The following is a 224,380-nucleotide window of genomic DNA, read 5'->3' as shown; positions in this document are numbered from 1 at the left end:
TTTCTGTTCCTCTCACAACAACCCTCTAAGGTAGGCCAGCTGGGTGACAGCAGCTGAAGCCTTCCCATGGACAAAACAACAAGAAAGAGTTTGCCTGGAAGTTCCTCAAAGGCAGCCCCCCAATTCACAACCTGCACAATTTGTGTGTTGGGAACTTCAGAGGGCAGATCCCCCATCCTGTGCCAGAGAGTTTCCCATCAGTCGTGGCTGGCTCCATCTCCTTCCCTCTCTTCCGCCACCCCATGAAAAAACCCTGGAGTCAGGCTGGGAAGTCCCAGGGGCGCTGCACAGCTCTCACCTTTTCTCTAGTTACATGCTAGGATCACCTGCCTGAGAAAGAGAGAGTGCGAGCGAGCAAGCAAACCTCTCGCATGAATATCATGCAATGACTGAAAGACTATTTCAACACTGCAAAACTCTCAATGTGTTTGCAAGACTGCAGTTCCTGGCTTGATCTGCCAAAAGTGCCCAAACACAACCTCTATTGTGGGAAATTGTAAGTTTAGTTTCCTCAAACCAGGGGAATTGTTGGGCTCTTTTGGACCCACCTAAAGGGCTGCCTTCTTTTTCCTCCCCACCTCCCAGTCAAAGCTTTTGTCATCTCAGTTGGCTTTCTGCAGGGTGAGCTTCCAGACCTGTTGGCACTATGACTCCCAAGATTCTCAGGAGGCCTGGCCTTTGCCTATGCTGACCAGGATTTCCTGGGAATAGCAGTCCCAACCCTCCTGACCAAGTCTGATTTGGATTTAGGCAGGAAAGACACCAAACACCATTTTCGGTATTCACTGCTTGGAGTTTTATTGCACCACAATGATATGCAGGTTTGAGGAAGACTCCAGTGCAGAGAGGGGGGAGTTTGGGACTCTGATAGCAGCAGCTCCTGGCCAACCTCATGGGGTTGGACTTGATTGGGACTTGGATGGGAGGCCACCAGGAGAAGCCAGGCTGGAGGCTGGACCAGGAAGTGGAAGCAACACTCGAAAAAGACTGGGTCAAACCATTTCTCTCCTGTCCCCAAATTACACAGATGTGTCCATGAAGTTACAGAGGTTGACCTCAACCCCAGAGATATTGTACCCTAAGATCCAGAATTAACCAGCCACTACAGTGTACATGTTTAATCAATCATTATTATTATTCCTAAATTCTATGGTAAATATGTGTCTAAAAATCTCCAATTCCCAAAATTTTAATGGCAACTAAACAGGATGAGTTCCACAAAGAAAGGGAAAGCCTTTGTTTTCTGCTTGACCGGAGGCAGCTCCTGTCACCAGAGCAAGGAAAGAGAAGGAAGGACTTTAAAACCTGGGAGAACTTCCTGGAGTTGAAAAGCAGCTTCTCCGGAAGGATCAGGCAGAGAAGGCTGGCCAGAAGGGTTGGCCAAGCGATGGATTGGCCCAGTCAAAGGCTGGGATCCTTTCACCTGGCGCGAAGAGCCAAAAGTCAAACACAAGTGGGGAAATTGCAACCTGTCTATTCTGTTCAGCAATCAAGAGGTACTCTGGGGACCCAAGTCAGAAATTGAGAGCCCCTATACTGAGGGCCCCATGGCAGAATATTGTTAGAGTGCATATTTACTAGAGCACACTGTATAACGCTTGTGGTTGAGCTTCAAGAGGATGTGGGTTGCGCAGCAGACGTCTGGCAAGCAAGGAGAAAAGTTGTACCTTGAAAAGGGGAAGAGGACAGGTTTTAAGGCATTCGGAAATCATTGAGTGACCCAGTTATGAGACCACCTACAACCAAAGTGTAGGTGGTCTCATAACCAAAAGCTAATTAACATAGTAAAACCAAAAGCTAATTAACATAGTAAAACGCACACCCCTAAGTTATAATTTTAGAAAACACTGAACATGCTACTTATTATGGGATGTTATTAGGTAACATGGAATCGAGTGGTCTGTGCAACAATGTAACCAATCATGTTTTTTTACATGCCTACTTCCCTGTTTCTGAAAAGTGTAAAGACTGAGATAACACTTCGCTCAGGGTTCCTCTCCTTGGAGAGACGGGAACCATTTTGCTGAAGTGCTTCAATAAAAAGAATAAAGGATTGAACCTGCCGCTCCTTTGTGGCCAACAATACGTAGATTAGTATAACCTTTATACCCGTAGATTAGTATAACCTTTATACCCGTGTGAAAAAAAAGCACGTGATCATTAGCAAACAACAGGCAATCAGCAGTCAATCATTGAGACCCCTAGTTGGGCAGAGTCCCCACCCCCAAAGAGGTGGGTTCCTTGCTCAATCTTGAAGCCTCTTCCCTTCTATCTTTCCCTAGCTGAATAAGGGTGGTATGTAAAACTTCTAGCTACTTTGTCCAGAAGAAGAAAAGGGAGTTGGCGGTGGCTCTGCTGTTGCTCTGGGTTAAGATGGTTGGAGCTCTCCCACAACAGGAACCACATGATCATTTCAGGAATTTGCAGTTCATGGTAAACGGGCCCAAAGGGGAGCACCCAAGAACAAAAATGGACAAAATGAGCTTTCTCTGGCTCAAGCCAGCTGTACCAGCTTATCAAAGGCTTTTCTGTCCCCAAACTGGATGCAGCGGGGCGGGTCTTCTCCTTCTGGGCCTGGAGGGCTTTCCTCGCTGCTCCTCCCAGCTGGGGGCTTCCAGGGCGAGGAGAGTTGGGGTTCTCCCCCCCCCCGGACACGATCGCTCCCCCCGACAGATCCCCGGTCTCGCTCTGCTTTGCTTGGGCCATCACCTCCCGTCCACTCGGGGCCAAAAGCACCGGATCGGCCCGGGCCTTCCATAAGGACGAACGGGGAGGCCTCGGGGGTCCCAGCTGGGAAAGGCCAGGGCAAGCCGGGAAACTTTGACCCGGGCGCTTTGCGGGCCCATCTTCAGAGGGAAGTCCCAGGGCGGGGGACAGCGTGTTTCTCAGTGAGGCCCCCAAGCCTCAAAAGGCGTTGCAACTTCCTCTTTTGTCCGGACAAAGGCGGGATGGTTTTGCAAGAGTTTCGGGCAAGGAACCCGGGTGCTGCCCGTGCCTCCGCCCTATATGGGCGTGGGCTGTGCTGCAGCGCCCCCTGCTGCCCCGAAGTTCTAGCCTGACTTCCCCGAAAGGGGGCGCCTCGCTGCCCGGACGCGGGCCAATCGGCTCCAGAGAGCAGCCTCCAGACGGGGGGGATTGGCTGGGGGTCCTGGCGGCAGGGGAGGGTGGGAGTTGAAGTCTAGCGCCTCTGGAGGGCTCCAGATTGCCGATGGCTGAGAAAAACGACCTGAGTTAAAACTGTCTCCCTGGCAGGCAACTCTTCAAGGGACAGGAACCGTGGAAGGTCCTTGTGTGAGAGCAGAAAAGTACTTGCTGTGTTATTTTCAGGCTGTTTGCTCCTCTGAGTCGGGTGGCATATAAACTTTGTTGTTGTTCAGTCGTTAAGTCGTGTCCGACTCTTCGTGATCCCATGAACCATATTGCGCCAGGCCTTCCTGTCCTTCACTGCCTCCCTGAGTTTGCTCAGTGTCATGCTCATTGCTTCAGTGATGCTATCTAACCATCTCATCCTCTGCCGTCCTCTTCTCCTTTTGCCTTCAATCTTTCCCAGCATCAGGGTCTTTTCCAAAGAGTCCTCTCTTCGCATTAGGTGACCAAAGTATCTGAGCTTGAGCTTCATTATCAGGGCATATAAACTTAATAAACTGCTATTATTATTGGCAAATCAGAGGGCCCAGCCCCCCCCCCTTTGCTCTTTAGCTGCTCTGCCCTGGAAACCGCAAAAGGACCTCCCTGAGCAGAGGCGATTGAAGGCCGCTTGAATCAATTTATTAACAAACTATTAGAAGCTTTTGTAAGTCATGCATTAACTTCAGCTAGGGTTATTCCATTGTCATCACTTTGTTTGTGTTTTTGCTTGTTCAGAATCAGCATTTCCTTAACTTGCTAGCAGGGCTAGAAACACTGACCACAAAGGCTTCCCAGGCTGACCACCAACACACCATGCATGGACTAGCTGGTGGGTTCACACATGCCTGGACTGACTGGCTCTGAGCCCTTGCTAGGGAAGTTTTGTAAGGGAGCCCGGGACTGGAATAAAGAGAGGAGACGTGGCCGGACAAGGGTCTGGAGGTGAACCAAAGTTTGTCATTAGCACGCTAAAAAGCACACCCAGAGGTGGAAATCTCATATCCTAATATCCCCCCACTGGACTATTATGGGATAGAATGTTTTTGCGCGCATGTCTAAGACGTGTACCAATCAGCTTATTACTTCCTTGCTTAAATTAGAAAAGACAGTTTTGGCTTTATGAAAGGCGCTCGATTTGGATTTGGGTCCCAAGTGCACCTCTTTGTTTCTGCGCAGAAATAAAGTGTTGGAATCCACTTTCCTCAACTCGGCGTGATTTATTGGCTCATCACGCCAGGTGAAAACGAAGCCAAGGTTGGGCTGGGCCAAAAAGATGAAGCAGAGCCCCCTTTTCATGGGAATGTCTCTCCTTCTTTCGACCCCCTCCAACAATTTCTCACAGACAGCCGGACAGAGCTCACTCAGCTGAAGAGTCCCCCCCGCCATTCGTTAACATTTCTCTAAGATGGAACAGAAATGTGGTAAAACATGATTTGCTTTAACTATAATTTGATGAATAAGTCATGGTGGCCTGGTTCACACGTCATGGTAAGTGAAACCCCCCAAATAAGTGTGAACCCCGGCAGTGACCGGCCCACTGTGCAGGCCTTGAAGGAGCTGGTGAGGATAGGTCTCCCTCTTCATCAAGCTGCCTGTTTCTGGATAAAACAGCCCCATGGATCACCCCCTTCCATGGTCCTACAGAACTGGTCTTCCTGGTCTTTCCAGACTCGTTTGGGCCTGGGTCTAAAATTAAAAAGGGGAGAATCCGAAACTCTAGGCTGGTTTCTTAGCAAGATCCAGCCAAGCAGCTGGTGGCATCAAGTCGAACCAAATCTACTTCATACAAATATAAAGGTAGGTTTGTTTCTATACTCAGAACAGAAGCGGCATTGCCACAACATGGAATATCACATTCTTCACCTTAATTAAAAGCAATCTGAAATAAAACAAGGATAGGTACTGAGAGGATCCACCTTTTGATCTGACTGGGTGGGGAAGGATGTGAGAAAGGGTTCCAAGGAAATTCAGTTGGATGCAGATGGCCCTTCAAAGAACCTGGTCTTCAAACAATCACCAGCTACAGTCTGAACTGGAGTCAGATGCACGTAACAAATTGGGGACAAAGAAAACGGGTACAGAATAACGTTCTTCACTGCATTTTCTCTGGATGCTCAAGGTAGCACACCAGTCCTACTTCTTCAGTCCAAGAGCCAGGGAGATATAATGGTGAAAGTGTTGGACTTGGAACAGGAAGACCCAGATTCCTGAGCCCACTCCCACCCCCACCATGGAAGGTCCCTGGGGGATGCTAGGTTAGTCCATCCCTCTTGGCCCAAGAGCCAGGGTGGGGAATGGTGAAGGCGGACTGGAAGTGAAGAGATCCATGCCTCCTCAAGCGCCAGAACAAAGGGTGGGATAGAAATCAAACAAGCCAACATGCTAGTCTAGGCTTAAGTGGATTGGGGTAGTTTTTCAGAATCCAGCCTTTGTCTTGTCATGTGAGAGCCAGGCCGCTGTAATGAACCAACATATGGTTTCTTTGTTTAAGCATAGCATGTTTTGATGAGGTTTAAGATTTAATGTGTGTGAACTGAACTGACCAGACTTCATTTCTAAACTGGGGCGGAAACCGAGATGAAGTAGGTCCAGATGCATCAGTGTCCTCCAGGTCTAACCAGGAGCTCATCTTCAGCCTCTCAGGGCCAGGCCAGAGGTGCTTGAGGTCCTCCATCCTAAGAGATGCTTGAGATGGTGGTTTCTCCTTGAAAGGTTGTCAATTGTCTTACTGTCCTCCAGTCCTGAATAAGCCAAGGGGTCCACTGGCTCAACCATAGAGACACAACCTCCTTGGCAGCCATCCTACCGACATCGACCAAACAGCTGCAGCTCCAGTCACAAAAATCTCCCAGGTCCTTCAGCCACCAGCAGAAGTTGGTGAAAAATTTTAAAACTGGGCCTCTTCTGAACTAGAAATCAAAGGCAACATCTTTGGGAAACTGATCAGAACAAAGTGCCCACCATTTTGCCATCCCCAGGAGAAAATTCAGTTCTGTGGGAGGACTCTGAGTCCCTGGGCTTCTTAACTAGGCAGCTACTAGCCCAAAGAGTTCTCTTATTTCTGGAATGAGATGAGTCCCATGAGGATTCAGTGACATCACAGTCAGGGATTTGCCATTGCAGGAGATCTCAGTAGGTCCCTGTTGTGGCCGACCTTCCACCTCAAGGCTGTTGCTCTTTCCAATCTGGGCTGCAAAAGGAAAAAGAGAGGAAAAGCAGCCCAGCTCTTGGCTTGCCAACTCATCTCCTGCTGCCAGTGGAATTCCAGCTGGACTGTGACTCATCACCTTGGTCAGAACTGCTGGCATCACCTGAAGGATCCAATAAAGAGGAAGAGGTGGAAGGAAAGAAGGCGGGAAGTGATCCTGAGTGCATTTAATGCTGGAATCCAAAAGTTCAGAAGACAGAGAGGCTGGTCGCCTGTAAAGGCCCCCAATTTCAGCTATCTTACAATATATGTGCGATGGTTAGGGAGGAAGCAGCCTGGCTGCACAGCTGATCTCATGTTCCATTTTTCTAAATTATTAGATCCATTAACTGCAATCTAGAAAAGGTGTACATTTTTCTGTGTCTGAAGGCTATCCTCAGTTGGTATATTATTTGTTAAACTTTTGGATAATAAAATATATAATCTGATTAATTGGGCAACAGATTAATTTTTTAAAAAATTAACTATTTTTTATGAAAGAAATCTCAAAGCATACTTTTGAAATAGCAGCTGAAACAGGCATTTTCCCTTCACGTCAATGTCCCTTCCAAGATTTTTTTTTTTTTGCAAGACATTTATTCTACCTATAAAAACAAAGCCCTCTTTCATTCTCCAGATGAATCAAATACATTTCCTTCTCAGGGAGGTTCTAGAATTACATGTTCAGATGAAAAAACCCTGATCTTCCCAGACAAAAACCTGCACAAGGGCACTCATGAAAGACCTGAAATACATCCTAGTGACAGCCGGCTGGAAGGTCCTGAAGAGGTCCTCCTAAGAGAATAGCATAATTCAGCAGAAGGTTGATTGCTCTTCTTTCCTCTCTCCCCATGTGGGGAGTCTGCAGCCCCAAAGTTGTGCTACAAAGAGGGTGGAAAAAACAGGAGGGCTAGTTGGAGAGGAAGGCAAGATGAGAAAGCCCAGAGTCCAGGCTGGAGGACCAGTGCTGATCATCATGCAAAGGAACAGAATCAGCAGCCTCAAGAGAGGGAGATGGAGAGGAATCAGCTGGGTGGGATTTCTGAGTTGCAAGAGGGGATGGGCAGGGCTGCTGGAGTGTGGTGGGGAACCTCCTTCACAAATTATAAAAAGTATAGATGCCCTCCCCCCTCAAATATACAAACCCAGTTCCCACCCAATTTTGCCCCTGCAACCAATTGCAACAGGGCTTCTGAGAGCCCAGGTCTTCCCCTTCAGCATCTGGAGGGTTGGATTCCCAGATGGCTGCAAGGAAGCCATTATCTGGTGGGGGTGATCCCTCAGGAGTATAACAGTGGAGGGAGTTCCCAACACTAGAGAGTGAGCACGGATAAAATTGATATAGAAAAAACTATAACTGAAACCTATTAGGCAGTCACCACGTAATCGTCCACCTCAGAAAAGTTCCATGAAGTGGCCTGTTTTTGGATGCGAATAGTTCGTCAAGAGCCATCAGTCAATGTCTGAAAAGTGAGGTTCAGCGGGGTGGACCATAATAGGTGGAAACGAGGCTGGTCCCATGAATAGAGAAATAGAGTTTATAACTGATGTGCATCCAATCACCCGTTCCATTAAGACTCATGCAGTCACCCGTGGATCCAGGAAGCCATCGGTACTGTGACAGTACTTGTTGTTTACATAGCTTTAGCTTCGTAAAGAAGTATTCACAGGGTTAAGAATGCGCTGAGAGTTTGGAGAAGTCCAGGTAGTAGTAAAAGAAACGGGGGGTATGGAAATAGCCAGAAAATTTTGATTGAAGCCTCCAAGTATGGAAATCCACAGTACTACAAGCCAAGACATTCCTTCAAGCTCCACGTGTCTGAATCTGGATCCTGAACGAGTCGGATGGGCAGCACTGGTGGTGGAGGTGAAGGGCTGTGATCTCGAACCGCTGGCTTGACATGAGTCCAATGGAGCCAGGTGTTTCGTTCCGCTACCCGGACAGCTGTTTGCGTTGTCAGAAGGACCTGGTATGGACCATCCCACTTTGGTTGCAGTGGCGTCTTCCTGGAAAAGGAACGAATCCACACCCAATCACCTGGTTCAAAGGGATGAAGGGTTTCCTCCAATGGCAGAGTCTGGAGAAGGGCACTCTGTGTCCACAAAGACCGGAGAAACCTACACATAGAAATTAGATAAGAAAACAACGTAGAGTCCCCCCTCTCTAGATGAAGAGAGCGGGGATCCAAACCCTTTGAGACATCTGGTGGTCTGCCAAAAAGCAATTCAAAGGGAGACAATCCCACATCTTTGCGAGGTCGCATTTGCAAATGAAACAAAGCAATAGGCAGTACCTGGGGCCACTTTAAATGCGTTTCCTGACACAATTTACCTAACAATGATTTGAGTTCCCTGTTAGCCCGTTCCACTCCCCCCGAAGACTGGGGATGGTAAGGGACATGTAGGTTCTGTGTGATGCCTAAAGCTTGCAAGATATGGATGATCACGTGTGCTGCGAAGTGCTGGCCACGATCCATATCCAAGATGGAGGGAATCCCATATCGAGGTACTACATCTTTCAAGAGATGTCTTGCGGTTTCGAGTGCAGTCGCATACCGACAGGGAAAGGTTTCAACCCAGTGTGTAAGCTGATCTCTGCAAACAAGAACATATTCAAAACCATTCGCTTTTGGTAACTGGATGTAGTCCAGCTGTAAATTCTCAAAGGGTTTCTGAGCCCAGGGCCTGCCTCCTTTGTGTATCCTTTGTCTGGAAGAGGCATTGTTAGCTTGACACGTGAGACATGCCCGTGCCACCCTTTCAGCCTCCATGTAGACCCCTGGGGCGTACCATATCCTTCTGACAGTGTCCACAATGGCCTGAGTCCCGCAATGGCCCTTTGAGTGGACCTGTTGGCAAAGGAGGCGTAGTAGTCGTCTGGGGGCTATGGGTCTGCTATCTGGCACCCTCCAAAATCCATCAGAAAAAGTTGCTTCATACTTTGCCTGCCACTGTTCCACCTCCCCCCTTTCAACGAAATCATTGTATGGAATAGATGACTGAAGGTGAAACTGCCGCTGCAATGGAGAGAGGAAGAGGCTGCAGGGCGGCCCATTTAGCTGCAGCATCTGCAAAAGCATTTCCCTTAGTGACCAGGGAGTCGTCTCGTTGATGTGCTGGGCAGTGCACCACAGCGAGGGCTTTAGGGAGCATAACGGCTTCCAAGAGCGAAGCCACCAATGCGGCATGAGCAATGGGGGAGCCTGAAGAAGTAAGGAAGCCCCGCTGTTTCCATAGGGCCCCTGTGGCATGACATACTCCAAACGCGTATCTTGAATCCGTGTAAACGGTGACATGAAGGGTGCAGGCAGCCCGGCAAGCCTCAGTAAGGGCAATATGTTCTACAGCCTGGGCACTATGGGAGGGAGAAAGCGGAGAGGCCCAGATAATGTCATACAACGAAACCACTGCTGCTCCAGAGACACGGATACCCTCGTGGAGGAAGGAGGAACTGTCAGTGAAATATTCACAGTCAGGGTTCGTGAGGGGCTGGTCAGTGAGGTCAGACCGGGGGTTTTCAGCGTCCTGGATGACCTGAAGGCAGTCATGGAGGGGCGAAGAAGCATCAGATTCAGGTAGCAGTGTAGCGGGGTTTAGCGTAGAACACCTTTCAAAAGAAATATGGTTAGAGGTAAAAAGTTCAGCCTCATATTGAGCAAGGCGCTGATGAGTGAAAGCCTGCATTTGAGACTTCAAGAGAATCGCAGCGACCTCTTGCGGTACCTTTAAAACGAGAGGGTGACCCAAAACCAAGTCGCGTGAGCACTTTACCAACTCAACAGCCGCAGCCACAGCGTACAGACAGGGAACCGCCCCGCGGGCAACAGGATCCAGCTGGACTGAGTAGTAGGCGACCGGACAGTGTGCTGGGCCCAAGAGTTGAGAGAGTACACCAGAGGCAATTCCACAATTTTCGTGGACAAAAAGAAAGAAAGTCTTAGAATAGTCCGGGAGACCCAGGGCTGGCGCAGAGGAAAGGGTCCGCTTAATTTTGATCAGTAAAGCGTCCAGGTCGGGAGTCCAAACAACGGATGTGGGGGCGTCTTTCACAGTGAGGAGGATCAATGGATGGGTTAGTTCCCCAAAGGAAGGGATCCAGGGGCGGCAAAATCCCAACACCCCAAGGAGAGCACGTACCTGACATTTAGTCGCGGGCTGTTTCATGTTTAAAATAGCCTGGATACGCTCAGTGGCCAACCTGCGAGAACCAGGGGCAATAAGATAGCCCAAGTATTTCACTTCCGATTGTAAATATTGAAGTTTGGTTGGCGACGCTTTATGGCCACGGTCTGCCAGTGATACAAGGAGAGCATAAGTGTCCGTATGGCAAGAGTCCACCGTGTCCGATGCCACCAATAAGTCATCAACATATTGGATAAGAACAGATCGGCAGGGTAAAACAATGGATGCTAAATCAGCCTTCAAAATTTGCGAGAACAGGGTAGGGGATTCCGTATATCCCTGGGGTAGCCGAGTCCAGGTATACTGAGTAGAGTTCCAGGTGAAAGCAAAAAGGTATTGTGAATCTGGGTGTACTGGAATGGAAAAGAAAGCGTCACACAAATCAATGACAGTAAAACACATGGCCGTGGCAGGAATCATAGTTATGATGGTAGCGGGGTTCGGGACAACTGGTGCCTGTGGAATAACGTATGAATTGACAGCACGAAGGTCATGCACAAAGCAGTAAATGGGGTTCCCCGCAGAGTCTAGCTTAGGTTTTCGAACGGGAAAAATGGGGGTATTACATGGGGAAGTGCAAGGACGCAAAACCCCTTGTCTAAGGTAGCTGGTAATAAGCAGTTGTATGGGTCCAATAGCTTCAAGTGGAATACTATATTGGGGCAGACATGGTGGTGGTCCAGATCTAGTCTGAATGACAACAGGAGCTGCACTCTTCAGGAAGCCAACGTCTGAAGACTCCCAGCCCCATAAGGAATCCGGGAGGGTGCACAAGTCCATGGGCACCGTATGGCGGTCCGAGGCAGCTGAGAAAAGGGAAAAAAGGCAATGCATGTATGTCAAGGGAACGTCCAAAATCAGCCCATTAGGAGTGCATTTGATAGTGGCCCCAAGTTTACAGAGTAAATCGCGACCAAAAAGGGAAACAGGAAATTCAGAATAAATGGTAAAAGCATGTTCAATAGTAAGGGGACCCACTTCAACCTTTAAGGGATCGGTAACGTTTACAGGGATAACCCTACCCCCAACCCCAACAATATGGTCAGAAACACCAGAAAGAACAGAGGAAGAAGGAGGGTGGGTTAGTAGGGATGGTGTATCAACCAAGCAGTGATACTGTTGGCCATCCACAGTCAGAGACAGAAAGGGTTCCCCCCCAGGTCCAGACCGCAGTGGTAAGGCGAGTGCACTCAAGGGCTTCAGTTCTTGGGCGTCCCCAAGATCCTGTCATTGCGTAGAAAATCTGGGCTGTGCCGGAGAATCTGTGGAAGGAAGAACGGGATATGAGCGAGGCCGGGAAGGAAGGGGAGGAGGTGGAGCTGGAGTGTGGGAACGAGGAAGCGGTATGGGTTGTTGCTGGGGAAGAAAAGGGTTCTCGCCTCTCCCCTGCCATTCCTCCATTTGCCTGGCATCTGCCTGGCGGGTCCTGCATTTGCGGGAGAAATGCCCCTCTCTCTGGCAATAGTAGCAGAGGGGGCGGTTCTGTGGAAACCCAGACCTGGGTCTCACGTGTTGTGGTCGGCTGCGACGATCCATTTGGAAAGCAGCAAACATTTTTAGGTCTTCACGGCACTCAGCACAGTGCCGTTTATCTTTCTCCTCCTCTTCTTTTCGCTTACGGTGATCAAAAACAAAATTGGCAATGCGACGGAGCTCAGCAACTTCTAAACCTTGCCAGTTAGAGACGATGGTTTGGAAATGGTTCTTAATATCAGCAGCCGCTTGCTCCACAAAGGCAGAGCGGAGAAGCCTATTGTCTTTGTCATTTTCAATATCCAAATGGGCGTGAGTGACCCCTGCCTCAGATAAACGGACCCAGAAAGCGTCTGGGGTTTCATCAGGTCTCTGAATTGTGTTATTAAATTCAGACCATTTCAAAGGCTTTTTTCCCGTTTCCCAAAGGGCTTCAATGAGATTTTCCTTAGCCCTGTTATACTCAGCCCAATGGTTGACATTGTTATAGTCCCATGCAGGCTCATGAATTGGCCAAGGAACCCGGGGGGGGGGGGGTTGCTGCTTCCCCAGGGGCCGGTAGAACAGGACAACAGCCAATTTCTTCACATTTTTCAAACAATTTCAAGACCTCATCCCTGGTCAATAACATATTAAGGAGCTCCATCATATCTGCCCATGAAGGGTTGTGACTTCGAATGACTGCCTCTAAGCGCCTTATGACAGCTAATGGGTCTTTTCGGAAGGAAGGAGTATCAGAGCGCCAAACTGCCAAGTCCATTGGTGAAAAGGGAGTGTGATGTCTCAGAAATACTATATTCCCAGCTGTAGCCGGTTGCCCATCTGTGGCAGGTGTGGGAGGTAGAGGTACCGGGTTTAATAACAGAAGTGCCATTATTTTTCCGGAAGGCAAAGTGCCTTCATGCCCTTGTTCCAAACAAGTGGAGTTGGGAGCGCTGGCAAGAGGGGGTAAATGGGCAAGTTCATTCCAACAGTGCCAATAAGACAAGTGCTCTGGACAATTCCGTTTCAATTGGAGCTCAAGAAGCTTCAGTTTCTCACAGTGGAATGTACCCATGGGAGGCCAAATTACATTACCGCTTGTGTCTAGATACTGAGTCCATTCAATACATAGTTCACGTGCATGTCTTTTCCTCATTCTTGGCTGGGTGGGCAAAATCCCCTTATCCCAAGCCTGTAGCAACCTCCCCAAAGGGGAAGATGGGGGTACTGTCGACTGAGTATTCCCCATACCCTCTTGTGTCCCTAAGCGGGGCACCAGTGCCCGTCGGATTTGGGGTGTGTCTAAACACCCAGAGACTCCCTATTAGAGTACCGACCCTCTGTGCGCTCCAAACTTCCTGATCACTTATCAATTTTGCAATTTCTAGCACACAAGCGGTAATCGCCCAGTTATAGTATCAGCCACTCATTCAAGCACAACCGTAGCCTCAGCTACTTATGCAAGCACAACCTGCCCGGGCATGCGGATCGCCCTGGTCCCACTTGCTATCCGGGTTGCTCTGGTCATCACCCAACAAGAGCTAGCAGAGGCCCGGGGGCGTCTTGAACCAGTTTGACACACAGCCTTGGTCTGCAGTCGGGTTTTATAAAAGGAATCAAACACACATCCCCAGGTTCAGCTCATGGTCATTCGCTCACACACTCTCTGCCTGTTGAGGCACGCGGATCTTGTCAGCCCCCTTGCTTTCTACCTGGGTTTCCAGATAGGTGTGGCTGGAGCAGACAGACACACAGCCCTGGTCAACAGCAGGGAAATAATTGGGGAAACACACAAATCTCTCACAACCAAACACTGGGGCACAACAAATTACACACAAATGCTGGGCTAATAGAAAGAGAAAAAATTTTTTGGTACTCACCCACTGTGACGTTGTCCTAAATTCATGGAATTGGTTGGCACAAAACCAAAGTTCCCTTTACTACTTTCAGGGCAATCCCGCAGGAAAATCACAAACCCTCTGGGCAAATGGCCCAGTGCTGGCAGGGCGTGTTATCCTCCCGGGACCCAGCCCATTAGGTTAGCCCAGTCCCATCTGGGTCACCAAATGTTGGAAGAAAAAGTTATCTTACCAAGTCTGTTTCTGAGCCGGGAGTAAAGACACTGACGAATTGCATGAAGTTAGGAGATTTATTCTTCACCCAAGTGCAGAAGCAATGACAGCAAGCAGTTAGGTGGGCGGCCGCATTGGGCCCCCTCCCCACAGTACATTATATACCTTCTGTTACATTCAAACCCACGTTAAGATGTCATGACTTTCTGATCCAATCAAAGCCAGTTACCTCGATCCATACTCCTCCCCTTACCCAGGACCCCTTTCTCTGATGCTGAATAAGGTTCTCCCTTCTTGTATGTAAACTAATTTCTATCACCTTGATTGTTTACAGCCATATGTAAAGTATCCTTTATCGCTCTGCTTGTTCACTGAGTGCTGTCCTGACCTACATCCCTAAGAAACAAGGTCAGGACCGCTTATCTCTCTTTGTGAAGGGTCATCTGAACAGGAAAGAACTATCAAGTCAAGATAGTTTATCTGCTCACATGAAGTGTCTTCTTTCCAGTCAGGAAGAAACAAACCATGAGAGCAATTATCATATCCTTGAGATATTGAGAAGTGTTGAAGGTTACACCCTTAAGAATGCAACCTTTTGATAATTTAAATAAGGTCAATTACTGTGAGGTCAACCATACATACAGGAAAGGGAATATTGGCATATTGCTGGGCCTGCTTTTACTTCATGTTACACAAGCAGGTAAAGGCAAGTGTTTAAAACATCTAAATGTCCAAATATCCAAAATGTCTACAAAATCTCTAAAATGTCTCTCTCTCTCTATATATATATATAAAATGCCTATATGTCCCAACCTTCTAACACAACACAATGAGGTATTCCAAAATCCATTCTTGATTTGGAAAAACCCGTGGGCCTTGATTTCCAGTCACAATGTAGATGGCCCAGCACTGTAGATTTCAACAGGTTCATATATTGGTCTGACCTTTAACCCAAGAGTGCACAGGAAGACCTACTTCTTAATATTTTACTCATAGATATGAGCGCGAAAGGTGGTTATTGTGATTTCTCTTAGATAAGGCTCAGATCACAACACAATCATATATTCCAAAACAAAACAGTTGTACAATAACGCATCCCAGAAATAGCCAATGACAAGTAGAAAAGGTCTTGTATGAATATACTAGGCAGGACTGAGTTTAAGCAAAAGAGAGGAGAAGGGGTGGGCTGGGGTGGGCTGGGGTGTCTAAATGCAGTTAAGCAGCATTTGAAAAAAAGCTGCGGATCAATTAGCAGTACTCTTCTGCTTCTTCCTTTTATAGGGGCTAACAGCAGGAAAAGCCACAGTGAGCGAAGCAGCATCAAATGAGTTTACGCACCAAGACAAGAAGAAAGTGAGAAAGAGCAATTGAAGTATAACTTGGTCACAAGAAGCCAATACTTCAACCCAGAGCTACACATATTTTCCACTATTGCAAAGGGCTATTCATTTGAGAATATATTAATTCAAGATGCTGGATCTGTAAATAGATTCAGATCTTGGAATCTTCACAAGCTGGTCACATTCTTCATGGATTTGTGTGCCTTTGCAGTGCAAAATGCCTGCACTGCCATTCCCTCCTTTATTAAGGGAAAGATGGCCGCTCTTCTTCAGCATCCGGTTCCTTTTCTGTATCTACCTTTCAATGAGCATTCAGTGGAACAATTCCCAGCCCTTTCTGGGTCTGGAGCCAATTTTCAAGATGCATGGTCATCTCTCTAGGCATTGCCAATCTTGGAAATCATTTTTGTCTCTCATATTCTTATTTCTTCTTGGATTTGTTCTAACCTGCTTTTATTGCTTTTCAAAGGAACTCTAATAATTTCATACCTCTTGTATGTTCATGACTATATTATAAGGTAGCTTAGGCTGAGAGATGACGACTTCGCACCGGCCTCCCCAAATAAAAGTCTAACAACCTGCTCCTCCACAAAATCCTTTCCGCTGTCCACAGAGCTCCTTCAAGAAGTTACCAGGGAACTGTAATTTTTATTGGAATACAAGCAGAACATGAGGAAATGCAACCGGAATCATTGTATTTTATGGTACATTTGATGACATGTAGTGGTCTGGAATTAAACATCACTGACTTTCTCAGAGCACCTCACACGAGATCTGTTCCATTGATTTTTCAGAGTGGCCGTGGTTTCCAAGTGAGGAGTTGTGTGTCACGACAATAGGAGGATCCCGTTCATGTGATCAACGCAGTCTTTGACCATTCTAACATTGCTGTTCTCGCTATGGAAGTAATGAGATTGGCCATAAAGATTGCCCTTCTAGAGTAAGCCACACAGACATACATACGCATCCATACATACACATACATGCACACAGATACACACACATACATGCACACACATACACACACATACATACACATACATGCTCATACATACATACATACGCATACACATACATACACATACATATATAAACATACATGCACACACATACACACACATACATGCACACACATACATGCACACACATGCATACACATACACACACATACACACACACATACACACACATACACACACACATATATACACATGCATGCACACACATACATATACATACATGCACACACATACATAAACATATATACATACACATGCATGCACACACATACATATACATACATGCACACACATACATAAACATATATACATACACATGCATACACATACATACATACACATACATACACATAGAAGCACACACATACATGCACACACATACATGCACACACGCACATACATGCACACACATACATGCACACACATACATGCACACACACACACACATGCACACACATACATGCACACACACATACATGCACACACACACATACATGCACACACATACATGCACACACACATACATGCACACACATACATGCACACACATACACATACATGCACACACATACATGCACATACGAGCACCCACATACAGAAATATACAAGCACACAGATACATACACATACAAACACACAGATACATACACATACATGCACACACATACATGCACATACGAGCACCCACATACATACACATACATGCACACACATACATACACATACATACACATACATGCACACACATACATACACATACATGCAGAAACATACATACACATACGTACATACACATACATGCACACACATAAATAGACATACATACACATACATGCACACACATACATGCACATACGAGCACCCACATACATAGACATACATGCACACACATACATGCACACACATACATGCAGAAACATACATACACACACATACATACACATACATGCAGAAACAGACATACACATACGTACATACACATACATGCACACACATAAATAGACATACATACACATACATGCACACACATACATGCACATACGAGCACCCACATACATAGACATACATGCACACACATACATGCACACACATACATGCACAAACATACATGCACACACATACATACACATACATGCAGAAACAGACATACACATACGTACATACACATACATGCAGAAACAGACATACACATACGTACATACACATACATGCACACACATACATACACATACGTACATACACATACATGCACACACATAAATAGACATACATACACATACATGCACACACATACATACACATACGTACATACACATACATACATACACATACATGCACATACATACATACATATAACTGCAGACTGTGTGTGTATACACACACACACACACACACACACACACATATATAACTGCTGGATTAATCTTATTCCGTTTAGATCCGTTAAAATGTATAGAAATTTGTTGCCCCAATTATTTAATGGCCCCATTTTAAGAATAACGAAAATGGATTCCAACTCAGATTATCTTAGTTTGCTCTTGAGAAAAGTCCCATTGCTTTGAATGGCTTTCCTTGGATAATCCTACTTCACTCCCATTTTGGTAAGGAACCTCCGATGTTCAAATGATATTAGATGATAAGATATACATTGTGATTGTAATTCTGGGGAAGGTAATTAATGATGGAAAAGAAAAGACCTCTCTGTCCTCATCATTGTCTCCAAGGACCTTGATCCACTGAGAGCTTCTCTAGATCCAAATCAAACTCTGCCTTTACAGATACAATACAAATAATGCAAATAATCGTTACAATAAAGATATATTTGATGAACTAAAAAATCACTATTACCTTTAAAAGTTTGGTTTCTAAAATACAGAAACTGAATAAAGTATAAAAATTCACAAAAGAGACGTGGAAACTATTGGGATAATCTGAGGTCCTACCAGCATTCCCGATTGCCCTCTCTTAGGTCTGCTTTCTCTAGACCTAAAGCCGTATAAAACAGCTGCTTTCAGCCTACCTTGACTCACTCAGTGAGGTTCCTGCATTGCTAGCTCAGCTAGACTTGTGAGGAAGCAGTCTCTATGGAGACAAGAGATTCCCCTTTGTGACGTCATGCTGATGCTAGAGGCCTTGGAGACATCTGTTGACACTTTCTTCTCATGTCACTTGCCTGGAGATAAAACATAGCCATGTAACCTCAGGTTGATTTTACGTAACTGAAGAAGAAAGGCTTTGCAGAATAAGGTCACCCTCACCTGTAAGCTCTAAACATTCTTAATTTTTTTTCTTTATTCTTCTGCTAAACTTGTCAGATTTTCATTTTGTCCCTTTATGCTTTGATGGTTATGGAAGGTCTGATCTGTGACTGAAAATTATTGCTTTGTTGGTCACACAGCCAACCAGATGTTTATACTGCCTTTGGCATTTTCATCCACTTATTCAGTTGTTGCTGTTGTTACGTTTCCAGCTATTATTGGTAAACCTAACAGTCATGTCAGTGCAGTCGCTTTCAAAGCCCTGAATATAGAGAATGATTTGTATTCACTTCTTGTTCTCAATGAGGAACAGTGATAACAACCCATATGTCTTTTTTCCCCCCAAATGGCACTTATTTCCTGTAGTCCCAGGGGAAGGTGACTTTGAAAAACAACCACAACATATATATATATATGTAGATATAGTAGAAATTCAGTAGGAGTGGAAATGAATGGTATGAATGAATGGGAAATGAAAACAAGCTGACATCCTGAAGGAGTATTTATTAGGTACAGGACAGTCCTGACATCTCTACTTAGACGTAGATCACACCGAATTCAGTGGGATTTACTGCCAGGTAAATACTTAATTCTTCCTGAAGATCTGTTTTGCAAAGTATTACAGCATCCAACCTGATCAGCCTGGAATTGTCATGGTGGAAGAGATCAAAATATAGGATATTTAATTTTCAGTTTTGATTCCTTCATTTTCATTTCATTTCATTTCAATTCAATTTTTTTTTTTTTTTTTGGTAACGTAACCTCATTTGAGAAGAGCTCAAAGCAAGAAAGAAACTACTTATTTCAGGAGCTTATTAAGGATGAGCAAGCCTTTCTTTCACTGATGACTAATTGGAAGACCAGAAAGAAATAATGTTCTTTCAGAGAACGGATTTCAGATAGAGTTTACTGCTTTCAGTACATATAATCGACCAACTTTCATTCTTTCTTTCAGAGAAAGCAAACATAGGCCTGCAGCGTACAACCCAGACAATGAGGTATTCCAAAATCCATTCTTGATTTGGAAAAACCCGTGGGCCTTGATTTCCAGTCACAATGTAGATGGCCCAGCACTGTAGATTTCAACAGGTTCATATATTGGTCTGACCTTTAACCCAAGAGTGCACAGGAAGACCTACTTCTTAATATTTTACTCATAGATATGAGCGTGAAAGGTGGCTATTGTGATTTCTCTTAGATAAGGCTCAGATCACAACACAATCATACATTCCAAAACAAAACAGTTGTACAAGAACGCATCCCAGAAATAGCCAATGACAAGTAGAAAAGGTCTTGTATGAATATACTAGGCAAGACTGAGTTTAAGCAAAAGAGAGGAGAAGGGATGGGCTGGGGTGGTGGGCTGGGGTGTCTAAATGCAGTTAAGCAGCATTTGAAAAAAAGCTGCGGATCAATTAGCAGTACTCTTCTGCTTCTTCCTTTTATAGGGGCTAACAGCAGGAAAAGCCACAGTGAGCGAAGCAGCATCAAATGAGTTTACGCACCAAGACAAGAAGAAAGTGAGAAAGAGCAATTGAAGTATCACTTGGTCACAAGAAGCCAATAATGACACCCAGAGCTACACATATTTTCCACTATTGCAAAGGGCTATTCATGTGAGAATATATTAATTCAAGATGCTGGATCTGCAAATTGATTCAGATCGTGGAATCTTCACAAGCTGGTCACATTCTTCATGGATTTGTGTGCCTTTGCAGTGCAAAATGCCTGCACTGCCATTCCCTCCTTTATTAAGGGAAAGATGGCCGTTCTTCTTCAGCATCTGGTTCCTTTTCTGTACCGACCTTTCAATGAGCATTCAGTGGAACAATTCCCAGCCCTTTCTGGGTCTGGAGCCAATTTTCAAGATGCATGGTCATCTCTCTAGGCATTGCCAATCTTGGAAATCATTTTTGTCTCTCATATTCTTATTTCTTCTTGGATTTGTTCTAACCTGCTTTTATTGCTTTTCAAAGGAACTCTAATAATTTCATACCTCTTGTATGTTCATGACTATATTATAAGGTAGCTTAGGCTGAGAGATGATGACTTCACACCGGCCTCCCGAATCCGTCTGATGCCCTTCTGGGTTGCTTCCTGCCACGGAGCAGCTCCTGCCCACGTAAAATGTGGAATTCTGGGAGGCTTCGGCCATTTGCGCTGAGCTCCCTCTCACCGGGTTGTGTCCTGTGTTGCAGGATGAAAAGAGACACAGACGGGCCCTGGATCTTCCAAGCTCCCCCATTCAACCCTTTTGGTGTCCAATTCAAGCATCTTTTCCTTATCTCCATTTTTTCCCCATCCTGAGGGGCTGCCCCCTTCTTTCCATAGCTGGCTCTCGTGGGGTGGGAAAACCGGAGCAAACTTCAAGGCCTCTTTGCATTTCACAGAAAGGCTGTTCAGAGAAAATATGCAGCGGGGGTGGAGGGTGAGGGGGCTGAGCTGCCTTTCCTGACAGAGGTCCTATATCACCCCCTCTCTGTTTTTGGCCCCCCTGCAGGTGAAACACTACCACAATGAGGTAGTTTGGCACATTGAGGTTGCCTTCATGGAGATACTGGGGCATTTTTTTCTTGCCAACTCTAAGGAAGCCGTTGACCGTTGCCTTCTTTGGGGATGTTTCTTGACTTCCCAGGGTTACCTCTGCTGTGGGATTTCCTTGTGGCCTCCCATCCAGACGCTAGCCAGCTTCGATGCTACTTAGCTCTTTGAGATCTATCAGGCTCAGCCAGATCCTTGCTGCAAATGTGGTTTTGATTTTGGCTTTGCCCATTTCTTGGTCCCAGAGCTGCCTGCTTGGAGGAAGTTGCCTCTTCCCTCCCGGCCTGCGCGTCAAAGGCCAGATGGGGCCTAAAAGAAGCTGCGCCCCCCTGACGTTGAGGTTTCAGGAAAGCTTTCAGATCAGTTCATTTTCTGGAGTCCTCCTGAAGTAAACCTTGGCCTCGGTTTCTTCTGAAGTCACAGAGGATGGAGCCTCTCCTCCCCTTTTCTGGGGTGAGGAATTGAACTGCTGCGTTATGGCTCCCAGATGCACACGTCTCAAAGTGCCTTCGGTTCTGGTCCTTCACGGGAATGGGATGATGAGAGTTATTACTGTTATTCTGTTGTTGCTCCTTTGCACCGTGCTCTTTAAGGAGTGCAGAGGTTTGCACCAAAGAACAAGAAAATAATCTGCATAAAAGAATTTACAGTAAAGACCCAAATAAATAATGAATTTATGCTAGGTTATACTAATATTTTGGAATGTAATTTGGGCCCAGAGCTGTTTCTTCCCCGTAGATGTCCAAGTGAATGAGGTTGTCTCAAATGATGAAAGGAAAAGAATTCCAGAATTGGGAGCCACTGCTAAGGGGGTCCTGCGCCTTGTCATCACACTGGAGGCCAGAGCCATCGGCCTCCCCATTGGTCTTAACATATGGGCTGGGTGATATTCCAGGAAGCAGGCATTTAAGGATTGGGTTCCTTAGGGCTTTATACGTAGGCCAACTGGAGCAGAGTGGCGAGGCAGCTTCCCTCATCTGCTCCTGCCCGGGATCTTTACTCCTGCTTGGCCACAGGGAATACTGGGCATGTGGACCCGCACATCTCCTCCTGGCTAGCCCTGGATCCAAAGGGAACCAAGGCACCTTCCTGGCCCCATTGAATAATATCAGTTGTGTGCAACTGGAGTCTCCACCCCGGCACTCTTTCAAAGAGAAGGCGCCTGTGGGCAGTTGGCTGGCCAGCTTAGATTGTTTTGGTGGGGCGGGAGATGTGGGGGAAAGTGAACTAGCCTTGGCAAAAAGATGGAGCCCTCACAGAGGGGGGGTGGCTGCTTTGCTGCCAGGAAAAGTTTGACAGAAAGGAGGGGACCGCAAAGGGGCCAGGACTTGGCAAATGGCTGAGGAGCTGCCCCTCTCTCTGCCCAGTGCCACCCGGTTTTGGCAGATGGCGGTTGATCAGTCCCCCAACGGGGCACTGTGCTGAGAGGAAGCCGGTGAGTAGAAGAGAGTAAGTAGGCACACAGTGGGGAAGACGCTGGTTGTTTGCTGAGCATGCTGGCAGCTGCTGGCAACAGAGCATTGCTTTCGACGTGTATTTCCCATGGTGTCCCTGCTTACTCTCCTCTAGCCCCTTTCTCCCCAGTGAACGTAAATACAAACATTAATTCCCTTCTTGTTAATTATCCAGCACCAGGGTGAGCATCCCAAAGGGCGGGGGAGCGGTCAGGAGGCAAACAAAGGCAGATGGCGTGAAACTGATTTCAGTATTGTACTCTGGTCAGTTTCAAGCCAGAAAGCACAGTCCCGGTCACATGATTTCCCACTTAGTGACCACTTTGCTTAGCGACCGAGTTGCCGGTCATAATTGTGGTCACTAAATGAGGACTACCAGTATCTTGAATTGGGCTTAAGACTTCTTGAGCAAGCAACGCAGGGTTGGTGTTGCAGGATCCCATTTAGCTGCCCTGTTTCGCCATCTGGCAGCAACGTAACCAGTTAACACTTGTGCTCTGTACCTCTCTTTCACTTGGATATGAGTCTCAAAGAAAAAGCTTTCTTAAGGAGCATCCATTGTCGATGGATTAATCCATTAAATAATGACACCTTTGGGGGCAGGCAGTTGCCCACAGGAAGTGTGCTTCGTCTGCATCAGAGCTGGGACTTGTGTCAGGGATCCTGCTGCTGCGCTCAGTTCAGAATGAAAGTGTTCCTGCGCCTTTTCAAAATGGGGAATAGCATCAGCCGGAGATAATGTAATCTCACGTGGCTGGGATAGATCTGTCCTGGGTGAATATTTTACACCCCTGTCAAATCCAGTACATGCTCATATATGGAGCTGTGACTGAGTGTTCATTTGAGGAGCAGGACCCAACTCCTCTGCTGTTTCCCTTCTAGCTCTGCGTTTGCCAGCTGCTGTGGGGGGCTCTTCATGTTCACCATCCCCTGGATGGTCATCCGGACTCGCAACTTGCTCTTCTCTTTTCTGGTGCGTCAGGACCTGGTCTTCTTCCAGAAGGTGAAAACAGGTGAGGCCCGAAACAGGCAGATGCTCTTTCTGTAGTTGTGCAAAGGAAACGATTCTCTCAAATCAAGCCTGACTCCAATGACTACACAGACCATTCATCTAACATTCTTGGGAAAGGATGGAAGTATTTTGGCACTGCCGCCTTCTGTTGTTTCTTCTTTGCCCCCAGCTTGGGATTTCCTGGTGGCCTCTCTTCCAGGTTTAATCTTGCTTAGCATTTTGAGCAGAACTAATGCCATGGCTGGGCTTTTCTTTGTGATGCACCCTGCTCCTGCGTGCATCATAACCATGTTGTTTTCTTGCTGACCATAAAGAAATGGTTTTCATTGGTTTTCTTTTGGCATGTTCTTTTTCCCCCACTTTCTCAGTCCAGTCTGCCACCCTGGGCTCTTCTGGTGGTCTCTCATCCAAGTACTAACGCTCAGTGCCAACATCTTCCTGCACAGCCTGATCCAGCCCATCGGGCTCTACGGCTTCATGCTTGGCCTGTCTGGCGCCTGATGCTGCTGACACTGGTTGAGATTCCCCTCATGATAGCTGTCCAGAAGGTCTATGATGTCCGTCACCAGGTAGGGGCTGTGGAGACAGACAGCAGCCTGGAGGGAAGCCACCTCTGGGCTCCTGGGACCAGTTGCAGGAAAGGAGTCCCAGCTCGGCTGAGGGAGGATGATGGGCCAACCCAGGGAAAGGAAAGATGGGCCAGAGAAGGGAAGAGAAAAGAAATTGCAATAGAGATGAGTAGGCAAGATGGCAGCCATACAATCTCCCCCACCTTTGTTTGTGTGGCTTGCACAGAAGAGTGGGTCCTTAGTTGCACAGCCTGTACCTTGCCTCTTTTGCCCCCAGCTACCCCCAGTGGATGTCTGAGGTTAAACAGAAAGAAAAAGGGCAAGGGTCTGGCAGATGCTGGAGCCACTCTGGGGAGGAAAGGGAGAGGTAGGAAAATGAGGGCTATCCTTTTCCTGGGCCTGATGAGAAGGAAATCACGGGCGGGCGTATGTCTCTCTCCCCTCGGCTAAAAAGAAGAGAAGGCCCCTGCTGGCACCTGCAAGGAGAAGGACCTGGAGAGAAAAGAAGACGAGGGAAGCCACTTTGAAGGCAGAGGCTGCCAGAGCAAGAAGCTGAAAGAGGAAATAGACATCCTAACAGGACTACAGAAATGGTTCTGAGAAAATAGGCATGAAAACAGGAAGGATTAACAGGGTGATCAGCAGGCCAACGGTGGAACCAGAAGCATAAGACTCAGCCACAGGACAAGAAGTGCATAGACTTGAATAGGTGAATTACAGGGATCCAAAAATAAGATGTAGAGCAATGTTTGTTAGAAATAAAGGTGGGGGTGTAAAATAAGCAAGACTATTTTTTTTATTTCTAAAGGCAAAGCTTTATTTTGTGTAATAAAATTCTCCCTTACTCTGGAAGGGGAGAAACTGAAAAACAGCTGATGCCCGAGACGTGTTGGGTCTCCTTGACTCTTGGATCAGCCCAACTCTTAATTAGAGTTTATGAACCTCCCCTCCCCCACAACAGAAATAATGGTGGGGGGGTACATCTCCCTCTCCGGCTTGTACTCCAAAATCTGGTTGGTTGCAGTGAGAAATAAATGAAATAAAATGGAGCGGAGTTGAGCATTCCAAGAGGAGCGTTTTTGGGGTCTCCCCCAGAGCTGAAGCACTGGGCTTTGCTTTGGGTATCCCACCCCCAGTCAGATGGCTGGTCCAAGGCGGCCTCCAGAAGGCTCACTTTGCCACTTCCTTTGTGGTCCATCCAGGCTTTGCTGAAGGCGATCCAGGACTCGGTGACACGCTCAGAGGAAGTGGTACGGGAGGCGGTCTCTTCTGTGGAGACAGTGCGCAGCTTTGCCATGGAGGAGGAGGAGTCACGGTGCTATGAGGCATCCTTGGAGGAGACCCGCCAGCTGAAGAACCAGGAGGACTTGGAAACAGCCATTTATTTGATTGTCGTACGCGTAGATTCCTCTGGGTCCTCTAAATGAGTGGTTCCCAACCTGTTGCGGTTTCCTGTTGCAGAGGTCAAAATAAAAATAAGTTCACAAGATGGCTCAAATTTCAGGAGATTGCCAAATCTTGCAAGATTTTCACACCCTTGCTGCAAAGGTTATGAGAATTTGGTGTGTCCCCAGTCTTGCAAGATTTCATGTCACAGTAACAAAAATTCTTAGCACTCACTTGCTGATCAAGAATGTTTTCCAATTGAAATGTCTAACTGCCGAAGGATAAATGGCAAGTGGATCTCCAACCCAATGGAATCCCATTTTTAGATAGTCTCTCATGGGTTCTTTCTTTGGACCACCAATAACCAGACTGACCCAGACTTACTAGACACAAAGTACTGGAAACCTGACAACTGGTTGGTTTTTCAGTGTCTGGGAAGAGACTTTTATTTTACAGAAGGAAAGCTTACAAATAAAAAAGGAACTGTAAATTATAAATGCCTTCAACAAGTGCAGAATGAATCGTAGTAATAAACTATTTTCTATCTGAACTATTTTCTATAAGCTCTTTATCCACTCTATATTCTTTAAAGTCCAACTTTACTATATTTTCATATCTTTGTATTCTGCATCCCCAATATATTCATTCATTGCTGACCTTCCTATTGCTGTTGCCTTAATCCCTGTCTATTTCTGTGGTCCCTCTCTATAGAGCTACATTCCTTTTTTCAGAGTTCAGTCTTTCATCTTTTTTAGCTTGTTTTCTGTTCTGTCAAAGTCTTGATTTTTTTCTTTGCCTTTTCTGCTCGGTTGCTCTTGGCAGGGCTTCTTGATTCTTCCCTCTTTTCTGAATCTTGGCTCCATCTGAGGGAAGCGGCTTGAAGAACATTTACCTCACACCAGTCTGTGGGAAGAGAAAAATGTGCCTCTTTCCCCACATTTCTCAGCTGCTGCCTTCTTTCCTGTTGCCTCTTCTCACCGGGGCTACCTGTCCTCTAGTTGCCTCTTCTCTGTCTCCTGGGCTTTGGCTCTGTTAATTCTGCCTATTTCTCACGAGGCCTGTGGCGGCAGAGCTCCCAGGCAGCCATCTTGCCTTCCCTCCTCCTCCTCCTTGCCCAACGCTGATGTTTGGCCGGCAGCTGCTCTTTGACTGGCAGCTGGGTCGTCGTGATGATGGGGGAGGGCCAAGAAGGGAGGAGAGGGAAGGAGCACAGGGGCTCATAAAGCTGCTCGGGCAGCCTGTCCTTCGGCACAGTCATTGTTGCATTTCCTGTCCACACTTTTCTTTTTGGATTGCTTGCGCAAGATCGCTGTTCCTCTTCCCACATCACATGTGGACTGACAGCCAGTAACTGCCCCCCAGAGCAGTTTGCTATTGTCGGCTTTTAGTACCCCTCTTGCTCCATGTATTGTCATCTGTACACTTCAAAGAATCAGCCTTCAGCCCTGATCCATTTTCACAAACCAGCTGACTGATGGAGGATGCAGGGAGGCAGCAGTGGATCACCTGGGTGGACCTTTCCATATCCCTGGCGGTCCATGGGCCACATGAAAATCCCTGACATAACAAAAGGAGACTGTTGCTCTAAAGGAGAGAGACCCTGTTGTTTCTAGCAGGTTGGGAGGCACACCTGTTCACAGGTGACACAACAAGACACCTGAAGGCTGCAGGTATCTCCACCATCCAAGGCCCTTTCACAGTCTTTTAAATGGAAGCTTCTCAGGGGACTTTGGGCCAGTCCCTCCCTCTCAGGCCCAGAGCCAGGATGGGGTTGTGGGGAAGGTGCAGATTGGGAGTGGGGAGAGCCAGGTTTCTGCCCCCCCCCACCATATGGGTGATCTTGGGAGTAAATGGGAAGAGAGGAAATTGTGTAACTCTGCCTTGAGCTCCTGAATAAAAGATGAGAAATTCATAATAGGCTGCTGTTCCTTGCTCTGCGGATCCTATTCTGCTTTTTATTTTTTCTCCAAAATCAAAAGGGAATCCGCTTAACCCCACAATTTCTCTCCAGGATCTGTTGGCTTTGCTTGCAGACCCTTTTCTGATGTCTCCTCAGCCACGGCAGCTCCCTGGGGGACCCTGGGCCAGTCCCTTCTCTCAGCCCAGCCAAGCTACAGAACTGTGGTGGGGCAAAAAAGAGAACAGACTGTAATATACACCATCCCGAACTGCCAGAAATCAAATGGAACAGCCAACAGAAAAATCAATTGTTGAGTTTCCCTCCATAGAAGGGGGCAGTAAAGGAAGGGTGTCCTGCCCCATTTCAGGCTGCAGAGGGGAAGGGTGGGGTGGAAAGGAATTGCATCTCCACCAAAAGCAAGGAACGAAAATGCATAAAAGGCTCCATATTGAACTGAAATGGGCTCCACATCAACTCAGGTAGCCCCCTCAACCCACCCAGGAGAGGGAGAGGCCACCATGGCGCGAGAGGAAGGAGGCTTCTCACCTGCTGTCCTCCGCTCCTCTCCCACTCCAGCTCCTCCGGTTGAGCCTGAAGCTGCTCTTGCTCTCCTGCGGGTACCACCAGATCCGCTCCGGCCTCATGACCAGAGGAAACTTGGTCTCCTTCATCCTCTACCAGGCAGATGTGGGGGCCCATGTGCAAGTCAGTGAACACTTCGTTTTCTTCTGTAGCACTTCAGGTTCCTCGGTGACTGTGACCTTCTGTGTCCCTCTGTTCATTTGACCCACCCTGCCCTCGTCACAGCCTAGAGTTGAAATGCATTTCCTTCCACAAATTCTATTCCCTGCTTGGTACCTGAATGTATTTGCTTTGACTGTATTTCCTTTCAATGTACAGATCTAGGCTGGAATCCTGGGCCTGTTTATGGGAGGAAGACGCATCTGGCTTTGTGGGAGTTATTGGTGTTTGTATAGGATTGTACGGTATATGTTGGACCATGTGGGGCGGTCGTTCTGAAATGGATGTTCGAATGCATTGGAGCTACGGATCTGCTGCTGTTACTGCATGTTCCAAGTGATGAAAAGGGATCGAGACGGAAATGCTCATAAACACCCATTGGTCGCCTCCATTATAGATTTTAAAATTTACTTTGATTTCTTTGGATGAAGGAACACTGCATGTTTTGCAGAAATATTTGCATTATACACAAATCAACAAGTGGTAAATAAGCGGAAGCAAAAAAAATCAAACAAGTCATTTAGATCCATACTTTAAAAAATACCGTTTTTCCTTTGAGGAAATGGCTGCTGTACATTATCGATTTGGTTGGTGCTTGTCCAAATTATTCCCTCCCCTGTAAGTTATTTGCCCTCAAAAATCCTGTTTTCCAAAAATATCACTTAGGTGGGCATTTACAAGAATTTTTGTTGTTGTTGTTCTGAATCCCTATAAGGACTGTAAAGACATTCCAGATTGCAAATCAGATTGGGGCTTGCAGTCTCCAGGGTTGTCCAACTCTGCTCTAGTGCAACAGGTAGTAAAAGATGCATGGAATGAAAGCCCTTTGTTTCCTTATGTTCCTTGATAGGTAAAGTGCTGCTGCATTTGGGAAATTCTGCACATGCGATTCATATCCTGAGATAAAAGTTTAGAGTCTCCTGTGACTCTTGTTCCAGAGATCTATGAATGTGACTGCACTGTTTCTCTGGCAACAGTGTAAAAGTTACCTTTTTAATCATTTTTTTGGGGGGGGGTTAACTTCCTATCTAGTCACAGACCTGGAATTCCCTGGTGGTCTCCCTTCCAGGTGCCCACAAAGTCTGACCCGGCTTAGCTTTTCAAAATCAGACAAGGCTTCATTCAGATGGAATAAGTTGGAAAGGGTGAGTGTTACTTTTAAACAGCAGAGTTTCAGACTTAAATCTGTGCAGAAAGCAAGCGATTTTTTGGAAAGACTTAAAGAAGAATTGGAATAAATACAAATGGAAGTGACAATGATAGATGACACCAAACAAATGCCACAACAGATATAAGACATTGAAGAGGATTCCACGTTGAGCACTACAGTATTAACTTTTCTAAAATCTTGGCCTAACCATGGATTACAAATGCTTAACGTGGAATATAAATGGAGCAAATATAAAAATAATCATCTTTAATCCCTTCAAATAGTGTCCCACAAGTTGATTTCTTATCGTTTTCTCTGTCTCTTTCGGAAACTCCTCTGTAAGTGTAATACATCTCTTTTGTAAATCCAAGATAAGAAAATGATCCAAGTCACTCTTCTGATTTATTATTTGCATCTCCCCTTTAATTATTAAGACATCAGTGGGTTTTATTTGTAAATCCAGTGGAACATCGTTTTCCATATCATTTTTGTAGCCTGACATTTTTAAATCCATTTTCAGATCCACATTTGAATCAGCCTCAGTCTCTGTTTTATCCAGTAAAATCTATTCCTCTTCCATAACTTTTGAATCCATTTTTATAATAGCAGACAATCTTAGGAGTCATTTCTGAGTGTGCTGTTCCCAAATATTCTTGAATTCTTTGATAGTCAAATAATGTTGCTCCATTCTGTATTAATGGGTCTTTTCTCCTTTAATTAGCTTTAGTTCCTTTAAACTAAAACTCCTTTAGTTTTTCTGGTTCCCTCTAGTCAATCCTCAAAGTCCCCACTTATCAATGTTTTTTTCCTAATCAACAACACTTTGCCACAGGATGGTTTCTTAGTTTCAAAATCTTCGTATATTTTTTATAAAGTTTTAAACAATCCATAGGAAATCTTCTTGTAATTAATTTCAAAATCTTATTGCAAGTCCATCTGGCCCCTTAATCCATTTATAACTTTGCAAAATTGACATTCTAGTCACCCTTTAAGGTCCTTAAACTTCCATGAAACCTCTTTCATCAAGGATAGAATGAAACTCAGCTGGTATAATAAAACTTGCCCTTCTGAAGGTTCTTAATATCCAAAACGCCATTAACAAGCAATTTCCCAAAGTGATTAAGAAAGGAAGTACACGAACCCAGTGTCTTTTTCAAGGTGCTGAACTGTGGCTTAGGCGAGATGACTTTCCCTCAGCTACCAGAGCTCTGAAACCCGCCAGAGATTACTGTCTTACTGTCTTACAGTCTCCCCACAGGGAACCAAGGTATTGAGTTTTTGTGGGCAATCCAGGTCTTCTTGTTTGGAGAGGAATTCTGAGGAGCTGATCTATTTGCCGGCTCCTTGCTCCACTGCGGTTGTCAGCTCCACTTTCGTGGAGCTGTCTTCAGTCTGCCATTGCTTCTCCGGAAGTCCTCAAAGCACACTTCTGAAATAGCAGCTGAAAGAGGCATTTTCCCTTCCTGTCAATGGACAGAATGGCCCTTCCAAGATGGTTTTTCTTGCAAGACGTTTATTCCACATATAAAAACAAAGCCTTCTTTCATTCTCCAGATGAATCAACTACATTTCCTTCTCAGGGGAGGCCCTAGAATTAGTCCTGCAGATGAAAAAAGCCCTGATCTTCCCAGACAAAAATCTGCACAAGGGCACTCATGAAAGACCCAAAATATATCCTAGTGACAGCCGGCTGGAAGGGCCTGAAGAGGTCTTCCTAAGAGAACAGCATAATTCAGCAGAAGCTTGATCACTCTTCTTTCCTCTCTCCCCATGTGGGGAGTCTGCAGCCCCAAAGTTGTGCTACAAAGAGAGCGGAAAAAACAGGAGGGTTAGTTAGAGAGGAAGCCAAGACAAGAAAGCGCAGGGTCCAGGCTGGAGGACCAGTGCTGATCATCAAGCAAAGGAGCAGAATCAGCAGCCTCAAGAGAGGGAGATGGAGAGGAATCAGCTGGGTGGGATTTCTGAGTTGCAAGAGGGGAAGGGCAGGGCTGTGAATGGCTGCTAAAGTGGGGTGGGTTGGGGTTCAGAACCTCCTTCACAAATTATAAAAAGTATAGATGCCCTCCCCCCTCAAATATACAAACCCAATTCCTGCCCAATTTTGCCCCTGCAACCAAGTGCAACAGGTTTCATGATCTCCTGAGAGCCCAGGTCTTCCTTCAGCATCTGGAGGGTTGGATTCCCAGATGGACTCAAGGAGCGGAGAGAAACCTCCTCTCCATCCATGACTGTAGGACATTCAGGAAGTCCCCCTGCTGCCCCCTCCCTCCCCTCCTCCTTCCACTGGAGACACTCTGATCTCTGCAGGTCTCTGAGCTTTGTCCATGCAAGACAATCAGATCCTGGGGTGGGGGTGGGGGAAAGATCTGGGCCCTGCAGAATGGCCAATCCTACCTCCTGCTTTGGGAAGGGCCCTTCCTGTGGATGAGGAGGGGACAGGGCACCTTCCTCCCTCAACAACAGGGAGCGGTCAGGGCCCTTCTGTTCCTAGCTGTGGTCACCTGCCATTTCCTCCAAAGGCAGGGAGGGAAAGTGGAAGCAGCCCAGCCTTCTCCAACACAAGGAACCCAGGGAGGAGGGGGAGAGGCAGACACCTCACGAGAACCCCTTTACTTTCCCTTCAGTGTTTGAGATGAGCTGGGACAGAAGCGGGTTTTCCCAAAGGATCTTCACCATCAATAGCTCTTTTGACCTGAAAGCCCTCACCTCCCTTCTTTCCCCCCCAATACAGCCCCCGCTGGGGGCACTCACCTGCCAGGGGGCTGCTAAATGGCCTCCTTGCTCCCTACATTGGGAAGAAAGACAAAAAGTGAATCTCTCCTTTGTTCAGATCATCTGAGAAGGAGGCATCTCTCTCTGCAGGATTAAACCTCTTCAGCTCTATGAACCTCTCAGAGGGGACCAGGCTGAGCAACTAGAACAGTCGCTAACCACTGGGGCTCATGACATTTCAGGTGGTTTCCCTATTTCCCACCCCAGAGCTGAGGGGCTCTTTGCTCCAAAGAGGGACAGGCTCCGCCATGCAGGCTCTGGAGCTGCCTTCCCTGCCTGAATGAATGAGGCTGGAAATCCAACAGGGAGAGAATTTCCCTTTCTCCTCTGCAGGAACAAAGCAATGGGAGAAAAATTAATTTTGTAACTGTTAGAAATCTAGGAAAAGAGAGTAGGTGGGAGAAAACAGAAGCACTTGATTGTATGGAGTAAAAGCAGGACCGAGAGAAAAAATGATTAAAATTGAAGAAAAAAAGAGACTTTGGTAACTCCTTGGGACAAGTGAAAAAAATAAGTAGTTTCACTTAAACCCCACTTTAATGAGAAACCACTTTTCCAATCCAATACTTTCTGTTCATATACTGATGTAAAATAATTTTAATTGTTCAAGAACAACTTGCCTTCTAAGTAAACAGGAGAAAAAATATAATTATCTCACCCACATTTAAGATACTATGCTATGCAAAAAATTAGCCATAGAAAAGGCAACAATGTGGATTTAAATCCCAATAATTTTATCTATCCTTTGTTCCTGTTCTATCCACATAAATCCTAGTTTCACCAGACCCAGAGAGAATACATGGAGTGTGCAATCAGATGGATCTTCCACCTAGCCGTGTCTTCTCATCTTCTGGAGACTTCCTTGTACCAGATGTTTCTCCTTGTGGTCTCTACTCCCAAGAACAGCCTGGCTGTAATGAAAAGGGGACCCACCTTCCCCAGCTTGGTTCTTGAGAGGAAGAGGAAAATAGCACCACTCTGCAGCTTCATGAGCTGCTTTTGTGTTTGAACACACACAAACACACACACACACCCTTTAACTGATGCTACCTCTGATCCCCGCTCTGAATTGGAGCTAACATATAACAAGAAGAAATCACTCACTTAATGCTGCCTTGTAGCCTTCTTGATGTTTCTCTGCAAGGACAAAAATCAGTCAGAAATAAAAAGAACCCATCAGAGATCATCCAATCTCTCCCTCCTACACAGCACCAGGAGTTGTTGTCACAGTTATTTACTCACAACCTCACCTGGCAACTACTATTTAAGAGACACAGGAAGATCTTCAGACTGCAAAGACACCACCTGATTTGCTCCAAGAGAGACCTTCTGCCTCTGAGATGGATGGAGAGAAACGGGGAAAGCAGCAGCAGCTGCGAGAGCAGGACAATTTTCATTGAAATCCTCCTCTGCTGGTCTTTGACCAAAGCCTTTGGAAGGGACAGAACCACGATGCCTCCTCCCAGCTAAGAAGAAGACATGACTGTCTGGACCTCTGACTCCACTGAGTCAAGACTGGTGTCCCACCAAGAGGCCAAGATTTCAGATGTTCCCAAAGAGGGCTGGGAAAACCGGGAAGAAGCTAGCCCAGAAGGAGCTCCCAAAGGGAGAGACTTGGGAGGAATCTCCCCACCTTCCTTCACAACCACCCAGCAAAGGTAGTTACAGGATACTTACTGAGAAATACCAAGATCCCAACAATCCCAACAATCACCAGGACAACAGCCACAACAGCCACAACGCAGCCAACAATGAGCCCCAAGTTAGATTCTGGAAGTGAATTGGGAGAAAGAGCAGATAATTGATGGAGAACCCCAAACAATCATCCCCAGTAGGGGAGAGAACTAACACAGCCAAAAGACTGGAAATACCCCAAATTAAAAAGACTAAGGGCTCATCCTTACATCCCTCTAATTGTAGCATGAAGACCCCTTGCTAACCATGGTTAGAGGACGTTCCTCATGACACTGGCTTCGTCTCACACCAGCCCAGCCGAAGGCAGCTATTCATCTTTAGCTGTTCAGCTCAAAAGCAGCAGTTTGCAACCTTGTGACTCTCGGCAGTTTACACAAATAAAAGCATCAACAACACAATAATATAAACTAAAGTAGGGAAACCATAAAAACATTTTTGTTCTTTTTATAGGCTGCCCCAATGTGTCATGACTCTGGGTGGAATTGGGCAGCTCTTTTTTATTAAGCTGGAATATTTGCATTTTATTATTTAAAATAAAAGGGCTCATATACCCCCCCTTTTTTTAAAATATACAGTTTCATTCTGTTCCTCTCTTGTAAGATTGGTCTGTCCCCAGAGCAGAAGAAAGGAGTGAATCCTCACTTCTACACTCTGTCACCTGGACAGGGAGTGGCATTATAGAAACTGTTTCAGCCTTTGCGTTTGGGGCTTTCGACTGCCAGGAAGGCAGCGCAGGAGGTGGGAATCCTCTTGCCTCACGCACACCCTGGGGTTAGGGGGAGGACCCAGGGAAGGCCTTTCTGTAATTTAAATCCATACCTTGTATTCAGGAATGAGGGACAACAGATTGTGTCCTCCATCTCTGTGACAGCCTTTTGCTTGTTCAAAAAACACTGTCACGTACCCCAGCACCACCCTGTTCTCAAGATTAAACACGCTGAGCTCCTTCTCTTCATCTACCTAGGATTCAGTTTCTAGTTGTTGCTCTACTGGGAACCTTTTCCAATTGCCCTGAATCTGTACTGATGGTTGTTTCCCAGAACGGGCCCTGATCATAGCAGAACACAGTGAGAAAATTACCCTCAGAATTTGGAAGTTATTGTTGATTTGATGTAGCCTAAACCTGCACATGCCTTTTTGAAGGTACTTCATGCTTCTTGCTCATATTCAGTCTTCAATCAATCCCTATTACAAAATCCTTTTAGCAAGCCAAGTATCCCCCACCCAATACTTGCACCTTTGAGTTTTGTTTCCCAAGTGAAGAACACTGCACTTACAGTTAGAAGGAACCTAAGAGGTCAGCTAGTCTAACCACCTGCTTAGTGCAGGATCCATTCAAGTATTCAGACGGGTGGGATTGTGCCTTTAGTATCTCATTTGAGATTTCCCATCCTTCCTGGACACTGTTTTCATTTAAATCTCTCTTCAATTTCGTTCTGTAACTCTCAGCTCATTCTGAATTTCACTTCTTTCTTTGAGGATATTAGCTCACTGAGTTTCAGATCCTCTGCAAATCTGATAACTATTTGTTCTACCTATTGACCCAAGTCATTAAAGGGAATATTGAAGAATAGAGGACGCAGGGCTGATTCTTCTGGCACCTCCCCCCCCGATACCTTCCACCTGATGAGGAACCATCAATGGGCACTCCTTGAGGAAGACTTTCAAGCCAGCTGTGGATCCCCTTAATTGTCAGGCCATCCGACCTCCTTTAATTCGCAGAAGAGGACTCTGACTCCCTCCAGATGGAGCTTTTACCAGACAAAATGCCTGATTTACCATAAAACTTTAATCCCATGAAACATCCAGATGACCCTGTCATCTTTCAGAGATAACTGAGTTTATCTGTTTCCTATTTCATTCTGATCAACCTCAAATAAAAAATACAAAATTCCGGTGATCTAGATATTTCACTGTAGCATTTTGGGGGGAGTATATGGGGCGTGTCTGTGTCACCCCCTCCCCCCTAGTTCTAGGAAGGGGGTGTGGAGTTGTTGCAAGCCCAGAAATGGTAAAAAATGGTATTTTCTGCTTCCAGAATTTCAGGATGAAAAAATGGAATATGGTAATATCCAACTTCCAGAGTGTCCCTGAAAGGACTAAAACAGATTTGGAGGATGTTTCAGGGGACAGATTTGAGGAGAACTTTAAATTCCTCTTGCCTAGAACTCATGACTCTCACTGAATAGCAGCCATGGCACTTGTGATTTGATACTTGGTAAAGAAACCAAAGGAGTATTTTATTGTGCCTGGGATATCAGCATAATATTTGATCATTGCTATACTGCAGTTTTGGAAGGCCAGTGTAAAAAAATGTCAGAGGAAGTTATCAGCATACACAGAGTTGCTTGACACAAGGCTTTTGCCTTTGGTTTTAGGCTGAGCCTCAGGAATCCCAGCAGATCACTGATCATAAAACAATGTCTGCACCTCTTTCTTAGGGCAGCAATGCACAGAGGTGTTTTGTTCTTTACAGGAGGAAAGCCATGTTCATCTATAATGGCAAAAAATCAGACTGGAAGCCCCTTTTCTGACTATTGATGCATCAGTCCAGCCACTCTGTGCATTTCCTGAAGGGAGCCACAGTTCACAAATTTTAATACAATTTGGTATTCAGAAAAGGGGCTACCCAACTCCTCCTGATTTTTGCACCTGTTTCTGGGGCTCAGCATAACTCTTCCTGCTCTGCTGGGTGCAGCAAACAGGGGTGGGAGAGAGGCTAAGGGAGGATCTGGGTGCATTTCCTCAGGATGGGCCAACCACTGGGGTGGGACTCCACTGCTTCCTTTCAAGAACCGAAAGCCGATTCTACGGACTGTTCCCTGCAGGTCCACAAACTTTAAACATGGGAAAAATCAATGGATTAAAGCTCAAGGGTGTTCACATCTGGACATACCTGGGGTCAAATTTCTCTCCCACAATCCTCCACCCTGAAAAAGAGCCCAGCCTCTCCCTCCCTGCAGATTCTCACCCTTCAAGGCTTTGTCCACAGGCTCCTGCAGGCCGTCGTGCTCCACGTGGCACCGATAGCGGTCCCTCTCTTGGGGATCAATCCGGATGCTGAGCCAGTAGTGGTAGGTCCCATCCGCATTGGGGGCCACAGACCCACGGAAGGTGTCCTGCAGCCAGACCTCCCCGTCCCTCCTCCAGGAGGCATCAATCTCCTTGGGGTAGAAGCCATCCACGCGGCAGACGTGAGTTTCCATCCCATCGTCGTCCTCCGTCCTGCTGCTCACCGTCACCACTGGGGCCTCTGCAGAAACGACACCCCCGGAATTAACTCTGAGCCCCTCCAGAGCCTGGAAGGGGGACAAGAAACTTGACGGGCTGGAAAGGCTCCCACTACTTAATTTTAACACAGGAGTTTAACACTCCACACCTGCAGCGTCTCCAAGAGTTTTAGGAAATGCTCCAAATCTGGAAAATGCTCAGCCACAAGGACTCCTGATTTTGAGTCCTTCCCAGTGATTCAGTCTGAAAAATCTCTGCCAGCAAATTGAGGGTCCAAGGAAATTCCACATGACCTGGTTTGAACTGACTGAACTTGGGCTGCTCCCTTCAGGGGAGGGGTACCGGAGCTGCTCTTTTAAGTTCCCTTTCAAAAAACAACACAGCAGTTTCTCCCTAGTTTTTCAGTCTTCTTCCGCTCCCCCCAATCTTAGGCTGCTCCAGGCCTCTTTCAAGGGACACAACCAAAATGTCAAGAGGAGGCGAGCCGGAATCAAAGCAAGGGGCTCAGGGCTTTTGGAGTTCCACCCTGGTTAATTTGGAAAAGCGATTCTGTGTCTCAAAGGGAGGCAAAGAGAGATGCTGCCAATGGGAGACTCAGCCCTCTCAGGGCAGCGAGGGGCTGCTGGCAATGGGGGGGGGGGGTTCCCACATGGAGCCTGATCTCATCCAGTGGATCCTGGAGGGATCAAGGAGCCCAGAGAGGGAAGGGGTGAAGCTAGAGGGGGAGGGGTGGTCTTGATGGGAAAACAACAACAAGCTCACAGGGAAAAAAAAGGGGGAGGAATATTATGAGACGAAGCCCTGTGAGGGTCAAAGTGTCCCTGAAGGTGGAGAAGGGGTTGTTTTGAGGGGGGGAGTCACTAAGTCAGAGTTAAAGAACCTTTTTGGGTTTTAAGGGAAAGATCCACAGAATCCTTAGATTTTTTTTTCCCCCAGGAAAAAAAGACCCCTGAACCTTGGCCTTTTTTGCCCAAGTGGGGGCACTGATAATGTCCTTTTAATGGTAAAAGAGGTGCCCCCTAGTGGTGGGGGTGGGAGGTGCACCGTTAGGTTAGAGGGAGGGAGGGAGCCCCCTGTAGGATGTGGAGGGAAGGACAGTTGCTGGGAGGAAATCAAGGCCACGCATACATTTGGCCAGGTTTTGGCTAATGGTGGCTTCACTGAAGAACCCCAAGTGGCCCTGTTGCCTCCTCCTGGGCTGTGCACAGGACACCCCTAAGTGCATTTGCTGCCTGACCCACACAGACACCCGCCAGGCACTGGATTCTGGCCAGCCACACCTACAGCTTGGGAGGGCAGAGGCTGCAGTTCCTGGACAACTTAATGGCTGCCTGGCACTGGGAACTAAGCAGGGCTTCCTGCGTCCTGGAGAGGGGTGGAAGGGGAGGAGGGGGGTTCCGTCCCGGGCATCCAGGCTGCAGACCAGGGACCCAAAGGGGGCTGAATGTGTGCAAGAAATCTGACCATAAAGGAGGAAAGCCCAGCCTGGACCCAGATGCTCACCTCTCCTCAGCAGCGTCTCCTTCCCATAGGACAGGTACTTCTTCAGCCACTCAATGCATTCCTCCTCCATGTAGGCCTTACTTCTCTGATTAAATCCTGAATCAGCATCCCACTTCCTCTGGGTGATATGGGCTTGTGGGTCGGGAGCCACCCAGGTCAGGGTCTCCTTGTCAAAGGTGAGGAAGGTCCTCCCATTGTAGCCATGCTGCCCAAACCCTCCTTTGCTCCCATCTCCCCGGAGCTCACAGCCACACGTCCTCTGCACTGTGTGAAGGCCTGAAAGAGGGACAGGAAGAGGGTTTGGGGAGTCCCCAGAAACAGAGACCCCTCTGCCCTACAGGGACTATGACGCAGGATGGAGGCAGTGAGAAAAGGGATAAATAAGGTTGGAAAATGGAAGAGACATGTTTTCCCTTATGAAGCTCCTCAGCTCCCTCTAGATGAGGTCCAGAGACCCCCCATCCTGCCCCCAAACCATACCCTGAGGATCTCCAGACCTAGCTGCTCCCCACCTGAAACCCTCCCAGGTTTCCCTTCATCTTCTCCCTTCCCCAAACTCTCCTTATGGCTAAATGGCAGAAGAAGCAGCACCATCTTTGCCTGGGATCTGCAGAGCCCAAAGTTCTCTGTCTGGGACTTCCTGTTTGGGATGACACTGTTACATCTCTTGCCTCTCTCCTGATTAAAGTGTTATCAAACTTTTGAATTATGGGACTCTGTGGACAAAGACTTTGATCACTGGGTAAATCAAACTTTTTATTAAATATTACTTTGTTTTTAATGAGCTATTGGGATGACAACTAGACCCAAACGTTCAACAGCTGACTTAATTTCAGCTGTGTCACTATCTGCCAAGCCAGGAAAGATGGTAGAGGAAGATTCTCCTACTAATTATGTTAAAAGAGATCCTGGCTCAGGTACAAGTCTTGAAGCTGATCCAACAAGATCTGGCAGAGCTTAAATGTGATTTAAAACAGATGCAAGAAAAAATGGCTTGTTATGAGGATCAGCTAAATGCCCATGAGACAATTACTCAAGCCAGTCATAATATTTTAGATAAATGCATTACTTACTTAGAGTCACAATTGTACAGGAAAAATCTACATGTGATTGGTATTGAAAACCCTCCGTCAATCAATCCTGGCTGAATTAATGGAGGACTTTTTCACAAAGTTTCATCCTTTGGGAACAGATTTTCCGGTCAAGATTGATCATGTGATTAAAATTCCTTTAACAAGTAGGAAGACTGGAACTAGTTCCAAGATTATTATTGTGCAATTCCTTCGTGTTACCACAAGAGATGAGATTTTATGTATGTTTCACCAGGAATCAGTAAGGTCTCCACTGAAGTGGGGTTCTAGCCAAAATGAGAGATCAATCTACCCGGATTTCTCCCAAACAAGAAGGTTGTTTGCAAAAGCACAAAGTCTTGCCAGATCAATACAACTTAAATATTTCAGGCGTTTTCCAGCTACATTCTGCATTAATCATCAAGACCAGAAATTTGTGCGGCAAAAAGCTTTATTTTAAAAGGCTCTACGCTTTTTTTTCCTGTACTCCTCTCTTCGTTTTTATGATGGTTAACTTCATGATAAAAAAATCTGGGCATGTTGCCAACAGCCGGATTGTGTCTCATTCCTTAGAAACCATTGAGAGGGAAGTTTGAATCTGCCCAAAGGTGGGCTGGAAAAAAAAATCTCATTTTAAAAGACTCTATGCTTACTTTCTTTCTTTTTCTGTACTCCAGCTAACTTCATAATAAAAAGTCTGGCCATATTGCCAACTGTAATCTTTATCTTTACACATAACATTTGTATGTGTATTGAATTGTACTAATTCAATATTTGCTTGAATTAGTAGTTTGAAACTGTTCTGTATATTTACTTGCAAGAAGAGAGATGAAACTATAGTGCTGTCTCACTGGGAAGTCGTGTATTTCTTTGCTTTTACTTTTTTAGGGTTCTTTTTATTTTTTTTAGTAATGTTACTTGTTTGCTGTTTTATTTTCTTGTACATAATGTTTTTCTTTTTCTTCTTTTAAGTAGAGATTCCACATATATGTAACAGAATGCTATTTGAATATTAATTTGAGTTCTTAGGGAGGTTCTGTGTCTGTGAGCAATATTGGAACACATGATAAATATTCAAACAGAAAAGTTCATTACTAGATATTTGTTAAATGGCGCAGGTCATAAAATGAATTGGTATTGGAAGAACATTGTTAAGTGGGCCAAAAGAAAATTAATGGATATAGTTAGTCTTAAGCTAAAAGGGTTGAAAGAATCTAAGAAACAAAATGTAATCTTAGCATACTTAAAATCGTTAAATGGCAGATATTGCTTATCTACAGGAGACTCATCTAATGGAACAGGATAAACCTCTATTATTGAAAGACTGAGTGGGATGGGTTTACCTCGCAGATGCCTTGATGAAAGCTGAAGGTGTGGCTATTTTGATTTGAAACGGATTTCCAATGGATATATAACAGGTTATTACTAACGTAAATGGGCGTTATTCAATTTTATGTTTATTTATATAAATAGCAGGGACTGTAATAGCTATGGTTAATGTTTACGGACCTAATTTAGATTCTCCTATTGTGTATGTTTTCGACACTTGAATGAGTATATTTATGATAAAGTGGTAATAGGAGGAGATTTTAAGAAAATATTGGGTCCTGTGCTTGATAGAAATACACCAGCACACAAAAAAAACAGTCATTACTGAGGGAAACAATTAAGACTTATATGATAGACCCTTAGTGTTTGATGTATCCAGCTAAAACAGAACATATATTTTATTCAAATGTGTACCCTAATCAATAAATCAATTTGATATGCAGATGCTAAGAAATGAGTGGAATAAAGAATTAGAGGTTCCTATATTGCCTAGACGATAGAAGAATGTTTTAACTTCTATAGCAAGAGTGTTAATGGACCTTAAACTACAATTTATACAACAAATTTAGAACTTATTGGATTCCACTATGGTGGTATAGAAAAGGACTAAAATAGCATTTTGTTGGAGATGTAGTAAGGATAACGCTTCTTTAAAATATGTTTTACAAAGTCCTATACAGGTAGTCCTCACCTGACGACTACAATTGGAACTGGCATCTTGGTCATTGAGCAATTTTTTTTTACTTTAAAATGTTTTAGTAACTGTAATCTGCACAGACAACTTCACTTATGGGGCAAGGATAACATTATATTAATTAACAACTTTCAAAGAGTTGCCTGCTGGGAGGATTTCAGCTCCATGCTGAGCTGAAATCCTTCAGCATTGCTCCATCCGCTTAACAACCTGGGAGATAGCTTAACAACTGCAACTGGGAGTGCCTGGATTGTGGTAGTTGAGCGAAGTAGTCATGTGGGCATCTTGCTTAATGACCGCTTCGCTCAATTAAGCAACAAAATATTTTTAAATATTTTTAAAAGTGTGAAAGCAGCCTTTCCTTTGGGAGGGACTCCCTTTCTCTCCCCTCCTGCTCCTGGGGGGGAATATGGGGCAGGAGGACCCACCCAACCCATCACTCACCTTCGCTCTGATTGTAGCGGGTCCTCAGAGTCTCCAGGTCTGCTCTCAACACCTCCTCAATGCCACGTACTATCTGAGTCACAGTGTCCCAGTACTGGGGGTCCTCCTTCCCCACCTCCTCCATCCAGGAGACTCGAGGCTGCCTCATCCTGGTGTTGCTGTCGTAGTAAACGAAGACTTGATCGTCCACGTACCCCGGAGCGATGAAGTGGGGCAGCCCCTGACTGGACTCTGACACGGCAGTGTAGAAATACCTGAGGGAATGCGAGGAGGATCCTGAAAGGGACCCAGAGGGGCAGAGTTAGGGGGCTTCAGCTGAGAGACCCTGATGCTATGGGGCACAGCAGGACATAATTTGAGGTCTGGGGAGGAAGAAGAGACATGGAGGCTGGGGGGCAGAGGAAGAAGGGAGAAAGGAAGAGGGAGATGATGGAAGAGGAACGGGAGGCCAAGGGTGGAAAGAGGGAACAACTGAGAGGTAAAGGAACAGCTTCTGGAGGACCTGAAGGGTTGGAGGGGAGAGAAGTTGGGGAGGGGGGTTGAGAGAGGAAGGGAAGGGAAAGCAGGGCCAAAGGGAAAGCAGGACCCCCAAACTTTTATTTTGTAAAATGGGGGAGGGAAAGGGGGGGAAGAAGGAATCCAGATGAGACCAGAGGCCATGGGAGATGTCGAGAGTCAAAGGGAGTGAATGACAGTGAAGGGAGCAGGAATGACACCACACAGCCCCCATGGATCTTCCTGCTCAGCCCCCAGCTGGGAGATTCTCCCTCCAGTCCCAGAGTTAAGGCATCTGAGCAGGAATTGGTTTTGAACCCAGGACAAAATGGGGCTCACCATCATTCCACAGAAAATCTCACTGCTGATCCCCCCTCATCTCCATTCCCTAAAATCATAAGATGGCTGCTGAATTTTTTGTGCAATCAAGCCAACACAGAACACCCTTCCACTAACTGAGGCATAAAATACTTTCCCCTCCAGGTATTTAAAGCATGAAAATTGTACAATGCAAACTTTATTTATGTGCCACGAATAAGTTTTAGGCCTGGCAAACACCATCATTTTGTGGTTTGAGTAACTCATCTCCAGCTGAGGGTCTTGACAGTATTGAGCCTGGGTTCATGATGTCCTCCTAGGCCCAATGGGGATCCCAGAGAGGATCACAGCGTTGTCAGCACAAAGAAAGGTAGAAATGCCCCTCAGCCAGCTTGGGAGGATGGGGATCTGGGCTATGCAACTCTCCAAATGATCAACAATTATCAATGTAAATGCCTAGATTAATGTTTCTCAAATTCAGCCACTTGGACTTCAGTGTAGACTTCAACTCCCAGAATTCCCCCTCACCCCCAGAAACCCATGGGGTCTACCCACCCTGACCCCATCCCCTGCCCAGCTGAGGCTGCTTGGGAGTTAGGGTTAGGGTTAGGGTTGGTGCTGGTCTACTGCAATTGAAAAAACAATCCATTGTGAAAGCTCTTCAGATCCGAAATTCTTCCAGTGCACCAAAGATATTCAAGATGATTTACAGTATTTTTTTGTGCATAATCTGGGTCTGCATGGAAGAAGGCAGAACCTACATAGCACAGAGAAATAAATATGAAAGTCCTAATGCACATTCCCTCCTGGATTGTTTTCCATTCCTTCACAGTCCCAAGGCAAAGTCCTCGGGGTCCTTCCTGCTCATCCCCACAATTGCAGTGGCTTATGACAGCTGTTGGGGAGATGGAGGCCCAGATCCACTTCCTGCTCTGTGGAGTTTTCAGAATCTAAAATGATCAGAGTTTCTCTCTAACAGGAGGAGAGAAATTGGGGGGGGGGCAGAATCTGACTCTGTACATGACCCAGAATGGTTACTTTCCCTTGCGAGGTTGAATATTGAGAAGGTCTGGAATCTGCAGGTTGAGCGTCCCAACAAAGGTGAATCTGCCTCAAGTCAGAAACGGCTCATCAGCTGGGGACCATCTGTGTCCAAGCAAGCGGTTCGTTTCATGGTCACCACCCAAAGGTCCTTTTCTTCTACCACCAACCTGGCCTATTTAATCATTAAGATACTCCCAACATTTTTGGATGCCTTTTGAAAACTTGCTGCATCAATATTTTCTCTGAGCAAACAACTAGCAAACCCCAAGACCTCTTTCCTGACTACTCACTGCCAACTCAGACCCAGAAGCCAGCACTGGCCCCAAATCTCCAACCCTGGATGCAAACATGCTGAGCCCAAGCCAGAAGTTCCCATTTTTCCCCTCCAAAGATTGGGGGGGGAGGGCTTCCCCTTTGCATAGCTTGACTCCTACATGTTACAATTACATAGTTATAAATTATTTTCATATTTGTTTTCAAAATGGTTTGAGCCACACAGCTTTAATGCTAGAACTATTTCACAACAGAAGTAAAACACACTAACCCAATTTCTCCCAAAGTTGTATCAGGCTGTTGTTTTCCAACACTAATTCTCCAAGAAATTTCCAACTTTCTATTCTTCCATCTCAACAAGAACCTCAGTGTGTCCTTCCTTCTTGAAGGAAGGGACAGCTAATTCACCTCCTCCTCCTCCAAGAAATCTTATCTAGCTTCACTCAAGAGCAAGTCATAAAAGCTACTATAAAACCAAGGCAAGTTACAATTTGGAAACACCATCAGAGGAGGCTCGAAGAAACAAAATACAGTATGTGTGATCTTGGGGAAGGCTGTCATGTTGTTTTAGCTGTATTTTTAAAACGTAATATATTGGATATGTTCTAAGTCACCCAGAGTCTTTTTGGAGTTGAGCAGCCTTCACAAATCAAATAAACAAGCGAATAAACCAAACACGGGTGGTGGAAATTCGCAGCCCTCACTGGGGACACACGTACTACTTTGTGACGCTCATGAAAACGTCGCGCAGCTTCAGCGGTTTGTCAGCTCGAGGAAGGAGATCGCCGTCCGCCATTTTATATACGATATACTCACACACACATTTGGCTAACTAACGCGAAATGCCTAACTACATACCTATAAATTTGACTTAAAGACAGACTTAGGGATGGATCTCGTTCGCAATGTAGTTCCCTCCCTCAGATGCCCTCGGATTTTTTGCGACCACACATGGACTAACACAACTCTCCCCTTACTTTGCAAGAAAGAATTGAAGCAAAGCACAACTTTGCCGTTTTGCCCATAAACTTCAGGTAGATTAAGAATAAACAGTCCACACGCTCTGAGTTTCTCAGGATTTAAATGACTTCTTAATATTTTCTAAAATATTTTTAATTCTGCAAGCTGAATTAAGGTAATAATACGGAATAATAGGAAGTGTTTAATATTTTTAATGCTGCAAGCCAGCCCACATTGGGGGGTTCTGGGATGGAAGGAGCATCGGGAGGCAAATTCCTGCCTGTCCAAAAAAAAAAAAGCTCCTGTGGTTTACGACGGGGGACGGGGGGAGATCGAGGCCTGGGTGAAAATCAAGCTGGACGGTTCTTAGATTATTCAAGGAGCGTTTCTCTGCAGACTCTCACCCCGCTGCATTCACACGGCCACCGTAACCCCATCGCTCCCTCGCACAGCCTCCGCGTTTCCCACTCCGCGGAACCGATCCAAGAAACGGGCTGGTCCTCCCAGCACTCGAAGCCTGAAGGAGCAGCCCAGCCGCCGCCAGAGGCAGGCGAGGCGGCCGAGCGGAGGGGCCGTGCGGGGGCAGCCGGGCGCTCTGCGGGACGGACCTGCCCACGGGCGGGCGAGCGCGGCCTCCCGACCCCCTCCACTTGCAGGGACGGGAAGGAGGCGCTCGGGGGCGCCAGGGAGACTCGGCTGGCAGCTGGAGGGGGAACCCCTTGCTTCTGACGTTGGTGGCGGTCGCCCCACCGCTGTAGAGAGCTCCTGGGGGGAGGGGGGAAGACGGCAGGAGAATTTATAGGGATAAACTTTTGGGGGGAGGAGAAAGAGAGATTCCCAGGATGAATTCCCACCAGCAGAAAAAGGGGCTGCAACCCCGACGCCCCCGAAGGGACTCACCGAAGCAGCTCTCCGGAAGGGCGACCGCCACCAGCACCAGAAGCAACAGGGGCGCAGAGCGCAGAGCCATCCTGTCCGCAAACCTCCACCTGCGCTCCGCTCCCCTTCAGTCGCGGACAAGGAATGAGGCGCGGTGGGTGAGCAACAACGCAGTAATCCAGAACGAGCCGGCGATTGGCCAGGCGTAGCCAGTAGGAAAAAAGGATTCCCGTGTCGTCTGCGGTTGCTAGGCAGACGTCCAGGTATAACCAGCGAGAGAAGCTGGAAAGGAAAGCGAAAGTTCCATCGGGGAAAATTCCCTTCCAGGGATTCGTGTCTTGGGGGAGGGGCGGAACTGTGGAGGTCGAAAGAGCCGGAGGCTGATCTGGCCCGGGGGGGGGAGGGGGTCGTGTCCCTTTTGGACCCCGCAGAGCTCTCGCAGGCGGAGAAGAGGCGAAGGTCGGAAACCCCGAGTGAACTTGGCCCTGCCGGCTCTCGTGGCATCTTAAAGGCGAAGACGCGTCTCTCGTCTGGGAAAAGGCCGGGGGTGCAAAGAACCCCAATAATCCCCCATTTCTTGTCATTCTCCGGCGCAGACATGAATCTTCACGAACCTTCAGGGCTCCTCGGGTTTCCCGCAATCAACTAAGATGGCCGCTCCCTCCTTTGGCGGTTCTTCTGGGGAACCGTTTGAATAAAATAATACTGTAAATCCCTCTTCCGGTTATGATCGTGGTTATGATCGCCAAATTTAGTTGATAATTGTTGTTGTTGCTGCTGCTTTTACACTTCCTATGATGAGCAAAGTGTGAGTAAGATGCAAGGGTCTTTTCAGGTCTAGAACCATCTCCTGCTCCCTTGTGCTGTCAGCCTTCCACTGAGCATGTACAGAGTGGAAATTAGGCTGTACCTGTGGGTAAGTCTCTGGAAACTTCCTTTCTGCCATCTTAGCCGCACCTTCAGATACTCTCTTTCCTCTCTGGGTTCACAGCAGGCTTAACTCTGTTTGTTTTCAGAAACAGGTTAGTTTTTGGTGCAGCATCTTGTGCAAACAGGGGGATTCACACACAAAACACTTGAGTCCCAGAGGGGAAAATTCACCAAGGTTGCCACTAACCTGATGTGAGAAGGTTGTGCAAAGGCACCTCCCAGGTTTATCACTGGCCGGGTTAAATCTGCTGTGTGAACCAGGCCTCTGTGGGCCTGGAGAATCCCTGGCGAACGAAATGCCGGCTGCTTCCCAAACCAGGATGTTGGAAGGGAGCCAAACACGACAGGCCAAAGCCCCTCAGGGCCACCTTTGCCTGTGGAAATCGGAGGGGAGAGAAACTGCTGCCCTGCCCAAGCCTTGGGGGACTCTTTCTCCAGCCACAGCCCCCCACATGAAGCTGCCTTAGCTGGGCAGCCTCTTGGCCATTCAGACCCCCCGGCCCCTCCAGGCTCCTTCCCAAGGATGTCCAGAGTTTCCAGTTTGAGCCTGAAATAAATTTCACCAGCCTTTCTCTCCAGCAATTGATGACTTCAACTCCCATCATTCGAGCCAAGTGCCAAGTTGGCTGGGGATGATGGGATATTTAGTCCAACCCATCTGGAGAGCACCCATGTGGGGAGGGCTGGTCTATCTGGAGAGGCTGGGCTTTGAGCCGGGCCCTCCCATGCCAAGCTGGGGATCCTCTGTGTTGGGGGGACAGTTAGCCTCCCTTTTGTGCGGGACCAGTTTCCAAGGGGGAAGGAGCCCCAACTGCAAAATGGGCCCCTGAACATTTACTCCCCTCCAGCAGACATCTGCTAAGTTTGTGTGAGAGCATAAACGTACTTTCAGCCTATTTGTCTCTTTAAGATCATTTTGAATGTCTGATCTCCTAACACAGTGTTTCTCAACCTGAGTAACTTGAAGATGTGTGGACTTCAACTCCCAGAATTCTGGATAAAACACCTCCATGGATCACCCCCCTTCCGTGGTCCTGCAGAGATGGTCTTCCTCATCTTTCCAGACTCTCTTGGGCCTGGGTCTACAGTTAAAAAGGGGAGGATCCAGAATTCAGGTTGGGGTCTGTAGGGTGGTATCTTAGCAAGGTCCAACCAAGACACTTGTGAGATCAGGTCAAACCAAACCCACATCATACAAATATAAAACCAGGTTTCTTTCCACAGTCAGAAAACAAGTGGCATTGCCACATGGAATATCAGATTCTTCACCTTAATTAAAAGCAATCTGAAATAATACAAGGATCCACCTTTTGATCTGACTGGGTGGGGAGGGTTGTGAGAAAAGGTTCCAAGGAAATTCAGTTGCATGCAGATGGCCCTTCAAAAAAGCTGGTCTTCAACAGTCACCAGCTAGTCTGAACTGGAGTCAGATGCATGTAACAAATTGGGCACAAAGAAAACAGGTACAGAATAACGTTCTTCACTGCATTTTCTCCGGATGCCCAAGGTAGCACACCAGTCCTACTTCTCCAGTCCAAGAGCCAGGGAGGTGCAATGGTGAAAATGTTGGACTTGGAACAGGAAGACCCACATTCCTGTGCCCACCCACCCCACCATCACCATGGAAGGTCCCTGGGGGATGCTTGGCCAGTCCGTCCCTCTCGGCCCTAGAACCAGGGTGGGTAATGGTGAAGGTGGACTGGGAGTGAAGAGATCCAGAGCCAAAGGACTTCTATTTCTGGAATGAGATGAGTCCCGTGAGGATCCAATGATGTCACGGTCAGGGATTTGCCATTGCAGGAGATCTCAGTAGGTCCCTGTTGTGACCGACCTTCCACCTCAAGGCTGCTGCTCTTTCCAATCTGGGCCGCAAAAGGAAAAAGAGAAGAAAAGCCCCCAGCTCTTGGCTTCCCAACTCATCTCTTGCTGCCAGTGGAGTTCCAGCTGGTCTGTGACTCATCGCCTTGGTCAGAACTGCTGGTGTCACCTGAAAGATCCCATAAAGAGGAAGAGGTGGAAGGAAAGAAGGCGGGAAGTGATCTGGTCCTGGGTGCATTTAATGCTGGAATCCAAAGGTTCAGGAGACAGAGAGACTGGTCACCTGCAAGGGCCCCACTTTCTCCACAGTAACGTTTTCAAACTCTCCCAATCCTCCCTCAAGTCCCCCTTTTTAAAATTCAAGCTCCTCGTCTTGTGGTTGCTCCTTTTTGACCCCTTTTCCAGCTGAATGATCCCCTTTCTTGCCCAACGGGGAACCCAGAATGACCTGCAGATCTTCCTTCTTGCCTTTCAATTGCAGCTGCTTAGATCTTCTCTTCTTGTGGGTCCAACATTTCTACTGAAGGGTGGTGTGGAAATCAACTGGAAGCCTTAAGTGGACTTTTTGCTGGAAGAAGAAAGGACAGAATGGATGATTGATGGATTTGGGGATTGGGAAGGGTTATAGAAGGAGGGGAAAGAGCAAGGTGGCAAATACTCCATAGAAAGGAGGTTGGAAGTCAAAATTCTGTGTTTTTTTTCACCTCTTCCCTTTTTCTTTTTCTTCTTTTTCTTTTCATTGATTATACTCTTACTATATTGTGAAATTCTAATATTTTTAGAAAAGGGTGGTGTAGAAATCCAGGATCTAAGGCAGCCTCCTCCAGACTCAGGCTCCCTCCTATGCTCTCTGCAGTGCCTCCCTTGGGCCAAATGCCCCTCAGGTGGTCCATCCTCTGCAGCAGCAGCCTCTTCATCCCCACAGACAAGAGAACTCTCCTACTGGCAACACTTGACTGACCTTGCTCAAAAGGACACTTGAGCCAGATTTGATTACTCCTTGGATGGGGCACCAACAAGAAATCCCAGTCCTGCAAGCTAGATGGGAAAGTTGAAATCTCCTGGAAGACTGTGCCAAGTGGCCTCTGCTGTGCTGCTGAGAAAACAGCATATGGGTGGTATCTCTGGGAGCTGAAATCCAGCTGAAGGAGACTTGATCTTTCCTTCTGGAATGGAGGGTGAGTAACAGGAACGGTGTTCCCCCTCCCCTGATTTCTGGCATCCTGGCCTTGCTGAGAGCCAGCCTGCAGGAAAATGGAAAACACAAAAGGCAGCCACTGTTGCAAGGACAATTCAGCAAAGCATGAAGTTTATCATCCTGGGGAATTAAGTGCAGGCATTTTTTAAGAGGACCACCTGTTCTAGCCCAACTCAAAGGAGACTTTTACTGTACTATATTTAGTGTTCTTCAACTTCTTGTTGAGTCGTGGCAACTGCCTGGACAAGTCCCTCTAGTTTTCTTGGCAAGATTTTCAGAAGTGGTTTGCCATTGCCTCCTTCCTAGGGCTGAGAGAAAGTGACAGGCTCAAAGTCATCCAGCAGGCTTTGTCCCCAAGGCAGGACTCGAACTCGCCGTCTCCTGGTTTCTTGACGTTCAAAAGCACCAAAACTTTTTCCCCTTTTTTCCTGCTGCTGCTGCTTTTGCATCCACAGAGGGTCCCAGGGCAACCCCGCTCTGCATGATTCTAAACACAGAGAGCCTGTTTAGACAGGCCCAATGGAGACAAGTCTCAGAAAAGGGTTCCTCCAAGCCACAACCCCAGGGCTGGTCAGGCTGCCTTTTCCTCAGCCCCTGCAGTGCCCCAGAGCAAGAATCCACCATATCCAGCAGGAGCTGATTCATCCGATTTCTTTTTTACCGACCCAGAAAGCAGCACTCACTCCAACGTCCTGCTGCTTAAGGCAAAATGCACAGTGAGGGACAGCCCTCCGTTTCCCCCTCAAATGACTCTGCAGCCTTTGCTTGTAACAACCTCCCTGCGCGGTAGACCCTCTGCTGTGGAACCTCTCCTGCCAGAAGACGTGTCCCTTCCTGCCAGCTCTACCACTTCCGCTCTCTTCTTGCGCATGAACAAGCCTTTGGGTGCTTGAGATCAGGAATTCACGTCCTTCCTTCGATACCCTCCAGGCTCAACATGTTTCTCTCTTTCTACTCTTCCTCACAGGAGCCAAAAACCCTGCTGAATGTTATTTAAAGAAAAATAAGGATGCTTTAATTTTTAATTCCAGCCTTTCTGCCACCCCCATCTCCTCTGAGCCATCTGCTTCTCTGGGGCAGGAGCAAGATAGGTTGCACTGGCTACAGGATGCTTTGGTCACCTCCCAATTGGACTACTGCAAGGCGCACTACATGGGGTTGCCCTTGAAGAACCAGAAGCTGCGATTGGTCCAGAATGCAGCAGCACCGCCAATTCTGGGCCTGTCTGGTACGCCCATGTTTCTTTGGGTTCCTGAGCTGCACTGGCTCCCAGCAGGCTTCTGGGTGCAACTCAAGGTGCTGGTTGTCAGCTACAAAGGCCTTCAGGGCATGGGGCCAGCCTATTTGGGGGACCACCTCTCCCCTATGGTCTCCACCCATCAGAAGGGCCATGCTCTGCGTCCTGTTGATTCGAGTGTCCTCTGGGGGACCTAGGAAGGGTGCCTTTTCTGTAACACCGCCTGCCCTCCGAAACACCGTTCCCCCAGACATTAGACTGAGCCCTGCTGGCCTTTCGTAAAGACATCACTTTCCTTTCAGGCACGGGAGTCGGGAGATAGTTCAGCCTGCGAGTTGTATGAATTTGTGGCTGACTACTTTATCCACGGTGCCTATTTTTATTTTTGTGTGTTGTGTTTAGTCTCCTGTTCTTGTTTTGATGTTTTTATTGTGTTGGCTGCCTAGAGCCATTTCTATGAGCTGGGCAGTCACATGTTCTAATAAATAAATATATTTCTAAAAGTTTGCATTAGTAGAAGAGGCTCAAATACCTACTGAATTCCCACAAAATGCTTTGAAGTCTCCTTTTTAGGCTGTCAAAGATGGCCAGCTCTTGGGGGCATCTGGGAAGCCCAAGGGAATGAAAGACCCCACCCTCGTCACTCCTCCTTGCCCAAACAGCTTCCACTGTAGTAGGAGGGACGTCTTTCCCAGAAATCAAGGGTCTCCCTGCTTTTGGGCCACAGCGTCAAATTGGACATTTAAAGAGCACAGAGTGGGATCTCTCAGAAACAGGAGAGCAGGAGAATCTGCCCTTTCACAAGGAGACCGGGATGGCTGGGCCGGTCATTGCACTCCTCTTCCCCAGCGTGGAAGTTGATGAGGCTCAAGGACCAGTCACTTGGTCAACAGCCGGAGGCAAAGGTGGATCTGAGGGAAACGCAGCCTCTGTTGCCGCAACCACCAAGCCAAAACCAAATAGCCATTTTGCAGAAGATCAGTTGGTGATGCTAGAGAAACACCTGAACAAAGGAGCAAAATGTCTTCCTCCTCCCCAATGGAGCAGACAGGAGCCACCCCAGTTCTCTCTCCTTCCAAATTCACTTTGGCTCCCCCTTCCTACCGCTCAAAGTGAAATTGGGGTCTCTGATCAACAAGGTGGGCCAAATCCCTCCTATTTCCAACCTCCCAAAACAGGCAACAACTGAGGTGAGAGGAAAACAAAATCATTTATTTTCAGCCAACAATTTTGGCAATCTTACAATATGTGTGTAAAGAAATATTATATAAAGCAAACTCCAAATGGCTCAGCTACTAGAGTTATTAAAAGAGGATAAGAAATACTTGAATGCATATTAATGTTTTTCTACAGAAAGCTGCAGTTTCAAAGAGACATATTGGCTTTCTTGACTGGGCAAAGCTGAACAATTAATTTGATGAATCAAAATATCCCCCAATATCTCTAGGAAACCACAGTGGTTAGGAAGGAAGGCTGCACAACTGATCTCATGATCCATTTTTCTAAATTATAAAAATCTATTAACTGAAGGCTAGAAAAGGTGTACCTTTCTCTGTATCTGAAGCCTGCCCTCAGTTGGTAGATTATTTGTTAAACTTTTGGAAAATCAAATATATAATCCAATTAATTAGGCAACAGATTAATTTTTTAAAAAATTAACTATTTTTTATGGACGAAATCTCAAAGCACACTTCAGAAATAGCATCTGAAAGAGGCATTTTCCCTTCCCATCAATGAACAGAATGCCCCTTCCAAGATGGTTTTTCTTGCAAGATGTTTATTCTACATATAAAAGCAAAGCCTTCCTTCATTCTCCAGATGATTCAACTGCATTTCCTTCTCAGGGGAGGTCCTAGAATTACTCCTGCAGATGAAAAAACCCTGATTTTCCCAGGCAAAAATCTGAACAAGGGCACTCATGAAAGACCCGAAATACATCCTAGTGACAGCCAGCTGGAAGGGCCTAAAGAGGTCCTCCTAAGAGAACAGCGTAATTCAGCAGAAGGTTGATCGCTCTTCTTTCCTCCCTCCCTACATGGGGAGTCTGCAGCCCCAAAGTTGTGCTACAAAGAGGGTGGAAAAAACAGGAGGGTTAGTTGGAGAGGAAGTCCAGATGAGAAACCCCAGAGTCCAGGCTGGAGGACCAGTGCTGATCATCAAGCAAAAGAACAGAATCAGCAGCCTCAAGAGAGGGAGATGGAGAGGAATCAGCTGGGTGGGATTTTGAAGTTACAAGAGGGGAAGGGCAGGGCTGTGAATGGCTGCTGGAGTGGGGGACCTCCTTCACAAATTATAAAAAGTATAGATGCCCTCCCCCCTCAAATATACAAAACCCAGTTGCCACCCAGTTTTGCCCCTGGAAGCAAGTGCAATAGGTTTCATGACCTCCAGAGAGCCCAGGTCTTCCTTCAGCATCTGGAGGGATGGATTCCCAGATGGACACAAGGAGGGGAGAGAAGCCTCCTCTCCATCCATGACTAGGACATTCAGGAAGTCCCCCTGCTGCCCCCTCCCTCCCCCCTGCACTGGGGACTCTCTGATCGCTGCAGGTCTCTGAGCTTTGTGAACGTGAGACAATCAGATCCTGGGAGGGGTCACAGTTTTGGCCTTGCAGAATGGCCAACACCATCTCCTGCTTTGGGAAGGGCCCTTCCTGGAGACAAGGAGGAGGAGAATAGGGTGCCTTCTTCCCTCAGCAACAGGGAGCAGTCAGGGCCCCTTCTGTTCCTAGCTGCAGTCACCTGTCATTTCCTTGGAAGGCAGAGAGGGAAACTGGAAACAGCCCACTCTCCTCCAACAAAAGGAACCCAGGGAGGAGGGGGAGAGGCTGACCCCTCCTGAGAGCCTCACCGCCTCTCCCCCAAACTCCTTGCCTTTCAGTGCTTTGAGATGAGCTGGAGAGAGAAGCAGGTTTCCCAAAGGATCTTCACCATCAATCAGTCCTTTGACCTGAAAGCCCTCACCTCCCTTCCTCCTCCCCCCCTCAATACAGCCCCCACTGGGGACACTCACCTGCCAGGGGGCTGCTAAATGGTCTTGTTGCTAGCAATGGAGGCGAATATGTGTAGCTCAGGGTTGAACTGTGGAGTCCTTGGGGTTCTCTGAGCTTGGTTCTTTTCTTGCAAATGTTTCATTACCCGGCTAGGTAACATCTTCAGTGCTAAAATGGGATGGGGTTTGCTCTCTATTTATGTGCTGTGGCCTGCCTTGTCAGTGCTGGTGGGGGTTTTGTTTTACTCCTCTGGCAGTTCCTTGATTAGGGTATTGTTTACTGCTTGCTTGTGTGCCTGATGGTGACCTTTGCTTATCTGGGTGATGATTGCTGGAGATGATTGCTGGTGACTGAATGCTGGTGAGGCGATCTTCTGATCTTTTCTCTCTTTTGAATAGTATGTAGATGTTGTTTATCTCTATGTGTCTGTTAACTGCTGCCTTGTCTGAATACCTGGCTTCCAAGAATTCTCTTGCATATTTGGATTTGGCTTGGTCTAAAATGCTGACAGTTTCCCAGTTAAAACTGTGGTTGAGTCTGTCCATGTGTTGTGCAATTAAGGAATTTTCATCATGTCTTCTGACTGCTAGTTGGTGCTCATGGATGCGCTCTGCTAGTCTTCTGCCTGTCTGTCCTACTAGTGTTTGTTACAGTCCTTACACTGTATGTTGTAGATGACTCCTGTTTTTTCTTCTTGGGCAACTGGGTCTTTTGGGTTACCTAGGGTATTTTGGAGTGATTTTGTTGGTTTGTGTGCTACAGAGATGCCATATGGTTGTAATAGTCTGTTGGTTTCTGAGTCATTTCTGATGTATGGCAGTGTGATCCTTTTCATGGCTTGTGTGGGTTGTGTTGTAGTAGGTTGAGTGGTCAGGCACTTTTTGATAAAGTTGCGTGGGTATCCATTTTGTTGGAAGATGTTGTACAGGTGGTCTGTTTTCTTTTTCTGCTGTTCTGGGTTGCTGCAGTGTTTGTGCTCGCTTGAATAATGTTCTTACACAGCTCCTCTTGTGGGAGGTCGGGTTGTTGCTTTGGTAGTGGAGTACTTGATTGGTGTGGGTTGTCTTCCAATGGACTTGGGTTTCTGATTTCCTGTACTTTCCTCTGCTGATGAGGATATCCAGGAAGGGTAGTGTATTGTTGTTTTCTTCCTCCCTGGTGAATTTTATTCCTTTGAAGATGTTGTTAATGGTTTCATGTGTCTTCTCTAGTTGTTTCTTTTTTATTACAACAAATGTGTCATCTACATACCGGATCCATATTTTAGGCTGTATGTGTGGCAGTGCTATAGCTTCTAGGCATTTTAGACCAAGCCAAATCCAAATATGCAAGAGAATTCTGCATATGCTGCAGAAATTCTGCAAATATGCTGACCCCTCCTAAGAGCTTCACCACCTCTCCCCCAAACTCCTTGCCTTTCAGCACTTGAGATGAGCTGAGACAGAAGAGGGTTTTCCCAAAGGATCTTCACCATCAATGGGTCCTTTGCCCTGAAAGCCCTCACCTCCCTTCCTCCTCCCCCCAATACAGCCCCCACCGGGGACACTCACCTGCCAGGCGGCTGCTAAATGGCCTCCTTGCTCCCTACATTGGGAAGAAAGACAAAGAGTGAGTCTCTCCCTTCTCCAGATCCTCTGAGGAGGAGGCATCTCTCTCTGCACCATTGAACCTCTTCAGCTCCACGAACCTCTCAGAGGAGACCAGGCTGTGCAACCAGAACAGTCGCTAATAACTGGGGCTCATGACATTTCGGGTGGTTTCCCTATTTCCCACCCCAGAGCTGAGGGGCTCTTTGCTCCAAAGGGGGCCAGGCTCCGCCATGCAGGCTCTGGAGCTGCCTTCCTTGCCTGAGTGAATGAGGCTGGAAATCCAACAGGGAGAGAATTTCCCTTTCTCCTCTACAGGAACAAAGCAGTGGGAGAAAAGTGAATTTTGTAACTTTGTTAAAAATCAAGGAAAAGAGAGGAGGTGGGAGAAAAGTGAACCACTTGATTTTGTACAGGGTAAAAGGAGGAAGAAGGAAAGAAAGAGAACAAAATTATTAAAATTGAAGGAAAAAAAGAGACTTTGGGAGCTCCTTGGGACAAGTGAAAAATAAGTAATTTCACTTAAACCCCCCTTTAATGAGAAACCGCTTTTCCAATCTGATACTGTTCATATACTGATGTAAAATAATTTTAGTTGTTTGTGAACAACTTGCCATCTAAGTAAACAGGAGAAAAACCATAATTCTCCCACCCACATTTAAGATATTACAGTATGCAAAAGGCAACAATATCAATTTAAATCTCAATAGATTTATCTATCCTTTCTTCTAGTTCTCTCCAAATAGATCCTGGTTTCACAGGAACCACACAAAGAGGGAACACATGGAGTGTGCATTAGGAGGCCCTTTAAAAAGAGGGGGGTGGGGGCTCTCCCTCTTTCCACCCCAACCCCCAGCACTCTTGCTAAGAGGCAGAATTGCTCTTCCTCATTCAGGAGCAGCTCCCTCGGCTTACCTGGGCCTGAACTGTAGGATCCTTTGTCACTCACTGGAAAAGAAAGAAAGAAGGCGGGGAGGTCAGTCCCTTCGCTGGATGGGAGGAGGTGGAGAAACTCACTCTTTCTGATTCCACTCCCTCCTTCTCTCCCCCCACCCCAAGTTTCAACCAAACTGCTTTAGCTACAAGAAATAGCAACAAATTCTTAACATACATCTATCCATCCGCCCACCTCGCCCACCCACCCACACTGAGCAATATTCCAGCAATTCTCCAGCCACAGGGTGCGGCTGAGATGAGGATACAGATAGCTCCAAAGTTTCTTTCTCCAGTCAGTTCATATTTTGAGAGCCTTGTGGTGGCAGAACAAGAGGAGATCCAGCTGGCATCTACCAAAGCTCCTTTTCTCCTAAATCCCTTCTTTGTTCACTACTTTTACGGAGTTTCCCGACCAGATTATGGTCAGTGGTAAAGGCTCCAGGCTAGAAAGCAGGCAACAGCGAGTTCTAGTCCCACCTCAGGCATGAAAGTCGGCTGGGTGACTTTGGCCCAGTCACTCTCTCTCAGCCCAACTCACCTCACAGGGTGGTTGTTGTGGGGAAAATAGGAGGAGGAAGGAGGATTAGATATGTTCACCTCCTTATTATTTGTAGAAATAATAAAGGAGGAATAAAAAAAAATCTAAGGAAAGGTAAAAAAGGGGACCCACCTTCTCCAGCTTACTTCTTGGGAGGAAGAACACACACACACCCTTCAACTGATGCTACCTCTGATCCCTGCTCTGAATTGGAGCTAACATGTAAAGAGGACAAATCACTCACTTAATGCTGCCTTGTAGCCTTCTTGATGTTTCTCTGCAAGGACAAAAATCAGTCAGAAATAAAAAGAACCCATCAGAGATCATCCAGTCTCTCCCTCCTACACAGCACCAGGAGATGTTGTCACAGTTGTTTACTCACAGCCTCACCTGGCAACTACTATTTAAGAGACACAGGAATATCCTCAGGCTGCAAACACACCACCTGATTTGCTCCAGGAGAGACCTTCTGCCTCTGAGATGGATGGAGGGAAATGGGGAAAGCAGCAGCAGCTGCGAGAGGAGGAAGATTTTCATTGAAATCCTCCTCTGCTGGTCTTTGACCAAAGCCTTTGAAAGGGGCAGAACCGCGATGCCGCCTCCCAACTAAGAAGAAGACTGGACTGTCCAGACCTCAGACTCTGCTGAGTCAAGACTGGAGTCCCAGCAAGAGGCCGACATTTCAGATGTTCCCAAAGAGGGCTGGGAAAACTGGGAAGAAGCTAGCCCAGAAGGAGCTCCCAAAGGGAGAGACTTGGGAGGAATCTCCCCATCTTCCTTCACAACCACCCAGCAAAGGTAGTTACAGGATACTTACTGAGAAATACCAAGATCCCAACAATCCCAACAATCACCAGGACAACAGCCACAACAGCCACAACGCAGCCAAGGATGAGCCCCAAGTTAGATTCTGGAAGTGAATTGGGAGAAAGAGCAGATAATTGATGGAGAACCCCAAACAATCATCCCCAGTAAGGGAGAGACCTAACACAGCCAAAAGACTGGAAATACCCCAAATTAAAAAGACTAAGGGCTCATCCTTACATCCCTCTAATTGTAGCATGAAGACCCCTTGCTAACCATGGTTAGAGGATGTTCCTCATGACACTGCCTTCGTCTCACACCAGCCCAGCCGAAGGCAGCTATTCATCTTTAGCTGCTCAGCTCAAAAGCAGCAGTTTGTAACCTTGTGGCTTGCAGCAGTTTACAGAAATAAACACTTCAACAACACAATAATATAAACTAAAGTAGGGAAACCATAAAAACATTTTTGTTCTTTTTATAGGCTGCCCCGATGTGTCATGACTCTGGGTGGAATTGGACAGCTCTTTTTTATTAAGCTGGAATATTTGCATTTTATTATTTAAAGTAAAAGGGCTCATATCCCCCCCCTTTTTTTTAAATATACATTTTCATTCTGTTCCTCTCTTGTAAGATTGGTCTGTCCCCAGAGCAGAAGAAAGGAGTGAATCCTCACTTCTACACTCTGTCACCTGGACAGGGAGTGGCATTATAGAAACTGTTTCAGCCTTTGCGTTTGGGGCTTTCGACTGCCAGGAAGGCAGCCCAGGAGGTGGGAATCCTCTTGCCTCACGCACACCCTGGGGTTAGGGGGAGGACCCAGGGAAGGCTTTTCTGTAATTTAAATCCATACCCTGTATTCAGGAATGAAGGACAACAGATTTTGTCCTCCATCTCCCTTCCTCTTATTTTGAAAAATGCTGTCACATAACCCAGCACCACCACCCTTTTCTCAAGGCAAAACATGCTGAGCTCCTTCTCTTCATCTACAGAGGATTTGGTTTCTAGTCCCTGATCAGCCTTGTTGCTCTACTGGGAACCTTTTCCAATTGCTCTGAATCTGTATTAATGGGTATTTCCCAGAATGGGCTCTGATTATAGCAGAACACAGTGAGAAAATTACCCTCAGAATTTGGAAGTTATCGTTGATTTGATGTAGCCTAAAACTGCACATAGCTTCTTTGGAGGTAGTTCATGCTTCTGGCTCATATTCAGTCTCCAATCAATCCCTATTACAATATCTTTTTAGCAAGCCAAGTATCCCCCACGCAATACCTGCACCTTTGATTTTTGCTTCCTAACCAAAGAACACTGCACTTAGAATCATACCATTGGAAGGAACCTAAGAGGTCAACTAGTCTAACCACCTGCTTAGTGCAGGATCTATTAAAATATTGAGATAGATGAGATTGTGCCTTTATTATTTCATTTGAGATTTCCCATCCTTCCTGGACACTGTTTCTTTCAAGTCTCTCTTCAATTTCATTCTGTTTCTCTCAGCTCATTCTGAATTTCACTTCTTTCTTTGAGTATATTAGCTCACTGAGTTTCAGATCCTCTGCAAATCTGATAACTATTTGTTCTACCTATTGACCCAAGTCATTAAAGGAAATATTGAAGAATAGAGGATGCAGGACTGATTCTTCTGGCCCCTCCATCTGATACCTTCATCCTGATGAGGAACCATCAATGGACACTCCTTGAGGAAGATGTTCCAGCCAGCTGTGGATCCCCTTAACTGTCAGGCCATCCGACCTCCTTTAATTTGCGGAAGAGGCCTCTGACTGCCTCCAAATGGCAGACAAAATGCCTGATTTACCATAAAAATTTAATCCCTTGAAACACCCAGATGACCCTGTCATCTTTTAGAGATCACTTGATCTATCTGTTTTCTATTTCATTCTGATCAACAACAAAAAGACAATAAAAGGACTTTAAAGTTCTCTTGCACAAAACTCATGACTCTCACTGAATAGTAGCCATGGCACTTGTGATTTGATACTTGGTAAAGAAACCAAAGGAGTATTATATTGTGCCTGGGATATCAGCATAAAAATAAAATGTGAACATTTTTTTATAATTGTGATGCTATCATCAATAAAAGACTGGTATTCTGCAGTTTTAGCAGTCCAGTGTAAAAAAATGTCAGTGGAAGTTATCAGCATACACAGAGTTGTTTCTGACACAAGGCTTTTGCTTTTGGTTTTAGGCTGAGAGTCAGGAATCCCAGTCGATCACTGATCATAAAATAATGTCTGCACCTCTTTCCTAGAGCAGCAATGCACAGTGATGTTTTGTTCTTTACAGGAGGAAAGCCGTGTTCGTCTATGATGGCAAAAAATCAGGCTGGAAGCCCCTTTTTTGACTACTGATGCATCAGTCCAGCCACTCTGTGCATTTCATGAAGGGAGCCACAGTTCACAAATTTTAATACAATTTGGTACTCAGAAAAGGGGCTACCTGACTCCTCCTGATTTTTGCACTGGAGAAATACTAAATAAAAGGAAACCTGTTTCTGGGGCTCACCGTAACTCCTCCTGCTCTGCTGGAGGCAGCAAACAGGGGTGGGAGAGAGGCTAAGGGAGGATCTGGGTGCATTTCCTCAGGATGGGCCAACCATTGGGGTGGGACTCAGCTGCTTCCTTTTAAGAACCGGAAGCCGATTCTACGGACTGTTCCCTTCATGTCCACAAACCTCAATCATGGGAAAAACCACTGAATTAAAGCTCAGGGGTGCTCACATCTGGACACAGGGGGATCAAATTTCTCTCCCACAATCCTCCACCCTGAAAAGAGCCCAGCCTTTCCCTCCCTGCAGGCTCTCACCCTTCACGGCCATGTCCACAGGCTCCCGGAGGCCGTCATGCTCCACGTGGCATTGATAGCGGTCCCTCTCCTTGGGATCGATCCGGATGCTGAGCCAGTAGTGGTAGGTCCCATCTGCATTGGGGGCCACAGACCCACGGAAGGTGTCCTGCAGCCAGACCTCCCCGTCCCTCCTCCAGGAGGCGTCGATCTCCTTGGGGTAGAAGCCATCCACGCGGCAGACGTGAGTTTCCATCCCATCGTCGGCCTCCATCCTGCTGCTCACAGTCACCACTGGGGCCTCTGCAGAAACGGCACCCCTGGAATTAACTCTGAGCCCCTCCAGAACCCAGAAGGGGGACGAGACACTTGACGGGCAGGAAAGTCTCCCACTACTTAGTTTTAACATAGGGATTTAACACTCCACACCTGCAGCGTCTCCAAGAGTTTTTGGAGATGCTCCAAATCGGGAAAGTGCTCAACCACAAGGACTCCTAATTTCCAGTCATTCCCAGTGACTAAGTCTGAAAAATCTCCAGCAGCGAATTGAGGCCCCAGGTAAGTTCCATGCAGGCTGCTATGAACTCTGACTGATCTTGGGCTGCTCCCTTCAGGGGAGGGGTACTGGAGATGCTCTTTTAAGTTCCCTTTCAAAAAAACAACACAGAAATTTCTCCCTACTTTTTGGGTCCTCTTCCACTCCCCCAAATCTTAGGCTGCTCCAGGCCTCTTTCAAGGGATAGAATCAAAATTTCAAGAGGAGGAGAGCCAGAATCAAAGCAAGGGGCTCAGGGCTTTTGGAGTTCCAGCCAGGTTAATTTGGAAAAGTGATTCTGCCTCTCAAAGGGAGGCAGAGAGAGGTGATGCCGATGGAAGAGAGACTCAGGCCTCCCAGGGCAGCAAGGGGCTGCTGGCAATGGGGGGGGGGGATTCCCCCATGGAGCCTAATCTCATCCAGCAGATCCTGGAAGGACCAAGGATCCCAGAGAGGGAAGCTAGAGGGGGAGGGGTGGTCTTGATGGGAAAATAATAACAAACTCACAGGAAAAAAAAAGGTAGAAGAATATTATGAGAGGAAGCCCTGTGGGGGTCAGAGTGTCCCTGAACGTTGAGATGGGGTTGTTTTGAGGGGGGGAGTCACTAAGTCAGAGTTAAAGAACCTTTTTGGGTTTTAAGGGAAAGATCCTTGGATTTTTTTCCCCCAGGAAAAAAAGACCCCTCAGCCTTGGCCTTTTTTGCCCAAGTGGGGGCACTGATAATGTCCTTTTAATGGTAGAAGTTCCCCCTAATGGTGGGAGTGGGAGGTGCACCATTAGGTGCAAATGGGAGGGAGTGAATGTGCGAATTTTGGATGTGGCGGGAAGGACAGTTGCTGGGAGGAAATCAAGGCCGCCCATCACACTTGGCCACGTTTTGGCTAGTGGTGGCTTCACTGAAGAACCCCAAGTGGCTCTGTTGCCTCCTCCTGGGCTGTGCACAGGACACTCCTAAGTGCATTTGCTGCCTGACCCAGACAGACACCTGCCAGGCCCTCAATTCTGGCCAGCCACACCTACAGCTTGGGAGGGCAGAGGCTGCAGTTCCTGGACAACGTAATGGTTGCCTGGCAATGGGAACTAAGCAGGGCTTCCCGCGTCCTGGAGAGGCAGGAAGGGGAGGAGGGGGATTCCCTCCCGGGCATCCAGGCTGCAGACCAGGGATCCAAAGGGGGCCAAACGTGTGCAAGAAATCCGGCCATAAAGGAGGAAAGTCCAGCCTGGGCCCAGATGCTCACCTGTCCTCAGCAGCGTCTCCTTCCCGTAGGACAAGTACTTCTTCAGCCACTCAATGCACTCCTCCTCTAGGTAGGCCTTCCTTCCATGATTATATCCTGGAACAGCATCCCATTTCCTCTGGGTGACCTGGGCATATGGCTCAGGAGCCACCCAGGTGAGGGTCTCCTTGTCGAAAGTGATGAAAGTCCTCCCGTCATAGCCAAAGCGCAAAAATCCTCCTTCGCTCCCATCTCCCTGGAGCTCACAGCCGTACATCAACTGCCAGGTGTGAAGGCCTGAAAGATGGACAGGAAGATGGTTTGGGGAGTCCTCTGGAGAGACAGAGACTCCCTCCCTGCAGGGACTTTGACACAGGACGGAGGCACTGAGAAAAGGGATAAACGGTTGGAAAATGAAAAAAATACATTTTTCTTCATGAAGCTCCTCATCCTGCCCCTAAATTGTATCTCAAGGGTCTCCAGACTCAGCTGCCCCTGACCTGAAGCCCTCCCAGGTTTCCCTCTGTCTTCTCCCTCCCACAAAGTCTCCTGGGCAAAAGGTAGAACAAGCAGTGCCATCTTGGCCTTGGATCCACAGAGCCCAAACTCCTCCATCTGGAGGGTTATCACAGAGACAAATGGCTAGAAGAGGAGCGAGGGGCAGAGGGCCCCCCAACCCCCATGTCAGGCCCCCCCAAGCTCCTCAGAAGCTTTTTCCTCAGGAAAAACCCCACTCCTCCTCCCCCACATCTGCCTTGGGGATCAGACTCCCACTGAGATTTTTGCATTCACAAACGCCCAGGATGGGGGCTCTGATTCCCCCCCCAAATTATATAGGGTCCAGTTCCCACAACCTTGTTTTCCCCAGAGAAGTCAACTGAGGGGTTCTTCCCCAGTTCCTCTGTTCCCCAAAGGAATGGGGGCTGGCAAGGGGTACCCCAGCCTCTGCCCCTTCATCCACCTCCTGGCCCAGAAGGAAAAGCGTCCAGGGCCCATGAGGGCTTGGCCCCCTGAAAATGGCCCATGTTGCTCTCTCAGGAGTCCTGCATGTCTGAGTAGATGCCCCCAAATCCTCCAAGAGGGAGAACCATTTCCTCACTAGCGTTCAAGGGAAAGAAAGTCCCCCAATTTGCCCCCTTTCTCCCCTCCCTTGATGTGAGACTGGGTCCCTGGGTCTCCCCCTGGATGGAGTCCCTGCTGGTAAGTCCTATTTTCGGTTCCCGGGATCGGAAAAGGCAGCGGAGGATCCCAAGGGGGACTGAGAAGAGATGGAGGCGCAGAAGAAACGGAGGGACGGAGCCTCTGCCATCTTTCTTTCTGCCGCTTCTTTGTGGGGGGAGTCTTGGGGGGAAGGGAAGGGATCCCAGAACAGGAACAGTTGCCAGAATCTGTGGCTGCAAAAGGGGACCAAGAATCTCATGGCATCAAAGAGGATCCAGTTGATCTGGGCTCCGACCAGAGAAGGAGCTTCGGACCGAAAAGGGCTGGATGGAGCCCAGACTCCACAAGAGATAAATCCTGGAAACATTCAGTGCAGGGGAAAATTACTTAAATCAATAAAAGTTGTGGTTTTACAGTTGAAATGTTTGATATCTGCTTATTTTATAGTTTTATGACCTTCTTACAGAATTATTCCTTATTTCTAGGTCTCTAGAAGTAGGCTGTCTATTTCTATGTCTTACTGCTATAAGTCTCATCCTATTTCTGAATCTGTCTTTATTCCTTTCCTTCTTTTTAAAGGCCGCCCTTCCTTCAGGTGCTCAGGGCAGCACATACAGTGTGCCCTCCTCCTGTCTCTCCACCACAACAACCCTGTGAGGTAGGTTGGGCTGAGAGGGTGGGAGTGGCCCAAACCCCCTCAGGGGGCTCGCACTACTTTTCCCTCCAGGCTTCTACTGCGGGCCCCCCTTTGAATTTCTGCACCTCCACCCTCTGCATCTCTCCCTTGGCTGGGTCTTCTTTGCCTGCGTCTTCACGGGAGGCAAACTGGGGGAGTCCCTGAGCCTTTGCTCTGTTCTCAGGAGTGGAAGCAGCTGAGCTGAGCCCCAGAGCGGTGACAAGAGAAGCAGCGCTGGGCCTTATGGACAAACTGAGCCTCGGCAAATGACCAGGCCCCCATGAGATCCACCCGAGGTTAGGAAGGATCTCAAAGCTGAGTTTGTGGACTTTCTCATCAAAATAGGCAACCTGCAGAGCCTCCAGAGTTGAGGACTGGAAGGTGGCCAAGGTAACTCTAGTTTTTAAGAAGGGCTCATGGGGAGATGCAGGACTTTACAGAGCTGCATGCTTAACATCTGTTCTGGGGAAGAATGTAGAAAGTGCTATTAAAGATAGAATTACCAAACGTCTGGAGACCCAGGCCTAACTCAAGGATACCCAATACGGCTTCACTAAGGGAAGGTCCGGTTTAACTAATCTGCTAGAGTTTTTGACGGGGTAATAAACACGTGGATGAGGGTGAGCCACTAGACATCACCTACTTTGATTTTGAAAATGTCTTTGATAAAGTCCCTTAGCAAAGACTTCTCAGCCATGGAATAAAAGGGTGGGTCCTCTTGTGGGTTTCCCAGGGTTTTGGCATAGAGCACTTCTTTTTAATAGATTTCTAAATGGTCTGGAATCGGGTGTGACTAGTGGAATATGCTGATGACACTAAAGGATTCAGAGTGGTAAAAACCCTAAGGAACGCAAAGAGCTCCAAAGGTTCTCTGCCCATTAGGGGAGTGGGCATCAAAACAGTAGAGGTCAGCCATTGTGACGCATGCCAAAAATCCAAACTCCTGATAGAAGCTAACGGGATCAGAGCTAGCTGGGACAAACAAGGAAAGAGAACCTGGAGTAAAGGGAAACAGTTCAATGAAGGTGTCGACACAGTGTGCATCCTCTGTAAAAAAGGCCAACAGTGTGCCAAGGATAATAAAAGTGGTATTGAAAACAGAGAGGCTAATATTGTAATGCCCTTATAGAAATCAAGGGTGCGACCACATCTGGAATATCGTCTACAGTTCTAGTTGCCACACCTCAGAGAGGATCCAAGGGAGCTGGAGAAGGGTCGGAGGAGGGGGACTCAGATGATGAAAGGGCTGAAGCAGCTTCCCTGTGAGGAAAGGTTGAGGCATTTGGGGCTCTTTAGCCTCGAAAGGAGGCAGACAAGAGGGGACCTGAGTGAGGTGTACAAAACCATGCATGGTGTGGACCAAGTGGACAAGGAGAAGCTATTTTCCCCATTCCCAAAGACTAGAACCAGAGGTCACCCAATTAAATTGAATCCTGGAAGAATCAGAACAGACAAAAGGAAATAATGTCGTACACCATGCAGAATTCAACTTTGGCATTCAGTATCATGAGGACTGGCGCTGGATACCAGCTGGGCTGCTCCAAAAGAAGGTTGGACAATTCATGCAAGTCCAGGAGATCTATGGCTCTTACCCTTCATGGCAGAGGGTCTGGCTCTGAAGGCCATCTGCTGGGAGACCAGTGGGCTTCCTGGTGCAGATGGTGGGGAGAACAGACTGCTGGACTAGATGAGCCAGGGGTCCAATCCAGCAGGGCACCATTTAGGTTCTTCTGTCCTCCACTTTGACAGAAGGACTGCGCCACGAGTCTTCTGGGCTTCCCACCGCCCTGGTTGGTCTCCCACCACCAGGGGGAGCTCTGGCTGCTCTCTGGGTCTCTCAGAGGCTGGAGGGGACCTGGAAGGGATCTGGGGAGACCCGGGAGCAGGGGCAGAACTAGCAAAGCTCTCGTGTCTGCCGGGGGTGGGGGTGGGGGCAAGAAAAGGGCAGAAGAAGTGGGGCAGCACGTTCTTGTGATGAAAGAAGGTCTCTGGGGGAATCTTGTCTCCCCAACTGGATCTGCACTTGATCCCTCATTTCTCTGGGGTGGAAACAGACAGAAGGACAAGGACCAGCTTCCACCGGGATCTTCTTAGGATCCACCTGCCTTCTGGGGGGGAGGCCTGTTATTCCCTTCCTTCCCCAGAGCAGGATGTCCATCAAGGCCAGGCTCTCCATCTTTCCTGAGGGAGAACTGGGGGGAAGGAGATTTTGGTTTGTTCTTTACCTTTATATCACGCCTGTGTTATATAATATATATTTTTTTTACTTTGAAATTGTTTTTAGTAACTGTATTCTGTGCAGAGAACCTCAGTTACAGGGCAAGGATAAAATTATATTAACTTTTTTAAAGCAATAAAAATATTTTTAAAATAACCTTTTAAAAAAGTGTGGAAGTGGCCTTTCCCCTGGGACTCCTTTTCTCCCCCCTCCTGCTCCTGGGGGGGAATATGGGGCAGGAGGACTCACCCGACCCATCACTCACCTTCGCTCTGATTGTAGCGAGTCTGCACAGTCTCCAGGTCTGCTCTGAACAGCTCCTCATTGGCACGTGCATTCTGGGTTTCAGTCTTCCAATACTGGGGGTCCTTCTTCCCCACCTCCTCCATCCAGGAGACTCGAGGCTGCCTCATCCTGGTGTTGCTGTCATAGTAAACGAAGATTTGATCGTCCACATACCCCGGAGAGACAAACTGGGGCAGCCCCTGATTGGGCTCTGACACGGCAGTGTAGAAATACTTCATGGAGTGCGAGGAGGAGCCTGGAAGGGACCCAGAGGGGCAGAGTTAGGGGGCTTCAGCTGAGGGACCCTGATGCTATGGGGCACAGCAGGCCGTAATTTGAGGGTCTGGGGAGGAAGAAGAGACATGGAGGCTGGGGGGCAGAGGAAGAAGGGAGAAAGGAAGGGGGAGAAGATGAAAGCGGGACAGGAGGCCGAGGGTGGAAAGAGGGAGCGACTGAGAGGCAAAGAAGCAGCTTCTGGAGGGCCTGAAGGGTTGGAGGGCAGAGAAGTTGGGGGGTGAGAGAGGAAGGGAAGGAAAACCAGGGCCAAAGGGAGAGCAGGACCCCCAAACCCTATTTGCCCCCTCAAATTGGTCCCTCCCCCCTTCCAGCAAGGCCTTGTGAAGGAATGGTTTGATGAAGGCCGCGCTCGAGGAGATAAGCATTCCCTTAGCCCCCAACTGGAGCGTGGGACGAGGGACGGTTAAGAAGATGCGACTGGCACCACCCTAAGGAATTCACGGTGTTGTGGCTGGCTGGCTTGGGAACTTAGGTTCAGTCTGAGGTGATTTCTGTCTTGTAGGTGGAAGCTAATAAATGCAACAGAACTGTATCTGCACTGTCTCATGGAGTTCTTTGGGCTGAACCTGACAGGCCTCCCTGAAACGCTCTTCTGGATTGTGGAGACTCTGCCCAAAGGAGGCTGCATTTGCCCCACTGGGAGAAGGTATGGCTCTACCCCCAGAAGCTCAAAAGCAGCAGGAAACCCCACCTGTTCACCCCAACTTTCCATTCACAGAAAAAACCCATTCTCACCTCACAAGGGCCAAAATGGATTGCTAATAGGTGCAGATTTTAGGGGAGATTTTATAAAATGAGGGAGGAAAGGGGGGAAGGAGGGATCCGGATGAGGCCAGAGGCCATGGGAGCCTTGGAGGCAAACCCAAACTGCTTGCTGGGGAGATGTGGGCAGCCAAAGGGGGAGCGAAGGGGGCAGGAATGAAACCACGCAGCCCCCATGGATCTTCCTGCTTGGCCCCAGCTGGGAGATTCCCCCTCCGGTCCCAGAGTTAAGGCATCTGAGCAGGAATTGGCTTTGGACCCAGGACCAAATGGGGCTCACTGTCATTTCACAGAAAATCTCACTGCTAATTATCCCAAGATTTCTTAAGTTCAGCAACACAATTAGGGCACGGAAACCGTTCTTCCCAACCGCTTGCAACACACCAGGTTTATGCTAGATCTAAAAGATTTTGTTCAGTTTCCACGGAACACCTTCAGGAAGTTCTCCTCCTTCTGGGCTGACCCTGCACTTTTCTCCAGCAGCACTTTGGAAATCACCCTCCACAAGCAGAATCGCAGCATCCGCGAGTGGAAAAGAGCCACGGAGGTCATCTGCCCAGTACAAGGGCCCCAATTAAAGCCTCTTTCTTCCCCCCAAGATGGCTCCAGCCTCCACTTGAGCCTCTCCAGGGAAGGGGAGCCCCCAATTCTCTGGACGATGAGTTCCCCAGTCAAACCGTTCTTACTGAAACATTCAACCAGAACCTGTATCCCTTTCACTTAAATCCATCACGTCATGAATTATTGGACTGGATTTTCCTAATTCAATTGAAAGGAAACTTTGTTATGGCCAAAGATCAGCACAGAATAATAATACTGCTAAAAAAAATGAATTATTATGATGAAGACGGGCAACATACAAAACCATCATCATAGAATCAGGTCTACCACAATAAGTAGAAAAACCAGTATAACAGGAGAATCAAGTCTATAAAGATATATAAAAACCAAACCTTATCAAACCAAATCTTAGCAGAAATAAATAAGATATGGGCAAACCTGAAACTACTATAAAATCATCCTTTCTGAAATACACGAAACCAGCTGAGGAGAAAAATTGTGCAATGTTCTGCGTGACAGCAGAGCTCCCATCAGACAAGAGAGATGCGTAGAAACTCTTGGGAAGTCTACTAGCCACGGTGAGGTAAAGGTGCTTTGCGCGCAGCTGTAATGTTGACAAGAGAATTGTTTCCCCTTCCCCTTCCCACAGGGGCGCAGTCCTTCTGGGGAAGGGTCTTTTCTGTCCCTCCCTTTGAGCCCCACCGAAGGAAGAGCCCCCCACTTGGCCAGGGGGAGAGCTCTTCTGTGCCCCAAATAAACCAACGGGGTAAGGCGAGAGGCAGATCTCTGGAGGCACTTATGCGCTGATCCACTGGCCTTTTAGAGGTTTGACCTAGATGGGTTTCGTGCTCCATATCCATAAGGCACTGCTTGGTAAGCACCGTTGCCTGATCATAGCCCTTCTCAAGTACCTCTTCTGTGGAAAAACAATGGATCTGGGGTTTGCTTTCAAGACAGCTTGTCCCAAAATGCTTAGAATGATTTGACAGGGGGAAAGGCCTCTCCCCACAAGAAAAGAGGTTTCAGCTAAGAGGTAAAAATCAGGAACCAGAATCTGGCCTTGACCTTCATCAGCCCCGACTCCAGGCACAGGGACCTTGAGGAATCCAACAAGGCTCCTGAAACATCACCTGGAGGAATCAGGGCTGGACGTGCTCCAAAGAGGCAAAGCTGGAAAATGGTCCAAGCTGCGCCCCATAAGTGAGCCGGGCCAAAGAATTAGCTGGGAATAATTTCAGAGCCGCTGGAAGGCAACATCCCCCCCCCCCATTCCCTGGAATCACAAGATGTGCAGTCAAGGCAACGTAGCTGGGTGTGTCCTTCATCTACCCGAGCGCACCCCCCCCCCAAGTATTTAAAGCATGAAAACTGTACAATGCAAACTTTATTCATGGGTGAAAGATAGGTTTTAGGCCTTCTGGCAAACACCATCATTTTGTGGTTTGAGTAATTCATATCCAGCTGAGGGTCTTGACAATATTGAGCCTGGGTTCGCGATGCCTCCTAAGGCCAGTGGGGATCCCAGAGAGGATCGCAGCGTTATCAGCACAAAAAAAGGTAGAAATCCCCTCAGCCAGCTTGGGAGGACGGGGATCTGGGCTATCCAACTCTCCAAATGGTCAACGACTGTCAACGTAAATGCTTAGGTCAATCTTTCTCAAACTCAGCCACTTGGACTTCAGTGTGGACTTCAACTCCCAGAATTCCCCCTCACTCCCAGAAAACCATGGGGTCTACCTACTGAAATCAGCAAAAGTGGAGTTAATAAAATGGGAGTCAAGCTCAGTGATTAAGCATGCTGACTGATTAAAGCGGGAAAAGACAGATATAAAACCAGACAAGACCTAAAATAACAAAGGCTCCAAGGCCACCAGGTATCCCAGATGCAAAAAACCACAAGTCGTCATGGACACCGTCACACCTATGGGTTCAAAATGTGTAAAGTTATTATGGGATGTTAGTTATTAAGTGCGCATGCTCAACTATGTAACCAATCATGTAATCTCTGATAATGATGCTGTTTTTCAAAAGATATAAAAGATTCATATTTTCTGTTTTCAGGGCTCTCTTCTTGGGAAGGAGTCCTCAATTACTAAGGTGCCTTAATAAATGAGTAACTGAGTTTCTTGAGTCCAGTCTTTCATTGGGTTAAAGGACTGGGCTAAAACCACGATTTGTGGACAACACTACCCTGGCTCCACCCCCTGCCCAGCTGAGGCTGCTTGGGAGTTCCTGCTGCCACCACCCATCTTTGGTGGGGGGGATATGGTGGCTCACATGGTGTCCTCTATATCCCTTCTGGCGAATCAAACATGGGAAATTATGCCAATTTCTATCTTGCAAACTCCTGACCCTGGAGCATAAAACAGCTTTCAGCCCTTCCTTGGGAGACAGACCAAATTCACAAGACAGAAACAACACCAACTTTTACTAACAACTACAAAAAAAAGAACACATAAAGTCACTTTTTAGTTTTAAATGCCAAAAGACAAGCATGGAAGAGACAGACTCCAGGGCTGCCCAATTAACAGGAAAACAGCAGCTTGTAATGTATTGTCGAAGGCTTTCATGGCCGGAATATGATGGCTGGTGTGGGTCTTCCGGGCTGCGTGGCCGTGTTCCGGAAGTTTTGTTTCCTAACATTTCGCCAGCATCTGTGACCGGCATCTTCAGAGGGCAGGAGCACAGACAGGAGCAGTTCTCTCTGCTATTTGAAAAATCCTATTTGAAAACACAAACACAGAGATACTGGACAACACCAACAGCCACTATACCAGGCTATACCGGGAAGCCATTGAGATTCACAAACACCAGCACAGTTTCAATAAAAAAGAGGAGAGTCTAAAACTCAACAAAACCTGGCTACCAATCCTGAAAAATACAGCCTGCAAAAGGTCAACGAACTCAGCTCAACCACCAGGACATGTGAACAGTTCACACAATGAACTTGCTAATCACCCCCAGCAGCCCCTCTTAACAACTCAATAGAAGAAAAAACCTGCCTAATCCCCAGGAAGATACACAGAGATTCTGACACCAAAACAAGCAGCCACTCAGTAATCCAACCCCCCCATACACCCCCAATCCCCCCCCCCCGCAAGATCTCTATAAATACCCACAAAAGGGTCACATCACCCTGGGCACAGAGAGAACTGCTCCTGTCTGTGCTCCTGCCCTCTGAAGATGCCGGTCACAGGTGCTGGCGAAACGTTAGGAAACAAAACTTCCAGAACACGGCCACACAGCCCGGAAGACCCACACCAGCCAGCAGCTTGTAAGTTGGTCAAAAGAATCAAAAGAAAATACGGAGCTCCCGGGAAATCGGTTGAACTCCAAAATCCTCACGACCACCAGGTGGCGCTGCTCTACCGCAATCGGAAACTCGATCCCTTCGTAAAGCTCCTCGGATCGGAAATTCTCCCAGCGCACCAGATTCTCAAGATCATTTTCAGTATTTATTCGTGCACAACCTGGGTCTGCACGGAAAAAGGCAGGACCTACACAGCACAGAGAAATAAATATGAAAGTCGTAATATACAGGTGAAACTCGAAAAATTAGAATATCGTGCAAATGTTCCTTTATTTCAGTAAGGCAACTCAAAAGGTGAAACTAATATATGAGATAGACGCATTACATGCAAAGCGAGATATGTCAAGCCTTACTTTGGTATAATTGTGATGAGTATGGCGTACAGCTTATGAAAACCCCAAATTCACAATCTCAGAAAATTAGAATATTACATGACATCAATAACACAAGGATTGGAAATAGAACAATATCGGACCTCTGAAAAGTATAAGCATGCATATGTACTCAGTACTTGGTTTGGGCCCCTTTTGCAGCAATGACTGCCACAATGCGGCATGGCATGGATGCTATCAGCCTGTGGCACTGCTGAGGTGTTATGGAAGACCAGGATGCTTCAATAGCGGCCTTCAGCTCCGCTGCATTGTTCGGTCTCATATCCCTCATCTTTCTCTTGGCAATGCCCCATAGATTCTCTATGGGGTTCAGGTCAGGTGAGTTTGCTGGCCAATCAAGCACAGTAATCCCATGGTCACTGAGCCAGGTTTTGGTACTTTTGGCAGTGTGGGCAGGTGCCAAGTCCTGCTGGAAGATGAAGTCAGCATCCCCATAAAGCTCGTCTGCGGAAGGAAGCATGAAGTGCTCCAAAATCTGGTAGACGGCTGTGTTGATCCTGGACTTAATGAAGCACAGTGGACCAACACCAGCAGATGACATGGCTCCCCAAATCAACACAGACTGTGGAAACTTCACACTGGACTTCAAGCATCATGCATTGTGTGCCTCTCCATTCTTCCTCCAGACTCTGGGTCCTTGGTTCCCAAATGAGATGCAAAAGTTGCTCTCATCAGAAAAGAGGACTTTGGATCACTGGGCAACAGACCAGTTCTTTTTTTCTGTAGCCCAGGTAAGACGCTTCTGACGTTGTTTGTTGTTCAGGAGCGGCTTGACAAGAGGAATACGACATTTGAAGCCCATGTCCAGGATCTGTCTGTGTGTGGTGGCTCTTGATGCACTGACTCCAGCCTCAGTCCACTCCTTGTGAAAGTCCCCAACACTTTTGAATGGCCTTTTCCGGACAATCCTCTCCAGGCTGCGGTCATCCCTGCTGCTTGTGCACCTTTTTCTACCACACTTTTCCCTTCCACATAACCTTCTATTGATGTGCTTTGATACAGCACTTTGGGAACATCCAACCTCTTTTGCAATTACCTTTTGGGGCTTTCCCTCCTTATGGAGGGTGTCAGTGATGGTTTTCTGCACAACTGTCAGGTCAGCAGTCTTTCCCATGCTTGTGATTCCTACTGAACCAGCCTGAGAGACCATTTAAAGGCTCAGGAACCCTTTGCAGGTGTTATGGATTCATTAGCTGATTAGAGTGGGACACTTTGAGCCTAGAATATTGAACCTTTTCACACTATTCTAATTTTCTGAGATTGTGAATTTGGGGTTTTCATAAGCTGTACGCCATACTCATCGCAATTATACCAAAGTAAGGCTTGACATATCTCGCTTTGCATGTAATGCGTCTATCTCATATATTAGTTTCACCTTTTGAGTTGCCTTACTGAAATAAAGGAACATTTGCACGATATTCTAATTTTTTGAGTTTCACCAGTACATTCCGTCCTGGATTGTTTTCCACTCCTTCACAGTTCCAAGGCAAAGTCCACGGCGTCCTTCTTCTGGCTCCTCCCCACAATTACAGTGGGGAGATGGAGCCCCAGACCCACTTCCTGCTCTGTAGAGTTTTCAGAATCCAAAATGATCAGAGTTTCTCTCTAACAGAATGAGAGAAATTGGGTGGGGGGAATCTGACTCTGTACATGACCCAGAATGGCTTCTCTCCCTTGCAGGGTTGAGTACTGAGGAGGTCTGGAATCTGCCTGAGAGCAGAGAACTGTGTCACTGCCATGCAGGTTGGACGTCCTCACAAAGGTGAATCTGCCTCAAGTCAGAACCGGCTCATCAGCTGGGGACTGTCTGTGTCCAAGCAAGCGGTTCGTTTCATGGTCACCACCCAGAGGTCCTTCTCTTCTTCTACTACCAACCCCAATGAAAAGTTTGCAAGAAAAGAACCAAGCTCAGAGAACCCTGAGGACTCCGCACTGATATTTTCTCTGAGCAAACAACTAGCAAACCCCAAGACCTCTTTCCTGACTACTCACTGACAACTCAGACCCAGAAGCCAGCACTGGCCCCGAATCTCCAACCCTGGACGCAAACATGCTGAGCCCAAGCCAGAAGTTCCCATTTTTCCCCTCCAATGATGGGGGGGGGGGGCTTCCCCTTTGCACAGCTTGACTCCTACATGTTACAATTTCATTGTTATAAATTCTTGCCATATTTATTTTCAAAATGGTTTGAGCCGCACACATGTAATGCTAGAACTATTTCACAACAGAAGTAAAACACACTAAGCCAATTTTCCTCAAAGTTTACCAGGCTGTTGTTTTCCAACACAAATTCTCCAAGAAGTTTCCAACTTTCTATTCTTTCATCTCAACAAAAATCTTGGTTTTTCCTGTCCTTCTTGAAGGAGGGTTCAACTAATTCACAACATTATTATTATCATTATCATCAAAGAAATATTATCTTGCTCTACTGAAGAGCAAGGCTTAAAAAGTACTATAAAAACCAATGCAAGTTACAATTTAGAAACACCAACGAGGAGACACAAAAATAATTAGGCCAACATCAGAAATAAAAAATATTTCTGATATTGGGGAAGGCTGTTTGAGTCTGGGCAGTCATGTTGTTTTAGCTGTATTTTTCAAACTTAATATATTGGATAGTTTGTAAGTCACCCAGAGACTTTTTGGAGTTGGGCAGCCAACAAATGAAACAAAAAATAAAAAAATAAACCAAACAGGAGTGGTGGAGATTCACAGCCATCACCGGGGTCCTGCAAACATTTTCCACCTACTCCAGAGATTTCATTATCTGAGCTATTGAATTTTACAGAGGCCACTCAAACTGAAAAATTGGTAAAGAAAGAAAAAAAGGGGGTGGGACAGAGAATAAAGGAAAGAGAATTCCAGGTTTCTAAAGGGGGGTTGGGATAGACAGTTGTAGTTGGGCAACTGGGACAACCACGATGGAGTCCAAAATACCACAATGTGGAACAGCAAGACCACATCTGGAGGTTTCAGCAACTTGTTCTGGGAGGTTCTGAACAGACAGAAAACCGTTAACAAGTCAGTTAAACTCACTCGGCAGAGGGGCCCAGGGCTGCCTGGAACCAGGAGAGGGGCCAAGGGGTCCTGGACGCCGGTGAAAACGGGGCCCAGTGAAACTCTGCGGCTGTAGGGAGGTCCACAGGCAGGGAATCCCCCCAAGGAAAGTCCGGCCCTCCCCAGGTGGGGCATCCGCAGTCCAGCTGAAGAGACCTGGGCTTGAATCAATCGGTCGGGACAAGCGGGACTGGCCTGGCGCTGAGGCACAGCTGGAGTGACACGGCAGCTTGGCCAGCAGACCCGGGTTTGCTCTCCCTCGGCCAGCTTGTGAAAAGGGGTGAAAGAAGAGATTTTATCTCTGCAAACGGAGCGTTTGCGTTTTTAGAAAATCATATTTTCCCCCTAGGTACCCAAATATCCTTCCTTTTAAATGATCTAGGCTGTTTTCATGACATCATCCCCAGAACACTTTGTCAAATACCAGTCACACCTTTAAAGTCCAACAAGATGCCTTGTCAACATTTTTGAAATTAATAAGGAAAAAAAACCCCTATATCTGTTGGCAAGATAGTAAAACAATGATTTATTTGTTTGTATTCGTTTCTTCATGACTTTGCTTATATGCCGCTCCATTCTGAAGGGTCTGAAGTACAATGGAATAATCTAACCTAACAGGAGGAAGGGCCTGACGTGGCACCATTTGGGCAGCGAGATCTTTGGGTGTCCCAGACACCTCCCTTGGGGGTGGCCCCAATATCTGGGGGTCGGCTGTTCTGGGGGGTCTGAGAAGGCTTCAGCAGCTCCCACACTAATGGTGTTACACAAGCAAACCCTGATGCACCCAAAACTATCCAGGCTGCTGCCTGCTGAACCGGCTGATGCTTCCAACCAGTCTTCAAGGACAGCCCCAAGCAGAGCAAATTGCAGTAGTCAGCTGCGAGGTGACAACAGTGGGCAGGACTGCAAGCAAAACTTCATTTTCCAGAAACAAGATGCAATTGTGCCAAGGCTCTGGATATAGCGCTACGGAGCCGCAGTCTTGAATGGGCTCAGTGAGGGACTAAGGGTGGAAAAACCCTCAAAAGCTCTCAGCTATCTGTTCCTCCTTTGCCGTTTCACTGGCTGTTTGTGTGTACCTCTCACGAGGTTTTTGTTTTTTTAATTAGGCCTAAGACATGTAATGTGAACATTTTTCCAGATATGGACCATTGGCTACAAATGGGTATAACTGCAGATAGTACAGAATAGATAAAAACCAAAGAAGTGAAACAGTTCTACTGGTGTTGCTGCTCCTTCCTATAGCACATGTTTTGAGCTAAATTCAAGCTAAATTTGACTGATTTCAAATTGCAAACTGTTGGCCATTTGCAAGATCTACACCTTTAACAGTATTAACTATAGAATTAATAAGAGATTGTTTTTGGCTGTGAACTACTAGAATCAGGTGGCAAACTCTGTATAAGAGAAGTATCCTTCCTCTTATTTGTTCTGCTGCTTTCCTGATTGTACCTTTTTAGGCTCTCTGCTTATTCCCTGCTCTCTGGTATATTTGTATCATATTATTTATATTCTTTGTTGTCACTTTTGTATTGTTGAAGATATATTTTATGCTTGAGTTTTTCTGTTTTGTATATTTTAAATAGATATAAAGGTTGACGTTTATATTCCTTGTCTCCTCTTAATCTCATTTCCCAACAAATTGGTAGCAGACGATGGTTGGGCTTGAGAAGCCAATAAACCTCTTTAAGAGGAGACAAGGAAGTTATTAAGTTTGGCATTTTTCCTTTGATCCGGACAGCAAAGCAAAGAGCCCTTTTCCTTTTTTTCCCTTTTTAACGGCAAGAAATCTTTAAAGAGATAAGGTGATTTATGTAAGCAAAATATTGATAGTAAATATTTTAAACTAAAAGAGAATTTAGCAGAGGAGTTTGTATAGAGTAATTTTAAAATGTCTGTAACCTTAGGCACTTTAACAGATGGAGGTATTACATCTACTCAAGGTTTCCAATGGGGTGTAAGTAATAATAACAGCGTATTTGTAATTCCAAAGTTAAATAGGAATATGTAACTTTCACATGTGAGAGCAAAAGGAGTATAAAATGAAAGAAGCAAAAGTCTTAATGATATTATATGCCTGTATAGAAGATCATGAAAGTCCATTAGTAACTAAATATAGAACAGCTAAAGGTTTATATAATGCCCTTAAGGGAAAATATTTCATTAGATCAGATAAGAATGTGATATTTTTGAAAGAAAGATTGTATAGTATGAGGATGAAAGAAGGAACTAGTATTGATAAACACTTAGATGAAATGTTAAAGCTTGTTTCAGAGCTTCAGTCTGCAGGAGCAGAGATGTCTGACTCTGAGTTTCACCCCTGTATATTACTTAGTCTACCCCAATCCTTTGCAAATCAAAAAGTTATGCTTGAGTCTATTGCAAAAGTGGATTTAGATTATACAATTGCTTATTTGAGAAGCTCTGCAGAGCCTTAAAAGGGTAACAGATACCACACCTGGAGAAAGGTCAGTATTAGGAACAAGACCTGATCTTAAGGAAAGGAGATGTTATGTGTGCTCGAAGATTGGGCTTATTGCTAAGTATTGTAGAGTTAAAGGGGTAGAAGGTCAAAAGTCCAGGGGAGTAAATGTTCCTACACAAAGAATGTCTTTTAGTAAACAAGGACATTTTAATAGCCACAGAGACTTTAAACCATTAAATGGTAGACCAAATAAGAGAGATAAACAAAGGTTTAATAACAGTATGACTGCTTGCAATGATAATCAAGTGTTTCAAATACCTGATTGTCAAGGTGTAAATGATAGAAGGCATTTTCTCCTTGATAGTGGTAGTTTTATCCATATTTGCCGGTTTAGAGAAAGTTTCAGTGAACTTGATACAGAAAATAGACCAGAGAGATTGCAAGCAAATCAACAAAGGCTAAAGGTTCTTGGAATTGGAACTGTGCCTTTAAGAGTTGTTACTTCTACAGGTGAGGTAGTGAACCTTACATTAACAAATGGTGCTTTTGTTCCTGAAGCCTCAAATAATTTGCTCGGTACTAAAAGGATCAGGAAGAATGGTTACACTGTAATGCTTAAATCTAATGCAGGAAAAATTATTAATGATAGAACTGGTCTGGTGCTTAAAGTTGATGAAAAAGATGGATTTCATTATATCATTGATGTTAATGGTAATATTATAACAAATGGGGGGAGGCCCACATGTCAAACTAGGCAAGATATCTGTGATCATAAAACTTGTCTTTATTCATGGCATGTGAAGTTAGCTCATAGGAATATGCAATGTATTGAAGGGCATTATTTTGATACACAATTTTATATTTTTATATATATATATATATATATATATATATATATATGCTTCACATAATGTATAACCATACCTGTAACAGTGCACTCTATTTTATTTCTAAAGGGTTAACTTGCTTTTGTTTTGTAAAGAGCACTGGTTTCTTCCCCCCCCATCTCTTTGCTGAATGCCCGATTGTCTTCGAATAAGCAATTAGCCGAGTACAAGCTCAATGTTGTACCAAGCTTTTTGCAACAGTTGTCAGGCCCTGCATTCTAGAGAAAGATAAGAAGAATCTGGTATGCCATTCCCTTGGTAACCAGAAGAAAAAGTTACATTTAAGTTTACCTTCCTAAGAACCACCTTTCACTTGCTCAGACCGTCCCAAAAATCCCTTGTATGGGTATGAGGGGATGTACTATCTGATTACAGATTTAAATGTCTATAAAGCCTCTGATGTTTGTTTTGTGAGGTGTGGTTCCATCAACATCTCTTGTTAATGTGTTGATTGGGGTCACCCAGCTGTGTCTTGATCAAAATACATCTGCTATCTTAAAGAAGTCTCATCTCAAGTCTTCTTATTGGCATTTTATTGAAACTTGGGAAATAAAAGTGCCATACAGTATCGAAAATTTGACAGAAAATGGAATTAATGCCTTTAAATGTGATAAAGCCAAAGAAAGGTGCGAAATCTGTATAAAAGCAAAGGGGACGGCTCCTAGTTATTCAGGACAATCCAATGTACAGGATAAGGATTTTCTGGAAGAGGTTTATTCGGACCTAGTGGGTCCTATGCCATTATCTGCAGGCAAAGAACAGATATTTTCTTACCTTCACTGAATTTAAGAGCAGATATAGTTATGTATATATACTTAAAAACAAGGATGAGACCCTTGAAAGGTTTAAGTGCCATGTAGCCACAACCGATTTGGTAAGGCACCCTTAACACTACGTACTGATGGAGGTGGAGAATATTGTCATGCAGATCTTAAGAGCTTTATGGAACAGGAGGGCATAGAACGTAAAGTAACCATATCTTACTCTCCACAACAGAATGGATGTTCTGAGAAGTTGCATCGAATGTTACAGGAGACGTCTAGATCTATGTTGATGCAAGCTGGACTCCCTGACTCTTTATGGGCTGAAGCGGTAGTTACAGCAGCTTCTTTGCATAACAGAATTCCTGGTAAAGTGACAGGTAAGACACCTTTTGAACGATGGTTTGGAAAGAAACCAAGTTTAAAGCATATTCTTATGTTCCAAAAGAAAAAAGAGGGAAGCTTGATTCACGAGCTGAAATTGGAATCATTGTTGGATATCCTCCTGGGAGGAAAGGGTATAGAGTCTTTGATCCTAAAACTCTTGAAGTGAAATGTTGCAATGTTGTATATGTGGATGAGAGAAATATAATGCAAAAGACAGTTGAGGCTATATTAACAACTGATTTACAGAGCGTAGATATTGTTCCACAAGAATTGGTCACTGGGGTACCTGTAGAGACCATTGATCAATTAGTAGGTCCATCTTTGGGAGATGCTGTCATAACAGAAGGGGAAGTAAGAATTAAACCATGTGAAACAAACAGAACAAATAACTAACGTAAGACGATCAGATAGAAGTAATAAAGGTAAACCTCCAGAAAGATATGGATTTTGTGAGAATTTGCAAGAACCCGCAAATTGGGAAGAAATTAGTAAGTTACCTATTTGAGAAAGAGAAAAATGGATAGAAGCTATGGAGGAGGAATATCAGTCTTTACAACAAAATCATGTTTGGACTCTTACTGAATTACCTCCTAACCGACAGGCCATTGGAAATAAATGGGTATATAAAATCAAATATAATTCAGATGGAAGTATAGATAAATATAAGGTATGTTTGGTTGCGAAAGGTTTTTCCCAGAGACATGGAGTTGACTATTTTGATACATGTGCACCAGTGGTTAATTATACAACATTTAGGACATTTCTTAATGTTGCTTGCTCAAGAAATATGTTTGTAGAACATCTAGATGTTAAAACAGCTTTTCTTAATGGAGATCTTTCAGAAGAAATCTATATGGTGCAGCCGGAAGGATTTCAAAGAATTGGACAAGAAAATCTTGTTTGTTTAAGCCCATGAATACTCTTATTAAGTTTACAATCAGCCAAAAGCTGGCATGATAAGTTAACAGACCTTTTATATCAAGGATTTAAGCAAGGAAAGGCTGATCCCTGCTTATATATGAGACTCAAGAATGGACAATATCAATATATCCTGACCTATGTAGATGATTTATTAATATGTTGTCAACACAAGGAGGATGTTAATGAAATAGCTAATGAATTAAAGACTGAAATAGAAATTAAACAGCTTGGGGAAGTAAAATATTATCTAGGAATGGAAATTGAAAAACTTAATGATGGAAGTTTTTTCTTGAATCAAAAGCAAAAGATCATGGACTTTATAGAATCTGTTGGCATGAAAAATTGTAAACCTGTAAGTACTCCATTAGAATTAACCTACTTAAGGGAGGGCGGAGCTGGCGTCGCGGAGATACGGCGGGGGATCCTGGGCTCCCAGGATCGCAGCCGATATCTCCCCCCCCGGACGGTCCTGATGGACCTAAGCCGTCCCGTAGAGATGGCGATCACAAAGGGCGCGTCCTGTGGATCTCAGGGACACTGCAAGTCCCAGATTGATCCCAGGAGAAGCTCTTGAAGCCGGCGGAGGAGAGGCAGCCATTTAATGACTGCGAAAGCCGGGACAGCTCCAAAGGAAGAAGAGAGGGGTGTCAACCGGATGAGATGGACCTTTACTATTCAACTATTCTTAGAGAACACCTTAAGTAACTTAAAGAGATTTTTAAAAGTGAAGAAAAGTGGATTAAGCGGCGAGATTGAGCCTTATAAAAAAAAAAGGGGGAAAAATCTTTTCTTTCTAACTTTCCCTTTTTAGTGGAATTGGCAAGATGTTTTTCTTTTTAAAAAAATATATTTTTAATTGGACTGGCTTTTTCTTTTCAATACTTAATAATTTTTTATCTTAAGCTTCTTTTTTGACTAAGATTTTTCTATTGTTATAAGAAACTTATATTTTTTGATTTGCAAATGGGGAAAATGGAGTTAAGAGAAAGTAAATGAAAGTAAGTTGCACTGCCATCCAGAGGCTCGATATAGTGCCTTTTTTTTTTATTGTGACGTATGCTCAAGGACACTGGGCTTTCTAAAAAGATAGTGGGATGTGCATGTTTATACAGGTGCCATCTGAACAACTATAAACAAGAAAGCGGAGTTGAAAGCGACTTTGAAAATAATTCAAGATGGAAAGTTTGAGTTAGTCACAAGAGCCTTGATTAGTGGCAGTAGCTCTTCTTTCTGCTAGAAGCTCTGCTTTGCTCTCTATTCCCCCCCCAAGTTGGATTTTCAAAGAGACCTAGCCTTTCCCCTCCTCTTTTTTTTTCTTTTTCTTTTTCTTTTTCTTCTTTCTCTTGGCAAGAACAAAGATAAAGAATCCTTTGACTTAATGAAGGTTTATACAAGATAATAGACTATACGAGAAACACAATGCAGAAAAAGATTTTTAAACTATCGAGGATGACTATAAAAAACTGGAAGAAGAGCTGCAGAAATTCCCGCAAAAAAAAGAAAAAAAAGATATTAAAGCTAAAATGGACTTAATTAAACATAAAACGGGACTAATGGAAAAGGAAGAAATAGCACAAGAAATCAGAAACATTAAACATAATTATTTTGAGGCTTATACACTGAGAATTAAAAGGGTTAATCAACTGATAAATGAAGAGGGACAGACTTGTTCTTGGTACTGAGGGTGAGAAAAAGATTATACAAGATTATAATGGAAAATCGTACTAAGAGAATGCATAAAAAGAAGTAAAACAATATTGAAAGAAACTACTCCAGATGCCTAAAGAAAAAATGAGGGGAATACAACAATGATGGAACTGACAGAAGCTTCAAAAAGCAGAATGCTTGAAAGGACATTTATTATTGCTTTCTCTTATCCAATAATATAGAAAAAGGAATAAACAGATGTTTTGGGATATTGAATGAAAAGGGTGAACTTAAAACTATGCAAGCGTTGGAATAAGGTATAAAACTGAGATATATAGTAAAGAATTGTATTTGATTGTAAATGTTTTAAGAGATTAGACTAAAATTCATACATGGTTGGATATAGTAACATATAGAGTTTAAACTAGAGATATTTTTGTTGAAACACGTAGTGAAGAATTAAGTATGTATTTGATAGTGGTTAGAACTGTAACTTTTAAGAACTGGAAGAATGAAAAAGTACCTTTGCAGGAGGAAGTTATTGAAAATTATGGAATGTGCAGAGATGAGTTAAATTGATATTTGAAATTAGAGTAAGAAGATAAGTAATTTTATATGACATGGGATTCGTTTTATTAATGATTGGATGAGAAAATATAGTAATGTAATGGATTAGGAAATTTTATAATAGAAATTTGATATTAATTAGTATATATATACACATATAATCGATGGATAAAAATGTACTACTAATCCTATTGAAAGTTAAAATTTCTTGTAATAAATGATTCTATAGACTAGCTATGAATGATTAATAATTGTTAATTGATAAATATACAAGTATATTTTGAATAGATGATATGAGAATTTAAGATTATGAAAGAGGCACCAACGAGTTGGTAACTGGTTGACACACGGTATAAAATGGAAGATTTTTTTTTTATGCTTTTGTATGTTTTTGTTTGTTTATGTATGTTTTGTGTTTGTTGTAAAGAATAAAAAATTCTATTAAAAAAAAATTAACCTACTTAAAATTGAAGGATGGACAGTTATTTACAAATCATGGTAAATACCAAGAAGCTATAGGTAAACTCCTTTATTTGAGTAAAACCACGAGACCTGATATTGCAGCAGCTGTTAATATTTTAAGTAGAAAAGTGAGTTCACCAAACCATCATGATTGGAATACTGTAAAGAGAGTGGCAAGATACTTGAAAGGAACAGAGGACTTAACATTAAAGGTATCATCTTGTGAAAATCCTAGATTAGTCGTATACGTGGATGCTAGCTGGGGAGAAGAGTCAACTAGTGGATATCTGTTTTATTTTGGAAACAATCTTGTTGATTGGACTAGTAGGAAACAGGCTGTCGTGGCTCAATCCTCAGCGAAAGTAGAACATATATCAACAGCGAATGCATGCAACAATGTGGAATTGATTCTTCACTTATTAAAGGACTTCGGTATTAATGAACCTACACCAGTTGTGATGTTTGAAGACAACCAAGCCTGTATTACTATATGTAAAGGAGAAAGTATTAAGGCGAGAAGTAGAGCAATTGGATTAAGGTGTCAATTTGTAAAGGATTTATACCAGAAAGGACTCATAGATATTATATATTGTCCTGCAGATGAAATGGTCGCTGATATTTTAACCAAGCCATTAACAAGAGAAAAGTTTGTAAAGTTGCCAGCCAGAAATGGTCGACACTTCAGCGGTTCGAGTCCAGCCTTCGCATTAAACAGGGTGAGCTCCTGTTTCCTCCCCAGTTCCTGTCAACCCAACAGTTCGAAAACTTACGTGAGTAGATAAATGGGGACTCTCACTCCGGTGGGAGGAAAAATGCTGGCAGCGCCTTGCAAAAAGGAGTTGGGAGCAGTTGCTGGTAAGCGTGAAAAACCGTGTGTGCCCGAAAAGGGCGCGAAGCAACGGAAACCCCGCCTCCTGTGCTTGCCAGCTGGGCTCTGCCCTAGGAAGGAGGCTCTGGCAAACCACTTCCGAAAAACAGTTGCCTTGCAAACTGCAAGGACTCGTCCAAGCAGTCACTGCAGGGTCAGCAATGGCTGAGCACAGACAAAAAAAAAAAGAATGATTATGCTGAGAAGATCTTGAGAAGGGGTGTTGGACATTTGCAAGATCTACACCTTTAACAGTATTAACTATAGAATTAATAGATTGTTTTTGGCTGTGAACTATTAGAATCAGGTGGCAAACTCTGTATAAGAGAAGTATCCTTCCTCTTACTTGTTCTGCTGCTTTCCTGATTTTACCTTTTTTAGGCTCACTGCTTATTCCCTGCTGTCTGGTATATTTGTATCATATTATTTATACCCTTTGTTGTCACTTTTGTATTGTTGAAGATATATTTTATGCTTGAGTTTTTCCGTTTTGTATATTTTAAATAGATATAAAGGCTGACATTTATATTCCTTGTCTCCTCTTAATCTCATTTCCCAACATAAACATTTCCTCATGTAAAACTCATGGATGGAACTTTTAAAAGAATATCCTGGAATTGATAGTTGAGCACAGAAATACCTTTGAGAGAACCTTCTCTTGACATGCAGCAAATAAAAACAAATATAAAATTAGGCAAAATATAGAAGATGATTCCACTTACAACTTTTATCCAAGCAAAATCAATCACATTCCAGTCCTTCAACACTGACTTCTTTGTTAAAACATTGACCTGACCAACACTAAAACATTAAATAATTGTCAAATTCAAGGGTTTTAATTTTTTAACTAAAAGCTTGTTAAGTCATGGGAGTTGAGTTCAATCTGGGGGAGATGCTGCCTTTTTTCCTGGAATGGGGGGCGACCTACAGTATTGACTCTGTCATCCCCCCCCAATTCTGGCATCCTGGCCTTGATGCAAAGCCCACCATAAAGGAGAGAGACCAAATAGAAGAGAAAATCTGTAGCTCAGGGTTGAGCTCTGGAGTTCTTGGGGTTCTCTGAGCTTGGTTGTTTTCTTGTAAATGTTTCCTTACCCATCTGGCTAGGTAAGATCTTCAGTGCCAAAAGGGAGTGGGGTTTGCTCTCGGTTCATATACACAGGGGAGACACCTTTTGTCCTTCTGCAGGAAAGGTGGAGCCTAAAGAGGCTTTGCAAGAAATTGGGAGGAGTGTGGCAGTGCCTTTTCCCAGGATCAAACTTTATTAAATCTGGAGCTCCAATCCAAGGCAAACCATTCAACATCACAGTAATCCAAGTCTATGCCCCAACCACCGTTGCCGAAGAAGCTGAAGTTGACCAGTTCTATGAAGACCTACAAAACCTTCTAGAACTAGCACCAAAAAAAGATGTCCTTTTCATCATAGGGGATTGGAATGCTAAAGTAGGAAGTCAAGGAGTAATTGGAATAACAGGCAAGTTTGGCCTTGGAGTACAAAATGAAGCAGGGCAAAGGCTAATAGAGTTCTGTCAAGAGAACAAGATAGCCACAGCAAACACTCTTTTCCAACAACACAAGAGACGACTCTACACATGGACATCACCAGATGATCGATACCAAAACCAGACTGATTATACACTTTGCAACCAAAGATGGAGAAGCTCTATACAGACAGCAAAAACAAGACCAGGAGCTGACTGTGGCTCAGATCATGAGCTTCTTACTGCAAAATTTAGGCTTAAATTGAAGAATGGAGGGAAAAGCACTAGACCACTCAGGTATGACTTAGATCATATTCCTTGTGAGTACACAGTGAAGGTGATGAATAGATTTGGGGATTAGATTTGGTAGACAGAGTGCCTCAAGAACTATGGACGGAGGTCCGTAACATTGTACAGGAGGCAGCAACTAAAACCATCCCAAAGAAAAAGAAATGCAAGAAAGCAAAGTGGCTGTCTGATGAGGCTTTACAAATAGCTGTGGAAAGAAGGAATGTGAAAAGATATAAGCAACTGAATGCAGATTTCCAGAGAATAGCAAGGAGAGGTAAGGCTTTCCTAAACGAACAATGCAAAGAAATTGAGGAAAACAATAGAATGGGGAAGACTAGAGATCTCTTCAAGAAAATTGGAATATGAAAGGAACGTTTAGTGCAAAGATGGGCATGATAAAGGACAAAAAAGGCAGGGACCTAACAGAAGCAGAAGAGATTAAGAAGAGGTGGCAAGAATACACAGAAGAACTATACAAGAAAGATCTTAATGTCCCTGATGTCCATGCTGGTGTGATCACTGACCTTGAGCCAGACATCCTAGAGAGTGAAGTCAAGTGGGCCTTAGGAAGCATTGCTAACAACAAAGCTAGTGGAGATGACAGTATTCCAGCTGAGGTATTTAATACTAAAAGATGATGCTGTTAAAGTGCTGCACTCAATATGCCAGCAAGTTTGGAAAACACAACAGTGGCCACGGGATTGGAAAAGGTCAGTTTACGTTCCAATTCCAAAGAAGGGCAATGCCAAAGAATGCTCAAGCTATCGCACAATTGCACTCATTTCACATGCTAGCAAGGTTATGCTCAAAATCCTACAAGCTAGGCTTCAGCAGTATGTGAACCACTGGATGTACAAGCTGGGTTTCGAAGAGGCAGAGGAACTAGAGATCAAATTGCCAACATTCGCTGGATCATGGAGAAAGCACAAGAATTCCAGAAAAACATGTACTTCTGCTTCATCGACTATGCAAAAGCCTTTGATTGTGTGGATCACAACAAACGGTGGCAAATTCTTAAAGAGATGGGGGTACCAGACCACCTTACCTGTCTACTGAGAAATCTGTATGCCAGCCAAGAAGCAACAGTTAGAACCAGTCACGGAACAACTGATTGGTTCAAAATAGGGAAAGGAATACGACAAGGCTGTATACTGTCATCCTGCTTATTTAACCTATATGCAGAGTACATCATGAGAAATGCCAGGCTGGAAGAATCACAAGCCGGAATTAAGATTGCAGGGAGAAACATGAGAAACAACCTCAGATATGCAGACGATACCACCCTAATGGCAGAAAGTGAAGAAGAACTAAAGAGCCTCTTGATGAGGGTGAAAGAGGAGAGTGCGAAAGCTGGCTTGAAACTCAACATTAAAAAAAGTAAGATCATAGCATCTGGACCCATCAATTCCTGGCAAATAGAAGGGGTAGAAATGGAAGCAGTAACAGACTTCATTTATTTGGGCTCCAAGATCACAGCAGACGGAGACTGCAGCCATGAAATTAAAAGATGCTTGCTCCTTGGGAGGAAAGCTATGGCAAACCTAGACAGCATATTAAAAAGCAGAGACATCACCTTGCCGACAAAGATCCGCATAGTCAAAGCTATGGTTTTTCCTGTAGCAATGTATGGCTGTGAGAGCTGGACCATAAAGAAGGCTGAGCGCCAAAGAATGGGATGCCTTTGAACTGTGGTGCTGGAGAAGACTCTTAAGAGTCCCCTGAACTGCTAGGAGGTCAAACCAGTCAATCTTAAAGGAAATCAACCCTGATTGCTCATTGGAAGGACTGATAATGAAGCTCAAGCTCAGATACTTTGGTCACCTAATGCGAAGAGAGGGGTCTTTGGAAAAGACCCTGATGCTGGGAAAGACTGAAGGCAAAAGGAGAAGAGGATGGCAGAGGAAGAGATGGTTAGATAGCATCACTGAAGCAATGAGCATGAAACTGAGCAAACTCAGGGAGGCAGTAAAGTACAGGAAGGCCTGGTGCAATATGGTTCATGGGGTCACGAAGAGTCGGACACGGCTTAACGACTGAACAACAACAACAATCCCAGAAACAAGCTTGGGGGACATTAGGGTTTTGGGCGGGGGGGGGAGATCGAGGCCTGGGTGAAAATCCAGCTGGACGGTTCTTTAGGGAGATTATTCCAGGAGCGTTTCTCTGCAGACTCTCACCCCACTGCATTCACACAGCCGCCGTAACCCCATCGCTCCCTCGCACAGCCTCCGCGTTTCCCAATCTGCGGAACCGATCCGAGAAATGAGCTGGTCCTCGCAGCGCCCGAAGCCCGAAGGAGCAGCCCAGCCGCCACCAGAGGCAGGCGAGGTGGCCGAGCGGAGGGGCCGTGCAGGGGCAGCCGGGAGCTCTGTGAGCCAGCGATTGGCCAGGCTTAACCAGTAGAAAAAAAGCATTCCCCTGTCATCTATGGTTGTTAGGCAGACAACCAGGCGCAACCAGGGAGAGAGGCTGAAAAGGAAAGTTCCATGGGGAAAATCCCCTTGCAGGGATTCCGCGTCTTGGGGGAGGGGCGGAACTGCGGGGCTCAAAAGAGCAGGGGGGGTGATCTGGGCCAGGGGGAGAGGGAGGGGCGCAGGCAGGGGGTCGCTTCCCTTTGGACCCCGCAGAGCCCTCACAGGCGGGGAAGAGGCGAAGGTCGGAAACCCCGAGTGAACTTGGTTCTACTCAAAACGCCCAACGGCTCTCGTGGTCTCTGAAAGGCGCAGACATGTCTCTCCTCTGGGAAAAGGCCGGGGGTGCAAAGAACCCCAATAATCCCCCATTTCTTCTCATTCTCCAGCGGAGACATGAAGCTTCACAAACCTTCAGCGTTCCTCGGGTTTCCCACAACAAACTAAGCTGGCTGCTCCCTCCTTTGGCGGTTCTTCTGGGGAATGTTGGACTCAAATAATAAATCCCTCTTCTGGTTATGATAGTTGTTATGATGATAGCCAAATTTAGTTGATAATGAATTGCTGCTGCTGCTGCTTTTACACTTCCTATGATGAGCAAAGTGTGAGTAGATGCAAGGGTCTTTTCAGGTCTAGAACCATGTCCTGCTCTCTTCTGTGGTTAGCCTTCCACCGAGCATGTAGAGTAGAAATTAGGCCATGCCTGTGGGGAAGAGGAATGAGATTCTGCCTCCCTCTTACAGTTCTGTATTTAGACAGCTGAAGCAAGGTCCTTAGAGGAACCTTCCAATTTCTGGGTGAGTCTCTGGAAACTGCCTTTCTGCTGACTTAGCTGGTCCTTCAGATACTCTCTTTCCTCTCTGGGTTCACAACAGGTTTACCTTGTTTGTTTTCAGACACTGGTTAGTTTATGGTGCAGCATCCTGTGCAAACAGGGATTCACACACAAAACACTTGAGTTGCAGAGGGGAAAATTCACCAAGGTTGCCATTAACCTGGTGTGAGAAGTTGTGCAAAGGCACCTCCCAGCTGTATCACTGGCCCGGTTAAATCTGCTGTGTGAATCCGGCCTCCGTGGGCCTGGAGAATCCCTGGGAAACGAAATGCCGGCTGTTTCCCAAACCAGGATGTTGGAAGGGAGCCAAACATGAGACAGGCCAAAGCCTCTCAGGGCCCCCTTTGGATGTGGAAATCGGAGGGGAGAGAAGCTGCTGCCGTGCCCTGCCCAAGCCTTGGGGGACTCTTTCTCCAGGCATAGCCCCCCACATGAAGCTGCCTCATCTGGGCAGCCCCTTGGCCCATCCAGGCCCCCCTGGCCCCTCCAGGCTCCTTCCCAAGGATGCCCAGAGTTTCCAGCTAGAGCCTGAAATAAATTTCACCAGCCTCTCTCTCCAGCGGCTGATGACTTCAACTCCCATTATCCAAGGCAAGGGCCATGCTGGTTAGGGATGATGGGATATCCAGTCCCACCCATTCGGAGGGCACCCGTGTGGGGAGGGCTGGTCTATCTGGAGAGGCTGGGCTTTGAGGCGGTCCTCCCATCCTGAGGTTGGGGATCCTCTGTGTTGGGGAGACAGTTAGCCTCCCTTCCGTGCGGGACCAGTTTCCAATGAGGAAGGGAGCCCCAGCTGCAAAATGGGCCCTGAGCAGAAAGACATTGTTGGCTGTTCCTTGCACGCACGCGTGGACACAGAAACACACACACATGCACACAGCCCAAGTTTGGCATCTGCTGAACATGTTCATGTCCTTAAAAGTTACAATATGTTTATTAAGGCATCTCCTCTGACACTGTGGTTTCTGGTAAGAACCAGGTCTATCTTTCTGCAAACCAAGAGGCCTTGGTTGAATTTCATCTCTTCAGGTTGTTGTTTAGTCGTTAAGTCGTGTCCGACTCTCCGTGACCCCATGAACCATACTGTGCCAGGCCTTCCGGTCCTTCACTGCCTCCCTGAGTTTGCTCAGTTTCATGTTCATTGCTTCAGTGATGCTATCTAACCATCTCATCCTCTGCCGTCCTCTTCTCCTTTTGCCTTCAATCTTTCCCAGCATCAGGGTCTTCTCCAAAGAGATCTCTCTTCGCATTAGGTGACCAAAGTATCTGAGCTTGAGCTTCATTATCGATCCTTCCAATGAGCAATCAGGGTTGATTTCCTTTAAGATTGACTGGTTTGACCTCCTAGCAGTCCAGGGGACTCTCAAGAGTCTTCTCCAGCACCATGGTTCAAAGGCATCAATTCTTCGGCGCTCGGCCTTTTTTATGGTCCAGCTCTCACAGCCGTACATTACTACTGGAATCTCTTCAGGGCAGGGGTCCAAATATTCTCCTTCCGTTCCTCTCACAACAACCCTCTAAGGTAGGCCAGCTGGGTGACAGCGGCTAAAGCCTTCCCATGGACAAAAGAGCCAAGAAAGAGTTTGCCTGGAAGTTCCTCAAAGGCACCCCCCCAATTCACAATCTGCACAACTGTTGTGTGTCAGGGAGCTCCAGAGGGCAGATCCCCCATCCTACGCCAGAGAGTTTCCCATCGGCCGTGGCTCTGACTGCATCTCCTTCCCCCTCTCTGCCGCCCCATGAAAGAACCTCAGAGTCAGGCTGGGAAGCCCCAGAGGCGTCACACAGCTCTCCCCTTTTATCTGTCATCTTTCAGAGATAACTGAGTCTATTTGTTTCCTATTTCATTCTGATCAACAACAAATAAAAGAGAACAAAAGAACTTTAAATTTCTCTTGCACAAAACTCATGGCTCTCACTGAATAGCAGCCATGGTGCTTGTGATTTGATACTTGGTAAAGAAACCAAAGGGGTATTTTATTGTGCCTGTGTCAGAACCTCCAGCAATCAGTCTATCAGCTCATTAGTTGCTTGCTTGTTTCTGCCATTAGTTTAGCAGGGGGAAGGGGGAGCAAGGAAGGTGAGACCTTAACCCAGATGGACTGTTATCTGAAGCCAGGAAGGTACAAGGTCGCACCAACATGAGAACCCAGGACTGGCTGAGGGGAAGGAGGGTAAACAGGAGGGTAAAAGTAGAGTGGGAAAGCGCGGGCTTTTAGTTTCAGCAATGCTCTGAAGCTGCATGTACATCTCAATAGATGAATTTCTTTTTGAGCCTAACTCAGGTTTCAAGAGATCTTTCTTCGTGGAGGTTTGAACATCGTAGACCTGACAGTCTGGGATATCAGCATAAAAATAAAATTTGAGCATTTCTTGTATAATTGTGATGCTATCGTCAATAAAAGACTGATATTCTGCAGTTTTGGAAGTCCAGGGTAAAAAAATGTCAGTGGAAGTTATCAGCATACACAGAGTTGTCTGACACAAGGCTTTTGCCTTTGGTTTTCGGCTGAGCCTCAGGAATCCCAGCAGATCACTGATCGTAAAACAATGTCTGCGCCTCTTTCTTAGAGCAGCAACACACAGTGACGTTTTGTTCTTTACAGGAGGAAAGCCGTGTTCGTCTAAGATGGCAAAAAATCAGACCGGCAGCCCCTTTGCTGACTACTGATGTACCAGTCCAGCCACTCTATGCATTTCCTGAAGGGAGCCGCAGTTCACAACTTTGAATACAATTTGGCACTCAGAAAAGGGGCTACCTGACTCCTCCTGATTTTTGCACTGGAGGAATTCCAAACAAAAGAAAACCTGTTTCTGGGCTCAGCATAACTCCTCCTGCTCTGCTGGAGGCAGCAAACAGGCCGGGAGGGAGGCTAAGGGAGGATCTGGGTGCATCTCCTCAGGAAGGGCCAACCACTGGGGTGGGACTCCGCTGCTTCCTTTCAAGAACCAGAAGCCGATTCTACGGACTGTTCCCTGCACGTCCACAAACCTCAAACATGGGAAAAACCACTGGATTAAAGCTCAAGGATGCTTACATCTGGACACAGCTGGGGTCAAATTTCTTTCCCACAATCCTCCACCCTGAAAAAGAGCCCAGCCTCTCCCTCCCTGCAGCCTCTCACCCTTCAAGGCTTTGTCCACAGGCTTCCACAGGCTGTCATGCTCCACGTGGCACCGATAGCGGTCCCTCTCTTGGGGATCAATCCGGATGCTGAGCCAGTAGTGGTAGGTCCCATCTGCATTGGGGGCCACAAACCCACGGAAGGTGTCCTGCAGCCATTCCTCCCCATCCCTCCTCCAGGAGGCCTCGATCTCCTTGGGGTAGAAGCCATCCACGCGGCAGACATGAGTTTCCATCCCATCGTCGGCCTCCGTCTTGCTGCTCACCGTCACCACTGGGGCCTCTGCAGAAACGACACCCCCGGAATTAACTCTGAGCCCCTCCAGAGCCCGTAGGGGGACGAGAAACTTGACAGGCAGGAAAGTCTCCCAATACTTAGTTTTAACGCAGGGATTTAACACTCCACACCTGCAGCGTCTCCAAGAGTTTTTGGAGATGCTCCAAATCGGGAAAGTGCTCAGCCACAAGGACTCCTGATTTTGAGTCCTTCCCAGTGACACAGTCCGAAAAATCTCTGCCAGCAAATTGAGGGTCTGAGGAAATTCCACACGGCCAGCTTTGAAGTGACTGATCTTGGGCTGCTCCCTTCAGGGGAGGGTTACTGGAGCTGCTCTTTTAAGTTCCCTTTCAAAAGAACAACACAGAAGTTTCTCCCTACTTTTTGGGTCCTCTTCCACTCCCCCAAATCTTGGGCTGCTCCAGGCCCCTTTCAAGGGACACCAAAACGTCAAGAGGAGGAGAGCCGGGGGTGGGGGGTGCAAGGCAGGGAGGGAGGGAGCCCCCTGTGGGATGGGGAGGGAAGGACAGCTGCTGGGAGGAAGTCAAGGCCACACATCACACTTGGCCACGTTTTGGCTAATGGTGGCTTCACTGAAGAACCCCAAGTGGCCTGTTGCCTCCTCGTGGGCTGTGCTCAGGACACCCCTCAGTGCTTTTGCTGCCTGACCCACACAGACACCCGCCAGGCCCTCGATTCTGGCCAGCCACACCTACGGTCTGGGAGGGCAGAGGCTGCGGTTCCTGCACAACGTAATGGCTGCCTGGCAATGGGAACTAAGCAGGGCTTCCTGCGTCCTGGAGAGGCAGGAAGGGGAGGAGGGGGATTCCTTCCCGGGCATCCAGGCTGCAGAGCAGGGACCCAAAGGGGGCCGAATGTGTGCAAGATGTCCAGCCATAAAAGAAGAAAGCCCAGCCTGGGCCCAGATGCTCACCTGTCCTCAGCAGCGTCTCCTTCCCGTAGGACAGGTACTTCTTCAGCCACTCAATGCATTCCTCCTCCAAGTAGGCCTTCGTTCCCTGATTGAAGCCTGAATCAGCATCCCACTTCCTCTTGGTGATCTGGGCCTGGGGCTCAGGAGCCACCCAGGTGAGGGTCTCCTTGTCGAAGGTGATGAAAGTCCTCCCGTCGTAGCCAAAGCGCATAAACCCTCCTTTGCTCCCGTCTCCCCGGAGCTCACAGCCGTACATGCCCTGGCAGGTGTGAAGGCCTGAAAGAGGGACAGGAAGATGGTTTGGGGAGTCCTCTGGAGAGACAGAGACCCCCTCCCTGCCGGGACTTTGACACAGGTCAGAGGCAGCGAGAAAAGGGATAATGGTTGGAAAATGAAAGAAATACATTTTCCCCCATGAAGCTCCTCATGTCCCCCTGGATGAGGCCTTGGGGCCTGCCATCCTGCCCCCAAATCGGACCTTGAGGGTCTCCAGATCCAGTTGCCCCCCACTTGAAAGCCTCCCGTTTCCCTCCATCTTCTCCCTCCCCCAAAGTCTCCTTCTGGGTGAAAGGCAGAACAAGCAGCGCCATCTTGGCCTTGGATCCGCAGAGCCCAAAGTCCTCTGTCTGGAGGCTCAGCGCAGAGAAAAATGGCCGGAAGGGGGGCAAGGGGCAGAGGGGGCCCCCTAAAACCCATGTCAAGACCACCAAGAGAGGCTCCTCAGAGGCTTCTTTTCTCAGGAACAGCCCCACTCCTCCTCCCCCATGTCTGCCTTGGGGTCCCCTGATCAGACCCCTCATTGAGATTTTTCATTCACACGTGCCCAGGATGGGGGCTCTGATTCCCCCCGCAAAATTATAGAGGATCCAGTTCCCACAACCTCCTTTTTCTCAGAGAGAAACCAACTCAGGGGCCCTTCCCCAGTTCCTCTGCTCCCCAAAGGAATAGGGGATGGCAAGAGGTTCCCTAGTCTCTGCCCCTCTACACACTGCCCCCCAAAAGGGAGAACCTCCTGGCCCAGAAGGAAAAGCATCCAGGGCCCATGACGGCTTGGCCCCCTGAAAATGGCCCCTATTGCTCTCTCAGAAGTCCTGCACGTCTAAATAGTTGCCCCCAAATCCTCAGACCCCCATTGATATTTTTGCATTCACACATCATGAGGATGGGGGCTCTGGTTCCCCCTTGAAGAAGTATAGAGTCCAGTTCCCACAACCTCCTTTTCCTTAGAGAGAAGCCAACTGAGGGGCCCTTCCCCTGTTCCCCAAAGGAATGGGGGAAGGCAAGGAGTTCCCCAGCCTCTGATCCTTCACCTGTTGCCCTCCAAAAAGGGGAACCTCCCAGCCCAGAAGGAAAAGGGTCCAGGGGCCAAGAGGGCTTGGCCCCCTGAAAATGGCCCCTGTTGCTCTCTTAGGAGTCCTGCATGTGTGAGTAGTTGCCCCCAAATCCTCCAAGAGGGAGAACAAACATCCCCATTTCCTCACTAGTGTTCAACAGAAAGAAAGCCCCCCAATTGCCCCCAGTCTCCCCTCCCTCGATGTCAGACTGGGTCCCTGCGTCTCCCCCCAGGATGGAGCCCCTGCCCTCTAGCAGGAGCCTCGCCATGGAAAGGGCAGCTGTCAAGTTCCATTTTCAGTTCCCGGGATCAGAAAAGGCAGCAGAGGATCCCAGGGGGACTGAGAAGAGATGGAGGCGCAGAAGAAATGGAAGGGTGGAGCTTCCTCCAACTTTCTTTCTGCCACTCCTCTGTTTGGGGGAGTCTTGGGGGGAAGCGAAGGGATCCCAGGGCAGGAGCAGTTGCCTGAATCTGCAGCTGCATAGAGGGACCAAGAATCTTGTGGCCTCAAAGAGGATCCGGTCGATCTGGGCAGAAGCTGGCAGCGATCCTGGTGACCGTAAATTGTGGTATGCATTCACAAGGCCTGGCCCCCACTTTGGGCTAACTAGAAGCAAACCATGGCTTAGTGCAATGTGGGAATGAAGCCTTGAAGGGCCACAAAGAAATATTTTCCTTAGGAACAGTAGCAAGTGGCCCAATATTTATTTTTATTTATTTTTATTTCAAATTTAGTCACCGCCCATCTCATTCAAAGAGTGACTTGCACGCCCAAAGTGTTATTGACCTTTTAAATGGATTTTGAAGCTTAATTGTTTTTTAATGTAGCCTCTTCATGGCCCCTTTGACACATTCACATGGGGGTTTTATGATTCCGTGATTCAGATCTAAGTGGGAAGCTGAGAATCGGGTTCAAGAAAGAGCGACTGGAGTGACTCCGCTTCCTCGGCCAGGAGACCAGCTGCAGGAGCAGCTTCGGACCAAAAATGGCCGGAGGGAGACCAGACTCAGTGAGAGACAACAAGTCAAGGAAATGTTCAATGCAGGGGAAAATTTCTCAAATCAATAAAGGTTTTGGTTTTACAGTTGAAATATTTGATATCTGCTTATTTTATATAACATTCTTATAGAATTATTCCTTATTTCTAGGTCTCTATAATGAGACTATTTCTATGCCTTACTACTATAGGTCTCATCCTATGTATCCGATGTAGAACAGCCAGATTGGGTAATAGCTTTGTCCCCCAGGCTATTAGATTCTTGAATGTTTAATAAGTCTTTTTTTTTTAATGGAATGTCAAATGTGTACAGAATGTACATTTTATAGTAACTATGGTATTTTTATTTGTATTTTAGCGTCTGATTGTAATTGTGAGCCAACTGCAACAGAATTTCATTTTATTATGCACTTGGTGTATAGTGTATAGTCGAATGACAATAAAGTTTTTCTTCTTCTGTTTATGAATCTGTCCATTATTTATACATTTATTTCTTTTTAAAGGCTGCCTTCAGGTGCTCAGGGCAGCACATATAGTGTACCCTCCTCCCCGCCACAACAACCCTGTGAGGTAGGTTGGGATCAAAAGGTGGGACTGCCCCAAAGCCCCCCGGGAGGCTCACACTACTTTTTTCTCCAGGCTCCTACTGCAGGTCCCCCCTTGAATTTCTGCATCTCCACCCTCTGCATCTCTCCTTCGGCTGGGTCTTCTTTGCCTGCGTCTTCACAGAGGCAAATTGGGGGAGTCCCTGAGCCTTTGCTCTGTTCTCAGGAGGGGAACCAGCTGAGCTGAGCTCCAGAGCGGTGACACGAGAAGCAGCGCTGGGCCTTATGAACAAACTGAGCCTCAGCAAATCACCGGACCCCGATGAGATCCACCCAGGGGTTAGGAAGGAGCTCAGAGCTGAGATTGTGGACTTTCTCATTCAAGTATGCAACCTGTCTCTATGCTCAGCCTCTAGAGTTGAGGACTGGAAGGTGGCCCGTGTAACTCCAGTTTTTAAGAAGGGCTCATGGGGAGATCCAGGACGTTACAGACCTGTGTGCTTAACATCTGTTCTGGGGAAGAGAGTGGAAACTGCTATCAAAGATAGAATTACCAAACATCTGGAGACCCAGGCCTTTCTCAAGGATACCCAACACGGCTCCACTAAAGGAAGGGCCTGTCTAACTAATCTATTAGAGTTTTGAGGGTGGTAAAAAACACATGGATGAGGCTGAACCACTAGACATCACCTACTCCGATTTTCAAAACGTCTTTGATAAAGTCCATTATCAAAGACTTCTCAGCCATGGAATAAAAGGGCAGGTCCTCTTGTGGGTTTCCCAGGATTTTCTCCTTGGACTTTCTTTTCAATAGATTTCTAAATAATATGGAGCAGGGAATGACTCGTGGAATTTGCTGATGGCACTAAGGGGTTCAGAGTGGGAAAAACCCTAAGGGACTGCGAAGAGCTGCAAAGGTTCTCTGCCCATTAGGGGAGTGGGCATCAAAACAGTAGAGGTCAGCCCATGTGACACACGCTGGGCCAAAACTCCTGATAGAAGCTAATGGGATCAGAGCTAGTTGGGACAAACGAGGAAAGAGAACTTGGAGTAAAGGGAAACAGTTCAATGAAGGTGTTGACAGAGTGGGCATCCGCTGTAAAAAAGGCCAACAGCGTCCCAGGGATAATAAAAAAGGCTTTGAAAACAGAGAGGCTAATATCATAATGCCCTTATTGAAGTCAAGAACACGACCACACCTGGAATATTGTCTGCAGTTCTGGTCGCCACACCTCAGAGAGGATCCAAGGGAGCCAGAGAAGGGTCGGAGGAGGGTGACTCAGAGGATGAAAGGGCGGAAGCAGCTTCCCTGTGAGGAAAGGTTGCGGCATTTGGGGCTTGTTAGCCTCGAAAGGAGGCAAACAAGAGGGGACCTGACTGAGGAGTACAAAACCACGCATGGTATGGAACAGGTGGACAAGGAGAAGCTCTTTCCCCCTTCCCCAAAGACTAGAACCGGAAGTCACCCAATTAAACTGAATCCTGGAAGAACCAGGACAGAGAAAAGGAAACATCTGTTTATACCATGCAGAATTCAACTTTGGCATTCGCTATCATGAGGACTGGCGCTGGATACCAGCTGGGCTGCTCCTAAAGAAGGTTGGGCCAATTCAGGGAAGTCCAGATTTGGGATCTGGGGAGACCCTCCCGGGAGCAGGGGCAGAACTAGCGAAGCTCTTGTGTCTGCCTGGAGGGGGGGAAGAGAAGGGCAGAAGAAGTGGGGAGGCGCGTCCTTGTGATGAAAGAAGAGAAAATGGCTTATGTTTGTGGAGAAGATTTACCTCAGCAAAAAGCAGTCTACAGTTACACACACATTTGCTCACAGCCCTACCGTAAATAAGACTCCTTTAAACTGAATCTTGTGCCCCCAAAGATGTTGGGGGGGCTGCCAAGGAAGGGCTTCCCCCCTTAAGGGCAGCCCCACCGAGAGGACAGTGCAGGAGATCAGCCATGGTGCACCACTGCTGAGAAGACACGGCAGTCCGACCGGCTCAGGAAGGGCCCCAAATGGGGGGTCTCTTCCTTTTCTCTCCTTCCCCCCCAAGATGGGAAGGAGGCTGGAAGTGGTCTTTGGCCCCCCCAAAAGCCCCAGCCCCACTTGGCATCCCTGGCCTCTTCTTCCAACTGGAGGAAGAGAAGAGGCTCCTGGCCTTTGGGCCCCACTCGCCCCTCCAAAAAGTGGGAGGGGGTGCAGAAATGCTTGTCCTTGGAGGGAATGAGCCTGGGGGGGATCTGGTCTCCCCAGCTGGATCTGCACTTGATCCCTCATTTCTCTGAGGTGAAAACAGAAGGACAAGGATCAGCTTCCACCAGGATCTTCTTAGGATCCACTTGCCTTCTGGGGAGGGGGAGACCTGTTATCCCCTTCCTCCCCCACAGCATCCTCCATCAAGGCCAGGCTCTCTGTTTTTCCTGGGGGAGAATCGGGGGGGAGGAGAGTTTGGTCTGTTCTTTACCTTTATATCACTCCTGTGCTATATAATTTTTTTTTTTTTAACTTTAAAAACGTTTTTAGTAATTGTATTCTAAGCAGAGAACCTCAGTTATGGGACGAGGATAAAATTATATTATTTTAAAGCAATAAAAATACTTTATAATAAACTTTTTAAAAAGTGTGGAAGCAGCCTTTTCCCTGGGAGGGACCCCCTTTCTCCCCCTCCTGCTCCCGGGGGGGAATATGGGGCCGGAGGAGCCACCCGACCCATCACTCACCTTCGCTCTGATTGTAGCGAATCCTTGCAATCTCCAGGTTTGCTCTGAACAGCTCCTCACTGCCACGCGCTCTCTGGGTCTGAGTTTCCCAATACTGGGGGTCTTCCTTCCCCACCTCCTCCATCCAGGAGACTCGAGGCCGGATCTTCCTGGTGTTGCTGTTGTAGTAAACGAAGACTTGATCGTCCACGTACCCCGGAATGACAAAGTGGGGCAGCCCCTGACTGGGGTCCGACATGGAGGTGAAGAAATACTTGAGGGAGTGCGAGGAGGAGCCTGGAAGGGACCCAGAGGGGCAGAGTTAGGGGGCTTCAGCTGAGGGACCCTGATCCTATGGGGCACAGCAGGCCCATTTTGAGGGTCTGGGGAGGAAGAAGAGACATGGGGGGCTGGGGGGCAGAGGAAGAAGGCAGAAAGGAAGGGGGAGATGATGGAAGAGGGAGAGGGGGCTGACGGCAGAAAGAGGGAGCGACTGAGAGGCAAAGAAGCAACTTCTGGAGGGCCTGAAGGGTTGGAGGGGAGAGAAGTTGGGGGATGAAAGAGGAAGGGAAAGCAGGGCCAAAGGGAAAGCAGGGCCAAAGGGCAAGCAGGACCCCCAAACTGTATCTGCCCCCCCAAATTGTTCCCTCCCCCCTTCCAGCAAGGCCTCCCTCAAACCCTCTTCTGGATTGTGGAGACTCTGCCCCACGGAGGCTCGAGTCACCCCACAGAGAGAAGAGGGGATTCTACCCCCGGAAGCTCAAAAGCAGCAGGAAACCCCACCTAATCACCCCAATTTTCCATTCACAGGAAAAAAAATATTCTCACCTCACAAGGGCCAAAATGGGTTGCTAATAGTGCAGATTTTAGGGGAGATTTTATAAAATGGGGAGGGAAAGGGGGGAAGGAGGAATTTGGGTGAGACCAGAGGCCATGGGACCCTTGGGGGCAAAGCCAAACTGCTTGCCAGGGAGATGTGGGCAGTCAAAGGGGGGAGCGAAGGGGCAGGAATGAAGCCACACAGCCCCCATGGATCTTCCTGCTGGGCCCTGGCTGGGAGATTCCCCCTCTGGTCCCAGAGTTAAGGCATCTGAGCAGGAATTGGCTTTGAACCCAGGACCAAATGGCGCTCACCGTCATTCCACAGAAAATACTCCGGATTATCCCAATTTTCTTAAGTTCAGCAACACAATTAGGGCACTGAAACAGTTCTTCCCAGGTGTTTGCAACACACCAGATTTACTCTAGATCTAACACGCTTTGTTCACTTTCCACGGAACATCTTCAGGAAGTTCTCCTCCTTCTGGGCTGATCCTGCACTTTTCTCCAGCAGCACTTTGGAAATCACTCTCCGCAAGCAGAATCGCAGCATCCACGAATGGAAAAGAGCCACTGAGGTCATCTAGTCCACCCCTGCCCAGTGCAGGGACCCCAATGAAAGCCTCTTTCCTCCCCCCAAGATGGCTCCAGCCTCCGCTTCAGCCTCTCCAGGGAAGGGGAGCCCCCAACTCTCTGGACGATGGGTTCCCCAGTCAAACTGCTCTTACTGAAACAGTCAACCAGAACCTACATCCCTCTCTCTTAAATGCATCACGTTATGAATTATTGGATTGGATTTTTCTAATCCAATTGAAAGGGAACTTTGTTATGGCCAAAGATCAGCACAGAATAATAATACCACCAAAAAAATGAACTATTATGATGAACTCTGGCAACATACAAAACCATCATCATAGAATCAGGTCTACCACAATAAGTAGAAAAAACAGTATATCAGGAGAGTTAAGTCTATAGAGATATATAATCCAAACCTTAGCAGAAATAAATAAGGTACGGACAAACCTAACTATTATAAAATTTTCCTACCTGAAATATACTAAACCAGCTGTGGAGAAAAATTGTGCAAATTGTGTGTTCTAGTGACAGCAGAGCTCCCATCAGACAACAGGAGAGATGCGTAAAAACCCTTGAGAAGTCTGCTAGCCATGGTGAGATAAAAGTGCTTTGCACGTGGCTGTAATATTTACAAGCGAGTTGTTTCCCCTTCCCCTCCCACAGGGACGCAGTCCTTCTGGGGAGGGGCCTTTTCTGTCCCTCCCCTTGAGCCCCCCCAAGGAAGAGCCCCCCACTTGGCCAGGGTGAGAGCTCATCTGTGCCCTGAATAAACCAACAGGGTAAGGCAAGAGACAGATCTCTGGAGGCGCTTATGCGCTGATCCATTGGCATTTTAGAGGCTTGGCCTAGATGGGTTTGGTGCTCCACGTCCATAAGCCACTGCTCGATAAGCAATGTTGCCTGATCATAGCCCTTATCAAGTACCTCTTCTGCAGAAGAACAATGGATCTGGGGTTTGTTTTCAAGACAGCTCGTCCCAAAACAATCTGACTGAATCCAGTGGGCAAGGCCTCTCCCCACAGGAAAAGAAGTTTCAGCTAACAGGTAAAAATTAGGAACCAGAATCTGCCCTCGACCTTCATCAGCCCCGACTCCAGGCACAGGGATCTTGAGAAACGCAGCAAGGCGCCTGAAACATCACCTGGAGGAATCAGGGCTGGACACGCTCCAAAGAGGCAAAGCTGGAAAATGGTCCAAGCTGCGCCCCATAAGTGAGCCAGGCCAAAGATATAGCTGGGAATCATTTCAGAGCCGCTGGAAGGCAACATCCCCCCCTGACCCCCATTCCCTGGAATCACAAGATGGCTGCTGAATTTTTTGTGCAGTCACAGCGATGCAGCTGCGTGTGCCCTTCCTCTACCTGAGGCATGAAATACTCCACCCTCCAGGTATTTAAAGCATGAAAATTGTACAGTGGAAACTTTATTCACCTGCCAGGAATAGGTTTTTAGGCCTTCTGGCAAACACCATCATTTTGGAGTTTGAGTAATTCATCTCTAGTTGAGGGTCTTAACAATATTGGGCCTGGGTTCATGAGTGGGGATCCCAGAGAGGATCACAGCATTGTCAGCCCAAAGAAAGGTAGAAAAGCCCCTCAGCCAGCTTGGGAGGACGGGGATCTGGGCTATGCAACTCTCCAAATGATCAACGACTGTCAATGTCAACGCCTAGATCAATGTTTCTCAAACTCACCCACTTGGACTTCAGTGTGGACTACAACTCCCAGAATTCCCCCTCACTCCCAGAAGCCCATGGGGTCTCCCCACCCTGGGCCCACCCCGTGCCCAGCTGAGGCTGCTTGGGAGCTCCTGCTGCCACCACCCATCTTTGGGGTGGGGGGGAATATGGTGGCTCACCTGGTGTCCTCTATAGCCCTTCTGGTGAATCAAAGATAAACGTGCAAAATTATGTCAATTTCTATCATGCAAACTCCTGACTTGGGGCATAAAAGAGTTTCCAGCCCTTCCTTGGGAGACAGACCAAATTCACAAGACATAAACAATGCCAAATTTTACTAACTACAAAGAAAGAACACATAAAGTCAGTTTTTAGTTTTAAAGGTGAAAAGACAAGCATGGAAGAGACAGACTCCAGGGCTGCCCAATTAACAGGAAAACAGCAGCTTCTAATGTGGCTGGTGTGGGCCAGCATCTGTGACCAGCATCTTCAGAGGGCAGGAGCACAGACAGGAGCAGTTCTCTCTGTGCCCAGGGTGATGTGACCCTTTTGTGGGTATTTATAGAGATCTAGGGGGGGGAAGGGGGGGATTGGGGGTGTGTGTGGGGGGGTTGGGTTACTGCGTGGCTGCTTGTTTTGGTGTCAGAATTTGTGTTTATCTTCCTGGGGATTAGGCAGGGTTTTTTCTTCTATTGAATTCTTAAGGAGAGGCTGCTGGGGGTGATTAGCAAGTTCATTGTGTGAACTGTTCACATATCCTGGTGGTTGAGCTGAGTTTGTTGACCTTTTGCAGGCTGTATTTTTCAGGATTGGTAGCCAGGTTTTGTTGATTTTCTAAGTTGGTCGCAAGAATCAAAGGAAAATACGGATCTCCCGGGAACTCGGTTAAACTGCAAAATCCCCACGGCCACCAGATGGCGCTGCTCTGCCGCAATCGGAAATGCGATCCCTTCTGAAAGCTCTTCCCATCGGATTCTCAGGTCCTTTTCAGGATTGACCTGTGCACAACCTGGGTCTGCACAGAGAAAGGAGGAGCTGTGCAGCGCAGAGAAGAAACAGCGGAGTCCTGCTGCTCATTCCCTCCCAGGCTGCTTCCCTCCCTTCGTGGTCGCAGAGGCTCTGTCCTCCGGAGAACAGTGAAGAGCGGGGGCCGAGGATTATGGGGGGGTCCTGCCTGCGAGCACCTGGGCAGGAGGGGCTGGGGACGGTGGGAACTTTGATCCTCACACACCATGCCAGCGCCCAGGGCGGGGGGGGGGGCAGACGCATGGGCCTGGGGGCTCTGGCCTAAGGACCTGGCAAGGGGCGACGAGTCCAGGGCAGGATTGTGGATGAGTAGAGGTGGAGTTCATAGTGTTGGCAGCTGATTTCAGTTTCGTGGTGGCAAATCCGGGGGTTTGGGCGCGCGGCTCCTCCCCTTCCCTCCTCCTGGCTACGCCCCCGGCTACGCTCCCTGGTCGGGAGACTACCAGGAGATCCTGGGGGGAAAAGGTCCCGGTTCACAGGGGGCAGCTGGTCCTCAAAGATCGATACGTATTTCTCCCATGGACCAGGCAATACCCAATGAGCCACCAGGTAGCAGTGTGTCCTAGGGCTGCCCTAATTTTGCCCCATATTCCCCCATTGAGCCTGCAGCACACCCGTGTGCCACCAGGGACAGTATGTGCCATAAGTGAAATGCATCCCCCTATTCCATGATGAATATATGAGCCTATTTTCGCTCTGGAGCCTGCAATGTCTGTGAACCGAACCACCAGGAGGCAGTACGTCCGGTACCTTCAATACATCGCCCTACTTTTCCAGTGAGCCTGGAATACCCCAATGAGCCAACAGGGGCAGCATAGGTAGTGCAGGGTCCAAAGCTCAATTAGAGTAATGTATTGATTGTATCCCCTTCATGGATCACTGCCTTGTCGTAACTCAGTGAAGCCATGAGCTATACCATGCAGGGCCACCCAAGGCGGACAGGTCATGACAGAGAGTTCTGACAAAATGTGGTCCGCTGGAGAAGAAAATGGCAACCCACTCCAGTATCCTTGCCAAGAAAACCCCATGGACAATGTCTAAAGGCTAAAAGATATGACGCCGGAAGATGAGCCCCTCAGGTCGGAAGGTGTCCAATATGCTACTGGGGAAGAGCGGAGGGCAATTCCAAGTAGCTCCAGAAAGAGTGAAGCGGCTGGGCCAAAGCCGAAAGGACGTTCAGCTGTGGATGTATCTGGAAGCGAAAAGAAGGTCCGATGCTGTAAAGAACAATATTGTATAGGTACCTGGAATGTAAGATCTATGAACCAAGGCAAGCTGGATGTGGTCAAACATGAGATGACAAGATTGAACATCGACATCTTGGGAATCAGCGAATTAAAATGGACGGGAATGGGTGAATTTAATTCAGGTGACCAATATATCTACTACTGTGGGCAAGAAACCCTTAGAAAAAATGGAGTTGCACTCATAGTCAATAAGAGAGTGGAAAAGGCAGTAATGGGGTACAACCTCAAAAACGACAGAACGATCTCAGTGCGTATCCAAGGCAAACCATTCAACATCACAGTAATCCAAGTCTATGCACCAACCACTGATGCCAAAGAAGCTGACGCTGACCGGTTCTATGAAGACCTACAACACCTTCTAGAACTAGCACCAAAAAAAGATGTCCTTTTCATCTTAGGGGATTGGAATGCTAAAGTAGGAAGTCAAGGAGTAATTGGAATAACAGGCAAGTTTGGCCTTGGAGCACAAAATGAAGCAGGGCAAAGGCTAATAGAGTTCTATCAAGAGAACAAGCTAGTCATAGCAAACACTCTTTTCCAACAACACAAGAGACGACTCTACACATGGACATCACCAGATGGTCAATACCGAAACCAGATTGATTACATACTTTGCAGCCAAAAATGGAGAAGCTCTATACAGACAGCAAAAACAAGACCAGGAGCTGACTGTGGCTCAGATCATGAGCTTCTTACTGCAAAATTTAGGCTTAAATTGAAGAATGTAAGGAAAACCACTAGACCACTCAGGTATGACTTAGATCATATTCCTTGTGAGTACACAGTGAAGGTGATGAATAGATTTAGAGGATTAGATTTGGTAGACAGAGTGCCTCAAGAACTATGGACGGAGGTCCGTAACACTGTACAGGAGGCAGCAACTAAAACCATCCCAAAGAAAAAGAAATGCAAGAAAGCAAAATGGCTGTCTGATGAGGCTTTACAAATAGCTGTGGAAAGAAGGAATGCGAAAAGCAAGGGTGAAAGGGAAAGATATAAGCAACTGAATGCAGATTTCCAAAGAATAGCAAGGAGAGATAAGAAGGCCTTCTTAAACGAAGAATGCAAAGAAATTGAGGAAAACAATAGAATGGGGAAGACTAGAGATCTCTTCAAGAAAATTGGAGATATCAAAGGAATGTTTAGTGCAAAGATGGGCATGATAAAGGACAAAAAAGGCAGGGACCTAACAGAAGCAGAAGAGATTAAGAAGAGGTGGCAAGAATACACAGAAGAACTATACAAGAAAGATCTTAATGTCCCTGATGTCCATGCTGGTGTGATCACTGACCTTGAGCCAGACATCCTAGAGAGAGTAGTCAAGTGGGCCTTAGGAAGCATTGCTAACAACAAAGCTAGTGGAGATGACAGTATTCCAGCTGAGTTATTTAAAATACTAAAACACGATGGTGTTAAAGTGCTGCACTCAATATGCCAGCAAGTTTGGAAAACGCAACAGTGGCCACGGGATTGGAAAAGGTCAGTTTACGTTCCAATTCCAAAGAAGGGCAACGCCAAAGAATGCTCAAACTATCGCACAATTGGGCTCATTTCACATGCTAGCAAGGTTATGCTCAAAATCCTACAAGCTAGGCTTCAGCAGTACGTGAACCAAGAACTACTGGATACACAAGCTGGGTTTCGAAGAGGCAGAGGAACTAGAGATCAAATTGCCAACATTCGCTGGATCTTGGAGAAAGCACGAAAGTTCCAGAAAAACATCTACTTTTGCTTCATTGACTATGCAAAAGCCTTTGATTGTGTGGATCACAACAAACTGTGGCAAATTCTTAGAGAGATGGGGGTACCAGACCACCTTACCTGTCTACTGAGAAATCTGTATGAGGGCCAAGAAGCAACAGTTAGAACTGGTCACGGAACAACCGTTTGGTTCTGAAGCGGGGGGGGGGGAGTTGTCTTTGCAGCCTCGCTGGAAAGACACCATTAGCTCGAAGCGGGAGGGACACGTACGCAGGATACCTTGAGAGTATTCAGGAAAGGGTCTCCAGTTAAACTGGTTCAACCTGCCTTGTGTACCTTGAGGGTCTCCAGGAAAAGGTCTACAGTTAAACCAGTTCAAACTGCTATTCAAACTGCTGTTCAAACTCCTTTGTCCCTGTAAACTATAAAAACTCAGCTTGCATTTCCGGTGGGGTGGCAAAACCCTGGCATAGTTGCTGCCTATGCGTTGGGCTATTGACCACCCAGCTTCCTTTACTTGGCTGAATAAAAAGCTGAATAAAAAGGCTTTCTAAGAGCCTCCTCCTGAATTCTTGGCACTGGATTTCTCTGGGATTCAGGGTTGCAAACCTTACATTTTCTGGCGCCTGATGTGGGGCGTGAAGGCACCGTTTCCTTTGCTGTGGCTCAGCCTGGGCTCCCCACGAGCGAGCTCTGTTGCGGCTCGGTGACCTTCAGCGCAGCTTCCAGGAGAAACCGGCGCGGAGCAGTGATAACGTTGTTGGAAGAAAAAGTTATCTTACCAAGTCCGTTTCTGAGCCGGGAGTAAAGACACTGACGAATTGCATGAAGTTAGGAGATTTATTCTTCACCCAAGTGCAGAAGCAATGACAGCAAGCAGTTAGGTGGGCGGCCGCATTGGGCCCCCTCCCCACAGTACATTATATACCTTCTGTTACATTCAAACCCACGTTAAGATGTCATGACTTTCTGATCCAATCAAAGCCAGTTACCTTGATCCATACTCCTCCCCTTACCCAGGATCCCTTTCTCTGATGCTGAATAAGGTTCTTCCTTTCTGTATGTAAATTAATTTCTATCACCTTGATTGTTTACAGCCATATATAAAGTATCCTTTATCGCTCTGCTTGTTCACTGAGTGCTGTCCTGACCTACATCCCTAAGAAACAAGGTCAGGACCCCTTATCTCTCTTTGTGAAGGGTCATCTGAACAGGAAAGAACTATCAAGTCAAGATAGTTTATCTGCTCACATGAAGTGTCTTCTTTCCAGTCAGGAAGAAACAAACCATGAGAGCAATTATCACATCCTTGAGATATTGAGAAGTGTTGAAGGTCACACCCTTAAGAATGCAACCTTTTGATAATTTAAATAAGGTCAATTACTGTGAGGTCAACCATACATACAGGAAAGGGAATATTGGCATATTGCTGGGCCTGCTTTTACTTCATGTTACACAAGCAGGTAAAGGCAAGCGTTTAAAACATCTAAATGTCCAAATATCCAAAATGTCTACAAAATATCTAAAATCTCTCTCCCTCTCTCTCTCTCTCTCTCTCTCTCTCTATATATATATATATATATAAAATGCCTATATGTCCCGACCTTCTAACAACGTCAAAGAGCGCTCCTGGAGATTTTTTTTTCCAGTGACCTCACGCTGATCTGCGGCCGGCAGACCCTGCTGTAAGCCGGGCCCGAACGTCCATTTCGGAGGCTCTCTTCTAATACCGGGGACTAATCAAGTTGGGGAAAAACCGTAAGTAGAAAAAAAAAAATCGGGGTTCCAGAACAGGCGGTTTGGGAAGTGCCGTGTGTGTGTGAGACGCAGAAAATTCTCATTAGGAATTTGTCCGCAAAGCGAGTGAGACGACCAAAGCAAAAGAGAACGAGTGATAAGAGGCACGGAAAACCGATAGGTTCTTCCAAGAAAAGGAGAGGGTGCTGGCCAGACCCCGAACCAAAGAAAGGTCCGAGAAATCTCCTAGGAAGACGGACCTGTGGATTCCGGTGTCCTGCCCACCCTCCCTCGAACGACCCCTTAAACGGCCAGCGTCTGCTGGTGGGAGGCGAAGGTTGATCCCGCCACCTTTAAATTCTCTGAGGCCAGCGACTGCTGGGAGGTGGCACAGGGAGGGAGGGAGGGGCTGTTGAGACCGGGAATCCAGGGTCAAAAAGGAAAAAGTACCACAAGGTTAGGTTTTAAAAGGAAAAGGTACCACAAGGAAAGGTATAAAAAGGAAAAGGTACCACAGGGAAAGGTTAAAAAAAAGGAGGGGGAACCGAAAAAGTAGTTTCCCCCTGGCGAATGAAAAACAAGATGGGAAGGCAGCTGACCTAAAAGAAAAAAAAAAAACAACTATACCAGAAAAGCTACCAAGAATTGGCCCTCCAAGAAGTGAAAGAGTCCATGTTCTTCTGTTTTTTTTTTCCTGGTGCAGGAAAAACATTTGGCCAGAAGTGAAGGTAGGAGTAAAAGTCTGAAGGCTCAAATGCTACTGTAATGGCAGACATCTTTGCAACATGCTCCAGTATTTTGTAGTCAGAGAAGGGGGAGGGAGGTACATTTTTTGCCCTATTTCTGAATTGCTGGGCTGCCCCCAGGAGTGCTTTGCATTTCCACTTTGATCAGCAATCTCACTCTCTGCTTTGCAACAAGAATCCAGCCTTGTTGGTATTCCTGTGTTTTCCCTTTAAACTAAAGGGGTGATGAGGAAATGTTACTAGGTTTCATCTTTGTCCCTCAATATGGATATTATGGACAAAAGGGAAATGATGTTTAGGACAATATTTGGTAGAGCCTCCATGGACTGGTATGATCTATGAAAAAAACCCAACTGGCTCTGAAGGCAATCGAGGCCCTCTATAAATTCCTAAGTCAATGTAGATTCCTTCTTTCCAGCTTTCCAAGTTCTAATTCTAGGAAATTATTAAGAATGAGAAGGTATTAAAGTCCTTAGCAGTCGAAGTATATAATGATGTCTTCATTTAAGTAGAAATGTGATAAACAGTCCAAGTTTTGTCTCAGAATTGCTTGCATTCACCCATACCCTTTCATAGTATGAAGGCCTGCTATCTGGGTATGCATTTCTACAATTAGGCTAACCTCTCATGATTTGTCTTCCCTATGGTAGTAAGAATCAGCCTAGCAGCTTCATCCTACACTGCATGATCAGGTAATTAATCCTAACAAGGCTCAAGGATCCCTATAGAGGTGATCAACTGGATCTGGGACTCAGCCACTCTCTGCACTGTGAGGCAAAGCCAATCTTTTGGAGATCTCTTGGGATATTGGCACTGGGGTTTCACAGGTAAGGTCTCCCAAAGCAGCAATTCCACGTCCTGTCTGGCCACAAATCATTGAAGGGGTGGAGACCACTATTGGATAAAGCCATCCTGAAGCTCAATCAATGATTTGTTGACCTCCACCTAGTCTATGCCCAATATCAAAACCTCACCCCAGGAGAGAAGGTTTGCACGCTCCATGTGTAGAAGTTAGAATCTGATGCTTTCCTGCTGGTGGCTGCAACTGAGGAAGCTGCAGGAGCAGACTCAAGAGTGCCCAGTGACATCAATGTAAATAAAAAAAATAACTGACTTGACACTACTGGGCATAGATGCACGGGGGAGGATGTAATAGACCCTGGGCACCAAGGAATGCTTTTCCAGCTAGACCCAGAGAGACCTGAAAGGAGCCTCACAGCAGGAGAGAGAGAGTGGCGCAACTGATCCTGCACAAAATCACCTTCCCTCTGTGACAAAAGGGAAACCCCTGTACAGGGTATATCGCCAGAGACAGGCTGATAGTCAGTGTCCACGGGATGCTCCAACTCTAAGCTCCTACTAGTGTTGGTCACACGCAATGATGGATGATCAGCAGCAAGTAGGGTGTCTTCTTGCTGGATAAGTCAATATTAGAGTCCATATTATGGTGCTCTTGCAGGAGTATCTTTCTAGAGCTTGCCTAGGGTGCCTCTCTGGCAGCAACAGTTTTAAATCACCCCCTAAGGGTCCGTTCCCAGAATAGTTATTTAGGTGTTGTATTACATTGACCGGTTGGTTAGCCTTTTCTGTTTTACGATCCTGCCCCGAGCTGTTAGGACTTTTTTTGGGTTTTTTTTGTTGTTGGAAATTTTATACTCTCGGGGCTAGGCCTTAACAGCTTTTCTACAGAGGTGCAGGTAGTGGGGAATAAGGAGCCCAGGGTCTCAGTTGCCTCCGTGGCTGATAGAAGCATTGCTTTAACTATTTCCAGTTTCTTCAAACTCAATTGCTGTTCCTCAGAGGTGAGGGTGGCAAACAATTGGATCATCTCTTCCCCAACTTTCCTTAAATTATCCAGCACCTGAGTTTTTGAGGTTGATTCTTCCCTTTGTGTGTCATGTTCTGGCCTAGGTGGAGGAGGAGCTTTTCTTTCTCTCTGCAGACAAGGGCTCGCTATCGTTAGTGACTCCAAGGCTTATGGCTGCCTCCCTCTCATACCTGGTTCTCCTCCCGGTGTTTAACAGAGGCTGAATACAGTTATTATGGAACACGCGTACCGGGAAGATATGATATTGCTGTAGCTGCTTCTTGAGCTTCAAGAGCATTGCTGGTAAAGTGGGTTGCACGAAAGTTAGAAGTAATCTTTTTACTCTATATCTACTAGGCAGCCAAGAAATTTCTGTAAGCTCATTTGAATATACCCTGCAACGGATTAATTGAGCAAGCGACTTTAATATTGCTCCTCTGTTGTGCCAGCTCTCTCTGTTCAGAGGCTTGTCAGGAACCTGGAGCAAGATTTTATGCCTCTGCAGAACCAGCCTGTTCTTTGCCTCGTCTTCGCTAGAGTTTCTCTGCTCCATCTGCAGCTGCCTAGACTGCATGTCAGGGATAAACTTTAAGGTAACCAGTTCCTTAACTGGTTTGGAGATAAGGTTTTCCAGTAAACTTTTTAGTTCGTCTATTTTTTTGTTAGCATCTAGGAGGGGGTCAAATATTGCGATTACTGTTGGTGCTGTTAGGAGGCAGTTCTTAGCAGCCAAATCAAAACCACCTTTAAAGTTTGTTCTAGTATGGACAATATCCTCCCCTCTGTCACTTTTGACTGCCTCATTTTCGGAAGTAGAGCACTCTTCCACATCCCAATCTAATGAAGAGTAGAGGTTGTTATCAGAGAACACAGGAGTCGAAGGTGAAGGAAAATAGGACTTACGTTTAGCACCCTTAGGCTGTAATAAATCACTTATCTTTGGCTGCCTGGTGGTCATCTCTGCCTTGCCTTGCTTGTGATGTTTTCTTAGATGAGTGTCTTGTGAGTACCACGTTTTGATTTTTATTTTCTTCTCAAGGTCCTTTTCATTTCTAATTTAAGTTTCCGCATCCTTGTTTATCATTAGAATTATGCTGATACCCCCGAGAAGTAGTATAAACACCGAGAGAGCTGTTCACAGCAGCTGCTACTCTAACGCCATCTTGGACCGCCCTCTCCCCTGTACAGAGTAAGAAAAGAGGAAAGAATTTGGGGCCACAAGAGCAAGTGTGGGTGAAGAGGGGGAGCACTGAGTAATTGAAAGCAGGCAAAGCATTCTGTCCTGGGGGGGGGGAACATGCTTCACATCTCCAAATAGAAGAAGACTCCCCTATAAGAGTGGTTAATGATTGTCTTTTTGTTCAGTGGACTTCAGTAGGAACTCACGAGTATGGCAGTCACCTCAGGAGGAGTTTTCCAAGATCTTGAGTTGGGACGTGAATCTGTTTAAATCATGGATGCCTGCGCTGACTGAAAATGCTTCCTCTCGCTGACCGCTGCATGCGCTGACTGAAAATGCTTGCCTCTTCCTCTCCTGACCGCTGCGTATACTGACATTTCAACTACATCGCTGAACAGCAGTATAACCATTGGGTCTACACATCTATGCCTCATCACTGGCAAGGAAGATTCCCTGTCTACCCAAAGCCACTGGATGACTCTTGTGACTCTTTTGACTTTGTGAGAGAGTGGGCATGCAATCAGCACTCTCTAATTCTCATCTAAATCTCTAAATGTACTTTTTATTGTTGATATGCCATCTGTCTACAGTGCATACAATGGGCAAGCAAAACCCTTCAAGTGAAACTCAGGGCATCCTGCGGAAGACTGGGCATGCAGATTGCAAGAGACAGCTTGCAGGGGTGGACTGCCCTGTATTCAACCGCCTAAGCCATTTTCCTTCTCCATCCTGAAGGCATGGGATCTTTCTAATTCCTTCCTTGAGCTGAACTGTGCAAGTTAAGGACCAATTCTAAGCCTCTCCCGAATTGCTTGTCAGAACTATGTCAAATATTTCTCATATGCAACTGGGGGAGGGTGGTTGGGGATTGGATTTCAGCACAAGGAACTGTTCATGCTCTCCTGTCTACATTTTGGGCTCTCTTGCATTCCCAGATATTGGGGCAATTGTGAATTCCTCTGACCCATGCAACCCCAACTTCACATACCCCCTTACTTTTTCTTTTCTCCCCTGCCCTCAGCACACTTAATCAGAATGGTTTGCACAATATTTCAGTTCCTACAACTGGATCCAGAGGGTGAGGGTATATTTACAGCAGATGGAGAGTAATTTTTCTAGGTAACACAAAGCATTCTGTTACAAAACTAAAGGGAGGAATGAAGGGGGTTGTCTTTGCAGCCTCGCTAGAAAGACACCATTAGCTCGAAGCGGGAGGGACACGTACGCAGGATACCTTGAGAGTATTCAGGAAAGGGTCTCCAGTTAAACTGGTTCAACCTGCCTTGTGTACCTTGAGGGTCTCCAGGAAAAGGTCTACAGTTAAACCAGTTCAAACTGCTATTCAAACTGCTGTTCAAACTCCTTTGTCCCTGTAAACTATAAAAACTCAGCTTGCATTTCCGGTGGGGTGGCAAAACCCTGGCATAGTTGCTGCCTATGCGTTGGGCTATTGACCACCCAGCTTCCTTTACTTGGCTGAATAAAAAGCTGAATAAAAAGGCTTTCTAAGAGCCTCCTCCTGAATTCTTGGCACTGGATTTCTCTGGGATTCAGGGTTGCAAACCTTACATTTTCTGGCGCCTGATGTGGGGCGCGAAGGCACCGTTTCCTTTGCTGTGGCTCAGCCTGGGCTCCCCACGAGCGAGCTCTGTTGCGGCTCGGTGACCTTCAGCGCAGCTTCCAGGAGAAACCGGCGCGGAGCAGTGATAACGTTGTTGGAAGAAAAAGTTATCTTACCAAGTCCGTTTCTGAGCCGGGAGTAAAGACACTGACGAATTGCATGAAGTTAGGAGATTTATTCTTCACCCAAGTGCAGAAGCAATGACAGCAAGCAGTTAGGTGGGCGGCCGCATTGGGCCCCCTCCCCACAGTACATTATATACCTTCTGTTACATTCAAACCCACGTTAAGATGTCATGACTTTCTGATCCAATCAAAGCCAGTTACCTTGATCCATACTCCTCCCCTTACCCAGGATCCCTTTCTCTGATGCTGAATAAGGTTCTTCCTTTCTGTATGTAAATTAATTTCTATCACCTTGATTGTTTACAGCCATATATAAAGTATCCTTTATCGCTCTGCTTGTTCACTGAGTGCTGTCCTGACCTACATCCCTAAGAAACAAGGTCAGGACCCCTTATCTCTCTTTGTGAAGGGTCATCTGAACAGGAAAGAACTATCAAGTCAAGATAGTTTATCTGCTCACATGAAGTGTCTTCTTTCCAGTCAGGAAGAAACAAACCATGAGAGCAATTATCACATCCTTGAGATATTGAGAAGTGTTGAAGGTCACACCCTTAAGAATGCAACCTTTTGATAATTTAAATAAGGTCAATTACTGTGAGGTCAACCATACATACAGGAAAGGGAATATTGGCATATTGCTGGGCCTGCTTTTACTTCATGTTACACAAGCAGGTAAAGGCAAGCGTTTAAAACATCTAAATGTCCAAATATCCAAAATGTCTACAAAATATCTAAAATCTCTCTCCCTCTCTCTCTCTCTCTCTCTCTCTCTCTCTCTCTATATATATATATAAAATGCCTATATGTCCCGACCTTCTAACAACGTCAAAGAGCGCTCCTGGAGATTTTTTTTTCCAGTGACCTCACGCTGATCTGCGGCCGGCAGACCCTGCTGTAAGCCGGGCCCGAACGTCCATTTCGGAGGCTCTCTTCTAATACCGGGGACTAATCAAGTTGGGGAAAAACCGTAAGTAGAAAAAAAAAAATCGGGGTTCCAGAACAGGCGGTTTGGGAAGTGCCGTGTGTGTGTGAGACGCAGAAAATTCTCATTAGGAATTTGTCCGCAAAGCGAGTGAGACGACCAAAGCAAAAGAGAACGAGTGATAAGAGGCACGGAAAACCGATAGGTTCTTCCAAGAAAAGGAGAGGGTGCTGGCCAGACCCCGAACCAAAGAAAGGTCCGAGAAATCTCCTAGGAAGACGGACCTGTGGATTCCGGTGTCCTGCCCACCCTCCCTCGAACGACCCCTTAAACGGCCAGCGTCTGCTGGTGGGAGGCGAAGGTTGATCCCGCCACCTTTAAATTCTCTGAGGCCAGCGACTGCTGGGTGGTGGCACTGGGTGGGTGGGTGGGGCTGTTGAGACCGGGAATCCAGGGTCAAAAAGGAAAAAGTACCACAAGGTTAGGTTTTAAAAGGAAAAGGTACCACAAGGAAAGGTATAAAAAGGAAAAGGTACCACAGGGAAAGGTTAAAAAAAAGGAGGGGGAACCGAAAAAGTAGTTTCCCCCTGGCGAATGAAAAACAAGATGGGAAGGCAGCTGACCTAAAAGAAAAAGAAAAAACAACTATACCAGAAAAGCTACCAAGAATTGGCCCTCCAAGAAGTGAAAGAGTCCATGTTCTTCTGTTTTTTTTTTTCCTGGTGCAGGAAAAACATTTGGCCAGAAGTGAAGGTAGGAGTAAAAGTCTGAAGGCTCAAATGCTACTGTAATGGCAGACATCTTTGCAACATGCTCCAGTATTTTGTAGTCAGAGAAGGGGGAGGGAGGTACATTTTTTGCCCTATTTCTGAATTGCTGGGCTGCCCCCAGGAGTGCTTTGCATTTCCACTTTGATCAGCAATCTCACTCTCTGCTTTGCAACAAGAATCCAGCCTTGTTGGTATTCCTGTGTTTTCCCTTTAAACTAAAGGGGTGATGAGGAAATGTTACTAGGTTTCATCTTTGTCCCTCAATATGGATATTATGGACAAAAGGGAAATGATGTTTAGGACAATATTTGGTAGAGCCTCCATGGACTGGTATGATCTATGAAAAAAACCCAACTGGCTCTGAAGGCAATCGAGGCCCTCTATAAATTCCTAAGTCAATGTAGATTCCTTCTTTCCAGCTTTCCAAGTTCTAATTCTAGGAAATTATTAAGAATGAGAAGGTATTAAAGTCCTTAGCAGTCGAAGTATATAATGATGTCTTCATTTAAGTAGAAATGTGATAAACAGTCCAAGTTTTGTCTCAGAATTGCTTGCATTCACCCATACCCTTTCATAGTATGAAGGCCTGCTATCTGGGTATGCATTTCTACAATTAGGCTAACCTCTCATGATTTGTCTTCCCTATGGTAGTAAGAATCAGCCTAGCAGCTTCATCCTACACTGCATGATCAGGTAATTAATCCTAACAAGGCTCAAGGATCCCTATAGAGGTGATCAACTGGATCTGGGACTCAGCCACTCTCTGCACTGTGAGGCAAAGCCAATCTTTTGGAGATCTCTTGGGATATTGGCACTGGGGTTTCACAGGTAAGGTCTCCCAAAGCAGCAATTCCACGTCCTGTCTGGCCACAAATCATTGAAGGGGTGGAGACCACTATTGGATAAAGCCATCCTGAAGCTCAATCAATGATTTGTTGACCTCCACCTAGTCTATGCCCAATATCAAAACCTCACCCCAGGAGAGAAGGTTTGCACGCTCCATGTGTAGAAGTTAGAATCTGATGCTTTCCTGCTGGTGGCTGCAACTGAGGAAGCTGCAGGAGCAGACTCAAGAGTGCCCAGTGACATCAATGTAAATAAAAAATAACTGACTTGACACTACTGGGCATAGATGCACGGGGGAGGATGTAATAGACCCTGGGCACCAAGGAATGCTTTTCCAGCTAGACCCAGAGAGACCTGAAAGGAGCCTCACAGCAGGAGAGAGAGTGGCGCAACTGATCCTGCACAAAATCACCTTCCCTCTGTGACAAAGGGAAACCCCTGTACAGGGTATATCGCCAGAGACAGGCTGATAGTCAGTGTCCACGGGATGCTCCAACTCTAAGCTCCTACTAGTGTTGGTCACACGCAATGATGGATGATCAGCAGCAAGTAGGGTGTCTTCTTGCTGGATAAGTCAATATTAGAGTCCATATTATGGTGCTCTTGCAGGAGTATCTTTCTAGAGCTTGCCTAGGGTGCCTCTCTGGCAGCAACAGTTTTAAATCACCCCCTAAGGGTCCGTTCCCAGAATAGTTATTTAGGTGTTGTATTACATTGACCGGTTGGTTAGCCTTTTCTGTTTTACGATCCTGCCCCGAGCTGTTAGGACTTTTTTTGGGTTTTTTTTGTTGTTGGAAATTTTATACTCTCGGGGCTAGGCCTTAACAGCTTTTCTACAGAGGTGCAGGTAGTGGGGAATAAGGAGCCCAGGGTCTCAGTTGCCTCCGTGGCTGATAGAAGCATTGCTTTAACTATTTCCAGTTTCTTCAAACTCAATTGCTGTTCCTCAGAGGTGAGGGTGGCAAACAATTGGATCATCTCTTCCCCAACTTTCCTTAAATTATCCAGCACCTGAGTTTTTGAGGTTGATTCTTCCCTTTGTGTGTCATGTTCTGGCCTAGGTGGAGGAGGAGCTTTTCTTTCTCTCTGCAGACAAGGGCTCGCTATCGTTAGTGACTCCAAGGCTTATGGCTGCCTCCCTCTCATACCTGGTTCTCCTCCCGGTGTTTAACAGAGGCTGAATACAGTTATTATGGAACACGCGTACCGGGAAGATATGATATTGCTGTAGCTGCTTCTTGAGCTTCAAGAGCATTGCTGGTAAAGTGGGTTGCACGAAAGTTAGAAGTAATCTTTTTACTCTATATCTACTAGGCAGCCAAGAAATTTCTGTAAGCTCATTTGAATATACCCTGCAACGGATTAATTGAGCAAGCGACTTTAATATTGCTCCTCTGTTGTGCCAGCTCTCTCTGTTCAGAGGCTTGTCAGGAACCTGGAGCAAGATTTTATGCCTCTGCAGAACCAGCCTGTTCTTTGCCTCGTCTTCGCTAGAGTTTCTCTGCTCCATCTGCAGCTGCCTAGACTGCATGTCAGGGATAAACTTTAAGGTAACCAGTTCCTTAACTGGTTTGGAGATAAGGTTTTCCAGTAAACTTTTTAGTTCGTCTATTTTTTTGTTAGCATCTAGGAGGGGGTCAAATATTGCGATTACTGTTGGTGCTGTTAGGAGGCAGTTCTTAGCAGCCAAATCAAAACCACCTTTAAAGTTTGTTCTAGTATGGACAATATCCTCCCCTCTGTCACTTTTGACTGCCTCATTTTCGGAAGTAGAGCACTCTTCCACATCCCAATCTAATGAAGAGTAGAGGTTGTTATCAGAGAACACAGGAGTCGAAGGTGAAGGAAAATAGGACTTACGTTTAGCACCCTTAGGCTGTAATAAATCACTTATCTTTGGCTGCCTGGTGGTCATCTCTGCCTTGCCTTGCTTGTGATGTTTTCTTAGATGAGTGTCTTGTGAGTACCACGTTTTGATTTTTATTTTCTTCTCAAGGTCCTTTTCATTTCTAATTTAAGTTTCCGCATCCTTGTTTATCATTAGAATTATGCTGATACCCCCGAGAAGTAGTATAAACACCGAGAGAGCTGTTCACAGCAGCTGCTACTCTAACGCCATCTTGGACCGCCCTCTCCCCTGTACAGAGTAAGAAAAGAGGAAAGAATTTGGGGCCACAAGAGCAAGTGTGGGTGAAGAGGGGGAGCACTGAGTAATTGAAAGCAGGCAAAGCATTCTGTCCTGGGGGAACATGCTTCACATCTCCAAATAGAAGAAGACTCCCCTATAAGAGTGGTTAATGATTGTCTTTTTGTTCAGTGGACTTCAGTAGGAACTCACGAGTATGGCAGTCACCTCAGGAGGAGTTTTCCAAGATCTTGAGTTGGGACGTGAATCTGTTTAAATCATGGATGCCTGCGCTGACTGAAAATGCTTCCTCTCGCTGACCGCTGCATGCGCTGACTGAAAATGCTTGCCTCTTCCTCTCCTGACCGCTGCGTATACTGACATTTCAACTACATCGCTGAACAGCAGTATAACCATTGGGTCTACACATCTATGCCTCATCACTGGCAAGGAAGATTCCCTGTCTACCCAAAGCCACTGGATGACTCTTGTGACTCTTTTGACTTTGTGAGAGAGTGGGCATGCAATCAGCACTCTCTAATTCTCATCTAAATCTCTAAATGTACTTTTTATTGTTGATATGCCATCTGTCTACAGTGCATACAATGGGCAAGCAAAACCCTTCAAGTGAAACTCAGGGCATCCTGCGGAAGACTGGGCATGCAGATTGCAAGAGACAGCTTGCAGGGGTGGACTGCCCTGTATTCAACCGCCTAAGCCATTTTCCTTCTCCATCCTGAAGGCATGGGATCTTTCTAATTCCTTCCTTGAGCTGAACTGTGCAAGTTAAGGACCAATTCTAAGCCTCTCCCGAATTGCTTGTCAGAACTATGTCAAATATTTCTCATATGCAACTGGGGGAGGGTGGTTGGGGATTGGATTTCAGCACAAGGAACTGTTCATGCTCTCCTGTCTACATTTTGGGCTCTCTTGCATTCCCAGATATTGGGGCAATTGTGAATTCCTCTGACCCATGCAACCCCAACTTCACATACCCCCTTACTTTTTCTTTTCTCCCCTGCCCTCAGCACACTTAATCAGAATGGTTTGCACAATATTTCAGTTCCTACAACTGGATCCAGAGGGTGAGGGTATATTTACAGCAGATGGAGAGTAATTTTTCTAGGTAACACAAAGCATTCTGTTACAAAACTAAAGGGAGGAATGAAGGGGGGGGGTTGTCTTTGCAGCCTCGCTAGAAAGACACCATTAGCTCGAAGCGGGAGGGACACGTACGCAGGATACCTTGAGAGTATTCAGGAAAGGGTCTCCAGTTAAACTGGTTCAACCTGCCTTGTGTACCTTGAGGGTCTCCAGGAAAAGGTCTACAGTTAAACCAGTTCAAACTGCTATTCAAACTGCTGTTCAAACTCCTTTGTCCCTGTAAACTATAAAAACTCAGCTTGCATTTCCGGTGGGGTGGCAAAACCCTGGCATAGTTGCTGCCTATGCGTTGGGCTATTGACCACCCAGCTTCCTTTACTTGGCTGAATAAAAAGCTGAATAAAAAGGCTTTCTAAGAGCCTCCTCCTGAATTCTTGGCACTGGATTTCTCTGGGATTCAGGGTTGCAAACCTTACATTTTCTGGCGCCTGATGTGGGGCGCGAAGGCACCGTTTCCTTTGCTGTGGCTCAGCCTGGGCTCCCCACGAGCGAGCTCTGTTGCGGCTCGGTGACCTTCAGCGCAGCTTCCAGGAGAAACCGGCGCGGAGCAGTGATAACGTTGTTGGAAGAAAAAGTTATCTTACCAAGTCCGTTTCTGAGCCGGGAGTAAAGACACTGACGAATTGCATGAAGTTAGGAGATTTATTCTTCACCCAAGTGCAGAAGCAATGACAGCAAGCAGTTAGGTGGGCGGCCGCATTGGGCCCCCTCCCCACAGTACATTATATACCTTCTGTTACATTCAAACCCACGTTAAGATGTCATGACTTTCTGATCCAATCAAAGCCAGTTACCTTGATCCATACTCCTCCCCTTACCCAGGATCCCTTTCTCTGATGCTGAATAAGGTTCTTCCTTTCTGTATGTAAATTAATTTCTATCACCTTGATTGTTTACAGCCATATATAAAGTATCCTTTATCGCTCTGCTTGTTCACTGAGTGCTGTCCTGACCTACATCCCTAAGAAACAAGGTCAGGACCCCTTATCTCTCTTTGTGAAGGGTCATCTGAACAGGAAAGAACTATCAAGTCAAGATAGTTTATCTGCTCACATGAAGTGTCTTCTTTCCAGTCAGGAAGAAACAAACCATGAGAGCAATTATCACATCCTTGAGATATTGAGAAGTGTTGAAGGTCACACCCTTAAGAATGCAACCTTTTGATAATTTAAATAAGGTCAATTACTGTGAGGTCAACCATACATACAGGAAAGGGAATATTGGCATATTGCTGGGCCTGCTTTTACTTCATGTTACACAAGCAGGTAAAGGCAAGCGTTTAAAACATCTAAATGTCCAAATATCCAAAATGTCTACAAAATATCTAAAATCTCTCTCCCTCTCTCTCTCTCTCTCTCTCTCTCTCTCTATATATATATATATATAAAATGCCTATATGTCCCGACCTTCTAACAACGTCAAAGAGCGCTCCTGGAGATTTTTTTTTCCAGTGACCTCACGCTGATCTGCGGCCGGCAGACCCTGCTGTAAGCCGGGCCCGAACGTCCATTTCGGAGGCTCTCTTCTAATACCGGGGACTAATCAAGTTGGGGAAAAACCGTAAGTAGAAAAAAAAAAATCGGGGTTCCAGAACAGGCGGTTTGGGAAGTGCCGTGTGTGTGTGAGACGCAGAAAATTCTCATTAGGAATTTGTCCGCAAAGCGAGTGAGACGACCAAAGCAAAAGAGAACGAGTGATAAGAGGCACGGAAAACCGATAGGTTCTTCCAAGAAAAGGAGAGGGTGCTGGCCAGACCCCGAACCAAAGAAAGGTCCGAGAAATCTCCTAGGAAGACGGACCTGTGGATTCCGGTGTCCTGCCCACCCTCCCTCGAACGACCCCTTAAACGGCCAGCGTCTGCTGGTGGGAGGCGAAGGTTGATCCCGCCACCTTTAAATTCTCTGAGGCCAGCGACTGCTGGGAGGTGGCACAGGGAGGGAGGGAGGGGCTGTTGAGACCGGGAATCCAGGGTCAAAAAGGAAAAAGTACCACAAGGTTAGGTTTTAAAAGGAAAAGGTACCACAAGGAAAGGTATAAAAAGGAAAAGGTACCACAGGGAAAGGTTAAAAAAAAGGAGGGGGAACCGAAAAAGTAGTTTCCCCCTGGCGAATGAAAAACAAGATGGGAAGGCAGCTGACCTAAAAGAAAAAAAAAAAACAACTATACCAGAAAAGCTACCAAGAATTGGCCCTCCAAGAAGTGAAAGAGTCCATGTTCTTCTGTTTTTTTTCCTGGTGCAGGAAAAACATTTGGCCAGAAGTGAAGGTAGGAGTAAAAGTCTGAAGGCTCAAATGCTACTGTAATGGCAGACATCTTTGCAACATGCTCCAGTATTTTGTAGTCAGAGAAGGGGGAGGGAGGTACATTTTTTGCCCTATTTCTGAATTGCTGGGCTGCCCCCAGGAGTGCTTTGCATTTCCACTTTGATCAGCAATCTCACTCTCTGCTTTGCAACAAGAATCCAGCCTTGTTGGTATTCCTGTGTTTTCCCTTTAAACTAAAGGGGTGATGAGGAAATGTTACTAGGTTTCATCTTTGTCCCTCAATATGGATATTATGGACAAAAGGGAAATGATGTTTAGGACAATATTTGGTAGAGCCTCCATGGACTGGTATGATCTATGAAAAAAACCCAACTGGCTCTGAAGGCAATCGAGGCCCTCTATAAATTCCTAAGTCAATGTAGATTCCTTCTTTCCAGCTTTCCAAGTTCTAATTCTAGGAAATTATTAAGAATGAGAAGGTATTAAAGTCCTTAGCAGTCGAAGTATATAATGATGTCTTCATTTAAGTAGAAATGTGATAAACAGTCCAAGTTTTGTCTCAGAATTGCTTGCATTCACCCATACCCTTTCATAGTATGAAGGCCTGCTATCTGGGTATGCATTTCTACAATTAGGCTAACCTCTCATGATTTGTCTTCCCTATGGTAGTAAGAATCAGCCTAGCAGCTTCATCCTACACTGCATGATCAGGTAATTAATCCTAACAAGGCTCAAGGATCCCTATAGAGGTGATCAACTGGATCTGGGACTCAGCCACTCTCTGCACTGTGAGGCAAAGCCAATCTTTTGGAGATCTCTTGGGATATTGGCACTGGGGTTTCACAGGTAAGGTCTCCCAAAGCAGCAATTCCACGTCCTGTCTGGCCACAAATCATTGAAGGGGTGGAGACCACTATTGGATAAAGCCATCCTGAAGCTCAATCAATGATTTGTTGACCTCCACCTAGTCTATGCCCAATATCAAAACCTCACCCCAGGAGAGAAGGTTTGCACGCTCCATGTGTAGAAGTTAGAATCTGATGCTTTCCTGCTGGTGGCTGCAACTGAGGAAGCTGCAGGAGCAGACTCAAGAGTGCCCAGTGACATCAATGTAAATAAAAAAAATAACTGACTTGACACTACTGGGCATAGATGCACGGGGGAGGATGTAATAGACCCTGGGCACCAAGGAATGCTTTTCCAGCTAGACCCAGAGAGACCTGAAAGGAGCCTCACAGCAGGAGAGAGAGTGGCGCAACTGATCCTGCACAAAATCACCTTCCCTCTGTGACAAAAGGGAAACCCCTGTACAGGGTATATCGCCAGAGACAGGCTGATAGTCAGTGTCCACGGGATGCTCCAACTCTAAGCTCCTACTAGTGTTGGTCACACGCAATGATGGATGATCAGCAGCAAGTAGGGTGTCTTCTTGCTGGATAAGTCAATATTAGAGTCCATATTATGGTGCTCTTGCAGGAGTATCTTTCTAGAGCTTGCCTAGGGTGCCTCTCTGGCAGCAACAGTTTTAAATCACCCCCTAAGGGTCCGTTCCCAGAATAGTTATTTAGGTGTTGTATTACATTGACCGGTTGGTTAGCCTTTTCTGTTTTACGATCCTGCCCCGAGCTGTTAGGACTTTTTTTGGGTTTTTTTTGTTGTTGGAAATTTTATACTCTCGGGGCTAGGCCTTAACAGCTTTTCTACAGAGGTGCAGGTAGTGGGGAATAAGGAGCCCAGGGTCTCAGTTGCCTCCGTGGCTGATAGAAGCATTGCTTTAACTATTTCCAGTTTCTTCAAACTCAATTGCTGTTCCTCAGAGGTGAGGGTGGCAAACAATTGGATCATCTCTTCCCCAACTTTCCTTAAATTATCCAGCACCTGAGTTTTTGAGGTTGATTCTTCCCTTTGTGTGTCATGTTCTGGCCTAGGTGGAGGAGGAGCTTTTCTTTCTCTCTGCAGACAAGGGCTCGCTATCGTTAGTGACTCCAAGGCTTATGGCTGCCTCCCTCTCATACCTGGTTCTCCTCCCGGTGTTTAACAGAGGCTGAATACAGTTATTATGGAACACGCGTACCGGGAAGATATGATATTGCTGTAGCTGCTTCTTGAGCTTCAAGAGCATTGCTGGTAAAGTGGGTTGCACGAAAGTTAGAAGTAATCTTTTTACTCTATATCTACTAGGCAGCCAAGAAATTTCTGTAAGCTCATTTGAATATACCCTGCAACGGATTAATTGAGCAAGCGACTTTAATATTGCTCCTCTGTTGTGCCAGCTCTCTCTGTTCAGAGGCTTGTCAGGAACCTGGAGCAAGATTTTATGCCTCTGCAGAACCAGCCTGTTCTTTGCCTCGTCTTCGCTAGAGTTTCTCTGCTCCATCTGCAGCTGCCTAGACTGCATGTCAGGGATAAACTTTAAGGTAACCAGTTCCTTAACTGGTTTGGAGATAAGGTTTTCCAGTAAACTTTTTAGTTCGTCTATTTTTTTGTTAGCATCTAGGAGGGGTCAAATATTGCGATTACTGTTGGTGCTGTTAGGAGGCAGTTCTTAGCAGCCAAATCAAAACCACCTTTAAAGTTTGTTCTAGTATGGACAATATCCTCCCCTCTGTCACTTTTGACTGCCTCATTTTCGGAAGTAGAGCACTCTTCCACATCCCAATCTAATGAAGAGTAGAGGTTGTTATCAGAGAACACAGGAGTCGAAGGTGAAGGAAAATAGGACTTACGTTTAGCACCCTTAGGCTGTAATAAATCACTTATCTTTGGCTGCCTGGTGGTCATCTCTGCCTTGCCTTGCTTGTGATGTTTTCTTAGATGAGTGTCTTGTGAGTACCACGTTTTGATTTTTATTTTCTTCTCAAGGTCCTTTTCATTTCTAATTTAAGTTTCCGCATCCTTGTTTATCATTAGAATTATGCTGATACCCCCGAGAAGTAGTATAAACACCGAGAGAGCTGTTCACAGCAGCTGCTACTCTAACGCCATCTTGGACCGCCCTCTCCCCTGTACAGAGTAAGAAAAGAGGAAAGAATTTGGGGCCACAAGAGCAAGTGTGGGTGAAGAGGGGGAGCACTGAGTAATTGAAAGCAGGCAAAGCATTCTGTCCTGGGGGGGGGGAACATGCTTCACATCTCCAAATAGAAGAAGACTCCCCTATAAGAGTGGTTAATGATTGTCTTTTTGTTCAGTGGACTTCAGTAGGAACTCACGAGTATGGCAGTCACCTCAGGAGGAGTTTTCCAAGATCTTGAGTTGGGACGTGAATCTGTTTAAATCATGGATGCCTGCGCTGACTGAAAATGCTTCCTCTCGCTGACCGCTGCATGCGCTGACTGAAAATGCTTGCCTCTTCCTCTCCTGACCGCTGCGTATACTGACATTTCAACTACATCGCTGAACAGCAGTATAACCATTGGGTCTACACATCTATGCCTCATCACTGGCAAGGAAGATTCCCTGTCTACCCAAAGCCACTGGATGACTCTTGTGACTCTTTTGACTTTGTGAGAGAGTGGGCATGCAATCAGCACTCTCTAATTCTCATCTAAATCTCTAAATGTACTTTTTATTGTTGATATGCCATCTGTCTACAGTGCATACAATGGGCAAGCAAAACCCTTCAAGTGAAACTCAGGGCATCCTGCGGAAGACTGGGCATGCAGATTGCAAGAGACAGCTTGCAGGGGTGGACTGCCCTGTATTCAACCGCCTAAGCCATTTTCCTTCTCCATCCTGAAGGCATGGGATCTTTCTAATTCCTTCCTTGAGCTGAACTGTGCAAGTTAAGGACCAATTCTAAGCCTCTCCCGAATTGCTTGTCAGAACTATGTCAAATATTTCTCATATGCAACTGGGGGAGGGTGGTTGGGGATTGGATTTCAGCACAAGGAACTGTTCATGCTCTCCTGTCTACATTTTGGGCTCTCTTGCATTCCCAGATATTGGGGCAATTGTGAATTCCTCTGACCCATGCAACCCCAACTTCACATACCCCCTTACTTTTTCTTTTCTCCCCTGCCCTCAGCACACTTAATCAGAATGGTTTGCACAATATTTCAGTTCCTACAACTGGATCCAGAGGGTGAGGGTATATTTACAGCAGATGGAGAGTAATTTTTCTAGGTAACACAAAGCATTCTGTTACAAAACTAAAGGGAGGAATGAAGGGGGGGGTTGTCTTTGCAGCCTCGCTAGAAAGACACCATTAGCTCGAAGCGGGAGGGACACGTACGCAGGATACCTTGAGAGTATTCAGGAAAGGGTCTCCAGTTAAACTGGTTCAACCTGCCTTGTGTACCTTGAGGGTCTCCAGGAAAAGGTCTACAGCTAAACCAGTTCAAACTGCTATTCAAACTGCTGTTCAAACTCCTTTATCCCTGTAAACTATAAAAACTCAGCTTGCATTTCCGGTGGGGTGGCAAAACCCTGGCATAGTTGCTGCCTATGCTTTGGGTTATTGACCACCCAGCTTCCTTTACTCGGCCAAATAAAAAGCTGTTTCTTTCTAAGAGCCTCCTCCTGAATTCTTGGCATTGGATTTCTCTGGGATTCAGGGTCGCAAATCTTACAGTTCAAATTAGGGAAAGGAGTACGACAAGGCTGTATACTGTCACCCTGCTTATTTAACCTATATGCAGAGTACATAATGAGAAATGCCAGGCTGGAAGAATCACAAGCCGGAATTAAGATTGCAGGAAGAAACATCAATAACCTCAGATATGCAGACGATACCACCCTAATGGCAGAAAGTGAAGAAGAACTAAAGAGCCTCTTGATGAGGGTGAAAGAAGAGAGTGCGAAAGTTGGCTTGAAACTCAACATTAAAAAAACTAAGATCATGGCATCTGGACCCATCAATTCCTGGCAAATAGAAGGGGTAGAAATGGAAGCAGTAACAGACTTCATTTATTTGGGCTCCAAGATCACCGCAGACGGAGACTGCAGCCATGAAATTAAAAGACGCTTGCTCCTTGGGAGGAAAGCTATGGCAAACCTAGATAGCATATTAAAAAGCAGAGACGTCACCTTGCTGACAAAGATCCGCATAGTCAAAGCTATGGTTTTTCCAGTAGTAATGTATGGCTGTGAGAGCTGGACCATAAAGAAGGCTGAGCGCCGAAGAATTGATGCCTTTGAACTGTGGTGCTGGAGAAGACTCTTAAAGAGTCCCCTGGACTGCTAGGAGGTCAAACCAGTCAATCTTAAAGGAAATCAACCCTGATTGCTCATTGGAAGGATTGATAATGAAACTCAAGCTCAGATACTTTGGTCACCTAATGTGAAGAGAGGACTCTTTGGAGAAGACCCTGATGCTGGGAAAGATGGAAGGCAAAAGGAGAAGGGGACGGCAGAGGATGAGATGGTTAGATAGCATCACTGAAGCAATGAGCATGAAACTGAGCAAACTCAGGGAGGCAGTGAAGGACAGGGAGGCCTGGCGCAATATGGTTCATGGGGTCACGAAGAGTCGGACACAACTTAACAACTGAACAAAAATTGATTGTACAGTATATGACATATCGCCCCCTGGTGGCTCCCTGGGGTACTGCAGGCTCAGTTGGGAAAACAGAGCAATACATTTATCACAAAGGACATCCCCCTTGTTGGTCACTCACTTGGGCATTGCAGGCACTCCAGTGAGCCCCCAGGGGCAGCATGTTCAAGACAGTCCCTTATATTGCGCTATAGGCCCCACTGATCCTGCAATAAGTCACACAATGGGTACTACATCCTAGAGATTCACCCCATTGCCTTCTATGCCCCACTGAGCTGCGTACTCCAGTCACCCACCGCATACAGCTCTCAGTTGCAACCGAGCCATTGCAGCGTTGGCTTGTGGTTTAGTGTTGCACAGACCCAGCCATGCTGGTTTATCAACCCTGTTTAGGCATGGGATGGTGTGACCACATTTGTGCTACAGAGCATGGTTAAGCATGGCACAGCTTAGCACGACCTTTCCGGTTCCAGATGTGTCAGGGCTAAAACAAGGGCTGCGATTGATTTATCCTCCTGTTAAGGTGTTGGAGGTGTGCTGCAGAGCAGGATCTCAAATGACGCACCATAAGGAGTCAGGAGTTTGTATCTAAAGTTCGTTTTTATGTAAAGAAAATCACTCACCAACGTGAACGCTCATTGACTTTACTCTTAAAAAAACACCTCATTGAACAGGTCTAATATTGCTCAAATTCATGCAGTCTTCAACACATCCCTTTTTAAATCTCGGTATATAGGCTAGGGAGGTGCAATTCACTGAAAAGAACCCCGTTTTTCCAGACCCCAATTGGACAATACAACATACAACTGAAACCACTATCTCATATAGTCACACATAGATGGAAAGGAAGCAGTTATTTCTTCAGTGACATTCAGCCCCATCTAGCCAAGATGCCTTGTTAGGTATTTGACCATCCATGGGCTGTTCTAGAGAACTGGACCCCACTGAACGTGTTGTTTTTTAAGGGTTTTTCAGAATTTCTAGCCTCCCATTAAAGTGTCTAACACAGGCTTTATTCCCATCACCTGGGTCACAAGGCACATGTCCCCCCTGCCCCACATACACCGTGATCATCATGGCTGTGGGGCAAGTGGACCCAATGGGCTTGCCTTTTAGGCAGAAAGGAACAGGAGAGATCAGAGAAAGAAAGAGAAAAACAGGATTACAAAAGGAACATTTTCTTTCTACAAAAGGAACAAGAGGAAAGAATCCATTAAGAAACAGGGCAGAAACTGAAGGGACAGGATGCGTTTCCCAAATAGCTTTATGATACTTGTCCAGGGGCTATATTGCTTATTAGGAACAGAAAGACAAGAAAGATCATCACATACATAGAAAAAAACATTCTGGTAAGAATGGCATCCTGTTCTCCAACGAACTGCAAGATCCGCTGTTCTAGAGCAGCGTTTCCCAACCTCAGCCACTTTGAGACGTGTGGACTTCATCTAAGGTGCTGGCTGGGGAATTCTGGGAGTTGAAGTCCACACGTCTTAAAGCGGCTGAGGTTGAGAAACACTGCTCTAGAGCACCCTTCCCCAACTTGGTGCCCTCCACAGGGTAGCCCCAGGAATTTGGAAAATGGTGTCACATCAGGAAAAGCAATTTGAGAGCAACAAAGATTTAAAAGAGGTAGTGTTCCCCACCCCACCCCACAAAATAAGACCACAGACACAGGCCAAGCTGCCAGGAAAACATTGCTCCCCACCCTCCCAAGCTGAGGACTGCATTAAAATATTCAGCCCACTTTTATTAACATTTGCAGAGAACGTCCATCAAGGGGATTGGACAGAACATTTAAAAGAATATCCTGGAATTGCCATCGAGCACTGAAATACCTTTGAGAGAACCTGCTCTTGACACACAGCAATTAAAAATAAGTATAAAATTGGGCTGAATGTAGAAGACGATTCCACTTACAATTTTTATCCAAGGAAAAGCAATCACATTCCAGTCCTTCAACCCTGATTTCTTTGTTAAAATTTTAACCTCCCAAGAATTGTACAATTCAAGAGTTTTTATTTTTTTTAACTAAAAGCTTCTGCAGCCTGAAAAAGTTTGAAAACCACTGCAATAGGCTAGGATTATTTGTTAGAAAAATATCAACTAGACATTCAGTCAGAACATTTTAAAAAGCCTGAAATGACACTATACAATGCAATTTGAAAAGTAGTACAAAATGTATTTTCTCTCTTTCTCTCTTTCACCCTATTCTCAAAGAATATCCCACAGTGGTGTCCAAACTTGGCAGATTTGGGGAAAAAAAGAAGCAGGGAAGGAACTGTTTAGTTCCCGGCTGGGAGACCACCAGGAAATCTCAGGGGCTGAAGGCGAGGCTAGAAACTCACAAAAACACCCCACAAGATGGCAACAGAAAAACACTTCTCTACTGTTACTAAAAAGCAACATGGGTAAGTCCTTGAAGTCATGGGAGTTGAGTTCAATCTGCAGGAGATCTTGCCTTTTTTTCTGGAATGGGGGGTGACCTACAGTAGTAGAGAAACTGTCACTTCCCCTCCCCCTTCTGGCATCCTGGCCTTGATGCAAAGCCCACCATAAAGGAGAGACACCTTTTGTCTGTCTGCAGGAAGGTTGGAGGAAGGCACTGCAAGAAATGAGGAGTGTGGCAGTGCCTTTTCCCAGGAACAAACTTTATGAAATCCAGAGCTCCCTCCCTCAGTTGCCCTTGAATTTTTTGTGACCAGATGTGGACTAACACAACTCTCCTCTTCCATTGCAGGAAATAATTTAAGCAAAGCACAACTTTGCTATTTGACCCAGTGAAATTTAGGCAGATTAAGAAAAAACAGTCCTCAGCTCTGAGTTTCTCAGGATTTAAATGACTTTTTAATATCTTTAATTCTGCAAGCTGTCCCACATTGGGGGGTTCTGGGAAGGAAGGAGGAGAATCTTGAGAGGCAAATCCCTGCCTATCCCAGAAACAAGCTCGGGGGATATTAGGGTTTTGGGCGGGCGGGGGGGGGGGCGGAGAAGATCGAGGCCTGGGTGAAAATCAAGCTGGACGGTTCTTTAGGAAGAGTGTTCAAAGAGCGTTTCTCTGCAGACTCTAACCCCGCTGCATTCACACGGCCACCGTAACCCGATCGCTCCCTCGCACAGCCTCCGCGTTTCCCAATCCGCGGAAGCGATCCGAGAAACGGGCTGGTCCTCCCAGCGCCCGAAGCCCGAAGGAGCAGCCCAGCCGCTGCCAGAGGCAGGCGAGGCGGCCGAGCGGAGGGGCCGGGCGGGGGCAGCCGGGCGCTCTGCGGGACGGACCTGCCCATGGGCGAGCGCGGCCTCCCGACCCCCTCCGCTTGCAGGGACGGGAAGGAGGCGCCCGGGGGCGCCCAGGGAGACTCGGCTGGCAGCTGGAGGGGACCCCTGACCTGTCCGCGGAGTGGCTCTCCTGGGGGGGGCGAGAGCGGCATCAGAGCCCCACCCACGCTTTGGGGCCCGTTCCGAAAGTAGCAGGAGCTGGAGGGGGAGCGGACTAAAGAGAGGACCGAATCAGGGTTCTATTTCTGGGAATCATCTTTTGGGGGGGGAGGAGAGAGAGAGAGATTCCCTGGATGAATTCCCACCAGCAGAAAAAGGGGTGGAACCCGCGACGCCCCAGAAGGGACTCACCGAAGCAGCTCTCCAGAAGGGCGACCACCGCCAGCACCAGAAGCCACAGGGACACAGAGCGCAGAGCCATCCTGTCCGCAAACCTCCACCTGCGCTCCGCTCCCCTTCAGTCGCAGACGAGGAACGAGGCACGGCGGGTGAGCAACACCGTAATAATCCAGAGCGAGCAGCCTATTGGCCAGTCTTAACTGGTTGCTAGGCAGACGAGCAGGCGCAACCAGCGAGAGAGGCTGGAAAGGAAAGCGAAAGTTCCTTCGCTCTGTGAGCCAGCGATTGGCCAGGCTTAACCAGTAGTAAAAAAGCATTACCGTGTCGTCTGTGGTTGCTAGGCAGACGAGCAGGCGCAACCAGCGAGAGAGGCTGGAAAGGAAAGCGAAAGTTCCTTCGGGAAAATCCCCTTGCAGGGATTCTGCGTCTTGGGGAAGGGGCGGAACTGCGGGGCTCGAAAGAGCGGGCGTGGGGACTGGGCGCAGGCAGGGGGTCGCGTCCTTTTGGACCCCGCAGAGCCCCTCGCAGGCGGGGAAGAGGCGAAGGTCGGAAAGCCGAGTGAACTTGGTTCTGCTCCAAACGCCCAGCGGCTCTCGCGGCCTCTCAAAGGCGAAGACACGTCTCTCCTCTGGGGTGCAAAGGCCGGGGGTGCAAAGAACCCCAATAATCCCCCACTTCTTGTCATTCTCCGGCGGAGACATGAATCTTCCCGAAGCTTCAGCGCTCCTCGGGTCTCCCGCAACAAACTAAGCTGGCTGCTCCCTCCTTCGGCGGTTCTTCTGGGGAATGGCAGCCATCGTATCCCGGCCGTGAAACCCTTCGACAATACACTTCTGGGGAATGTTGGACTAAAATAAGAAATCCCTCTTCCGGTTATGATTGTGGTTAGCATGAATCATCTGCTGCTCCCTTGTACTGTCAGCCTTCTACTGAGCATGTACAGAATGGAAATTAGGCTGTGCCGGTGGGGAAGAGGAGTGAGATTCTGCCTCCCTTTCACGGGTCTCTATTTATAAGGTCCTTAGAGGGACCTTCCAATTGCTGGGTGAGTCTCTGGAAAATGCCTTTCTGTGTATCAGCCGCATCTTCAGATACTCTCTTCCCTGTCTGGGTTCACAGCAGTCTTAACCGTGTTTGTTTTCAGAGACTGGTTAGTTTCTGGTGCAGCATCTTGTGCAAACGGGGATTCACACACAAAACACTTGAGTCCCAGAGGGGAAAATTCACCAAGGTTGCCACTAACCTGGTGTGAGAAGGTTGTGCAAAGCCACCTCCCAGGCATATCACTGGCTCCGTTAAATCTGTGTGAACCCTGCCTCCGTGGGCCTGGAGAATCCCTGCAAAGAAAATGCCAGCTGCTTCCCGAACCAGGATGTTGGAAGGGGCCAAACATGAGACAGGCTGAAGCCTCTCAGGGCTCTGCCCAAGTGTTGGGGGGGCTTTTTCTCCAGGCACAGCCCCCCACTGAAGCTGCTTCATATGGGGAGGCCCTTGGCTCCTGCAGACCCATCCCCGGCCCCTCTAGGCTCCTTCCCAGGGATGCCCAGAGTTTCTAGCTTGAGCCTGAAATAAATTTCACCAGCCTTTCTCTCCAGCAGTTGATGACTTCAACTCCCATCACCCTAAGAAGGGCCATGCTGGCTAGGGATGATGGGATATCCAGTCCCACCCATCTGGAGGGCATCCGTGTGTGGGGGGCTGGCTTATCTGGAGAGGCTGGGCTTTGAGCCGGGTCCTCCCATCCCAAGCTGGGGATCCTCTGTTTTGGGGGCACAGTTAGCCTCCCTTCCATGTAGGACCAGTTTCCATGGGGGGAGGAGCCCCACCTCTCCCAGGGCTGCTTCCTCTCAACTTGCTCCTTTGAGGTCGGTGCAAATGAATATCACGCAATGATGGAAAGACTATTTCAACCTTGCAAAACTCTCAATGTGTTTGCAAGACTACAGTTCCTGGCTTAATCTGCCAAAAGTGCCCAAACACAGCCTTTATTGTGGGAAACTGTAAGTTTAGTTTCCTCAAACCAGGAGAATTGTTGGGCTCTTTTGGACACACCTAAACGGGCTCCCTTCTTTTTCCTCCCCACCTCCCAGTCAAAGATTTTGCCATCTTGGTTAGCTTTCTGCAGGGTCAGCTTCCAGCCAGGTTGGCACTACAACTCCCAGAATTCCCAGCAGGCCTGGCCTTTGGCTATGCTGACTAGGAATTTGGGAGTTGATGTCCCAACCCTCCTGACCAAGTCTGATTTGGATTTACGCAGGAAAGACACCAAACACCATTTTCTGTATTCCCTGCTTGGAGTTTTATTGCACCACAATCATATGCAGGTTTGGGGAAGACTCCAGTGCAGAGACAGTGGAATTTGGGACTCTGATAGCAGCAGCTCCTGGCCAACCTCACAGTGTTGGACCTGACTGGGATTTGGATGGGAGGCCACCAGGAGAAGCCAGGCTGGAGGCCAGACCAGGAAGTGGAAGCAACTCTCTTGAAAAAGACTGGGTGAGATCATCTCTCTCCTGTCCCCAAAATTATACAGATGTGTCCATGAAGTTGCAGAAGTTGACCTCAACCCCAAAGATATTTTACCGTAAGATCCAGAATTAACCAGCCACTACAGCATACACATTTAACGAATCATTATCATTACTATTACTTCTAAATTGTAAAGTAAATACGTGTCTAAAAATCTCCAATTCCCAGTATTTTAATGGCAACTAGACAGAATGATTTCCGCAAAGAAAGGGAATGCCGTTGTTTTCCGCTCGGCCAAAGGCAGCTCCTGTCGCCAGAGCAAGGAAGGCGAAGGGAGGACTTCAAAACCTGGGAAAACATCCCGGAGTTGAAGAGCAGCTTCTCCGGAAGGATCAGGCGGAGAAGGCCGGCCAGAAGCTTTTCTGCTCCAAACTGGATCCAATGGGGCAGGTCTTTTTCTTCTGGGCCTGGAGGGCTTTCCTCGCTGCCCCTCCCAGCTGGGGGCTTCCAGGGCGAGGAGAGTTGGGGTTCTCCCCGCCCCCCCCGGACACGATCGCTCCCCCCGACAGATCCCCGGTCTCGCTCTGCTTTGCTTGGGCCATCACCTCCCGTCCACTCGGGGCCAAAAGCACCGGATCGGCCCGGGCCTTCCATAAGGACGAACGGGGAGGCCTCGGGGGTCCCAGCTGGGAAAGGCCAGGGCAAGCCGGGAAACTTTGACCCGGGCGCTTTGCGGGCCCATCTTCAGAGGGAAGTCCCAGGGCGGGGGACAGCGTGTTTCTCAGCGAGGCCCCCAAGCCTCAAAAGGCGTTGCAACTTCCTCTTTTGTCCGGACAAAGGCGGGGCGGTTTGCAAGAGTTTCGGGCAAGGATCCCGGGTGCTGCCCGTGCCTCCGCCCCGCCTGGCATGTGGGCTGTGCTGCAGCGCCCCCTGCTGCCCCGGAGAGCGAAGCCGCTTCGCTCTTCTGGCCTGACTTCCCCGAAAGGGTGCGCCTCGCTGCCCGGACACCGCGATTCACGTTCCTGCGCTGCTCGCAGAGCTGTTTATTCGCAGCCACGCGTTTCACAGCGGGTCAATCGGCTCCAGAGAGCAGCCTCCAGACGGGGGGGATTGGCTGGGGGTCCTGGCGGCAGAGGAGGATGGAAGCTGAAGTCTAGTTGCCCTGGGGGCCTCCAGGTTGTCAATGTCTGAGAAAAGCGACCTGAGTTAGAACTGTCTCCCTGGCAGGCAGCTCTTCAAGGGGCAGGAACCGTGGAAGGTGCTTGTGAGAGCAGAAAAGTACTTGCCGTGGGTGTTTCTCACCCTTGGCAATGGGGAATTCTGGGAGCTGAACTCCAGACATCTTAAAGTGGCCAAGGCTGAGAAGCCCTGTGCCAGGAGATCATCAGCTCTCCCAGCATTTTTGCGCCATCTGAGTCGCTGGCAGTTGGGCAGCATAGAAATTTAGTAAACTCTTATTACTGGCAAACCCAGAGGGCCCAGCCCCCCCCCCCAATTTTGCTCTTCAGCTGCTCTGCCCTGGAAACTGCAGAAGGACCCCCCGAGCAGGGGAGATGAAATGGAGCCCCCTTTTCATGGGAATGTCTCTCCTTCTTTTGACCCCCTCCAACAATTTCTCACAGACAGGCAGACAGAACTCACTCAGCTCAGGAGTCCCACCCCCACCTTTTTAGTTAACATTTCTCCCAGATGGAACAGAAATGTGGTAAACCATGATTTGCTTTAACTACCTGATTGCTCATTGGAAGGATCGATAATGAAGCTCAAGCTCAGATATTTTGGTCACCTAATGCGAAGAGAGATCTCTTTGGAGAAGACCCTGATGCTGGGAAAGATTGAAGGCAAAAGGAGAAGAGGACGGCAGAGGATGAGATGGTTAGATAGCATCACTGAAGCAATGAGCATGAAACTGAGCAAACTCAGGGAGGCAGTGAAGGACAGGAAGGCCTGGCGCAATATGGTTCATGGGGTCACGAAGAGTCGGACACGACTTAATGACTAAACAACAACAATTTGATGAAGAAATCATGGTGGCCTGGTTCACACATCATGGTAAATGACACCCCCTTATAAATGATGGTGAAGGCCAAAGTTTGAGCCCCAGCAGTGACCAGCCCATTGTGCAACATTTGAAAGAGCTGGTAAGGACAGGTTTTGGATGCAGAGGGCCCTTTAAAGAACCTGGTCTTCAAACAGCAGCTACAATCTGAACTGGAGTGAGATGCATGTAACAAACTGAGCACAAAGAAAACAGGTACAGAATACTGTTCTTCATTGCATAGTCTAGGCCTGTGGATTTGGGTAGTTTATCAGAAGACAGCCTTTGTCTTAACTTGACATGTGAGAGCGAGGCCACTGTAATGAACCAACGTATGTTTTCTTTGTTTCAGCATAGCATGTTCTGATTGGGTTTAAGATTTAACTTGTGTGAACTGAGATAACCAGCCTCCATTTCTAAACCGGGGCGGAAACCGAGATGAAGCAGATCCAGATGTATCAGTGTCTTCCAGGCCTAACCAGGAGCTCATCTTCAGCCTCGCAGGGGCAGGCCAGAGGTGCTTGAGGTCCTCCGTCCTAAGAGGTACTTGAGATGGCGGTTTCTCCTTGAATGGTTGAGTCAACTGTCTTACTGCCTCCAGTCCTGAATAAGCCAAGGGGTCCACCGCTCAACCATCATAACACAACCCCCTTTGCAGGCATCCTACTAACATCTCCTTCCACCGAACAGCTGCAGTTCCCGTCACAAAAATCTCCCAGGTCCTTCAGCCACCAGCAGAAGGTGGTGAAAAACTTTATAACTGGGCCTCTTCTGAACTAGAAATCAAAAGCAACATCTTTGGGAAACTGATCAGAACAAATCTCTCCCAGACAACAGGCAAACACTGACTCCCTTACCTGCCCACCGTTTTTCCATCCCCAGGATAAAATTCAATTCCATGGGAGGACTGAGTCCCTGGACTCCTTACCCAGGCGGCTACTAGCCCAAGGAGTTCTCCTATTTCTGGAATGGGATGAGTCCCATGAGGATCCAATGACGTCACGGTCAGGGATTTGCCATTGCAGGAGATCTCATTAGGTCCCCATTGTGACCAGCCTTCCCCCTCAAGGCTGTTGCTCTTTCCAATCTGGGCTGCAAAAGGAAAAAGAGAAGAAAAGCCCCCGGCTCTTGGCTTGCCAACTCATCTGCTGCCAGTGGAATTCCAGCTGGTCTGTGACTCATCACCTTTGGTCAGAACTGCTGGCATCACCTGAAGGATCCCATAAAGAGGAAGAGGTGGAAGGAAAGAAGGCAGGAAGTGATCTGGTCCCAGGTGCATTTAATGCTGGAATCCAAAAGTTCAGGAGACAGAGAGGCTGGTCGCCTGTAAGGACCCCACTTTCTCCACACTACCGTTTTCAAACTCTCCCAATCCTCACTCAAGTCTCCTTTTTTAAAATTCAAGCTCCTCGTCTTTTGGTTGCTCCTTTTTGACCCCTTTTCCAGCTGAATGATCCCCTTTCTTGCCCAACGGGGAACCCAGAACGACCTGCAGATCTTCCTTCTTGCCTCTCAACCGTGGCTGCTTAGACCTTCTCTTGTGGGTCCAACATTTCTACCGAAGGGTGGCGTGGAAATCGACTGGAAGCCTTATGTGGACCTTTTGCTGGAAGAAGAAAAGACAAAACGGATGATTGATGGATTTGGGGATTGGAAAGGATTAGAAAGGGTTAAAGAGGGAGGGGAAAGAGCCCCCGCTCAGCCTCCGCCGTGTTCATCACCCCCGACCCCCTCGCCCTTCTCCACACCTCCGCAGCCTCTCCCACCCCCTCGACCAAACGCTCTCTCAGCACCGCCGCTCGGGCTGCTTTCTAGCGCCCGCAAGGAACAGAGCATGAGCAGAAGACCCTTGCCGGCACTCCCGCCGAGAGGAGGGGAAGAGAGGAGAGGCGGTGGGTTGCACTGGGGAGGCTCTCTAGCCACGGGCAGGAAAGGAAGGTCGCCGCAGTGTTTTGCCTCTCTAGGAAGGAGCACTCTCTGGCAGATTCTCTTGGAGGCCGGGAGGGCGCGGAAGTTGTGGCGGGAGCGGCTGGCAACTGCTCTTCCCAGACGCAGAAGCCCCAAGGAAGCCGAGCCCCTCCCCCCTCCTGGAAACCGGGGGGGCGGTTGGGGCCTCGAGGGAAGGCTGCGGCCCCCGGCCCGGGTCCCCGACGGTCGCTGGAGCCCCGATGGCGGTCGGGCGGCAGGAAGCAGCGGCGCGTGGGGACAGCTCCCCCCTCCTCGGACGCGCTCGGCTCGGTCAGCTCTGCGGGGCCCGGCGGGGCACTTGCTCTGCTCTCGGGGCTGAAACCGGAGAGGGCCGCGCGGGGCCTGAGGAGGGTCCCCGGAGCGCCCTCGGAGAAGCGGACTGCGGGGAACGAGAGCGGCCCTGCGGAGGGTTTCCCTGTTTCCACTGCGGACGAGCCGGGGGCGGAATGGAGGCCCCGAGGTCTTCGGGGCTGGGCGCGGCCGCGGGCCCTCCCGCCGTCCAGGCCGGCCGCGGAGGGGCCTTCGGGGGAAGGGGCAGCCCGAAAGCCCTCCCCGAGGGGAGGCTCGGCCCGGACGCGCAGCGCCGGCGCTTCCGCGGCTTCTGCTACCAGGAGGCCCGCGGGCCCCGGGAGGCGTGCAGCCAGCTGCACCGGCTGTGCCGTCGGTGGCTGCGGCCGGAGCGGAGCAGCAAGGCGGAGATGCTGGACCTGCTGGTGCTGGAGCAGTTCCTGGCCCTGCTGCCCGCCGAGGTGGAGCGCTGGGTCGGGGAATGCGGGGCGGAGACCTGCTCGCAGGCGGTGGCCCTGGCCGAGGGCTTCCTGCTGAGCCAAGCCGCCGGCGAGGAGGAGCTGCGGGAGAGGCAGGTGAGAGGATTTCGTCCGGGGAGCTGCGAGGGGCGAGAAGGTATCTAGGAATGTCTGTAGGAAATCACAGAAATTAAGAACATGTCTATGCAGTCTTTTCTGGAAATCCCTATATTCTGAGGACTGATTTCTTCTTGAGGCAAAAGCATCTGTTTCCTCTTGGAGATAATTCCATGGGAGGAAGGAGAAATTCAAGCCTCTTTCAACCTCCCACTCTGGATTGATGGAAGAGGCTCCAGAGTTTGAGGGAGGGGTTAAAATAACTTGTCCTGCCTCCCCTTCTTCTTTCCTCTAGTGCAAGAATTAACTGAGGCACCTTTTCCATTTCAGCAGACATTATTCAAACTATTCATTCTCATTAACAATATAGCAAACCTTATTTTGAAGTTTTACTTGCTCTGTTTTTCTTTACAAACGATCATTGAGAAAAATCATCTAAAGAACAAGTATTGGGATGGTGTAATGGTATGTGGGAATGACCTTGGGAGATGGGGAAGAGCCACAGACTGGACAACCATCATGTAAAAGATATCTCCATCCACAGAAGGAGATGAGGGGCGTGCATGGGAAGCCTTTCAGAAGAACTCTCCCTAGTTTTCCGGAGAGTAAAAGGAGAGGAACTTTGAGACTTGCAAGATTCTGTTATCATGACCTTAAGGCCACATTAACAGAATCTTGCAAGTCTGAAAGTTCCTCTCCTTTTACTCTCCTGAAAACTAGGGAAGGTTCCTTCTGAAAGGCTTCCCATGCCCACAGAAGCCTTCTTGGATTCAGGGTTGGGATCTGCATCCCTGATCTAGGAATCCTGACTAGATTCCGTACCCAGCAATAGCCATTTCCAGTCACATTCCCCCTAACGGCATGTGTCCATGTCTGAATTGGCGCACCCAAGTTCTGTGATCATTTTAGAAATCAGTGTTGAACTTAAGACAAATGGACCCTCTTTCTCATGAACAGAACCTGTTAACCAAACAGGATATTGGAAAGTTATTTTTCTTCTAGTTAAATCTTTTTTTGTCAAGAAGCAGGAAACAAGGATGCACAGGTGTATTATAGGCTATAAATAAATACAAAGAATGGACAAAGGATTAGGAAAAAAGTTATTAAATAAAAGATGAAAATGTTGTTTAGCTGGACCAGATAGAGCTTAGCTTGCATATTTGAAAACATATGTTTAATGTTAGGAATCAAAAAGACCGAAAGCCCTTTTTCCTCCTCCTCAAGATTTTTTGGCTCTAGTGAGCACAATCACCACAGAAAGGAACAGTATGTAGTACAATACATTACTAAATCACAGCTTGAATATAGTCCCTTTAGTACTTTTCTTAGTTTGAGCACAACTAATTAGAGGTACAGATCCCTAGCCTACATGACTTTCCCAACTAGTGTAAGCAGAGAGATTGTCTGTAACTGGATACTTACCACAATTCTTGTAGCTCCTTGGTTCTAAGCAGAGTTCCCATTCTAGAAAGGATAGTGAGAAAAAGTAACAAATTAACACACCTTTTTCATTTACATAGATATACAGAGCTTGCTTTCCTAACTCCCCTCTGTTTCTGACTTTATTACCTAAAAATGTTGGATTGTGACCTGCCAGTTTTTATCAATCAGGTCTCAGAATGTTGTTCTACAAAACAGTTTAGGAAATGGTCTGTCTCTGGGCAATTCTTGGTTATGGGAGTTCATGTCCTGATTCTCATTACTGTTGCCTACCAATTATAATTTGATCTTCTCCCGGTTTGTGGCATGTCATTGTTTCAGTCCACCCTAGGATATTGTTGCCCTCTTCACATACCTGTGGGTTGCAGTGGAGTGTATATAATTCATTACACTTGAAGATTTATCATAAGGGGGCTCTTTAAGTCCAATATCCATCATGACCACTTGCAAAAGTGGTTTGCTGGGCAAATCTGCCAAGAGGGTACATTCTGTTCAAACAATGATTTTCTCTGGTTGGCTCTTGGTTTCTGTATGTTCAAAATAACTTACAACATTTATAATTCAAACTTGATCAGGAATTAGAAGTGAGAAAGAATGAAATGTCCAATTTGCCTTTTAGTCACAGCCACAATATTTTCAGGGTGTGCATCTTCCCCACAAAAACATCTCAGTGTTCATCCCAAGGTCTCCGTCCCTGAACTGCCAGGCTGGTGGTCTCTCTACTGCAAAAGGCAAAGGGAAGGCAAACCAAAAGGAAGGGGAGATAGGTCCCATCTCTCTCAAGAGGTTGATTGATTATGTGCCATCAAGTGGTTTTCAACTCCTAGCAGCCACATAGATAGATTTTCTCCATGCCAGTGTATCCATAACATGTTCTTTCAGGTCTCCCAATGGCGCACTCATCGCCACTGTAACTGAGTGCATCCACCTTGCTGCTGGTCACCTTCTCTTTCCTTCCACCTTTCCTAGCATTAGAGCCTTTTCCAGAGAGTTTGTTCTTCACATAATGTGTCTGAAATAGGATAATTTGAGCCTGATCATTTGTGCCCTGAGTGAGAACTCTGGGTGGATTTGTTAAATGATCCCTCAGTATGTTCTCTTCACTCTACATGGTATTCTCAGGAGTCTTCTCCAACACCAGAGTTCAAAGGCGTCAATAATCTTCCTATCCTGCTTATTCAAAGTCCACTTTCACTTCCATGGAGTGTCATGGGGAATACCACAGCTTTCACAGTTTTGATATCTGTAGGTATTGACACATCACGGCATTTGAATATCTTTTCCAAGGCCTTCATTGCTGCTCTACCAAATGCTAGTCTGCGGCATATTTCTTGACTGCTTATTTCTTGTCTATTGGTGGTTGACCTTAAAAGGCAGAAGCTATCCACCACTTTGATATCTTCATTGCCAGTTCTAAGGCTGTTTGCTGTACCTGTTGTCATTATTTTGGTCTTCTTTATATTTAATTTTAGTCCCACTTTTCCACTCTGCTCTCTTAGTACTAGGGCTTGCAAATCCTTTCCATTTTCAGCTATCAGGGTAGTGTCATCAGCATAGCTCAAGTTGTTGATGTTTCTTCCTCCAATTTTAAAAACACATTCATCTTCTTCCAGTCTAGCTTTCCTTAACATATATATTCAGCATAGAGGTCGAATAAATAAGAGGAGAGTATTCAGCCTTGTCGCATTCCTATGGCAACCTGGAGCCAGTCTGATTTGCCGTGTTCCATCCATACTGTGGCTTCCTAACTTGTATATAAGTTTCTCATGAAGACAGTGAGATGTTCTGGGATTCCTGTTTTTCTGAGCACTTTCCACAACTTGTTGTGACTGACACAATCAAAGGCCTTTCTATAATCAGCAAAGCCCATACTGACTTCTTTTTGGCATTCTTTGGCTTTCTCAATTATCCAGCATGTATCAGCAATAATGTCTCATGTTCCTCAGCCTTTTCTAAATCCAGGTTGAACATCTGGCATCTCCTTTTCCATGTAGGGCTCTAATCTGCACTGGATAGTCCTAAGCATTATTTTGCTAGCATGTGAAATTAAGGATATTGCACAATAGTTTGCACACTCTGTTAAGTCTCTTTTTTGGTATTGGAATGTAGATTGATCTCTTCTTTTTTTTTAAAATAGTTTTTATTAAAAGATTTTACATATATAATAAGAAATATATTCAAAGAAAAAATATAGTAAATGTGAAAAAGAAAAAAGAAAGGAAGAGACAAAGAAAAAAAGGAGATAGAAAAAGAAAATAAAAGAACAGAAAACATTTTACACACACACACACCTTCTCACCCCTATGGGTGGTATGTGTCTTCCTCAATCTCAGGACCTCTACCAGAGGCCTGGGAGTTTGAGGGTTTTATGCAGGATCTTAGCTGTTCCTAGCACTGCACTCAGAGAGCTCTGATGTTCCTGGGATCTGTTGGAGCCACTCCAGCTTAAGAGTCACAGAAGTGCTCCTACCACCACTGGGACCACTTTAGCCTTTACTTTCCACATCCTCTCTAGTTCCTACTTGCCCTGTTCTCCAAATAGTATGTGCCATTGTCCAAACAGCGCACCCTGTTCTTGCAGTGCTTCAGAAAGCCTTCTGAAAGTTTCTGAAGTCTTCCAAACCATTGCAAGAACAGAGCGCCTGCCATTCTCTAAATACCGCGCCCTGTTCTCATGATGCTGCATAAAGCCTTCGGAAAGCTTTTGAGGTCTTCCAAAGTATCACAAGAACGGAGTGCCTGCCATTCTCTAAATAGACAGAGAGAGACCCAGTTTGGTTTAGTGGTTAAGGCACCAGGCTAGAAAGCAGGAGGCTCTGACTTCTAGCTCTGCCTTAGTGATAAAAGTCGGTTGGGTGACTTTGGGCCAGTCACTCACTCTCAGCCCAATTTACCTCACAGGGTGGTTGTGGGGAATATAGGAGGAGGAAGGAGTTAGGTATGTTTGCCACCCTGAGTTATTTGTAAAAATGATAAAGGCGGGACAAAAAATCTAAAACCAAAATTAACACACCCCATTCTCAGGATGCTTGGAAAAGCCTCTGGGAAGCTTCTGAGGTCTTTCAAAGCATCACAAGAACAGCATGTGCTATTCAGAGAGAGTGTGAGCAGCCTCTGGAAGACAGCCTTGCGTGGCCAGCAGCTGCCTCACATAGGGCCAGGCCTGGTGCGCCTCATCAGCAGTGGGAGGAAGATGGCAAAAGTCAGCTGGGCACAGCAGGGCCTGTGGAGTGCAGGATGGCGGGGACAACTGAGGCTTTGCACTGTGGTGGTGAAGTGGCTGGCCATGGTGTGGGGCTTGAGGCGGCATTTTTCAGTGACAGCAGCAGCAGCAGCAGCGCTAGGACTGAAGTAGAGCCCTGGCAGCTGGCTGAGACTGCTGAAAGCCCCGGGGCCTCTACTTCAGCCTCAGCTCCACTGCTGCCACCAAGGAGTGCCGCTGTGCAGCGTGGCCAAAAGGGCAGAAATGGGGTGGGATAGGCAAGTGATTGGAGTTGAAGTGCCCCTGTGGTCCTAAGTGCAGGTGGGCTGCCAAGTGCCCAAATTTTTATCACGTGACTGTGGGGGTGCTGCAACAGTTGTAACTTCGGGGACTGGTCCTAAGTCCCATTTTTCAGCGCTGTTATAATTTTGAATGGTCGCTGAATGAATGGTCATAAGTCGAGGACTACCTGTAGGGTAAAAGTAAAAGGCAAACTTCTCTTTTTTTTTTTCCTGTTTTGCTTTTCTCTGTCTTTAACACTTAGTCCCAATTAGCTCTCCATACCTACAGTCACACAGTCTGGCTCATATTACCTTTATGTTCTTATTTTGTAAAATCCACCAATTATCTACTTTCCTTAATAATAAACAATCAGCATTCCCACAAAAGTCCAGTCTGTTTATCTAGTTAATTTTACTATTTTCAATGGCACTTTTGTAAAAAAAAAAAAAAATCTAAAATTACCGTCCCCTTTATCCATTTAAAACTTTCTTAAATCACAACCTTGTTAAGCTTTTTGTTTTTAAGTCAAAATGTTTAGGATGGCGACTCACTGAGTGTCTTTCCTGCCATTCAGGAGACCTCCCTTAGATTGTAAATGAATTCTATCCAGAAGTGTTTAAGAAAGTGAGGCTTTTGTGGGTGAAGTGTTCATTAAGGCTGCACAGCAGTTTTGAGTGTGATGGTAATCCTTCAGCTCCCAAGCCTCTCAACCCACGATTGACCACAAGAAACTCAGTTCCTGTGGTCTGCTCATGAGGAGTAGCTATCCAGACTGCAAGTGGGTGATCTCCCAATCTCTCCTTCTCCGGAGAGAATTTCATCAGCTAGAACTTTCCACCTATCTTCGCCACAGTGCTGTCCTCGCTTGTGGAACCACTCGCAGGAACCCATAGGTCCTCACCCGGAAGTCTAGATTGATCTCTTCCAAGTGGTTGGCTGCTATATCATTTTCCAGATTTGCTGTTATAGCTAAGAACCTTGCCTGATTCTTTTCTGTTGCTTGCCATATTTCAGTAGGTATTCCACTGGTTCCTGTAGCCTTCTGACTTGGTAATAACTGGAGTACTGATCTAACTTAATTTTCTAGTGCTAGAAGTTCTTGTAAGTAGGGAATATCTTTGAAGATATCTTGGATGTTGACATCTCTACTGTACAGTGTTTTAGCATACTCCTTCTATCTTCCTTTGATCTCCCCTTTCAATTTTTTGCGTCCCTAAATTTAAAGGAAATACTCCAGGAGGAAGAGATAGGAATAAATACATCCACAAAAAAGGAAAGGCCACACCTATCAAGTGAAGAGGAGAAGATAAAGAAGGAACTCCTGAAAAGAGGAAATAAAAAGAGGCAATAAAGCATTTCACAAAAATGGCAGGCATTTACCCAGAAATAGCAGCCGCATACAGAGCAGAATCCCCAAGTTCTCTGACTTTGACTTGGGTTGGGGAAGTACAGGTGGAGAGGCAAAAGGTAAGGCAAGTGAGCTAACGCAGTTATGGTCCGCCGAAAGTGGATCATAAACCAGACTCTTCTTTCAGGTGCAGGAGCCGGTCATGGGGGAGATCTCAGCAGAGCTCCAGGGAAGAGGAAATCAATCCAGTTCTTCTCAAGAGCTGCTTTTCAGGAGGATCCAACTCGGGCCACCTCACCAGGTAAGTGTAGGTTTCCTCTGAGAGCAGTAGAGTTCAAGGTCCATCTGTTCACGAGCTGCTCTTACAGCCAAATTCTGAGTGTGGGCATTTGAGCATAGTGTCTCCACAGAATGACCCACTAAGTTACACTCAGTTTTCAAGATTGTTTTGGAGATACAAATGAGAGACAATTCACAGGGTAACCTCAGAAGTTCGTATAAGGAAATGTAATTTATTTGTTGGAAGAATTTAATACTTCTTAATACTTTTCAGAAGAGTGCAGAAAGCCAATAAAAAAAATTAAACCTGTGAATTGAAAGAATAGAACTTCAAAAATATGCCACCATATCGACTTAAAAATGAATTGTATGAAGGACAGATTTCCCATGTGAAAACCCCTATAGTCAACACTAAGTGGCTACAACAGTAAGACTGTTCGTCAAGTGACTTGGGATTTCCAGGGTCATTTCCAACATTTTGAAATAGGCCAGGAAAGAAATTCCTAGTGGGTGTGTCCTGTTTTCTAGGGAATTTGGAATTTGCTCAGCCAGGCAGGCGAGGCCAGGGGATTCTGCTCCCCCAAACCTTCTTGCTGAATTATTCCTTGCCAGTGGGAGGCTCTGCAAGGGATGCTGTGTTGCCGTTCTACAATTTGGGCACACCTAAGCTGTGTTTTGTGCAGTTACAGCACCAGCCTGAGGAGGGAGAGGGGGCTGGAGGCTTCACAGCCACAAGGACTATGTGGACATTCAGACATAAACCTGCCCTGCAAAAAATGTCTGTTGGGCCCCTTGCAAAGTTGTGTTTCCTGTTTTGTGCAATAAGGGAGACAGCTTACAAGTCTTTTGTGGAATTGCCTGCTAAGGAAGATTTTCTTTCTCTTTCTAGGGCTCTGGTCTCTTTGAGGAGGTGGCTGTGGACTTCACAGAGGAGGAGTGGGCACTGCTGGATTCTGGCCAGAAGGCCTTGTGCAGGGAAGTCATGCAGGAGATTTCGAGGAATATGGCTGCTCTGGGTAAGGCCCCCCCTTTGCTCTGGGCTCCATTCATTGGGGAAGTTTTTTTCAGTGGGAGGTAAACAGGGAAGATGTCTGCACTCAGTTGCTTAAGGTGGTCATGACTCCTACTGGCCACCACCTGAATTACTGCACTCCCATCAGACCTTTCCTAATCTGAAAAAAACAATCAGGGTCAAATGTGTTTAGTATATGACTGATATGCAAAGCCAAATATCTAGGCTGGCGCTCAGAAAACATCCTGAAAGAAGGCGTGATTTGCCAAAGAAGCTTCCTGGTTGTGTCCTTGAAGCAAACATAGAGACTTTCATCTTAACTGGCAGGAGTGGGTTGGGAAGGCTGTGTGGGGCCCTAATCCCTATGGCATATTTAGAGGGAGGGGAAGGAAGACTGGGGGGATGAATGGAACTCCTTCCAGGCACTTGGAAGCACCCTTCCCACCAGCAACCCTGCCCCCAACCATCAAAAATGAAAGATGCAGATTCTGAAAAAGTGCCAGTGACAAGCAGTTATTTTTTTCTTTTGTGGAAAAGATGGAGAGGAAGAACTGGAAAATAGGACTTAATGAATGATAATAGGATGGTGGGGGGGAGCAGCAATTCAGTGATGGCTTTTGAGGAGAGGACACCGCTGCCTTCTTCAAGGAGAAGGATAGCAGCCCCTTGGCCAAGGAAGTATTTACTGTTGCCCTACCCTTGCTCCCTGCCAACTCTGTAGAGGCTTTCACCAGCAAGGAAGGGCAGAAAGTGCAGACTACACATGGCAGAGCCACTGCTGCAAAGAGTCCCATCCACTTCCTCAGGATGCACAAGACCAAATTTATCCCAGATCACCTGGAAAGGCAAAATCTCAGTCATTACCTCCTGAGTTCCTCAGTTCTCTTCTAACCACCTCTGAGCAGATCTGAGTGATTTTCTTCTCAGGTTCCCTAGCAAATTTGTCACAAAGTCCCACTGACAGACCTTCCTGGTGTGGATCATTTTGAAAAGGATGACAATCTGTGGGTGCAATAAGAGAAGAGAAATAGAGGTTTTGGTGTTCAAAACAGTGAAGTCCCAAATATGTGCCCTTATCTATCTTATGCCAACGGCACTCTAGGCATCTCTTGATTCCCTTCAGCTGCCAGGGTCCCACCGGATCATGAACCGGCAGAGGTTGTTCAGGGGCAATTTTGTCCAAGGGCAGCCCCTCCTCTAGCAGACAAATAAGACCTTTGCAGAAATGCTCACCATTGCTTTGGGAGAGGCGCTCCATGGAAGTGCCTGGGCAGATTGGCCGATCAACAGCAAACGCTTACTGTGGTTCCTGGCTGAAAAATTCCTTGGATATCATCAGAGTCTTCTAGATAACAATTTGCACCCAACATCTCCTAGCTAGATGCATGGCTGGTGCCAAACCTGAAACTTGGATGGGCATGCTTTTGAGAGAGGGAGACCCCCCTCCTTCACCATTTGAAATTCTAATGAGATTTCCTATTTTCTTTTTTCCAAGCATGCGATTGGCCAGAGAATGACAATGACAGGCAGGCGATATTAATGCCACTGCACACAGCGAAGCATGAAGTCAAGGAAGTGATGTTTTGCCATCAAGGAAATCCAAAAAGGCAAGAGAGAAGCCACCCAGAAGACAGAGGGGAGAAGTCCTCCATTTCTCTCCCTGTTGAAATCCATGGCTTCCTGACCCTGCAAGATCAGAAAGGGAAGAGAAAGGGAAAATATGGCAAAAGAAAGAAAAATGAATTTGATTTACATGAATATGGCAGAAGCCAGACTAAAGGAAAACAATATGATTCCAGACAGTATGAAAAATATGTCAATCATTCCTTCTCTCTTACTTTACCTAAAAAACTGTACAGGAAACACAAACCACATACATTTGTAAAATTTGGGAAAGATATCAGTCTGAGCAGAGAGATGAAACTATGCACGAAGTGTGGAAAGAGCTTCAGTAGCACCAGTACTCTTAATCTACATCAGAGGATCCACACAGGTGAGAAACCATATAGTTGCATGGAGTGTGGAAAAAGCTTTCATTGGAATACACAGCTTATTTATCATAAAATTATCCACACAGGGGAGAGACCATATAAATGCATGGAGTGTGGAAAAAGCTTTCGTCAAAACACGGAACTTATTTACCATAAAAGGATCCACACTGGGGAGAGACCATATAAATGCATGGAGTGTGGAAAAAGCTTTTGTCGGAACAGAGAGCTTATTTATCATAACAGGATCCACACTGGAGAGAGACCATATAAATGCATGGAGTGTGGAAAAAACTTTACGCAGAAAGGACATCTTACTTGCCATGAAAGGATCCACACTGGGGAGAGACCATATAAATGCGTGGAGTGTGGAAAGAGCTTTATTCAGAACTATGAACTTGCTCGCCACCAAAGGATCCACACAGGGGAGAGATTATGTAAATGCATGGAGTGTGGGAAAAGCTTTCTGGACATCAGAGACCTTACTAGTCACCAAAGGATCCACACAGGGGAGAAACCATATAAATGCACAGAGTGTGGAAAAAGCTTTCGTCGGAACAGAGGGCTTAATTATCATAAAAGGATCCACAGTGGGGAGAGACCATATAAATGCTTAGAGTGTGGAAAAAGCTTTCGTCGGAACACAGAGCTTCTTTATCATAAAAGGATCCACACTGGGGAGAGACCATATAAATGCCTAGAGTGTGGAAAGAACTTTACTCAGAAAGGACGTCTTACTTGCCATGAAAAGATCCACACTGGGGAGAGACCATATAAATGCGTGGAGTGTGGAAAGAGCTTTATTCAGAACTGTGAACTTGCTCGCCATCAAAGGATCCACACAGGGGAGAGACCATGTAAATGCATGGAGTGTGGAAAGAGCTTTATGGACATCAGAGACCTTACTAGTCACCAAAGGATCCACACAGGGAAGAAACCATATAAATGCATGGAGTGTGGAAAGAGATTCATTGAGAACAAAGACCTTATTCGTCATAAAAGGATCCACACAGGGGAGAAACCGTATAAATGCACTGAGTGTGGAAAGAACTTCAGTAGAAACTGTACTCTTATCCGCCATCAAAGGACCCACACAGGTGAGAAACCATATACATGCGCTGAGTGTGGAAAGAGTTTCAGTAGAAAAAATAATCTTACATCCCATCAAAGGATCCACACAAGGGAGAAACCATATGAATGCACTGACTGTGGAAAGAGCTTTTTTTATAATCACAGTGTTTCTCGCCATCAAATGATCCACACAGATGAGAAACCATATAAATGCATGGAGTGTGGAAAGAGATTAATTGAAAATAGAGAACTTACTCATCATAAAAGGACTCACACAGGGGAGAAACCATATAAATGCAGAGAGTGTGGAAAGGCCTTCAGAAGAAATGGTAATCTGACTCGCCATCAGATGATCCACACAAGTGAGAAACCATATAAATCATAGAGTGCGGAAAGAGATTCATTGAGAACAGAGACATTACTTCTCATAAAAGGATCCACATGGGGGAGAAACCATATAAATACATAGTGTGGAAGGAGCTGTATTCAGAATGGAGCCCTTACTTGTCACAACAGGATCCACACTGGAGAGAAGCCATATAAATGAATTGGCTGTGAAAAGAGTTTTCATCATAATGGTGCCCTGATTTACCAGGAAAGGATCCATACAGAAGAGAAACCACATAAATGCATGGAGCGTAAAAAGCGCTTTCACCAAAACTCTGCCCTGATTTCTCATAAAAGGATCTACATAGTGATAAACCATATAAATGCACAGAATATGGAAAGAACTTTATTCAGAACAGAAACCTTACTGCCCATCAAAGGATCCACACAGAGGACAAACTGTATAAATGCATAGAGTGTGGAAAGAGCTTAAGTTTGAAGTGTAATCTTACTTTCCCTCAAATAATATACACGGGAAAAAAATAACATGCATGAACTGTGGAAAGAGTTTTATTAAGAACAGTGACCTTACTCATCATAAAAGGTTGTACATGGGAGAAATCATATAAATGCATGGAATGTGGAAAAGCTTTAGTTTGAACTATAACTATTTATAGTTCCCATCCAAGAACCCGCATTAGAGAAGCCATTTAAGTGTGGAAAGAGCTTATGTGTGAACAGTAGCCTTACTTCCCATAAAAGAATCCACCCAGAAGACAAACCATATAAATGAATGGAGTTTGAAAAGAGATTCAGTAGCAGCAATCCCATTACACAGCATTGAAGGAACTGCATAGGGAAGAAGCCATATAAATGCATGTATGTGGAAAGAGCTTCAGGCAGAGCAGCCACCTTAATTGCCACAAAGTGATTCACACAGGAAAGATGACATAGAAATGTGCAAAAGGATGACTGAGTCAGTTCAGTTGCAACATTCTCTCACTCATCTTACACTTTCTGCATATATGCCCAGGTATGGAATGAGGCAGTCCTCAGTAGAGCTTGTTTGCCAGGTCTGTGGTCAGAAGGAGGTTAGATATGAAGGACTGTAAAAAAAGAATTAAAGGCATTTTTCAAAATGAATCTTAAAGATACAGAAATAAGAACAGTCTGGAATGCAAGTTAGGCATTTATGAGAGGACAATTTATATTACAGAACTCCACATTGGGGGGAAAAAAAACAGATAAACAAATGGAAATAATCTTAGTCAAGATACAGGCCAAGGAAGATGAATTAAAGTGTTCATTGGGAAGAAAAAGCATTTTACAACAGATTAAGGTTTTACAAAATCAACTTTCTATGCTGATGATTAAGGAAATGGAAATAAAAATGAACTTTACCAGACAAAAGAATTTTGAGCCAGCAAATAAATCAGGGAAATGGTTAGAATATAAGTTGAGAAAAGAAAGTGGGGAAAAATGATTTTAAAATGGCAAAAAGGGGATACCATGGTATTAGGTAATGCAGCTACGCAAAGAATTTTACAAAAATACTATACAAAATGATAGAAGAGCGAACAGATTTCAGATGAGAAGGTAAACATCTAAGCTTCCAGAAATAACGGAGAAACAATAGAAAATGATGAAAGGACCTATAATAATACAATTAGATATTACAAGTCTGTGAGGCAATGAAAAAAATTAAAAGGGGGAAAGCACCAGGACCAGGTGGATTACTGACATCTTACTACAGATGTTTTGAAGATGAATTGATCTAACCCTTACAAAGGGTGGTGAATTCTATTCTAGAAGAAGGATACCTGAACATTGGAAAGGAGCAAATATTGCTTTAATACATAAGGAAAGACAGTGTAATGGAAGGTATGTGCGAGGAGGATACTGGAATGGAGGATCAAGGTTATCATGAGGGAGGGGGAGCATTCCAGGAGAGGTTTCAGGGCAAGCGCGTCCTCAGCCCACAGCAGGACCGTGAGAAAATGAAGAGGCCGAGACTGGCCCCTCCCTAGAGTCTCATGGGGTATATCCACTAGTTGCTTTAGCATAGGTTGAGTCTGGCGAGATTCTGTCTATAAGGTGCAAGCTAGTAAAGGAACTATACTGGACTGGACTGCCTCGTTGTCGTTCTTGGGCTGGGTCTGACAAACAGGATCCTACTTCACAAAAAAATTATAATCCGGTTTCCTTATTGAATAATGACTATAAAATATTTGCTGTGATTTTGGCAGAAAGACTGAAAGGTGTTTTGCAAGATTTTATACACAAAGATCAAAGATCAATCCTAAAAGACAATGGAGAGGCAGTATAAGGAACATTATGAATATTATAGAATATTTGGAATGGCATAAAGAAAAGCAAGCTGCACTAATATTTCTTCACATGGAGCAAACTTGATCATTTGAACTGGATTTTTCTGATTAAAATTTTGGAAAATATGGATTTTGGAAACAATTTTATTAAATGGGTAAAATCAGCATATGTATTACAAACAGCACAAATTATAGCAAATGATGAGTGGACTGAACATGTGAAATACAGAAAGACACGAGGCAAGATTGCCCACTTTCACCTTTGTTGGGGTCCCTTGAGGATCATGATTATAAAGATGTGTTTTTTAATTGTGTATAATTTGTTCATCACTTCCTACACTTTAGAGCAGCCTTTCTCAACCATTTGACCCTGGAGGAACCCTTGACATATTTTTCAGGCTTCGGGGAGCCCCTGCACATTCAGGCTCAAATATAGGCCAGAAGTTACAAATTTATTATGTTCATTCTATGTGTAGGCCTGTATACGTACATTAACAGTGTTCTTAAACTAAAAATAAAGAATTAAACTTACCTCTTTAATGTGAAACCTGTGCTTGTTTTTTGCTGCACAAATAATCAATTCTGGACCAAACCTGAGACCACACACACACCAATGTGGATAGAAAAGCTGCTGTTCTTCAGTTTATCATCCAAAACCTTTTCACATCATGTGACATGTCATCAATACACAGACTTACTGTACTGTTTAACAGTGGAACCTTTTCAATTTCTTGTACTGCATCTGGTCCTAGCATTTTTTCCCACTATTATTTCACATGCTGGCATGATTATTTTCTCACCCAAGGCATGACTTTTCCTTTGCTGTGTAATAATTTCTGCTACTAAATAACTTGCTTCTTGGGCTTTTTTACTGACTCTCATTTTATTAACAAAAGCTTTACTCCGTTCTGTGATTCCAATAGCCATTTAAAATAATCAGAACTTTTACTTGTCGCATGGCTGTGATTTGTAGTTAAGTGCCTTTTTAATTTTGCTGGAGCCATTGCTGCATTTGTAAGTTGTTTGCCACAGATGAGGCACAACAATAGGACAGCATGGACCACCAGTCCATGTAAAACCCACTGATAAATCACTTTCATTGTAAAGACGGACTTTTTTTGAGTCCATTGATGTACCAGTGCAGGGAAATGCCTGAGAAGATTTAAATTCTTCATTATCATTATCATCATTAAACTTATGGATATTGTCCATTCTAGAATCCTCCCCTTCTCTTTCACTCCTCCTCTTCAGAAATCACCACATTGGATCCACAGACATGACTGAATAAACATGTACAAAATTTATTTTAAATAATGGGATAAAATAACTACAGGAAAACTGCAGGGAAAGATGTGGGAGGGAGAGACATCACAGACTAAGTTGGATGAGTCCATTAATTTCTTGAAAAATGCACTCCTCCCTCCCTCTCCTTCAATATATTCTTCCCTTCCTGCAATATAGTGTTCACCTGTTATCAACAGTCTCCTCTATCTTGTCTCAAAAATTAAGAATGGATTCAACCAAATAAACATAGTCCTACAGTATACTTGCCAGAGAGCTTAGAAAGGGGTGTGACTAGATTTCTGTTCAGTCTCTGCTCATCACTGCAAGAGCGTATTGCCCAAATTTGAAATAATTTTTTAAATAAATTATGATCTTCCAGGGAACCCCTAGTGACCTCTCATGGAACCCTAAGGTACCCTGGAGCCCTGGTTGAAAAACCCTGCTTTAGAGCAGGGTTTCTCAATCTTGGCAACTTGAAGATGTGTGGACTTCAACTCCTAGAATTCCCTAGCCAGCCATGCCGGGTGAGGAATTCTGGGAGATGTACTCCACACATCTTCAAGTCGCCACAGTTGAGGAACCCTGCTTTAGAGGATTCAAGGGCTGCTTTCATTGAAGGGGTGGTTAGTGATTCCACCTGAATTCTGAACTCCCAGGAATTTCAACCGCAGATTTACTAAGGAAGCGCCTAGGAAACTGCCACACAATTCATTTTTTATTATTAATTTTTATTGAAAATTTTTATTCAGTAGTAAAACTGATACAAATTTAAGAAAAAGAGAAAAGAGTAAAGAGAAGTGTATAGATGAAGAAAAGAAAGTATAAAGAAGTGGCTTTCAATCTTCTTTACAGCAGTTACAAATAAATGTATAATCTGTCCTCCCTGTTTAAGGTTATATCATGATTCCCTTCTTTCCATATTCTACCCTTTCTAATCATCAGACCCATAAGTCAGAAGTTCATTTTTTTTCTATTTTCAGTAAAAAGTCCATAAAGAGTTTCCAGTTACTAACAAATGTAGTTCTTGTCTTTTCCCTAATCAAATCAGTTTTGCCATCTCTGCTAATTGTCATCTTCGCCATCTATTCTCCATTATTTCAGAGTCTTTCCATCTTTGTGCATATAATAATCTCGCTGCAGTTATCTATATTGTGATGGAATGTATCTATGAAGCGGGGGGGGGTGATGTGATGGAATGTGGTAGAGACCCAGGTTCTCAGAAAGGAAGGGGTGGATTCCAGGAAGGGCAGCAAGATAAGAGACAACACAGTGCAGAGCAGGAGTGTGGGAAGTCTAAGAGATTTAGGATAGCCATTCTCTAGAATCTCCCAGAGTATATCCACTGGTTGCAGTAGTATATATTTAGTCTGACAAGATTCTGCCTATATGGTGTAAGCAATAAAAGAACTGAAGTTGACTGGACTGTCACTTGATCTTGGGCTAGGCCTGACAGTATACTATCTATATAAAACTCTTGTGTCCGTAACCTTCAACTGGGTGAAATGGTGTGTCATAGGGCAACAATTTTTCAACCAAGGAACCTCAAATGGGCTAACTTGCAGAATGCGTCCAAAATCCAGGACCCTTTACTTCTGTGGGACTGAAATTTAGGAAACTTGTGGCTGCTTCAGCACTGCTGTGGTCAGCCCAGGTCACGTCCTTGTCATGGACACGTCCCCAGCCTCTTTCCCACCTCCCTCTGCGATTGGCTGCTTTGGAAATGAGGAAGAAATTTGAAATCTCTTAACGGTGGTGGGCATTGAGGGAAGGATGAGGGAGCAACGTGGATGCTTGCTGGCGAGATAGAGCTGGCTGTGGGGTGCTGGCAGTATATGGGTGAGCCCTCTTCCTCCCTTGAGGGAGGAGGCTCTTGGGGACATGCCAGAATGGGGAGTGGAGGCACAGTTTTCCTCACAGTCCATGGCTCCCTTTGTTCCACCTCCCTCCAGCAAAGTGGTAGGCAGTTCTGTGGCTCAGCTGAGGAGGAGGTTTCACCGGGGCTCTTCTGGGGGGGGGAGGGAGGGAGGGAGGAAGGAAGGAAGGAAAGAAAGAAGGAAGGAATCAATCTGATACTCCCTGCCAGCTTCCCACAAGCAAAGTCAATGAGGAAGCTGGCAGCAAATTGTAAGTCATTCACACTCCCACTGCTTTTTTGCCCTTGGTCATTCTGCTTCTCTGTTTAGATAAGGAAATATCTCTGAAATTATAACCCAATGGCTCACAGGTTGTTTAGTCATATATAAAACCAATCTTCCATCAGTCTTCTAATTGCCTGTAAGTCCCAGCAAAAAAAAAATTCTGGTTTCAGCTGAATGTTAATTTTTAAAATTGCTTGTATCACTAGTATTTGGACCCAGAATTTGCTAGCTTTTTTACAAGTCCACCATGTGTGATAACATGACCCTTCACATTTTCCACATTTCCAACTTAAATTTGAAGTCCCTTTATACATCCTAAGAAACTGCCATGCTATTCAGAAGCCCAAGATGGGGCCTCTTTTCCTCTTTGCTTGGCACTTTTTTTAAAATGACCCTGTGTCATCTCCTACAAAGGCTTGAAAACACTTTCTCCTTTCACTGTCAGAGGGCCGGCAAGATTGCTTGAGCCAGCCGTCAGATTTGGGGTGGCAGGAAAGGGCAACTTTGCTTCCTCCCAAACCTATCCAGAACTGGGAGAATTCAGGAGGAACTTTCTGCTGCAGGCACTTGGGGGCTTTGGCCATGACATGCTTTGGCCAGCACTAGGACAGTCTCCAGCGAAGGGGAGCCAAGCAGCTGGATCAGGAGTTCCCCCAGTGTTGGCGGCTTATCTGTGTCCATCCAGAGTGGGAGCGGAAACCCATTTTGTGTGGAGACCTTGGGGTTCTCTGAGCTTGGTGGTTTTCTGGCAGACGTTTCATTACCCGGCTAGGTAACATCTTCAGTGCTAGAAGGGAGGGGGGGGGTTGCTCTCTGTCTATATACAGTGGCTTGCCCTGCCAATGTTGGGGGGGGTGTGTTGTTTCTCCTGTTAGGGTATTGTTTACTGCTTGATTGTGTGCCTGGTGTTAATCTTGGTGTTAATCTCTGCTTATCTGGCTGCTGATTACTGGCAAGGAGATGTTCTGATCTTTTGTCTCCTTTTTGTCTCTCTTGAATAGTGTATAGATGTTGTTTATCTCTATGTGCCTGTTGATGGCTGCCTTGTCTGAATACCAAGCTTCCAGGAATTCCCTTGCATTCCCTAAGATGCAAAAACACAAGGGAATTCCTGGAAGCTTGGTATTCAGACAAAGCAGCCATAAATAAAACTGTAGTCCAAGGAGCAAAACTGTAGTCCAAGGATCACTGTGCCCGCCAGCGGCGGAAATGAACCTATTCCCCACCAATTATGTCATCTGGGGAGACACACTTATTCCCCCCTTTTGGAAGCAAAGGGGTCTGAGGGCAGGAGACCCCCTTTGGCGGTAGCAATGCCTGTACTCTAACCGCCTCCCAGGGGAGACCAGACTGGCCCCTCTGTGAAGGCCTTCAGGCAGAGGGTGAAAACTGAGCTGTTCCAGAGCACATCCTAGTCAGCCTTTTATTATTGTTTTATTGTGGTTTATCTGGAGTTTGGTGGCTGCATTTTGATTTGTCTTTAATTGCTTTCATTCTTTTATTTTAATACACTATGGGTGTCTGGAAGTTCTTTATATCATCTAAACTGTCGCTTTGGATTGTAGAACAAACAAACCTGGGGTCTTTTTGTGGGTGAGGAAGTTGATGGGGTTTTAATTAGGGGTGAAAGACAAGCCTGAAGCACAGTAAATGTCCCCTTAGAACTCTTGAGCCCCTTCCCAAATTGGTGTTGGCCCCGCCTACTTTGGGAAAGCAAACCCCACCCCCCATGAGCCATGGGGAAGCCCGGAAAATTGGGCCTTATTCCACAAGCCCTAATCTGGAAACTCTGAGATGGCGTCTTGTGTGAATCAGTCATTGTAGTTTGTAAGTCAGGATTTATGACTCAGTATGATGCGTAACACCAGCCAGCTTGCTATCTTCAACAAAATCTGATTCAACAAGCCAGTTTATTGGACGCCCACTCATTTCTTCCGTTAAAATGAAAAAAGGAAGAAAATCCCATCACCCCTCCGCCTCATGGCCACAGCTTGAAAAAGAGAGCGTGGGTGCCCTCCGGCAGCCGCCATGGAGGAGGAGGTGGTGGGTGCGGCACTCTTTCGGGGAGAGAGAATCCTGGCCCAGCCGGGACGGGGCATCGAGATCCAGAAAAATGCCCGCGATGGAAGGACTTTCCCGCCCGCAGCAGGAAGGTGAGGGGCTCGAGAAAAGGCTGCATTGATCGGGAAGACAGAGCTGCTCCGGAGGTGGAGGGACTCCTCTCCCCATCATTCCCATCCCGGCTCACGTTGGCCGCGGATGAGGGCAGTGTGGTCCACCGCCTCCTTAAGTCACTGGGGTACTGATCTCTGATCTCCCGCCCTCCCCAAAACTTCCTGCCTTACGGGGGACCTAAATGCTTTGGTTTTTCTTCGCCTCGTGGCTCCGCTCCAGAGAATGGGCGCTGGATGCAAATTCTTCCTAACCTCAGGAAGCAATCCGGATTTCCAAACGCTTCTGCCACAGCTCTGGGGTTTCTTCCCAAGGAAGGCCCTAAAGACACCAGCCTTCAGGAGCAGCGCTGGGTGCCCCTGGGACGGGAAAGCACTTTGCAGGGTAAAAAAGGCACAAAAGTGTTGAGGAACAAAAGAAGCCAAAATGAGTGTGAATTTGATCTTTCCTGAAATTGCCACGAGACTCACAGCACTCAGAAAATAAACCTTTAGGCTGCAGCCATGGGCCCCGTGTGGGGAAGTCAGCTGATTAGACGCAGTATCTTAGGAGGTGCTTTACAGCATCTGGCCAACCTTATCAGGCCTGGATGGGAGACCACCAGGTAATCCCAGAGTTGGAAGCTGAACTGGGAAGTCAGAAGAACATCCCAGAAGCCGGTAAGGGAAAACAACTTCTGAGCGGGGGCCAGGAATGTCTCCAGGAAGGAGATGTTACTTTATATTCATGACTAGATGGTGCCCTTAACAAGGATGTATCCAGTCACATCCGTTTTTCTTCTTTCCTCAACCTTTCTACTGTATATATTTTTATTTTTGGTTCTATTTTAATACTTTTTATTCTTAGTTTTGCATTACTTCAAACTGTTGGTGTGGTGGGTGTTTCCTCGCTCTTGCTTTGCAGACCTGGGGGGGGGGGCGTGCATTTGGACTGGAGGGAATCAGCCAGGAGAGAAGGGGGAGCTTCCAGTTGTGCATATTGGGGGGAGCATCCCTAGCCCAATATAGGCGCTGGAAGGTGGGGAGGGGGAAGCGTTGAAGGAGGGGGCTTTGCTGAGGGCCTTGTTGCACATGGCCCCCAACTGGAGCAGAGTGGCAAGGTGGCTACCATTGTCTGCTCCTGCCCAAGACCCTTGCTCTTGCTTGGCCATGGGGAAGACCGGGCATTTGCCTTGGAAAGATGCCCATCAGCTCCTGCGCATCTCCTCCTGGCTCGCCCCGGATCCAAAGAGAAGCAAGGGGCACCTTCCTGGCCCCATTTGATGTTTTGAGTTGCACGCAGCTGGAGTCTCCGCCCCGATGTGCTTGCAAAGAGAAGGCACCCACGGGCAATTGTCCGGCCAGCTTAGATTGTTTTGGTGGGGCGGGAGCTGCGGGGGAAAGTGAACTAGCCTTGGCAGAAAGACAGAGCCCTCACAGAGGGGGGGTGGCTGCTTTGCAGCCAGGAAAAGTGTGACAGAAAGGAGGGAGCTGCAGAGGGGCCAGGACTTGGCAAACGGCTGCGGAGCTGCCCCTCTCTCTGCCCAGTCCCAGCCAGCTTTGGCAGATGGCGGTCGATCAGTCCCCCAACGGGGCACTGTGCTGTGAGGAAGCCAGTGAGTAGAAGAGAGCAAGCAGGCACACAGTGGGGAAGACGCTGGTTGTTTGCTGAGCACGCTGGCAGCTGCTGGCAACAGAGCATCGCTTTCGATGCGTATTTCCCATGGTGTCCCTGCTTATTCTCCTCTAGCCCCTTTCTCTCCAGTGAACATAAATACAAACATTAATTCCCTTCTTGTTAATTATCCAGCACCAGGGTGAGCATCCCAAAGGGCGGGGGAGCGGTCAGGAGGCAAACAAAAGCAGAAGGCCTGAAACCGATTTCAGTATTGTACTCTTGTCAGTTTCAAGCCAGAAAGCACAGTCCCGGTCATGTGATTTCCCACTTAGTGACTGCTTTGCTTAGCGACCGAGTTGCCGGTCATAATTGTGGTCACTAAATGAGGACTACCAGTATCTTGAATTGGGCTTAAGACTTCTTGAGCAAGCAACGCAGGGTTGGTGTTGCAGGATCCCATTTAGCTGCCCTGTTTCGCCATCTGGCAGCAACGTAACCAGCTAATGCTTGTGGTCTGTACCTCTCTCACTTGAATACGAATCTCAAAGAAAAGGCTTTCTCAAGGAGCATCCATTGTCGATGGATTAATCCGTTAATTAACGACAGCTCTGGGGGCAGGCAGTCGCCAGCAGGAAGCGTGCTTCATCTGTATCAGAGCCGGGACTTGTGTCAGGGATCCTGCTGCTGTGCTCAGTTCAGAATGAAAGTGTTCCTGCGCCTTTCAAAACGGGGGACAGCATCAGCCGGAGATAATGTAATCTCACCTGGCTGGGATAGATCTGTCCTGGGTGAATATTTTCCAACCCTGTCAAATCCAGTACATGCTCATATATGGAGCTGTGACTGAGTTTCCATTTGAGGAGCAGGAACCAACCCCTCTGCCGTTTCCCTTCTAGCTCCACATTTGCCAGCTGCCGCGGGGGGCTCTTCCTGTTCACCGTCTCTCGGATGGTCATCCGGACTCACAACTTGCTCTTCTCTTCTCTGGTGCGGCAGGACCGGACCTTCTTCAGGAGGTGAAAGCAGGTGAGGCCCAAACAGGTGTGAGACTGGGCTGAAGCTGCCATAACTAAAAGATGAAGCAGGCGTGTAAGCAGAGAGGACAAAAAGCCAAAATCCTTTCAGGGAGGTAGATGAGAAGGAAAAAAACGATTAAGGAAACAAAGGAAAAAATGCCGCCTGAACCAGACAAAAGAAGTTGGGCCTGAGTGCGTGGGAACCTCACCCAATCCCATCAACAGCTACCAGACTTGTAAATTAACAAAGTAATTGTAGCTGCCAGTCTTGTGAATCAACAAAGCAAGGACTTTGGGGGATAAAAGGGTTCCTGAAGCCCATCCGCTCCTTGAGTCGTCTTTGGATCCAGACTTGGCGGCTTCCATCCCTCTAGATCAGGGGTTCTCAAACTATGGCCCGCGAGCCGGATACGGCCTGCCAGGGTCATTTATCTGGCCCGCCCGCCTGATTGGGTCAGGGCTGTGTCGGGAGTTGCAGGCGATGCACGAGGAGGGAGATCCCAGAGCCGGACTATTCTACGTTACAGATATGCGGGGTCCAGCGGCTCTCCTCCTCTCCTCGTACTCCGCGGGAGGGATCCTCCATGCAGGGTGATCACTGTGTCGTTCTCCAAGCTGCTTGTCTCATTCTTTCTCCCAATTGCCCACCCCGTTCTTGCAATCCCTCGGAAACCATCTGGTCTTCCCCAGGTTGCGTGAGTACAGGCGCCCTATTTGGAGAACAGCAGGAGCCCTGTTCTCATGGTGCTTCGCATTTGCATTTTATGTTCCTTCCTGTTTTACCCTCACAATGGATTTCATTGGGAATGTCATTAAAAATTCCCAATAACCTGCCATGACTAGGTTTTAGTCAACAGAAGGCACTATCAGTGCCTGAAACATATTTCCAAGATTAAATTCCAGTTTTACAGGGACAGTCCTGATTTTGGGGAAGGCATCCTCGAAATAATGGGAGGCCTCAAGGTAAAGCAGGCAGAACATTATGGGAACAAGTAGCCAAAGAAATGTCTTTCCATTAATCATCAAGTCTCGGGGTACCTTATGGTGGAAGGGAATGTGGAAATGAAGCTATTCCATTATCCATTTTACTGGATGATTGATTAGTACTAGTCTGCAGAAATCCAGAATAAGAAGCAAAGTTAGTGTTTCCTGTATCTCTTTGCTGACAACGAATGGATTTTTGCAGATCAGGTCTGATAGCCTTATGATAGAGAGAGTGGTCAATTGATTGTTAGTCATTTATTAAATTAATTTGGCCTGGAAATAATTTTTCACAGAGTGTAAAAGCACAACAGGGAACAGGAATGTTTGGAACTACTTAAAGTTGCTTCATTCCAGAGAAGCTCTTCTAAACATCTTTGTGTCCTTTTTTTTCTGGTAATTTTTGCCTGTGACTTTGGGGAAATTGACTTGTAGACTTGTATACATGTATGCATTTTTTAATATTCGTATATCCAAGTTTTTATTTTCCCAAAGGATCTTCACCATCAATGGGTCCTTTGACCTGAAAGCCCTCACCTCCCTTCCTCCTTCCCCCCAAAACAGCCCCACCAGGGACACTCACCTGCCAGGCTGCTGCTAAATGACTTTGACGTTCCCTACATTGGGAAGAAAGACAAAGAGTGAGTCTCTCCCTTGTTCAGATCCTCTGAGGAGGAGGCATCTCTCTCTGCACAATTAAACCTCTTCAGCTCCATGAACCTCTCAGAGACCAGGCTGTGCAACCAGAACAGTCGCTAACCACTGAGGCTCATGACATTTCTGGTGGTTTCCCTACTTCCCACCCAAAGCTGAGGGGCTCTTTCTTCCAAAGGGGCCCAGGCTCCGCCATGCAGGCTCTGGGGCTGACTCCCTGCCTGAATGAACGAGGCTGGAAATCCAACAGGGAGAGAATTTCCCTTTCTCCTCTACAGGAACAAAGCAGTGGGAGAAAAGTAAATTTTATAACTTTGTTAAAAATCAAGGAAAAGAGAGGAGATGGGAGAAAAGTGAAGCACTTGATTTTGTACAGGATAAAAGGAGGAAGAAGGAAAGAAAGAGAACAAAATTATTTAAATTGAAGGAAAAAAAGAGACTTTGGGAGCTCCTTAGGACAAGTGAAAAATAAGTAATTTCACTTAAACCCCCTTTAATGAGAAACCATTTTTCCAGTCTGATACTTTCTGTTCATATAATCATGTAAAATAATTTAATTGTTCGTGAACGACTTGCCATCTAAGTAAACTGAAGAAAAACAATTCTCCCACCCACATTTACACTATGCGAAAAAGTGTCCATAGAAAAGGTAACAGTATCAATTTAAATCTCAATAGATTTATCTATCCTTTGTTCCAGTTCTGTCCCAATAAATCCTGGTTTCACCAGAACTACACACAGAGGAAACACATGGAGTGTGCATTAGGAGGCCCTTTAAAAACAGGGGGAGTGGGGGGCTCTCCCTCTTTTCACCCCGCCCCTCAATCCCCAGCACTCTTGCTAAGAGGCAGAGTTGCTCTTCCTCATTCAGGAGCGGCTCCCTCCGGCTTACCTGGGCTTGAACTGTCGGATCCTTTGTCACTCGCTGGAAAAGAAAGAAAAGTAGGTGGGGAGGTCGGTCCCTTTGCTCGATGGGAAGAGATGGAGAAACTCCGCTCCTTCTGACTCCAGCTCCCTCTCGCCTTCACACACACATGCACAAATACACCCACAGAGTTTCAACCAAGCTGCTTTAGCTGAGAGACATAGGAAAGAATTCTTAACATACATACATACATACATACATCCACACAGAGCAACATTCCAGGAATTCTACAGCCACAGGGTGCAGCTGAGGTGAGGATACAGATGGCTCCAAAGTTTCTTTCTCCAGTCAGTTCATACTTAGAGAGCCTTGTAATGGGAGAACAAGAGGAGATCCAGCTGGCATCTACCAAAGCTCCTTTTCTCCTAAATCCCTTCTTTGTTCACTACTTTTACGGAGCTTCCTGACCAGATTATGGCCAAGCCTTTCCTTTCCGCATACTTGGAAAACAGAACAGCTTCTCCATCAGATGGATCTTCCACCCAGCCAGGTCTTCTCACCTTCTTGAGACTTCCTTGTACCAGATATTTCTCCTTGTGGTCTCCACTCCCAGGAACAGCCTGGCTGTAATGAAAAGGGGACCCACCTCCCCCAGCTTGGTTCTTGGGAGGAAGAGGAAGATAGCACAATTCTGCAGCTTCATGAGCTGCTTTTCTGTTTGGACACACACAAGCACACACACACACCCTTCAACTGATGCTACCTCTGATCCCTGCTCTGAATTGGAGTTAACATGTAAAGAGGACAAATCACTCACTTGATGCTGCCTTGTAGCCTTCTTGACGTTTTTCTGCAAGGACAAAAATCAGTCAAAACTAAAAAGATCAGAGATCATCCAATCTCCTCCTCTGTAGGAGGAAGAGCCCCAGGAGGTCTTTTCACAGTTGTTTAGTCACAACCTCTTCTCACATCTACTATTTAAGGTAGTTAAGACACCTTAACTACCTTAAGAGACACAGGAAGATCTTCAGACTGCAAAGACCCCACCAGATTTGCTCCAAGAGAGACCTTCTGCCTCTGAGATGGATGGAGGGAAATGGGGAAAGCAGCAGCAGCTGCGAGAGGAGGAAGATTTTCACTGAAATCCTCCTCTGCTGGTCTTTGACCAAAGCCTTTGAAAGAGACAGAACCGTGAGAGGCTTGGTAGGAATCTCCCCACCTTCTTCCACAACCACCCAGCAAAGGTAGTTATAGGACACTTACTGCGATATACCAAGATCACAGCAGTCACAACAATCACCAGGACAACAACAGCCACAAGGCAGCCGATGATGAGCCCCAGGTTGGATTCTGGAACTGAATTCAGAGAAAAAGGAGATAATTGAAGAGAAGCCATACCTATTGAGAGAAAACCATGGCAGCCAACAGAATGGAAAATATTAAAACTTATTTGGCAACAGCACTCACTTCTTTGTTTACATGTATTGAGTGCAAAGCAATGATTGGGGTCTTGTCTTAATAGTCTCCATTTATTTAAAAAAAAAAAAGGGATTTGGAATCCTCCAGCTAATTCCTGACCCATCAACTCCTCAGCATCACCAGCGAGATACATGCTGAGCATTTTGCTGTTAGGCTCCTGGACTGGCTGGATTCAGAGAACAACGTATTGGAACAAACTGGATTTAAAACTGGCCACTCCCTCTTTGGTTGTGCTCCAGTTCCACAACATCTGGCCAAAAGGCAGCTCCAAACCACAGGCTTCGCTCTGTGCAGCCATTATAGACTTTAGAGCAGCGTTTGACCTACTTTCCAGCCCTCATTTGTGGCACAAATTCCAAAACCCCTCTACAGACAAAAGGCTGCTACTGCTTATCAATGAACTTTACAAGAAAACTGCCCCAAAGGTTACATGGTCACTATGACACCCTTCTTAATAGAACCCAAGAAGTCTGTATTCTTTCCCTGCTGTTGTTCAATTATTGCATCAATGCACTAGTTGCCATGACAAACTACCTTTCCCATCATCTCTCCCCCCCCCCCGAAATTAGCAGTGAAAGCAGCACAGTCCTACGACTGTATACGTGATGATGTCATTTTACTTTCCCCAACTCTGGCTGGCCTAAGAAGGGCCCATTGAACTCTGTCCCTCCTCTTCCTCCTCAGGGTGAAAATTCACCTTCAACCATCCTTTCCTTCTGTTACTCTCTCTCACCAGGCTGCAGTTCACACATTTTAATACAATTTGGAATTCATAAAAGCGGCTACCTGACTCCTCCTGATTTTTGCACTGAGGAATTCCAAACAAAAGGAAACCTGTTTCTGGGCTCAGCATAAGTCCTCCTCCTCTGCTGGAGGCAGCAAACAGGGACGAGAGAGAAGCTAAGGGAGGATCTGGGTGCATTTCCTCAGGATGGGCCAACCACTGGGGTGGGACTCCGCCGCTTCCTTTCAAGAACCGGAAGCCGATTCTACGGACTATTCCCTGCAGGTCCACAAGCCTCAAACATGGGAAAAACCACTGGATTAAAGCTCAAGGATGCTCACATCTGGACACAGGTGGGGTCAAATTTCTCTCCCACAATCCTCCATCCTGAAAAAGAGCCCAGCCTCTCCCTCCCTGGAGCCTCTCACCCTTCAAGGCTTTGTCCACAGGCTCCTGCAGGCTGTCGTGCTCCACGCGGCACCAATAGCGGTCCCTCTCTTTGGGATCGATCCGGATGCTGAGCCAGTAGTGGTAGGTCCCATCTGCATTGGGGGCCACAGACCCACGGAAGGTGTCCTGCAGCCAGACCTCCCCGTCCCTCCTCCAGGAGGCATCGATCTCCTTGGGGTAGAAGCCATTGACGCGGCAGAAGTGAGTTTCCATCCCATCGTCAGCCTCCGTCCTGCTCACCGTCACCACTGGGGCCTCTGCAGAAATCGCAACACCAGAATTAACACTGAATTTCCACAGCAGCTGATTGGATAAGTAAATTCATGTTTGTGTTTTTTTCCAGGACTGCCCAGCAACTGTTGACAATCTTAGCAAAAAGGAAGAGCTGCTTTAAGTATTTGCCTTCACCACCTCTCAAAGCACCTTTTTGCCTTTGGAGCTGAAGGGCTACATGGCCCCATCCTGTGATTTAGCAGCAGAGATTTAACACTGATCCAGGCAGATCGCAAATCTTTGTAAATGCTGCATAGAAAAGGGGTTGTGGGAGGCTGGGAAAGGAAGAGATGGTGGGTGAGTTAACAGGTTTCCTTTATGGGAGCCACTATTAAGCAACATTTTTATTAATCACCAAAAAACAGAATTGAAGGGCTGCTTATCAGATGTGCAGATGACACAAAATTGGGAGGTCTGGCCAATGCTCAGAATGAGATTGCAACCTAATCTGGCCAAGTTGGTGGAGTGGACTAAGAGAAAGAAGATGTGACAGTTGTCCAACCCCTTTAGCTGAAAGTAATAGAAGTTACTTTACTGAACTTGGTTAGTTCTTGATTCCTTTGTTTGGCCAGCTGCATGGGGCTTGACAGGGATTTGTTCTAATTATTCATTCATTTTTTTTCTGTTTGTTGTAGTTTGCTTTTGGTCTTACAATTTACTGTTTTTGACTTTTTTTTTTTTTACTGTATAGGGGTATGCAGAGACATTTTTTCTGACTGGAGGAGCATTTGAGCCCAAGTAAGTAGGTAAATTTTGGCAAGTCGATAAACTCAGCCACAGGAATTGAATTTTTCCAGCGAGCTCCTTTGGGCTCAGGGCTAAAAGTGATTGAGTTTCTGGGGCCAAACTGGTTCAGAACCCTCAAATCTGAACATCATAAACTCAATTTAATTTAGACTGACTTTGGCTGTTTCCTTGAGGGGAACAGCATTGGATTTGCCATGTTCTGGTTCTCTTAGACCTATCTACCTTCGATAACTCCTTCTGACAGCTTCCGACAAAGTTTATGGGGAAGTAAGTTGCAAGTTGTGATCATGTAACATCATACCTAATGACTGCAGGTGATTCACTTAATGACCTCAGCAAAACTGATGTCATAAGTCAGGCAGAGTCATGTTTCCCTTTACAACCACATCTCTTAACAATGGAGTTGCTGGTCCCAATTGTGGTGGTTAAGTGAGGACTACCTTTGTCTCTCTGCTCCACTGCAATGAAATCCTTCCTTCCTTCCTTCCATCCATCCATCCATCCTCTTTCTCTACTTCCTGACTTTCCCTCCCTCCTCCTCCTCCTCCTCCTCCTCCTTTCCCCCTTCCTTCCTTCCCTCCCTCTGGGAGAGGCAGGTGGCCAGGGACTCAGAAGGTTGCTGACTCCTTCCTTCTAAACCTCCACTCCTTCCCTTCCCCTCTATTCATCTCTCTCTCTCTCTCCAATTTGTGTAACTATCCTGCTTCAGGCTTCAGTCGCACCTAGCACACACAGTTTCTTGAGTAATTATCAGTTTACTACTAGCTGAAGGATTTACAATGAAACAAGGAATGCAAACAAACACAGGAATGTAAATGGAGCCAAGGCTTGGCTGCAACATTTGCTTTGAGAATAGAAGCATGCCAAAGAATCAATTGCCTAAAGCCAGTCCAAGGTTTCAGAGCCAGGTCAAGGTTGTCAGCCAGCTCAAAGGTCCAAGAAGCAGGATCCAGACATGAATCTCACAACACACACAAGTCAGATGCCAGACATTGTTTCCAGCAAGAAACTTATCTGAGAGCTTCTTTCTTAAACAGAGCTGCAGGCAGCTGTCATTAATCAGACTGCTTGCATCTTTGCTTTCTGCATAACCTAATAGACTTTCACTGTTCTGCTCTCCTTTCTACCCACCCGGTGCAGGGACTGGGAGGCCTTATGACATTCTCACCTGGCTCCAGCTGCTCAGGTGGTGCCTGTGATTGATCATGTGATGTCTCCCTTTGTCCTTCCTGAGGCTGACATTCCACAGACTCAGCTGGAGCAGCTTCCTCAGCCGACAGAAGAGAGGATCTGTAGCTCAGCGTTGAACCGTGGAGTGCTTGGGGTTCTCTGAGCTTCATTGTTTTCTTGCAGACATTTCATTACCCAATTAAGTAACATCTTCAGTGCTAGGATGGAGTGGGGTTTACTCTCCGTTTATATACAGTGGTTGGCCCTGTATGGTGGGAGAGGTGTTTTTTCCTTGATAGTTCCTAGATTAGGCTGTTGTTTACTGCCAGATTGTTTGAGTTGGTAGTTCCTTGATTAGGGTATTGTTTACTGCTTGTTTGACTGGTGTTAATCCTGGTGTTTCCCAGTTGAAACTGTGGTTAAGTCTATCCATATGTTGTGAGATTAAGTAGTTTTCATTGTGTCTTCTGACACGATGGTGTCATGGATGCGCTCTGCCAGCCTTCTGCCTGTCTGTCCTACATAGTGGTTGTTACAGTCCTTACACTGCATGTTGTAGATGACTCCTGTTTCCTCTTCTTGGGCTACTGGGTCTTTTGGTTTGCTTAAGATGTTTTGGAGGGCGTTAGTTAGTTTGTGTGCTACAGAGAGGCCATGTGGTTGTAATAGTCTGTTGGTAGTTTCTGAGACATTTCTGACGTATGGCAGTGTGACCCTTTTCATAGCTTGTGTGGGTTGTGTTCTAGCAGGTTGAGTGTCAGGCACTTTTTGATAAAGTTGCATGGATATCCATTTTGTTGCACGATGTTGTATAGGCGGTCTGTTTCCTTTTTCTGCTGTAGTGCATTTGCGCTCATTTGAATAATGTTCCTACACAGCTCCTCTTGTGGGAGGTTGGTTGTTACTTTGGTAATGGAACACTTGGTTAGTGTGGGTTGTTTTCCGATAGACTTGTGTTTCCAATTTGCCATAATTTCCTCTGCTGATGTGGATGTCCAGGAAGGATAGTGTGTTGTTGTTTTCATCTTCCCTTGTAAATTTTATTCCTTTGAAGATGTTGATTTTTCATGTGTTTTCTCTAGTTGTTCCTTTTTTTATTATGACAAAGGTGACATCTACATACTGGATCCATATTTTTGGTTGAATGCATGGAAGTGCTATAGTTTTTAGATGCTGCATTACAATCTCTGCTATGAGTCCTGAGAGTTTATTTATATTTCAGATTTAGACATTGCCCATCTTATGAGGAAGTGACTCTGGGCAGTTTATAGTAAAAACAACAAATAAATATCAGTTGAAATAGAATAAAAATAGTATAAAAATACAATAAAACCAAATACATACATAAATAATAATATCTTCCAAGATGCTGGTGATCAAAAAGATATTAACATAAGGGAGCATCTTCAAGGTGCGAGCCACCCCCAGGGCTGGTTGCCCCTTTTCTCGCCCCCTGCAAGTTGGCAGAGCCAGGTCTTGACTGCTTTCTGAAAGGTCAAGAGAGTATGGGCCTGCCTCACTTCTGGGGGAAGGGTATTTCATAGGGTGGGGGCCACAGCAGAGAAGGCTCTTCTTCTGGGCCCTGCCAGTTGACATTCTTTCATCGACGGGGTCTGCAGCATACCCTCTCTGCTTGACAGTGGAGTCGATATACTGGGGGTGAGATGATCCCTCAGGTAACCCAGTCCCATGCTATGTAGGGCTTTAAAGGTGATAACCAACACCTTGAATTGGACCCGGAAGCAAACTGGGACCCAGTGCAGCTTGCACAGCAAAGGTGTGACATGTGCCATCTTTGGGGCACCCAAAATTGCCTGCGCGGCTGCATTTTGAACCCACTGTCACTTCCAGATACTTTTCAAGGGTAGCCCCATGTAGAGTGCTTTGCAATAGTCTATACGGGAGATGACTAGGGCATGAGTGACTGAGTGGAGGGCCTCCCGATCCAGGAAAGGGTGTAACTGGTGCACAACACGTAGTTGAGCAAAGGCCCTCCTGGCCATGACAGCCACCTTCTCTTCAAGCAGGAGTCATGAGTCCAGAAGGATCCCCAGATTACGCACTAGGTCTGTCTGGGGTAGTGCCACCCCATCCAGAACCAAAGATGGTAAACTTCCAGATACAGAGGAGCCCCCAACCCACAGCCACTCCGTCTTACCAGGATGCAGCTGAAGCCTGTTGTTCCCCATCCAGACCCCCACAGCCTCCAGGCACCATGAAAGGGTAGTCACAGCATCACTCAGATCACCTGGGATGGAGGTGTATAACTGGGTATTATCTGCATATTGATGATACCTCATCCCATGGTGGCGGATGATCTCACCCAGTGGTTTCATGTAGATGTTAAAAAGGAGCGGGGAAAGTACGGAACCCAGCAGCACCCCACAAAGGAGGGATTGCAGGCTGGACCTCTTGCTCCCTATCAACACCGATTGGGACCGGCCCTGGAGGAAGGAGGTGAACCAGCACAAAACTGTGCCATCCACCCCCAACTCCCCGAGCCAACCCAAAAGGATACCATGGTCGATGGTATCGAAAGCCGCTGAGAGGTCAAGACGAGCAAGGATGGATGCACTACCCCCATCCCGTTCCCGCCAGAGACCATCCAAAGAGTTGGTGATCCTATGGGCGTTCCTCTGATTTGTTGGTATATTTGTCCATCAAATTGAAAATAAGTTGTGAGGCAGAGGCTGATGAGGTCCATGACTCTGGGTATTTCAATCTTAGTGTATTTGGTTAGGTCGGGTGTGTTTTGTAGTACTGCTGACGTGGATTCTTTCGCTAGTTCTGAGTCTATGGATGTAAAGAATGCTGTGACATCAAATGAAACCACACTTTCATCTTTATCTATTTTTAGGTCTCTGATTTCCTAGAAGCACTGTAGTGGGGACTTGATAGAATATTTGCTCCCCTCTGTGAGGTGTCTAAGCTTTTTTGTCAGTTCTTTTGCTATGCTGTATGTTAGGGTCCCTGGTAACGATACAGTTGGTTGGAGAGAGATGTCAGGCTTGTTTATTTTGGAGTGTCCATAGAAGCATGGGGGGATGGGTCCCCTGCTTTTCATCTGCCATTGTTCTTCTTTTGTGATCTGGCCTTTCTTGGTTAGGTCGTTAAGGGTTCTCTTGATCAGGTGGTCTAGTTTCTGTATTGGGTTGGTGTCCTCCAGTAATTCTTTGGCTTGTATTGTACTGGGTTGCTCTGTCCTCTGCTTTGAGTTGGTTCTGCTTCTGTGTTCTTCTGGTCCATGGTATGATGGTCTGCCTTATGTTTTCTTGGGTCTCTGTGGCAAGTTCTGTGGTTTTAAATGCTGCTTCTAGGGCTGCACCAAAATTCTGGTGGTGTGCTGGTATTTGTTGAATCTGAGGTGAGCATCCATGATCATTAGTTGTATCATTTTTCAGCCTCTTTACTGAGCTATTTTCCATCCAGCTGTGCAGTTTATTGGAGGTTTGTATCTGCCACTGGTGGGCAGGGTATGCTGTCATAGACATTCATCTACAAAGCTCCTTGGTGGAGGTTGCCTACTTGCAAATTTCTCCCATCTGCGTGCTTTCTGAAGCATTTGACACCCATGTGTGGTACCAACAGAAGACAACATCTGTAGCTTAGGGTCGAACTGTGAAGTCCTTGGGGTTCTCTAAGCTTGGTTATTTTATTGCAGACGTTTCATTACCTGACTAGGTAACATCTTCAGCTTCCTCAGATTCAGACTCAAGTCCAGAGCTGGGACCATGACAGTAACCTGCCTCAATCTGTACTCTGGATGTCCTATGACACAGTAAAAATGAACTCACAAGAAAAATCATTACAACAATATACAAAACAACCAACGCACACACAGAAGATGGGCACCACAAAACAATCAACTCAAACTGAAAGCCTGTCATGTTCAACACACCTGGTTTGCTCTTACTTTTTCCTTCCTGGTCATCCATTTTTTTCAAAGGTGGAGAAAGAGTCCTAGAATTCCTATTTGAGCTTCCTCCCCACCTCCACTCCCACTAGAATCACTGACTTTTTCCTATTGAAGAGCAACACCTAGGATGCCAGCCCCATTCAGTTTCCATTCAGTTTCCCCATGGGCCAGTCTCTGTAGAAGGAATTAGAGACAGAAGAGTGGGCTGTACCATTTCAGCTGCAGGGAGAGCTGCACTATAAGCACCCCTGCAAAGAGAAACAAAGGGAGGAAGACCCACTCCCAATGCACTCTCCCCTCTGCAAGCTTTCCTCTCTTGGAACTGAAGCATCCCCAAATGCATCTCCCTGTCCCCCATACCCTGAAGCTACTTCATTGCTTGAGTACTGCAATGCACTCTACATGGGGCTGCCCTTGAAGACCACCCAGAAGCTTCAGCTGATCCAGAAATGCAGCAGCACAGGCAGTGATGGGCATGCCTCCATATGCCAATGCGACTCCTCTGCTTTGTGGTTGCCAGCTGTCAAGGCACTGGTTGCTACCTATAAAGTCCTACATGGTTGTAATAGGCAGAAGGAATAACTGTGGAACAGGAAGATCCCCAGCCAATATAATAGTCAGATAAAAGAAATCTGAGTGCAGGGCAAAAATGTAATTTGAGAAAGCGTCTCAGACTTGCAAGAACCTGTTACTGTAACTTAATAACTCACTCTGGGTTCCTTCAGTTAAACAATGCCATCTATTGCAGGGTTCCTCAACCTTGGCAACTTTAAGACATGTAGACTTCAACTCCACAACTTCAACATATGCTGGCTGGGGGATTCTGGGAGTTGAAGTCCACATGTCTTAAAGTTGCCAAGGTTGAGGACCCCTAATCTGTTGGGAACCCGAAAGTGTGCCTTCTCTGTTATAGTACCTGCCCTCTGCAATGAGGTTCCCCCTGAGATTTGAATGACCCCCACCCTACTGGTGTTTTGAAGGGCCCTGAAAACCTGGCTCTTTGCCCTGGCCTTTGGCGAGGGTGATTGAAGCCCCCCTTTTCTCTGTTCCCATCTGGTTTCATCATTTCTGCCACCTTTATTCTTTTTTGTTGTTTCCTTGTTTCTAAATGTTTTTAACCATTTGTAAACCACCCAGAGTCACTGGGAGTTGGGCAGCATAAAACTTAATAAATTATTGTTATTAAATGGGGCAGTGCCCCTTTTTAGGACACAGATTGCTTGCCTGGTCTGGGATTAATTGGTGAAGGGGAGAAGTAATACCCTTGAAACCCCTTTTCCTGTACTACTTGCCTCTCCCTAGATGACATTTCTGGATTTAGGCATAAACTAAACAAGCTACAGCTTAGGGCCTCACAATCCACGCGGCCTCAGAAAATTTCAGAATATCAGTTTCCTGATTTTGCAAACAAGTTCATTATTACTTATATGAATAAAAGTGATCCAGATTACTTATTTTGTCAGCATTTTGTATATATAGTAATGAATCTTAAAATTATTGTAAAGATTACATTTAAGTATCGTTTCCAGGGTATACTATATTATAATCTATGAGAGAGATCAAGCCAGCCACATGATAAATATGTAATCATTACATGCATTCATTTGAAAATAATTTGTATTTTTCACTTCAGATACCTTGCTATTAATTAAAAGGCAAATATATGTTTTCAGTTTTTTTGTGGCGACCCAAGGCCCTGTTTTGGTATGCACCTTAGTGAGATCTTCTGGTGTAACTTTCTAACAAGGGGCCTCCAAGCTTATTTATCTTAGGCCCTCACCAAGTCTAAATCCAGCACTGTGTTTCTCCTCCCCCGAGGCACGCACCTGTCCTCAGCAGTGTCTCCTTCCCATAGGACAGGTACTTTTCCAGCCACTCAATGCATTCCTCTTCCAGGTAGAATTTATTTCTCTGGGACCACTGCAGATTAATTTCCCAATTCGTCTTGGTGATCTGGGCCTGGGGCTCGGCTGCCACCCAGCTGAGGGTCTCCTTGTCAAAGCTGATGAAGTTCCTCCCATCGTAGCCATACCGTGAATAACCACCTTTGTTCCCGTCTCCTCTGAGCTCACAGCCATAAATTGCTTGCCAGGTGTGAAGCCCTGAAAAAAAACACAAAAGGAGTGAGGAAGGGCCCAAATGGCCCCTCCTCAGATACCCCACAAAAGAGGCTGAGGTTCCCGCCATCCCACCAGAAGTAGGTACCCACAGCTCCAGGAGGCAGACTATTCCACTGCTTAATAGCTCTGACAGGACATTCCACCTCATGAGATTGGATCTCTTTCTGTAAAACTTCCACCCACTGGATCTTGTCCTACCTTCAGGTGCTATGAAGAGTAAATCTATACCCTCTTCCCTGCGACAGCCCCTGAAGAATGAAAAGATCTCATCACCTCCATACAACCATTTATCCAAAAATGCATTAAGCAATCAAGGAGAGATCATCCATCCTTGCCTTACTCCCTGCTCAGTTCTGAAAGTTTGCTAAGTATTCCATTTAGTCTCACACTTGCTGTACCTCCACCATACAGCATACTACCCAGAGGGCATTCAGCAGCCAACTTTTAACTCATATGCACATGAAACATTCCTTAACCCAAAACTATTCATTTCACCATAGGCTTTCTCTAAATCAACCTACAGTAAACTTTCTTTCTCACATTCAAATATTTTTTAAGAACTGCAGAAAATAAAGTCTGTTCAGCCCATACCGCCTAGATAACTAATTTATACTTTCTGACATGCATTTTAGAGCTTGCATTAATAAACCTCCACCTTCCCTTCGTGTACTCCCGTCCATTAACCAGTCCCGCCTGACAGGATCCACGAAGTGTGCCTTCTCCGTCACAGGCCTGCCCTCTGGAATCCCATGCCCCCCCTCCCCCAGATTCATTTGGCCGTGACTGCTAGCATTTCATGAAGTGCTGGATATTTCTTTGGGCCTGGGGTCTGAAGGTTGGGGGAGGAAACAATGTGATTTCGTGTTTTCTATGATTTGAATCAGATAGTGTTTGGGTGCCATTATCTTGTTAATTATTAGTTAACTATTAATTATTATTAGTTGTCTTTTTCTTCCATTTGTTCTTTGGAATCTTATGTCTGCTGTGCAGAGTCACAAGTGCAAGATGGGCGGCCATATGAATTGCTATAAGTTAAATTAATAATATATAAACTCCATTGCACCAGATCAGACTAACTTCATTCAGATTTATTAAAGGTTTGCCCTTTCTCTTAGGTTAACAGACACACAACAGAGCTTTCTTCCTCCCTCCCTCCCTCCCCAGTTGTTAATTCCATTTTACTCCTCTTTACATTCCAAGTGCCCTTCTTCCATCCCTCATAATCATCATCACATGGACCCAGAGACACCCATCATGGCTTTGTCTAATCAAGGTTTTCACCCCTATTTTTAGTAAGGTAGACAAGGTTACCAGGCTTAATCGGTCCCTTCTAATGTCAAGTATAGACCTGGTCAGTTTGGACCTATTTTGGCCAAGATGCCATAGCCACAACCACTTTCTCTTCCAGGCATGCTTGGGCTATTCTGTGCAAGCCAGGATCCTTTCCTTGTAAGCCAGCATATTGTTTCCTGTCTCCCACTAACTAGGAAGTTAATATAATCTACTGACACACAATAACATGCAATAAGTACAATAGGTATGTTGACTTTCAGTAGTTTTCATACATCTGTTTTATTTTTTTAAAACCTCTTCATTTTCCCACACTAAGTGGTAGTTCAGAGCCACAAATGTAGCTTTTGGACATAAAGAAGAGGGAGGGAGAATTTTGGTGCCATACAGAATAGTTCCTATGGGCAGCAAGACCAGCATCTCCCTTTCTTTACGGGGTGGGGGCTGCTCTCATTCTTCCTCCCCTACCCCCACATGCTCTCCAGTATGCAAGAGATCAAAGGGGTCAGTATCTCTACCCACTTCCTTCTTCTAATCCAATTGGTTGGAGGAGAAAGACATGAGGGATGAACACAGACAGATTATTTCTCCCTGATCACATCAGCCCATCCCATTAGATCCAGCAGGGAAGGGATGCTACGTGTTCCAACGCCCAGGGACTTGCATTTGGTGGGTCCCAGGAGGCGGGCCTTCTCTGCCGTGGTTCCCTCCTTGTGGAACATTCTTCCCCTTGAAGTGAGGCTGGCCCCTTCCCTGCTGTCATTTTGGAAGTCCCTCAAAACCTGGTTGTGTCATCAGGCCTGGGGGTCTTTGGGAACCACAGACATTCTTAGATGGCTCCACTGTAATTGATATTCTGCACTCTCTGTGGGGTTTGTATATTTTAAAATTTTTAAACTTTTTGATGATGCTGTATTTTAATAATCACTTTTTATCTTTTATAATGATTGTTTTTATCTATTTATTTTATTTAATTGTTGTACGCCACCCAGAGTTGCTTTGTGTGAGATGGGTAGCTATATAAATGTGATAAATGAATAAATAATTTTTCTTCACGTATGTATACGATTAATTAACTGCTATGCCCCAGAGGCTCTAAGTGCTGATTCTGCCTTCACTCACCTCCTTTCTGCTTGTAGCGGTTTTGGACTCTTTTTAGGTCATTTCTGAACACCTGCTGAGTGGCATTCAAGATCTGGCTCCCCTCTTCCCAATAGCTGGGATCCTCCTTCTCCACCTTCTTCATCCAGGACACCAGAGGTATCTTTGTCTTCTCCAGGCTGTCATAGTGAGTGATGGGTTGGTCATCCAGGTAGCCCACTGTGAGGAATTGTGGCAGCCCCTGGCTGGGCTCTGATATCCCCAAGTAGAAATAGCGCAGAGAATGCCTGGAGGAGCCTAACAAGGAAGAGGGAGAAAAGAATGAGGGAACGCTCCTCCAATCCTATTCTCACACAGCAGCCCTCAAACCAGAGGGCCATCACCTTTGTGCTTCAAATGGAGAGCTTTACAATTCTGTCTCTAAACCTGGGAAGTGCAGGTTTTGGCTGATTACAAAGCCAAGCTAAGCTAACTGTTTCTCACAGTCCAGCTAAGACCCTTGAATTCTACTGGTCAGCCCCAGCCCCTCATGATATCTGAGCCTCTAAGCAGGTTCTCCCAACCTTGGCAATTTCCAAGTGTGTGGGCTTCAAATCCCAGCATTCCACAGGCAGCATAGCCACTGATGAGAATTCTGGGAGTTGAAGTCCATACACCTGGAACCCAGTACAATACAACAAGCCAAAGAATTACTGGAGGACACCAACCCAATACAGAAACTAGACCACCTGATCAAGAGAACCCTTAACGATCTAACCAAGAAAGGCCAGATCACAAAAGAAGAACAGTGGCGGATAACAAGCAATGAACCCATCCTCCCACATTTCTATGGACAACCAAAAATACACAAGCCTGACATACCTCTTCAACCGACTGTATCTTTACCAGGGATTCCAACATACAACATAGCAAAAGAACTGACAAAAAAGCTTGGATACCTCACAGAGAACAGTGAACATTCGATCAACTCCTCACTACACTGCTTCCAGAAATTCAAAGATGTACAAATAGATGAAGGTGAAATTATAGTCCCATTTGATGTCACAGCACTCTTCACATCCATAAACCCAGAACTAGTGAAAGAATCCATAGCAGCAGTATTATACAACACACTTGACTTAACCAATACACGAAGATCGAAATACCCAGAATCATGGACCTCATCAACCTCTGCCTCACTACCTATTTTCACTTTGATGGACAAATATACCAACAAATCAGAGGCACACCCATGGGATCACCACTGTCGGGACTCATAGCAGAGACTGTAATGTGGCATCTAGAAACTATAGCACTTCCATGCATACAACCTAAAGTATGGATCAGGTATGTAGATGACACTTTTGTTATAATAAACAAGGAACAACTAGAGAAGACACATGAAACTATCAACAACATATTCAAAGGAATATAGTTCACTTGACAGGGAGAAAAACACACTATCCTTCCTGGATATCCTCATCAGCAGAGAAAATTATGGCAAATTGGAAACACGAGTCTATCGGAAAACAACCCACGCCAACCAAGTACTCCATTACCAACAACCCAACCTCCCACAAGAGGAGCTGTGTAAGAACATTATTCAAGTGAGCACAAATGCATTGCAGCAACCCAGAACAGCAAAAAAAGGAAACAGACCACCTATACAACATCTTCCAACAAAATGGATATCCTCGCAACTTTATCAAAAAGTGCCTGACACTCAACCTACAACACAACCCACACAAGCTATGAAAAGGATCACACTGACATACATCAGAAATGTCTCAGAAACCACCAATAGACTATTACAACCACATGGCATCTCTGTAGCACACAAACCAACTAAAGCCCTCCAAAACATTTTAAGTAAACCAAAAGACCCAGTAGCCCAAGAAGAGAAAACAGGAGTCATCTACAACATACAGTGTAAGGACTGTAAAAGGCACTATGTAGGACAGACGGGCAGAAGGCTAGCAGAGCATATCCATGAACACCAACCAGCAGAACACAGGATGAAATCTCACAACATATGGACAGACTTAACCATAATTTCAGCTGGGAAGCTGTCAGCATCTTAGACCAAGCTAAATCCAAAAATGTGAGGGAATTCCTGGAAGCTTGGTATTCAGACAAGGCAGCCATCAACAGGCACATAGAGATAAACAACATCTACACACTATTCAAAAGAGACAATAAAAAGGAGACAAAAGACCAGAACATCTCCTTGCCAGCGATCATCACTCAGATAAGCAGAAATTTACACCAAGATTAACACCAGGCACACAAGCAGTAAACCCTAATCAAGAAACTACCAAGAACCCCCACCCCCACCGACACTGGCAGGCCATGCCACAGTATATAAACAGAGAGCAAACCCCACTCCCTTCTAGCACTGAAGATGTTACCTAGCCAGGTAACGAAACATTTGCAAAAAAAAAAAAAAACCAAACTCAGAAAACCCCAAGGACCTTTGAGTTGACCTCCTTTCGTTTTTCTCTGGTGATATTATTTCTGACCACTAGAGCCTAACTAACTGACTGGCGCAGGTCTCCTGGTTTCTAGCTAGGTGCCTTAGCCACTAGACTACGCTGACTCTCTGAGAGGCTAAATTAGGAGGTCAAAAACCATTTCAGAAGAAAACAAAGGAAAACAACATGGAAGTGTCCAAGAAATCACGGAGCCAAGGTCAAGTTGAAGATTTTATCCTGTACTCTGGACAGGGGGAAACTGCTGCCCCTCCTTCACTAAAGCCTTGCCTAGCAAAATAGCCCATTTACGGTCTTGTGCCAAGAAGTCCAGCTGAATTGACCGGCTGTCCTAACTTCTCCTGGACTTAGATGTATCACAGGCTGCCCATGCCAGGGGTCTGGGATGGCGGGAGCATCTCGGGGAGGCAAATCCCTGCCTATCCCAGAATCCTTGGTTTAGATTTTTTTTTTTTATATAAATAACTCAAGGCAGCGAACATACCTAATTCTCCTTCCTCCTCCTATTTTCCCCACCACAACAACCCTGTGAGGTGAGATGGGCTGAGAGAGAGGGACTGGCCCAGAGTCACCCAGCCGGGTGCCTGAGGCAGGACTAGAACTCACAGCCTCCTGCTTGCTAGCCTGGAACCTTCACCGCCAGACCAAACAGCCTCTACTGGGGTTTAGATGGCGGGGATCGAGTCCAAGGATGAAAATCAAGACGGACTCTCCGTTATGAAGACCAGCCAAGGAGCGTTTCTCTATGGATTCTTAACCCGGGTTCCCACAGCAAGCTTAGCCCGGTTACTCAGTAACAGCACTGGAGCGGGGAGAGAGGTTTCCTGAATGAATTCCGACCAGCAAAAAAAAGGGACCGTAAACCCCACACACACCCCCGAAGGGACTCACCGGAGCAGCCCCCCAGCAGGCGGGTCGCCAGCAACCCCAGCAGCAACGCCAGCGCCCGGCGAAGTGCCATAGCGCCCGCGCGCCCAACGCTCTCCAGCTCTTCTGTTTCTCCTCAGAGAGGCTCGGTGCGAAGCCCGACCAGGAAGCCAGAAGGAGCTCCGCGATTGGCTGAAGTCCCACAAGAATGGTGGGGGCGGGAAATGGAAACTGATGGAAGCCGAAGGGAAACTTTCGGAGTGTTTCGCAGAGGGCAGCGTTTTGTGGGAAGGGGAAAACGCAGGGCTTGCAACAGAGAAATTGTGGGGGGCGGCGGGGGGGAGGGTTAGAGACGCCCGAAGACTCCTGCGGCTCTTAAAACAAAGACGTGTATTTCCTATGGGAAAAGGTCAGGGGCCTGCGAAGTTCCCTAATGCCTTATTTCTTATTATTCTAGGCAGTGTTTCTCAACCTTGCCCGCTTTAAGTTGCGCGGACTTCAACTCCCAGAATTCCCCAGCCAGCTATGCTATGCTGGCTGGGGAATTCTGGGAGTTGAAGTCCACTCATCTTAAAGTCGCTCAGGTTGACTGATCTATGGTACTCTTAGAATGTTTTCTAATACCAAAATTCAAAAGCATCAATACTCTTTTTATCCTGCTTCTTCAAGATCCAACTTTCACTTCCATAGTGTGTCATAGGGAATACCATGACTTGTGCAATCGTAATCTTTGTAGATCTAGACACATCATGGCATCTGAATATCTCTTCCAAGGCCTTCATGGCTGCTCTACCAAGTGTTAGTCTGTGAGCCGTTTCTTAATTGCTGGTTCCTTTCCTAGTCAATCTTAAATAGCAGAAGCTATCCGCTGCTTCAGTGTCTCCACTGTCGGTTCTAAGGCTGGTTGCTGTACCTGTTATCCCTAGTTTGATCTTTTTATTTCATCACAGTCCCATTTTTTTCACCGTGCTCTTTGACTTTCCTTACTAGCGCTTCTAGATCATTTGCTTTTTCAGCTATTAGAGTAGTCTCATCCGCAAAGGGGAGATTATTGATGTTTCTCCTTGCAGCTGTAACACCATGCTCATCTTCACTCAACATGAAAATGGTGGGTTCGTGTACAATATCATATTATGTGGAAGCTGGCTGGCTTTGTTCTTCCACTTTAGCTTGGCGTGGAACTTGCACATGAGCAGTTCATGGATCTGCTCCACCATCAGCCCCTAGCCGTGTCTTTGCTGTTGTAATTGAGCCCTTCCACCCCCTTGTACCAATAATGTAGTCAGTTTGATTTCTGTGTACTGCATCTGGTGATGTCCATGTATAGAAGCATCATTTTGGTTCTTGGAAGACTCTGTCAGCAGTGAAGAAACCATGGATTGGCAGAAGATTATAAGTCTTTCTTCTACTTCATGTCTGTTTCCTAGGCTGCATAGTCCAGTTTGGGCAAAATACAGGACTGGTTTACTGTGGCCTTCTCCCACACAGTATGAATTGATGCCTTTGCCATTGTCGTTACAGTGATCATCCAGCATCTTCCCATATCTCTGCTGCCCAACATAATTACCTGCTTTCTTTAGCCAGGCAGCTGGGAGGACTGTCACGCCTTGGATGACGCTGCTGGGAATTTACTCCCTCACCCATTCCTAACCTGAGACAGCGAGAGATGAAATTAATAAATATTAATATAATATATTAATAATATATCGAGGGCGGGTTTGGTGTAGTGGTTAAGGTGCTGACCTAGAAACCAGGAGTCTTTGAGTTCTAGGCCTCCCTGAGGCATGAAAGCCGGCTGGGGGACTTTGGGCCAGTCCTTGTCTCTCAGCCCAACCCACCTTACAGGGTTGTTGTTGAGAAAATAGCAGGCAGGAGTATTAAGTATGTCAGCTGCCTTGAGTTGACCAAATATATAAACACAGGTGGGATAAAATAAGAATAACAAGGATCATATTAATAATGGGAAAGAAGCAGAAAAGGTCTGGAACATTCATTCGTGAATCATGAGCTTCTCCTCTAAAGCTTGCTTGCTCAGTTCCTGGTGGCTGGTGTTTCAGCTGCCTGGCTAACTGAGCCACACCAACGTTTGCTGTCCCACCCCACCCCACCCCTAGCAAACGCTAAGCAGCTTATTTCACCAGATACAAAAACAGGTGAAACAGAGACTCAATGATTGTATGCTATTTTATAGACTTTTGACCACTATGCTATTTTGCTTTTATACAGATTTGCTATACGGTGGTGTGTCCAGTCCCATGATCAAGGTGCTCCAAAAAAGGAGTTATTTGAAAGAAAAATGGCAGTCATGGCCGACCTTGTACATGGGGGCAATACATAAATGTAACATCTGTATCTCTTCAATACAGATGGCATATACTATTCACGTAAGGGAAGGTGAATAGTATATGCCATAATCTATATATCTAGCTAGCTATCATCTATCGTATTTACAAAACCACCCTTCTCACAAGACGTGACTCTGGACGGTGTACAATAAAAAAACCGTAAAATGACAGCATTAAAAACATTCCATAATTTAAAAGCATTAATATTATTATTAAAAGGCTAAAGGGCTTTATAATTATAGTGTCTAGAGAGGGAATTAACATAAGAAAGCCCAGTCATTCAGTTCAGCAACTCTGTGAGATTGCGGGGGAGGGGAGCAGATAGCAGACTGAAACAGAAACCCCTGGTTTTGTTCCTTTTCTGAACACAGAAAAAACATTCCCAGAATGTGAAACCTACTAATAGAAAATTGGCTACATGTGACAGAACATTTGTTTTCGCCCTTAGTCACTCAGGAAACTCCATGAAGTTCCTGTAGAACCCCAGGACACCCCACATTTTGTTGGGTTGGACAGAAGAACAAGGGAGAGACATCACAGAGGGAAATCATGCAGAGGAAGACTCCTGCTTTGCATGCCACGTGTGCTGTTGGGGAAAGCTGTGCTCTTGGCTAAAGGGTTTGTGCAATCGAGGCGGAGGGGTGATAGAGCAGGGGCCTTACTAAGCTGCTGGAGAGGCACCGAGCACAACTGGACAGTAGGGTCAGCTCTTCTGAAGGCCAGCATTGTCCCAGGTCCTTTACCTGGCTTGCAGGCCCAATGACTCACACCAGATAGGCGGAAAGGAATAAAGCTTTTATTTGCAAATAAAAAGTTGCCCAGTAGTAAGTTCCAAATGGGCACACCCCTGCTTGGAGTGAACCCTCTTTTATACAATTTTGAACAAAGTACATAACTATAAACCAACCAAAAACCATATGTTTAGTTCAACTGAGAGTTAACCCATCAGGAAGAAGTAACATGGTTCATCTGAGGGTTAAGAGGTACACTGAAGTTTTATTTGATCAAACATTCCTGAGTAACTTGGTACCAGGGTCCCATCCATCAGCTTAACAAACTGGCATTCCTAGATAGAAAGGCAGATGGCCTGAGTTGTATCTATTGCTGTCATGTCCATGTAACAAGCAGGTCACCCAGTGGTCAAGGCACTACCAATGGGTGCAAAGCATCATAATTATAACTACGTGCTAAATAATAAGCAAAACATGGATTAAAATGGTTTATCAATATACATGAATACAAAGGATAAAACATAGGTTAAAATGGGCTGTCTGTCACCAGCATCTGGCAAGCTTAAGATGTGGGCCTTTCAATGATAGGGAGATGTCACCCCAGGGAAAGGAGTGGAAATAAAAAAAAACTTAGTTTGGGGAAACAGATAAACAAGGGATGGGGTTGAGTGGTGGAGACAAAACAGATTAGAAACACAGAAAGTGACACACTTAGACAGACTCTGATGCAAACCAGAGGGACTCCAGGCCAGGAAGAAGTACAGTGGTACCTCGGGATATGAACGCCTCTACTAATGAACTTTTCGGGTTACGACCAGCTCCGGCCGCAAAAATTTACCTCGATGTGCGAACTCCGCCTCGGGGTACGGTCATTTTTCCACCCTGACATGTGGTCCGCGGCCATTTTTCCGCCCCTGACACGTGGTCCGCGGCCATTTTTCCGCCGTGCCGTGCCCAGCTGTTTTCGTGCCGCACCACGCCGCGCCCGGCCATTTTCGCACCGCACCGCGCCGCACCCGGCTGTTTTCCCGCCCCTGATGCGTGGTCCGCGGACGCCAGAATGGATTAACGATAATTACATTGAACCTTATGGGAAAATTTGCTTCGGGGTGCGACCAAATTCGGAGGGTGGAATGGATTAACTGGATTTACATTGAACCCTATGGGGAAATTTCCTTCGGGTTACGACCAACTCGGGATACGCCAAGAGTCATGGAACAGATTAAGTTCGCATCCCGAGGTACCACTGTACAAAGAAAAAGGAAAAGAGAAAGAAAAAACAACAACAACCTAAGCAATCAAAAGGAGGTGGAGATTTGCAGTGGGACATAAAAAGGTTATAGGAAAGAGAGGGAGAAAGGGAAGTGCTACCTGTGAAGGGAATCAAGCTAGTGTGGAGAGGATAGAGGCCAAGCGAGTAAGACAGGATGACCGGGAAGGCAGATCATGATGGGAAGAATTAATCCAGACTTGGATCAAGGCCAGTGAGGTGGATGTACAAGAGGAATCAAGAAGAGCCACACGGAGGGGAGAGGAAAGCGCACCTTGAGACTTGTGCAAGACACCAAGAATTGGGTGACTATATTTGAGGCTTTACTTGCCGTGGAGCACTGAAGAAGTACCTGCCTGGCTTTGGATGAAGGAGAGAAATAGAGAAGCCAGAATGTCTGCAAGTTGTGGCCAAAAGAGTCAAGATGGCAGCCATGATGGTGTGTTGGGAGCCTCACCTATTTTTTATGTCCATCACACCCCCAAGAGCATTCTCCAAGTAATGCTGTCAGGCTGGGGAAAATGCAGTCATTCCCAACAGCTACTGTTGTATAATCAGAAGATAGAACTATTCTGTCCTTGGTGCTGAAAGCAAGAAAATAGAAGTTTACTGATAGTCCTCATTTAGTGACTGCCTCATTTAGTGAATGTTCACAGGTACAACAGTGATGAAAAAGTAACTTTACGACCAATCCTCGCATTTACAACCTTTGTAGGTCTGTAAATCAAAGGAAAGCTGAAGTCAGATCACAAGCGCAGTCGCAGTTTCACCTAGCAACCGCTTTGCTTAACAACCCAATTGCCAGTCCAATTGTGGATGCTAAATGAGGACAACCTGTACAGTATTGTCTGTTCATAACTAGAAGTGTTTGGGGGATTTGGGGCTCTGGAGGGGGAAATGCCCCTTAGCGCTCCTTCTATGAGTAAAGGTTTGGCAGAGTTAGAATTAATTCTGTAAGAGCTGGAAGATATTTTGTTCTGGAAATCTTTGGGATTTCAGCCCTCAGTGTTGCAGCAAAGCCGGGGTCCTACATTTACAAGCACTCAAACCGAAAAGTCCACCTGCAATTGTGCAGCAGTGCCTTCTGGTGTCCAGAGGGGGGAAAAGAGAGAAAAACATACCATTTCTTCTTTCTCACATGATTTCTCGGAAATCACCCTTGTAAAGCTTAAGTTTTGCTTTCCATTTCTCGACATAACTTTCTGTTTCCTATGGAAATATGGCATTGTTTCTTACTTTCCCAGAAACTTCCCGTCCCTTTTTATTTATTGTTTTAACATGTTAAAGTTTGCTCGCCCAGCCCAACCCTGGCTTCGTTTACACCTGGCACGATGAGCCAATAAATCACGCAGAGTCGAGGAAAGTGGATTCCGGCACCTTATTTCTGCAGAGAAACAAAAGGTACGCTCGGGACCCAAGTCCAAATCGAGTGCACCTTCTTGAAGCCCAAACCATCTTTTATACAGTTTAGGCAAGGAAGGAATCAGCTGATTGGTACACACCTTAGACATGGACACAAAAGCATTCTATCCCATAATAGTCCAGTGGGGGGATATTAGCATATGAGATTTCCACCTCTGGGTGTGCTTTTTAGCGTGCTAATGACAAACTTTGGTTCACCTCCAGACCCTTGTCCGGCCACGTCTCCTCTCTATTCCAGTCCCGGGCTCCCTTACAAAACTTCCCTAGCAAGGGCTCAGAGCCAGTCAGTCCAGGCATGTGTGAACCCACCAGCTAGTCCACGCATGGAGCGTTGGTGGTCAGCCTAGGAAGCCTTTGTGGTCAGTGTTTCTAGCCCTGCTAGCAAGTTAAGGAAGTGCTGATTCTGAACAAGCAAAAACACAAAGGGATGACCATGGAATAACCCTAGCTGAAGCTAATTCATGGCTTACAAAAGCCTCTAATAGCTTGTTAATAAATTGATTCAGGCAGCCCTCAAGTTAAACATTAAAATAATCAAAAGTTAAAAATTAAGTTAAAACTTAGGGACATTGCTGCTTTTTCATGAAGCTGAAGGATCAGTGCTCCCTTGTCTCACATTTGCCATGGGCCTGCAGAAGGAGGAACAAAGAATCACCTCCTCCCTATATTTGTTTATTGTAGCACTGGAGCTACAATGGTACGATAAGGGGGGAAAAAGAGCAAAAAATACTTATTTATTTATTTTTCAAATTGAGTCACCACCCATCTCATTCAAAGAGCAACTCCGCAAAAAACATTTATTTATTTATTTATCAAATTGAGTCACCACCCATCTCATTCAAAGAACTCTGCAAAAAAAAATTATTTATTTATCAAATTGAGTCACCACCCATCTCATTCAAAGAATGACTCTGCAAAAAAATATTTATTTATTTATTTATTTATCAAATTGAGTCACCACCCATCTCATTCAAAGAGTGACTCTGGGCGGTTTACAACCACAATAAGAATTAAAAAAAAAACATTTAAAATACAGTAAAAACAGCGTTCATAAATAAATAATATAATCCAAGGCATTGGGTATGGAACAAGCAATCGGGTCTCGCTGTAGCCTCAGCCCACACTGACCACCAGCCCAGCCCCTTTGCCACCTCACTGCAATCTGGACCAGAAACTCTGTGGACCTCAACTCCACACATTGAGTTGAAGTCTACACATCTTAAAGTTGCCAAGGTTGAGAAACACTGACCTGGACTGACAGGTCAAGTCTATTCAGCCAATAGAATAAAAGGCTGGTCTACTATGCCAAACGCTACTGGGCAAACCTCGAGGTGGCCACTGACAGTGCGATATTGGCAGATGGCACTTTTGGAAATAAAAGATTCTCTTCCCAGTGAAGGGCATTATTTTGATACACAATTTTATATTTTATATATATACAGTATATATATATGCTTCACATAATGTTTAACCATACCTGTAACAGTGCACTCTATTTTATTTCTAAAGGGTTAACTTGCTTTTGCTTTGTAAAGAGCACTGGCTTCTTCTTCCCCCCCCCCTTATCTCTTTGCTGAATGCGCGATTGTCTTCGAATAAGCAATTAGCTGAGTACAAGTTGTATGTTTTACCAAGCTTTTGCAACAGTCATGGGGCCCTGCATTCCAGAGAGAGAGATAAGAAAAATCTTGTATGCCATTCTCTTGGTAACCAGAAGAAAAAGTTACATTTAAGTTTACCTTCCTAAGAACCACCTTTCACTTGCTCAGACCGTCCCAAAAATCCCTTGTATGGGTGTGAGGGGATGTACTATCTGATTACAGATTTACATGTCTATAAAGTCTCTGATGTTTGTGTTGTGAGGTGTGATTTCATCAACATTTCTTGTGAATGTGTTGATTGGGGTCACCCAGCTGTGTCTTGATCAAAATACATCTGTTATCTTAAAGAAGCCTCGTCTCAAGTCTTTTTATTTGGCTTTATTGAGACTTGGGAAATAAAAGGTGCCATACACCAGGAATAAAAGAAACAACATGAAACAAGGATCGGAGCTCCTCTGTTCTCCTCTCAGGCACATGCTGCTGCGTTATTCTGCACTCAGGCTGAGAGTCAACATTTTTTCTTCCCTGATTTTTATTCTCAAGAATGTTGCTCAAATCCTTTCATCCAGGGCTTTCTGCAAAAGAAAGGCAACCTTCACTGATGTTGAGCGATCTCAGGTCCAAGAGACCACAACCCAACACTTTTCCTGCTAGGGCTGCTACAAGAATGATTGTTTTTTTTCCGAATATGCACACCATGGATAAATTTTGGAACGTTGTAATACCTTGCTTGCCCCTGCTCCTTGAAAAGTTATTTCCATGCTAAAAAGCTGGGTTAAATGCTCCTTTTTCTTGGGAGATACTTGACTGCAGGGTGCTACTAGGACATTTTGTTTAGCAATAAGTCAAAATAAAATATACAGTACTCAAATATCCAACCTTTACTTGTATTGCAAATCTTTATTTCAACCGATAAGTATGAATTCCATTTACATAAAAAAGGGAAGAGGAGAAAGAGTCCCTCCCACATAAACTTTCCCCACAATTAAATTATTCTTGTTCCCAGGTCTCTCATCCATCCTTCCCTCCTTTTCTCTGATCTTCCACCAACCCCTGCCGGAGCCATCCTGCTCACAGAGGAGCAGGACGGGGGCCTTTGAGAAATCATTCAGGACAGTGATGAGGCTTGAGATGGACCAAAGCTTGCATCTGGGCCGTCTCTTTCTCACACAAGCACACACAAATGAACTTTCCTTCATTTCACTTCCTACCACAACCCTGTTAGGCAGAGTACTTCTCAGGCAGGAAAGACGTTCTGAAAGGGCCAACTTGTGAGTTAAGCTATAGCTTAAAACTGGGACAACACTGAGTTTACTAACACTTTTGGGACTCTTGTATACTAGAGTAGGTTGGCAATATACACATTTAATAAATAATAATAATAATATCACCAAAACAGGGTTGGAGAGCATCACGGAAGAGCTGGGAGCTGGGCTTCAAGGCAAGCCAAAAGAGGGGAAAAAATGAGGAAGGAATCAATGATGGTTTAGTACTTAGGGAGATAAGAATGATCTGGCAGGTGATCCTAAAGAAAAAAGATGGGAGGGAGGTGAATGGAGCTTGGGCTCTGCTACGCTGGGGTGTGAAACAGAACGGAAGGAATTTCCATCCAGGACTTTGCTACATACTAGGATTCTTAGCATGTTTCTTCTATTGTTATCAGTGCCTTTCTTTGAAAGGGTGTTCCTGATCTTTTGGGACCCTGTCCGTAACATGTCCGTAACCCTGTCCGTAAATGTTGTCCCAACATTTCAGATGTCCCCCTCCTGGCCCACAGCAATCAGAAACCCCAGAGGATGGATAATGGAGAAGTAATAAGAATGGGGCCCCCAAGGCACTTGTGGCTGCCCCTGCAGTCAATGGCCAATATTGCCCTTTCAGTGTTTCTCAAACTTGGCAACTTTAAGATATGTGGACTTCAGGAGAAACCCTGCTTTAAAGACAAGGCTTGTAGGCAGCCAGACTGGATTTATATCCCAGCCTGAGAGCTTCTTCTAGGTTTTCTCCAGACACCACCTCTTTGTCTTGTTTCAAACCTTAAGACTCGTTTCACACAACATGCTCAGCTAAAGCTAAATGGAATTGGGCAGCTCCATTAAATTGGGCAGGTGCATTAGCCGTTTGTCTTAGCTAAACACCCTGAGCAGTTAACAAAGATTGCAAACATTTCAACACACATTGCACACACTCCATCAGTTTAGTTGGAGTCCGAATAGCCAGAGCCAGGAAGAGGTACAGTCACCATCTTCACATGACCAAAGCTCCATGTAGGAGTGTTTCCTCTGTTCCCATCTCACATCACAGCATTGCTTCACACTGCAGAGAAAACACAGGACAGGGCAAAGATGAATTCAACACTGCAGGAGGGTCAGCTGAGGCACGTTGAAGTGACAGAGCTGGAGGAACAAAAGCCATCTATTTTGTTCCCAAGACAACCCAGGAAGTCAAGGTCCATCCTGGTTGGTCAGCCACGCTGCTGTGCCTCCAACCTGGAGTGTGACTCTGACCAACCAGGATGGACCTTGACTCTCTTCTCTGGATCAGTTGTTCCAAAAACGCAAACTCAAAACTAACATGGGTTTTATTTAGGTGGTGGAATAAAAAAAATGCTTTGGCTTGGCAAGGTGGAGGGAGGTAGAAAAAGAGGAAGATGGGGAGAAGGCAGAGGTGACGGAAATGTTTCTTTTTCTTGGGGAGCTATAACATCATACTAAGGAGGTCAAGGAGCCTTCTTTGTCTCTATGGTTACGAGAGCTGAACTTGATTCTGTGCCCCCAAACTTATTTAACTGCAATTCACATGAGACCAGAAAAGGAAGGGCTGAACAGTGGCAAACATCACACTCACCTGTTATTTCTTAAGCCTGCAAAAAAGAAACCCTTCAAAATCTGGGCACGTCCCCCCATCACAGAATATGCTGCAGGAATCCTTGGTTGTGAGAGAGGAACTCTCCCCTCCCTCTGTAGCGGTGTTTTGCAGCAAAAGGGAGAACAAAGAGACATTCCCACCCCAGTTGTACAACAGGAGATCTTCTGCTCCCTTCCAAAGGGCCACCTCCCCAAGGAGATGAATTCCTGGGTAAGTTCTTCACGTCTGTGCTGGACTTTGCTTCTTCCCTTCCCCTCCAGCCCCAAATACAGCACCACCACCACAGAGGGCTTTTCCTGGGTGGCCTCCAGCCCAGCCATCTCCTCCCCTCTCCTTCCAGATCTCTTTCTCCCCCACCCAGTCCTTCTGGGAGAAGATCCTCCTTTGCTGGGGCCAGAGCCTGCTCCTTCCCTCGCCTCTCCTACTTCGGAGCTGATGGGCCAGGAAGGCAGAGTTGGAGCCAAATGCGATGGAATGGACTTATGAAGGCCAGGCTCAGGGAGATAAGCGTGTTCTTGGTCCACAGCAGGAGTGTGGGAAGTTCAAGAGGATAAGGCTGGCACCTCCCTAAGGAATTCACGGTGTTGTGGCTGGCTGGCTTGGGAACTAGAGTTCAGTCTGGGGAGATTCCTGTCTGGAGGTTGTAGCTAATAAACGTAACAGAACTGTGTTTGCATTGTCTCTTGGAGTTCTTTGGGCTGAACCTGACATAAATCTTCACCGCAGAGCAGCTGATCGGAGGGCTCCAACCTGAGGGGCTACAGGCAGCCCATAATACTTTCATGGTCCTCTCAGAAAGGTTTTCAGCCTGGACTGCCCCCCACCCCTACCTGCCCCCCATTCCCATTGACATCCTTGCTAGTGCTGCTCTCAGATACATTTCACAGCCTGGCTTGATTCTCATGTGCAAAATATAAACATCAAACATTCAACTCACAAGAAAGGCCACTTCTGGGAACAGCAACTCCTTTATTTGATTCTTAGGTTGTATAAAGAGAGAAAAGAAGAAGAAGAAAACCTTGTTAGAAGAGAACCACAGGGGAACCCAACCAATGACAGGAAGCCATAAGCTTTAATTAACTCACTTTGCCAGATGCACATCATGAAAGCTGGTGCCTTTTAATAAAACGTGTTAATCTGAAAAGGTGCTCCCAGTGCCTGGGGAAAACTCCAGGACTTTAATGCCCTCCGAAAGGCAGGCAGGATTGGGACTAACTGAATCTGTGTGTGTGTGTGTGTGTGTGTGTGTGTGTGCTGTTCCAAAGGGAGAGCACCAACAAAGACAGCGTGCTTCCTGGGTCTGACCAAATGACATTGCTGCTGTCCCAGGACCCAAAGCATGCCAACCTCACTCAGCACATGGAAACAGACCTACCAAAGACCATCCAATCTCTCCCTGTATAGGAGGAGGAATCCCAGGGTACTCGCTTTGATACAACCTGGGTGGAGGGGAATTGGAGGAAGCAGCAGCAGCTGCGAGAGCAGGAAGATTTTCACTGAAATCCTCCTCTGCTGGTCTTTGACCAAAGCCTTTGAAAGGGACCGAACCGCGATGCCTCCTCCCAGCCAAGAAGAAGACGGGACTGTCCAGACCTCAGACTCCGCTGAGCCAAGGCTGGAGTCCCAGCAAGAGGCCGACATTTCAGATGCTCCCAAAGAGGGCTGGGAAAACTGGGAAGAAGCAAGCCCAGAAGGAGCTCCCAAAGGGAGAGACTTGGGAGGAATCTTTCCACCTTCCTTCACAACCACCCAGCAAAGGTAGTTACAGGACACTTACTGCAATACACCAAGATCCCAGCAATCCCAGCAATCACCAGGACAACAGCAGCCACAATGCAGCCAATGATGATCAGCCTCAAGTTGGATTCTGGAGCTAAATTGGGAGAAAGAGCAAATCATGCAACAGAAATCACAAAATCTCTACTTATTGAAGGAAAGACCTCAAATAGCCAGAAAAATAAGGACTCTCCCAAGTTAAAAAATGTCAGGTGTTTTTACGTCATAGGAGATGTCAAAAATTTTACTCCACACATTCTGTGGATCTATTCACTCTGAATAATTGATTTATGAACGTGCACAGCTACCCAGAGTTTACAGACAAAAAATGCCCGTCTTTTCCTAACAACCCTATCTCTGCTCCGCAGGACAAGAGACATTTGCCACAAATTGTATGCCCTCAGATGCACACCCAGGCTGCAGATGGAATGGCAATTCAGGCCACTAAATCCAACCCCCTGCTCAATGTGCATAGGGAGCCTCAGAAATGACCTTAGAGAAGCTATGCAGATACCAATAGAAGCGAATATGTGTAACTCAGGGTTGAACTGTGGAGTCCTTGGGGTGCTCTGAGTTTGGTTGTTTACTTGCAGACAGTTCGTTACCCAGCTATGTAACATCTTCAGTGCTAGAATGGAATGGGGTTTGCTCTCTGTTTAGATACTCTTGCATGCCCTGCCAGTGTTGGTGGGGGTGGGGGTTTGGTTTTGTTCCTCTGGCAGTTCCTTGATTAGGGTATTGTTTACTGCTTGATTGTGTGCCTGGTGGTAATCTTGGTGTTAATCTCTGCTTATCTGAGTGATGACTGCTGGCAAGGAGATGTTCTGCTCTTTTGTCTCCTTTTTATTGTCTCTTTTGAATAATGTGTAGATGTTGTTTATCTCTATGTGCCTGTTGATGGCTGCCTTGTCTGAATACCAAGCTTCCAGGAATTCTCTCACATTTTTGGATTTAGTTTGGTCTAAGATGCTGACAGCTTCCCAGTTGAAATTATGGTTAAGTCTGTCCATATGTTGTGAGATTTCATCGTGTCTTCTGACTGCTAGTTGGTGTTCATGGATGCGCTCTGCCAGCCTTCTGCCTGTCTGTCCTACATAGTGGTTGTTACAGTCCTTACACTGTATGTTATAGATGACTCCTGTTTTCTCTTCTTGGGCTACTGGGTCTTTTGGTTTGCTTAAGATGTTTTGGAGGGCTTTAGTTGGTTTGTGTGCTACAGAGATGCCATGTGGTTGTAATAGTCTGTGGGTGGTTTCTGAGACATTTCTGATGTATGTCAGTGTGATCCTTTTCATAGCTTATGTTGGTTGTGCTGTAGTAGGTTGAGTGGTCAGGCACTTTTGGATAAAGTTGCATGGATATCCAGTTTGTTGGAAGATGTTGTATAGGTGGTGTTTCCTTTTCTGCTGTTCTGAGTTGCTGCAATGCGTTTGTGCTCACTTGAATAATGTTCTTACACAGCTCCTCTTGTAGGAGGTTGGGTTGTTCCTTTGGTAATGGAGTACTTGATTAGTGTGGCTTGTCTTCCAATAGGCTTGGGTTTCTAGTTTGCTGTTGTTTCCTCTGCTGATGAGGATATCCAGGAAGGGTAGCGTGTTGTTGTTCTCTTCCTCTCTGGTGAATATTATTCCTTTGAAGATGTTGACGGTTTCATGTGTCTTCTCTAGTTGCTCCTTTTTTATTATAACAAAGGCGTCATCTAAATACCGGATAAGTATGGATCCAGTGATGTTATTTCCAGAGTCATACTCTGTAGTTACGCAAGTCCAGTAAAAAAAGTCAGTGGAAGTTATGAGCAAATTACTGACTACATAATAACCTGTACAGACTTTTTTAGATCAACAAAGGACCGTACTGTATTTTGAATTTCAGGAACTCTACATGTAAAAAGAAAACAAAGAAACATGTGTTCATTATGACTACTGCTGTGTTGGGGACAGTGAACTGGGGTGCAACAGAACTAAGAGAGCCTAAGAGAATCTAAGCGTTTCCTAATGTAATTGGCCTGTTGGGGTGATGCAATACTGGAGCTTTCTTTAAATACCATATAGACTTTTAGATTAACTGGGAATTTTAGGTTCCAAAATGCACCCCAAAAAATTAGGTTCAGCTTATCCGCGGATGGGCTTATCTGCGAGTCTATAGGTAGTACTTTTTTAAAACACCTGTATCTCCCATATATACTCGCAGATAAGCCCATCCGTGGATAAGCCAACCCTCAAATCTTTAACCAAAATACCACGAAAAATGCAGGTCAGCTTATCCCCAGGTGGCACATTTTTCACGGTATTTTGATTAAAAATTCGAGGGTCGGCTTATCCGCAGAGGGTATATACAGGAACTCCAAGCAGGTTGTCTGGACTTTTAACCCACAAACTGTAAAAGGGTATAATGCCAAAATAAGTTAATATCTGGGCATCATTTATCTCCCCCAATTCTCCAAAGAGAAAGAAGCCAAAACTTTTCCCTCCCTGCAATTTCTCACCTTTCAGGCCCACTGACAGGGCCTCCGGCAGGGCATCGTGTTCCACGTGACATCGGTACTGGTACTTCTCCTTGGGATCAACCTGGATGCTGAGCCAGATATAAAACGTCTCATCTGAGTTGGGGGCAAGAAATCCCCGCAGGGTCTCATGTTCCAAAGTCTCCCCGTCCCTCCACCAGGTGGCGTCGAGCTCCTTGGGGTAGAAGCCATATGCTTGGCAGACGAGGATTTCCGTGTCCTCGGTCTTTCTCTTGCTGCTCACTGTCACCACGGGGGGCACTGCAAAAAAAGGGGGACGCTGGGGTCAAAGCAGTGCCTCCCCAGAGATCAGTGTGGGAGTCTGTCAACAACTCCGAGCTGCTTTGAACAGCTTCTTTCAGCCAGACAAACAGCCGTAAAAGCATTTTTATTTAACATGCAGGTATTCTAAGTGCAATACAAGCAAACAAGAGAACTCACAGAAGTTTTCCAAGAGCTTTGTGTATTACTGAATACTCCCCCACTCCAAGAGAAAATTCCATGCAAAGAGAAGCCAAGCTGGAAAGCCCTGATGATTTGATACTCTCTGTTCTGGCATGTGGGAATGGCCTTAGGAGATAGGAAGAAGAGCCACAGCCAAGGGAATGTTCAGAAACATGGCAACTCAGTCCGCAACAGGAACATGGGCAGAGCAAGCATCTAAGAGGGGAACCTCCCTAGTTTCTGGGGGTGTAAAGGGAACGGGGGAGAAATGTACTTTCAGACTTGCAAGATTCTGTTAATGTAACCTCACCATAAACTAGAACGAGCTCTTCTGGCCATGCTTCCTATCTGGACTACCTTGCAAGGTTGTCACTACCCTTCCACTTCTAGGGACTGATTTTTTTAAAATATCAGAGACAGCAAAAAGCAGGCGGCAGCAACAGGCTGCAACCAATCTGCTCTTGACTGACAATGACCAGCCGAAAACAAGCCAGCTGGGTTGTCCAGCCCATTTTTTGCCCGCAAGCAAGGAACAGGAGATGTTTTTGCGGAGCCTGACCCTACCCAGAGAACACTCGCAGCATTTAAGCCGTGCGTGGATTAGCAGATGCAGCACCCACAGCTCTCTCCTTGGCCATTTCTCCGTACCTTTCCTCGAGAATTGCCCCAATCCATAGCGGTTGTCCTTCTGCAGCAGCTCTGTGCAGGTGCTCTCCAGGTAACCCTTGAAGCGCTGAAGGATGGCGGTTTCCGTCTCCCAGCTCCGCTTGGTTACCTGGGCTTCTTTATCGGCTGCTGTCCAGGCGAGGGTCTCCATGTTGAAGCTGAGGAAATCCCGCCCGTCGTAACCGTATTGCCAGTGCCCACTTCTGCTCCTGTCTTCCCACACTTCGCAGAGTATCATCATCTGTACGATGTGAAACCCTGAAAGAAGCACCCCCAAGTTTAGGGGGAAACGTTCTCTAAGAAATCAGGGAACGCCGCTCTCTGCTGGGGCTCCAGGCCAAGAAAGCAAGGAAGACATGGATTACAGATTACAGGAAGGGATCTTGGAGGCCAGCCGGGGTCAAGACAGAATCTTGGACCCTGTAAGATCAATCTGCAGCCTCTAACCCAAAATGAGGCTGGGAAATTCCTCGTACAGAGTCCAAGATTCCTTAATTAAGACAGGGTCTCTTGGAGGTGCTTTTCCCACATCTCCCAGCACTGGGGCGAAGTTGCCTTTACTGAGATCACTTTCAGATGAGTCACTCGCAATTTTCCCATAGTCTCTTAGAGCCACACAAGTCGACGGGTGAAAACGGTGTTATTTCTTATAATGCAACAGAAGAGAAGACAGGCAAAGAATCAGCTGGAGCAAACTGGCTTTCCTCTCTTTGCTTGGGGGGGGGGCAGGTGGAAGACAACAATTTGGGGGGGAAACAGGAGGGAGGGAGGCAGGCTGGCTTCAGAGCCAGTGTGGGCACACTATTGGTGCTACATATTTTCCCAAGACTAGGCGGTTAGCAAGTGAGCCCTGAAAAAATGCAGCTTGTTTAAGGAACCCCAACAGGTGCTCTCACACAGACACACCACCTGTTCCAAAGCACTTTCTTGGCTTCAAGAAGGCAGCACCTCCCTCATGCCAACCATCTGTGAAGAAGTTACCCTGGCAGCCATTTTGTGAGTGTGCTCACAACACACAGGCCAATTTCCGAGTTTTTATTTGTTTATTTAGAAGATGCGTGTGCTACTCACTTGTATACATTGAACCAAGCTAATGCCAGTGCATGAACTTTTAGTATACGAAACAGTAAGATGCACAGTACGGCACAGACTGTACCTGGGAATGCACGCGGGGGTAGGGCCAGGTGCAGAGACACTGAGGAGTTCAATGGAGGTCTCCCCTCGGTCTTCATGCCCTTCAGGATGGCATCCGTGTCCCGCCCAGTCCTCACTCACCTCCACTTTGGTTATAGTTTCTCTGGAGCATCCATACATTCTCCTGGAAGTCCTTCTCATCTTTCTTCAAAATCCGGGTGTACCTTTCGCAGAATTCGGGATCTTCCTTCTCCAGTGTATTCATCCAGGAAACTCGAGGATGCAACTTCTTGGTCTGGCTTTCATAGCGAGCGATGAGCTGGTCGTCCACATATCCCATGGCTGAGAAGTGCGGCAGCCCCGGACCGGCCTCGGACACAGAACTGTAGCAAACACGGATTAAGTGGGGGGAGGAGTCTAGGAAGGACAGAGAGCAGGGCGGAATTAGGGAGCTTGGAAACAGGTTGCAGACCAAGATCGACGCGAGAGAGAGTGGGAGCAGGGAGGGATCTCCATTCCGTCCAAACTACACCAGTGGCCAAAAGTTTTGAGAATGACACAAAGATTAATTCTCACAAGGTCTGCTGCTCCAGTGTTGGAAGATCTCTGTGCAGATGTTATGATGGTATACTGAAGTATAAGTACAAGCATTTGCATAAGTGTCAAAGGCTTTTATTGAGAGTTACATTAAGTTTATGCAAAGAGTCAATATTTGCAGTGTTGACCCTTCTTTTTCAAGACCTCTGCAATTCGCCCTGGCATGCTGTCAGTCAACTTCTTGGCCACAACCTGACTGATGGCAGCCCATTCTTGCATAATCAATGCTTGGAGTTTGTCAGAATTCATGGGCTTTTGTTTGTTCACCCGCCTCTTGAGGATTGACCACAAGTTCTCAATGGGATTAAGGCCTGGGGAATTTCCTGGCCATGGACCCAAAATCTCGATGTTGTGATCCCCAAGCCACTTAGTTATCACTTTTGCCTTATGGCAAGGTGTTCCATCGTGCTGGAAAAGGCATTGTTCGTCACCAGACTGTTCTTGGATGGTTGGGACAAGGTGCTCTTGGAGGATGTTTTCGTACCATTCTTTATTCATGGCTGTGTTCCTAGGCAAAATTGTGACTGAGCCCACTCCCTTGGCTGAGAAGCAACCCCACACATGAAAGGTTTCAGGATGCTTTACTGTTGGCGTGACACAGGACCGATGGTAGTGCTCACCTTTTCTTCTATGGACAAAGCTTGTTCCAGGTGCCCCAAACAATCAGAAAGGGGGTTCATCAGAGAAAATGACTTTACCCCAGTCCTCAGCAGTCCAATCCCTATACCTTTTGCAGAATGTCAGTCTGTCCCTGATGTTTTTCCTGGAGAGAAGTGGCTTCTTTGCTGCCCTTCTTGACAACAGGCCATCCTCCAAAAGTCTTCGCCTCACTGTGCATGCAGATGCACTCACACCTGCCTGCTGCCGTTCCTGAGCAAGCTCTGCACTGGTGGTGCCCCAATCCCGCAGCTGAATCACCTTTAGGAGATGGTCCTGGCGCTTACTGGACTTTCTTGGGCGCCCTGAAGCCTTCTTCACAACAATTGAACCTCTCCTTGATGTTCTTGATGATCCGATCAATGGCTGATGTAGGTGCAATCTTAGTAGCAGCAATATCCTTGCCTGTGAATCCCTTTTTGTGCAAAGCAACGATGGCTGCACGTGTTTCCTTGCAGGTAACCATGCTGAACAGAGGAAGAACAATGATTTCAAGCACCACCCTCCTTTTAAAGCTTCCAGTCTGTTATTCTAACTCAATCAGCATGACAGAGTGGTCTCCAGCCTTGTCCTGGTCAACACTGACACTTGTGTTAACAAGGGAATCACTGACATGATGTCAGCTGCTCCTGTTGTGGCAGGGCTGAAATGTAGTGGAAATGGTTTTGGGGGATTAAGTTCATTTTCATGGCAAAGAGGGACTTTGCAATTAATTGGAATTGATCTGACCACTCTTCATAACATCCTGGAGTATATGCACATTGCCATCTTCCACACTGGAGCAGCAGACTTTGTGAGAATTAATCTTTGTGTCATTCTCAAAACTTTTGGGCACGGGCGTACACATTTTGAAATACACAGATTGCAAAAGGTCCTCTGACTTTCTTTCCAAATAATCAGCCCTACTGAGACTGAGTGAGGGCACACGGGGGCCCTCCACCAGCTTAGCTTGGAAGGTACATTTGAAAGGCAGACGCCACAGGGAAGAAACTCAGTTTCCAAGCACGCATTGACTAAAATGTCCCAAGCCCCACACCCAGCACAGCGTTCCTTACAATCCTGCTTGCCAGTATCCTTTCCTTGGGTAGGTGAGCAGGGAAACTAAACTAACTTTCCAAACTAAGCCCTGATTTGCAGATGCTCATTGTCACTTCTCCTTGGAAAGGACGAGAAAGGAAGGAAATCTTGGAAGTTGAGATGCTGCGGCAGACATGGGCTGTACTTTGCAGTATTCCCATTTTCCCTGTCTTTTTAATTACAGTGTTGCTTTTTTTTTAAATGCAAACAGTTGCATGGGGCAGCAAGATTGGCCAGCACCAAGGCCAGCATCTGCAGACAGATGCCATATCAGAAATGACACAAAACAAACTGTGGGCAGCTTGAGACCTGACCTGCTCGGGCGCCCGTGGTTTTGCAAACAAGCCACAGCAAGCCAGCCCCAAAGCTGATTTTTTTTAAAAAATGACAAAGTGTGTTCAAATCCCAGAAGAGTTTGATTGTGACTTCTGGAGGCAGACCTGGAAGATGGGTGGCCTTTTGAAGAACTTGCACAACTTCCTTTCAAGTGAAACTCAGCAATGCCCTCTATTTAGGGAAAGCAGCCAACGGACTCGGCCTGGAGACACTTCCCATCATAGTAAACTCCCTTCCTGTCCTGCCTTTTTTAAAAAATTATTATTATTTTAAAACATTTTAAGGATAAAATAAATGACTCCGTAAAAGTAAAAATAAGACATCGTGGTTGGAAAGTAAAATAACGGTAAATCAACAGGGAATTTTCAATTGCCAGAACACGTAGAATTCATTATTTCATTAATTCCATGATTCCTTCCTTGCAAATCGCGTCTTCGGGAGTGTCGGGGGGGGGGGCAAAAAGGCAAGACGCACATTAAAAAAGGGCGGGGTTTCGATCGCAGACTGTGCCCGCCGGCTTGACTTCGTGACTCCCCCTCCTCCGAGAAATGGAGTTCAAGCTGCCTAAAACAGGCTGCTGCGTCGGAAGGAACTCACCGTGGCTGCCCCCCAGCAAGGCAGCGGCGGCTCCGAGGAGCCAGAGGAGCCACCAACGCGGCCGCATCGGCCCGGCGGTCCCGCCCCCGCAGCTGCTGCAACAGACCCCTCCGGGCACCGAAGGACCGGGCGGAAATACGCCCGACGGAAACGAGCATTCCTCCCCGAGCGCCTCGAGCGCCGGACTATCCCTTCGAAAGTGACGCACCAATGAGGGACGGGGCTGGAGAGGGCGGGGTCAACGCTGCGCGCGGGGTCGAGGTCCCGGGAAGCGCGCGCCGGCGCACTCGCACGGGGGAAGCGCTTTGCCGCGGCGCCCGCGTTCACGCGAGACGGGCAGGTGGTCGTATTGGCGGAGCGTAGGAAGTTGAGTTAGCGTCGATCTTGCTTTTGTGGCTTGGCGTTTGGTTAGATTAGGATTTGGTGTATTTTGCGGACAGATAAGAGGCGGTTAATTCAGTAACCCAGTTAAGCTTGTGTTTAAAGGCCTCCAAAGCCGCATGACCTACTGACCTGCCACCAGCGACGCCCGAATTCGTGACTTTTTGAAGCCCAACGCGCAGGGGTATTTTTCTTAACCAATGTCCTGTTGCAGTTTTCTCCCAGCCCTATGCCTGCAGTTTGAAAATAAATTAAATCTTTTTTATCGCCTCTCCTCCCCAGAGTAACCAGGATAAGTGTAATGTATTTCTCCTGCCATGCTTGGCAGGGTACGGTAGGACTTGTAGTCTAAAATATATAAAGGAGATTTAGGGAAGATTGAAATAAATTCACCGATTGTATTGGATTTCCATTCCTACTCGCCTCTGGCAGCACAAATAGCTTTCGTGGGACTCTTCCCCAATTTTATCCCCACAATAAGAACAACAACCCTGCAGGGTAGGTTACAAAAGAGTGACTGGTCCAACTTGGTCAATCCCACAGGTTGTGGGGTTACAGGTCCCAGGTTCACCAGGGAGACCTGAACCTGAGTTGTCTCAGTCTGCTGCACTGACTGAAGGCGACTATGAACGGATCCTCCATGTTCCAAAGTAGTTTACCTCCAAATCCTAAAAGGAGCCAGATCAGGAGTGATTCCCCTCTTCTTTGATAGAGGTGTGGACTAGCACGTGTTAGAAACGTGTGCTGGGTATTCTCATCCCAGAAACAGAATGGAAGAGTTGGAAGGGGCCTCAGAGAGCATCTAGTCCAACCCCTGCGTAATGCAGAAACCCAATATTACAGCACCCCTGCAGATGGCCAGTTAGCAAGAAGACTCCTGCTGGATATCTCTCCCAAAGTTTTCTTCCCTCTGCTCCTTCTCCCAGAGGCTTCCATGGGAACTCATTGCTTTAGTCAAAATGACAAAAGCGGCATCATGACAAAGCCCTCTGGAGCATGAGGGCAATGCCTCCGTGCTCACCAAAAAGGGGCAGGGCTTACAACAGTATCCTGTGCTGGCTTGTGGGTGCCTTGGGTCTTCCCTGGGCTTGGGGGTTGCCTGTTTGCCTCCTTCAAGTAAAATCTCCTTGTGGCACTCAACTGCTGTCTCATTATATATTTGGAGAGAATATAAAAAATAGGATACAAACAGGAAAATCTGGTACAGGTAGTGAAGGATGGATGGATAAGCAACAGATCTGAAATACAGGTAGTCCTCATTTAGTGACTGCCTTGTTTAGTGACCATTTGCAGTTACAACAGTGATAAGTAACTTTACAACCAATCCTCGCATTTACGACCTTCACAGGTCTATAAAGCCTTAAAGGAAAGTTCAAGCAAGATCATAAGCACAGTCATGGTCCCAACTGTGGTCGCTAAATGAGGACTACCTGTATTGTAAAACTAGCATTTTCTAATACGTCATGAAAAGCTTACAGTACACGTATTGAAAGATATTCCATAGCCTTTTTCTAATCAAAATCTACATGTCCCTGTTGAACTTTGAGCTAAAAACACTTGGTGAAGTTCTGCCTCTGAATGGACCCCAATACAAACATGGTTTTGTCCTAAATAACCATGTGTGACCAGGAAAGGGAAACCACAGTTTGTAACACAGAAGAGCCAAATTGCTTAAGGGCCAGTTCTGCTGGGAAAGGGGAGATTTGCTTGAAGGTAAACAAGTTGTGAAAGGTGGTAAAAGGAAGGTAGAACCATAAGGAAGACTTCCGACCTGGCCTGTTTATCTGGCATGTGGCATTTTGTTCCCCAAACTGTTTCCTGTTTTGACAGATGTGGTGATAGTTGCATGATAGCTGTCATGTTTCGAGCCAACAAGAGCTTTTGCATAGTCTCCAAGGTTAGACCCACCTTGAGTACATTGCAGTAGTCCACCCCAAAGGGGGTCAAGATTTGAGTGATCCTGCGCAGGGGTTCCTGGTTCAGGAAACTGGCACAAAAAGTAAAGTGTGAAATAGGAGTGGTGAGTCCAAGGGATTGCACACCAGTTCTGAACAGGAGAGCACAACCCCGTGTAGGACCCCTGAATCAGCTGGCCTTTGAATCCACAGCTACTCCATCTGGCAGGTCTGGAGCCCACCCATCACTAGATCCAGTTCAATAGCATCGACCTACCTACCTACAGTACCTACCTGCCTTACCAAGAGACGTTTTAACTCTAGCCTCTTTTTTCTTTTAAATTAATTTCTGGGGGATGGGAGGACAAACTTAAAGCACCAAATAGTATCACGTTGTTCAGAGGCTGCCTTGCTGGGGAAGCGTGTGCATTTACCAGAGGGCATGTAAATTATCACGAAGAGCTATAGGGCAAGAAATAGAATTTCTGAATCATAGACAGGATAAGTGGGGGCAGGAAGGGGAGCAGTTTCTATACAAGAAGGTGGGGGAAGGACAGTTATTGGTATTTCCCCCCCACCGTCTAAGGGCCACCTGAAAGGCTCTGGGGATAAGGGACAGGAGTGAGGGACAATGAGAGCAGGAGAGGGGTCAGCAAGGGGTGCATTCAGTTTCATTCCAGAAGAATTTATGTTAATTCAGGAACGGGTGTGGAACCCTTTAACTCAGCCAGAAAACAGAAAATGAATTTACCATCAGAAAGTTAAAATGAAACTATTCATGCGCAAGAAGAAAACATTAGCAAGCTTAGGTAAAACCCCAAGATATACAGGGAGGGTGTGATTCATAGAAGCATGGGGTTGGAAAGGACCTTGGAGGTCTTCTAATCCAGCCCCCTGCCCAAGGCAGGAGTCCTCCTCATACCATCTTGGACAAATGGTTGTCCAGCCTTTTCTTGAAAACCTCCAGTGATGGAGCACCCACAACTCCAAGAGACAAGCTGTTCCACTGCTTAATAGTTCTCACTGTCAGGAAATTCCTCCTTATTTCCAGGTTGCATCTCCCTCTGATGAGCTTCCACCCATTGCTTCTTGTCCTACATCTTTGTTGCTCTTCTCTGCACTCTTTCTAGGGCCTCAACCTCTTTTTTGCATTGTGGTGACCAGAACTGGACACAGTATTCCAAATGTGGCCTCACCAGTGTGGTGTAGAGTAGTACTATCCCTTCCCTTGATCTTGGTACTGCATCCCTCTGTTGATGCAGCCCAGGACTGTGTTGGCATTTCTGGCAGCTGCAGCACATGGCTGGCTCATGCTTAAGCGGTGGTCCACCGGGACGTCTAAATCCCTCTCATAGGCACTACTGTTGAGCCAGGTCCTGCCTGTCCTGTACCTGTGGATCTGGGGTTTCCTGCCCAAGTGCAGGACGTGACTTTTCTCTCCACTGAACTGCATCTTGTTGTATGGGGCCCAATGCTCAAGTCTGTCAAGATCCTTCTGAATCTTGAATCTGTCTTCTGAAGTGTTAGCAATTCCCCCCAGCTTTGAGTCATCCGCACAATTGCTGGAATTGGTTGCTGGGATTTTAAATGGTTTGCATGCAACTGTTTTGTAAAATTAAAACAAAGAGTAGAATGGTTACATCTGCAGATTATTTATGGCCAGGCAATAAATAAGATTTGCATGTGTCTTGTCCTGGAAACTGAGATGGTGCTATCTTCACACTCTGGGGATGACACAAGGGAGGAAAATGATTCAGCCATCTCCTTGGCTGATGATAAAAGAAATACCTCAACAACTGGGACTTTTTTGCTTAGAGAGAAGATGAGTTAGTGGTGGCCTGACAGAAATATACAAACTTGTGCTTGGAATGGAAAATGGGGAAAAAGAAGGGATATTACAAACTTGCTGCCACCACAGATGATGGTAGTCAGGCTTTACACAGGCATGGCTTAAATCTGGACTCTCCCGACTCTTCACCCCTCACTCAGGTATCAGCTCAGACTTGACAGAAGGCTCACAGACACAGCTCAGCACAGAAAATCTCTTCAAACACAGATGAAAATGGATGAACACAGCAATTCTCAGGAACTCAAGCTTTTCTGTATGTCTGCGTTTCCGGGTTTAAATTCTAGGCCAGTGTTTTTCAAACTCGGCAACGTTAAGATGTGTGGACTTCAACTCCCAGAATTCCCCAGCCAGCATGTGGCCATAATGGACCTTTCTGGCATAGGAACTGATGGTTCCTGCCTTGCTGTTTTCATTTCTGCATTGGTGGCCAACAATTTAGATGGTTTTAAAAGGAAATGGGATAAATTCACAGAGATCAGAGTAAGTATTCATGCATGCATGCATTTAAGATATTTTTATCATGGCTCATCATAAAGGGAAGCAGAGCCCGAGAGCCTGTCATGGTCAAAACCTGGCTCACCTAAAGCAACCAAATCACACTGAAGATACCACACAATTTTATTAGCCTGCAGACAAGAATACAGTGCACACTGATCTCCCAGCAAAACAGGGCAGCCCTGAGCAAAGGCAGAACCAGGGCTTATAGCCCCTCGGCCTCCTACTGCGATGGAGGACTTGGATGAGGAGCTTCAAGGACAGAAGTGTCTCCTCAGCCCCCAGCCTGAGCCTGGGAAAGCGAAGAGGATGAGGCTGGCACCACCCTAAAGAATTCGTAGTATTTAGTTGCAGGCTTTGGGAGTTAGAGTTAGTCTGGCGAGATTCTGTCTAGCAGGTGCAAGCTAATAAAGTAACTGAGCTGCTCCAGAACTGTCTGGTGGAGTTTTTTGGGCTGAACCTGACACCGATATAGCAAAGGCAAGACAAAATGGCAGACGCAGAGGAAATTGCAGCATGACGTTGGAATGTTATAGATAAACCCATCTGGGTGACCTTTTACTAGTTCTCCCTTCCTACTAGGCCAGCATGGCAGCCATGCTATGCCTGAGATATGGTCAGGGAATAGAAACAGCTTGGTTTACTGGGCCACACGGGTTTCTGACTGAGTCTTCCCCGGTTGCTGGGCAGCCAGGGTGACCTCCACACTTTCAGTGGCCCTTCTGGGAGTACATACTCTTGATTTACATTCCCAACATTCTTTGCCCATCCCTCCCAGGAAACTCCCCCGGCACAATGAGGCAGCGCAGCATGACTTGATGGAGAAATCTGTTCCTTTATACGCAGCACTCAAAAAATAACCATAGGACTAGGCTAAATATAGAAGATTCTCTCCACTTGCCAGCAACATCACTTGCTCCAAATATTGAACTTTTATCCAAGGAAAAGGAAACATATCCTAGTAATCGAACTTTGATTTGTTTGGTTAAAATATTAACCTGCCACATAAATTTGGGGAGTTGAAGTCCATGCATCTTAACATTGCCGAGTTTGAGAAACACAGCATCTCTAACAGAGAACCAGCCAGCTCCTATCTGAAGACCTCGAGCAAAGGAGAACTCTCCACTTCATGTGGTGAGCTGTTCTGCTGGCTCACACATTCAGCAAGTTCCTTCTGATAAGCAGGTTGAACCTCCTTTCTTGTGGATTTATCCCACTGGTGGGGATAGAGAACTCCCCAGGGTATTCTCTATCACACAGAAGGGTTCTGTGTGACCACCCTTCAGATATTTAAAGACTACTATCATATCTCTCCCAAGCCTTTTTTCTGTAGGCTAAATATACCCCGATTCTCTAACCATTCCTCATAGGACTTTTCTTCCAGACTCTTCACCATCCTGGCAGCTCTGTGAATTGGCTCCAATTTGTCATTGTCCTTTTTAGACTGCAGGGTCCAGAATTGTAAGTCAAGCTTGGTCAGAGCAGCGTACAATAAAACAATTACTTCTGATGATCTGGACCCTGTGCTTCTGTTAATGCACCTCAAGACAGTGTATAACTAAACCAAGAAATTAATAAACGATGACCAAGCAGCACTGTCCAGTTAGTTTCAGTTTTTCCATTCTCATGTGATTTCAGAGAACATGAGTTATATGTGGTGGACTAAGCAACACTGTCCAATTAGTTTCAGTTTCCCATTCTCATGTGATTTCACAGAACATGAGATATATGTGTTGTGCGTGCCAGACATAGAATGCAAATTCTATTGAGGGAAATGGGTTTCATGTTTACTAATCCAGTTTACAGCTTGGACAGTTGTTTGCTGGATAAACAGGGAATATCTGATTACAGTTTGCATGCTTTCAAATCACGTCTTCCATTATGTACAGTAGAAATATTTAGTGTTGGGATATACCACCGGTCAAAGATTATAATAATACAATTCATTCATAGGCTCAGAGGGTCACTATTGTACCTGCTTATTTACAAGTATAGATAGCCATTGAGAAACATGACGGTTTTGAACTGCAGGCAATGCCACTGCTAATCCAATATCAGGCTTTCAAAAAAAAAAGTTCACCCCAGAATGCATGACACTTGGCCAACTCCAGCCAAAAATCTTCATTCATTGCTAGGGTTCTGTTTCATAACTACTTAGGCCTCCGCTGTGTCTTGTGTAAGTCCTTTCCCCAAATTCTGGTGGTGGGAAATCCCAAAGGCGGGAGCCATCAAAAAACATTCAGCCATTGGGGTAATCCCATTCATTCTCCAGCAGGTCAAATCCTATTAATTCTCCAGCAATGTTTCCATTAACAATGATGACAACAGCCAAAACCATGCTATTCCATCTTATCATGGCCATTGATCGAGTCAACTGCCAATATACCAGTAAAAGAAAAGAACCAAGCTCAGAGAATCCCAAGGACTCCACAATATACCAATAAGCGTCAAAAACAGGCCCACCACTTTGGGGGCTGGTAACTACCTGGAAAAGACAGACCCAAAGCCAAGCAAGTAACCTGCACAAATTTCTTGATTGTGTGGTTCAAGAGAAAACCTGCAAATGTTTCACCTTTTCACAACTGTTAAATGTCTGGATGCCATCTGTCCTTCAATATGCCATCTTACCACCGTAAGTAAAGACCCCTTGACTCACGATCAACTCCTGGTAAAAACATCCCAGCACAACTCTAGATTCCCAGTTGGTCTTAAACTGAACAAATCCTACTTCGCTTCCAAGATCAGTCAAGGCTGACCAAGCGCTGCTTTTGCTGAGGGCTTAATCGTATGCCCAATCCAGGAAACATGGACATCCATTTCCTATTGCACCTCCTAAATTGCAGGAATTTCTCTATAATAAAGTTAGATCTATGTTATCCCACACACCTTCCTCTCGGGACCTGAATGGGTGGAGCACTAATACAGAAATATCCTGTGTTCATATCATAAATATGCCGCCATCCAACTTTTTCAGGCCGTGAAACCTGTTAGTTAAAAAATAATGATTCTGGTACCTCTATAGGCAAAGCTCTAGTGATAGAAAATCATCACAGAATTGTTAAAAAATACAAATCACGGAACCCCCTCAAGTTCTTATGGAATCCTAGGGTCTTGTGGAACACAGTATTAAAACCCCTGATTTAGCATCTGGTGCCCATTTCTCCTGAAGATCAAGTAAGGAGACTGTCTTATCACTTTTTACAAGTTTAACAGAACAAAAGGTTTGGGGTGTGACCCATGTCTCTTCTAACCCATAATAGATCTTGCCATAAATCCACTAGCACTGATGATGCCACAAGATTCCCAAATTCAGGTGTTTTTTTTTAATTCAAGCTGAGCTTGAAAAGGTGGCATTTTTATGAAGGTCTTTCCAGACTCTAGGTTCTTTTATGGTGTGAAAGGTTTGCTTTCCGCCCAAATTTCTTGCCACACTCAGAGCACTTATAAGGCTTCTCGTCCATGTGGGTTCTCTGATATAAAGTCAGATCTGACTTGGTGGTGAAGCTCATTCCACACTCAGAGCATATATATGGCTTTTCCCCTGGGTGGATTCTGTGGTGTCTCATAAGACTCGATTTAACACAAAAACTCATAGTACAATCCAAGCATTTGTATGGTTTCTCCCCAATGTGAAGCTTCTGATGGTACGCAAGGCTTGTGCTGGAACTGAAACTCCATCCACCCACTCTAGGCCAGGGTTTCTCAACCTTGGCAACTTTAAGACGTCTGGACTTCAGAATTCCCCAGGGGAATTCTGGGAGTTGGTCCAGACATCTTAAAGTTGCCAAGGTTGAGAAATCCTGCTTTAGGCAAATGTAGGATTTCTCTCCTGTGTGGATTCTCTGATGCCTGATAAGCTGTGTGCTCCAGTTGAAGCTCTTCCAACATACTGAACATTTATATGGTTTCTCTCCTCTGGGAATTAATTGATGTCTGGTAAGATGTGTGCTCCAGCTGAAACCCTTCCCATACTCCAAACATGTGTAGGGCTTCTCCCCAGTGTGGGTCCGCTGATGTCCTTTAAGGTTTAATCCACTGCTGAAAATGCTGGTGCACACAGGTCATTTATCATCTCTCTTCTCATTCTTTTTTCGCCCTGAAGTGAGATTGTATTTGTGCCCCCATCAGGAGAACCACAGGGTATAGTTTCTTGATTTTGTGTTTGCTCTCTCTCTTGCACACTCGCGTGATGTTTATTTCCAGCCTTCTCCTGCATCTCTCGATCCTCATGTTCCTGCCCATCCTCTCCTTCAGTAGAACAGGGAGAGAAAGCTCAAATGAGCAACGGACATTTAATCAGGTATGAAAACTCACTGCTCGGTACAGAGAAATCCTGCCACCCATCTCTTCCCAAATAATTCATCAAGAAGCAGATCAACAGACTTGATTCTTACTGGGTGAGGACATTTTAGCTGTTCTCCAGACAAATGAACACAGGACACCACAGAAATCATAGGTGAACCTTGACACTGCCTTGTACAAGGTCAGGATTTGTCCTTCTCATTCCCGACTGTTTCCACCAGCAACAAAGAAATATTTTCCCATCCCCTGCTCGTTAATCTTAACTGAAACCGTGCCAAAACTGAACTAGCATGGCGTTGGCTCTATCAAAAAGCTGCAACAAATGTTGAGTTTGCTATCGCCAGCTCCAGCTGATTGTGACTTGCTATCAAGGCAGTCTGGATCGGGATGACTGGAACTGTACTTTATTGATATGGCTGAAATAACATAATCTTGAAAGACCGGCTGTGTTTCCTCTTTCTTCCCTCTTTGTGAGCTGCGTTGGTTACCAGTTTGTTTCTGGGTCCGATTCAAGGCGCTGGTGTTGACCTTCAAAGCCCTTCATGGCCTGGGGCCGGGCTATCTGAGGGACCACCTCTCCCCAATTACAACTGTCCGTCCTACCAGATCCAGCAGAGAGGGCAGGCTACGGGTTCCATCGCTAGGGAGCAACATTGGGCCTGCCAACAAAGGCGGCGGGCCTTTTCTGCTGTGGTGCCCGCGCTGTGGAAGCTTCTGAGGTGAGGTTGGCCTCACCATTGTTGAGCTTCCGGATGTGAGAAACAACCCTCAAGTTCCAAAGAATTGAGACAAAGATCCAATGAAGCAGCAAGGCATGGCCATTTATTAAAAGAACATGTTGTTGCAACAGCAGGTGTCCAGCAAGTAGGCACACCCTGTGATAAGATGCATGCACTTTTTATTCCCTAAGCCCGAGCGGAAAGACCCTCCTCCGTTTCCCCATTGGTTGGGTACTCAGGAGTTTACAACCTTTCCAGTACGCCTAATACAACTCCCAGAAGTTCTGCCTTAGCTTACATCTCCCGCTACTCAAATTTTAAGCCTCCCCCAGCCTATATTTATTTATTTCCCTTTATAGCAGTTTTTGGCATTAGCAGTGAGTGTGCTCAGTGATGTGGTCTCAGATCTAGTTCAACTATTACCACAAAAACAGCTCAGGTCGGTTCTTCAGCTCCCTGTTCAGAGACTCTTTTAACCACCTCTCCATGTTGCCACATTCTCTATATATTAGCTCTCTTACTTATTTTAAGCAAACTAGAGAAAAGCCATACTACTTTATGCTAAGAACCCCCTAAGCAATTGAGGACTAGTAACTTGATTGTATCACTACATATGTTCTGCTTAAAAAAGCAGGGGTCTGGAAGATCCCCTTTCACTACTAGCTGCTCATCAGGGTTTATTCTGAAGCATATGCTGTCAACTTAGTTTGCCTGCAAAAACAGCATTTTGTCATCTCTCACACGGAGGTCCCTTAAGACTTGGTTATGCCAGCAGGCCCGGAGACCCCAGGGGAAGGGGGAATTAGTGAGGCAGCTCTCTTATTTTTAACTTCCTTTAATTCTCTGTTTTATTTTGTTTTATATGGTTTTAACGTATTTTACTGATTTTAGCTTTGTTGTATGATGCCCAGAGTTGCTTGTGGTGAGATGGGCAGACATATAAATCGATTAAATAAATAAATAAATAAATAAATAAGCCAGGGAAATAGGGCAGAGCCAATTGGAAGGAGGGTTTTTTGTGATGCTTTTTTTGTTTGGCTGGTGTGGGTCTTCTGGGCTGTTTTTGTTTGTTTGTTTGTTTGTTTGTTTCCTGGGCTTAAAACATGTTTTTTTGTTGTTGTTAACCGTCATTGCCTAATTCCTCCTCTGTGGCTTTCTACACTTACTGAAATCTTGGTGGGACCAGCCTGGAACTTCTGTCTGCTTGGAGATGCTGAGATTCCCCCAGCACATCCTCTCTGTAAAACACTTGTCTTACTAGGGAGTTACAATCTAAAGTGGAGATCTACCTACACAACGGAAGAAGGGAAACAAACAGTCTCCCTATAGAAGCGGTGCAGGTACCCCTTCCTTTCTTACTCTCTCTCTTACTAGGAGTTTTTATTGGTTTGGGCCTCATGCTAGAAGCCTCAAGACTGCCTCCCCATCCAGTATGGAGCAGACCTATGGCGAAAGTGTCCCAGTAAGAACAAAAATGGTTGTATAGTGCCTCCTACTGGTCAGTAACTCATATAACTGTATGGCACCTTTTATTTCCCAAGTCTCAATAAAGCCAAATAAAAAGACTTGAGACGAGGCTTCTTTAAGATAACAGATGTATTTTGATCAAGACACAGCTGGGTGACCCCAATCAACACATTAACAAGAGATGTTGATGAAATCACACCTCACAAAACAAACATCAGAGGCTTTATAGACATTTAAATCTGTAATCAGATAGTACATCCCCTCATACCCATACAAGGGATTTTTGGGACGGTCTGAGCAAGTGAAAGGTGGTTCTTAGGAAGGTAAACTTAAATGTAACTTTTTCTTCTGGTTACCAAGGGAATGGCATACAAGATTTTTCTTATCTTTTTCTGGAATGTAGGGCCCCACGACTGTTGCGAAAAGCTTGGTACAACAAACAGCTTGTACTCAGCTAATTGCTTATTCGAAGACAATCGGGCATTCAGCGAAGAGATAAGGGGGAAGAAACCAGTGCTCTTTACAAAGCAAAAGCAAGTTAACCCTTTAGAAATAAAATAGAGTGCACTGTTACAGGTATGGTTAAAATATAAAATTGTGTATATATATAGAATATAAAATTGTGTATCAAAATAATGCCCTTCATTTCCTCCCTTTGCTTTTGAACATAAGATGCTTCTTATGTATGTGATTCCACTTATACGTTTTCGGAAGGAAGCGAAGGATCATAAGTTTGGCAAATGTTTGGGCTTGATTTCTGGGGGCTGCAATTACAGTTAAACCATCAATTGTGGAAACAACATCCTTTCCTTTCCTTTCCTTTCCTTTCCTTTCCTTTCCTTTCCTTTCCTTTCCTTTCCTTTCCTTTCTTCACACACATATACACACTCTTTGATCTGTCCCTGTGCATCCAAAGCATTAAGACATCCACCCTCCAAAAAATAATAATCAGACCCATCTTTATCCCTTCCCCAAAAGGTGCGGGGAAACCAACAACAAGTGAAAAGTATTCCAAAACAAACAATCAATACAATAAAAACAATGTCAGTTTCACAACTTGGGTTGTGACCAAGCCAGCACATGTAGGGGTTTGTGTGGCTGGGAAAGTCTATGGTTTCAAATCTTCTGTTCCTGAATTAGGCCTCTACCGGTGGACCTAATTAGTCCTTGAAAAGATCTGCTGGTGAAGCTAGAGAGCGCTGCAATTTTAGTTTAAGTCCATCAACCGAGGAAACTTGCCAGGTATCTGGGGGTTCCTTCACCTGCTTGATCCTGGATCCGTGCACCCAAGCTTTGATGCCTTCAACTTTTACAGCAGTGGGCATGCTCAGGAGTACTTGCTTTGGCTCGGACCACTTTGGATCAGTGCAAGATGGGAACAGCTCCTTCACTCTGACCCACTGGCCTGGCTGGGCGATGGGTGGTACATCAGGAGCAACTGGCAAGGCGTCTCGGACCTGCAGTGAGATAAAAGATAGGATGTGCGCCAGCTTCTGCAAATATTGAGAAATGTTCTTTTCACCTGTCCATGCAGTTAGCACTTCATGAGATACAAACGGTCTCCCATAAAGCATTTCAAAAGGTGACAGCATCAGTGGCCCTCTGGGCATAGCCCTAATACGTGTTAAAGCAAGGGGCAGCATCTTTGGCCAGGGGAGCTGGGTTTCTTGACAGAGCTTTGCAAGCTGAGTCTTTAAAGAGTGGTTCATACGTTCCACTTTGGCTGAAGCCTGGGGCCGATAACTGGAATGTAGATGCCAAGGAATGTTTGGAGTTGTTTGATGTTTGTTGGCACACTTAGGGCTTCTATAGCACTCAGGCGACTCTGATGAAGCAGCCGAAGGCCCTTCTTGAGTACAAAGCCCAAATACTGCACCTCTTGTTTAGCCCACTGTACTTTCTTTTTAGACACTGTGTATCCTTTAGCAGCCAGGTGATTGAAGAGAAGTACAGAGGTGATTTCTATAGCTTCTTTAGTTTTTCCAGCCAAAAGGAGATCATCAACATAAAGAAGCAGAGAATTCCCATTGGGGGAAAAGTCCTTTAAATCTTGGGACAAGGCAGCAGCAAATGCTGTAGGGCTATTTCTGTAACCCTGGGGAAGCCTTGTCCATGAAAGCTGGCATTTCTGTCCTGTAGTGGGATCCTCCCACTCAAAAGCAAAATATTGCTGGCACTCCTTAGCCAAAGGAATGCAGAAAAAGGCATCCTTGAGATCAATAACTGTATACCATACTTGGTCACTAGACAAGGTAGTTAATAAGGTGTAAGGGTTGGCCACAACCTGGTGCAACGGTTGAACCCTCTTGTTGACCTCTCTAAGGTCGTGGACCATTCTCCAGGAGCCATCTTGCTTGGGGACCGGGAAAATAGGTGTTGACCAATGAGATTGAATAGGAATCAACAGGCCATTTTCCAAAAAGAGATCAATCAGTGTTTTAATTCCCAGGCGTGCTTCCCGCCTGATAGGATATTGCTTGATCGAGATGGGTTGTGCCTCAGGGAACAACTGAGCCATGTGGGGCTTGGCAAATTGAGCAAACCCTGGTTTCCCTTGATACCGCACTCGTGGGTCAATCTGGGCATTATCAAGTGGGCTGGCTTCATTTGGCTTGGATAAAAAACAAAGATAGGCCTGTTCTGGGGGAATGTGAAGACTCAAGCCTTGATCATTGAATTGAATGGTAGCTCTTAATTTTCCTAATAGGTCCCGACCAAGGAGATTGATGGGACAATGTGGCATGAGCAAAAAGGAATGATCTAATTGAGGTCCTTGGGGGGCAACAACTGAAAGGGGTTGGCTGATTGGTGCCATTTCCATAACTCCTGTTGCACCAATTACAGGAGCAGAGGGAGTAGTCAGGCAAGGGATACTTTTGTCATTTAAGACACTATAGGTTGCGCCTGTGTCAATGAGAAAATTATAGGGTTGCCCCCCGACATTTAACTCAACCAGAGGATCGGGGGAAGACAAAAGTCCTCTGGAGCCCCTTCAATATGAAATGTCCTCAGGGTAAAATTCAGGGGCTTGAGCACTTAAAAGAGGCAAGGGGGGTCCAGACCTCTGCTGGGAGTTTTGAGGTCGGCCTCTCTGTGGCTCTTGGCCTTGCAGTGTTGGTCCTCTTCGCCCTCTATTGGCCCTTGAAAGTTGGGCATTAGGCTTGGCATTCCACAAACATTCATTTTTCCAGTGGCCAATTTGTCCACATTTTGCACATTGATCTCTCTGTATGCGTCTCTGGGAGGGAAGGAAAGAATCTGGCCTGGAAAAAGAGTCTTGCCTCCCTTTGCTTTGGGGGCGAATGGCCAGTGCAAGAAGAGATGCTTGCTTACGCATCTTCTTGTCTTCTTTCTTTTCATCCTCTAACTCTCTCTGAGAATAAACAGTGAAAGCCATCTGGATAAGGGTTTCAAAATTTTGGGTGGATGGGGCAGGTAACTTCTGGAGTTTTTTCCTAATATCTGGAGCACTTTGGCCAACGAAAGCAGCTTTAATCATAACTTCATTGGCAGGGGCTTCTGGGTCAAGATCAGTGAAGCGGCGATAGCCATCTTTAAGGCGTGTCAGGAATTCCATAAGGGATTCTTTAGGTTCCTGAACAATTTGGTGGACACGATGAAAATTCACTGTCTTTGGCACACCCAGTCGCAGTCCCTGAAGGAAAGCAGTTCTAACCCTTTCCAAAACTAGTGCCCCATCTGGAGTATTGGGATTAGCCTCATAACTTGGCACCAGAACATCTTCAGCAGCTGGCCAAGCTCCAAGCGGGCGGCCAGCCTGCACATCCACATTTCTTGCAGCTGTGTATGCTTCAGTGGCTGCTTTAAGTACTTGACGCTTCTCTTCTGGTGATAAAAAGGCTGACATGAAAGTAAAAAGATCTGGGATGGTAGGTTTGTGAGTACAAATGATGTGTTGAACAAGATCCACATATTGCTGTGGAGACTCACGATAAGGAGGCAATCCTTCTCTCCAGTTAAATAAATCACTGGTAGTGAAAGGGGTGTGAATAAAAGCCAATTGGTTGCCCATTGGTACTTGTCTAAGAGGGGCAAGGAGATTAGGGTCCTGCCCCCGTAGTGGAGCAACAAAAATATCAGGACAGTCCGTGTTGTAAACAAGTCCTGTCCTGGTATGTGAAGGGCTACTCACAGCCGCTGGTGACTGTGAAGCTGCCACTAAAAATTCTTGAGAAGCTGGCTGAAAAGCAGCTGCAGAGGTTAAAGGCAGTGGGGGGGCAGTCCCAGCTGCGGGGGTTGCTGCAACAGCAGAGCCCTTGGGGGCTGGCGATGGAGATGCCTGAGGAGCTGATGCAGGAGGCGGAGGAGGGGCCGTTGGAGTACAATAAGGGGGGGGAATTCCTCCTCTTCCTCCTCCGTTTTGTGCTTTAGCTTTGTTTCTGTGTCCTGCTCAGCTCTCGGCTGCAGGGAAAAAAGTTTTACAGGGTTGGTTTTCAGCCCACATAGAACTTGAATGTCTGGGTGAAAGAAGAGGTTAAAGAAAAATTTAGCATATATCTCTTCCTCAATTCTGCCACTTGAAGCCAAAAAGCTGGCAAAAATATTTATGAACTCTCCATCAACAGTACCTTCTGGTGGCCAAAATCCTACATTTGGGCCAATATAATAATGTGGCCAAACGAGTTCCCAAAAAGTTTTTAGTTTATTCTTTTTAAAACTCAATTTCATTGCAACTCTGGGTTTTAAAATGTCCCAGTGCTTGATAACACACTCCAGTGGCTGAGGGCTTTTTACCCGCTTACAGCTTTCTGCCACGGTTTCCTTCCTTGCTGTTTCACTCAGGCGGCTGTTGCTGTTCCCCATAGTGCCACCTAGTGGATTTTCTTCTTTTTCTTTTCTTTTTCCTTTTTCTTCTTCTTTTTTTTTTTCTTTTTAAGCCTTCTATTGCCGTGAGTTATGGTGCGTGCTGCCTAGAGGATTTCTCGGGTTTTTCCTTCAACTCGGGATTCTTTGAGAAAGAGTTGCACAGGAAAATTTCTCGGGCTGCCTGCTCCCTGTTCGTCTTTCCCTCGACGCAGGGCCTCAGCTCGGGATTTCTAGGAATTTCTCGGGCTGATTTTTCCTTCAATCAGCTCGGGGTCTGGCCAGAGTACCCTCCCTAATGTGAAATCCTTTTCCATGTAATGGTGCACCCTCCTACCTTGGAATCCTCCTCTAGGACAATATATTCCAACACACACACAAATCAACCACGCGGATCGTCATGGCCTCTATCGCCTCACATGGGTAATCAGAGGAAACGCACTAAGATCCTCACACACTCACTTCATGGGCAGATCTCTAACAGAAGTTTCCCATGTCTCATTCATGCACTCACAAGGCACCACTCCCCACCTAATAAAAGCATACTCACCCTTCCCAATCCGTCTTTATACAACGGAAGGGAGAAGCCTCAATTTTGTAGCATTCAGGCCCAGCAGGAGCGGAGTCTGCCGACGGCGATCAGCACAAGGTCACTGGAAAACTTCCCAGGCGCGCGCTTGACATTGATGGATGGTCTCCGTCGATTTTCCCCGTCCGCTGTTGTGAAGGCAATGAGGGGGGCTTAAAGCAGCCTCCCCAAGGAATCCCTGCCTTCGGGACTCCTGGCTGGCTCGCCAAAAATGTATGGCACCTTTTATTTCCCAAGTCTCAATAAAGCCAAATAAAAAGACTTGAGACGAGTCTTTTGATCAAGACTCAAGACACAGCTGGGTGACCCCAATCAACACATTAACAAGAGATGTTGATGAAATCACACCTCACAAAACAAACATCAGAGGCTTTATAGACATTTAAATCTGTAATCAGATAGTACATCTCCTCATACCCATACAAGGGATTTTTGGGATGGTCTGAGCAAGTGAAAGGTGGTTCTTAGGAAGGTAAACTTAAATGTAACTTTTTCTTCTGGTTACCAAGGGAATGGCATACAAGATTTTTCTTATCTTTTTCTGGAATGTAGAGCCCCACGACTGTTGCGAAAAGCTTGGTACAACAAACAGCTTGTACTCAGCTAATTGCTTATTCGAAGACAATCGGGCATTCAGCAAAGAGATAAGGGGGGGGGGGAAGAAACCAGTGCTCTTTACAAAGCAAAAGCAAGTTAACCCTTTAGAAATAAAATAGAGTGCACTGTTACAGGTATGGTTAAAATATAAAATTGTGTATATATATAGAATATAAAATTGTGTATCAAAATAATGCCCTTCATAACGTTGAAATGATCTTATTTCCCTATTCTTTCTCTGTGACAAAGCACCTTCCTTAGGCACCGAGTGAACATGGTGGAGGAATGCCATCTAAAGTTTGCATTGGACTCATGGACATCTGTTCTTGTTCTACTTGCTTACATTCTCTTGGGTTGCCTGTCGCTCATTCCGTCTGAAACGGAAACATTCCATTGCGATGATTCCAAGTCTTTACTCACGGGAACAATGCTTCTCTTTTTTCTTAAGACTCCTGTCCTAAGGCAGTACTCAGCTTTTTGGAATGCTACCACGTCTCCCTCAAAACTTCCAATCTTACCCTGGGATTTTCTGGAATAGCAGGAAATATATTAGTCAACGAAAGAAACTTTGGTCCCCTCTTCTAAAACCTGCTCCCAACTACAGAATGAAACATTGCAATGTTTGTCTGATTCTGCCCTGGATTGGGGGGGGGGGGGCTCAGCTATATTGGTGTCAACCCCTTAAAGTAGACCAGATTAGGACATCAATGTCATGCAGACTAATAGTACTTTTATTACAGAGCTGTTGTAACAGAATCTTGCAAGTTTGAATGCGCTCCTCCCTCTCTCCCTTTAATCTTGTGAGAATTAGGGAGGGTCTTGCCTTTTTTTTTTTGTAATAACTTTATTAAATTTTTAAAAAGAACAGTAAAAACTAACCAGAACTAATATTAAGAAAAAGAAGAAGAGAAAACAAATTTGAAAAAAAAGAAAATAATAAAGATCAAAAGTGCAGAAAAAAAAGAAAAAGAGAGAAATGACAAAAGAAAGAAAAGATTGACTTCCGACTCTCCTTGCAACAGATATAAGTAACAATATACATCAAACTCTTGCTCTAAACTTACAACATAACTTCCATTATTTCTATTAACTCAAATTATGGGAGGGTCTTGTCTGAGATGTTTTCTCAGTTTACATTCCTAGCCCAGACTCAGATTTCTCTTACAGGTAGCCATCACTTAATGTCCACTCATTCAGGGACTGAAGTTACGACAGCTCTGAACGAGGGAGACTTACAACGGGTCCTCATAATTGCAGCCGTCACAGCATCCCGCAGTCACCTGATTGCCATTTGCAACCTTCCCTGCTGGCTTCTGACAAACAAAATCAGTGGGGATGACAGCAAGAGGTTGCAAATGGTGAACTTGTGTCTGCAGGATGCTGCAACCCCACAGGATTCATCTAATGATGGAAACTAGGACTGCTGGAATTGTCATCATAAGTCAGTGTGGTCATGTGACCTCACGCCTTACAGCCACGTCACTTAGCAATGGAGTTCCCGATCCCAGTTACCATCAGTAAGTGAGGACTACCTGTATATGACTGTAGTCTTGATAGCAGCTCTTCCTCCTGTTCCTCAAGGTTATTCCTTCTGCTCATAACATCTGGCAGCATCCATTCCTTCACCCAGCAATGTTTCTGAGGACCAGAGAGCAACAGCTGCTTCCGGATCGCAAGAGTCAGGATATTCTACTTTATAGTTCTAGGGACCAAGTTTCCAGATTCAGGTCTATAGGACCCTGGACTTGGATTCAGCCTCTGTGGCTACCTGTTCATATGACAGACATTTTATCTGTGATCTCCAGATCTCATCTAGATATTTTCACAACTGAAATACAAAAGCCAGGCCTTGTGGCTTGCTACTCAGAAGAGAATTCCAGGATGCTGAAAGAACTTAGAGGCAAACACAGCAGGTCTGTTTTCTCTTTGATTGAAGTTTATTGTAACGGAAGATCCTGTTTGCTAATGAAAGCCACGGTAATGGAATCACAACATTTTCCTGTGATTACACTCCGAAGAACTATTTCCCTCTCCTTCTAAATAGACATATTTCCTTTAGACCTATTTCAAAAGTATGCATATCCCACCCCAATTATTCATGCAATGTATCTTTATCTCCTCCAGAACAGAAAGGACTGCAGCCTATTAGAGTTCCCAACACGTTGGGAAAAGTCTGTGCCAGAAACTCTTAAAGAACTGTATGGCACTTTTATTTCCCAAGTTTCAATAAAATGCCAATAAGAAGGCTTGAGATGAGACTTCTGATGAATAGCAGATGTATTTTGATCAAGACACAGCTGGGTGACCCCAATCAACACATTAACAAAAGATGTTGATGAAATCACACCTCGCAAAACAAACATCAGAGGCTTTATAGACATTTAAATCTATAATCAGATAGTACATCCCCTCATACCCATACAAGGGATTTTTGGGACGGTCTGAGCAAGTGAAAGGTGGTTCTTAGGAAGGTAAACTTAAATGTAACTTTTTCTTCTGGTTACCAAGGGAATGGCATACCAGATTCTTCTTAACTTTTTCTGGAATGTAGGGCCTCACAATTGTTGCAAAAAGCTTGGTACAACAAACAGCTTGTACTCGGCTAATTGCTTATTCGAAGACAATCGGGCATTCAGCAAAGAGATAAGGGGGGAAGAAACCAGTGCTCTTTACAAAACAAAAGCAAGTTAACCCTTTAGAAATAAAATAGAGTGCACTGTTACAGGTATGGTTATACATTATGTGAAGCATATATATATATATATATATATATATATATATATATATATATAAATAAAATATAAAATTGTGTATATAATAGAATATAAAATTGTGTATAAAAATAATGCCCTTCATTTCCTCCCTTTGCTTTTGAACATAAGATGCTTCTTATGTAGTCAGTTAATTAAGCAAGATACCTCATTAACAGATTCATTGGTTAGTAAGTCAGCAAAAGCTTAAAGGGACAAAGGTAAACAATCAGTCAATGTTTATGAATTCATCAATGGAACACAGTCCTTGGGAATAGGCTTAAGGACCAATATTGTCGCTGGTTTGTTAGCTGAGGGGGGGGAAGCCACCACAGTCATGTCAGCTACTGCAGACATCACTAATTTTCTCACTAAAGGAACTATACATGGAATGAATATTAATCCAGCAACTGAACATAACAGCAAAAATAATACCTGTTTTATCCAGGCGCTTCCAGGTAGCCAGGAAAACCATTGGTCTGCATTTGCAAGTCTTTGCCTTATCTCAGAAGCTTTTTCTTGCAGGTCTTTAACAACCTGTCGAACTACTCCTGATTTGTTGGTGTAAAAACAGCACTCTTCTTCCAAAAAGAGACAGAGGCCCCCTTTCTCAGCTGTGAGAAGATCCAGGCCTCGTCTGTCTTGGAGAACTACAGCTGCTAATGAATCCAGTTGGTTCTGGAGTTCGAGTACTCCTTGTGCAATTTGATCCAGGCTACTTTGGAAATCTTTTGACAGTTGTTGAAATGTGATAGCAGAGTGGGTTATTCCGGCAATCCCAGTTCCCGTGGCTACTCCAATAGCTATTAACAGGGGAAGAAGAAGTGGAACTCTCTTCCTCCGAATATGTCCTACCAAAGGGATTGGCGGGTCTTGCTTATTTACAATAACTCCAATATCAGGAGACAGGAAGGCTAAAGTACATATTCCTTCCCAGTCAAGGGGCAGGCACCGGAATGCCTTGTCCCCACAGAGAAAGAAAACTCCTCCCTCTTCCAGGCATGGTCTCAAAGTGAATTCAAAATCTTTTTCCTGGGCACTATCACTGAACTTCACAGTGTAAGTCTCAGTCACATACATTCCAACCAATGGCTGAACCCCTTTTTGTGGGCTTACAGGGGCTTCCATTGATTTGTTTACTACCACGCCTGGCAGGGAAGGGTCCACAAAATATGAGGAGTCTTCCCATTGTCCCTCTTGGGATCTTTGGGGAATAGGGAAACAATCCTTTCCCTTCTTGCCCTTTAAGAGCCAAGGGAGGAAATCAAACTGGTCATAAGCAGGTTTATTCAGACACCAGTTCTCTCTCATTTTTCCTTGCAGAATAGTTACTCTGGATCCTTTGGTTAAATACACATCTTTGAGCTGTTTTGTGGCTTCATGCATAGCTTTCACCATTGTGAAAGTATGATCACGAACCATTGAAACTACCATGGCACAAGGATTCACATCAATTCTCCCCATTTCCACTCGTCTCTTGGGTTCATGGGGATTATGACGCTGAACACACATTGGTGTTTTATCTAGCATTTCTACTCCAATTGCAACAGGCCCATCTATGGGGGGGCCTTGCCTTAGTCCCATTTTCAATATCATCCTCTGAAGTGTATCAAAATAAGATCGAGCAAGTCCACTTGGGGGTCTTTCTCCTGTGAAAACTAACTTAGTCTTGATTTTGTACCACCATTCTGCTGGGACAGGAAGGGCTTGGTGAACCCCTGGGGTTATAGGTAAACATATCCAACAATCCTTTGCTAATTCGGGGTTACCTTCCTGCAGCAGATTTTGGGACAAAGCCACAGTGTCATAAATGTAAGTCTTATTAGACTGTAAACGGAACACAAACTCCTCTGTATCTTTTCTGCGTATTACCTTATAAGTAGGTGCCGGTGGTGGTGGTGGTCTTCGAAGTCCAAACCTTTCAATATAAGCATTAGTATTGTCAATCAAGATAAACACTTCAATTATCAATAGACTTATGATCAGATTTTTCAGACACACACTCTTTGATCTGTCCCTGTGCATCCAAAGCATTAAGACATCCGCCCTCCAAAAAACAGTAATCAGACCCATCTTTATCCCTTCCCCAAAAGGTGTGGGGAAACCGACAACAAGTGAAAAGTATTCCAAAACAAACAATCAACACAATGAAAACAATGTCAGTTTCACAACTTGGGTTGTGACCAAGCCAGCACATGTAGGGGTTTGTGTGGCTGGGAAAGTCTATGGTTTCAAATCTTCTGTTCCTGAATTAGGCCTCTACCGGTGGACCTAATTAGTCCTTGAAAAGATCTGCTGGTGAAGCTGGAGAGCACTGCAATTTTAGTTTAAGTCCATCAACCGAGGAAACTTGCCACGTCTCTGAGGGTTCCTCCACCTGCTTGATTCTGGAGCCGTGTATCCAGGCCTTAATGCCTTCAACTTTCACAGCTGTTGGGGTGCTCAGAAGAACTTGCTTTGGCTCGGACCACTTTGGATCTGTGCAGGATGGGAACAGCTCCTTAACTCTGACCCAGTGGCCTGGCTGGGCAATGGGCGGTACGTCAGGAGCAATTGGCAAGGCGTCTCGGACCTGTAGTGAAATAGAACATAAAACCTGCGCCAGTTTCTGTAGATATTGAGAAATGTTCTTTTCACCTGTCCATACAGTTAGCACTTCATGTGATACAAATGGTCTCCCATAAAGCATTTCAAAAGGGGACAACATCAGTGGCCCTCTGGGCATAGCTCTGATACATGTTAGAGCAAAGGGCAACACTTTAGGCCATGGTAACTGAGTCTCTTGACAAAGCTTGGCAAGCTGAGTCTTTAAAGAACGGTTCTTGGCCTCGCAGTGTTGGTCCTCTTTGGCCTCTGTAAGCCCTTGGAGGTTGGGCATCAGGCTTGGCATTCCACGAACATTCATTTTTTCAGTGGCCAATTTGTCCACATTTTGCACATTGATCTTTCTGTAAGCATCTCTGAGAGGGAAGGAAAGAATCTGGCCTGGAAAAAGAGTCTTGCCTCCCTTTGCTTTGCGGGCGAATGGCCAGTGCAAGAAGAGATGCTTGCTTACGCATCTTCTTGTCTTCTTTCTTTTCATCCTCTAACTCTCTCTGAGAATAAACAGTGAAAGCCATCTGGATAAGGGTTTCAAAATTTTGGGTGGATGGGGCAGGTAACTTCTGGAGTTTTTTCCTAATATCTGGAGCACTTTGGCCAACGAAAGCAGCTTTAATCATAACTTCATTGGCAGGGGCTTCTGGGTCAAGATCAGTGAAGCGGCAGTAGCCATCTTTAAGGCGTGTCAGGAATTCCATAGGGGATTCTTTAGGTTCCTGAACAATTTGATGGACACGATGAAAATTCACTGTCTTTGGCATGCCCAATCGCAATCCCTGAAGGAAAGCAGTTCTAACCCTTTCCAAAACTAGTGCCCCATCTGGAGTATTGGGATTAGCCTCGTAACTCGGCACCAGAACATCTTCAGCAGCTGGCCACGCACCGAGTGGGCGACCAGCCTGCACATCCACATTTCTTGCAGCTGTGTATGCTTCAGTGGCTGCTTTAAGTACTTGACACTTCTCTTCTGGTGATAAAAAGGCTGACATCAAAGTAAAAAGATCTGGGATGGTAGGTTTGTGAGTACAAATGATGCGTTGAACAAGATCCACATATTGCTGTGGAGACTCACGATAAGGAGGCAATCCTTCTCTCCAGTTAAATAAATCACTGGTAGTGAAAGGGGTGTGAATAAAAGCCAATTGGTTGCCCATTGGTACTTATTTAAGAGGGGCAAGGAGATTAGGGTCCTGCCCCCGTAATGAAGCAACAAATATATTAGGACAGTCCCTGTTGTAAACAAGTCCTGTCCTGGTATGTGAAGGGCTACTCACAGCCGCTGGTGACTGTGAAGTTGCCACTAAAGATTCTTGAGAAGCTGGCTGAACAGCAGCTGCAGAGGTTAAAGGTAGTGGGGGGGCAGTCCCAGTTGCGGGGGTTGATGCAGCAGCAGCAGAGCCCATTGGGGCTGGTGACAGAGATGCCTGTGGAGCCGCTGCTACAGGAGGTGGGGGAAAAGCTATTACAGGAGGTGGAGGAGGGGCCGTTGGAGTACAATAAAGGGGGGGAAATTCCTCCTCCTCCTCTGTTTTGTGCTTTAGCTTTGTTTCTGTGTCCTGCTCAGCTCTCGGCTGCAGGGAAAAAAGTTTTACAGGGTTGGTTTTCAGCCCACATAGAACTTGAATGTCTGGGCGAAGGAAGAGGTTAAAGAAAAATTTAGCATATATCTCTTCCTCAATTCTGCCACTTGAAGCCAAAAAGCTGGCAAAAATATTTATGAACTCTCCATCAACAGTACCTTCTGGTGGCCAAAATCCTACATTTGGGCCAATATAATAATGTGGCCAAACGAGTTCCCAAAAAGTTTTTAGTTTATTCTTTTTAAAACTCAATTTCATTGCAACTCTGGGTTTTAAAATGTCCCAGTGCTTGATAACACACTCCAGCGGCTGAGGGCTTTTTACCGGCTTAAAGCTTTCTGCCACGGTTTCCTTCCTTGCTGTTTCACTCAGGCGGCTGTTGCTGTTCCCCATAGTGCCACCTAGTGGATTTTCTTCTTTTTCTTTTCTTTTTCCTTTTTCCTCTTTTTTTTCTTTTTTCTTTTTAAGCCTTCTATTGCCGTGAGTTATGGTGCGTGCTGCCTAGAGGATTTCTCGGGTTTTTCCTTCAACTCGGGATTCTTTGAGAAAGAGTTGCACAGGAAAGTTTCTCGGGCTGCCTGCTCCCTGTTCGTCTTTCCCTCGACGCAGGGCCTCAGCTCGGGATTTCTAGGAATTTCTCGGGCTGATTTTTCCTTCAATCAGCTCGGGGTCTGGCCAGAGTACCCTCCCTAATGTGAAATCCTTTTCCATGTAATGGTGCACCCTCCTACCTTGGAATCCTCCTCTAGGACGATATATTCCAACAATCACACATACTGCACTCACTTCGTGGGCAGAGATCCCTAGTGGAAGTTTCCCACGTCTCATTCACGCACTCACAAGGCACCACTCCCCACCTAATAAAAGCATACTCACCCTGCCCAAATCCGCCTTTATACAACGGATGGGAGAAGTCTCAATTTTTTTTTTGTGCGTTCAGGCTCAGCAGGAGTGGAGTCTGCCAACAACGACCAGCACAAGGTCACTGGAAAACTTCCCAGGCGCGCGCTTGACGTTGATAGATGGTCTCTGTCGATTTCCTCCGTCTGCTGTTGTGAAGGCAGTGAGGGGGCTTAAAGCAGCCTCCCCAAGGAATCCCCACCTTCGGGACTCCTGGCTGGCTCGCCAAAAATGTATGGCACCTTTTATTTCCCAAGTTTCAATAAAATGCCAATAAGAAGACTTGAGATGAGACTTCTGATGAATAGCAGAGGTATTTTGATCAAGACACAGCTGGGTGACCCCAATCAACACATTAACAAAAGATGTTGATGAAATCACACCTCACAAAACAAACATCAGAGGCTTTATAGACATTTAAATCTGTAATCAGATAGTACATCTCCTCATACCCATACAAGGGATTTTTGGGATGGTCTGAGCAAGTGAAAGGTGGTTCTTAGGAAGGTAAACTTAAATGTAACTTTTTCTTCTGGTTACCAAGGGAATGGCATACCAGATTCTTCTTATCTTTCTCTAGAATGCAGGGCCTCACAACTGTTGCAAAAAGCTTGGTACAACATTGAGCTTGTACTCGGCTAATTGCTTATTCGAAGACAATCGGGCATTCAGCAAAGAGATAAGGGGGGGGAAGAAACCAGTGCTCTTTACAAAACAAAAGCAAGTTAACCCTTTAGAAATAAAATAGAGTGCACTGTTACAG

At 46.1% G+C, this 224,380-nt stretch overlaps 5 protein-coding genes and 1 long non-coding RNA gene across 18 annotated transcripts; 1 reads left to right on the top strand and 5 right to left on the bottom strand.

Moving 5' to 3' along the window:
• Window positions 1-25,044: 25,044 nt before the first annotated feature.
• On the bottom strand, window positions 25,045-46,301 carry LOC103049787 (major histocompatibility complex class I-related protein 1-like). Of its 6 annotated transcripts, none has more exons than XR_015793642.1 (9): window positions 46,124-46,291; window positions 42,134-42,409; window positions 38,597-38,872; window positions 36,834-37,115; window positions 33,845-33,937; window positions 33,272-33,304; window positions 32,147-32,180; window positions 28,051-31,195; window positions 25,045-25,670 (listed from the first exon to the last, which is right to left on the bottom strand). XR_015793642.1 is itself a non-coding variant. In XM_088129685.1 (8 exons), the coding sequence occupies exons 1-7, from the start codon at window positions 46,191-46,193 to the stop codon at window positions 32,161-32,163; spliced, it is 1,050 nt and encodes a 349-aa protein (XP_087985811.1). In that variant the 5' UTR covers window positions 46,194-46,294; the 3' UTR covers window positions 25,045-25,670; window positions 32,147-32,160. The 6 variants fall into 6 exon arrangements, 4 of the variants coding, with proteins under 4 accessions (XP_087985811.1, XP_087985809.1, XP_087985810.1 ...); XR_015793641.1 differs by lacking the exon at window positions 25,045-25,670 and adding an exon at window positions 25,677-27,723; XM_088129685.1 differs by lacking the exon at window positions 28,051-31,195 and having other exon boundaries at window positions 46,124-46,294.
• A 6,175-nt stretch (window positions 46,302-52,476) lies between these two features.
• Window positions 52,477-130,910, bottom strand: LOC103049541 (DLA class I histocompatibility antigen, A9/A9 alpha chain-like). Of its 2 annotated transcripts, XM_088129574.1 has the most exons (12): window positions 130,732-130,910; window positions 99,282-99,557; window positions 93,694-93,969; window positions 92,484-92,765; window positions 67,017-67,292; window positions 62,718-62,993; window positions 60,965-61,246; window positions 58,155-58,247; window positions 57,582-57,614; window positions 56,779-56,811; window positions 55,828-55,861; window positions 52,477-53,348 (listed from the first exon to the last, which is right to left on the bottom strand). In XM_088129574.1, exons 1-11 carry the CDS (start codon window positions 130,799-130,801, stop codon window positions 55,842-55,844), a joined length of 1,917 nt encoding a protein of 638 aa, XP_087985700.1. In that variant the 5' UTR covers window positions 130,802-130,910; the 3' UTR covers window positions 52,477-53,348; window positions 55,828-55,841. The 2 variants fall into 2 exon arrangements, with proteins under 2 accessions (XP_087985700.1, XP_087985701.1); XM_088129575.1 differs by lacking the exons at window positions 52,477-53,348; window positions 55,828-55,861; window positions 56,779-56,811 and having other exon boundaries at window positions 57,574-57,614.
• Window positions 130,911-133,404: 2,494 nt separating this feature from the next.
• Window positions 133,405-137,113, bottom strand: LOC148213946 (uncharacterized). The gene is made up of 2 exons (XR_015793660.1): window positions 136,975-137,113; window positions 133,405-136,832 (listed from the first exon to the last, which is right to left on the bottom strand). It is a non-coding gene; the product is annotated as an uncharacterized LOC148213946 (long non-coding RNA).
• A 276-nt stretch (window positions 137,114-137,389) lies between these two features.
• On the top strand, window positions 137,390-171,846 carry LOC103062010 (zinc finger protein 446-like). 4 transcript variants are annotated; one of them, XR_015793618.1, is made up of 7 exons: window positions 137,390-138,057; window positions 144,517-144,630; window positions 145,498-145,624; window positions 159,420-159,549; window positions 160,067-165,007; window positions 165,657-165,703; window positions 170,544-171,846. XR_015793618.1 is itself a non-coding variant. In XM_025174518.2 (6 exons), exons 1-5 carry the CDS (start codon window positions 137,395-137,397, stop codon window positions 165,679-165,681), a joined length of 1,059 nt encoding a protein of 352 aa, XP_025030286.2. In that variant the 5' UTR covers window positions 137,390-137,394; the 3' UTR covers window positions 165,682-165,703; window positions 170,544-171,846. The 4 variants fall into 4 exon arrangements, 3 of the variants coding, with proteins under 3 accessions (XP_025030286.2, XP_087985506.1, XP_087985505.1); XM_025174518.2 differs by lacking the exon at window positions 160,067-165,007; XM_088129380.1 differs by lacking the exons at window positions 159,420-159,549; window positions 160,067-165,007; window positions 165,657-165,703; window positions 170,544-171,846 and adding exons at window positions 147,116-148,992; window positions 149,573-150,549.
• Window positions 159,455-178,960, bottom strand: LOC107326455 (major histocompatibility complex class I-related protein 1-like). 3 transcript variants are annotated; one of them, XM_088129675.1, is made up of 9 exons: window positions 178,669-178,957; window positions 175,331-175,606; window positions 172,625-172,900; window positions 164,671-164,949; window positions 163,303-163,395; window positions 162,857-162,889; window positions 162,067-162,099; window positions 161,104-161,137; window positions 159,455-159,592 (listed from the first exon to the last, which is right to left on the bottom strand). In XM_088129675.1, the coding sequence occupies exons 1-8, from the start codon at window positions 178,736-178,738 to the stop codon at window positions 161,118-161,120; spliced, it is 1,080 nt and encodes a 359-aa protein (XP_087985801.1). In that variant the 5' UTR covers window positions 178,739-178,957; the 3' UTR covers window positions 159,455-159,592; window positions 161,104-161,117. The 3 variants fall into 3 exon arrangements, with proteins under 3 accessions (XP_087985801.1, XP_087985802.1, XP_087985800.1); XM_088129676.1 differs by lacking the exons at window positions 159,455-159,592; window positions 161,104-161,137; window positions 162,067-162,099 and having other exon boundaries at window positions 162,849-162,889; window positions 178,669-178,959; XM_088129674.1 differs by lacking the exons at window positions 159,455-159,592; window positions 161,104-161,137; window positions 162,067-162,099; window positions 162,857-162,889 and having other exon boundaries at window positions 163,175-163,395; window positions 178,669-178,960.
• Window positions 178,961-181,120: 2,160 nt separating this feature from the next.
• On the bottom strand, window positions 181,121-198,880 carry LOC148213945 (major histocompatibility complex class I-related protein 1-like). Of its 2 annotated transcripts, none has more exons than XM_088129712.1 (7): window positions 198,669-198,880; window positions 195,546-195,821; window positions 194,253-194,528; window positions 193,143-193,421; window positions 190,659-190,754; window positions 189,819-189,860; window positions 181,121-186,588 (listed from the first exon to the last, which is right to left on the bottom strand). In XM_088129712.1, coding segments are annotated over exons 1-7 (1,038 nt in total). In that variant the 5' UTR covers window positions 198,736-198,880; the 3' UTR covers window positions 181,121-186,586. The 2 variants fall into 2 exon arrangements, with proteins under 2 accessions (XP_087985838.1, XP_087985837.1); XM_088129711.1 differs by lacking the exon at window positions 181,121-186,588 and adding an exon at window positions 187,945-188,329 and having other exon boundaries at window positions 198,669-198,879.
• Window positions 198,881-224,380: the final 25,500 nt, after the last annotated feature.

This window comes from Python bivittatus, unplaced genomic scaffold (assembly GCF_059951505.1).
Source record: "Python bivittatus isolate LINGU-HERP-01145 unplaced genomic scaffold, Pbiv_v1 ctg000810_np1212, whole genome shotgun sequence".
Classification (NCBI taxonomy): Eukaryota; Metazoa; Chordata; class Lepidosauria; order Squamata; family Pythonidae; genus Python; species Python bivittatus.
Note: the sequence above shows the minus strand (reverse complement) of the source record. Positions and strands in the feature narration are given on the sequence as shown.

What these genes read in the sequence shown, in the direction of transcription:
- LOC103049787 (XM_088129683.1), bottom strand. Translation starts at nt 46,193, where the DNA reads ATGGCTCTGCGCTCTGCGCCCCTGTTGCTTCTGGTGCTGGTGGCGGTC. An exon ending in GGAGACGCTGCTGAGGAGAG is followed by an intron (nt 37,116 to 38,596) that starts GTGAGCATCTGG and finishes TCGTTTCTGCAG; the next exon opens with AGGCCCCAGTGGTGACGGTG. An exon ending in TGGGATCTTGGTATTTCTCA is followed by an intron (nt 33,305 to 33,844) that starts GTAAGTATCCTG and finishes TTGTCCTTGCAG; the next exon opens with AGAAACATCAAGAAGGCTAC.
- LOC103049541 (XM_088129574.1), bottom strand. Translation starts at nt 130,801, where the DNA reads ATGGCTCTGCGCTCTGTGTCCCTGTGGCTTCTGGTGCTGGCGGTGGTC. An exon ending in TCGCTACAATCAGAGCGAAG is followed by an intron (nt 93,970 to 99,281) that starts GTGAGTGATGGG and finishes TCCCTCTTTCAG; the next exon opens with GCCTTCACACCTGCCAGGGC. An exon ending in GGAGACGCTGCTGAGGACAG is followed by an intron (nt 92,766 to 93,693) that starts GTGAGCATCTGG and finishes TCGTTTCTGCAG; the next exon opens with AGGCCCCAGTGGTGACGGTG.
- LOC103062010 (XM_088129379.1), top strand. Translation starts at nt 137,395, where the DNA reads ATGGCGGTCGGGCGGCAGGAAGCAGCGGCGCGTGGGGACAGCTCCCCC. An exon ending in AACTCGGGCCACCTCACCAG is followed by an intron (nt 144,631 to 145,497) that starts GTAAGTGTAGGT and finishes TTCTCTTTCTAG; the next exon opens with GGCTCTGGTCTCTTTGAGGA. An exon ending in GAGGAATATGGCTGCTCTGG is followed by an intron (nt 145,625 to 147,115) that starts GTAAGGCCCCCC and finishes CTTTTTTCCAAG; the next exon opens with CATGCGATTGGCCAGAGAAT.
- LOC107326455 (XM_088129674.1), bottom strand. Translation starts at nt 178,738, where the DNA reads ATGGCACTTCGCCGGGCGCTGGCGTTGCTGCTGGGGTTGCTGGCGACC. An exon ending in CCGCTACAAGCAGAAAGGAG is followed by an intron (nt 172,901 to 175,330) that starts GTGAGTGAAGGC and finishes GTTTTTTTTCAG; the next exon opens with GGCTTCACACCTGGCAAGCA. An exon ending in TGTGGACAAAGCCTTGAAGG is followed by an intron (nt 163,396 to 164,670) that starts GTGAGAGGCTCC and finishes CTCTGAATTCAG; the next exon opens with TTCCAGAATCCAACCTGGGG.
- LOC148213945 (XM_088129711.1), bottom strand. Translation starts at nt 198,735, where the DNA reads ATGCGGCCGCGTTGGTGGCTCCTCTGGCTCCTCGGAGCCGCCGCTGCC. An exon ending in CTTGCTGGGGGGCAGCCACG is followed by an intron (nt 195,822 to 198,668) that starts GTGAGTTCCTTC and finishes TGTCCTTCCTAG; the next exon opens with ACTCCTCCCCCCACTTAATC. An exon ending in GGGGCAATTCTCGAGGAAAG is followed by an intron (nt 193,422 to 194,252) that starts GTACGGAGAAAT and finishes CTTTTTTTGCAG; the next exon opens with TGCCCCCCGTGGTGACAGTG.